Raw genomic sequence first — 222,500 nt, forward strand, 5'->3', positions numbered from 1 at the left:
GTGATTGTGGGCTCCCAGAACATGCTGGGCCTTCACTCACCCCCTTCCCCAATCCAAAGGTATCTGCCTGCATTATGGGGCTGCAAGTAATGCCATAAAAAGAAAATTCCAGTTTCATTTGACTCCTGTTGCTCTGTTCGCCAGGGCTGCCTGCTTTACAAGTCTACCAGAGCGAAATAAAAAGTAAGACTTCCTGCATGTCTGCTCCACTTCTCAGGTTATGAGGCAGAGAAAAAAAAAATCATCAGTAATTGCTTCACATATAAATGTGAAAACAATTTTAGAACTCCCTGGCCCTGCATCAACATTCATGTGCCTTTCACCAGCTCTGAACTGGGTATTATCCTAACTTTAGAGCAATGATAAAGGAAATGGTTCTGCTCCACAGCTCTAGGTTAACCTGTTAACATCCAAGTATTTGCAGCATTACTCCTTTTCCCCTCGAGGTGCTGCTGGGGCTGCTGAGGGCTCTGCAGTTTGCTTCATTTGGTGAGGGGTAACAACATAAAAACCTGGGACCATCTCCCTCGGCTGTGATCCACCCCAGAGCTGTGGAGAGGAGCAGGAGGAGGAAATTCCTACACGTGGCTGACAGCAGCCACAAGTGTGGCACAGCGTGTGGGGCTGCTGGGGTTTATATTAGTGCAGAAAGTGCAGAAAGAGGGAAATGCTCACCTGTGTGTATTTCCCTGAATCCATCATGGAAAGCCAAATTCTGTGTGGCTCAAATGCAGGGAAACTTGCCCCAAAATAACTGGATGGGTTTAAACCCCAACAGAATTTTATTTCAGAGCTGATCCACCCACACAGACCAGCCCCACGTTCTGCTGCATCCATCAGCAACAGAGCACACGCTCCACCAAGGAACAGAGAAAATCAATACTATGCAATTAAAAATATTTCTTCTAAGTAGCAGCAACCTGTCTTTTCCTTTGGCAAAGACAGCCAAAAGCTTGTACAGTACAAACACAACAGAAGTAAAGCGAGTGGACATTCTCCTTCAGCGTTCATAAGGAAACCCCAGGGAGCTGAGTGCCACTTGAGGGAGAACAAAGCACTTACCTCAGTGTAATGCAGTGCCAGAAACCATTAAAAATAAAAACCCAGCAGCATCCACAGCCCAGACTCTGCAGCTCCCTGCCCTGCCTGCTGGGGATGGCCTTGCACCCCAGTTCCTGCTCTGGGAACTCCAGTTAAAGCACTCCAGTTCAGTTCAAGCTCCAGGAAAGAGGATGGAAATTCAGGAGTTGTATTAATCAATGCATTGGCCAGTGTAGGGCCAAAGGCAGGGTTGGATTCTGGCTGTGTGGGAAGTCCTGGTAGCCAGACCTGGTGTTTTGTGGCCAGGCCTTGTGCAAACCCACTGCTGTTATTTGGGATCTGCAAGATTCCTCTCGTGGGCCCAGGAGCCTGTGGAATGATGTGCTGGATTTTAAGGCCAGCAGTGCCATCATTTAACTCCCTCTCCTGTGCAGCACAGGCTGGAGAATTCCACCAGCACCCTGAGCTCACCAGCTCCTGCTGCTTTCCAAAAAGTCACTCAGTCAAACAGTGGAGAAGAGGAAAGGCTGAGATTCCATCACAGTCTTTGTCCCGGGGGGCAAAGTTTAAATATGAGACAAATTAAACTTCAGCCAAAATAATTCCGTTTAAGAAAAGGAATTTTTTGTACTCTGCTCTCTATGCCCCGACAACATTCCCCAAAAAATCCCCCTGAGCCAACTATACTTTTTGAGGTTAAAAGAAGTGAGGAATTAGAAAGCAGAACATGGAAGATTACAACAACAATGCACGAGATATTTGTAATAAGCTGCAGTCTGATGTTCTCCCGTCCTTTTACGCTGGGCTTTCATTTCTAAAGGGAACAAATCCCAGATCCTGCTCCCTGAGCACAGCAGGGTCCTCCTGTCTCTGGATGTGGCTGGTTACAGGTGCTGAGAGGGACTTTTCAGTGCCGTCAGTGATATTTGCACACATTCAAGTGATTTTCTTCCCCTTCCTCACCCCCTCATTCTTTAACACTTCTACTCATCATGCCATATCTAAAATTTAAAAAAATGGACAGTGACAAATTTAAGTGTCTCATCCAAAGGCAAGGAAAGGCTTCCCTGACCGTGTCTTTAATCCTCTGCCAGCACAGGATTTAACAGTTTTTGTGTAAAGCTCTGGAGGGGCAGATATTAAACCCCCTGTCTCGAGGAGACCAGAAGCCATGGGAAATGGGGAGTGTTTCATTCCTAAGGAGAGCAGGAGATCAACAGGAAAGCCAAGCTGGACTTGGACCTGAGCCATGGGGAGCCAAAGGACCCAGCCTGAACCCTGCCCAGGATGTTTCAGGCTCTGATTTAGTGCCCAATGAAATCAATTATTGATTTCCACAGGAACTGGAAGACGTCTTCTGTGAGTTGCCCAAAGGGACACAGGAAGTTTATGGCAGAGCTGAGATCAGCGCAGCTCCCCAGACCTCCCGTGTAACCATATGTCCATGTGTCCTCTCAGATTTCCCTGTCTCGTTTTTAGAAGCCATTTCCCCCCAGCTCTGCCCCCCTGCTCTGCTGGGAGGGAGGAGATGGCACTTTCCCTCTCCCAGCCGCGCTCTGTCAGCTCCCTCTGCCACTTGGGATGTGCTGTCGCTTCCATGGAAACAGAATCATGAATCTTTTTCCCAGGAAATGCCTCCAAACTGCCTTCATTTTGTTTTGTTGTTCCTTCTAGACAGCTCTGCTGCCTGTGCACGCTGAGGCTGTAGGACTTTGCTGTTATTTAATGTAGAAATGTCCTTTTGGGGAACCAAATTGGGTGCAACATTAATTTAAGTGGAAAATATCCTCTTTTGTCCAAGGACTTCCGCTCTTCTGCCTGGGGCTCCTTTGCCAACATTGGCCTTGCAGTTTGGATGGCATGTGGGCATTAAAATATTCACTGATTTCCCTGCATCTGTCATGGTCAGGGGAAAAGACAATCACAGAATCATGGAATGTCCTGAGCTGGAAGGGACCCACAGGGATCCTCAATCCAGCTCCTGGCCCTGCACAGACACCCCAAAATCCCACCCTGGGCATCCCTGGCAGCGCTGTCCAAACACTCCTGGAGCTCTGGCAGCCTCAGGGCCGTGCCCATTCCCTGGGGAGCCTGGGCAGTGCCCAGCACCCTCGGGGGGAATTCCAGGGATCTCCCCCACAGCAGGTCCAGGCACACCCATGCAGTTCACCCTCGGATGTCCCATCAACAAGGGGATGATTTTCCTTGGCTGTGTTAAATGCTGGGGGTTGGACTGGAGCTGCTGGAGAGAGTCCAGAGGGGGAACCAGGGACAGGCAGCACCTGAATGTAAGAAGTGCTCCTATTTTGGGAAGCATCCAGAAGTTCCAAGTTAATCCTAGAAAGAGGAACGTGGATTTAGAGGAGTTTCAGAACTCAGCGTGATACAAGTGCTCAGGAGAGCAGACTCCTGATCTGAAACCATTACGCAGAATTTTCATGGAATCCTGGAATCCTGGGATGGTTTGGGTTGGGAAGGGACCTTAAAGCTCATCTTGTTCCACCCCCGGGGACACCTTCCACTATCCCAGGTTGCTCCAAACCCTGTCCAGCCTGGCCTTGGGCACTTCCAGGGATCCAGGGGCAGCCCCAGCTCCTCTGGGAATTCCATCCCAGCCCCTCCCCACTCTCACAGGGAAGAATATCCCATCTAACCCTCTGGCAGTTTGAAGCCATTCCCCCTTGTCCTGGTACTCCAGGCCCTTGTATAAACTCTCTCTCCATCTTTCCTGTTGGCTCTTTCGGGTCCTGGAAGGCCACAGTTAGGCCACCCCAAAGCTTCTCTTCTCCAGGCTGAACAATCCCAATTCCCTGAGCGTTTGCTCCCTGCAGAGCTGCTGCATCCCTCTGATCATCCTCCACTCCTCGAGAGAAGAGAATCCAGGAGAAGGACAGGAGGGACCAAGGTGACAGAAAGCCCTGTGGGAGCAGTTTGTGGAGCCAACTCAGCCCTGAGAAGGGTTGAACTATTGGAATCATGGAATTATTAGGGTTGGAAAAGACCTCTAAGACCATCAAATCCAACTTTCAACCCAACACCACCACATTCACCACTAAACCACATCCTCCAGTGCCACATCCCCACAATTTTTGAACCCTTCCAGGGAGAGTGAAGCTGTAGGAAGAGAGGAAACTTTTCTCTGTCATGTCCTTGGACCAACTTGCCACGTACAACAAATGATTTGGCTGCCAAGGAGAATCTCCCACTGCTCCATCTGCAATGCCGAGCGATCCACAGAAACCACAGCGTTGGTTTCATGTCTCACAACAGCCTGGGGGAAACTCTACTCCTTTTTTTTTTTAAATTCCATTCCCATCTCTTCCTATTTCCCTCCATCTCACAAACAATTAATTAGAGCGCTACACCTAAATTATAAATTACCAACTTTCGGGGGGCACAAAAAGAAAAAAATAAAATTGACTTAAAAAATTCTGCAAGGCTGAGATGTCAAGATTGGGGAGAAGCAGCTGTTTTGGAAATGTTGCCTTTTTCTTTGTTCCGAATGCTATTTAAACATTGGCAGGGGGCCTCATTAAAGATGAATCGATGAATTAGTAAGTAGTGTTGTAGCCAGAAGAGACAGCATGTGCTCCTGTGGTGAAAACAGATTTACACAAAAGAAAGGAAGGGGGGGAGAAACCCCCCCCCCTCAACGTGCAACAAAGTCGGTGTTTTACAATATTCTATCAGGGCTGCGCCAATCCCGGGCAGGATCCGTCAGAATTTCCAATCTAAATTCATATTTGGGGGGTTAGAAGTTGGAACTGGCTGCGAAGTTTCCTCTGGGCTAAAATGGAATAGATAAGTTTGGAGCCCCAGAGCATTTTGTTTACCAAAATGTTATGAAGTGTGAAATAATAATAATTAGGGGTATGGCATGGGAATCACAAACCAGATATGATCCAGCTGCAAACGCAAAGAGAGATATCAGCTCAGCCACCACCACTGGTGTCTGCAGGCATTAATATGGAAATGGCCCCTCACTCTTGGCACCAGACTTCAGGGGAAGCCCTGGAAAAAGGGATCAGCTTCAGCCATGGAGCTGCAGGGGGGATCCACAGGGTCCAGGATGACGAGGGGAGAATTACCAAGGGACAGACCCTGAGTGGAGCTGCTTGTCCGACTCTGAAATACGAAGAAGCCCAGGACAAAAGGCCTGTCCCAGCTCCTGCCCTCAGCACGGGACTTGTTCTGGCCCTTCCCTCCTGCTCCAGCTCCAGGAGATGTAAACCAGGAGCAAGGTGGAAGTTCCACACCAGAGCACGGGGAATGGAGCTCCCAACGCGCCCGTGACGTCCCCTGCGTGTCCCCACCTGGTCCTGGGGGTGGCATCTGACACCTGGGCACCAAGGTCCCCATCCACGTGCACCAGACACCTTCTTGTGTGCCACCAGGTACCCTCCCATGTCCCACCTTCCCACACAACCTCCCCAAGTGCCCCAGACACCTCGTTATCAGCTCAACACCAAGCTGAGAGCAGCCAGAACCTCAGCTCTAATCTTGGTAGCACAAACCAGCTCCAAGCACCACCTGAATATTTTTTCAAAAGCCCCAGGATGTTCCTGAGGACCATTCCAAAGAAAAACACGAGGTTCTCCAGAATTTTGTCATTCAAAACCAAACCACGACAATTCCAAAGTCACCAGAAGTTGCACCTGTGCTTTAAGCCAATGGAAAAGAAGGAGCTTGCACAGAACCCCACAATCCCAATCCCACATCGCTCCTTGACACTTCATTTCTCCAATAATAATTTGGCCTCTGCCAATTAGGAGAGACCTGAAATTCTGGTTTTTTTGGGTTTTTTTTAAATTATAGAAGAAACCATAGGAGAAAGAATCCGTTATTAATAAGTAATTAATTATTGGTAATCCACTATTATCACCTGTGTGCTGCTCATTCCTCTCCCTCTGTGCTGGGCCCTGCACAGGCAGAGGGTAAATGACACGTTTACACAGCCCAGAGAATATTTTAGATAACTTAGTGCTTATTTTTGCTCTGATTTTTTTAATCTGAGTTCTGAAAGGGGAGAATTGAGGCCCAAAGAGGTTTTGTGATTCACTCAAGGTCACCCTGGGAGTCTCCAGCAGAGCCACCAGCTGAATCCAGAGCTCCCGTGTTCAATATCCTGCATCTCCAACCTGTCCTGCAAACCACACAATGAAGGAACACCAGAACTGCCCCCTCAACACGAGGTTTCTGAGGGACTCCAGTGTGCTTGAGCTCACATATAAAATGTATATATAAAATATATTGCTCCAGCTTCCAGGACCCCGATTCATTTCGGATCTATCACTATTAATAAACCTCAAGAAAAGTCCTAAATTCTTGCAAGAAATTAGTTGGGTTTTTTACCAGAGGTCCATTTATCCTACTTTATTAAGTGTGAAGAGTCAAAATGTTCAGCTGCTTTAAGTTTTTATCCACACCAAGGATTTGGAGCAAATAAAAATTAGTGTCATTTGAGTCGATTCCTACAAGGCTGGGCCTCCTCTGGTGTTTTGCTATTTTAAATCATTTACAGTTGTGAGGCTGGTGCAAGACACTTTGAATTTGATAGATTTGGGGGTTTTTAAAGAAAAAAGAAACACTTTGTGCTGAACATCACCCGAATTACTGACCCTGAGGCAGGCTGCAGGTGGGTGACTGGCACTGGCACAGGAGCATCCTGAGCTGGCACCAGGACTGGAAGGGAGAATTCCTGCATTCCAGCACTTGAGACCTTCCCACCTCCTCCCGCTGCTCCCTCAGGACCCCAAAGCAGAGGAACACACAGGGTTTTTCACCACTGCTCTCTCTCCCTCCCATGGAATCACAGGATCATTAACGATGGAGAAGACCCTTAAGTTCATCGAGCCCAAACATCAACCCAGCACCGCCACCGTGCTCCCCGCGAAACCACATCCTGCAGAGCCACAGCCACACGTTTAGGGATGCCCAGGGCATTGGGCAGCCCCTCACAGAGGCTGTTGGAAAGTCCCTGGCAGAGGGAAAGCCCTGAGCTCACCCTCAGGTGCCCCGAGCTGTCGCCCCGTGGGGAGGTGGAGCGCGGATGGTTCCATTTCCCCTTTAAACCCACTGCTGAGACCTGGATGCCATTTTACATTTGTTATCAGGGATAGGAAGAGCAGATACTTTTTTTAATTAACTTTCTGTCCCCTGACTCCTCCCCAGGTGCTCTGTGCACATCATTATTCCCGTTGCCTCCCGGTGACCGTGACCCAGATTGGAGCTGGGAGCATCCAGGAGGAGCGGGATCAGCTCACCTTGGGCAGCCACACCAGACCTGACTTGATGGCTTAAGTTAGAGCAGCCCAGAGGGCCCTCTAAGAGACCTTCAGCCTGACTGGGCCCCACAGCACAGGAAAATCAGGTGCCACCAGGTTTTTTGTCTGTTTTATAACCCTCATCTCTACAGGAACACATTGATTTAGAGCCTCCCTCCATTAATATTCACCACTGACAGGTAAATTCCCATCACTTTGCACCAGCTGGGGAAAAGCAAATTGGTAAAACATGGGACAGTTTGGGGAGTAAATGGAATTTCACTCCTTAAAAATCAAATGAATTGCTTACAAAATAAAACAGCACTCAGCAGAAATAAAGGGGAGGGTATTTAGCCCATAAGCCACACTCTGATCTCAATGAGTTACTAAAAAAAAATATTAGGGATGGGGAAAATTCTCCAGGTGGTTTTCTAGCTCAGATTGGGAAGCACCAAAAGTAAGGTGAAATCTGAATTATTTCAATCAAAGGGACAAAAATGGTAAAAAAAAGGCTGAGAGAGAACAGCGAGAGAGAGGAATATAAAATAATACTTTAAAAAAATGGTTGAGATATAATTGGGGTTTTGATGCCTGAGAAATATTAAGGTTACAGCCCCGAAATGGTTAAAAATTCCTGCAGCAGAACATGCCTTAAAAATAAATAAATAAATGGATGAATAAATCTCAGCTCACTCTTCTCCTAAACCACCATGGCTCCCACTCAAACCATTTCATCCCAGGGCTGCTCCTCTTCCTTCGTTGCACTTTCCCGAGGTTGGGTCATAAAAAAAATTATTGTACCTTAAAAAAAAAGAAAAAAAAAAAAAGAAGAAAAAAAAGAAAAGTACTTGGATCTATTGATTTGTGCTGTAGCAAAGCCCCTGACATTCCAGCACGATGAAGATATTGCTCTGGACCCTGTGTGCCTCCTCATACTTCTTCTCTGCTTATGAGGGTCTCCAAGGATGGTATTAAAGATATTGTAGTTCCCACTTTCCGACTCTGGGATATCAGCGAGATTCTCCTGTGTAAAGAATAATTATCAGCACTGCTGTTACCTCTAGTAAGTGTGTAATTACATGCTCTGTTTTGTGGGCTGTAGGCTGTGCAATTTTAAATTATACAGTAATGACAAATTCTCCCTTTTTCACCACCTTCTACCAAATAATAATAATAATAATAATAATAAAAATAATCATCATCACGGTCATTATCAACGTCATAATGAAAGAAAGAAAACCTTCTTCTGTGTTCTCATTAGCAGTTTGTGTTTGCTTGTGGAATTATTTTAAGGCTGAAGGAAGCCTTGAAATCTCAAAATTTTTTGCTGAAAAATAGAAGCAGGTTCATGTGGGGAGAAGGGAGTGAATAAAAGCACAGAAAAGCCTTAACAGGTGTGGAATTCCATCCGATCCCGCTCATCCCACGGAACCTGCCCTGCTTTTACTGGGAAGGCCGGTCAATACCAGGAGCTGGAACGGTGTCCCCAGAATGGAAAACCTCCCTTCCCCAGGCCTAAAGGGAGATTTCTGCCAAGGGGAGCAGCCCGGGCTGAGGGGAGTGAGCCCTGCAGAGCAGGGTGCCTGTCACCGGCTCAGGGGTGCGATGTCACCGTGCCCCCGTCCTGGCCCCGACCATCGCCCCAGTTAGGGCTCCCAGTCATCCCAGTTAGGGCTTCCCAGTCACCCCAGTTAGGGCTTCCCAGTCACCTCAGTTAGGGCTTCCCAGTCACCCCAGTTAGGGTTTCCCAGTCACCTCAGTTAGGGCTTCCCCGTCACCCCAGTTAGGGTTTCCCAGTCACCTCAGTTAGGGCTTCCCAGTCATCCCAGTTAGGGTTTCCCAGTCATCCCAGTTAGGGCTTCCCAGTCACCCCAGTTAGGGCTTCCCCGTCATCCCAGTTCGGGCTTCCCAGTCACCCCAGTTAGGGTTTCCCAGTCATCCCAGTTAGGGCTTCCCAGTCATCCCAGTTAGGGCTTCCCAGCCATCCCAGTTAGGGGCTCCATTTTAAAACAAGGCACAATCAATGTTCAGGTATCACTGGAAGCCACCACAACCCTGCTCTGTGCCCACACAAAGAAAAGAGTTGAATTTATTAGGACTACTCAGAAAACGAGGGATAAGCCCCAAATTCATTTGCAGCTCTGCAAAAGCAGCTTAGAAAAGGAGAGAAGCCTTTTTTTCCTGAGCTGAGAAGCTCCTCAGCTGCTTTATTCATCTCGAAGAGAGTTAAAAGAGTTGATATTTGCTGCAAATCTGCTTCATGGCTCTATTTTTATTTTCCTGCTCCCACCAAGGTTTACATATATTCATGTTCCCTTCAGGGAAAGTTTTATAGTGATTACTGGGGAGAAAGCCAAAAGGGACCTCTATAAATACACCTCGAAACACTCCAGGATTTAAATCAGATCATTTCTGTGGGTTATTTCAAGGATGGGGTTTGCAGGGTGTCCTGGGGAATGCAATGGTTTGGGTCCAATCCTCAATGAAATTCTGTAGGAATGTCATGAAATGGAAAATTTGTTATGGCATTATTTACTATTTGGGCTTTTTTTTTTTTTTTCTGTTGATTTCCAGCAGCTTTCATTCCCAATATGAGAAGCTGTAATTGCAGCACCATTTCCAAGTAAATATTCACAGGAGAAAACCAGGTAGGGTCAGGTCCTGAGGGCACGCAGGGGCTCGGGGAGCATTCTATCAAGTTAATCTTGCCCACAATGGGGACAAACAGATTAATAATCCGGGATTTTGGCTTGCAAGCTGCTCTTTGGAAAGGAAAAGCAGTAGTTTTATTTGCAGAGCAATTACACGAGATTATCTGGAAGCCCAGGACTGTGTTTTACGACTCAGGCAGTAAATAACTCTAAAGGGATGGAAACTACTCAGGCTTTACTCCTACTCCATTCCTAATATCCTGCTAGGAATCAGTTCTCCCACTGCAGCTGAATTCTGAGGCTCTGATCAGGCAACATCCCAGGGCTTGGAATGAGCTGGACTTTGAGGTCCCTTCCCAAATCATTCTGGGATTCTGGGAACAAACAAAGAGCAAGAGAGGGGAATGAAATACAGAGAGGGGAAAGCAGCTTCCCAGAGTCACGAGGGAATTGGGTGTGGAACCAGGCCTGGAGTTCGAGATTCCCAGCTCCCAGCCAGGAGTCCATGGCCTGGGTGGATTGAGCTGTCTCAGCTTTTCCAGCCACCAATGGAAGGACAAACCTGCCTGGACACTGGTACAACCACAGGCACTTGGGGGTTAGAAAATATTTATAATTTTATACTGTTTCAGGTCACCTCTGAGGCAGAAAGAGTTTAACAGATGAGGCCAATTCATTGAATTTTGGACCAATTTGTGACTAGATCCTGCCTGTATGTAGATCTCCACAGCCTGTATGAATCCTGTTGTTGATACACAACTCCCCAGCCACACTGCAGGGGAGGAGCTGACTCCCAGGGCCAAAAGGCAGCGATGGGATGTGTTTAACTGGTATGGAAGTGCTTATCTGGGCTCACATTTCTACTGGTTGGTATGTGGGAAGACCAGTTGTGGCTTAAGAACCTTCGTTCTCTCCTCATTCTCCCCTGTTTACAGTGAGCAGGAGAAAAAACACCATCATTGTTTCATTGCATTCTTCTTTGTACAGAAGGTAATGGGAAATCGCCTCCTTTTCCACTGTTTCAGCGTGTGGGATTTAATGCAAGATCCAAAAGGTGTCAAGCAGTGCTAAGAGATGTCTTCTCGTCCTGTTTTGCAGCTCTTTCAGTCCCTGTGTCATCGTTCTGGTGTGGAAGGCAAGGAGGGCAGCTGAGATTCGGCTCCCTCTGGAATCCAGAGAGATTCGGGGACCAACTCACCTTGGAAAAATCCTCTCTGATAAATTTGAGGGAGAAGATGCTTAAGTGTGTTCTTGGCTCAGCCTCAAAAGACAAAAATGAAGCCCTAAAGGAACAAGGTGAGGGAGAGGCACAACTGGGACACAAAAAATAGGAATTAAGTCAAGCATGCAAAATTGTCATTAAAATTTACCAGACCAGGGACTAAATATCTGTGTCTCCCTTACAAAGCCTGATGGAGAGAGTCTTATAAAAATTAATAGGCACTGAGTCAACAGCAGGGTATAGGAATAGAACAGGATGCCATGGAAATTACTCCACAATCTAAAAGGACAGGTGAAGGTTTAATATGTTTTCTTTTCTTATATGCTCGCATTTTAAATCCTGCAACAGCAGTAAAAGCTTAAGAGAAGTCTAGAAGAGGAAATAATTCACCATTAAATGCCATGGAGATGCAGGTGGAATCACACTATTGTATCTTGAAATATAAAATTACTTGTCCAGAGCTGAGAGGATTTTACTCTTGTGTTACATCTCAGATGAATCTGAATTGGTTTTACTGTACTTGAGAAATCTTTGAGGAAGTTCACATGAAAGGCATCTTTAATCTGTGTTTTTAGTGATATTGGGTTTATTTTGTTCTGGGACACAGGAGAGGCTCTGCCCATACTGTACAGGCACCTTGCAACAAGAAAAAGCAAATGCTTCATAAATCAAGGGCTGAGACCGTGAGGCAAAGGGTTGAGAAGCTGATTGAGGTAATAAGGAGATAAAAATAAAAATTTGGGCTACAAAATAAACCCCAACAAAACCAACAAACAAACCCCCCCAAAAAAAACAAACAAAAAAAACCCAAACAAAAAAACCCACCAACAAAAAAACCAACCCTACAACTGCAAAAAAGCTCCAAAACAAATCAACGCTCCCAAAAAACCCAAAAAAAACCCCAAACACTTTGCCTGGTGCCTGAGTTCCTCTCTTCTCCAAACCTACCCCTGTATATCCCAGTCTGACCACTCCAAGGAGGACCCGCAGTGATTTGTTTCCCCAACTCCACCATCAAAAGCTTCAGTTCAGCATCCTCTGGTGAAAGAGGCCTCATAACTGCTCAGATTCATTAATAAACACCTTCTCTCCACACGTGAGAGCTTTTTAGCCCTTCAAAAATAGCAGGAGCTGTTCTCCTGTGACTTCCACCACAAATCCATATAAATGTTAAGTGCAGGGCTTTTTCCCTGGCAGCTCTTCCAAATTTGTTAGGACAGATTTGGTTCCTCTGTTTCAGCTCAGTGGGGAAAAATGCTGTAAAATTTCAGCTATGGATGAATTTTTCTCTCTGAGATAGAGAGAACCCAATCTAATTTCTTTGTTACTTACAAAGACAGTTTTGAAAAGCATCCTCAGGCTCCCCATCCCTTTTCTCGAGGCTCACATTTCAGATTTTGAAAGGATTTCTTTTCCTGGCCTCTAATTGACAGTGAAAAGCTGATTTCTGGAGCCAAGGTAAGGTACTGAAGGTAAGTGATCAAAACACTGCCCCTGTAATAAATCACCGGAGCCCAGGTCAGGGGCTGGAGTGTGAATGCAGCGTTCAATAAAGAAACACTCTGCACCTCTCAGCTCCAAACTGACCCAGCTAATTGACCTCGTTGTGCTCCCCCCATTAATCATCCTGGCACGGGGGGCAAGAGGCAGCTCTGCTGCACAGGGGTGGGGGTGGAAATATAAGGTGAGATGAAATCATAGACAATTCTTCCTTAATTAACTCGTTGGAGCGCCTGCGCTGGGAGGTGTCACTGGTTTTCCGATGGAATATCAGGAATAGGATGCTGGGCTTGCCCAGTTGGTGGTCATTTGGCCCATGGGTGCCCAACACAGCAAATTAAAGGAAATGTGAACAATCACCTGGATGCAAAATCACAGAATCTGCTCAGCTGGGAGGGGCCCACCAGAATCACCAAACCCAAATATTTGGGTTTCCAGTGCGAATCAAACCCTCCCTCCATAAAAACTTCACATATTCACATAAATCCCGTGCACACAAAATCCCTGAGCCACTTACACAACACCAGGATGAAATGAAATTACTGACACACCTGCCCAGCATTTCCTGCACGCATTTTGCCATGAGAAAATTGTGCAAGAACATGTTGGAAAGCCATAAAGCCAGTCCTGCATCCCTTCACCCCTTAGCACTCTTCATTCAAGATCTGAAACCACTCTTTGGCACCTAAAACTCCTCAGCTCCGAGTTTACCCATTTATCTGCTAATTTAGAACCATCATCCAGAGATTGTGGCCATGCTCATGTGAGGAATTTCAACAATTTAATTGAAGGAAATCACCTCATTAATGTGGAGTTAAAGTCTGTGTAGACTGAGAGCCTGTGTTCCATTTTCCAAGGAAAATGAATTTTTGGGTTCCAAAATGGTCAAGTTAACAGTGTCCTTGAAAAACTGGGGCAAAAAAAACCCCAAACAGTGAGAGACAATGGAATTGAATCTCGAAAATCGCTGTTGAAAAAGGAACACATAAGCACTTTCAAATTTCCACCCATTTGAGGTTTGTGCCTGCTTTATTTTCCTTCGGTCTAAATCTGTTTATTGGCTGTGAACAACATGATCCAACTCAAAAGCAGCCCAGCCTGGAGTGGGGATTGGAGCAACGACCTCCACACATCCTTTCCACCCAAATTGTCCTACAACTCCATTAGAAAAGGCTATGGATGGACTGAAATCAGCCTTTAAAATGCTGAAACTGCAGTGATCTTAACAGGAACAACTAACTATTTGTTAAACCACCAGGAATTTCTGGGGAAAAAACTATCACAAAGCTGAGATTTTCAAATCCTAAAGGATTTACTGGAAACCAAGGATTTAAAGTGAATGAGGAGCTCAAAACTCATGTCTGCATTTACAAATATTTCCCATATTCACAAGTCACTGGAAATTTGGGAAGAAGATAAAATATTTAGTCCTGCCTTCCTACAATATCACACTGAACCTGCTCATCTAAACAAGGAATTTCACAGCAGAGTGTCCCACCAATGCACAGATGCTCCAGCCCAAGGGATTGCTCGTGGTGTCAGGAAATCACAGGATTTACAGATAGTCCTTGATTTATAAAGACCCTGAGCATTTAAACCAAGTTCCTGGAAACCAGAGCATCCCTATTTCTGCAAAGTCTCACATTTCTGAAGCCACACTTCAACCTTCCCTGAAACCCTCTCCTCTCCTTCCCCATTTTTCTCCATTTACGGGCACTGAACGCTTGAATGCTTCCCCGCCAGCAATTCCAACGCAAGGACAATCCCCTTGGAGCACGAGACACAGAACCTATTAATAAGCAAATGGAAAGAGCTGGCATATATTTCTCATTGTTTAATTCAGCAGCCACCAGAGCCTGAGCGCTCCTCTCAGGGGCTCGGCCAGGCATGGGCAGTGTGGGAGATGGCTCAAGGCTCAGTGTGGAGCAAACCACCCCAGACTCATGCCACATGCCACATGCCACATGCCACATGCCACATGCCACATGCCACATGCCACATGCCACATGCCATGGGTGGAGGTGTTCCTTTAGACAGCCAGGTCTGGATTTCTGGGGGGAAGGAGCTTTGAATCCCCCCCATGCTGCCCACGCTGTGCACAGTTCAGTTCTGGGGGTGGGAAGGATGTGGAGCTTCGGGGAATGAAACGCTCTGCAGAGCTGAGGAGCTGTGGGAAAGGGGCTGGGGAGGGAGCAAGTCCTTATTCCCAACTGGAAAACCATCCTTCAGCTTGTGCTTCTGGGGCTGCCTTAACCCTCTCCTCTCCCAAATCCCAGCCTCCCCTCCTGTGATCCTGAGGAGCCTGAAGAGAATTCAAATAACCCTGTCTGAGAGAGAGCTTCCCGCCTGCCTTCCTTTGCTTTGGAGATAACACTTCTGTATCACATCAGGATTTGCTGAATTATTTCCATTATGAAGAAAAATGAGATATTTTTTCAGTTATGGTGATTTTTTTCCCCTCATGCACCACAGATTTTGCACAACCACTCCAAGGATCAGCACAAACAGTCCCTGGGAAAGGACTGCTGGGCTCTAAGTCAGGCTCAAGGGGAAGGAGGCAATGTAGATTGTCCTCAAAAAGTTCTGCACTTCTCCATCCTAAAAGCATCTTCACCCCTGCTGCTCTGTATGAAAGGATATTGTTCTGCCAAGCAACAGGGACCGACACAACAAAATACAGGAATCCACTTTTTTCCCCTTTGAACTGAGCACATACAATTTCTGGGCCCAACAAGACATTGTATTTTCTGCCCCAGGCTCATCTTCTGCTCCCCAGGCTGAATTCTTCAGCTTCAGTTCCTCAAAGTGTCTCCAAGTCTGTTGCATTCCTGCACACAACACACCCAATTTCCTCACGGACACGCCAGAAACATCCTGTGAGAAGAAGAAAGCAAAAACCCTCAACACCCTCTGCCCCAAAACACCCGAACCCAACAAGGTCTGGATGAGCACCCTGGTAAAACACCTCTCCCACCTCCCCAAAACGCCGATCCCGGCCCTTCCCAGCCTGTGAACTGCTGTGTGTTTAAATTCCAGCCCGTGGCCAACACTACTGGGTATTTCCTGTACTTAAATCATTGACTTGTCTTTCATATTGACACTTCCTCCAGTGCAGCCCATCACAGCAGTGCTGCCGTGACATGTGGAATACAGAGCAGCTCCCGGCGCTCAGCGGGCATTTGAATGTTGTGAGCAGCCCGTCACACCTTTCATCCTCCTTCCACCTTGCTGCCTCTGCTCTTCCTGCTGGATAAATTGGGGTGACCAGAGAATGACAACAATCTCACGCTGATGCACCACCTTCCATCCCCCTGGATTCTGGGTGATTTACACATTTCACCTGGGAGTCGCTGCCTCACTGCTGCCCCAGAACCTGGGCTGGTGGAGCTTTAGCACCATGGGAAACTGCAGGGGGGGGGGTTCAGAAGGAAAAAATGGGAATGACCCCATTAGAAAAATATGTCCAAATGGCCCTGAAGAAAAGGTGTTGATTTTTTCAAATGCCAGTTGCTGAGGACTGTTTATGATTTAGTATTTTGTGTGTGTCTGTTTTGCCTGTTTGCTCTGTCCACATACACAGGCACTCAAACTTAATCATTTAATCCAAACTCTTACAATTTATCAAAACTCTATCATTGCAAGGTCAAGCCTTTACAGCAGACCCTGAAAAATAAAGCTGCCTGTTTCACTACTGCCCTGATTTATTAGAATATAAAAAAATAAACTCTTCCTTATGAAATCAGCTTCACAATTGCCTCTGCTTGGATGCACTGAAAGTCTTACGCTGTGAAGGGTGGAATAAGGACAATTCCCAGCCTCAGAGATGACCATTTTACTGGACATCCCAGCTCTCACCTGGGGAAAGGGCAGGGAACCAGAGCTTTGTAAACGCTCTGTAAAATCCAGCTTCACGGAGCACTTTGGCTCCAGAGCTTCTGAGCAACAGCAGATCAGAACCAGCCTCTGCTGGTGGGTGGTTACAGCTGTGATTCACCCAAAAAGTGACTTCTATTAATGAATAAAAGATGTGGTTTGCTATAGAACCACGCTCTGCACACACACAGATGCAGTCCCTTGCCCGAACAGTAAGAAATTCCAATTTGAACACATTCTTTTTCTGAAGTTCCATGAAGAACCACCTGGAACCCAGTGCAGAGCTGAGCCCAAATCCCATTCCCTTGGAGCAGGAGGGCTTTGCCCTGCCTGGGGGAGGCCAGCGTGGGCATGACATGAGTGTCACCAGCACAGCAACAGAGGAGCTTTTAATGCCCTTCAGGTTTCCTGGGTGATCTCCCCGTGCTGGCTCCAGAAACGCTGGAACATGGAATATTTTCCAAGTCATTTCCACATCCCTGGTCAGCCAAAAACCAGAAGAGTAATGAATGGCAGCGCTGCCCTTTGGAGGACCAAAGTTATTATCCTAATGCACGGGGAGGAATGATGCATTAAGGCATTAAAGAATCAAAACAATCACATTAATGCCTGACAGCATAAGCAGGAAACAAAAGATGAGAGCTGTAATCCAAACCATATGGCTTAATAACTAATCCCTCGTTTAAGCATCGTTATTAAAACACCTCCTGAATGCTTGGGCCTTACCACGACATCTCAGCGTTGTTATTTTACATATTCAGTCTTTTTTTCTCTCCTCCCCTGTTCCTCTCCCCACTCTTTCCCTCTCTAAAAGTGTTTTGTTGTGGGTTTTTTGGGGAGGGAGAAAACATTTTCAAACTGTTTCTCCTTTCATAAAGTCCAAATCCTACGTCAACCCAATTAAGCCTCCACAGTCATAACAAATGAGGGTTGTCAGTTAGGCTCACTTGAGACACAAACTGCAGCTAATATTACTCAATATGCAGATGTTTTCTGTCTCTTTCCGTTGGAAAAAAAAATAAAGTATTATTCAAATGGATTAATGATGAATTGCTGCTAATCTGAAGAGGATATGCTGCAGAATGACACAAGGTTGCAGAAATGTCCAGTGCAGGAGATGTGTGTGAACAATGAAGTCCTCTCCATGTGCTGGTGGGTTTTGGTAATTCCTGCATCGTTGTGGTGCTGGACCACGCCAGCTCTCCCTTAACGAAACACCCCCAAAATGGGTTGCATTAAAATGTTTGGCTCTCAAACGATGCTCAAACAGATCCAGCTGGGGATCTGTCACAGAGAGAATTCCCAGTAAAACCACTGGGCTCATTTTCAACTCCTACAGAAGTTTCTGGGAGTCAGGAGTCCTTTAAGTGCCCCAAAATCAGATTGCACCTGACTCTGCAGAGCCAGCTTACTCCCAGTCTACACCCAGTGGCTGCAGCCCCAATGACTTCAGTGCAGTCACCCCATAAACTGATTAAAAAGTCTCTCCAATGTGCTTTAAAAGAATAATTCCCAATAATTACAATACCAATTTGAAACGGAATCAAAAGTTATTTAAATGTCTCAAAAAAAAAAAAAAAAAAAAAATCAGCATCTGTTTTACTCAGCCCCTGCAACTCTTTCTGTGAATTTGTTTGAAAGAGGGGAAATTGTGGTCAGATAGATGGAAAAAATTCCTCCGTGTGAGGGTGGGGAGGGGCTGGGATGGAATTCCCAGAGGAGCTGGGGCTGCCCCTGGACGTGTCCAAGGCCAGGCTGGAGCAGCCTGGGAAGGTCTTGGGGTTGGAACTGGATGATTTTAAGGTCCCTTCCAACCCAAACCATTCCATATTCCCTGGTTCTTTTATTTTCCTGCCACTCTTTCTACAGCTTTCAATGTTTTTATGTATTTATTTCACAGATTGACGCCAATGGCAGAAAAAAATTGTAGCTGAATTTGAAGCATTTCAAAGCTTGGGAGAGCTTCAAATCCCGAGCCAAGGACTTATCCTTGAAATAATGTTTGAACAACAGGTGCAGAAAGGAACTACCCAAGTGTAGGTGTGGGAAAAGCCTTCAAAAATCTCCTAATGCAGCATCTTGAATTTATTTTTGATAGAAGAAAAGGCTTTTTGGACAAACTGGAAGGAGGTAGGGAGGAGAAATAAAATCTATTTTGTATTGCACCAGAATGCAGGGTTAGGGCTTAATGCAAATAATTTACAGCCCTGCGAGTTTTCCAGAAAAAAGAGAATAAAAAAGTACATGGAGAGTTTTTCCTCCTCGAGCACCAGCAGCTGCACTTTGTGCTTCAACAGACACGAATTCCTCCTGAGCTGCTAAATAAATGCTAATGATCAGGATCATTCTTTTCTTTGGGGTTTTTCCCTCGCCTGTAAAGATTTCTGTGGAGTAACTGAATGCTCTGATTTATCTCCATTAGAGCCAGCGTTGCACTGCAGACTGAACACTGTTTTCATTCAGGAATAGTTTACTGGAAAACATCCAGAGTTGGAAATTTTGATGATGGGTGGGTTTTTTTCTCTTTCTTCTTTTCTTTTTTTTTCCCTTCCCTGTTTTATTCTGCTTTGTTTTCAAAGCAGTTTAACAGAGGGTGAAATGCTATAGGAAAATCAAAGTTGCAATAAAAATGAGCATGAAAAGAATTTCTAGATTTAACCAGCTTTAGCATGAAAGCAGGTATGTCAAATGTGGAAATTCCAGTTACACCTGCATTACACGAAACAATAATTTATTTTTAAAAAACCTTTATTTCTACCAGTCAAATTGTTTTAAATGAGATTACAGGACCTACCTTGGGCTGATACTCCTACGGCTGAACTGGGATTCATGAGAAGGAAATCAGGAATTACCAGAGCTGCTGCAGATTCTGTGATCTCTGAATTAGATGTCAGCAGACACAAGAAAAAATCAGCAAATTTTTATTTTTTTTTTTTTTTTTACTTTCCTCCTGCTCTTGAGTGTATTTACAACCCACACATTTGTTGCTACAAATAATTATTTTTAATTATAATTATAATTATAATTATAATCATAATTATATAATAATTATTATTATTTGTTGCTACAAATAATAAATAATCTGGCCTTTGATATCTTAGACTTTGTCTGTGGATTTGAATGCAGACATTGGCTAAATAGGAACAGAAAATGTTATTTGATGCTCTAAAATGAGATACTGTAAATCTGATTGTGATCGTAAGTTACAATGGAGTTACAACGATGTCAATTATCAGTTTCAGAAGTGTAAATTAATTTACTTCAGGCACAGGGATAAAGGGGGATCAAGTCCTGTAGTAAAAGAATCTGAAGGTTATCCACTGGCTCGTGGACTTTTCCACCCCTGAGCATCACCCGTGCTCATCAGCCCAACAAAACCAACTCCCCCACTGCTTTCTGCATTCATTGTGCACAAAAGGAGGCAAGAAAAAAGCAAAGCACAGAGGAATTACAGTCCCAGGCTGTGGGAGAGAACGCAGAGAAGTTTGGGGTATTTTATTTAATTTTTTATTCCCTCATTTTGCATCCTCTGCTTGGAAGGAGTTGGCAAAGTGTGTCAGCTTCCTGCCTTAATTGGAGTCTCTGTCTACTGAGATCTACAGTAAGTAATAAATAGATTCTCACCTCCCTACTTTCCAAAGCTATTCAAAGCCCACCTGGGCTACTGATGTTCCTGCTTACAATGGAGAATAGAGCAGGAGCTGAAGGATTTGACACTGCCTGAAACAGACACTTAATAAATAGTGTTCTCTTGGAATGATTAAAACCAGCTGGCCACGGAGAAGCAGTGTAGAATTTAACTCGGGAGAATGAAATAAAGATAAAGTCAGAATAAATTCATCTTCTGCTTCCCAGCCTCGCTTTCCTCAGCTCCTCTCCCTTCCCCCCCGGGCAGCAAACCTGGTTTTCATAACTGCAAAGAGAAAAAGGGGGGGGGGGGGGGGGGGAGGAATCCAAGAATTCCTACTAAAAGAGATCAGCCAAATGTAAACTGTTCCAAAAAACATGAAAACCATTTGAAAATCTTCCGTGTCTCTGAGAGACCAGTAATTCCCAACGTTTGGCTGCTCAGCTTCAGAAATTGAGAGGAAGGGGAGAAAAAAAAAAGAAGAAGAGGGGGAAAGGAAAATTTAAAACACAGGAACAAGATTTCCAGTCATGAGTAATGATTTTCAGGGACCCGGAGTGAAATCCAGTGAAAAACACCTGCCTTGCTGATAAGTGATTCCTTTTCAGATAAGTCAGACTGGACAGCCCTGGAACAGATTCACCTACAGTCAGATTTTTCACTTTGGAAATAAAACTTAGCTCCCAGATTTTCCATTAATATAACATCAATCTTGGTTTTTCATCCCTAATGGAGTCACGAAGTGCTTCAGAGGGAACCTCAGCGCTCGGCTGAAGTTCAGCCCTGGGGTTGAAGCCACAGCAAAACTGCACAAACATGGAGCAGGTCGGAGCATTCCAGCCAAGGGGAAGGGCAGGGAAAATCCCAAATCCTTTCACCAGCAGGACAGGTCCAGTGTCCACACCCCGGAAAAGTTCAGAAGTTCTCCAATGCCCACGTGGTTCGAGCCTTCCTGAATTCCATTGAGGCACTGCTGGACTTACAGGGAGAAATTCCTCTCTGTGAGGGTGGGGAGGGGCTGGGATGGAATTCCCAGAGAAGCTGTGGCTGCCCCTGGATCTCTGGAAGTGCCCAAGGCCAGGCTGGATGGGGTTTGGAGCAACCTGGGATAGTGGGAGGTGCTGGGGTTGGAAATGATTTTTTTTTTTTAAGGTCCCTTCCAATCCAAACCATCCCACGATTCCACGAATTCTTCTAGAGCTGGAGGGACACATTGCACGAAGCAAATGCCACTGGGACAGCCCATTCCACACAGACACCAAGACAAACATCAAGCACTCCAACTGCTCCTTGCCTGACACCTCTGATGCCTCTGCTGAGCATCCCATGGGATGTGCCACTGCCACCAGCTGCCCTGCCCACGGAGGGCTGCATCCCAGGAGAGCAGTGCTGGCAGTGCAAGAAGCGTTTTCTTTTTCCATTCACAGCCAACTAATGATAACACAAGGAGAAATAACCTCAAATTGAGCCAGGGGAGGTTCAGGTTGGACATCAGGAGGAATTTCTTCATGAAAAAAAACATTGTGAGGGGATGCCCATGGAGGTCTGGAGTCCCCATCCCTGGAGGAGTCCAAGGAATGCCTGGATGTGGCACTTCCCAAAGTGATTTACTGGGCATGGAGGGATTTGGTCAGGGACTGATTGGATGAAGTTGAAGGTCTTTTCCAACCTTAATTAATCAATAAAATATTCACCTTTAGAATCAGCAGCTAAAAAGGTGTAGCAGAGGTGAAATGACACCTAAAAGCCAGTGCACAGTTAAGGCATTCACTGCAGCCTGAAGGATTTTCTCACCTCAGCTTTCTGTCCAGGACTAAGAGGCACTGAGTTGTTTTTCAGACAGAGCAGAGTAAAAAAGAAGAAAAATAATATTCTTAGAAGTTTCAGTGCTCCAGAAGCTCATTTGTCATGTGACACATGATAAGTGACTTGAAGAAACGCAGGCACTGGGTTGAAAAAAGAGGAGAAAATCATTAATTTTTGAGTTTGTGTTCAGAGGTCACAAGCCCGAGGTTGAAAGTTACTGGAAGAACGTTAACACACAAACAGGGAGGGGAAGAGCCTGATCTCTCTTACAGGGACAACTCCAGGAGGATTCCTATGATAATTTACAGACATATTATGTAATAGATTTGACATGGATCTCTTCAGGAAAGTCATTTCAAAACATTCAGAAGTTGCAGCCACCCCTTAAAACGTCTCATTCACAGACAGGAATTTTTGGGGGTTTTGGAGTTTTTTTCCAAGACACCAGAGACAATTATGTACCAAATTCTACAGCTGAAAGAAGCAGACCTGGGATGGACATTCCCACTGGTCTGAGGGGGGAAAATTATAATTTTCACCATTTTTAAACATGTTTCATTTGTTTCCTAATCAGTCTGACTCACTAAGGCTGAAAGACATTAGTAGGCTTATCCCAAATACAGGAATGTAACTTCCAGCGGGTCCTCCCATCCTCACTCTTCCACTCACAAAATTCAATGCAATTTTTGCAACAGCAAGAAAAATCTTTTTTCCAAGTGTCCAAGGCCAGGTTGGACAGGGCTTGGAGCACCCTGGGACAGTGGGAGGTGTCCCTGCCCATGGCAGGGGTGGCACTGGATGGGTTTTAAGGTCCCTTCCCACCCAAACCCCTCCAGGATTCTACAATGAGTATCATCCTACTTAGCTAATACAAAGTACACGAATTTTCCCGATTTTTTTCTAGAAACACAGGTGGACTCTCTGCTAAGATGCTGTGCTTTAGAAAGCCTAATCAAAAAGTTCGGTTTCTTTTATTTTTTTTAATACAAAAGCTCTTTTAAGATACTTTTGTGAAGAGAACACTTCCACTCCCCAGCCTGCTGTTGTCAGGGAAGGTCTGGGTGTTTTTCAGTATTGCAATGCTTAGTTTGATTTAAACCCCAAAAACGTCTCAGGCACCAGGGAGTTTCTCTGAACAAAGGGCCCTGCTCCCCTCCTTTACCCCATCTCCAAGCAGTGTTGTTATCTAACAAGACCAAGCCCCCAACACTAATTTTTACTGCAGCCACCAGGGTTTAGATTCCAGTTGCCTCCATTTTATGGGCAACTGGCTGATCAAATTCCTTGGGCCACGCGGGGACGTCCTGAAAGCAGCGTTTTTTCACTGAATTAAAACCAGAATAAAAATCCCAGTTGGTGCAAGTAAAATCCTTGTAAAGGCCGTGTCACCTCCTCAGCTGCTGCAGGGCTTGGCTGGGGGGGTCTTTGGGAGGGGAAACGACACCTCCAGCATGGGCTCACCCAGGGCCCTGCTGCTGCTCCAGTCCCCAGTTCTGCCGACCACCTGCTCCAGGGGTTGCTTTTCACAAGAAACTCTCAGGTTTGGTACTTTAGGGGTGAATTTATGACCTATTCTGCACCGTTTTGTCAGCTTAAAGCCAACAGGCACAGAATTAAGTCACAAGACAGACCAAAATCAGGTCTTGAACATCTGTGTTCTCATTTAATTGGAATAAAACGATGCTCGGCTCTGGCACTGATCTCTTTGTTCTGGACATTGTGAAGCAGTGTTTGGGACAGAGGTCCTGTCTCTGTGTCAGAGATAGAGGAAATGGACACAAGTTGGGCCAGGGAAGGTTTAGATTTGCCTCCTCAGAGGCCACTCCAAGATTTTTTTTTGTCATGAAAATTGTTCTAAAACATTGGAATGGGCTGCTCTGGGCAGTGGTGGAGTCACCAACCCTGGAAGTGGCACTTGAGGATGTGTTTTAATGGTGACCTCGGTGGTGCTGGGCTCACAGCTGGACTTGATGATCTTAAAGGTCTTTTCCAACCTTAACAATTCCATGATTCCATGAAATGGAGGCACAGGGCTGTCCAAAGTAATGTATGAAGCTTGTAAAAGAAGCAGGAGCAGATGCTGAGAGATCCCCGTTCCAGCTCTCTGCACCCGCTCAGGCAGAACCCAACAGTGTTTAAAGTATTTGGGAAACCATAAATACACAGAGGAACTGGGGCCATTCAGAACTGGACAAGCACTGGGAGGGAGTGTCCTTGTCCTGGGAAACAGGGGCTCCACGGAAACAGGGAGGAAAGGGGGAGGGAGAATCCATCAGCAGGAGATTTGGAACAGAAATCACAGAATCAAGAGATGGTTTGGGTTGGAAGCGACCTTAAATCCCACTCAGTGATCTTTAGGGTCCCTTCCAACTGAAACCATCCCATGATTACATAATAATTAGCACCAAGGTTCTAATTGCCTTGAGCAGGCTTTGAATCGGGCTGAGTGGGTTGAGAGCCAGCAGCTCCCCAGAGCCAAAACCCTGGAACAGGCCCTGAAAGGTGAAGTCACATCATGGACAGCAAATCCTGCCTGTGGGAGAAGCACTTCCAACCCTCCTGCACTCTGCACGTGTTCTCCCTCTTCACCCAGCAGCCTGAGGACCACGACCAGCCTTTCCATCTTCAGAGAACCCCTCAGAGCTGCCCATCTCTGCTCCAGAAGGATAAATCCTGCCAGGCAGACAGCACAGATTTGTTGAAGTGAGAGAAGATTCTCAGTCTAATTTTAGGGATCTGAACAGGAGGCGACACTCCAGCTGGGAGAAGATTTCCACCGAAAACAGTTTTTGATGCAAACCAGAGGGTGAGGGGAGGGGGGAATTTCACAACATTATTTCCCTGCTTTTCCTAAACCCGCTCGGTGGAATCCACATGGGACATTCCTTGGTAACAGCCATTATCACTGAGGGAGCTGTGATGGTCCCTGCAAAGGCTGCCAGCACAGCCAGGGACCTTCTGGGAGGAACAGAGATCTCTCCCAAGGAATTTCACAGTGGGATGGATGGTAGGGTGAGGCAGGGGATGCTGTGTGAGCTGTTTACGTGAGTGGTCTCAAAGAAAGGAACTCTTTGGGATACTGGACACAATTCCTCAACAATTCCTTTTGTACCTGGTCACTGGGAGTTGCAAAGAGGCAAAAAGAAAAGGTCCTCAACCCGCAGAAATGGTTATCCTTCCCTTCCTCCAAAGGAACCAGACTCAGAGGATTTACCTGAGAGTTCTGGCTGGGGTTTTTTGGGGGAGTTTTGGTTTTTGTAAGGGCAAGCAGAGATTTTAACTCAGTCAAACCAGAAATTTTCTGAGAAAGAGTTAAAAAGCAGGGTGGTTTTAATCAACCTCAGTTCCAATTCACCTGTCCCACAAGTAAAGCAAAATTTCCTCCCTTTAAGGACAACAAAAAGGTAGGAAATTTTCTAGCCAAGGCAGGACATTTAAAATCACACAAGTCAGATCTTGCCAAAATGCACATTTAAACTATATATAAAAAATTCAGAACTAAGGGTCACCCTTCAAATTGATTTTGTAGGAATAACTGAACTAGCAGGGAATGCTCAGAGGAGAGGCTGGACAGACTCTCCCCTCCCTGTCAGACACTGCTCCAACACCCCGTGTCCTGCTCTCCCTCTCCTTGGGATGCTCCGGGAAGGAACGAGACCACGGGCCCGGGGCTGATGTCCCCTGGTGCCCATCCAGCTCTGCTCCAGCTCAAAAAAAACCCCCTCAAGTTGTTCAAGAAACCCAAACGAGTATTTATAACTTCCTGACAGCCTGGATTGCACAGAGCCTTAAGATCCCTGTAAAGTCTGTCTTCCCTCCTTTCTCTCCCGCCAATAAAACTTGTGGCTCTTCGGGGTGAGCCATTTCTCCCCCAGTTCCAGAGCCAATCCTGGAGACACCCTCGCTTTTAACACCACCTTTCCAGCATCCCCAGCTGCCAAATCTCCCTCCCCATCCCACGACCAGCCCAAGGCTCAGATCCATCCACGGGTGCTCCTTGACCAGCCTGATTTAGAAGATAATGGAAGGCACCAGAGGACAATCCTCCAAGTGGCAGGCTTAGGTGGTAGAACAAGCAGGAATCCTGGCAAAACCCACAGTGGGACTGCCAAGAAATTCTATATGATGCAGGTGCAAAGAGGGTTTTTTTGGTTTTGTTTTTGTTTTTCTTTAATTCAGACTCATTAAAATATGTATTTTGCAAAACTAATTAAATTAAAACATCTGGGAGTGAGGAGGAAAGGCAGGGGCTGGAGAGCAGGACAGGGTTGGTCTACACACACACACAATTACTTTGTTTCCAGTGAAAAAAGTGGATTTGAAGGCCCAGGACTTCATCAGGACCCATAATTGTGGGAAAGTAACCTGAAGATGCCAAACAACAGGAAATTACCAGAAGAATCTGTCAGCACAATCAGCTGCTATTTTCATTGTTCTTTGGAAAATTTATACACAGTCGGGAACACCTGGGCTGGCACCCGGCCCGGCCCTGACTAATTGCCAGGGGAGAGGAGCAGTCATTTGTCTTCAGTGGGGTTTCCTACGCTCGCTCCTCCAAACATGTGGTTTCACTTTTCCCCTCTCTCTGCAGGAAATGGCAGGACAGTGAAACGCAGAATAAATGAGCTCGATTCCAAGAGGTTGCCTCCTCAGAGGCCACTCCAAAAATAACTGTCTTGTGAGAGGCTGTTAATAACCGAGATTCTCTGCACTGTCTGCAGCAAGCAGCATTTCAAAGGCACGGGGCTCCTTTGCTCCCCCAGCCCCTGCACGCTCTAAAAACATTGTGGGGGCAAGAAAAGGAAGGGAGGGAGAGGAGGAAGAGTTGTGAAGCCGGTGTGTTTTTGTGGGGAATTCACACTCTCTCCAAACCGCACCTCAAAGAAGTTGCTCGGGTTTTCCTTCAGCAGGACGCTGCTGTTTTCCCAGCTTTATTCCAGGACTGAACAAGGCTTTGCTGAGCAGCTCTGTGGTGGCTCCTCGAGGACGTTGCTCTCTCTCCATCTCACACCTCCATCCCCGTGGAATACCTGATCTCAGTGGGATCACGGCCATTTACAACAGACAATGGCCCCTTCCCAAGAAATCCAGGCACAGTCCCCCCACCCGTTGTTCCTTTGATCCCCTCACACACAGGGATAGCCCAAGGTGTGTAAAAGCAAGGCCGTGGTTTCTGTGCTTCACATTTCCAGGGTTCATTTCTATTTGAAGCAGGTATTTGCTGCATGTGTCTTGTATTAAAAAAAAAAGCAAGGCCCTTTCCAAATGCAAGTTCTGAATGGGATTTTAAAGCCCTGTGACAGACACCAGAGGAGTCCCAGCACTCACCTGTGTTATAGCTTTATCTCTGCCCAGACTCTGACATGCTAAGAGTGCACTTTAAAAGATCACCTCTTTACAAGAACCACCTGTCTAAAGCGACAGCTTTTTCCTTTAACCTCACAACAGATTTTTAAGGTTAGCACACCACTTAAAAAAAATAAAATGCCCCCTCCTCCCATTACCACCAAATCTCAGCAAATCCAGGCTGTGATGTCCCTCTGTGCAGCAAAAATATGTTTTGTGTATTTTGTCTATTTTTCTTTTAAACCTGGGGTGCTTTTAATTTAAATTGCACTGTATTTACCCTTTGGGATGGTCCCAGCAGCAGCATGTTTTATATTGATGTGCATAGCCACATTTGGGATATTTTCACCTGCATCTTGTCCAGCCCCTACAATGATTTAGCATCTTGGCATTCTGACAGCAAAGAATCACTCAAACAAAAAAAAAAAAAAAACAAACCCAAACACTAAAAACCATTTAAAACATACAGCAGATGATCATTAGGGTGGGTGAAGGAGCTGAAGGAACATTTGGGTTTCATTTGGCTTCAGTTGCAGCCTCCTGAGCAGGGCAGAACTCGGCCGTAATTCTAAACTGACCCAACTTTACTTCCCTTTGCCCCAAAAAAGGTGGAAAACCTGATGGAACATTTCACAACACGCAGCACATCGGTTACGCTGCAGCGCCGAGAGGGCTCAGACTTGGCTTATTTTCTCTAGGACTGAGATGTTTTGACATGTTTATTTGTTTAATTTGTTTATTTTGACTAGCTCTGATTATAATTGGCAGCAATGAGCAGCATTAACATTAGGCAGTGTCTTAGACTTGTCGGTTACAATAATGCAAGAGGCATTTGAAGCCAAATTCTCCAAAGGACTGACAAGAGCTGGAGTTTGGTTCAGCAGAAAGCAGGGAGAACAGATAGGGCTGGAATTGCATCTTCCCACTGATGGCAACAACGTAGAACCAGCCCCTTAAACAAAATTAAAAATTACATTATGTTTAAAATCATAAAATCTCTAGCCTCTAAATCACTGGATTTTGGATCAGATAGACCATCGATATTATAGATATTATAGATATTATAGATATTATAGATAGTACAGTATTTTCAAAGTGCTTTTGCCCTCAGATGCACTCCTTTGGTGCCATGGACAGTGCAGAAAGGGCTCATGATCCTTCACAACCAGACCTTTCATTTATTCCTTGCAATTTATTCAGGCAATGAAGACTCTCATTGACTTGCCTCCCCCCAAAACCTTCATTTACTTTCTTGCACTGGAGCTGTTCTTTAGACCAACAAACTTTGCTGTTTTTTTCTTGGTCTTTTTTTTGTTCCTAATTGCAGCCACAGAAACACAACACGAGTTGGGAAGGGGGGAGGAATCTTTTCAAGACGCACTGCAGAGCATTTTTATTTTTTTTTTTTTTTTCCCAATCCAAATGTTTTGCCTCCAACAGCATGTATTTAAACTGACAAAAACAGGGATATTTTCTGAGCTGCTGCCTCCCTCACACAGGCTACCGTGCTGTGATATTGCAGCCCATATGTTCCACGATCTCACACTTCCTGGCGCTACCTGGGCGACGCCAACAAACCCCCGTCTGTGCCTGGAGACCGAGCAGAGGGTGGGGGATAAATCTGCACCCAACTGCCAGAGATTCCTTTCCATAGCTGAGGGTGCTCTCGACACTTTTTCCCTGTTTTTCCCCCTGCTCCCCACCCCAAAACACCATCCCAGGCCTCAAATCATGACCAGGTTTTAGCACCCCCAGGTTCTCAAATGAAAACTCTGCCAGAACATTGCTCTGCTCCGTTACTGAGCAAATAAAACACCCCCTGAACTGCTGAACCTTAAAACACCACCCTCAACCTCTACCAGTTAAAGACCAAGACCAAATATTCAATCCAGACCTTTCCCAGAATTCCAAAAAATCCCCTCACCGAGTCCAGCTGCGAAGTGCAGATTCTACTGCACAATTCCAAGGGCCTGACAGCTTTAATTCAGGATCCAAACATCTTTACAGAGCAATGGAGATTCGGGCCAGATGTCAATGGCTTCCTCCTTCCCAAAAGGAACATTCAGATCATCAGAGATAAACTTTGGACTCTTCACCTGCAAATCCCAGAGAATTTTGAAGGGAAGGGAAAATAAAACCACAGCAGGTTTTCAAGACGAGACTCTGAGGCACAAAGGAAAAAAAAAAAGTGATGCCAAACATAAGAAAGAAGCATAGGATTTAACTGTTTCTTAGGTTTTGCTATTATTTTTCTTTTCCTAGTGATAATTTACAAGGGATGGAGTGACAGGACAAGGGGGGATGGATTCAAACTGAAAGAGAGTAGGTTTAGGTGGGATATTGGGAAGGAATTGTTGGCTGTGAGGGTGGAGAGGGGCTGGGATGGAATTCTCAGAGCAGCTGTGGCTGCCCTTGGATCCCTGGCAGTGTCCAAGGCCAGGTTGGATGGGGTTTGGAGCAGCCTGGGACAGTGGGAGGTGTCCCTGCCCATGGTGTTCACACCAAACACTGCAAAGTTCACCACACTGAAGGGGGTTGGTTTGATACCTTTGCTCACTTGTTTTACACTTTTAAATTATTTAAAGTGGTTTGAACACACGTTCCCTCCACCAGGCCCCATGTTCGGTTTTGAGGAGTCTCCAAAATTGGTTAAAATACCAACAACACCTGGAACTGCCCAGGACTCCCCTGCACAAGGTGAGCAGCTTTGAGCCCCGTGGTGGGGAACAAGCTCACCAGCTGTGTGCATTCAGTTTAAATATTCAGCCCATCTTTCAGTGAAGATTCATTTGTGGTGTCCCTGGGCACTCTCCTGTCTAATTATTGAAGGCTCCACACCTCCCTCCCCACCCCAGAGCCTGTTGGTTTTAAAGTGATAACACACAGCTCAATCCACACAGGGGAAAGGCACAAGGTTCCCTCAGCTGCAAAAGAGTTGTGGAAATGGGCAGAATTTCCCATTTCTAGCCTGGCCTTGCGTAGATCAAGGGATGAGAGATGATGGTCCCAGGTCTACACGGAAAATGCTCAAGTCCAGCTGAAGAAAACACTGAAAATACCCCCTTGGCTCTTGTGGCAGAACATGCTGGAAGGTGTTTATGCCTCAATAGAGAAATTCCTTCCAGGGCAGTTGCAGGGAAGGTGCTCCTCACACTGCTTTGGATTCTCAGGGATATACAAGTATTGAGTATTTTGCCATTCCACAGCATCTTTCAGCCAGTCAGGCCTTTAAATTCCCTTCACACGACTTTCCAAAACACAAAGCAAACAAAAGCACGTGCTCAGTCATCTTCCTCATACAGCAACATTATGGAATCACAGAATCACAAGGAATCACGAGGAAAAGCCCTCAAAAACCATCGAGTCCAACCCTGTGCCTGATCCCCACCTTGTCACCCGCCCAGGCCTTCCTTGGACACCTCCAGGGATGGGCACTCCAAACCTCCCTGGGCAATTCCAAGGCCTGGCCACCCTTTCCATGAGGAAATTCCTGCTGCTGTCCACCCTGAGCCTCCCCTGGCCCAGCCTGAGGCCGTTCCCTCTCCTCCTGTCCCTGTTCCTGGGAGCAGAGCCCGACCCCCCCGGCTGCCCCCTCCTGTCAGGGACTTGTGCAGAGCCACAAGGTCCCCCCTGATCCCCCTTTGCTCCAGGCTGAGCCCCTTTCCCAGCTCCCTCAGGACTTCTCCAGCCTTTCCCCAGCTCCGTTCCCTTCCCTGGACATTCAAGCTTTCCTCGCTATTTCACAAAACCGGATTTTGAGCACCCCGGGTTCACAGGTGGGAAATGGAGGCTGGGCCAAGAGCCGCCCCAGGCCCATCCTCAGCGCAGCCTTTCCCTCAGCAGGCGGAACAACAAACAGCCCTTCCCCGGCCACCCCACATGTGCAGGGGGGAGGAAATGGCTTTCAGAGGGTCTGTTCTGCTGGCCACCTCCCCCAGGGCTGGCAGAGACAGAGCACAACGCCCTGGCAGCGCCTCTGCAAACAAAGGCAGCGCCTCGGACACGGCTCAGACATTTCTCCGCAGAGCCCAAGGCAGCAAAGGTCACTCTGTGCTGAAGCTTCCCAGAAAAGTGCCCGAGATAAAAGGGGGAAGCCCAAATTCATGCTCCGAGGGCTCTGTCGGTGGCTGGTTGTTGCCATCTCGTGGATGAAAAATGTACACCGAAATGCCAGCTCCGAGGAAAGGCCCAAAATCCCCTTCTCGACAAAACTCAGTATCTTTCCCTTTGGATTATCCCTGAACTCCTATTCCACTGTGTTATCAGCTGCTTGTTGTTTGCTTTTCAGATAAAGGGATTTTTTTTTTTTTTCCTGTTGACTGAAAAATCCATTGAAAGGACAGCCTGGGTCAAGTCTAAGTTCCTTTAATTAGTTTGAAGAACTGGCTGGGAGATGAAAGAGAAGGGGAAAGCAGATGAAACTTTTGCCAAATGGCAAACAAAGGGTTTACTCTGCAATTTCGTGGTCAAGGGGTGAAAACCCCAACTGAGACATTTTAAAGGGCGCTAAATTAACGTTCATTGGGAAAGATGAAAGTTTTCTTTTGTCATTAACAGTGTGATCCAAGTTCCCTCCTGGCCCTTCCTCTCCCAGGTTACCCAGGGATGAAAAGGTTTTAATGTAATTTTTTCAATGCCAGGCCACGGGCTGTGGTAATTCTGTAAAATAGGAAGTTTTTTGCCCCTTTTTGAGTCCCCAGTTCACAACAGCGAGAGAGGGAAGCAGGAGCTGGGCCTGGAGGAGTTGTTATTCCCAATCCTACCCCTGGAGATTTATGGATGTTGGGTTAAATCACAGATTGGCTCTGTGTCTGCCAATAAAAACAGCTCAGACATTTACATCACCTGCCAGATGACCCCAAAAAGTCTCCCTGCCTCAGTTTCCCCACAGAAAAAATTGCAACTCATCCTTGGTTTATTTATTAACTTCATTTATTAAAACCCTTGAACTTCCCAAGTGGAGACTCCTGCTAGAAGTTAACTATTATTAACATGCTATTTTTAAAAGAATCGTCTGAATTTTGGTGCCAGCACAAGGACAAAAAGATCACAAAATCAATGACAGCACATTAGAAAAATGAGGACTGAGGAAGATGTAAGGACGATGCCATGAGTCAGGCACTGATATAAATTCCAACAGAGATTCATTCATATTTAGTCAATCAAAGAAGGAAGCCCCAAAGCCATAGAAAAATCTACATGTAAAGTAAAATCACTAAAATAAAAATCCATGGAAAATAATTTAAAGAAAAAAAGTTCAAGGAAAAAACAGTTGAAGAAAAAATCATTCAAAGAAAAAATTGGTTCTGATAAGCAGTGGGACAGGCTCAGAGAGCAGTGGTCACTCTCTGATGGGTGCTGGACCAGGATCAAAGTGTCTCTTGCAGGACATCCCTGCTCTCCTGAGTTCCTTACTCTGCAAAAATCCCCCAGGTTCCCAGGGAGGGCTCACCAAGGAACATTTTGTTCAGCAGAGTCTGGGCTTTGGTCACCTTCCTTTGCCACCAGGCTGGAAACACCTGAAAAAGCCTGGTCTGACACATAAAGCACTGGAGCAAAATCCTTGGATCTGTGTTTTTTCCTGGCTTTGCTCTATGATCTTGGGATTAAAAAGGAATTCAACATTCTTTGTGCGTCCTCCACAACATTTTTTGAGGTGCTGTTTGGGGAAGAAAAGCTTCTTGGTCAATGTACAAATCAACTTTTCTTCTCCAAACACAGACCCTACAAGCAGGGATCCACCCCAAGAGTGGGGCTGGAAGTGGAAAATGGCCTTGCAGCGCTACAGCTGAACGTGTTCCTTGGAGAAATGTGGGGAAACAGCCGTGGCAACCTGGAGAAGTCACCAAAAATCTTCATTTATAGCCATTTCTCTCCCAGCTGCCACTACCTGCGGGCTCTAGCCTGGGAAAAGGGCTCCTGAGCTCAGCTCTAGCTCTTGGTCTTGGAGATCTCCAAATATCCAGAGAAGCTGTTGAACCAACAGAGTTTCCAGCTCAGCATATGAAGATAAACCAGCCCAGGTTTTGGATTACCCTCATACCTAAATTAGGCAGTTTGAAAAGGGAATTATCACAGCTATTTCAGCTTAAATTTATCACACTGAACCCTCACTCTGCCAGAGGGAACTGGAGGATTCTTGGCACGCTGAGTTCCACGTGCTTGAAGTGTCCAGGAACATTTTCAGCTGGGAAATCAGCAAAGTTTTCCCAATCTCCCCGAGCTCAGGGAGTTCTGTGAGCCTCAGCCCCAGCTGACACAGGAGCAGGAGCCCACCTGCACAGAGCCCCAGGGGAACGGAGCAGGGAAGCTGAAAATCCCCAGGGAAATGGGTTTTGGTGACCCCAGCGAGTTCCTGGGTGATGATGCATCAGTATCTGGGCATCCAGGGTCAAACGCACCACTGGAGCCACCAGCACGAAGTTAAATCGCCCTCCCTGAGCAGAGATGAGGCGCTGGAAATCCATCCACACCACCTCCAACCTTTCAGCCAGGACAGCACACCCCAAACAGCACTTCAGGGCTGGATGGTGGCACTGAACCCCACCAGTTGGCTTCCCATGTGCCGGAAATGCAAGGAATCCAATAAATAAATAACCATGGCAAGATCCCCCACTCAGCTCCTGCAGATGTCCTGATAAATATCCAAACACTCAGGCAATTCTCCAAACTTGTGCTGAATTACAAACCTTCTCCATTTTATTCTTCAAAATTCCATCCAGTTGGGATCATGAGGGACTTGAGAATGTTTTTAAAAGTGCAAAGTGAGTGAACAGAAGGGAGAACAAAAAGTCACCAACCCACCCTGCCCCGTTTATTCTGCTTTGTGTCACTTAAAAAATGAGCACTAAAGGCTGAGCCGGGGCTCCCTTTTTTGATGTACTGTAATTTCTCAGGAAAACTCTTTGTGAAAAGTGAGCAATATATCCTCGTGGATAAGCCTGGAACCACAGTTTCCCCCACCATGCAAAACATCTGTGCCCTTGCCCAGAGGTCATCGCTGCAGTGGTGTTTCTCTTTACTTTTAAAGAAATGTCAGGCCATTTTTTATCCCAGACTTATGACAGGGTGCTGTTTATTGTATCACAAAGCCACTATAACTCCAGCACAAGGAAACTGCCATTATTTGGGGAGTATATATCTTCCTGACTAGCAGTAAAGATGAAAATAGGAGAGGTCCTTTTCTGGAGAGTGAAAGTCAGAGCCTCCCTTACTGACACCAGCATCTTCTGAAAATTCAGATTTCTGAGCTGCTCAGCCAGATCAAGGCTCAGATTTTAGGCTGGGGGTTTCTATCAAGTCATGCAGCTCATCTTCCACTGAAACTGGTGCCAAAGTCACAATTTTTGAGGTCCCTCACGTAACCATCAGATCATTTTAGCCACCAGACTTCAAATTTCAGCTCCCACACCATCAAATCTTTTTTGTTTCATGGGGAAAGCGTGGCAGAAAATGTCAAGGACGATTTGGGGCAGAATAAAAACCATTCCCAGTTCCCCTCTATTTCCTTTTCACTTCTATCATGGAAAATTGCTTGTGGTTTTTCTGGTGGCTCTGCTCAGTGCTGGTCGGGTGCTCTGGGCGAGCACCAGGCTGTGAGAGCTGCATCTCCTAAATCAGGATTTGACTGAGATCCCGACTCCTTGTGCTCATTGGAGCTCCCCCGGTGCTCTTCGCAAGAGTAACCCCCATGTCCTGGCCAAATTCCAGCTCAAGTAATTACAATCCACTTTCCCAAACACCTCTCCTCTCTTCCCCCTGCAGCACTTCCAATTGCATATGAAATTATTCTATTATCTAATTAGAATGGTGCCCACAGCCTCCTGCCAAGCCTGGGGATCTCAGGGGCTGTGGATGCACCCAGAGCCCTCCCCTTCCCCAGCAGCCCAGAACCAGTGCTGGGACTGGGACTGACTGGCCAAACTGCAGGACAGGGGCCAGTTTGAAAGGCAATAAATTGTACAGGAAAGAGAACTGAAAGGAAGTTGAAGGAAGGGAAGGAAAAGGTTGGCTCGTGCTGGTGCTTTGGTTCCTTGGGTTTTGGCTGCTGGTGCTGTTTGATCAGCAAAACAAAAACCAAAACTGCCCAGGGAACAAAGCAGGGGCTGAAAAAAGAAGGGAGAGGGACTTTGGATAGGGACACAGAGTGACAGGACAAGGGGCAATGGTTTTAAACTGCCAGAGGGCAGCGTTGGACGGGATAGTGGGGAGAAATTCCTCCCTGTGAGGGTGGCAAGGGGCTCCATGGAATTCCCAGAGAAGCTGGGAAGTGCCCAAGGACAGGGCTTGGAGCAGCCTGGGACAGTGGGAGGTGTCCCTGCCCGTGTCAGAAGTGAAACTGGATGAGTTTTAATGTCCCTCCAAGTGGAACCATTCCACGGCACCACGAGCTGCACTCTTTACCCAGCCCAGGTCTGGCCCTCCCGAGGTTCCTCGTGTCCCAGCTCTGTCCTGCTGGTGCAGTGCCCACTCTGGCTATAAATCACTGATATTTGCCTTCTGATCCAGGTGAATTCCATGGGGTTTCCTGTACCTCCCAATACCCCCCACACCTCCCCCAGCTCAGGTGAGGCCTCTCCCAGGCAGGTAAGAGCCTGTTTTGCCTGTGCCCCAAACAACCCAAGCACTGCCAGTGCAGCTCCAAGTTGGAGTTTAAAAATGCTGCCAAAAGGCAAAATAAATCAGGCTGTTCTCAACACCTCGGGAGTGCAGCCACCAGCCCAGGTGCTTCACTGAACTGGGAGCCTGTGATTCCCTGAGGTGGATTGGAAGGAATCACCTCCCTCATTTCATATTTGCATGAGCAAACAGCAGTGAAGCCATTAAATGGGAAAGATCAGACTTTCTAGGAACTCCACTCCTAGCTAAGCAGCCAAGCAAAGACAAATGGAAAAATTCATTAAAAATTTGAAATATTTTTTCCAGCACATTCAGTGAAATCAACTGCTCACAAACATTACCCAGCTTAAACTCAGAATATTACACAGCTTGAACCCAGAGAGATGAAATTTAGGAGTATTAAATCCAATCAAATTAGACATCAAGAATTTTCCCTGACCATTTTGGGAAATGATCTTTGAGATGTTTAATACAAAATTGACCACAGAACATTCATTCCCCACAAATTGCATCCCAGCACCCCGCAGCAAGAACACCAGAGCAAAATAAAGGGATAAAGAAAAATGTCATTGCCTCTTTTGAAACATTTGTTTGTGGTTCATTGTCTTTAATTGGGAAAAAAAGATTTGTGGTTCTCTGCAGAGAAGAATTTTTTGCTCACTTTTTTCTGCCGTCCACCAGAAGTCTGTATTTAGGTAACAGCTACAAAGACATTTCAGTTTAGGTTGTTTTGTACCTTTAAGCCCAATTTTTGATGCTTTTCCTTATAGTGCTGGAATTTAAGTCACCGTTTTGAAATGGCAGTGGCAGCAGGACACACCAGCAGATGCTGTGCAGTCCACAGAGGGCAATTTTTCATTTCCCAGGGAACACCTTTTCTTATGGTGACTGGTAGAGGGGGGGTTGTTTGCTGATTATTATTATTACTATTACTATTACTATTACTATTACTATTACTATTACTATTACTATTATTACTCCTAGCTTTTATTTAAAGCCTTCTCCATGCCTGCATCCTAACACTCCTGCTGGGCCAGGGATTCCTGGGTTTACTAGGGTTTCCAAAATACACCTTGATCTTCCCTAAAACCCCAAACCATGAGTCCAGGCCAAAGCCAAGGGACAAATTCCACGCCTGGTCCAGGCTGACAAACCTTGGGCTGGGAAAAGACAAAGGAAAAGCAAATTCACAACTCACTGAAGGAGCTCCCTGTGCCTTAGTCCAGCTTGACATTTGGAATTCATCCCTCACCTCCAAAATGCCAGGAGTGAAGATGGATTTTTGCTTGTTCCAAACATAAATTCTTGAATTCTTTCAGTGAAATACTCAGCAGGGAAAGATACCACCCCAATAATACCAAGAGCCAGCCTTAAAACAGAAGGAAACCCAACCAAGCTTGTTTGGAATGATGTGTGAGCAGGTCAGTGACTCCTCAGGATCAAACCACTGTTCCCCAAAGTGCCACCCCCCTCCTAAAGGCTTCCTATCCACAGGCAACAGGAGAATGCCAGGGAAGGTGAGCTCTTTGCTAGGATGAAGCCTCAATTCTGCAGCCAGAGCCATGTGGGTGCATCTTTACATCTACTTAAAGCCCCAGTAATTTTAACAAACAACAAGTGAGACAAAAGAAACCGTTCCTGCAGATTCACACAGTTTGTTTTTTTTTTATAAAGCTGCTCTTGAAAGAGAAACTCCAAAAGGAGATCCAAGCTCAAACACACATTGCCAATCTAGGGATAAATAAAAAAAAACCAGGGAGGTTTCACCGATTCCTGAAGATGTAACTTCTCTCCCACTCTGATGCTACAGCCAAATATTTGGTGGGAATAAAGATTTCCTTCTCCTAATACTTGGACAACTCTTTGTTGCTTAAAACCCCCCAATATTCATCAACTGAGTCATTTCTAAGCAGCCTTGTCATACTCGAGGCTGAAGTAGTTACTGAAGAAAGATCAAGGGTTAAGCTGCAAGACTTTAAAAGAAATAATAATAATAATAATAAAAAAAAGCTTCATCCAATTTTTTTCCCAAATTAAATCAAGAACATTCCTAATTAGTTTTTCCACCAGAGACATCTAGTGGGAAATGAAAGAACTGAAAGAGCCATAAGCTGCCTTCGCCCTTTCATTAATATTTGCTCCCAAATGCAGGTCAAATAAATCTAACTCACAGTTTGAGATGAGCAGCTTTAAAACTGATGTATTACATTCTGCTCGGGTTTATGCCACCCATTTTGGATAATTATTCCCAGTGCTTTTTCCCTGTTGGATTCAGAGCTTCTTCATAAGAATGAAAGGAAAAGTTGGGGTCCTTGAGAGCTCTCCTGCTTTTAATAACTTTTCATTTCCCCTCCACCCCCAAAGATCACTTCCAGCTTGGCAGTGTGAGGAGCTGGATGGTGCTGGCTCATTTGGGTGGGTTTGGCTCCATCCAGGCACACAGCAAAAGCAAAACCGTGTCCTCCAAAGCTCAGATTCCCATTTTAAATCCATTCCAACCTGAAATCACGTGTGGTTCATATCCTGGATGACCAAACACCCCAATCCCCCCTGTCCTAATTGCAGAAGGCTGAAAGGAGAGCTCACATTGGAATTTGGGGGGATCTGAACGTGGGCTTGGAGGCTTGCTGCAGATGGAGACTGCTCTGGAGAGCCTGGGAACCCAGGGGGTAAAGTGGGACTGCAGCTGGGCAAAATCTTGGGAGTCAAGGCTTTGGGAGAGAATCCAAGATCCTCCATAATGTCCAAGAAGGAAATCAGCCTAAATGGACCCCAAAGCTGGATCAGGGTAACACTGGTACCAGAGCTGGATCCTTCCTTATTTCAGGCTTTATTCAGCCAGGGAATCACTCCAAGGAACAGGTTTCATGGCCAGCCAAAACCCATCAGACAGCTCTGGGCACCCCCTGAGCAGAACCACTGCAGGGCAGGAGACAAACCCCCTCACCAACACCTAAAATTCTGGTTTTATTTATGCACAAAGCCACTCCATGGCCCCTCCATCATTTTCCTTCCTGAATTTTAGTGTATCTGGGATTGTAGCCACATCTGCAGTGAAAGGGGGGGTTAAAAACGTGAACTTCTGAATCTGTTTTGGGTTCATCAGAGTAATTTAATCACTGCTATTGATTTCTCTGCTTGTGTATAACATTTCTAAATATTCCTTGCTCCCTGACTGGTAAATCCACCCAAAAAGGACAGGCCAGCATGTCCCAATGTCCTTTTTCACAATATTTAACCTTTCAGAAGGTGCTGTCTGCAGAGATTTGCCAGCTGAGGGGCGGTTTCGGGCTGCACATCCCTGAGGGAGGGCAGGCCCTGGGCACTCCTGGAAGTTTAAATTTTATCCTTGTTTATTCCTCCACTTCCCTCCAGCACATTCAGTAATTGTGAAGGGAAAACCTGTCCTCTCCCAGAATGAGGAGCTCCAGGATATCTGAAACACTTACAAAGACAAAATAAAAAAGTGCATTTGCTTACTTCTCTGAAGGGATGAACTGAAGTCTTGCCAGATAAAGGGAAAACCTAAAGAGGAAGAAGAGGCTCCACGGAGGGGAGCACTGGAACGTGTGTTTTAGGCAGGCAGGCACACTTGTTCCACCTGCTGAAGAGAGGAAATTAAATTAAATCCTCTTTGCTTGGTTTCATTCCCCACTCAGAGCAGAGCTCAGGTCTTGGATTCCCTGTCCTCACCTGCTCAGAGCAAAACTTGCCCATTTTCTAGGCTGGATGTGGAGAAAAGGTTTAAAATGAAACCCCAAGTTGGGTGGTGATGGAAGACGGGGGAAATTTGAGAAAGGCAGAGCTATTTAGGCCCAGCTGAAGCAGAGCTTGGGCTGGGGCAGGTGAGGATGATGTGGCACCGGGGCTTAGTCCCGAGTCCAGCTTGGCCCTTTGCCACTGGCCACTGTGACAGCTGCCCTGGGGGACAGCAGGAAATTGCAATTTTGCTATTTATAAACTGTGAGAGGGAAAGAACATGAAAACTCTGGGTTTGCCTCTGCCCAGCCCCATCTGGGGAGGAAGGAAGTACATTATAACCCCAGTAATTGGTGTTCCTCACCCCTCACAAGGGCACTTCCCTCCTCCCAGCCCAGAGCACATCTCAGTGTCACTGCTCTGCCACACCAAGTTGGATAAAGGCCATTTTGGGGCACAGCTCCTGTGCAGCCCAGAAGTGCCTCTCTTTAATTCAAGTTCTTTGGAAGAAGGCAGTTTATCTGCAGTGACTTTGTCACAGAGCTCTGACAGGGCTACACATCCTCTACAGGTGTATTTTGTGAAATGATTCACACTTTGGACCTCCCTGTGTATATTATTTATAATATAATGTGTATATTATAATTAACAGATGAGAACAAAGCAAACGGCCTCCGGTGAAGTCAGCCTAACACAGCAAGGATTGATCCCAAATTAATCCAATTTATACAGAGCCTAATGCAAAAACGTCTCAGGAAAAAAAAATCTACTTGATGTGGAAATAAAAAGGAAAAAAGGGGCTGCTTCCACTGTTACTGTGGGGTTCCTCCTCCAGCTAAAGACTGATAACAAAAATCCCTTCATGCCACAAACAAACATTAAACTTAGGCCGGTTTTATAGCAAAGTGTATAAAAAGAGATTTTCTGCCTTGTAAAGCACAAGTTCAAGTTGCAAGCAAGACCCTTTTATCAATATTTATTCCTTTATTTCTGTTCATTGCCGTGTCCCAGCTGGGGCACCTGTGAGAGTTTCCAGGGAAGCACAAACTCACCCCAGTGGGTTGTTCCAGAAGATTATAGTTTGTAATATTTCCCCCAGCAGAGCTCTGTTAAGGGGAGATGCTGGTGCTGCACTCACCAGCTGGGAAAAAATTCAGTTTCTACCAGATAGTGTGAGGTTCAGCTTTTCAGGGCAGGGAAATTCCCACTGGGATGGGAAAAGCTACAGCTGATGAGCACATCCATAAAAATAATAAAAGAGGCGCTCATGATTGTACCAAGATAATGACAGGAAATAAAAAGATTTCGTGACTGAACACTCCGGAATATTTAATAAAAATGCTGCTCCAAAGGGGCCTCCAGAGTGAGAAATAACTGTGGCACTTTGGAGCTGCAGGGATGGGATCCCTGTTATGGGATCGTGGAATGTCCTGAGCTGGAAGGGACCCACAAGGATCACCCAGCCCAACCCCTGGCCCTGCACAGACACCCCAAAATCCCACCCTGGGCATCCCTGGCAGCGCTGTCCAAACGCTCCTGGAGCTCTGGCAGCCTCGGGGCCGTGCCCATTCCCTGGGGAGCCTGGGCAGTGCCCAGCACCCTCTGGGGGAAGAGCCTTTCCCAAAATCCAGCCAGACCCTCCCTGACCCAGCTCCAGCCCTTCCCTGGGTCCTGTCATGCCTGGAATCAGCTCCATAACCTCTGTAAGGCTCAAATCCTGCTAAGCAGGGACTTGTTCCTTGTCTAAGGTGACTCATTAAGGCTCAGCCCCACAGAGCAGCTGGAAAAGGGACACTGCAGGTTCAGGGGGATGCTGACCAGCACTTCTGTTCCCAGCACCTGATCACTGCATCTCACCAAACGTGCAAATGGGGGTTGCAAAACGAGTGCAGAGATGCTGGTGCTTAAAGAATTTGTGAACTGAACTCAGTGCTCGTTAAGTGGAGCAAGATGGGAGAAAGGGCTGAGGGAAAGGAGGTACAAAAAGGTATCTCATGGCACACAAAGGCCAAGGAAAACTCCTTGTCAGCTGTAGGGCTGAAAATCCAGCCCTGAGAGAGACCTGAAAGTGCCCAGAAACGCCCCAGCAGCTGAGCCCCTCACCTGCCCTCTTGTCATTTCCACTCTGAATAAATTCCCCTAAGAGAAGTCCACAGGTACCTACAGCCTCTCCCTGTCAGAAAGGTGCAAATTCCTCTAGATTGGATATTGCGGAGAAATTCCCCCCTGTGAGGGTGGGGAGGGGCTGGGAGGGAATTCCCAGAGCAGCTGGGGCTGCCCCTGGATCCCTGGAAGTGCCCAAGGCCGGGTTGGACAGGGCTTGGAGCACCCTGGGATAGTGGAAGGTGTCCCTGGGGGTGGGACTGGATGAGCTCTAAGATTCCTTCCAACCAACCCATTCCAAACTGGCAGCACCCAGTTCCAAATTTCACAGCCATTTAGCAGAAAAAAATCCCCCTCCAAAATCTTCCATGCCAGGACTCCAACCCTGCCCAGCAGAACGTGCTGGGGCTGAGCCTGCTGGACGCTCCTTCAGAGGGCTTAGATCAGAGTCCAGCAAGGAACGATCCCCTCCCTTCCCTAAAACATCAATTCTGTGCTAATAAAGTATCCCAGGCATTGGGTTTCAGGCCCGTGTTTGCAGGGATACACGGGTTATTTCCAAGCCCAGCTATTACCAGTGCACGCGGTGACATTAATATGAGTAAATGCAGGAAAAAGGATGAAATAAAACATATCCTATTGAAGGAAATGAGAGCTCCTTAAGAAAGAAAAACACACATAGGAAAGACGTGGGCATATCAGGATACAAATGGGACACTGGGGAGCTCCAGATTCCACAGGCATGATGTTATTGGAGTGTTTGATACTGGAGTAAGCACCTGCAGATATGAATTACATCCTTGTTCAGACCACGAACATCGCAGCCCTGACATCTCAGGAAGTGCTTATGTTATATTTCAAATCCCCCTGCCAACTGCATAAATATCAAATAAATCAATCACGGGTCTAAAGGACATTATCTTAAGGACTTGCAAAAGCTGAACAAGCCACCTCTCTTCTAAAAGTAGCCCCAGCCTTTAAATTGGTGGGGTTTTTTTCTGTTGTTGCATCTGAAGAGCAGGGACGGGAGTGCTGTGACTTCACCTCTGCCCCCAGAGACAGAAACAGCACAGAAATAGTTCAAATGTGAGAATAAAAGAAGTTTTGCACAAGTTAATTTCTACTGCCTTCAAGAGGGGACACCTCATTTTACACAGGTAGAAGGTGAGGCACTGAAATACAAAAGGGTTGTGCAAAGTCAAGAGGGCTCTGGAATGGTGTGAGAAGAAAAGGGGAGGACCAGGAGCCCTTGTGATGCCCATCAGACCATGCAGACTTTAATTTCAGTGTATTTTGAGAGAGAAAATTTAAATTTTGTATTTATTTCAGTGTATTCCTGACCAAGACAGACAATGCAATCCAGGAATCAAAGTTTTTGTGATAGAAAGACATTTTCTTCCATGGATCAGGTAAAAAACGTATTAAAACCAGACCACAAGCATAGTTCATCTCAAAGAAATTTAACTGAAAATGTCTATTCTGTGTTGAAAAACTCAGATTTTCATGCTATGTATTTTTTTAAGTTTTTCAAGAGACAAATATTGAAATACAAACTCCAAGTTTGAGCTTTTAATAATTCTGAAAGCCTTAATAAACTAAAAGTGTTATAGGGTTACAGAATTTGAGATTTTCGGAACCCTTTTCAATTTAAGAGTTCCCCCATAAGCTCTTACTAGATTCATTTGTTATTTTTCCTTGCTTGCCACGGGAGTCTTAATTACAATTGCTCCAAATACAGCTCCCATCCATCTTAATCAACAGGGACTATTTGGCCGTGCTGTTAAATCATCTGGTGTAATCACTTTGAAAAAGTTTGTTCTGCACTGAAAAAATGGCTGAGAAAGGAAGCCAAAGGAAATCTATGTTTGCACATTCATCTTTCCCCATTCAGATCCCAGCAGCAGGAAGGTGGAGTGGCCCTTTGGCTTCACATCCACAGAGCTCAGAGTTTTACAAAGTGGGTTTTGAGCCACAGATTCTGGGAAATGTTCAAACAAAGGCTTTGCTGCAATCAGAATGAGTTTGTGAATTAAAATCAAAGTGGCAGGAGAATCCAAACTTCAGGGAGTCATGGAATGGTTTGGGTGGGAAGGGGCATTAAAGCCCATCCAGTGCCACCCCTGCCATGGGCAGGGACACCTCCCACTGCTCCAGGCTGCTCCAAGCCCAGAACACTTCCATTAAATTAAATTATCTGCTCCCCACTTTGTGATGGAATGACCTCATAACCTGGATCCTGCAGTAACGAGCACAGGGTAATTACTGTGAGTTTAACATCATCACAGAGCTGAAACGTGGTTTGGCCAAAGTCTTCCCCAGCCCTGTGCCAATTCTCAGGCACCAATTCCAGTGCCAGGCCCTCAGCAGCTGCCCCAGCTTCATGGGCCCTCTTGTCAGGAACAGTTAAAAATTTGTCTGTGACTTTTTCCTTAAAAAACCAGCAAAACTCCACTTTTAAGAAATATCAGATATCAAATAAAAATGGAGGAAGCATCTGCAGGGCTTGACCTTCTCTTCAACCTCTTATGAACTTCAAGTATCAGAACCTTTGAGTGAGAAAACCAAATTTAATTAAGTTTTTCCTGGTTTTGTTTTTCCTTAGTTGTGATTGAAGGTGCCAAACAAAAGGTTTGGTTTGATGGGCACAGAGAGAATTTTCGTATCCAATCTGGGTCACACAACTCAGGTTCCTCCAATTCATCCCCACAGCCCAACTGAAGCCACTCCTGGACCACTCGCTGCCCTGCTCTGGGGTATTTTTGCCCAGGGAGTTTTTCTTCCAAGTTGTATTCCTCTGGTTTATATTTTCATCAGATGTCCTCTAAGGAAGTGGTGTGAGCTGAAGATGAACAATTCCAAACTTTCCAAGCCCAGCTTGCTCTCAGGTCCTTGACTACCTTCAAACCAAAGTGTGAATTGCAGCTTATCAGCTCTCAGAATAACTTTGCAGAGCAGAGCTACCATATGAGAAAAAAGTCATAATAATAAAAAACCTGTTGATGTGAGCTACTCCATTTAAGGAGTATATTTTTCCTCATTCTGAGAGTTTCATTTGATACAGGAAACCTTATCAGGAGCCTCCAGAGTTGGTGGGGAAATGTTCCCCACGCAGGAGGAAACAATCCTGCTCCAGCTCAACATGGTTCACATTGTCCCATTAATCCACCCAAATCCCTCCATCCTCTGCTCTTCTCAGAGGTTCCTCTCCTTTTAATCCTCAAAAAGCCTCCTAAATCCAGAGTTTCCAAGGAAGTTTCCCTAATTAAGATTTCATTAGCAGCTTGCACACAGACCCAGAGCACCTTCAGCAGCGTCACTGTCAGAGGAATGAGAGAAGCCATCACCCCAGCTCGGATCACAGGGTACGAGGAGAGAGGGGGAAATGTAATGACAAAAACAAAGAAGGTTCAAATTTCCTCAAAAAGAGTCCAGCCCCCCTTTCCCTGTGCTCAGCTGCAGCAAGGTGAAAGGCTAACTGTGGACAGAATGGGAATATGTGAGTGGTTTCTAAGCTTCCTGGGGGGAATACTTAACAGCAGAAATATGTTTCCCCTGGAGACCTTCCCCACCATTTGGTCCAATTTCTTACTCCAAGAACTGAACCAGCTCATGATGTAATGCTCCAGGGAAAACATTCCTCTCAAAAAAGAGTATCTTCCTAGGGAGAAGTTTGAAGAAAACATCTTAATATTGTTTAAACAGCTTTTGGCACAGGCACACCAGTTGTGCTGCACTCAGGGCTGAAAGCAAGGCTGGATAAAAAGATGGAAATGGAAAGTTTTAGGATTTAGTTTAAGGCTTCTCCTTAAGAAGACCAGCCCAAGTCCCCAGTCCTTCACGGACTGAGGGGGAAAAAAAGACATTTTCAGAAGGAGAGATTTGTTTTGCTAATAAAAGAGGAACAATTTAAGGCTGGGGCTATTCTGTGTGTCAGGAGGAAAGCACGGTTTAATTCTGCCTAAAGCCTGATCATTTCCTTAACTCCTGAGCAAAGGTGCAGTTCCAAGGCACTGAACACTACGGCTCTGGCTGGGACTGAGGCGTTCTGTGGTCTAGGAGGGGGCACCGTGCCAAGGAGCAGGGAAAGTTCCTGCCAGCCAAGCTTTCATTGCTCAGCTCGTGTGTACACATCTTCCCTGTGCTCCCAACTGCCTGGTTCCCGTTCTGGACCATCTCTCTGAACAAATGTGTCACTTTAGTGACTGGAAGAGCTGGACATTGGTGTTAAAGCAGAGGAAGAAGCACTGGGGACAAAGAGATTCAAGAGAGGCAGAGCAGGAGGCAGCAGACTCCAAACCCGAGGCAAGGGATGCAGGAAAACCCAGGACAACAGGAGCTCTGTGAGGAGCAAGCAGGGGGAGAGCTGGGAAAAAGAAATGTAAAATGAACATTTAGGGATTATATTCCATGGCTGGGATTATGTCATGCTTAGCACTGATATCAGCTCCATGTACACATTACCTACTCCTTACATAAACCTTACAGAGCTCTCCTTGCAAAACACACCCTGGGCACTTTAGGGGTTTTTTTCTTGAGGAAAGAGTAAAATGAGCTTTTTATTCCTCATTAATATTTGTACCCACACAATTACTTTTTCCTCAATGGCACACCCGAGGCCACTCAACAGCTCCAAATCCCAGTTCAAATGTGAATTCCCTTAGAACCTTAATAGATTTGCATTAGTGAATATTATTTACTGCCAGAACCCAGCGTTTCTGACCTGCTGAACGTGGGACTGGAGGCGCTTGTTTGTCCAAACATTTGGGTGCCATGGGCAGGTTATTTATGGCAGGGTGAGGTTTCTATCTCCAGTGTAACCCAAGTGATTTAAGGGATGGAGATACCAGATCCCTGTTTTCCACCCTGATGTTCCAAGTGCTGGCAAGACAAGGAGCAAGGAAATGGAGCAACAGCTCAGTTCCAGAACAGCACGAGCCCAAACCCAGAGCACAGAGGGGATAAAATCCCAATGTTCCAATTCCTACCTTGTTTAGCTGAGTGCATCATCAGGGCTTTTGAGGAACAGGCACCATTTGTGCTGCAGCTTCTCCTCAGACTTTGAGGCACTTGGTAACCTTTAGCGACTTCATCACCAGGATTTCACAAAGAAGGCTCATTTATCTAGTTTAAAACATTAAACTTTGCATTTTATCTGTTCAAAGGGGGTTTTGCTTGTAGAGAGGGATTGTGAGGAATAAAAGCTCTGTGTTGCAGGGTGGGGGGTGGCTGGTTTGATAATTCCATTTTAGTCCTTCCGTGTTTGAATCCTCAGAGACCTCTGGGCACAGTGACTGAATTAAAAGGTGTTATTGTTATTATTATTAATAAATAGGATTGTGCAGACCATAAAACACGCTGCACAACATGGAATATCTCAGCTGCAGAGTGCCAGGGCTTCCCTGCACTGCTTGGCAATGCTGAAACCCAGCAGTAAAAGCTCCATAAAGAATTTAAACCCAACTCAGTGGAGTTGGAGGCCAGTCCTTTGCAGGCTTCTGTCAAGAGCTTTTACTGCTCCTTTGCTGGGGCTTGTGGCTGCAGCTTTTTCAGGTTCTTGGTAGACCCTAAACTCTTAAAGCCTTGAATCACAACTATTTATCACCCATCAGGGAGCTACATAAAATGTATTTTCCTTCAGAGTGACTATTCTCATAAAAAAACTAATTTAAAAAGAAAGAAGACAATTAAGAGTGTTTTTTAAAAACCTACACTACAGCCCAACTTAACAGGGATCCTTAAACCTGAAAAGTCTGACCCCCAAAAAATTAATGCCACCTGCAAGCTGTAAATATATGTATTATTTAATTTTTTTTTTCCTCAAGTATTTTCTTTGGCTGTTACATGCAGCTGAACAAGGCCTAAAAATTGTCAAACTAAATTCTTGTTTAAGAGTGGAGCTCTAACTACTGCCAGTTTGAGTGAAACACACAGCCAGGTTTGGGGAATACGTTTTATTTATCTTGGCTGCGGCGTGGGGTGGAACATTTTCCATCCCATCCGAAGGCAGTCAAAAAGGGGTTGAAATATTGCACAATAAAAGCCATTCATTATATCTGTCTCCTCTGCCTTCCAAAAACAGAGCTGCCTGACCAGCCCCAAAGCCGGGCAGGGGGCAGGAAGATGGGAGTCAAGGGGTCACTGGAAATAACCCAAGACTAACACCAGGTTTTTCAGGTCTGGCTTAGGGAATCTGTTCCATGCCCTCACTCCCAGAGCACACAGGTTTTCCTGCTCCCCCCTCCCAAGCCTGGCTAAAGTAGTTAATTGCTCTGTTATGCACAATTTACAGGAGTTAATTACAAAACTAATACATTAGGCTGCTTGTCTCCCAGTCACAGGCCCAGCTCCAGCTCCTCCGCTGGGACTCGGGGAAATTGGACCTTGTTTCAACTTAAAATATTTTGATTTTACTTCCTCATTTTAAAACCGTGTTGAAGGAATACCCCACTATTTTATATTTATTTCCAGTGCTCACCTACCTGTTGGCAGCTTGAAAATGCAATTTCTTTCCCTGCCCACTCCTGTTCCTGTGTGTTGAAGCCATCCTTGCCTTCTTCAGGGGAATTTCCCCCCTTTCTCCACCTCTTTGTCCACAGCTCTAAAAATCTGTTGCTGTTTGCTTCCCTGTTCATCACTAAAGTCTTTCCAGGTCTAAGAGAGTGAGGATTCACAGTGAGGAGGAGGAAGAATCAAGCACAAACTTTTAAACATTTCTAAACAACATCTGGCCCAGATGAACCCACGACAGTGACATTTATAGGCAGCACTCGGGTGTTTCAGCATCTTCTATTGCTCATTAGTCAGGAGAAAGTAGAGAAAAAGAAGCTGAAAACCAGATTTATTTAAAATTGGTTATTTTAAAGTGAAATAAATAAGGCAATACAGTTCTTGTTACTTTTGTCCCCCTGCTTACCATGTCAAGATGAGAACACTTTTACTTCCCTTAACTCATATGGGAGAAGTTTGGCCATCTCATCCCCATTTTTATAACTTATGTGCACCTTAATTAAGGCAAAATATTGGCATAAAATAATTCCTGGGAAACATTAACACTTTCCCTTGAAAACCTACCAGAGAACTTGGGGTAAGTGCTGTTCTTTGTACCTTGAGCAAAGTGAAGCAGAGACTTTTCCAACTCTGAAATAGCTGCCAGATACCCAGCTCTGAAAAATCTATCACCACTGCATTTCACAAAAGTGATGTGTAATTACTCTCACTTATTAACAACATCATAATTACAGAGCAGCAAACAATCAGCCTTTCCAGGCCCAGCACTTGTCCTCCCTGCCAGTCAGAGCAGTAATTATGTGGCGAGCTGCTAAATGCAATTATTCACCAGTGCACACCCAGGGCTGGCTGGTACCTGCTGAAGTCATTTAAAGTCCACACAAATTAGAGAAGTACTTTTAAACACAAATTCATCTTTATAAAAGCCCTCTGAAGGGAGAAGAGCCTCCCTTTGAAGAGTAAGGAAAGAGAAGTGGCAATGCCATGGATTCATTTAGATGCCACTACAAAACACAGGCTGAGCTGGAGCTCAGCACACAAAAACGGGATAAAACCACTGGAATCTCCTTCAGGCAGAGCTGGAAACCAGAACCTGATAAAGTCCTGACACCTCTCTGCTCTCACAACCCTTGACTTTATTTCCTACACCCACCACTAAGACAAGACAAGCTCCAGAAAAGCTGCTGGTCATTCTGAGGGAAATGTTGATTTTGGAAAAGCAGATGTGAACATGGCCCAGCACTGCTGGTCCCACTCCCTGTGGGACCCACAGGCACCAGGTGTAGGTTCCACAATTTCAGGAGTTCACTGAGGTCCTGCTCTGAGGCAGAGCAGGGGCTCAGGTGAGATCAGGGTGTTTAAAGCCCCAAGACGCTGCACAGGCCTTGCATGAGGAGCTCTCCCCAATTCCCAGTTCCCCCAGCTGAGCCATTCCCCTGCTCCACCAGGGATTCCATCCCAGGGCTGGACTGTTCAGCAAGCCCCACATCAGCTCCTGCAACCTCCACAATCAGAAAACACAGCCAGAGCTCTCCAGAGGCCACCCCGGCCTATCCCTACCCCAGGAAGGATCATCTGTCATTCCTGACAGGTATTTGTTTAATCTGCTCCTAAAGGCCTGCAGTGATGGAGATTCCACACCTCCCCAGGCACTGTATTCCCCTGCTCAGCCACCACTGCTGCGAGAACTTTTCCTTAATGTTTAACAGAGACACTTTCCTCTGATTGAAACACGTTTCTTGTCCTCAGTGCAGATATGGAGAACAGATTATTGCCCCCACCTCTGCACCTTCTGCACAGCTGAAGCCTTGCTCAAGTCCTCTCCAGATAGAGACAAATTATTTTGACAAATTCTATCCAGAGAAGGACCAAAGGAACTAAAAAGCACCATAAAGAAGTAGAAATAGCTCTTGGAAAGAACTGCAACCTCTTCATTTCTTGTAGGTTCCCTTACTCTACAACTGCCATCAAGCCTCCACAAATAAGCCCTAACAACCCTTTTCCACCCAGCTGTGCCAGGGGGAAAATCCAAGCTTGGTTTTCCTCTCCTTACCTTCGTTCTTCTCTCTTCCTGCCTTCACTGCCACCTTGAGCTGAAGTGCACCTGGGGAACCCCGAGGGGAGCTCCCTGTGCTGCTGTGGCTGAATGCAGGACAGCAGCCCACAGAACGAGCTCTGGGCAGCAGCTGGGATTAACCCCTCCTGTATCAAACACAGGAATTTATTGCCTCTTCCTCCAGGACAACTCTTTGATCTCACTATTCCAGTCTGACATTCGGGATGTGACAGCCCCAGAGTCACCCAGTGCTGGATTTGGTACCTAAAAGCTGCACAGAGACACCCAGACAGCTCAAGTACAACTTGACTCTGTTAAAGCACACAAAGTGATTGCCACCTAAAACTCACACCTGGTTCCAGCCCATCACCATATCACTTTTCCAGTTTAATTCCAGTGCATGGTTCAGTTGCTGCTTTGCTTTGAACAGTAAAAGTAGCAGCTATGACTAATTTACTTACTCATTTTTAAGCTTTAAATTTTAGCCTTACTGAATTGATAAGCCTCTCAGAGATTTTGTCCATATTATTTTCCAGTTCCCTTCCAAGCAGAAAGCTCAGCCCAGCCTGCCCTCTCCTGGCAGCCAAGCACAGCATCCAACCCAAGAACTCTCCCCAGTCTGCTTCCAAACCTAACCCCAAAAGCAAATCCCCAGATCAAACATTAAGGCAACTGTTTTTGGAGGGATTTAAGACACGTAGATGTGGCACTTGGGGACATGGTTTATGGGCCACAGGGCAGTGCTGGACTCTGATCTTAAAGCTCTTTTCCAACCTCAATGATTCTGTAACTCAAACAGCACTTAAGTAGTGGAGTTTCTTTCAAGCTGCTTTAGGAATTCTTGTCTTGGGAGAAAGAGGCATAAAAATCCAACTGCTCTGATTGCTTTCAGGCTCTATAAAAGCAGCCAAGTACATCAAGGATTTTATCCCACATCACTCATGGTAAAACCCAGGTCACAGAAGGGACTGTGCTGGACACAAAGCCATTTCCTGCACGCTGGCACTGGGATCACTCTGGGCTGGAACACCTCAGGATAACAAATGAAAGCAGCAGCAAACCTTGGAGCAGACCACCTCCAGTGCTCGCTCTTTATTCCATTGTTCCAAGCAGAAAATGCAGACAGGAAGATGACAGGGTAAGGCCTGGCCAACAGCAGCTGGAGTCAGGACACACACACAGGGCTGGGAATGAAGCACAGCTTTCCTGGTGAGGAATGGTTCTCTCCCCTCAGCCAATTTCATTTTCCAGGTGAATTTTATACATAATAAAGATGTTAAAGCGTTTTTTTTTTGTTTGTTTAATGGCCACCCTTTACATCAGAAAACTCACGAATTCTAACACAAAGTCCTACTTGAAGGAACTCCACCTCTGCTCATGCCCAAAGTTTTTCCAGAAGATGGAAGCAAGTTCCCCACTTCCTCCTCTTCCCTTTCAAGAAGTGATTCCTTTATTATTTGCAGACAATCTCTTTCTGGTGTATTTTTGCAATCTAGAAGAAAATATAGTCAGATTTCAAGAGCAGTTTATAGGGAATGGTCAAGCAGATGGGAAATAAACCCTTTGAGCAACTGTAGCTGGAAGGACACATCTTACACCATGGTTTAACTGCTAAAGACAAACCCACATTTATCTGGGAGAATTTTTTATTCTCTTCATTACCTGCCATAACTGTACCCGACCAGTGCTCTGAGCCAGTCTGCCACAGGTCAGATCTTCCAGCATTTCAGGCACCAAGACAAGGAAAATGAGTTCTAAGTTATCCAGAAAATGAGTAAGAAAATAAGTGAGGAATATAAGCAGGAAAGAGAAGAAAACTGCACTTGAGAACACACACAAGGCTCCAAGAGCCACCTTCACTTCAGAAAATCAGAGCTGCCTGAGACCTCTTTCAATTGTAGCTCAAGAGTTTCTGCTTCTTCTGAGTGTTTTTGGTTACTCCTGTCCCTCCCACACCCAGAATTTGTGTTTCTACTTTGCTGGGTGGGAGCCCAGGGTGTTTTTCGAGCTGAGGCTTCAACAGAGGCTTCTCCTCCTGCCCCTCCTGCCAGGACCAGCAGCAGGAGCAGCAGAGCCCTCATTCTCCTTCCCTGGGGCAGGGAAGCGGAGGAGGTTTTGTTCCCTGTGGTGAATATTCTCGGATCCTGCCAGGATGGATGTGCTGATGCTTCTCCTGGCTTTGGGAGCAGCAGCTGGGAGGGGAGGCTGCTTGGGAATCTCACTGAGAAGCTGAACCCATGCAAGTCCTTCACTTGCTGCATCCTTGCTCAGCCTCATGCTGCGCCTCACCCTGACCTCAGCAGCGGCACTGCCCTTCCTCCTGCAGGGCTGGGGGGATCCCTCCCTCGCCCGGGGAGCTGACAGAACTTCTTCCACGCTGTAAGAGGAAACTGCAACATCAGTCCCAGGTACTTCCAAGTTTCCAGCTGGAGGGAAGTAGAAGGCACTGCCACTTCTTCTCCTTGCTGGATCACCTCTGACAGAATCCTTTTGAGGACACTCGGTTCTCTGGGCACCCTCCTGTACATCCTGTTGTTCCAGAATTTCCAGCCCACGTAGGAGATTTCCTTGTAATGCCTCCTTTTCTATCAAGGAACTGCTTTCTTTTGCTTCTTTTTCACGTGGAGTCTCTTCACCTGGCTGGAAATACTCAGAGGTATCCAAATCACCTTCTGCATCTGGCACAGTCTTTGAAAACTGGGGGGATAAAAAAATAATTCTTAATTTTTTTTAAATATAGGCAAAAGATAATCCATGAGAAGCCGGTTTCAAACAGCTGAACTGGTTACTGCTCTCCTCACCAAGTCAGTTTCCCAAATCCCAACAAGTGACAGGGAATCCTGCAGGCTGGAATCCATTTCAGTGTGAGGCCAAACTGAGGTTGCTTGGGAAGCAGAGAATCCTGGAATGGCCAGGCTTGGAAGGGACCTTAAAGGTGATCCCATTCGAGCCCCTGCTGTGGGCTGGGACACCTTCCACAGGCCCAGGGTGCTCAGAGGCTCAGCTGAGTTCTGAATGCTCGACACCTCCTTCCAAGGATGGAGGTTCCAGGGCCTCCAGGCTGCCTGTTCCACAGTTCATTCACTCTCTGGTTTTTCCCCCCCAAACATCACTTCTGTGATCCCTAAGCCCATCAGTTACCTCAGCAGCAGTGCCAGGAGCACGCTCCAGGCTCCCTGGCACCTCAGAGTCTCCAGTCCCAGAGCTGGTGGCTGCTGCCTCCTCCAGGAGCCCAGGGCCTGGGCACCCAGCAGCTGCACAGAGCTCCTTCCCTCGCACCCTTCCAGCCACTGGCTCCTGGGGAGTGTCCTTGCAGGCATTCCTGGATTTGGGATCACCCAAACCTGCACCCTCTGAGTGACAGCAAACACGTGGTTACTTAAATGAATATACAAATTCTTTTACGTATTACAAGAAAAGCTTCATAGTATTTTACTTATTTTATATATTATATATATTATTTTACTTATTTACTTATATAAAAATAACCTTCCAAACAACCACCCCAGATAAACAGGGGGAAAAAAACCCAGCAGAAAGCTCTGCACATCCCTGAACTCCTCATGCCCAACTCACCAGCTTTAAAGGCGATGAAAATATCAGTACGTGAAGTAAAGTAGGGGATTTTTTAATCAGATTTACACTGGAGTCCAACAAGAATTGAATTGATCAGTTGGACATTAATAATCTATCAGATCCTCCAGCCTCTGCTATTACAGAAGCAATTAAAGGCAGAAGAGATTTCATGGGCTCATTACCAACGCACTCAAGGTAACCACAAACAGGTTTTTTATGTAACTGTTGAAATAAAACAGCAGAAGAAACAGAGAGAGAAAAGCAAAATAAAACTAAAATCCAAATTACCTGTAAAAAGTGCATCTGCCTTTGGTGAGTTTGGAGACGAGAGAGAAGAGAAAACCTCTGGAATTTCAGGGATAGGACTGAGAAGGGGTTTCTTGGAAGCCATTTCTCTTTCCCCATATAAAGATTTCTTGACTTTTTTCTTTCTTCTTCTCCCATAGCTCGGGTATTTTGTTTTCTGAAAAGATTTGAGAAGGAGAATAAAGCACAGTGAAATTTTAATCATCCATTACAGTATTTTTCAACCAGTGACCCCATTACTGGATTTTGATGGATGACAACTGCTCCCCCTAAAAGGAAAGTTCCACTTCTTCTGCCATCTACAGAATAATCTAAAAACTCAAAGCAAGGAAGAATGACTTTCCTAACATGGTTCTGCAAGAACTTGGTAAGAGAAGAATCACAAACTCATTTCTTGGCCCTCAAGTCTGAAAAGGGACCCACAGACACCTCTCTCCAAAAAGATCCTTTTTGCCCTATAAAAATTCAAGCCCTCAGGTCAGTAAGGAAGAGGGGTGGGGCAGGAAATGCAGGGAAACAAGATGGGGATGAAGAAGAAAAGTATTGGCAGCAACAGGAAGATCAAAATAATCCTGTAAAACACAAGGAGAGAGAAATAATAAAAATAAAAATAAAAATAAAAATAAAAATAAAAAAATTTAAAAAAATAAAAAATAAAAAAATAAAAATAAAAAATAAATAAAAATAGAAAATAAAAATAGAAAATAAAAATAAAAAATAAAAATAAAAAATAAAAATAAAAAATAAAAATAAAAAATAAAAATAAAAAATAAAAATAGAAAATAAAAATAGAAAATAAAAATAAAAAATAAAAATAGAAAATAAAAATAAAAAATAAAAATAAAAAATAAAAATAAAAAATAAAAATAAAAAATAAAAATAAAAATAAAAATAAAAGCAGAATTCAGCAAGTGCAGTGGTTGGCACTCACCTGGGTCTTTTTGGGAGCAGCTGTGGTTGGATTCTTCTGTCTCTGAATCTTGTTCCTTCTTGGATTTTTAGTGTCTTTGTCACTCTCAGTGTTTGTGGCTCCCGAGCTGCCACAATCAGAGTCTTCTGCCACTGCTCTGCCCTGCTGAGGAACAGGATTTGGGGTGGTTGGGTGGCACCTGCTGCTCATAAAAACCCACCAGAGTCCAACAGGCACAAGAATCAAACTGGAATTAATTATCTCTATCACCTCGTTAGGGGCTGACAGAACTGGAAATCAAACATTACAGACTCATTTCACAGAGTACAGTCCAGTCCTATTTGTGTAATAATGAAAACACTGTAAATTTTCATTGTCAGTTATTTCTTTTAAGAAATACTTTTTTTATATTCCTCTATTTTTTGCCTTCCCCTCCCACCAGAGTTGTCCAACACTGAAACCTGAAAGCATTTCTTGTTGTACAATCAATTCTGTGCCTTAAAATTCCAGCAACCAAAACATTTTGTCAGACTGTTTGGAAAAGCTCCTGGAAAATCATTTCCACTGAAAAATCTCATTTCCTGAAGGCACTAACAGGAGGTATTTCCATATCCTGCATATAGATAATCCTCATACCTGAGGCTGCAAAAACACTTAAGCATCAAGAGGGATAAAAGAGAACAATTCCACCTGAAGAAGTTCAAAAAAACCAAATAAATGTTATCACTAAAGAAACTCACCCTCCTTTTAGTAGAAGAAAGAGTTGTTATCATGTCAGGTTTGTCAGTCTCTGCTGCTATAAATGAAAATAAAAAAGGATTTTTAATCATTTCCAATGCAAGTTAATCCCATTTTGAGGAAATTATCTATATCATTCCTGGTATTATGCACTTCAGCCACCTTAGTCTCGAGTAGAAACTTAATCCTGAGGACCATCAAGCATGGCAAGATAAAAAAATTATACCTTGCTCTACAAAACACAGGAAAACTCAGCTTGTGAGGATTTGGTAACAATAATCAGCACAGTCACAGCTTTCATAGATAATTATGCACTTTCAACTCTTTTGTTGTTGGCTTGCTGTTTAAAAATCATAAAAATTACAGTATCAGAATCAAGATTCTAAAAAAGCCTACTTTAAGCAGTAAAATATTCATAGAAAAATACCACAAGTGTAAATAAGATCCAATTAACCTAAAGTCAGGTAAACACTGCAAAGATCTTCAGAAGAAAGCATTTAAATTTAAATGCTGCCATTCAAATTTTAGCATAATTGAAATTTATCTTCTGGATTTAAAAAAACCAAAACAAACAGACAAAAAAAATAAACCAAACCCCTCAACTCTCAATTTTCAGGTACACAAAGATTCAGATAAAAACACAAGTTGGGGTTACCTTCTGCATTTTCAACAGGTGAAGGGGTTTCTACAGCAACAGATCCTTCCAGGAATTCTTGGAGAGGCTCAACACCTTCCTTCAAACAAAAAATGACATTTTTTAGCAATAAACTCTACCAGATATATCCTAAAAAACATCTTTTCCACCAGTGTTTGGAGCAGACAAAGTGGTTTTATTTTGTTTCCTTAAAGAAAACACCTTTGCTCTGTGTGGCAAAAAGAAACAAGAGCATCAAAATATAAGAAAAAGTGAAGGGAAAACCACTTCAAGGTTCAGACACCTTCTAGAACACCTCCAGGCCAAAGAGCTGCTCAGAATTCCTAAAAACTCAACTTCTCAGTGTGACTCTAGAACTCCAAGCAGACTCTACTTTAATATTTCAGCAATTTCTTTGCAAAACCAAGCAGGCTGGGGGGGGGGGGAATTACACAAGAATTGACCATTCACAGGGAGTAGAGGGGGTTTTGCCACTTCCAACAACAAACTCACATCATCCCAGCCAAAATCCAGGTGGGGCAAAGGCTCTTCAGAGAGGCCTGGCCTTGCACAGGGGCTCTGCCCCTGAGGACACCCTGGGGAGGCTCCTCTGCGTAAGGGGGTGTTGGCAGGCAGGGTCTGATCAAAGATTTCAGGGCTCAGAACTTCCCCAAAAGTCACTTTTTTCTTCTTTGGTGTTTTGGAGCTCTGACTCTCAGTTCTCTCTGTTGGAATAAAATGAAATAAACAGCTGAGTGAAGGGGAAGCTGGCACAGAGCAGAGGCTTTGCAAGGGATTTTAATATTCCCCTAAAAATCCCCACCCAACAAACAGCAAAACACAAGCTTTACAGGGCCTGTGAGGCCAGCCAGGATTTTCAGTCTCCATTTATTACACTATAAAAAAATTAAGGAAGAAACAGACTAGAAGTGACCACCTGTTCCCCACGTTTCAGTTCAAAAGTGTAAAATTCCTTAAAAAATCAGGGATTCTATTCTGGTGTGCGAGGCTTTCTGAAGTTTTGGGGTGGCATTAGTTTTTTTTAATAGATATTCCTTTCCTTGGCAATCTTGTTTTCCATGTCATCAGCAGGATATGCATTCAGTGGTGATTAATGCATTCCAATAACCACATTTAGCAAAGAGACAAAACCTTATGATCCCACATAATACTTCACCTATTAAAAAAGAAGAAATAGAGAAAACCAAGGGGTTTTTCTTAGAAAGGGGAATCTGACCTGCTTGCAATGTTTCAAAGGCTTTTACACAATCAGAGCCTGCAGCAGATCCACCTCCTCCTCTCTCAATGGCACTGTTGGAGTATTCCTGCCAAATTTAAATGATACAGTTCAATACAATTTAATTAAAATATTGCCCTCTAAGCAGCATTTAATAATCAATTGTTTTGTTTAAACATATCTAATTGTTTGCTGCATGAATAAAACTCAAAAACATTCATTTCATGGAATAAACTGGGTGGGAAGGGACCTTAAAGCCCACCCAGTGCCACCCCTGCCATGGGCAGGGACACCTCCCACTGCCCCAGGCTGCTCCAGCCTGGCCTTGGGCACTTCCAGGGATCCAGGGGCAGCCACAGCTGCTCTGGGAATTCCATCCCAGCCCCTCCCTGCCCTGACAGGGAGGAATTCCTTTCCAATATCCCATCCATCCCTGCCCTGTGGGAAGCCATTCCCTGTGTCCTGGCACTCCAGACCTCTGTAAAGTCTCTCTCCATCTTTCCTGTCACCCCTTCAGGTCCTGGAAGGTACAATCAGGTCACCACAGATCCTCTCCCACCATGAAAGCTCCAAGCAAAGCTTCCAAGAAGACCAAGCAGCCTTAAATCATTTCCAAATCACTCCCAATCCCCCATCAATCAGTCACCAAAGCATCTTTAAGCTCAAGCACTGAGCCAACCTCGGAGCTGTCCACGAGCTCCCTGCCGGGGGTTTTCTTCAGGATGGATCTCAGCAGGGAGCCGCTCTGGGAGAGGTCAGGGCTGGGAACGTTCCCTGCTCGGGGCGGTGTCACGGGGGCGTGGCTTCCATCCAGCATTCCCAGGCTCACACCTTCCACAAACCCAACCTTCCTTGTGCTGAGATCTGCCAGAGCATCACTGCCCGTGCCAGCAGCGCTGTGCCCACACCTGTGGCCTTTAGAGCAAGGAGAGAGCAGTGACACTGAAAGGCTGAAGGAAAATCGAGAGAACTTGAGTACTAAAAGCATGAGCTGTACAAGTGCACACATCTCCACAGAACCTGTGCAGGAACACCCCCCAAAAATCCATCAGTCTGTAAATTCTGGCTTTTTGTACCACGTGCACATTTGCTATTTTCAGACATTTATAAAACGTACAAAAAAAAAAAAAAAAAGGAGCGCTGCATGAAGGAAAAGTTACATCAGGTTTCTACTGCATCCGAAATTGTACACAAGATGACAAATATCAGCTGAAACACTTCCTGACAAATATTCCAGTATTTTTATTTCCTAATGAGAGTTTAACAAAGGTTATAACAGTGCTGAATCCTCTTACCATGGCCTGTTTCCAGGATATCTCCAGTTACAGCAGTCTCCAAGGATTTAATAGGATTTTGCTGCTCATAAACCCATTCCTAAAGAAAAAAGTTACAGGATTTTTACAACAGCACAAACTGTGGAAGGTTTTAATCCCACAAAGATTCAGAGTTTTCTCAATCATGCACTACTTCAGTTGAATTTATTTTCCCAAAGCACCCAGGCTAAATGCTTAGAAGGATTAGACATGGCAAATGAAAAAATTGCCTATTTTAATGTCTAATTGAGAAGTTTCTCCCCAGCTCAAAGCACCTTTGCAGCAGCAGGGCCAGTGACAGTCACAGCTCGGTGTGGGGACAAGATGCTGCAGATCCTGGGGCCACTCCTGCTGCTCTTGGTCCCATTCTCACTTAGATTTTCTTTCAAAGCAGCTCCTCTGTTGCCCAACATGAACTGTTCACTCCACTGCTCCAGGTTTGGCTCTTTTTTAAAAGGTGCTTTGTTCTGAGCTGCATCAATTAAAAATAAACAGAACCCAAACAAATCACAAAGACAAACTTCAGGTTTTTCAATGAATTCACTTTTTGTGTTTCTTCATCAAGAGGTGCAAAAAGTCAGGTAATGTTCTAGGCAGGGAGAAGAACACATTTTTTAGATCTACTTTGGAAATAACATTACCAAACCTTCAAAACAAGGTAAGTGATTCTTTTCATATAAATGTTATTAAGACCAGCAACAGCAGAGAAGTAAAATAAAAACCATTCTCAGTTTCATGGAAAGAAATGTGAAAAACATTAATGCTTAGTGAGAAATACATCAAAGAGTACAAATCCAGGAACTAAAACTAAAGAAAGAGTCCCAAAAACACAAGTTTTCTGAGAAACCACTATTCAGGATGCATTAAGACAGTTTAAACAAACAAAACAAACCCCAAGCCAAGCACAAACACCTGTGCCAAGCCTCGTAAAGGAAGAATATTTTGTTCTATAAGAAGTGGTTTTAGTTTCATACCTTTTAGCCTAAAGGAAGAGCTGATATTTAAGATCAATCACTGACCAGAATATTTAATCAACTTACAGGAACCTCCTTCCTGGGAAGCCTCCCCCTCAGCTTCCTGGAGGGATCCAAAGGAGGTCTGAAAAGCATCGATCTTGTCCTTCAGGGACCTCACATTTGCATGTTTAAAGGGACTGATCTGCCAAAACAAAATTAACCCCATCAGGCACTTCTTCCCTCACCCTTTGAGCTTTAATGTTTTGTATTGGTACTTTGACATAAAATACAAAGAATGTTGTATTTAATCTGGCTGCAATTGTAGCTGTATGGTAAAATAAGGAAAAAAGGAACTTCACCCAGAAATCTGTTACATTTTATTGCATTCAATCTGTTCCTCTAGTGCAGAATTTGCTTTCTGACAGCCCAGGATAGTTCAAGCTATGAACAAATCTGATTATAACCAAGTCACTTGTGCTAAGATTGACTTCACTTGGGACCAGCAACACTTTCATTACCCAAAAAATGAAGCGCAGCAAACACAGGAAAGTAACAAAAGTTAAAATTAGCAGCAAGCTCAACACGGAGAAGAAATCCCAGCCTAACCCAGAGTAAGCAGAACCTGGAACAGCCCCTTATCCTGAAGGCAGGTGACCAAGGGACACCAGCAAATTAGTGCCGTGGTTATCCCTTCTGCTGGATTCTTCCCAAGACTTGCCTCCCCTTCTCCCAGCACAAGTTGGTTCCTGGAGGGAATTAAAGTCCCACCTCAGGTATTTGGGAAGGACTCTCACCTGTGTGAAAGCTTCTTTCTGCCTGCTGCTCCTGTGCTGGGCCAGGTACCGGATCAGGGTGTTGTTTTCTGGTGATCCCCTCAATCCAATGGTTGATCTTCTCCTAAATTTTAGTGAAGCTGGGGAAGTCCCTGAAAAGGAGACAAGAGAGGTTAAAAAGAAAAAGCACATCACCAGAAAAATATCTTGTAATACCTAAAGCTTTAATGGTAATTTTTTATCATTTTTAAGGGTGATTAACACTACTTATTCTAAGATACAAAGTTACCTTCTCAGCCCAAGAAACCTCCCTGAACAATGAAATTAAGTGCCTAAAACCAGGTTAATCTTTAACTAATCACAAACCAAGTCTGTCTTTTAGTTTTTCAACTGCTTGTTAAGGAAGTGTCTACCAATACTGGCAGAATTTGTCTTGCAATTCCCTTGTGAAACTCAGACACATCCTCCAGTGAAGAGAGGTAAACAGGGAGCATTCAACTATGTAGGATATAACCCATACAGTCAAATGGTATAATGATCCTATATATGGGATATCCTATAAAGATGTTGCAGCAACAGCCTCTCAGGGTGTGCTCCTGGGCATATTCATACTCTGGTCGCCTGAACCTGCCCTAAATTGGAGCTTTTTGGCTCTAAACAACCTGGAGAAGCCCCTCTGAGAAGGACAAAAGTCATTTGTCACCCCAACCTCACCCGTGGGTCGTTTGGTAAAACTTTCCTGAGCAATCCCAAACTCAGCAGTTGTCACAGCAGCAGAATCAACAGGTCTTTTCCTCTGTTCACATAGTCCAAAATCAGGTTCCACTTTGTCCCTCTCAGGGGTGGAGTAGAAGTAATTTCCCAAGGGAACAGCTTGGCCACAGGAAAAATCCTGCTTCGTGTCCAAAGGCAAGGGGGGTTCACTGAGCACCTCCCCTCCCTGTGCCCCAAAACAGCTCCCAGGGGGCTGCCAGCTCACACCAACCCCCCGGGGGTGACACGAATCCTCCTCGAGGCCTTTGGGGCATTTCAGGGCACGTTTTTGTGGCCGTGTCTGGCTCCCATCAGTGAAATTCTCCTTCTTGGATGGTGTGATGACTTTGGATTTGGTCACTTTGCAGCTCTTCTGGTCTTTTGACAGAGGCAAAGAGGCCTTTTTCTTCTCTTCAGGACAACCACTCTCATTTTCTTTAACTTTCAGGGGAGTTTTAGATCCTCTGAGCATTGTTTGTGACTTCTTTTAAGGAACATTCACTCAGCCTTTGCTCCTGTAATTACAGATTCCTATTAAAAAGAAAAATAATTAGTATTTGCTAAGAGCAGAGCTCACCAGCATACTCGAGCTTCTCCCAAACCCACATTTTTCCTGGACAAGGTGTTTAACAGAGGGGTGGGAAGGGAAATTTATCCCCTAAAAGCTGCAGGGAAAGGACACAAGGGGCTGGGACCAGAAAGAAAAACACAGAACAATAAAAACCCACATTACAGACAGGATAAAGAGACACAAGGCTGTGATTTCCCTCTGTCAAACTTCACATTAGTATAAAATACATGTAGGAAATAATTAATCACAGTCACAGAGTGACTGTTTTGCTCTAAGTGTTACAACAAATATTAGCAGTTTAATACTATTTTTAATAACACTAATTAGCATCAGCAGAAAGAGAAGGCAAGTCTTGGAAAGAGACCAGCAGAAGAAACAACATTAGTAATACATTTTTTTTACACCGCTGACTTTTAACTAGGAACCTTAAAAGGCTAATACTTTTTTGCAGTTAGTTTCTTGAATTTGAAGCGAATTACGTACAACTCAACAACGTGACTCTGAAACTTCGCTTCTACAAATACGTGCACTTTTAGAAAAAAAAAAAATCACCACAATTACGCTGCCTAACAACGCGTGAGCAACCTTTTCCTTTCTTTTTTTTGCGCTTTCAGGCCTCAGCGGAGGAGGCCGATGCTCACAATTACAGCCACCAGACCAAGGAAAAACACCCAACCCGGGGCTCCCTTGGCCTGTAGCACCCCCTGGGCGCTCGCACCCCGCGTACCCCGCGTACCCCCCGCACCCTCCCGGACACCCCGAGGGTTCCCCGCCCAGGGCTCCCCCGCCGCGCCTCCCTCACCTCGGCCCCTCACCCGCCGCGCCCGGCCCGCCTCACGCTTTCAAACCGCGCCACGCCCCCGCGGATCCCTCCGCGCCCCCGCCCCTTCGCCCACCCCCCGCGCCCACCGCAGCCACCCCGGCTCCAGCAGTGCCGCAGCAAGGGCGGATCATGGAGGGGGGGGCGACCCCGCCCCGCTGCTCTGCCCGGGGGTCCGCGGGGCTTGGCGGGGACGGGGGGCGGACTCTTTGAGCCGGCGGAGGGATCGCGGGCCGTTAGGCCACAGCACCGCTCTGGTAGGGGGGGAGGAAAAAAAAAAAAAAATAAAATGATTAAATAAACTCATTCAACGGCCCGCGCGCACGTGACGGGCGGCAGCCAATCACAGAGGGGTTATGCAAATATAGAGGCTCATTCCAGCCGCGATTGGCTGCCGCCCCGGCTTTTCCCCGCCTCCTCGCTGCCCATTGGGCGGGCGAGGGGCGCCGCGCGGCGCTGATTGGCCGCGGGGCCTGCCCGTCAGCGCCCGCCCCTTCCGGGTGGCGGCGCGGCGGCGGGCGCAGCATGAGGCGGGTGACGCTGTTCGTCAACGGCAGCGCCCGCAACGGGAAGGTGAGGCCGGGCTGGGGGCGGCCCGCGGCCGGTCCCGCTCCTCACGGGCCCCCTGCCCGGCCCTGCCCTCTCCGCAGCCTCCCGGGGCAGCCGGGCCTGCGGTGCCGGAGGGGAGCGGGGCGCGGGGTTTCCCCCCCCCCTCACTGCCTGTGGAGGGAATCGCGAGGGAATCGCGACAGGCGGGGATTTGTCGCGGCTGGAGGCGCTTCGTGGCTTTAGGGAGTCACGCCCGGCTGCTCGTGTCAGGCACAGCCTGTGGGATGAGGGCTCTGGAGGAAGACTGACCCTGCGTGGGGGTATCCTGGGAATAATCGCAATTAATTGTTTAAAACCTCGCTAAAATCGTCTCAAGACTGAAAATAGGGATTTTTAGGCCCAACCGGTGCTTGTCCAGCAGAGGAAAAGGCCCTGGGATGCAGTTCCACACAGAGCCCGTGATCTTGTTGTTTCCATCCACATTCCGAGTGCAGAAGTTGATGTGACTGTGCTTTAATGTGTATTTCTGTTACTTCTGCCCATGATCCCGCTATTTCCACCGCGATCTCGAGGGCAGGAGTTCGTGTGACCGCATTCCAACCTTGCAGTTCTGCCAAATCGTGTCCGTGATCCTGATTTTCCCATCCTCATCCTGAGCGCAGACAGTTCGTGTGCCTGCCCTTTAATCCTTGTTTTTAGGGAGGGAAGCAGATTTGGGAGAGCCCTGGAACAGAACGAGTGACACTATTTCTTCAGAGAAATAAATAACGGAATTATATTCTTACAGCACCAGCATTTATTCTCTCACTGCTGTTGCAATGACTTTTGTTGGGAGCTGTGCAAGTCACCCGATTTTTCTGTTCCAACACCAAAGTTGGTGTTTTCCCTTGTTTTTTTGGTCAAGATCCGAATGGGTTTTGCTCCCCCTAATAGCCCTGGTAAGTCTGAAGAGGCAGAGCTTTTGGAGCACGGTTTCATGGGTTTGTTTTTATTCACAGCGTCCTCTCTCCTCTCTCTCCCAGGTCGTGGCTGTGTATGGGACTCTCTCAGATTTGCTCTCTGTGGCCAGCAACAAGCTTGGGATAAAAGCCACCAGTGTTTACAATGGGAAAGGGGGGCTCATTGATGATATTGCTTTGATTAGGTAAGGATCTGCCAGGAAAAGGCAAATCAGGGATGTGGATTGAGACTAACCTGTTAATCCTCCTTCATCAATAACCAGTGCTTTCCCTAAAAACAGATATGATCATTCCCAGCCAGGGTGCCCAAAGGTCCTTTCATGTCTTTTGAGCTTCAAACCATTTATTGGTTCAGAATTTGATACAAGCTGTGTTTGAGGCCTTTTCACGTCCTCCCGTGTTGATTTCAGGGCAATGTTTGGGCCATGAAATCCCCACTATTCCAGTCAGCCCTGGAATGGGGGGGTTTCTATAAAGGAGACAAATTCTCCCATTGCTTTGGCCTCACAGAATGGTCCCAGACTGGGGAGGAAAGCAACTCTTTTGTAAGAATTGATTGAGTACACAAGTGGTCCCTACCTGGCTGCTACAGATAAAATCTCTGGTGAAGTCAGTCCATTCCAAAGCATAAGAACCTGTAAAATACAGATAAAAACCAGATATAGAAGTTCCAGCTAATGGCTACTGGTCGTAATTTACCTGAAAGTAATCAGGAGAGGTTCCACTGTCAATTAGATGAACAACAAATTATTATTAACTTTCTTTTTCTCTTCCCTCTGCCCCCTCCTCTCTCAGGGATGATGATGTTTTGTTTGTCTGTGAAGGGGAGCCCTTCATTGGTGAGCCTATATTTCTTATCTTTAACCTTTTATTTAATCGAGTTTATTTTGCTTTCATATAAAGCAAAGACTTTATTTTGTGGTGTTTTCAGAAGATGCCTATTTCCATAGGGAATTCATTAAGGAATAGTCACAATTTCTCCAATCATTTCTTTGTTTCTTCTCTGCAGATCCTCAGAGTGATGGGAGAGCTCAGGAGGAGCTGACAGGGTCCCACACAGACTGGCTGACTCTCAATGTGGGAGGCAGATACTTCACCACCACCCGGTAAAAATGCTCTTCAAAAACTTCATTTCAATAAAGCAAAAGACCTTAAAAAATAACTCACTGTGAAGGAGGAGGTCTCTGACTCCTGCAGCTTTCTCTGTATTTTCCACCACAGTTTTGCAAGAAATTAATTCTTAAACATTTACAGATGAAGGGAAAATAAAATTTGGCTGCTTTTGTTTTCTAGGAGCACTTTGGTTAACAAAGAACCTGACAGTATGTTGGCACACATGTTTAAAGACAAAGGTGAGTATATTGAGATAAACTTGATTATTTTTAAGTAATTAATTAGCAAAGTGGGCAAAAGGCACTGTCAAGCTGAGACTCCTGTCCATAAACTAAAATATCCAAAGTATGTTAAAGTACCAAATCAGGACAGGGAATTATTTTTTAATAACTTTATTTCTCTGTGTTTATCATTTCACCACCTCATGTTGATCATCTCACAAACTGCAAATACACCTCCCATGCACTGTTAGTAGTTTGGGTCCTTTTTTTGTTTGTTTATTTGATTGAGGTTTTCATCTTGTTGCATCTTCCTCAGTTTTGGCAGCAGAGCCAATGAGCAAACTCTGCACGAGGCAGCCTTGGGGAGACAATCAGGCTAAAATCTTAGTGCTGCTTTATCTAGCCATGATTGTTTTGTATGTGATAATAAATTGAGTTATTCAGAGCAGGAACAAGTTCGTTTTAAGCTGATTTTTTCCCCCCCCTGCTTCTCTTTTCCTTCCTTCTCTCTCCGAACCACCCTTCCAAGTGGAATGTTTGCTATTCCAGTCCCCTTCAGTAATTAAAAACTCTGAAAACTGAAGCAAATGCTCTTCTATGACTACAGCAAAAGTAATTTTATATATATATATGTTGTGGAAACAGATGCTTGGGGGAATAAGCAAGATCCTAGAGGAGCTTTCCTCATTGACCGCAGTCCCGAGTATTTTGAGCCCATTTTGAACTATTTGCGTCACGGACAGCTCATTGTAAATGATGGCATTAATTTGCTAGGTAGGTATTACCTGTCTGACATCTCCTAAATTATTCCTCCTTGGAATTAAAGCTTTGCCTTCAGGTGCCCGTGGTGAAGCCAGAGGGAGCTTTGTGTGCTCCTCCCCGTGGTTGGGAGTTTTCCTTTGGTGGATTTACTCTCGGCAGTGCAGCTCCATGTTCTTGCTTTAATGAGGACAGGCTGCTATTTCTCTTTGGAGCATTAAAAATCCATACTGGATTAATAGCTGGAATTCTGGAGTTGATCTCTTTAACCTAATGCTGGCGTTGGAAATGTTGTGTCTGAGTTATGTTTTTCCTTTTAGCTGCAAGCAAACCTTTCCTCTCTCCCCAGTTACATCCAGTGTAATGTGTGTGGTTGTTCTCCAGTAAGGGGAGAGAAGGGTGCTGCTCTCTGGATCAGCAATTCCCTGGAATAACCAGCACTGCTTTGTTTGTAGGGGTTTTGGAAGAAGCCAGGTTTTTTGGGATTGACTCGCTCATCGAACACCTGGAAGTTGCTATTAAGGTAGCTTGCTCTCTGTAACACTGGGATGCAGGTCCTGCTCTCCCCAGAACGTGTAACTGAGTGCTGTCCCTGTGAAACACCTCTCCCCAGAACTCCCAGCCAGCTGAGGATCACTCTCCCATCTCCCGCAAGGAGTTTGTCCGATTCCTGCTGGCAACGCCCACCAAGTCCGAGCTGCGCTGTCAGGTGAGGGAACTCAGGCTTTGTCTTTCCAACAGAACTCCAGGAATTGCTTCCTGTCACCTAATCCAACCCTGCCCTCTGACAGTCTAAAACCACAGCCTGTTTTAAGGACAAATCCAGATCTTGAGAGCTTTGCACTTATATTTCCCTGATGTTATGTAATAGAATAAATGATCCTGTGAGTGAATGTTTGTATGGAACCATGGAATGGTTGGGGTTGGAAGGGACCTTCAGGATAATCTTGTTCTACTCTGCCTTGGGCAGGGACACCTCCCACTGTCCCAGCTTGCTCCAGCCTGGCCTTGGACACTTCAGGGATCCAGGGGCAGCCACAGCTGCTCTGGGAATTCTATCCCAGCCCCTTCCACCCTCACAGGAAGGAAATCCTTCCCAATATCCCATCTAAACCTGATCTCTAAATCCATTGCCCCTTGTCCTGGCACTCTCTGTCCATATAAAAAATCTCTCCCATCTTTTTATCAGCCCCTTTCAGGTACTGGAAGTGTTCCAGTACATCTCTTTATCTGTACAGATTCATATACACAACTACCCAGACATGTTTCTTTTAACTCCTTTGTGTCCAGACCTCCCCTTTCCCTTCTGTGACCATTTTGGGGTGTTTCACTGGCTTTTCCAGGGTCTGAATTTCAGTGGAGCCGACCTTTCCCGCCTGGATCTTCGCTACATCAACTTCAAGATGGCCAATCTGAGCCGCTGCAACCTGTCCCACGCCAACCTGTGCTGTGCCAACCTGGAGAGAGCTGACCTCTCAGGATCCGTGCTGGATGTAAGGATGCTGCGCCCTGGGGAGCCTGGCCTGCCCTGGAGTTGTCCCAAAAAACAGGGATTGGAACAAAAGAATCCGTTTCCTGTGGTTGTTCCACTCCCAATGCTTCCCCACTTCCTCACAGTAACAGCACAACTCACAGGTTGTGCTTTGGGGGGGTTCAGCTGCAATGCAGAACTCAAATCTGTGCTCTGCTGACCTTTGGTATTTCTCTTCACACCCTCGTGACTCCCATCCTGTCTCTGCCAGTGTGCAAACCTGCAGGGGGTGAAGATGCTGTGTTCCAACGCAGAGGGAGCATCCCTGAAAGGCTGCAACTTTGAAGATCCATCAGGCCTTAAAGCTAATTTGGAAGGTGAGACTTTTTTTTGCCTGTTAGTTATCCCATGGGAACAGCCCTGTGCCTGTACATTTGTGTGGCCAAAGTTCAGCTGTGTTTGTACAATCCACGGGAAAAGCCCACAGCTCTGGGCTGGTTCTGCCCAAATAATCATTCAATTCCCAGTTCTGCCCAAATAATCATTCAGTTCCCAGTTCTGCCTTGACCTCTCCCAGTTTACCCAGCTCTGAGGAAGCATCACGTGGAGCTGCTGCCTTTCTGGCTGCTTTTCCTCCAAACCTCCTGTGTGGGTGTGTTGCAGGTGCCAACCTGAAGGGGGTGGACATGGAGGGCAGTCAGATGACGGGGATCAACCTGCGGGTGGCCACGCTGAAAAACGCCAAACTAAAGAACTGCAACCTCAGAGGAGCCACGCTGGCAGGGACTGACTTGGAAGTGAGTTAGGATTCATTTCCTGTACATATAAATTTATATATGTATACAAAAAGCTGGTGATTTGGGGGATTGCTGGCTTTTCTCCAGCTGCAAAGTTGAGTGGAGTTAAGGTAAATGGAGTTAAACTTCTGAACAGAGTTCTGGGTCTATTTAATTAACATTAATTTTCCTTTCCCCCTTCAGAATTGTGATCTATCAGGTTGTGACCTACAAGAAGCAAATTTGAGGGGCTCTAACGTGAAAGGAGCCATCTTTGAGGAGATGCTGACACCCCTGCACATGTCCCAGAGTGTCAGATAGGGGCCAGGACCCGCTGGAGAGGAAGGAATCCAAACATTCATCGTGACTTTCTTCACCTCCTCCCCTTCCTGAGTTCAAGTCATGGTTGTTAGCCACCTTACATTTGCAGTAGTGCCTAGGTAAACTCTTTTTGATCACTTTTGGGGTGGGACTTCTTGTTTCCAGAGGTACCAACAGGGAGTTTGCACCTCTGTGAGCAGTGAAGAAGTGGGCTGGTGCTGAAACCAGAGTGTGGCTGCTTTGGCGGGGGGGGAAGGTTCAATGGTTTCATTGTTTAGCATTGCCTCACTTTGGAATGCATTTTAATTTATAAAGCACAATATATGCAATTCTATTTATTGAATCTGTAGCTGCAATATGGATAGAAAATGTTACTCCTGTACAGTAGCAACCAAGTTCAGGTTTACAGGTGTAGTTGCAGTCTTGTGTCCGTGCCAGGGGTAGCTCAGTGTCCCCAGGGGGTGCTCAGGGCTCTGCTGGGGTGGCAGCTGGTGGGAACATCCCTGCTCAGAAATTGGATGTCTTTAATTAATCCTCTCCAAACGAGTGTGGAGGTGCACTGTCCGTCACAGCTGGTGAGAAAAATCCTCCTTTCACATGTCCTGACCACTCCTGGCTGGGGTTCCTGCAGAGTTTTCACCCTTTGTGGTGTAGAGAGGAAAGGGCAGAGCTGTCACCAAAGCAGAGAGAGGCAGAGGGGCCCCAGCTCCTGCTCCACCCTCCCCTCATGAGCTCAGCAGGTGAATCTCCCCCTCTTTCCCCTCCATGTACTATGCAAAGACCCCCTGAAAGCTTGGGCATCGTCCATCTCCCAGCTGGATCTCCCTGTTCATTTGGGCTGCCTCAGGGGGCTGTAGGAGCATCCTGCCTGGGGCCAGGTGCCCCCTGTGCCCTCCCACACCTGCTGTGCCCGGGCAGAAAGCAGGTGGAGCTGCTTGTGTGGGTGAGCTGTGCAGGGCAGAGGCCTCAGCACCCCCAGACGTGGATAAGGAGCTGCTTCCCCGTAGGATCCATGGAGTTCTCGGCTCACACCACCTTTATTTTACACACAATCAAAAAGCACATGAAGAAACTATACCAAAAAAAAAAGAAGGTGCATCAAGAACTTACCTCAGATGCTTAAACCACCCCAAAGTTAAAACTAACCTTGAATCTAAGGAAATCAAGCTGTTACTGTAGAAATACACAGGAGGAGTAAGAAGCAGTGGATCCCAGCTGGAGTCCCACAGGAGCTGGAGTTCCACAGTTCTTCGGGGGTTGTCTCTCCCTTGCAGTGCAATTTTCTGTCCTCAAGTCTCGTTGTCTCAGTTGTTACAGAAGTGCTGCTTTGGCACCAGTCTGGGAGGATCAGTGATGATGTGGGGTCAGCAGATGATGTGTTTGGGGGGAATTGCAGCATTCTCCCTCCTTTTCAAGTTGGTTTGACTCAGACGTGTGACATGACCTTGCAGGGCTCAAAATCCCAGAGCTACGAGGTTCAGAACTGGGATTATTTCCTGCAGATCCCTCTGGATCAGGCTCTAGGACAACACTAGATCCTTGGAGAAATGACCTGTAGATTCCAGGGAAATGTTCCAGTGTGACTTCAGAGTCCTTTCTCCCACCTCATGGCTTTCAGTGGGAATGTTGTGTCTGTTGCAGTAGAAGATTCCTAGGGCTAGAGAAACAAATGAATTATTTTTCTTTATCATATTTTGTAGCTGGCAGAAGTAAAACTATTGTATGGAAAATATATATATATATATATATCTCTATTTTCATAATCACTGTGTATAAAACCTCTTTGAACTTTCACTGGAGCACTATGGAGCAATCACAGCATGTGGCACCATCACTCACAGCTGGATTTGAGGTACCTCTTTTGCCAGGACAGAGCTGTGTGGAGAGCCCTGTGCAGAATTTGCAGGTTCCAGCCTAATTTAAGTTGCATTAATAAAAAGTGTGAAAGAGAAAAGTGGCTCAGTTGTCTTCATTTGAATAAAAACCCCAAATTTTACCTGGCTTGTGCGAGAAGAACAAGAATTTTTTTTGGTTTTAAGCATAAAATAGCGGCTGGAAAAACAAATGTGCTGTGGGGGTTCCTGCAGTGTTCTGAGCCATTAATTGGGAGAATTTGCATGGAATTTTTTTTGGTTTGTCATTCCTCTCCAAGACTTCTCAGCTTTTTTGTCTCTACCCTTCATATTAATAAAATAGCTGGAGGCAGAATAACCAGAGAATCGTGGAATATCCTGAGCTGGAAGGGACCCAAAGATCAGAAAAGTCCACTTCCTGTGGCTGTGCCAGAAACCTGTGGAGAAAAAGTTCAGAGCTGTTCAGGGCAGATCATTAGACCCGGGTTAAGTGGTGGTTAAGGAGGTGCAATTATTGGGCAAAGCTCTTTAAAAAACGTCCAAATCTTTCACCTTTGAATACTGCTCATCTTTGCAAGGCTCAGCAGGGAAGGAAGGAGCCCCAAACACAGGGATGCCCGTGGGAATCCTGGTGCCCACCCCAGAGGAACAGGAACACTGCTGCCCTGAACCCAGCTGTTTTCACAGCTTGATCAGAGCTCCGTGCTGGCCGCCCTCGCCGCGAGTGGGAGGAGCATTGGGGCAGGAGGAATGACTCTGCTAAGAGTCACCAAATCCTCCCGGAATTACTGACTGACTGAATTACTTTAATCTGTTAAAGCTCCAAGAGGTCGGGGGTGCTGGAGCAGAGGATGTTTGGAGAACAGGGAACACGGCAGAGAAGGCAGAGGAGCTGCCAGGTTGGTAAAAAAACCCCAAACCACCATTTCTGCAGTCAAAACTACTGAATTGAATTACTGAAAAGAATTACTGACCTGCTGCATGCAAATAAATCGTTATAAATCTGCAGTGCACACACTCTCAAGATTTAAAAACGGAATCATGGAACGGTTTGGGTTAGAAGAGGCCTTAAGGATCATTTCCATCAATTCCATCCCCAGCACCTTCCACTGTCCCAGGGTGCTCCAAGCCCCAATGTCCAGCCTGGCCTTGGGCACCTCCAGGGATCCAGGGGCAGCCACAGCTTCTCTGGGAATTTCATCCCAGCCCCTCCCACCCTCACAGGGGAGGAATTATTCCTGATATAAACCCAATATTACATATTCCTTCCCAACCTAACCCTCCTCTCTGTCAGTTCAACCCCATTCCCCCTTGTCCTGTCACTCCAGGCCCTTCTAAAAAGGATTTGGGAATCCTATTCACCCCAGAGACTCCATCGTGCCAGCAAAGTACAGTCACAATCACAGACTTGTCCAGTTTGATCCCACCTGGCATTTTACAGAGCAAAGAACACCAAAGCACCTTGATTTAAGTGAGGAGGAGGAGGGTTTCAAACTGCTCTGGGCACTTGTGCAACCACAGGCTCCTGTTGGAGCACCAAAGGGTTTTTTCCTTCAGGCCTGATAGAAATAAAGATGTTGCTTGGATCGTGGATTCTCCATCCCTGGAAGTGTCCAAGGCCAGGTTGGAGCAGCCTGGGATAGGGGAAGGTGTCCCTGCCCCTGGCAGGGGTGGGAATAGATGAATTTGAGGTCCTTTCCCACCCAAACCATTCCAGGATTCTTAAAAACTGAGCTCAATTCCTCACCCATTTCACACCCTCAACAAATTCAAACACCCAAGAACTTTTTCTGAAGGAACCAGAAGTCACTGACAGAAAAGCTCCTGCATTTCCCAGCAGGATCAGCTGGATCCCAGTGTGGGATTTACAACCTCTTAAAAGCAAGGCTGTTACTTTTATGGCTCTTAGAGAAAACAGCTGAATTTAATTGCTGCACCGGGGTGTTCCAATTATGGGCTTTACTGGTGCTGCGTGACAGTCTCTGTAACAGAGAAAGTGCAGCCCGGGAGAGGGAACTGGATGGAATCTCCTGCTGGGAAAGGGGAGGCACTGGGGCTCTTGGTTATAAAAAGTGAGGTGAGAGCACATTTACAGGACATTTTCCAGAGGAGCAGAGCTGGAGTTACTGCACAACCTCTCTGAGGCAGCAGGTAACGTGCTGGAACAACATCCCACACTGCCTTTTTACTTAGCCAGGGCTTGCAGATGCTCCTATTAAAAAACCCCTTGGATTAGAAGAGGCTGCAAAGGGCAGATTTTAAGGAGTAGGGACATCAGAGCAGAAACCAGCTGAACACATCTGCCAAACACCACCAGGGAATGCAACCTTTGAGGTCCACACATGCCTGGAACTCAAAAATCCTAATTCAGAGCTTCATCCAGATTTCTCAGATGTCCAACCTCCTTCTAGTGAGCTAATCCACACTTTGACAGGCTGCAAACCCAGCTGGGGCTCCCACCCAGGAGGTGCAGATCAGAACTGGAGCAGGCTCAGGGTGGGATTTTTGGGGTGTCTGTGCAGGGCCAGGAGCTGGAATTCCACCATCCTTGTGGGCCCCTTCCAGCTCAGCACATTCCACGATTCTGGGATCCGAAAATGCCGCGTTTCCTTCCCTCTCCACGGTACCAATGGAGCTGTGATGCCTTTATGACCAGCAAGGGGCTCTTTTCTCTCTCCAGGATGGAGAAGTCCAGGAGGATCGTGGCCAGTGCCCTGCTGGCTGTGCTGTGTGTGGGGCTGTGCCTGGCTCAGCACTGGTCCTACGGCCTCCAGCCAGGGGGGAAGAGGAGCACTGGGGACCTGCTGGGACCATTCCAAGAGGTGGGTGCTGGGCTGGGAGACAACCCTGGCCCGGAAAAGATGCAGCCAAAAAGTGACAGAGGCTTCCCTCTACACCTGTCTGTGTGTCTGTCCACCAGACACCCCCAGATCTGGGGATAAACAATTGTTTTAAGTAGGATTTGGAAAATAAGGGGCGAGGTGCCATTTGTCAGCCTGGCACAAAGAGCAGCAGCCAGAGGGTTTGGGCAGTCAGCTCCAAGGGAGAGATGCAGCTCTGAGGTCCAGGTTAAGCCTGATTCCATCCTCTCCCTAAATTCCAGTATTCTGATGGGTTATTTTATGACAATTCCTCCACCTCCCTTAAAATTTTGGCAATTCGCACGTGGTGGATGCTCAACAATTAAATGACAAAGCACATGTGGAAGGTTCTGTCCACCAGTGGTTTTCCCCTCTTTCCCAATCAGTACTCCATGTCTAGTTCCTCCTCATTCCAGCATCCCGGGGTTTGTGAGAAAAAGGTGAATCTCAGTTGTGTAGGGGAAAGTTTCACCTCCCTCTGTAAGTGGGGTAGAGTCGCTTTTGGCAGACAAATCTCCTTTCCTGATGGTTGTATCAGTTCCTTGTGTCACTTTTCCAACACAGATTGCAAATGAGATGGCAGAATTAGGGGAGGTGCAGCAGAGGGAGTGCCCAGGCTCGTACCAGAACTCCAGGATCAGGGACCTGAAGGAAGCCATGGTGAGTAGTGTGGTTTTTCTGTCATCACTATTGGAAAATTTAAAGAAAATACATGGGGGGAGGGGGGGAACAGTGGTGGAGGAGGAGGAGGAGGAAAAGGGATTGAAGCTCAGTTCACGTGAGGAAATACTGGCTCTGCCCTTATCATGGAATCCCAGGATGGTTTGGGTTGGAAGGGACCTAAAATCCACCTCATCCCATGGACAGGGACACTCCCACTGGACAAAATTACCTGCACTGGTCCCTTCCTGTCACCTGCACCATTCCCAATCCCTCCCTGGGACACTGCCAGGACAGGGATCCATCATTCCAAAGCTCCTGGTGTAGCCCTGGTGTTTCCTCTCTGAATTAACCCAAACCAAGCCCTGAGCACGGGCAGCTGCTGAGCTGGGGCTGTCCCTGCCTGCTGCAGGACAGGGCCAGATGGAAGCTGCTGCTCCCAGGGCCCCCAAGCTGGGAAATGCATTTCCACGAGCTGCTGCAGCACAGTGACAGCAGAGACCTCACAGCTGAGTGAATTGACACAGAATGAGCCTGCTCAGGCTAAAATGGGCTTTTTCATTAACCCAGCAGCACCTTGAGGGGCCAGATGGCCCCACTTTCCTGGGAAGTGTCCCTGTGCCATCCCAAAAGCTCAATCTCGACTTCAAGTTGAAGCCAAACCCCAAAGCTCTGAGTGCCTGAAAGCCTCTCCAGCCTCTCATTGAGGAGCCAGGCCTGGAAAAGGCTCATGAACTCAGCACCAGTAAGGCAGAGCCTGAATTCCACTGGATTTTCATGCAGAAACTACCTAAATAAATAGGATTTTAGCTCATCTTTCATCCTGCTTGTACTGAACGTGTATTGGAGTTGTGGGCCACGACTTGCAGCAGCACTGCCTGCACAGTGAAAGGCAGCAGCAGTAATTTACTGTATTTAAGTATTTTTTGTACTGCAAGAGATGATGTTAGGCAGCAAAACACACCAGAGTAATTACCAGGATATTTGAAATGAGTTCCTTCTGGCTCACGGAGGGAAACTTGGCCTGACTTTGCAGAGCTGAAAGGACCAAACCCCACCAGATCCTGAGGTTTGCCCAGAAATTTCTGATTTCTTGCTGCTTAATGACACTAAAACCAACATTTTCCACACCCAGCTTTTCCCACCTAGCACATTCCTGGAGTTGCTACAGGAATATTAAGCAGGGAAGAAAGGGGAGTGGCTGGAAATGTTCCATCCCATGGAAAAACTCCAATTATCATCATTTCCTGGGGAAGGTGGGAGGGAGCACCAAAATCCCCCTCACTGAGGCACTTCAGGGAATAAAACCCAGATATTCACCCAGATACTCACCCAGTTCATCTCCATCCAGAACACCCCAGGGCTTCAGCTCTGTGGTGTTTTAGCACCTGAAAATTCCATCCTCAAAGCCATTTCTGCTCTTTGAAACCAGAATTTGGTGTGTGGTTACAGGAGAGGCTGGTGGAGGCAGAAGGCAGAAGAAAGAAGGTTTAACCCCAAAGAAGGTTTAACCCCAAAGAAGGTTTAACCCCAAAGAAGGTTTAACCCCAGAGCCAAATGGAGCAACAGACCCAGAGTGAGGTTTCAAAACTGTGTAAAATCAATTCCTCCTCAAATGGCCTTTGCTTGGATCAATGTGTGAATAAATACCCTGAAACTGCATTAAAATAGTGGAAAATGGTTGTGTAGATGATGGGATTTCTGTAAAAGCAGCCACATCCCAAGCTGGGGTGGGGGCAGCAGAGCAGGGCCTGCTTTGGGAACTGCAGGGACAATCTGGATGCAACAACTTTTGTTCCACATGAACAGACAAAGCCAGGGCCTCACCCCACTCCTCTCTGGGTACAACAGCAAGCAAACTTTGATAAAAGGTAAGAATAAACTTACTTTTGGGATTAACTTCCCCCGTCCATCAGTGGGCCATGGAAGAAAGACTTTTACTGCTCTTTTTTCTGGTTCGGTCATAAAAACTACATTTATTTTAAAAATGTATTTACAAACTTTACAACGGTCAATACAGTTTAAAAACCCACGAAAATGTGTACACCTTGCTTTACAGACTTAGTGATGCACGTGGCATCTGCCCAGAGAGCTGCAGGGCCCTTCCCAAAGCTCCTGCTCCCTCCAGAGCCACTTCAAAGTTGTATTTTTTACTGATTCGGTTGCAGAGGAGTAAAACAAAGAGGGGGAAAATAAAATAAAAAATGTATTTGCAGTCTGCAGAAGTGGGTTTGCAATGAAACCACCAAGCCACGATCCCAGAACACACAGAAAGCCCTTCCACAACACCCAACTCCTCCTGAATTCACAAGGAACAGGTCCCAGGGCTTATGGTGATTAAACCTGTGGGGTACCACAGGGAGGAGCAATGAATGAAACATCCATTGGGGTGGACTCTGGAGCTGCTGAGGCACTTCCACCCCTGCCTGAACACCCCAAGCAGCAGCACAGGGACCTGAAAAACAGGTTAAGGTGTGAACCTCCTTTGAGTACCCCCTTTAGTGCCCACACTGCCCTAAAGGTGCTTTAATTAATGTTCAGAGAGCAGAATCAGGTGAACCCCGTGCTTTTGAACAGCCATAAAATCACATTATTTGTTCATTTTTCCTCCCTGCTGTAGTCCTTGGGAAAGCTCACCCTGGTCCACCAGAGAATTTGGTCTGCAACAGTAAAAAACAGGATAAAGTTTTTAATTAAAAATAAAAATAATCAAAAGAAGGTAGCAGAGATGAGTCAGGAATGCTTTCACTATATAAAAATTAGTTAAATTACAGATTTAAACTTATTATTTCCATTTACAATGATAAAAATAAATAAGGAGAGGAAAATCTGAGGTGTTGTCACTGCAGGTCCAACTGAGTGTGACTCTGGAGCAAACACTGGGCTGGCAGGGGGAGTTTCTGGGATGCAGGTTCCCAAAAACCCTCTGCACATCCATCCTGGAGCTCTCTGCAGATCACAGAGCTGCTCTCCCTGGAATCTGTGTCCTTTCCTAATCCAATAATCCACTGAAAGGCAAAGCTGCCTGCTCCCCTCTGCCCCTGATGTGGATTAGAGCCTGTCGCAGTTTTAAAGGAATTTATCACAGCATGACAAATTTTAATTAAAAGCTCCAGAAAACAAGTGTTGAGCACATTTCTCCAAAGGAGAAAAAATGAAATCCTCAAAGACTCGAAATTTCACAGCAGCTTTGAACAGCCTGGCTCTGAAATGGGATTAGGTTTTGTCTCCTCTGCAGAGTGGATGTTTTAACTCTGAGATTTTAATCAAAACCATGAATTGGGTAGAAATTGCTGCAATTTGTGGTGTGCAGAGATCATCATTACAGACTGTCCCATTCCCATTTTTAACCCTCCAGTCTGAAACAATTAGAGACATTTCCAAAAGCACCTAATTAACCTGAAGAGATGATTCTCGTTTGAAAAACAAAACAGAGACACTTAAAATTGTCTCTGAAAATTAAATCTCCCAACTTAAGTCAGGCAGGTACCCGAGCAAAGAGCAAACACTGAAAAAATCAGGGGTCTGGTGGGATTTGTCTGATGAGTGGGCACTTAATTCCACTGATTTAGCATCACTCAAACGCCCTGTTCTTACTCCCACACTCAAATGTGTCAAATCTGACACTTGGACGATTTTTTTTCCCCTAAAACTGGCCCAAAACCCTGAGTCCTCTGGGCACAGAACAGAAATTCCATCTTGCACCTCTGAGCCAGCGATGCCAACTTTGGTCAGCCAGGAACAGAACCCTGCCCAGGCTCAGGTGGGAGTGCTGGACACCAGTCTGGGGACCTGGCCACAGGAAGGGGTGGGACAGGTTTGCAAACTTTAGGACATAAATAATGCTGAGAAGGGGGAAAAAAAATGAACCAAATTTAGATTCCTTTTGGGCAAAGTGAAAATGCCTAAAATATCTTGGGAAGGAAACCTTGTTCTGAACTCCTCTGTGTCAGCTGTTCCCCAGCTCCCAGTTCAGAGGGTGCCCATCCCAGTGCCCAACTGGGCAGCACAGGGAGGGAGAGGCCAAGCCTGAGCTGGTGAGCAGCACACGCAGGTGAGGTTTAAGGGTGACAGGAGCAGTTTCCAGGCAGAGCAGAGCTGCAGCTGCTCTCACCCCTGGCACTGGCACCGTCCAAGGAAGGGAAGGAAGCGAGGGATAATTAACCCCTGACATGCCAAGGATTCTGCTCAAAATCCTGGTCTGGAACTGCAAAAAATGCAGCCAGAGCCAAATCTCCCCGAGTGAAAGAGCAAAAAGGTGGATGAAGCTCAGCTGAAAAATTCTTCCCAAGGCCAGGCCTCCTCCTGTGAGGGCTTTTTGCATGGAGCGGTTCCCTTCTCCAGGAAAAAACCTGGATGCACAAGGTCCCTCCACGTGCTAAGGTTGTTAAAGCAGAACAAAAAGGCTGGAAAAGAGAACTCCAAAGTCACTTGGAACCAGAACACCCGAACCTGGCAGCTCAGTCCGTTTGCCCTCACCAGGGAAACCATTCCTGGGATCCCTCCTCTGCTCCTGCTGATTTACCCAGGGAATTAAACCCAACCCGCTCTGAAAAGCACCCAGCACTGGGGCAAGAGGCGGATGAAAGGCACTGAATCAGCAATTAGGTGCTGCTAAAACGCACTTCAGACAGCTCAGACCACATCCTGCTGCTCTGCCCGAAGCGGAATTCTCACCCAGACAAAAGCTGCTGTTCACGGGCAGCTCCGGGGATCCGGGCTGGGCTGGGCTGAGCCGGAGGGCAGCGGGGACGTGGCCAGGAAATGCAAAGACAAGAAAACCCAGCGGTTTTCAAATCAAGCGGTGTTTGCGCCCAGGAACACAACGAGGAGCTGACACATCCTACAACGCCCCAGAGAGGGGGAAGCCTGGCCAGGGTGTCCAGGAAGATTCCCAAGATTTCCCCTGAGAAGCACCAGCCCGGAGACAGCTGGAAGTGTGTGCGGGCACCGGGCTGGGGATGGATGGGATGTGACTGCAGTGCCACCTCCAGAGCGGCTCCAACCTGGAGGTGATGGGAATCTGGGATGACTCTGGGATGAGGGCAATCTGTCTCCAGAGCTGGGCAGGAAGCACAGCAGCTCCTGGAGTCACACTGGTGTCAAAAGAATAGGGAAGGACAAAAGAAAATGACAGCTTCAGTCTGAACAAAACCCTCCTTGGGGGTGCTTTTTGTTGGGCTGGGTTTGGCTTTCCCTGAAAAAGCTTTTGCTGAGGAAACTTCTCATTAGATTTAACAAACTTCGGGTTTTCAGTAAGGTCAGAGACCCATTTCAGTCGGGGGAGCACAATAAAGGCCTGCAACCCCCCAGCCCAACAATAACTGTATTTCCTGCTGTGAGCAACACCCTCTGCAGGGTTTTAGTGGCTCTTCCCAACTTCTACAAGATAATCAGAAGCAAAATGACAGAATTAACAAACAAAATTATTTCCTGGAAGAGAAAGCAAAATCTTCATCAATATTGATGATAAATAAACAGGCCACAGGCTGTTTATGGAACTGGTACCAGTAAAGCCCTGGTACCAGTGCAGGTGGTACCAGTAAAGCCCTGGTTTCAGTGCAGGCAGTACCAGTCCAGCCCTGGTACCAGTGCAGGCAGTACCAGTGCAGGCAGTACCAGTCCAGCCTGGTACCAGTGCAGGCAGTACCAGTCCAGCCCAGGCAGTACCAGTCCAGCCCTGGTACCAGTGCAGGTGGTACCAGTCCAGCCCAGGCAGTACCAGTCCAGCCCTGGTACCAGTGCAGGCAGTACCAGTCCAGCCCAGGCAGTACCAGTCCAGCCCTGGTTTCAATGCAGGTGGTACCAGTCCAGCCCAGGCAGTACCAGTCCAGCCCTGGTACCAGTGCAGGTGGTACCAGTCCAGCCCAGGCAGTACCAGTCCAGCCCTGGTTTCAGGGCAGGTGGTACCAGTCCAGCCCAGGCAGTACCAGTCCAGCCCTGGTACCAGTGCAGGTGGTACCAGTCCAGCCCAGGCAGTACCAGTCCAGCCCTGGTTTCAATGCAGGTGGTACCAGTCCAGCCCAGGCAGTACCAGTCCAGCCCTGGTACCAGTGCAGGCAGTACCAGTCCAGCCCAGGCAGTACCAGTCCAGCCCTGGTACCAGTGCAGGTGGTACCAGTCCAGCCCAGGCAGTACCAGTCCAGCCCTGGTTTCAGGGCAGGTGGTACCAGTCCAGCCCTGGCCGAAGTGCAGCCTCTGTCATCTCCAACATTCACAGCAGAGATTTTTTCCACCCCACTAAAAAGCACAAAAGGAGATCTTGCACCAAACCAGGCACGAGCTGAGCAGAGACCCTGACCCAGGCAGGAAACCCCAGCTCCCTGTGGGGGTACCACCAGTGAGAGCACCCCGGGAATTCCCAGTTACACTGGGAAGGAGCTGCTGGGATTGCAGCAGGGAAGCGACTCGGGACAGACAAGAGCAGGACAGAGAAGAATTCCAGCAGGGAGACGTCTGGATTAGTGTGTCAGCACTGCACAGGCAGAGGGGAGGGAATCCAGCCCCGGCAAAGCTCCTTTGTGGCATTTCCCAGGACAGCTCCAGGGGAAGTGCTGCAATGGCAGGGGAGACCACCAGGCTGCAGGGTCCGTGGAAATAAAGCAGCCACTGCACGCTGGGCGTTGCTGGGACCCCAAATCCTCACTGCAGCCCCTGCTCCGAGGACACCACGCTGGATTTCCTGGTTTTTGGGGGTGGAGGGGGAGGTTTGGCCTCACGTCTGCTGGGCAGCGGCGGAGCAACCTGAGGAGATGGAAACACACAGAAAAATAAACCACTGCTGGCAAGCAGAAGGCGTTCTGCTTCACCAAATGAGAAATCCAAAAGGTCCTGATGGTTCTTTGAGGAGCAAATCTTCAAATCCAGCCTCAGTTCCATGTGATGGGGCAAACAAGGACAGATCCCCAGGAGATAACAGAAGGTGAAATGTTTTAGTTGCTAAAATATGCTTAGGATAGACTTTAATTGCTTCTGCCTGCAGCCCAACTTTAGCATTTATTCCTCTTTCTGGTGATCAGTAAAATGGCAACAAACTCATTTCCTCCCAGGTTTCAAAATCCAGGTTTTTTTCTCTTGCTGGCTGGATGATGCACAAAGAGGCTGTAAAATGCTTCAGAATCAGACTGGTAAAACTCAACACCCTACGATGGGAGCAAGGGCAGTTCCAGTTCAACCAGGCACGTCCTGCCTGCCTGCAGAGGGGCTTGGAGGGTGCTTCTTGCAGAAAACTGCACTAATGGGGTTTTTCAAGTTGTCTCTGCCTATTTTAAGGGATATCCTGCAAATAAATGAGATGGGAAAGGCCAGGAGAGCCAGGAGCTTGTGTGGTTCACCACTCTCCCAGCCAAAACTCAACATTTCAGGACCCCCTTCTCAGCCAAAACTCAACATTTCAGGACCCCCTTCTCAGCCAAAACTCAACATTTCAGGACCCCCCCTTCTCAGCCAAAACTCAACATTTCAGGACCCCCTTCTCAGCCAAAACTCAACATTTCAGGACCCCCCCTTCTCAGCCAAAACTCAACATTTCAGGACCCCCCCTTCTCAGCCAAAACGCAACATTTCAGGACCCCCCCTTCTCAGCCAAAACTCAACATTTCAGGACTGTTTTAACCAAAGGAAGACAAACCCAACTTCACAAGAGCAAAGTAACAAAACCCTTCAGAAAATCCTTCCCAATCTCCCTTCACAGCCCTGTGAACCCTTTCCCTCTGGCTGCCAGCCAAGGGGATGCTGCAGGCCAGGACATGGCAGTAATTAGTTTCCTTACAAGACTCTGGGGAAGGAGGTTCTTTCATTAATCCTCTTGATCCAGTGACTCCCACAGCACTCCTGGAGCTGGGATCTCTCTGCTGGGCACAGCACCACAGCAGCCACACCATCAACCCCAGCCAAATGAAGGGCAGAGAAGAAAAACTTCCTCCTTATCCCATAATTCAAGGCTTTACTCCAGCATCACATCACAGAATTAAGGGATGAGCTGCTTCCTCGTCTCTCTGTGCTGCTAACGTGGTTAAGTGTGATCACTCTTCAAATTCTTTTTGGACAAATCCCAGTTTATCTCACTCAGGTACTCCCCAAATCCTCTCTGGAGGTTGGGCTGGGGACCCTTTCAGTTGCAGAAGGGGATTCCTAACAGGTTTTGGGGAGGCACCATCCCTCCCAGTCACAGAAGGATCCTTTCTTTGCTTCCCACTGCTAAGGAATTAGTCTGGCATCACCAACACCTTCATGTCAGGGGCAGGTGAAACGATTCTGGCACAATATTTGCGTGTCAGGGATTCCAGACAGCCTGGAGACACCAAAGTGTACGAGAAACATCAGTGATGCAGCACTGAAAAAGGGAAAACTCGATACTCCTACAAGGAAATCACTTCATGGAATTGAGACAAAGGCCAGGATTTAAATACAGCCTTTTCTAAGTCACCAATGGCTGAAAAATCAGATTCTTCTGAGCTGGGGCTTAGAAGGAGACATTGATCACCTCTGAAAATGGTGAATTTCACCCCCCCCCCCCCCCTTCTTGTTCAGCCCAAATTATTGCTCTACTTTAGGCTGATCATGTTTTTGAAACTTTTGCTGCTGGTTTATTTTCCACCTCTCTTCCCACCCCACACAGTTTTCCCGACCAAGGACAACACAACTCCCATTTGGGAAAAACAATAATCCAGGCACTGCACTCCACTGCCTTCTCCTGAAGCAAAAAAAAAAAAACCCAACCCTTTTTTCCTTCTTTTGTGGTTTCAGGGAGTGAAGCAGCGAAAGGATGAGAAAAGTTTCAAGCAGCAGCACCCCAAGAGCAGCTTGGCAAACTCCAGTGGTGCCTCAGAAGCTGCTGTCCAACAACCCATCAGCTCCCAGCTCCTCACCTCTGCTGAGCTCCTGGGGGTGCTGCTCTCGTAGGGTTTGCTTTTGGGTGGAGGGGGGGGTGGCGTGGCCAGTCCGTCAGCCTGCAAGGAGGGGAAGCCTGCAAGCAACAACAACAACGAGGGAATAAGGAAAAGTGAGGAAAAAAGAAGAAAAAAATAGGATGAAATGGGAAAAAGGGGGAAAAAGGGGGAAAAAGGGTGGGGGGAAAAAAGGGGGACGAAAAAAGGGGGACGAAAAAAGGGGGAGGGTAAAAAAGGGGGGGAGAAAAAGGGGGGGAGAAAAAGGGGGGGAGAAAAAGGGGGGGAGAAAAAGGGGGGGAAAAAAGGGGGGGAAAAAAGGGGGGGGAAAAAAGGGGGGGAAAAAAAGGGGGGGAAAAAAGGGGGGGAAAAAAGGGGGGGAAAAAAGGGGGGGAAAAAAGGGGGGAAAAAAGGGGGGGAAAAAAGGGGGGGAAAAAAGGGGGGGAAAAAAGGGGGGCAAAAAGGGGGGGCAAAAAGGGGGGGCAAAAAGGGGGGGCAAAAAGGGGGGGCAAAAAGGGGGGGCAAAAAGGGGGGGCAAAAAGGGGGGGCAAAAAGGGGGGGCAAAAAGGGGGGGCAAAAAGGGGGGAAAGGGGGGGAAAAGGGGGGGGAAAAGGGGGGGGAAAAGGGGGGGGGAAAAGGGGGGGGGAAAAGGGGGGGGAAAAGGGGGGGGAAAAGGGGGGGGGGGAAAGGGAAGGGGGGAAAGGGAGGGGGAAAAAGGGAGGGGGAAAAGGGGGGGGGAAAAAGGGAGGGGGAAAAAGGGAGGGGGAAAAAGGGAGGGGGAAAAAGGGAGGGGGAAAAAGGGAGGGGGGAAAAAGGGAGGGGGGAAAAAAGAGTTTTGTTATGTGACAAAAAATGTCTGCAGACACCAGCAGCCCCGGGTCACTCTGGGATCTAACTCAGAGCAGCTCCTCCGTCCCTCCCCAGCGTGGGTCCCTCAGCAGAGTCATTCCCACCCTGTTCCCTGTTCCAGCAGCAGGACTTACTCTGGGTCCGGGGGGTTTTGGGGGTGATGGGCGGAGGGCTGCGGGCGCATTGCTGCAGCGAGGAGCCCTGCAGCAAGGTCAGCCTGTTGTCTCCCAGCTGCAGACTCTTGGGCCTCTGTGCCTTCCCTGCCGGGCCCTGGAGGGAGCAGAGAAGGACAAACCCCTCAGTGGTCACACACGGCGAACCCGAGCCGGCACAGCACCGCAGGAACCAGGCACGAGGAAGGGGAACAGGAGCCAAAGCCCTGCCCTGGCTCGGCCGTGTCCAAAGGCACCCCCGGGCTCCCAGGACACAGCCCAGCTTCCCCTGGCACTGCCTGGGCACCACTGAACTGCTTTTAATGGCCTCAGGGTGTTAATTAGGAAGGGAAGGCGTCAGGCTGAAAAACTGCTGCAGTTCTGTGAGTAAATTCTGGAGGGGAGTGAGGGTGAAGTCTTTCTGAGAACTGAAAAAAAAATGAAATCCTGGGTGCAGGTCAGGGCTGCTGGTATCCTCCAGCTCCCGAGGGCTGTGAAATGGGTCTGGTTGAGGCTTTACACAGCAAATCCTTTGCACGTGGGAATCTGTATCCAGTTCCTTCCAGTGTCACATGCCCTGTGCTCTTCGCTCAAAACACGAGGCCATCTCAGGGTGGCCCCAAAAATCCAGTGCAGGAATATTGGGGTCCTTTTCAATATTAGTTTATTGCTTTCCAGAGCAGGCTGTCACTTAAACACACAAACTCTTTTTTTCAGAGGTCAATTCTCCATCCCTGAGCAGCTCAGGATTTCTCCCTGCACAGACAGGACCACACACTGGTGGATAATAAAACACAAAAAGCCCAGACAGAAAGTCTTTGCTTCCCTCTGGCTTTCCAGCTCCCACACAGCTCAGTCCAGAGCTCCAGAAAATTCCTCTGTCCAGCTCCTGTGCTCACTGTGGAGCCATGGAGGAGAGCAGCTTTTCCTGGGCTTTGCAGTGTCCTGGAGCAGGACTGGAACCCTGGACTGCTCCTTCCCTTCACAGACACTGGGGATTTCATCCAACAGCGATTCCAGAGGCAGAGGGCCAGGCCTCCTGCAGCACCAGCATCCACAGCCCCAGGTTTCCTGGGCTGGAAATCCTGTCAGGACCAATGACAGCACCCTGGAGCCACAGATCCCCTTCTTAGAAATGCCCTGCAGCCTCCAAGAGCTGGCAGCATCCCTCAGACCTGATGAGAATTCCTGAAAACGGATCAGCATAACCCATCCCTGCCACATCCAGCTGAGAACTTGGGAGAGGAAAGGGAAATACAGGAATTCATGTTTTCTCATGTTATTGAGAAAAATGAGCCTGTGTTAAATCAGATTAGCAGCCAAGATAAGTGAGATTAGGGGCACTGAAATACCTAGGTGCCCAATTCTCTCAGCCTGAGGGTGTAACAGAACTTTACACCCATCAGGACAGTATCCCAGGGTGTGACACAGTTCTGACACCCATCAGGACAGTATCCCTGGGTGTGACACAGTTTTACACCCATCAGGACAGTATCCCAAGGTGTGACACAGTTTTACACCCATCAGGACAGTATCCCAGGGTGTCACACAGTTTTACACCCATCAGGACAGTATCCCAAGGTGTGTGACACAGTTTTACACCCATCAGGACAGTATCCCAGGGTGTGACACAGTTTTACACCCATCAGGACAGTATCCCAGGGTGTGACACAGTTTTACACCCATCAGGACAGTATCCCAGGGTGTCACACAGTCCTGACACCCATCAGGACAGTATCCCAAGGTGTGAGACACAGTTTTACACCCATCAGGACAGTATCCCAGGGTGTCACACAGTTCTGACACCCATCAGGACAGTATCCCAGGGTGTGAGACACAGTTTTACACCCATCAGGACAGTATCCCAAGGTGTGTGACACAGTTTTACACCCATCAGGACAGTATCCCAGGGTGTCACACAGTTTTACACCCACCAGGACAGTATCCCAAGGTGTGTGACACAGTTTTACACCCATCAGGACAGTATCCCTGGGTGTCACACAGTTTTACACCCATCAGGACAGTATCCCTGGGTGTCACACAGTTTTACACCCATCAGGACAGTATCCTGGGGTGTGACACAGTTTTACACCCATCAGGACAGTATCCCAAGGTGTGACACAGTTTTACACCCATCAGGACAGTATCCCAGGGTGTGAGACACAGTTTTACACCCATCAGGACAGTATCCCAAGGTGTGTGACACAGTTTTACACCCATCAGGACAGTATCCCAGGGTGTCACACAGTTTTACACCCACCAGGACAGTATCCCAAGGTGTGAGACACAGTTTTACACCCATCAGGACAGTATCCCTGGGTGTCACACAGTTTTACACCCATCAGGACAGTATCCCTGGGTGTCACACAGTTTTACACCCATCAGGACAGTATCCTGGGGTGTGACACAGTTTTACACCCATCAGGACAGTATCCCAAGGTGTGAGACACAGTTTTACACCCACCAGGACAGTATCCCAGGGTGTGACACAGTTTTACACCCATCAGGACAGTATCCCAGGGTGTCACACAGTCCTGACACCCATCAGGACAGTATCCCAAGGTGTGACACAGTTTTACACCCATCAGGACAGTATCCCAGGGTGTGACACAGTTTTACACCCATCAGGACAGTATCCTGGGGTGTGACACAGTTTTACACCCATCAGGACAGTATCCCAAGGTGTGAGACAGTTTTACACCCATCAGGACAGTATCCCAAGGTGTGAGACAGTTTTACACCCATCAGGACAGTATCTCTGGGTGTCACACAGTTCTGACACCCATCAGGACAGTATCTCTGGGTGTCACACAGTTCTGACACCCATCAGGACAGTATCCCAAGGTCGTGCAGCTCTGCCTGTGGGCTGAAACTCATCCCTGTGCTTTGGGTGACCACTCTGAACCCCACTGTGAGCCTTAGAGCCCAACAGCCTCCAGCCTATTCCTCGTCCCAGCCTCCTCTGGGGGTGCAGATTCTGATTTATTCCTCAAGGAATGGCCACCCTGCCCTCACAGGGCTCTGGAGCACAGCACAGCCTGGCAGATCCAGGTTCCCAGAGCTGGTGACTGAACCACCAGAGCATCTTTACCCAACTCCCTGATCCACCCAAGTGCTCTGCACCTCACAGGACACTTCATTTGTGCTGCCTGACAGCAGCTGCTCATCTGGCTGGGCAGCTGGATCCCTGCCTGGCTGAGCAGGGCTCCTGGCTCCAACAAAAACCAGGCTTTGCCATGGTGCTGAGAGCACCACAGGGCTCTGCTCCCTTCAGCACCTCCTGCTCCCAGCCTGGACCTCCAGCCAAGCTGCACTTGGGCCTGTGACACGGATTTTCCAAATTAAACAAAGAATTACTCAGATGACTGAGGCTTCTTGGTATTCGAACCCCTCCCGCAGTTTAATGAAGCTCCCCTGACCAGCATGGCTGAGAGCAGTGGAAACACTCCCCGCTCCTGCTGAGGGTTTTATTATTGCTGTCATTGTTATGGTGACTTTTTTACCATTTTGGACGTCAGTTCTGTCTCTGGCTCCTTCTCCACAATAACCTGAGACTTGCTAATGCTCCACTCCTTCCTCTTGAGTTTGCTAATCCTGTTGTCACCCTCGTCTTTCACGGGCAGCTCCTCAGCTCTGGAAGATGTGGATATTCTCCTCTCCAAGAGAGGCTCCAGGGTGGATCTGTGGCCCGAAAGAGTGAGAAAAACATGAAACACGAGTCCATCAGACCTGGAAAGGGCTGTTTGTTAAAAAGCTGTGATCTCTCAGTTTGTGTAAGGGATTATTGTGAAAAAAGTGAGGTAGGACCATGAATTTTCCAGTGGGATTTGTGCTGTTACCTCTGGAATTCCAAGTATTGCATGTTTTTTGTCCAAGGTAAAGTGTGATCTGCTTGCAGAGGGAGCCAGAGCTGCAATTCATGCTCAGCCACAATTCTCACTGACCTTGAACAAATCACCCAAACTCTGGTTATCCCAGCTGTAAATTCAGTGTACAGACAAGTGACAGCAGGGAATGTCCCCAGGCATGGCAGCTCCTTCCCATGCCGTGGGTGCAGCTGCAGACAGGGTGCAGCAAGTGCTGTGTGCCTTATTCACCTCTTAGCTGACCCAAATGAACCTTGTGGTGCCTCACAGCCCCGTTTTCCTGGGAAACTGAGGCAGTAGGCACCTGGGATGCACTGGGGATTACTGGGGCAACCACGGGGGGGGTTCAGTTCCCACTGTTTGTGCTCCAAAGTCCCGTCTGTAAAACGGACTAACAACACCCACCTCCATTAACATTTTTAACAGTATTTCCATGGAATCAATGTTGATTTTCAGAGTAACTGATGCTAAGGCACATCCCCCCCGCTGTCAATCACTGTCAATCACTGTCAATCACTGACCCATCCGAGCCTGGCCTGGAGGAAGCGCTGTCGGACGAGGTGGATGAGGTGGAGGCCACGGACGAGGCCACGGAGGTGACCGAGAGCCTCCTGAGGGTGGAGGACATGATGTAGGGCAGCACCACCGAGCCCGACCTGCTCGGCTTCCTCTCGGTCAGCGCCGGGGGCTGCAGGAAAACACCGTGAGAAACCTCCACCATCAGCAGATCCACAGCTGACAGCGAGGCTGGGGCAAGGGAAGCTCTGCAGGGGGACCTGGGCAGGCTGGATCCAGGGGCTGGATCCAGGGATAGCAGGTTTAACAGGAGCCAGGGTCCTGCACTTTGGTCACAACCCCCAGGCTGGGGACAGAGGGGCTGGACACAAAGGGACCTGGAGGGACTGACGGACAGCAGCTGGACATGAGCCCAGGTGTGCCCACGTGGCCAAAAAGGCCAGTGGCACCTGGGCTGGATCAGGAATGGAGTGGCCAGCAGGACCAGGGCAGGGATTGTCCCCTGTACTGGGCACCGGGGAGGTCACATGTCGAGTGCTGTGTCCAGTTCTGGGCCCCTTTAGGAGGGACATGGAGGGGCTGAGGTGAGTCCAGGGAAGGGAACAGAGCTGGGGAGGGTCTGGAGAACTCCTGAGGGAGCTGGGAAAGGGGCTCAGGCTGGAGCAAAGGGGGATCAGGGGGGACCTTGTGGCTCTGCACAAGTCCCTGACAGGAGGGGGCAGCCGGGGGGGTCGGGCTCTGCTGGCAGGGAACAGGGACAGGAGGAGAGGGAACGGCCTCAGGCTGGGCCAGGGGAGGCTCAGGGTGGACAGCAGCAGGAATTTCCTCATGGAAAGGGAGCTCAGGCCTTGGCAGGGGCTGCCCAGGGAGGTTTGGAGTGCCCATCCCTGGGGGTGACCAAGCAAGGGCTGGACACGGCACTCAGAGCTCTGGGCTGGGGACAAGGTGGTTTTAGGTCACAGCTTGGACTCAGTGGTCTCAAAGCTCTTTCCCAACCTTGTTGATTCTGGGATTCTGTGAAACCACCTCACACCCACCCAAGGGTGGAAAAGGGGGAGTTGGGTTCCTTTGGGGCAAAACATGGAAAAACCAGGTTCCCTCACCAGAGTTATGACCCCGTACTGCTTCTCCACCTTCCTCCTGAGCTCCCTGAAGCAGGCTGTGAGCCTCTCGTGCAGGGGCTTCAGCTGCTCCGTCAGCTTCTCGCCGTGGATCCGGATCCCCTCTGCCAGGAGAGGCATCTGAGGGAGGGAGGGAGGAGCAGAATGAGCTGCAGGAGCACAGACCAGCCCTCCTGCTCCCCAGAGTGCGAGTTAAACAGCTCAGATAGGACGGAAGGATTTAAATCAATGTGTTTTGGGTTTGCAGAGAGGAAAACAAACAGTGACACAGGAAGGGAGCTCAGCTGCTGACTCGGAGCTGGGGACAATGAGGGAACTCCAGTGCTGGAGCTCCAGGTCTGGAAGAAACATCAACATCTTCCCCATTTACAGCACAGTTCCAGGGCCAGGCTGGATGGGGCTTGGAGCACCCTGGGATGGGGAAGGTGTCCCTGCCCACGGCGGGGGTGGCACTGGACAGGCTGTAAGGCCTCTTCCCACCCAAACCATTCCACAACTCCGTGATTCCGTCTCCTCCACTGCTTTGGAAAATGCATGTTAAATCCTGGAATAGATCCCTTCTCAGCCCCCAGAGCTGTGTGCCTGTGAGGAGGCTTTAACCAGGCTCTGCTGGCTGTGGGAACGAGCACAAACTGCTCTGCAGGGATGGAATTTGCATCCCAAGAAAACAGTGCAATTTTTCAGTGCCATTTGGGTCCAAACAGACCAATCCTAATGGTCAGGCTGACAAACCAGTAGCTCTGATGGTTTCAAGAAGAGGTAACAGATATTTTAATATTCATGAGGGAAAAGCCATCCCGTGTTGGCAAATATTTCAGAGCACATGGAGTGTCTTAGGCCACAATTTTAGCACACAGAAGTTTTCTTAAAATAAAAACGAACTGTCCATAAATCCAGATTGTTCTTGTAACACTGATCTGTGTTAACACCCCAGCAATGCTGAGGAAACATCTGCCCTCCCCAGTGCTTCCAGCTTTCCCCCAGTTCCATACCTGAATAGCGATTTGTTGCTTGAGCAGCTCGATTTTGTCTTGATCTTCAGGATGTTCTTGGAGATATTTCTCTGTGAAGAAGGCCTGGAAGCAAAGAGAGGAGGTGACACAGGTGACACAGACACTGCTCCCTCAGGCAGCTCTGAGGGGGAGATCCTTCAAAAGCAATTTGCTGCCATTATTCCTCGTATTAAAGCCGAATTTTGCTGGCACCAAGCTGAGGAACAAAGAACCAGAGTTATTTGTTGGGAAAAGGGAACAAACCCCACTTTTTTATGTTAAAAAAATAACAATTTTTTCCAGTGAGCCACATGGAGAAACAGTTACTGCATCAGAAAGGTTTTGCTCAGTCCCGATCCCCTTCTCACAAACCAGTACTGACTCAGGAACTGAGGTTCCATCACTTCTACTTCTCACTTAAACGTGAGTGGCAGACCCAAAACCTCAAGTTCTGACTTCAAAAAGCCCCTTTGTCTTGCAGCAGTCACTGCCCCACCACCCACGAGCACACCCAAACCACCCCAGCTGCCCCAGGGAGAGCAGGGCAGCTCCTGCTGCAATTCCCTTCATTTCAGCCCTTAAATCCCCCATTTCCACCTGGGGCTGGTTACAAAGGTTCAGCAGAAATAGAGACCACGCTGGGATTTGGGCTCCCAGCTTCCTCCAACAAATCACCTTCAGTCTCCACTTCTCCTGGGTTTACCTCAAATCAGCAGGATCTGGTCTTGGTTTGAAGTTGAATGAACACAAATCCACTTTTCTGGACTGAAAACTGTGCCAATTCCCATGATGTATCCCATTGAAATGGATCCCAATTCCTGGTCAGAATAATTGAACTTTTCTTTTTTTTTCCTAGATAAACCCCCTAATAAGTTTTTCATTGCGTCTCTGAACTATTTCAGCCTCTGAATTTATTTTTTTTTACTTCTGTAAAACTGGAGTAAAAGTTTATAGGGCTGGGGGTTTGATCCTGAAGGGATAGAGGTGAGCCTGGGAAAGGGCTGCTGGGTTGTTCCCAGAGGATTTTCCTTGAAAGTGCTTAATTATTGCAAGAGGAAAGATGTTAAAAACCCCAACTTCGGCTTTTGGCTACGATGAAACAATTAAAACTCAGATTTTAGCTGCCCACAAAAGCCAAATGTTCTGCTCTGATCTGCAGCTGAAATAGGAAAATATGAACTAGCAATGAGTATTTCCAGATGTGGCTGCAGAGACTCTGTGTTTTCTAGTTTTAACTGCTTTCCCACTTTCGTAATTCTAAACTTGATGTCATCCTTAATTCATAAAATGGGAGGATTCAGGGCCAAATTCAGCCCTGGCAAAGCTTCCAAGCTCCTCTGGAATCAGCAGAGTTAGAGCCCAGATCAATCAGCCCCTCTCCCAATTAACTTGTGCACCTCATTCCATGGATGGGGACAGAGCTGAGGAGAATTAAATGTGTTTTACCACATCCCACCCCGTCTGGGGAAACCAGCAGTGCCTTTTGTGCTGGGAACCTCATCATGAGGTGGAGGGAATCAACAGCTTCAGTCAAACAGCACAGAAAAGAACAACCCACACTGCTCAAGTGAAGTCAGCTGAGTAAACCTGCACAGGAAATGCTGCTTTCTCCCTGAATTCTCTGCTCTGCCCAAGATTCCAAAGACAGATGTTGCTGTTTTTGCCTTATCATTCCCTATCAATACGTGGGAGAAATGTCAGGTTTTGGCTTTTCTTTGTTCCCTGGGCTGCCCAAGCACCTCTGTGCCCCACAAGGCAGGAGCAGGTTCTTATCCCACTGGAAAGGGGCCCAGAAGAGCTGGGTCCTTCCTCCCCCCGGCCCTGCAGAGCACAGAACCTGAGCACTTCCACCTTGCAGCCAGGGCAAATCCCTGTTCTCTGCTCTTTTCTCCTCCTCTCTGAGCCCTGCACACACAGACCCCGAAAGTGCCGTGTCTGGAACCTCCCAGGGCCCAGCCTGGGCCTTCCACACTGCAGAGCTCAGGAAACCGAGCTCCAGATCAGAGTCCTGGAATGCTTTGGGCTGGAAGGGACTTTAAGGACCAGGCTGCTCCAAGATCTCTCCAGCCTGGCCTTGGGCACTTCCAGGGATCCAGGGGCAGCTACAGCTGCTCTGGGAATTCCAGCCCAGCCCCTCCCAGCCAGGAATTCCATCCCAATATCCCATCCAGCCCTGCCCTGTGGCACTGGGAAGCCATTCCCTGTGTCCTGCCCCTCCAGCCCTTGTCCCCAGTCCCTCTGCAGCTCTCCTGGAGCCCCTTTAGGCCCTGCCAGGGGCTCTGAGCTCTCCCTGGAATCTCCCTTCTCCAGGTGAGCCCCCCCAGCTCTCCCAGCCCTGCAGAGGGGCTCCCTGGAGGTGACAGACACCTTCTCATAGTTGGTGTAGCCCCCCATGACCGCGGGGTCCACGATGCCGTTGAGCAGCATGGACAGGGGGTGCACGGGCAGGCTCCGGTCCCAGATGTGCTGCTGGACAATGTTGGTGATCTTCTCGTTGGTGAGCTCCATGGTCTCTATGGCATTCTCCAGGGGGCTGATCTCCTCCTGAGGGAGAGAAGAAACAGAATGAACCTTCATTAGTCACAGAAGAAACCTTTCAAACCTTCGTTCAATTTTTAGGGAGAAATGCTCCCCTGGGAGGGTGGGGAGGGGCTGGGATGGAATTCCCAGAGCAGCTGGGGCTGCCCCTGGATCCCTGGAAGTGCCCAAGGCCAGGTTGGAGCAGCCTGGGACAATGGGAGGTGTCCCTGCTATGGCAGGGGTGGCACTGGATGATTTTAAGGTCCCTCCCAACCCAAACCATCCCGGGATTCCATGGTTCTGTGATTTATTCCTCTCCACTGAGTAAGAAATGAAATAATTTGCTTTTATCTGTGCTACATCCAACAGCAGAAGGATTAACACTCCCAAGTGTTCCAAGGCTCTATTCCATGAGGGATTGGAGATCCAGCCCCCGTGGAGAACTCACCGTTGTGACCTGTTTGACCTCGAACCACTTGAGGATGCCTGGAAATGAATAAGCTGTCGTGTAGGTTGTCCTTTCTATCCACATGTTCTGCTCAGAGAAGGAAAAAAAAGACACCTGAGATACAAGGAAAATATTGGTCTTGGAGTTTAATGCTCTCCTGTGTGGGATGAGGCTTCCAGAACAAGCTGGCAGGAATTCCACAGCCATTTCCACCTTCCCTGACTGGGATGGAGCCCCTTGCTGGGCTCTGGAGGAAGCTGGGCTCACACAGCACCACAATTATGGATTCTGATGGATTTAAATGTTAGAACTCCAGCTATGGAGCCCCTTGACATCATCGCCAGCTTCACATGGAGACTGCAATGCCTTTTGTGCCTCCTACATTTTAATTCCCAACCTCCATGGCCACAGTGAGAGGGAAAAGGTGACAGTTTGGTCAAAATGCCACCACCAAAATAAACAAAAGGCAAAGGACTCACAGCAAACTCGTTGTCTGGATCTTTCTCTCCTTTCCTGACAGGCCTGGAGTGGGTGAATTGCTGCACCTCGTTGGCTCTGTAGTAGCTGGGGAGAAGCAGAGTAAAAGGTGATTTTCCTCAGCTCCCACCCTCACTCAAATGTTCAACAGTTTCCTCACAGGCTGTGGGGAGGACTTTACACAATTTACACAGGACACAAAGGCCCAAGTTAGTGGGGAAAACACAAAGAAAATGTTGAGGGAAAAGGAAAATAAATTACTTTAAGATCTGTTCAGGAACAGGTTTATCTTTGTAATTCAGTGGCAGGTTCATCACAGGCTTCACAATGAAGCACTGCACATCTGAGCAGCTCTGGTTAAGGATGAAAAACCAGGAACCCTTCTGGGAAAACAGGAGAGGGAGAGAAAAACCCTTCCTGTCAGACTTTTCCACAATTCCCTGTGCCCTCGTTAAGTATTTTTCTTCAAACCTGACTAATTCATCACCAATCACAGGCATTATGTTGCATCTTGCAGTTTGTAGGCTCCTTGTGAATTAAAAACCCAAAAAGAAAAGGACTTTATAAATAATCATCACAGAATCCCTGAATGTTTTGGGTTGGAAAGGACCTCAAAATTCATGCAGTTCCACTGTCCACCGTGGACAGGGACACTTCCACTATCCCAGGCTGGCCTTGGACACTCCCAAGTGCTGAAATTCCCTGGTGAAAATGCTTGGGAATCCTGGGCACCACTGATTTCTACTTTGGGAGACAGGAAAAAGGGAAACAAGGTTCTGCAGGAGGTTCTGTGGATGCATCTGGCTCTTCTCTCTCGCCCCACAGTTATTTACCAGAGGCTGCCCCTCCTTCTCTCCCACTTTTTAGATTGATGAAGCCAACTGAATAAAGGAATTGCTTTAATCCAGGAATAGCTGCTTCAGCCTCAGCTTTTGCACCTGTGAATAATGACAGACATTACAAAATCCTGGTACTTTTATCCCCAAGCACCAGAGCTGATCATGTTCCTCCCAAGTTCTGCTTTAAGGACTGTGTGAGGCTTTACAGAAGCAAATCCTGGCTGGCAAAGCAAAGCTTAACCAACCTGACCCCCGTGAGTGGATGATTTCTGCGAATCCCCTGCCCTCTGAAGTGGCAATGTTTTAGTGGGGGGTGAAGGCAGCCCCCATACATCCCTGAACTCGCTGAGGGCAGCTCTGAAGAGCGTTTTGAGAGCCAGAGTCCCCCTGCCTGCAGTGAGGAGCCAGGTGGCCACCAGCCAGGCTGAGCCCAAAACCCACAGAGCCACGTTAGCTCAGGCTCTGAGCCCCAGCTGATGAATTCTTTGTCTCAGGAGAGCTCGTTAGCTTGGGCTGGGTGCCCTGCTGGGCCCCTGCACAGCTCCCAGTGCTCAGCTGCTGGGGACTGGGCTGCTTTGGGGTGCAGGGAACCCCTGAGGCTCAGCACAGCTCACCTGGTACCCCCAGCACATTACTACCGAAAGAACAACGAGGTATTTTGTCATAAAAGAGCAAAAAACCCCAACTGAAGTAATAAAAAAGAGCATGAGACAAAGGAGGTTAAAAAGAGCCTGAAAGTAAAACCAATCCCAGAAGCAGCAAGGCCTGCCTAACACAACAGGGATCTGGGCACTCCTCATCTCCTCAGGAGGTGTTTGTGGGAGTCCAGGCAGAACCTGTCCCACATCCAAGCCCTGCAGCTGCTCCCCCTCATCCCGGGGCTGTGCCAGAGACCCGGAACCCAACACCCCCAAACCTTCGGGACGGTTCAGATCTGCATCCAAATTCTGCAGCTCGGGTTCATCCCGAGCCAGAAACATCAGAACAAACACAAACAGATGCAAAGGAAGCAGCTGAAACAAAGCAGCAACAGAAGAGGCGTTTTTGATACCAAGTTTGGTCTTGAATGGATTTTAATTTCCTATGTGGGTTCAGTGCTTGGCAGGAGAACTGCAAGGGAAGCATCTGCTATCACTGCTAGAGCTGGGCCTTTGTGCACAGGGGCTGAGGGGCCAAATGGACCTTCAGCTTCTCCAGCCTGGCCTGCTGGACACAGGCTGGGAGCCCAGGAACTTGGTTTGCCCAGGAGTCACGGACTGAAGTCACTGGCAGGAATCTGGAGCACCTCCACTGGGTCACACACTCACAGTTAAGAGGATCGCAAGCCTGGTGGGGAGCTTGGGACACAGCTTGCAGTCCCAGCAGCAAGGGGAAAAATAAGAATTAAAAAATAGTAAGGGCTGTGCACCCAACGACTTTCAGGGAAATAATGACTTTGCACTTTTTACCACTGGACTTTTAGGGGAAGAAGCACACAAACCCCAGCACCTCATAAATTCTTGGAAGAAAGGAGTGTCCTTCACTTTTTATCCCACTTTCACAGCCTGTATTCCACATCTTTCACCCAGAAACACCCAACTGGGTCCCACCATGGCCAGAGCAGTTGGCATCACCTGAGTGAGAACTCAGGAAATCCTCCCTGAAGTCTGTTCCTCACCCTGACAGCAACTTGTTTAACTCTGACAGCCTCAAACTGCCTTTAAATCCACCCTTGCAACTCTGGACAGCCCCATTTCCATGCCCAGTGCCTGTCTCCAAACCCCCCTGGAGCAATAATCCCCTCACTTATCATTACTGCTGTTCACCAACTGTGTTACTGTGGGGAAGAGGCAGCTCTGGGATGTGCCAAAAGGCCCTAAACCCAAAAGATACACTGTTTGGGGGAAGCCTTGATCTCCTCTGCTGGAGGAGCAGTGCTGGTCATCTTCTCAGCACTGGGGAACTGGGTCAGCAGCTTCAGGTTAAAATCCTCCCTCCGCTCGTACTCCTTGCCACGGTAGATGAAAATCTTATTCTGTGGGCAGGAGAAGAAAAAGGGAATTAAAACTCAACAAAGCAGTGGGACAGAGCTTTCCAGACACCCTCAGAGCTGGTTAATGGGAAGGGTTGATCCCAGCTGGACAGACAGAAGGGGTGAGGGAAGGAATGCGGGCTGCAATGAGGGCGCAGCAACTCCCGGGAGCCAGGTCTGGCAAGGGAAACCTCAGATTTGTCTAAAAAATGCATTTCTCCACAGAGAGTCATCAAAGAGAGTTGGAAAGGAGCTTTTAAAGGCCACCTGCAATGAGCAGGGACGTGATGTCCCCACAAACACATGCCAGTGTCACCGAGCTGCTCACGCCTCCTGGCACTGCACAAACTCACGGGTTCAGCACGGGGACTCTCAGCCAGGGGTGGATTTTTGGTAAGAGAATAAATGTGCCAAGAAATTCTTAAATACAGGGACCTGCCTGCTCCCTGCCAGCCCCTGGTGTGAGTTCCCTGAGGGATCTCCCTGGGCACAGATGGGAATTTCACCTCAGTCCCGTTCCTGACCATCAGTGTCCAGCCCTGACAGTTTTGCTCCACGCACCCAACACCAGACCATGGCCAATTATTTCTCCACCTGGCAGTGGTTTCTGGAAGGGATGGATTCCAAAACATGACCTGCAGTTGAAAGCCTTCCATGCCATCCCCTCACACAGTTCTAACTTAACATTCCTCTCTTTTATTAAGCTTGGCTTCCCCTGAAGGCCAGAACTTCAAACAGCTCCAGTCTGAGAACATAAAATGGCCCTGAATTTTAAATAACAGGAATATTTTCAGCCTTGCTGACCCTGGAGCTGAGTCATTGCTGTCCTCCACACGGGTCCAGCAGTGCTCAGCAGCTGGCTCACAGAAGAAGCACCTTTGCACTTTAATTCTTCTGCTTGGGACAAACTCTCCCTGATCACTGAAATGATCCCTGGCCTGAAAATTTGGTTGATTGAGGCTGGAAAGCAATGGGATAAATTCTTCAGAGGCTGAACATTTCCTAACAGCAACAGTCACATTTCAGAGGGAGCACAAATACAAAAGGTAAATTCTGTTTAAGTCCATAGAAGAACTCATCAGTCATCCAAAAACCCTTTTGTAACACCCTGACTCCAACTCAAGCTGGTAACACACAGAATTTCATCTCTGACTTGTCTCTTTGGAGACACTGAAATGCTCCAAAACACTCCTGGGATTTGGATCTGTCAGTGCCACTGAAAGGAGAAGGAGTTTGGCACCGAATTTTCTTGGAAGCTCTGCAAAAGTTGTGATTTTTAGGGTCTCCAGCACTCCAGAAATTGGGTGTGGAAGGATCCTTACCCGCAGGAAAGAGGGAAAACCCTGTCCATAGTATCCAACAGCAAAGTACTCGGGCTGAGGTCTCATGGCCTTCATGATATTCTCATAAAAAGTAGCTCTTTTTTTCTGGAAAAGAAAAACACACCAGACTTTCACTGTGGAATACTCCAGGACACTGCCAGCTCACACTCCCAGGGACAATCCCTGATCTCTGAGCTCTGCCCTCAGAACACATTCCACAATTGCTGTTTTGATGAAGTCTCTCATCCATTTACTTGATTAAATATTTGCTTTGTCTGGGCCAGAACCAACTTCATTTCCTGGTCTGCAGACATGAGAACAATGCCACGGCTTTTAGGATTCCAGAAGGATACTTGAAATCCTTCACGGTGGGAAAACAAATGAAATATAAATATATTCTGAAAGTGAGCAGACACAAATGGTGACAAATGTCAGAGAACTGGCAGAAATAAAACTGGGCAGATGATTCTGCTGTGAGAGAACATAAAGACCATCTGGTTCCATCCTTAACCACTAAAAAACAGAATTCAGAGCCAAGAGGATTCTATAGCCCTGTGTTCATGCCCAGCAGTTTTACCACAGAAATAACAAGGTGATGAGATTCATGGAGCCTGAAAATGCACCTTGGTTGTTACTTCATTTGGTTAAAATCAAGAATTCTAAACATCTGCACGTGGTTTTGTCATGCTAATCAGAAGGTCAAAAGAAACAATGAAAATATTTATTCTACTACTAAGCTTACAAAGCCATGGGGTTAAGTTGGTTTGTTTGTCTTTAACATACATTTATTTTAGGCTTATCCTGCTGAACAATATTAATTTAAGCAGTCAGCAGCCTGCTGGAAATGGAGAAAAAAAGCCTTACCAGGAGATTCCCAAGTCCCTCGTAGTCAAAGATCTTGTTTTCATACATGTCAGCCAGCTCCTTGCTCAGCTGAATGGCTTTTTCCCACATCTCCATGGAGGGTGAGGAGAGGCAGGAGGGGAAGAAGAGCACAAGCAACATAAAAGACTCTGTTAAAAGCCTTCATTAGCACAGCTAGGTAAACAAAAATGCAGCTGATTTTAATTCAGGCACTACTTTCATGCTCTGCCAGGTTTCCCTCAGACTCTGTGCTGTGCATTTTTTTTTGCTGGGATTATTGGAGTCACACAGATCTTGTGATCTGGAGATCTGAAAGTGATTTACAAAGCCAGGTCTCCCTTATGATCCTGCCAGGGCACTGTGAGGAGGAAGGACAGGTCTGAACAGCAGAGAGAGAAGCCCAGGTGGTCTCCTCCTACAGCAGCACTTGGACAGGGGTTCCTTGGGTTTGTCTCATCATGGAATCATGGAATTCGGGTGGGAAGGCACCTTAAAGCCCAGTGCCAGCCCTGCCATGGGCAGGGACACCTCCCACCATCCCAGGGTGCTCCAGCCTGGCCCTGGACACTTCCAGGGATCCAGAGGCAGCCCCAGCTGCTCTGGGAATTCCATCCCAGCCCCTCACAGGGAACAATCCCTTCCCAGTATCCCATCTGAATTTCCCTTGTTCCAGCTTAAAGCCATTTCTCCCTGGCAGAACCCTCTCTCCAAGGTGCAGCTCCCAGGGTCAGCATCAGCCAGGGGAGCCACTCTCCCTGCAATCCCCAAAACCTGACACTCCCAGGGGAAGGAAGGAAAACACCTGCAGATTCCCCACCTTCCCAGAACCTTGAACAGGTTCATCTTCCAGACAGCCTTTGGCCAACACAGAATTAGGAATCAAATCTCCCCAGACTAACAGAGGCCCTGCTCAGGCCAGCACTGGGATCCCTGCCAAAAAGCCAGGCCTGGTGTGGAACCACATCTGCTTTTACCCTTTTAACCAACCTCAGCCAGCCACAACCACTGAGCCAGGAGCTCACCAGTTAGGAAATACTAAACACAAACCAAAGGGAGCTTCCCAAGGCAGGTCTGCTGTAGGAGCAGGGTGAGACACTCACTTTGCCCCTGTCAAAGAAGGAGATGATCTCCTGGTAGAGCTTCTCCTTGAGCTCCTGCTGGGAGTACACGTAGTAGGTGTCCCTCTGCAGCAGGTGAGGGACACAGGGCTCCTCTGACCACTGGGACAGGGAAAAAAGGCAAAGGTGAAACAACTGGAATGTTTCCAGATAAATCCTTACAGTGGGTGATTCAAAACAAATCCCTCATCACTGCAAAGGAAGTTTTGCAGGGATATAAACCTGAGACATTTCCTCTCAGCTCACTGCAGCACCAGGAGGATGTAACAGATTGATGCTAATAATTATTTTTTAATAATTATTATCATTATTATTTAATTATATCACCTATTTTATATATTTTATAATATACCATTATTATATATTGTATGTACATCGTTATTTATATACCATAATATCATTATATATAATTATATCATTTCATATATACCATTACATTATTATATATATCTCATAGTTATAATTATTTTGCTGTGGAAACTGCAACGTTGTGAAGCCCCTTAATGACCACTGGTACCTACATGATTCAAAGTCACATTAAAAATAGAAAAATAAGTGATTTGGTTATTCTGAGCTGTTTGTGGTTCATTTAAATCCCAAACCCTGGCCCACCTGGAGCAGCTCTGCGTGCAGGAGCAGGGTGTAGGCGGCCTCTGTGAAGTTCTCACAGTCTGTGTGCAGGTCCCTGAGTTTGTACAGGTACCTGAGCAAAGGAAAAGCAATTCCTTGATGTGAAGGGCTCCTGTATCCCAGGGAACACCCAGGGATAAAGGCTTTTGCCAGGCTCATGGAGGGACACAGCCTACCTGATGTAAATGTCCTCTCGCTTCTTCTCCTTGTAAAAATTCTGCCAACAACAGAAGAAGTCAAGCACTGGCAGTGTAAAGCACCACAGATTTGCAGAATCTTCTCCACACAATTACCCTGAGCAGCAGTTTTAGGCATTTCAGGGATATTTACTGTCATTTTGGCTGCTCAGGTGGATCCACCCCTGAGACCATCCCTTAATACCAGGGGGACACCAGCACCTCCAAAAAAGGGCCAAATCAGGGAAATGGCTTGTCTGAAGTCATACAAGCTCTTTACAGGGGAACAGAGATCCCAACCACCAGCCAGGCATCTTTCCTGCCTGTGTTCCAGGGTTCCAGATTAGCAGGATCAGCCAACGACTTGATTTTGGACTGCCCATCGTTCTGTGTTTACAGTTCCAGAGCCTGATTTGGGCACATCACTAACCAAAAACGGCATGAGGAACTGATTAAAATCCTCCCCCAGATGAAAAATAATTCCAAGGGGGCCTAGAGAAGCCCAGGAGAGGTGTCCCAAGGCCCTACCAGCACGTTGACAGTGCAGCTCATGCGGTTCTCCTTGCTCTCGTCGTGCATGATGGTCCTGTAGTCCAGCAGGTTCTCCAGGAGGCTGCTGACCAGCAGGGCAAACACCTCTCCCGAGGCTGCCAGGTACTTGTGCTTCCTGCAGTGCTCCAGGAGCCTGCAGGGACACCCAAGGGACAGAGGGGAAGGCTCAGCTGTGGCTCTGGGTGGTGGTAAATGGGATTTCGGGGTGAATTACCCCAAATCTCCAGTGCTTCCCTGGATGGACACTCAGTGCTGGACACACACACACCTGAGACACCCAACTCAGGCAGGGCAGGACTGCACTTGTTGATCTAAAAATGATGTTTTGGTGCTAAAATGCTCTGATTTTGCTTTAACTTTGAGCCTGCTCTTCCACCTGCAGCCCCCTCCCCAGTTTGGCAGCTGACTCTGAATTCCATCTCCAGTTTAGGGCAGTTAAAAGTGCAGAATAAACCCCTCACTTCTGGGCAATCAGCCCCAGAACACCTGCACAGCACTGAGATCACTGCAGCTGCACCAGCTCCCTGCTCGCTGGAGTAATTAATGAATTGGGGCCTCTTTGCATTAAAAAAGCAGCCCAATTAAGTGTAAAAAAAAAAAAAGATAAAAAGAGCCTCCAGGTGCTTTATGAAACTCACAGTTTCTCCAGCAGGATCTTGTACTGCTCATCCCCTCGGCCCCCCTCCACCTCCTGGTCCAGCTTGGTGATCAGCTCGTTTTCAAACTGGAAAGGCAAAAACCCCCAATCAAACAGAGAAGAGCCCTCAGGAGCAGGGGCTGGCACCAGAACCCCCTGGGGGTGTTCCTGACCCTCCCCACCAGCACACCCTGGGTTCACAGGCTGAGGTCAGGGTGTTCTCAGTGCTGGGGTGGAATAAAAAGGGTAAAAATCCAAAATGAGAAGATTGGAGCAAGGAAATGCAAGTCCTCCCTCTCCCACCCCACAGGGTCACGCTCTGGTGTGATGCCTTAGGTTTGAACTTTTATATTTTCAAGCCCTGCACTGCCTGCTGTGTAACTCTGGAGTTCCCTGGAGCCTGTTCACTTCTGCTCTCTGTGCCGGGCAGACATAACAAAGCCTCTCCGGGCCTGCTCTCCAAGGACACCCAGACCATCCTAGGCCCAAAATGTGTAAACCAAAAGCCTTTGAGAGGGGGCTGAGCTTGGGGAAACTCCATCATTAACTGAAGCTTTAATTGGGGAATTAACCCTGCTATGCAAATGAACCAAACCTATAAAAGTGTGAAGAACTCGTGACCTGGGGTCCACCTTGGGGCCCATCTGGGCAGTGGCCCCTGGCCCCCAGGGGTACCTTTGAAGGCCTTTCACATAAATACCTCCCTTTATTCCCTTATTCCTGTCCAGGCTCTGTTTTAGGTGGCCTCTCAAGGCATCAGGTGTAATTAAGCAACCACATAATCCTAATATTTCACTGCCCCGCAGTTTTCTGTGGGGTAACTGACAGCCAAAAGTCTGTCCTGGGGGGAGTTATGTTGTTATTATAAAGGTAAATAAATAGCTAAAATTACTTTTTAGACCCTCTGAGGGTCTTCAAATTGTTTCCCAGTTTAGAGGTGGGCACTGACACCTCTGCAAATGCAGGGAAGGGTGAAAAAAAGGGAATTCAGGGATTATCAAAGTCATGGAAAGGCCCAGTCAGGGACAGAACTGCGAAGTCCTGACCCCTACAAACCACTTGGTGACTTCCCAAGGGGCTTGGCACAATTTTGGGTGGTTTTTTTGTTTTGTTTTGTTTAAATATTCTCTTCTTTTGTCCAGTGGACAATGTGGGACATTTGTAGTGAAGTACCACTATTGTGTATCTATTGTAAATACACATAGCATATATTCGTATCTATGTATTTATATAATTTTTATATGCATATAGAATGTAAGATTACATATAATACAGATCATATTCTATCTAAAATACTGTATCTTTTTATATATTGTATATATATATTTCACATTATATTGCATTTAATATCTATATATTAAATATCTATATATTATAATAAATATATTGGTTATAGAAGGCATTCCCTTACCTTGTGGAAGTTCCTGTTGCCACTGAAGTTGAACTCACACTGCATCATGTCAAAAAAGATGGGAATTGTTGCTTTCCTCAGCTCAGGCTCTGGGACCAGGGTCACCTCCAGGATTGGCCCCACCATGGCTGGGATGAATTTTATTTTGTGGGGACCTGCAAGAAATTTAAAGTCAAATACATCCAGTGGCAGCATTTGGGTTTCCAGTGTTTAAGCACAACAGTCACAGAACAAACTGCTCAGAATGTGGATTTTATGTGGTTACTGCTTAAGGCAGAATTAACAGGTTAAAGCTCCAAAATTCAGGAAGAGTACAAGGAAATAATTGAGCTGAATTGTGAATCCCAGAAAAGGCTCTCTGAAAAATCCCCCTCATCCTTTACATGGCACAACATCCTTTAGAGGGAATCTAAGAAATTATCTCAGCAGCTGATGTGAGGAAAAAATCAGCTTTTCCAAGTTATTCACAGAAAAAAGAGGATTTGTGTGCTGAAAGAGCTGAACTTCAGGTGCATTTCCCCACATTAAACACGTGCAGCTTTTGTAAAGAAATAAAGGATTTGAAAGCCAGCTTGAGAGCTGGAATAAAGGTAATTCCTTAGCTGGAACTCACCCAGGTTATACCACATATCCCTGATTTTGAAGCCAATTTCCTTCCTCATGTCCCCATACCTAGAAAAAGCAGTAAAAGGAAGAGATGACAAAGGCCAAGCATTGAAATGATCCTGGGAATGTTGTTGGAGAAGTGAATGGCAAAGCCACAAGTGGCTCACTCTGAGGGGACTGCAGAGTCCTGAGAGCAGAACTTCCTGAGAGCTGCAGCCCTGCTGCTTCCTGCAATTCCACCCCAGTCTGGTTGGATTTGGGGGTTTTCCCCTAAAGCTTTGACTGCTGACATCAAGGCAATGCAGGAAGATTTCACTGTCTGGCTTCTTCAAGCCACTTCTGCAGAAAAGAAGGGATAAACCCGAACAAAAGTCTGTGTCCAGATGCTCAGAGACATCCAGGCACTGGATTCCAAGGAAAAGAAGAGGTAAAAGCTGCTCAGTGACTAAGAACTGCTGGTTTGGGGCTGTCAATGCCTCTGAGGTGCTCTTGCTTTTAGGAAAATACAAGGTGGGGGACTAAAAAGTTGGAGGCTTTTAGGATTCCTCTTACCTGCCTTCCATAGAGGCTGAGGAATTGCATTGGGGAATTCTGGGCATCACGACAACCTTTCCATTACAGACCTTCCAGTGGACAGAATCCTGGCAAGGAGCTAAACCAGTTCAAGATCTGCCTGACCAGACTTAAAACAGCCACAAAACAGCCAAAACCAGCCAAAACCACAACAACCCTGACATCTTGTCCTGGTCACCCCCTTATCACCCTGCCTTAATCAGCATTTCCATGGCACCTCCTCCCATCCTGGGGCTGCATGGGGGTGTCTGGAACAGCCCAAAGAGAGCTTCCTGACAGCAGAAAGGGCCTGGCAGGTCTGAAATGTGAACTCACTTCTTGATGATTTTGTTGCGTTTGGCCTGGGAGAAGGTCTCCAGCTGGAGGGACTCGTGAGTGAGGAAGGCCACTGCCAAGTGGAAGTAGTTATTCCAGAGCTGGGGAAGAAAAAGGGGATTAAAATGGGAGGAGAAAAAGGAAAAGCAAGAACAGGCACAAAAGAAGCTGCCCAGCCCCAAATGCACAGCTCCCTCCAGGGGAGGGGAACTACAGTGAGCTGCAGTCTGCTAACAGGGGGGGTTTAGTTTTTCTCCCTGCATTTCAGGTCTGGGATCCCTGGATCCAGGGAAAATCCAGAAAAGAAAATCCAGAAGAAACAGGACAATCACCTGGAGTTCAAAATTTGCTTGATCCAGGAAGAAGCGGTTGAGGACGGAGGTGAATTGGTTCACTGCCCGGAGGAAAACCCTGAAGAGACAAAAACATCAAATAAAGGTGATTCCTGAAACAAAATAAACCACACCACAGCTCTTGGTTTATGGCTCCTACGTGCAAAGTCAGGAGACAGCAAGAGATGATCCCAGAAAAGGCAGGAATTCCTCTAAATCGGGGAACATTCCAAGTTATTCCTTGGTTTAACGGCCTCTATTTGCATCGGGGAGGCTCAGGTTGGATTTCAGGGAGAACTTCCTCTCTGGAGGAGAGGTTAAGCGTTGCCCAGTTCTAGCTTTAGGTTTTCCATGTGATTCCCCCAGAACTGAGACCAAAAAGGCTTTCTCTGGTTTAAGTTGTCCAAAAGACCCCACGGGTGGATTACGTTCCTCTGGGCAGGAGAAAGGCTCCCAGTTCCACCAGTGGAAACGCACAGGAACTAAAACTGGCTGAAATCTGATTTAAATCAGCCTGAAGTGGCTGAAGAAAATAAACCTCCTTGTGTGAGCCAACCTCCTTTCAGGCCCAGGGAGGCTCCAAAGCCAGGCTTTACCCAGGCTTAACCCTGTACCTGCTCTGCATCATGTTCATGACCATCCAGTCAGCCGCATACACGTTCTTCCCAATCAGATCCTTGAACATAATGAACGTTTCCATCAGGAAGTCCTGTTGGAAGAACAAAACCCATCAGGTTGCACGTGGTGGTTTTTTGTCCATGGAATTACGGGGAGATGATGCTGTGACCTCACGAAATGCAAATGTTTGCAATTGCATTGATTAACGACCACGCTGATTGGCAATCAATGCCCTGCCCCTCCTCACAGGGGTCTCTCATTGTGTGAGCATGGCCCAATAATGAAATTATTCCTGACATCTCATCCATCCAGCTGCACAAGGAGAAATAATTGCACAGAATGTTGATCTGTTTAATTAAATCTGTCTTTGCTGTTTCGCATTAAGCTGTGCTGGAGGGAGTCCTGGATTAGAGAGCAAAACCAGTATTGCAGGGTTTGTTCCCAAATCTCTGCGTGGTGACAGTGCAACAGAGTGATCTAGACAGCCTGAAACTGTAATTTATTTTCACTCACTAATTACTTAAACCTTTCCTGGTCCAGTTTAAGGACAGTTTAGGAGAGGCAGTGATGTGATTTAGAATTACTCTACATTAGTGTAGAAAAGACACTTTTTCCACAAACCCCCTCCAGACAAGACTTCAACCTTGGAAAAAGCAAGGCTGAATTGCAGACTGAGGGGAAAAAAAAAAAAGGAAAAAGAACAGAGATAAGCAAAAGAAGGGAGTATCAGGAATACTGATCTCCTCCTCGTCGTCTCTGCAGACACAAAAGCCACCTCTGAGCTCTTAAATCAATTCTATTCTCTGCAGCAGCACATTAAGATTCAAAAACCAGAGGGACACAAAGAAGGTCACAGGAGGAACCATCCCCTTGAAATGATCACCAGCAAAAAAATCTGTTGAGCTGAACAGATTGGGCTGAAGAATTGGCAAGATATCGATGGAGAAATGGAGCACTTGGTGCTGCCTCAGTAAAAACCCTTTTGGCATTATTAAATCAGAGCCTGATGGAGAGGGTTGGACTTGACATGGGCACCTTGAGGATACAAATGAACTCCCAGAAGTGCAAAACCAACTGGGGAATGACGGCAAGCCAGGGTTGAAAATAGCAGCACAAACAAACCAAATAATGAACAACAAAAATAAGAGCAGTTCTTGCAGTAAAACAGAATTTTCTGTTGGCATTAACAACTACCAGACCACTACAAAGAGGGGCTTGCTCCTGTAGATTGAAGTGTGAATAAAAACTAGATTAGAAATTGTTATTTTCCATAACCCTCCTGAAAATCTTCTCACTGGATGAACACTTCCAGAATTCCTGAATCTCCCTGATTTGGGTTTTTTTTTTCCTTCTTTCCTTCCTTCACAACAAATCATTCGAGTGAGAGAAAGCCAGCTCTGAACCCACACGGAGTGTGACCTGTAGATGGCTGTGTTGCTCCACGCTGGAGTGACAGCTGATTTTGCAAGGGATTTCTGTGAAATTCTCTAATTCCAACTGCACAGGGAGAAAAGAGATCACCTTGGCTCCCCAAACGGGATCCCAAACCCATTTGGGATTGGGTACAGGAAGAACACAACTCCAGGTCCTTCCCAGCTGGTATTTCAATAAACAGCCACTTCCCAACTGCAGAACAAGGAATAAAGGGACAAAAAGCTCCAAAGGTTCTTGTGCTGTGCACTGGGAACCTGCTAAAATACTGGTTTGGGCCATTTTGGGGAGTTTGGGGGGAAATCTGCTGATTTTAAGCAGAAAAAACCCTCAGAAATGTAATGTTTCACCTGGTTTCATAGCCAAAGTCTTTGGGGATGTGAATTTCTAACATTTTGGGAACTTTCTGCACTGCTGCCACTAAAGCAAGATTTAAACATTTAATCAAACTCCAGAGGAGGGGAGAGACTTAGATAAAGAGAACAGGGGCACAAAGTGAGAGCCAGAGAGGGGGAAATGCTTCTCCTTCCCATCTTCATTCCCTCTTCTGGTTCCTGACTCAAATCAAACATTTTTTTAACTCATTAAAAACGTTTTTCCTCAATGCCACAAATGCTGTTCTTGGGCTCTGCTGAGCCAGCAACCCCCCCAGATGCCCAGCAAGGGGGACACAAATAAATTCCCAGAAACTGTGCCACAGGAGCCACTGCTGATGGTTTGATCACCCCACCCTCAGCACGGAAATGACCCTGCAGAGCAGAGTGTGGTGATGCTGGGTGGGCTGAGGTAATTCCCCAGCCAGGCTGACTTACAATGATGTCCTGCCTGGTTTTGAAAGTGTTGATGTAATGGCTGTAATGGAAATCCTCCATCTGCCTCAGGATGGCCGTCATGCAGGCCACGAAAATACCCTGGGATGGGAAAAACACAAAATATTGGGTTATTTTCCTGGGTTAAGCACTGTAAGTTCCAAGTGTGGCACGTCAGTGTGACCTAATCAAGTATCACCGATCACAATCCTGTTTATCTATGTCCTGACATCAACCTGAGACTGTTTGGTCCTCTCAACCAGGTAAGAATTCCTAAAATTCAAGCATGAAATCTGGGTGGTGCTTTCTTTCTCCCCAGGGATCACAAGAGAAACACATCCTTCAAACAGGGAATTTTATTTTATAAATATTGATCCACTTCATCAGATCTTAAAGGTCTTTTCCAAGCTGACTCTGATTTTCAGATTTAACATGGGAGCTGCAATTCTCATGGATGGCACACTGAAGTGACCCCAGAGTTAGCAAAAATCAGGTAAATCCCCAGCTCCTGGCTTTCCCATCCTTCTGTACAGGAAATACAGGGCAAATTAGAACACCCAGCTGCTTACACCCCTCAACTGCCACACAGGAGGCAGAAATGCCCCCTCGGGGTGCCCCATCTGTCAGCATTTCATCCTGTTGAGCCCAGGTGACAAAATGCAGCAAAAATCCTGTTAGGGACTGCAGTGGCACCAAATTCTGTGCACAGGGGCCCAAAGGGACGTGAAATCACCCCCAGTGACCCAGCTCTAACTGGAGTAGGGTAAACCTGAATCCCAATCCTCAGAGAAACACGAGGAGCCATGGCTGGGGGCACAGCAGCTCTGCAGGGGAGGGAGAGACGAGTTCATCACCCACTGCTGCCCACTGAGAGCTCCCAGGAGAAGGAATCCCACTGTAAAAGGTGCTGGAGGAGCAGGGCAGGCAGGGCAGGCTCCAGGGGAAGGAATCCCAGTGTAAAAGATGCTGGGGGAGCAGGGCAGGCAGGGGAGGCTCCCAGGAGAAGGAATCCCAGTGTTAGAGGGTGCTGGGGGAGCAGGGCAGGCAGGGGAGGCTCCAGGGGAAGGAATCCCAGTGTCAGAGGGTGCTGGAGGAGTGGGGCAGGCAGGGAAGGCTCCCAGGAGAAGGAATCCCAGTGGCAGAGGGTGCTGGAGGAGCAGGGCAGGCAGGGGAGGCTCCCAGGAGAAGGAATCCCAGTGTCAGAGGGTGCTGGAGGAGCAGGGCAGGCAGGGGAGGCTCCCAGGGGAAGGAATCCCAGTGTCAGAGGGTGCTGGAGGAGTGGGGCAGGCAGGGAAGGCTCCCAGGAGAAGGAATCCCAGTGTCAGAGGGTGCTGGAGGAGCAGGGCAGGCAGGGGAGGCTCCAGGGGAAGGAATCCCAGTGTCAGAGGGTGCTGGGGGAGCAGGGCAGGCAGGGAAGGCTCCCAGGGGAAGGAATCCCACTGTAAAAGGTGCTGAAGGAGCAGGGCAGGCAGGGGAGGCTCCAGGGGAAGGAATCCCAGTGGCAGAGGGTGCTGGAGGAGCAGGGCAGGCAGGGAAGGCTCCCAGGAGAAGGAATCCCAGTGTCAGAGGGTGCTGGAGGAGCAGGGCAGGCAGGGAAGGCTCCAGGGGAAGGAGTCCCACTGTAAAAGGTGCTGGGGGAGCAGGGCAGGCAGGGGAGGCTCCAGGGGAAGGAATCCCAGTGTCAGAGGGTGCTGGGGGAGCAGGACAGGCAGGGGAGGCTCCAGGGGAAGGAATCCCACTGTAAAAGGTGCTGGGGGAGCAGGGCAGGCTCCAGGGGAAGGAATCCCAGTGTAAAAGGTGCTGGGGGAGCAGGGCAGGCAGGGGAGGCTCCCAGGGGAAGGAATCCCAGTGTCAGAGGGTGCTGGGGGAGCAGGGCAGGCAGGGGAGGCTCCCAGGGGAAGGAATCCCAGTGTCAGAGGGTGCTGGGGGAGCAGGGCAGGCAGGGGAGGCTCCCAGGGGAAGGAATCCCAGTGGCAGAGGGTGCTGGAGGAGCAGGGCAGGCAGGGGAGGCTCTCACGATGTGCGGGGACTGGCGGCTCATCCCGATCACCGTGCGGTTGATCCGGCGCAGCAGCCGCTCCATCATCAGCTGGATGTGCTGAGCAGTGGCACCCTGGGGACAGCCAGCAAGGGACTTTGGAGACCATTCCTCGTGCACAGCCTTCAGGGAGAGCTCCCTGTGTGGGAGGACTGCCCTGGCAGCACTTAATTGTCATTAGGGGAAGCAGAAAAAGGAGATTTAAACACACGAGAGATCAACTCAAACACTCAGGGATTCACTTGGGGGAGAATTCCCTTAATGCATCTGTCCCAGCTTCATCAGCTTGTTCTGGGGCTTTGATTTGTTTTCTCTGCACAGTTCAAACCCCTCTGCTCACAGCCACTCAGAACAGTTCCCATGGCCAGAGGGGAAGTGTGTTTTGGTGGCTGAACAGTGATCATCGTCCCTGTTTCATGAAGGGGGAACGAGAAACCTCCTCCTTTTTATATCATAAAATACTTTCCTAATACTTCTGTAATACTTCTTTGACTTGCTCCAAATTACTGAACAAGCCACCACAGCAGCTGGGATGACATTTTGGCCCCTAGAAAGGGAAGTGAATGCTTCTAGTAGTGACAACAACAAATTCAACCCTTCCTGGTTCCATTTCAGACAGAGCCACTACAAAGAACTGCACAGCAATGCACCACAATTGCTGTAAATATCACAATTCTGACTCATTAAAGCGTAAGTTGAGGATGTTTCTTTACTGTAACTTCTCAAAAGAAGAAACAAGCTGAACTGGCACCCCTGAGAGCTCGTGCTCACCACATCTTTGCGGTCCAGGACTTCCAGGACACTGCTCAGGAGCTGGGAGCTGGCCTCGTGGTCGGGCTTGCTGGAGTTGTCATCCAGCTGCCCACTCAGCTGATCGATGAGCAGGGGCAGGAGGGCATCTCTGCACTCTGCAAAGTGACACGGGGACAGAGCAGAGCCTCAGCACGCCCTGGGCATGGGCACCACACAGGAATTTCATCTGGGACACCAGAACTTGCCTAAAGCCACTGGAGTTACAACAAACGGACTGGAGAGAGTCATAAATAATCTGTACTTTGAATCCTGGAATCCCAGAATGGGTTGGGTTGGGTAGGAAGGGACCATAAAGATCACCTCATCCCACCCCTGCCAGGGCAGGGATGCCTTCCGCTGTCCCAGGGCACTTCCAGGGATCCAGGGGCAGCCACAGCTCCTCTGGGAATTCCATCCCAGCCCCTCCCCACCTTCCCAGGGAGGAATTCCATCCCAATATCCCATCCATCCCTGCCCCTTCATTTATAAATTCTGTGTATTCCACCAAACAGCACACTCAGCTTCTCCCTCTTTCTAAATCACCACCCTGGATCAGGATCCCACATATTGGGCATTGCATACATCCTGAACAGCAAAAACCCTTCCAAGGCAAGGAATGTTTCTAGGGATGGGTTTAATGGTGGATGACTGCCAGGGGAACTCGTTTTTAAGGGTGTGTGGCCCCTGGCAGAACTCAGAGCCTTCCAAGTGCCACTCACCAGCCTGCTTGAACAGGTCACTCTCCACGATCTTGGTCAGGCAGTTCAGCTTCTGCCGGACCAGCTGGTTGTCAGGAATGCTCTGGATGAACTTGCTGAAGAGGACACTGGGGTACAGAGCAGAGGGAGCAGAGGGTCAGCATTCCCACCCAGCATCACCCCATCCCTCCCACACCAACACTGCCCTGCCCTGGGTCAGCCATGGAATCACAGAATCCCGGAATGGGTTGGGTTGGAAGGGACTTAAATCCCATCCAGTGCCACCCCTGCCAGGGGCAGGGACACCTCCCACTATCCCAGGGTGCTCCAACCTGGCCTTGGGCACTTCCAGGGACGGGACAGCCACAGCTGCTCTGGGAATTCCATCCAACAGGCAAATTACTACAGAGCCCTGACTTATTTTCAAGAAGCTTAGCACAGGACTTGAAGTAAAACTGAGCAGTGTTCAGGAGCTGCAGGCTTAAACCTCTTGGAATGAAGCTTTTATCCCAGGACACACCAGGTCCATCACAAACCCCAAAACCAGGCAGTGCTCTGTGGCCTGCAGTGCCAGCACGGGGTAGTCACAGCAGCTGTCACACACAGAGAACACAGGAGGCTGAACAGATCATTTGGAACAGACTCAGGAGCCCACTGGTGAAACCTGGAACAGCCACAGCAGTGAAAGCACATCCTCCTTCCAGACACCCCTTTCATCAGGAGAGATGACTCACTCCAACCCGAGATTCCCTTAAATTAAATTCCATGGACATTTGTTGCCTGTCTGCTGCTTCCCAGCAAATCATTTGTGTCAGGACAAGGAGACAGGGCTGGGCAGCTCTGGGCAAAGCTCTGAGCACCAAAACCAGGAATCCACAGGGCTGAGAATTTCCTGGATAAACACAACTTCTGTTTTCCCAGCCAAGGCTCTGCCTTTGCCACACTTTACAGGAGCATTCACCAAGAACTGGTGGAAACTTGCACAAGATTTCAACTTCACTGCCCTCAGATTCTGGTTTTCAGTAAAATCTCAAGGTGCTTGTAAGGATCACAGAATCCTGGAATAATTTGGGTGGGAAGGGACCCTAAAATCATCCAGTGCCACCCCCTGCCATGGGCAGGGACATCTCCCACTATCCCAGGTTGCTCCAAGCCCTGTCCAACCTGGCCTGGGACACTTCCAGAATGGTAAATTGGGATGCACAGAATCCTCTGAACTCCACTGACTTCCTTTAAAGCCCTGCAAGCCTTGAGGATGTTTCTCATGAGTCCATGCACAAGATCTGCACCATCAGATCATAACCAGAGTGGCTGCTTTTAGCCAAGTTTCCAAAAATCTTCCCACCAGATGAGCTGAGTTTAGAGGACCAACAAACTTAATATAGTTACCTGAGCTCAACAGGGTCAAATACCAGTTTGACATCATTTATGATGCTTGGCAAATACTTTAAAGCTGCCCCCTGAAAGAAGAAAAAAAACCAAGGACATGAAACATACGTGGGAAATCCAGTTTTTGTCAAGAGCAAATATGGGAACAACTGTAGAGAACTGGTTTAAAATCAAATTTATGCATCCACAGAGCATTTATGCATCCAGCCATTCCAGAGCTGCACTGCAGAGTGGGAAAGGTGGAGGAGAAGGGATTCATGGACAATTCTCTCGTTCCTTTTTCTGGCCCAGCCCCTTCCCAACTGCACCAGTTGATCTAATTGAAGATTTTTACTTTTCCCTGGAAATTCTGCTCACCTTGATCTTGACAGCCTCCTCCAGGGGCCGGTCCATGAGGACGTTGAAGGAGAGGAAGAGCTGGCGAATTGCATCATTGAATTCATTCCCATCCTCGCTTTTCCCATAAACACTGCAAAGAACAGGGTCAGTTACACACAGAAATCCAGCAGCTGGAACAGGATTTCATCCTGTGGAACAACGTCTTAATGCCACCTCCTTCCTCAAAGACATGGGAGTAGAAATGGAATTGGGGATTTTGCAGTCATTTCCTGCTGGAATCTGTCATAGGGGAAAAACTGCACTTTTTAAGCTGCCACTGCAGCAAATCCTGCTTGGGTTCCAAGTATTAAACAGGAAAAAAATCCAGAAGGGACATGAATAAAGGGTTTCAAACCCTCACTGTGAATCTCTGAAAAGATGATGTGAAGCTGCAATGAAACCACTGTCATTGATTTTACCCCAGCTGGAGAATGGATCATCCCCACCTCACCTAACAATTTGTGTATTTGTTTCTTAAAGTTTCTGAAAATGAGGAGGAAATTCCACCTTTTACTTTATAAAAATAAAAATTGGGTTCCTTTTCAGCTCTACCACGTGCTGCTCATTGCATGCTAAGGGGGACTGAAAGGTTTTTCTCCTTCCAATCTGATGTTTTAATTTTTGCTCAATGTATTTGCTCCAGCTGCAGACAAAGGGCAGAAAGATCCTCTTAATAAGTCAGCCATAAAGGATTTGATGAAGAGTATCCCCTTTAGTGGTGTTTACTGGAAGAAACTCCAGTGGGTTTCCCAGAGGAGGCACAGGGATGAAGGGCTGGACCCACCTCAGGTACAGCACCCGTGACTGCACGATGAACCTGAACAGGTATTTCAGGGCTTTCAGGGCTGCAAAGAGCAGCTCTGTCTTGCTGGAGTCCTCAGCATTCCCCACGTAGCAGTTCAGGACTTTGGTGAGTTTCCTTTGGAAATAAAACAAAAAATGGGAACCAATCCAGGCAGGGCTCAGTTCCTGTGCAAGCCCAGCTTCCTTATCCCAGAGAGGAACTGCAGCCCCATGAACACCACAGGGGCTCCTCCTCACAGCCCATTTCCTCCTGAAATCTTGGGCTGAAGTCTACAAATTCCACCCTCTTGATCTGCTTTTCTTTTTCCCTAAAAGGAGCTCTCCAGGAAGCTGGAAAACCCATCCCCAGGGGGAGGGCCTGACGCCCTCTCCCCGTGTGAGCATTCCCACGTGTGGGGCAGAGGGAGGAAAGGAAATCCATGGAAGCAGAGATGGTGTGGCAGAGCAGGGAAGAAACATTCCAGGAGATGGGGACTTCAAATTGTGTTTCCTTCAGGGTGACACCCAGGAATTCATGTGGATCAGTAAAAATTAAGAGGAGATTTTCAGAGAGGAAAAGCAGTTTGGTTTCTGGCTTTGCCATCCCTCTTGGCCTCAGTTTTAACTTTTCACTTCTGTTACCACAAGGGTGATGACCTTTGGCTGAGGGGTGCTTGATCAAGGGGCTGGAAAGCCAAGATCCATGACAGAAGTCTCTTTTCTGTCTGTTTTGACAGGAAAAATTCTCAGAACAGAACTTTTTACAGGGCAAAAAGAGCAACAAGAAGGACTTTTTCTCTCCTGAAAGCAGAGAAGGGATGGAAGTCTGCTCTCTGCTGCCTTGATCACATTAACATCATCAAAAATTACCTAATCAAGTACATCACCAAGAGCTGATGTCATCCCCAAAGCCCTCAGTGACACTGCTGGGAGACCCCGAGGTCTGGGACCAATACTCACACATAGGCCAGGGTTGCACTGAAGTGTTTGTAGATGTAAGTCTCAAGCACAGCGTTGAAATGCTGGAACTTGATGTCTCCAATCAAAGAAATAATAAATACCTGCCAAAAGTCCAGAAGGAAACAGATGCACAGAGCTGCACAGTCTAACTCAAACAGAACAACCTCTAATTCCATTTGTTTTGCTGGGTTATAGTTTTTCTTTGTTTTACCAGCTGCATTAATGCTACAGGGTGCTATTCATGTTCTAACAGTCACTAAATACTCTGTGTGTGCAATTTATTGCTGTTTTCACTGTGGTTACTAAAAAACCTGAGTGCATTTCAGTCCTGAAAAAGCCTTAAGAAGTGTTTAAATATAACTTCTTTCTAGAGCAAAATACCAATGGCTCATCTAAAGGAATCACCAGGAACAGATTGGAAATGTGGCTGAAAACAAATTCTGAACCCACAGAAGATTCACTCACCAGGGCATCAAACACCAGGAAATCATAGGTTTCATTTTCTGACATTTCCATCATGATGTTGAAAAGTGCATCGAGGGTGTCTGGCAAAAACTAGAGGGGAAAAGGAGCAGTAAAAGGGTGGGGAAAGGCAGCTGCTTCTGGCATCCTGCACAAGAGCAGGAGTTGGATCATTTCTCCCCTTCCAGCCCGGCTGGACTGTAAAACCTGTCCATGAGAAAACATCTACAAAGGGATCTGAGCCCTGTGCTAATGCCATGATTGCCAGGATCACCTCTATAGCAAGGCAGATCTTTTCTGATCAGCCCTGAATGGCCCCACTTTGCTGCTCTATCGCCTTTCCATCCCCCAGGATTAAAATCCTGAACTCTCCCAGCCAGCCCCAACCCTGTCCCGAGGCAGGACCCTGCACACAGCCTGTCTGCAGGGACACTGCATTAACTGCAGTGGTTCAGCTGCTCCATAAAACCAGGACCTTGCATAATCCCAGCACATTCACTCTTGGAACCCCTCTCTGCAGGTAAGACCTCCTCCTGAATCCTCCACCAGACCATTTTCTGTGGGAATTCCCCCCATTTCAGGTCCATTCCCCACAGTGTTCTATGAGATCTTTGGGCTGTCTCTGCTCCCAGATTCACAGCAAGTCCCTCCTCAATCACAAAGGAGTTGAAAATTAAGTTAGGCTTTGGATGTATCTGTCATTCCATAAGGATAACGGGGAAAATAAAGTCACCACCCTCTCCCTGATCCCCGGAATATCTAACTTCTGTAATTCTGGTGAATTCCACTAACGAGAGGTGGAGCACAGGTTCCCAGAGGAGCTGTGGCTGCCCCATCCCTGGAAGTGTCCAAGGCCAGATTGGAGCACCCTGGGATAGTGGAAGGTGTCCCTGCCCACGGCAGGGGGTGGAAAAAGCTGATTTTAAGGTCCCTTCCAAGCCAAACCATTCCATGCTTTGATGATTCTCCCATTGCAGCACCCAGAACTGCCCTCCCAGCCTACCCAGACACCTTTCAGGTCCAACAAAGGCTGACACACGAGAGTCTGTGCACCAAGGAGGCTCAAATCCCTGTGAATACCTTCACAATTTCTCCTCCTTCCACCTCCATGAGCTTCCTGAGGTTGTGGGCGATGTTGTGGGAGTTGGAGCGCCAGTTCAGCAATCCCAGCAGGTCAACTGGCAAGGACACAAAGCAGCAGTCAGCAATCCCAGCTGCCAGCTGACTGAACGGCTGCACAGCAGCCCAGAGCAAGGCTGGGGGTTATTTTTAGTCAGTGCACAAGGAAAAGTCACCCTGAGGTACAGAATGTTACCTTGAGGTGCTTCTTTTGTCTTGGCAAGAGAGGGAAGCTCTGCTATAAATGGAAACCTGGCTGCCATCTGATAACACATTTGGAGACTGTTCTGCAGGATTTTTTATGGACTCAAGAGCAGGTATCTCCAGCCAGGAATTTTATTAGAGTGTATGGCTTATCCCAAGAGCCTTCCAGAGCTACTGGAAATCTCCCATCATTTACCAGCCCATGCTGGGCTCATTCACAGATCACTCTTTATTTTGATCCCTTTGGCAGCAAGGCAGAGTTAATTCACATCATCACCTGGGGAGCTCAGTCCCAGCTGCTGCTCTCTGAACAGGCAGAGGAAAGAAGGGAATTAACCTTCAATACTTAAAATTCTGACAAAACACTATCACTGACAGGCGACATTTCCACACGTGCCAGCAAACTTGTTGGGTTTAACAGTGGCAGTCTGGAACCAATAATTGTGTGAAATGGTTTCCAGAGGCTGCACAAACATCCTGGGAGCTTGTTCTGGCAGCCTGATGGGACAGGGCTGCCACTGACAAATGAGCAGCAAAATTAAAGCTGAAGCTCTCTGCCCACACACAAAAACCTGCCTGAAGAAAATGCCCTGTGCATTTCAACTCCCAGCACAAGGCCTACCGTTCTGGGTGAGTTTGGTGGAGCAGATGACCGTGGCAATCTGGAAGCTGTCCTTTGTGCTGTCCTTGGTGGGGGTGAAGTTGGCCAGAGGGTGCAGGTTTTTCCCTGAAGGAGCCTCCTTCTCCTCCATCTCCGTTTTGGTGCAAGGAAGGGTCAAATAACTCTTGGCATCTTCCATTTTCTTGTTGTCACCCTGTTGGTTGGACAGAGCAGAGAGAAGGGTCACGTGCCAGTGAAAAGCAGAACGGGGTTTAAGCACTTTTTAATCTCTATCAGTGTTTGGATTTCTGATATCGGGGAATAAAGTGCCCATACCGCAGATGAACTGAGCTCTTTCCAAAGCTGCAGAGTTTAGGAGGATTTCCCACCCCAAACACACCTTTTGTAGCTTTCTACTGCTTGGAAAATCAGCCAGGAGAGAGTTGTGATGAGTTAAACACGAGACAAGGCTGGAAATGCCCAGGTTACCTTGTAAACAATCAAATTGTGTTTGCCATCCTGCAGTGTCGTTCCATCTGCGTTCATCAGCTTCACAAAGCCCACGCCAAAAGCTCTCTCAGACCTGTCCCTGGCTGCAAACAGGAGAAATCTTCATTAGGAATTGTCTTATTCACGTCCTACAATCCAAAATGCAGCCCTCCAACCACATCAGCAGCTTTATTTAACAGCTAACTGCAGCTACACAAACACATCCTCTCTGGAGCATCTCACACACAATTTCAGAGGTTTTTGTGCTGATAGATGAACAGATTAATGGTTGGACTCCTTCATCTTCCAGGTCTTTTCTAACCTTAACAATTCAATGATGCTCTGATATAGAATTCCATGGATATTTTGGTTGGGATTTGGGTTTGTGAGCTGTGGATGTGGAAGGATGTCACTGCCTCCATAACCAGGTGCCTTTGAGAGCCTTTCAATGGCTGAGTCTCACATTATTGATCCAGTTTCAGGGCTCTGAAGCGATCTGATGGAACTTCTGGGTCTAACTCTCTCATTAGCCTTTCATTAACCTAATTACAAATCCTCCTCTAGGAAGATCATTAGGAGCCCACCAGGCCTTGCAGTGAATTTTGTGAAATAAATTGAAAGCAACACCCTACACTGAGAAGCCAAAGCAGTAACAAACATTGATAACTGTCTTTTGGGGGGGCTAAAATGTTGCTCCTTATCAAATTTCAGTTTCAGAAGAAAACCAGCACCAAACTTCAGCTACAAACAATTTGAATGCCTTTTTTTTTTTTACTTCCCACAAAACCAGGAATAAGTAAACTCAGCAAAAAAAAAAAAAAAAAATCCACAACACTGGGAACAGCAATGCAAGTTCTACACTCAGTGGGAGTGGGAAGAGCACAGCCCATCCTGCAGGTGTCCCTCCCTGGTACTCACACTCCTGGGACGAGCGGTGACGGAACGTGAACCTCAGGTGGCAGCGACTGACTTCCTCTATGGCAATGGCCACCTGCAGGGGAGAGCACGATGAAAACACAGCATTTTCCCTGTCCCCAGCCCCTCCCCAGCACGTTCTGGTGCTGGTTCTAAAGGAGTCCTGGTTTCTACACGAAGGCAGGAGCACAGTAAATGACAGAGCCGTACCTTGACGGTCTCGTACCAGCAGGGCTGCTTGACTTGGTAATACACCACAGACTTGTACTCAGAGACTCCCTCGTAGCCAGCACCAGGGTGGATGGCTTTCTTTGGGCAAAACCACAAAGGGATGGGGGGAAAAAGGTAAATATGGAGCATTTTGATGGTAAATCTTCAGAGGGTGTCAGAGGTCGTCCTACCTCCTGCAGGTTGCCGTCCTCGTCGTGCACGGACATGGTGACCTCGACGTTCTTGGGGGTTTTCTTCTTGCCTTTGTCAAACTCCCCCTGGATCAGGGTGACGTAGATGTCATTCCGAACATCACCTGCAATTCCCAGTGTTCAGCGAGCTGGTTGCTCATTCCCAGTTCAACAGGTTAACATTAACATCCTTGGCTGCCACGTTATCCTCATTTTCTTCTTAACTTTTTGCTAATTAACGACACCCGACATAAAATTATTTCATCCCCATCTGAAATTACACAAAATCTTTTAAAAAGAACCATTTTCCTTTTTATAAACCTCTGTCCTTATGTATTTTTTTAACTTAATGAGCCCTGTAGGGTTAAATCCACTCTGAACGGGTGGGTCAAAGCCGTATGCAACAAAAATCCCTTTGACTAAAGAGAATTTTCTCCCAAAAACTCCATAAACCATCACTTTACCATAAGAAAGGAAACTCATGTTTTTCACTTCTTGTTACAAAAAAATAAAAAAAATCTGGAAATTTGAAGAAAAATAAGAAGTTTTCAGATAAAAATTAATCTTCTTTTTTTAATAAATCTTTTAGTGACAGAAATTCTAGAATTTCAGGTGGCTCTTTCACTCCCTGGAATGCAGAGGCACATGGGACCTACCAGGAAGGATGATCTCAGGGAACCCCATTTTTCGAGCCACTGCAGTGGATCTGTCTACGAGGTGGGAAAAATCCTTCTGAACCTGAGCCAGATCCCCAGGGAGCAGCTTCAGGGAGACCCAGAGACCTAAGAAAAGGGAGATAACACTTGTTTACTGCAAAAAATGTTACAAGCCCATGAAATTTAAGCCTGTGCTTCCAGAAAACTGTGTTTTCATGAGAACTCCATGTCCCCAGCTGGTACTCTCTTGCCCAGTTCTCCACCTCCCTAATGCTGAGCAAGACTTTACTGGGCAAGAAGATTCTCTGAAGTAAACCCTAAACTTTCAGAGATTAATATCGTGTGTCCTTGACCCAAGGAAGACCAGAAAAATCTGGAATAACGTGATTTAATCCCAAAGCCATTTGGGATACACAAATATCCAATTTTACCAATATTTCAAGCCCATAAAACGGTTTTATTTCAAAGGTGTTAAAATATATTGACCTTACACATATTACTAGCAAGCAAGAGAGGAGCTGGAGGAGCTGTTCCCATGCAAGTTTTATCTGGTTTTATCCGGATTTGAGCTCCATGTGGTGGGGTGACAACGGGACAGGGATGGCACAGAGCACACACTGGGCTCGGGGAAGGGACTGAACTCCACTAAACCTTGATCCCTGGACTTTCGCCACACATTTATTCCCCTGGAGAGCAGGGAACCCTCCCCAGCCCAGGTCACACCTTGGCCTTTGTGGTTGACCTCCTTGGCAGCGATGACTTTGTTGAAGACAGAGGTGAGGGGCTCGTTCTCGCCGATGACGTGGGAGGTGATCAGGGGGGACATGATGAGCTGGCGCTGCCTGATGTAGGTCTCCATGGCAATCCTGGGCAGGAGGGCCACAAAAACAGGATCAGGAAGCAGGACAGACTGACACCAAGCACACACAAGGAGAGGGCTGGCCAACAGCCGGCTGTTTTCCAAACAAATGCGAGGGTTTTTAAAGGATTCCATGGGGATTTTCATTCCTTCACCTGCACAAAATCCACTTAACCTTCAAACTAGGAAATGCATCACAGTTTATCCCTCAAGCCTAAGGTCAGTAACGCTGACCTGAGGATTTAAGCCCTGACTTCAGGTTTGCCTCAGAGCTGTCCCTATGCAGATTAACCATTGGTAAATTAATATAAATTAATATAAATTAATGCCTGCTGTGACATCACCTACGTGATGAACCCATCACAAACAAGACTACTGAGGTTTGGATCTTGACCCTGACTGTACCCACAGCATCAATAATGGGGGACAAACGAGGTCTCCACAGGCTGCCCATCCTGGTGTCCAGCTGGGGGTCTGACCTCAGCCTCATTAGAGCAGAAGAAAAATGGGGAAAAAACCCCAAACCAACAAAACAAAAACCGAATCCAACGAACAAGCAAAAAAAAAAAAAAAAAAACCACAAAAAACCCAAACCAAAACAATTAAAAACAAACAAACCAAAAAAACTCTAAACAAATAAAAAATAACCAAACAAACCCACAGAAAAAAAGTAGCAGACTAACATCATTCTTCAAGGGAAAAGCCATCCTTCCAGGCCCTGAAAGGGCAGGGGAAGAACCCCAAATCTCCCCTGAAAATACCTTGTAATAACAAATGGCTGCAGCCAATGCTTTGCTATATTTAGGGCTGTAACAACAAGGCCGAGTCTACCCAAACAAGCTCCATTTTCATTACTCCAACGTGTCGAAGAACGTGAGCAGTCAGAGCAGGCAGAACAAACACAGGGGTCTAACTCTCAGTGCAGAAATGCAGAACTCATTGGGGCTGGAATTTCTTCCCCAAGAAGAGGGAGAAATCCTTTCCCTACTGACTGACCCTGACATGGAACTGTGGGAAGGGGAGGGGCGGCGCAGGGGTCCCACACAGCAGTGACAAAGGGCTGGGTCCCTCTCAGTCTCTCTGAAAATCCTGCCTTTCAACACCCCAGTAATTTTGAAAGTCTCATCCCCCAGTCCCCACAGCATTATTTTGCTCTGTGCTCCTCTTCCTCACCCCACAGGTACCCAGAGATTCCAGCTGCCCTGCCGAAGTCCCCAAGCAATTGAGTCTGTCACAGAGACCGAGGGGAACAAAAGCTCCTGAGGGGTGCCAGAAACCTCCCCCTGCAAAGGGCTGACTCCTGCTATCAGCTGATCTGTTTGTAGAGCCCCTGGGGCTCTGCCAGGCTCCCACACAAATCTGCCCTTCCCCAAAGGACAACTGCTTTAGCCAGAGGTGGGGAGAGCTCTGGAGCCCAGTACTCACTGCTGGAAGGGGATAAAATGCTGCTTTTCCTCGTCGTCCACCTTGCCATGGATGATGTCAGTGATGTCCATCACTGCAACGACACCAGAGCATCACTCAGAGCTGCCAGGAACCCACAGAAAGCTTTCCCCTCTCAGAATGGAAACAACAAGGGTTTATCTTGGGCCAGTGTCACTCAAAACAAGGGCTCTGAGCGACCTGGGATAGTGGAAGGAGTTCCTGCCGTGGCAGGGGTGGAACGGGATGGGATTTAAGGTTCTTTCCCACCCCCAAAAAAATCTGGGATTCTGTGACAGCAATAGAGGGCATCACTCTCATTTTAACTTTTTTAAAAGCACCTTTTTGTTGATGTGCAGGTCAGCCCTCAGCAGTGAGTGTGAATAACCTGAATACACTCTGGTAAAACACACCCTTTGAGAAAAACCAGGTGGGACTGGGGCATTTCAAGGCAAAGAAATTCCACTTATATTCAAATGCTGCTTCTTTGCAAATTGATTTCCACCCTCGATTTCGAGCAAGTCCCTTCCCAAGAAATCCCAGGAATAAAATAAGAATTGGGAGTCTGGCTCCTTTAGAACCTAAAGCTTTATCCCATGAGGAGCAAATCCCTCTCTGACAAGGCCCTGATAAGTCTGCTGCAGCCGTGGCAGCCTGTTATCTCTGTAGGAGGTGACAAAAGTGAGCAGTGACAGTGTTTGATCTCCAACTACAACCTTCATTAAAGGTCCTGCAGGGGACAATTTCTCCGCTCTGGAGCAGAGATGCTGCCCCTGGCAGCTCCCAGCTGTGCTGGCATTTACAGCACACAGTTCCCAGCTCCCAGCCCACTGTCCCAGTCCCTCCCTGGGTTTACTGGGCCGTGCTGGTGTCCCCCAGGCCCGAGGCCCCACCTGCCACGCCGAAGGGCCTGCGGAGCCCGCAGGTGTGCTTCTTGCCGTCCTTCAGCTCCATGTGCCCCACCCGCACGATCTGGCACACCAGGCTGATCCTGGGCCTGATCAGGTCAGAACTGCTCAAGTCCTAAAAAAGATTTCAAAGCAGGTTCCATCACAATGTTCTTTCTGAGTGGAAAGGAAGACACAGGGAGAGAGAGGTTTTGTTGGGTTATACACAGGTAAAAATTGTGGCCTTCTGGATCTGGAGGGAGACTGTGAGGGGGATGGAGAGACATTCATAGCGCCAGGACACAGGGAATGGTTTCCCACTGCCACAGGGCAGGGATACACGGGATATTGGGAAGGAATCCTACTCTGTGAGGGTGGGGAGGGCTGGGATGGAATTCCCAGAGGAGCTGGGGCTGCCCCTGGATCCCTGGCAGTGCCCAAGGCCAGGCTGGAGCACCCTGGGACAGTGGGAGGTGTCCCTGCCCAGGGGAGGGGTGGCACTGGGTGGGATTTCAGTCCCTCCCAATCCAACCCATCCTGGCATTCTCTGGACTTACAGTAAACACTGCTTGGAGGTTATTCAGTTTCTCAATTTCTTTAGGCATCCCATTGCTGCCCCAACGAACCAGGTAATTTTCACTGCAAAGAAAGGGAGAAAAAAGAAATTTAAATTGATCAACACCTGACACTCCCCATTTCCTGGCAAAAGCCCCAAAGCATTTTGATCTTTTAGGAATATTTGACAAATCCTTTATCCCAAAATGCCTTGGAAGTGACTCATTTACTGGAGGCAGGATGGGGTGAGCCCTGGCAGCTGCTTGCCTGGACAATTCCAACTCCTGATAACTGCAGAGACGGACACACAGTGTTCCTGACACGGAACTGCCTCCCTGATAAAGCTCCTCATATCTTCCCCAACTCTTTAGATGTGAACTGGCACTGACTGGACAGCACACACCATGTAAATCCATGGTTTATTGGGAAACAATTAATCAGATGCTTCACCAAGGCTTGTGACCACAGCAGGGAAAATTAAGAATATAAAGACAATCTGGGATTTTGGCTGGTGTATCACAGAAATGCTCAGCTTTAAGAAGTAGGGCCTGGACTTCCTATCTCTCTGAAACTAATTCCAGAGTAATTGGAACTAATTTTCCCCCAACTGAGGCAGCAACTAACAGAACTCGGAAACATCTGCTGGATCTCCCTTTCTAACCCCTGTTGACTTCTTCAGAATGATCACCTTGACTAAATTCCTTAAGAATCTACAAAATAAAGCCCCTACCTGATGAATTTGGAGAGATCAGGGTCGTAGAGGCTCATCAGCAGCTCTGCATCTTCCCCAATGTTGCAGACAAAGTTCTTGAAGTTCACGTAGAGGCTGTACGTGTGTGTGGAGTTGAATACTGGCTGCCCCCGGAGGTCCAAACTCTGCTGCAGGGACTGCAAAGATTTTCATATTTCCATTAAATTTTGTATTTCCACGATGAACAAACACAGGAGAATTTGGTTCTGCTGCCAAAGGAGCACAACATCAAGAGGAATATAAAATACAGTGGGCACAGTGACTGAAGAGGGCAAATCAGGGACACCAGAGGTACCTTCTCCTCCTGGATCCTCTCATCAATCCTCTTGGATGCAGTTTCGTGGGCCTTGAAGAGGGAGATGGTGCTGGTTTCATCTGGGTCCAGGATGTTCCCGTTGTCATCTCGGACAACCAGGTCCAGGCCCAGGATCCTGGACAGCCCCAGGAGACAAAAAAAAAGCCAGAATGTGTAAGAAGCAAAGATCAAATCACTGCTCAGGGCTGCCAGTGCTCAGCAACCCCACTCCTTGTAATAACCTCACTCACTGCTGGTTTTCCTGGCTCAAAATACATCTCTCCCCCATTTTCCCAATAAAGGGAGAAGGAATTAGTCAGGTAACTCCATCCTAAAGTGACATCTCCCTTATTCCTGCTTAAATGGCTTTGTTTCAAAGGTGAATGAGTATTTACCAAGCTCATGGCCTGCATCTGATTGTTATTCTTGGACCTGCACCAAGGCTGACAGCAGATAAATGAGTCCTGGAGACTGCAAACCACCGAGGATTCCTATGGAATCCTGCCCCTCAGCTGCTGATAAAGCAGAGTATTTCCCCACCACCATCCAAATCCAGGCACAAACTGGGCTCCAAGGAAAAGGCCACCATGTGCCAGGATTTGTGCAGAATTAAGAGAGGAGAATTCCTGCCAAGGCACAGAGATCCATGGCATATCAAGAACCAACTGCCAGGTGGCCACGTTGTCATGGGGACTCACAGCTGCCATTTCACCCTTTCCAAGGAAAAATTTAAGCCTAATTCAGTGCCTAGTTTTGCATTAAGAGCCTCTCGTGGGGTTTGGGACTCTCCCCTGCCTTCCAGGCACAGTTTGGAGCTCACCTGTTGCCATAGTCAATCTTGGCAGTGACTTTCTTCTTGAGCTCAGCCAGTTCATCCTTGGGCAGGGTCCCGGAGAGGATTTGGGATCTCCACTCTATCAGGCTGTAGGTGAGCTGCTGCACGTGCCTGAACTGAGTGGTCTTGTTGTTCTGCAGGCAAAAAAGAGGCAATTTTAAGCAAGGCAAACCTGGAAACTTCAGCTCAGCAACCCTTCTGAAATGTGTGCAGCTCCAGAACCACATGAGTTTTATTTAACTAAAAATACCTGGCCCTTTATGACACCACAAGATCAGGCCCATGCAGTAAATTCTGCAGCACTTGGCACTGCCAAGGTTTAAGTGCCTTTAAGATCTTTAAGTGTCTTCAAGGGCTTCACCTTTCCCTGGGACATTATTTCAGAAAAACCTCACCCACTAAAAATAGGCCTCTGGTGCTTTCCAGCACTTCCAGACTGCTCCGATGGAGGTTATTTTATAACAGGGACAGAGAAATGATGTTAAATGATCACAGGATCATTTCTAGGACTTTGTGTTCTAGGACTTTGAACAGGACATCAAAACCTGCTTGGTGAAGAGTTCCCTCCTGCCATCCCTTCTGTGACCATCTCTAATCAATGAAAATACTTCCCAGGCCCTTTCCTGGTTGCACCCTCATGAAATCAGTCCCATCCACACACCTTGTTCCTGCACCTCCAAGCTCCAGGGATGTAATCAAACGTGGATGTGAGGTAACCCACCCTGCTTGTGGCAATATGTGCTCAGGGAAGTCAATAAGCTTTTAGATGTGTCAGGTAAGTAATTTAAACCATTAAAAGGGAGCCCAGGCCTCACCCCCTCTGTGCCACCACAGTGAGGCAGTTCCTGGGAGGATTCTGACTCTTTTCACAGGGAAGTGCCACAAATTTGGAATTACTGGGACAGGATGAGGTTGTTCAGCTCTAAAATGCCGTGGGGAGGGTTTGGGGCCCATCTCCCCCCAGCCAGTGGCCCTTTTGCTGGTGCTCACTGGGCTCTGGAGCTGTTAATGGTGAACTGCAAACCCCCCCTGCTCCCCCACAGCACAAAGAGAAGCCAGCTTCAGTTATTTCCCCATTCTCATCCCAACATGAATTATAGAAATCACTCCTATTTCCCCCACACTTAAAGGGATAAACAACAATCTTCCCTTTGATCTGGGTGAACACCAAGGTGCTGACAGGGGCTACTTGAGTTTTTAGCTGCATAGAAAGGATATCAGAGATATATTTAATAAACAAAGAAAAAACACGTTCTTTCATAAAAATACCTACAAGAGAAGGCAATTTGTGTGAATTTTCAGAGCAGACCTCAATTTGACCTGAGTTATCTCCACAGCTAATTCCTATTAAGTAAAGCAATTAAAAACTCTCCCCATTTTTATATTTATTTTGCAGTGGAGATAAAGCCAATGCTGCAATGAAACCCACAGAAATTAAAGAAGTGAAATGAAATGCTGCCAAAATAAAAAATCCCCTCATGTTTCCTTTTTCTCCTCAAATGCCTCCTTCCTCCTTTAGCTTCTTTTAAAGTTCTTTTACTACGTACTGCAGAGAAAATAAAATAAACTCAAATCCATTTTAAACCACAACATTTTCCAAACCTATTTTAAGACTTATATTGGTTAAGCACAGGAACATGAAAGACTTCTGCTCATTAAAAAAACAGATTCTGAGGCTGGGATCTGAAAGTTATTCAGAAATAAAAAATGTCGGGAACAAAACTCTATTTTTACATAGTAATACCATCACGTAGAACTTCTCATTAAATTGAGAGGGTGGAACAAATTCTTGTGGTTTCATGGCACACAAACACAACCTATTTGTGGCCTGGTGAAATTTCCAATAGGAAAATTTGCTCTGGGTGCACTGAGTGATTAGAGCTCATTTAAACTCACTCTTCTTAATTAAAGTATTGGAGCCCATTCTACACAGGCTGAACTCATTACCGCTTGAAGAAAAATCAAGTTTGACTTTTTAATTTACCTTAATCACCTTTAAAATAAGGCAACTCACTGTGGGCTCATTTCTTTGAGCAAGGAGCACCTACTGGAGGAAAATCCCCACATCTCTGCAGGGCCTCGGCTTGTGACACTGCTGAGGTGACTCCTGTGCTCAGGGATTTAGGACACGAGAGCTCCTTTAGGACACTGAGAGCTCCACACATGGGAGGCCTTGGAGCAGCCAAGAAATTCCTTCTGCGAGGCAGCTCCTGCTCTGGGACAGGGACAGGACCTAGGGGAGGGCTGGAGCTGGGCCAGGGAGGGTCAGGTTGGATTTTAGGGAAAGGTTCTTCCCCCCTGAGGGTGCTGGGCACTGCCCAGGCTCCCCAGGGAATGGGCACGGCCCCGAGGCTGCCAGAGCTCCAGGAGCGTTGGGACAGCGCTGCCAGGGATGCCCAGGGTGGGATTTTGGGGTGTCTGTGCAGGGCCAGGGATTGGATTGATGATCCTGGTGGGTTCCTTTCCAACACAGGACATTCCATGATGTGGCTTTTGACGAGTTGCATCTCCCCCCACGACACATCCCCGATTCCCTCCCTTTGCCTGCTCCCTGTTTGGGCCCAGGACACTCTGGGTGGGGATCAGCCAGTCCATGACATAGATACCTACAGCATTCCTGGCACAGCAGAGCTCAGCCCTGCCTAAAGCTGGGCCCAAACTCCACAGTTCTGTGCCCACCTGGGTTTTCCTACCCCCACACAGGGCTGACACGGGACAGGCAAAGCCAGAGCCTGGATTTTCCAGGTGAGCTGTGACTCCCACCCAGCCCTGACACGGTGCCAGTGTGACCTGTGCCAGTCCCTGCTGCCCCAAGGCTGTCACCCACAGCTCTCTGAGCCCAGGGAACCCCACCTCAGTCCTGTGATCCCACACCTGCCAGCAGAACACTCTGAGCCCCTCTCAAGCCCCATTTTACCATTTGGTTCTGCACCATCCAGAGGCACAGAGTGCCCTGCACAGAGCCCAGCTCAGCTCAGCTCACCTGGGAAAAACATCAACCCCTGAGAACTCACCACGTACAGCTTGTGCCAGATCACTGCCCACTCCCTCAGCGTGGAGGTGAGCTCCTGGCCAAGGGGCAGCTCACTGGGAATCACTGTTTCGTGTTGCCTGGAGAGAGAAAAAGGAGAAAATCAGAGAAAGGTTTCACACTCAAGAGTTAAAACTTAACAGAAAACACCCTTTTCTTATAAATATATAAATGGAAATACCAGAGGGGCTGATTTTCACACAATTCGCTCACACATGATGTCAAGACCCTTAAGTTGTTCTCAACACACACATCCACATTCATCATTCATTTTTAATGCAAAATGCTTCAAGCTCCTTTCACTCCTGTTATTCCCAGTGGATCCATCCCAAAATCAGGATAAAGAGACAGAAATTAAGTTTGGAAGAATCCCCACTAGCAACAGTAACAGTTACTTGAAAATAGAAGTTAAAAAAAGAAGTGTTTTATAAAGTTCCTTCCTTTGCAGCCGCTGTTTTGCTCTCACTTAAGGAGCACAGACCCAGCTCGAGGAATCCAAGGAGGAGTCATTTCCTCCAGTGTTTTCCAAGACAGGAAGGAATCCACACTCCTGCTGGGCCTTGGCTGTGAGCAGGAGTCTGTTATGACCTGCAGGAGTCCCCAGAGGAGCTGGACTGACCCTCCCCACTACTGACTTGTCCAGCAGAGACATTTCATTCTGCAAATCATCTCCTGCTCCCCTACTCCCAACTGCTCCGGTTTGTCAGTGCTCTGAAAATGAATTTATGCAGCTCTATTCCAGCACAGGAGGTACACCCCATGGTTGTGACAACGACAGCTACTTAAATTGGTTATTTTTGGGTTTAAATGGAATGAAATTCCCTCGGTTTTGCTGCCAAAGAAGTGCCAACCTACCCCCGGTCCTTCACGATGGCCTCTTTTAAATGGATATAAGTTTCTGGGAAAATGCCCTAAAAATAAAGAGAGAAATGAAATAAATCAATCCTGCTGCGGGATAGGATGTAACAAGAATATATTTAATACAAAGCAGGGGAACGGAGGGAGAAATGGCCCAGTATGCCAGGAAAAAAGGATAGGGAGGAGCAGCAGGTTCCAAACTGCCAACTCAGAGAACCTGATTCCTCGTTCTGCTCTAACAACCCTCATCTTCCTGCAGGAAATGCTGAAAATCCCTGAAAATTATCAGTCATTGCCATGGTGTGTTGCTGGAGTCCTCTGTCAGGCTGCCCTGTTCTCCCTAGCAAAGCTCCCACCACTGGCATCTGCAGAAATGCTCAAATTTCTGTTGTTACAGAGAAACCTTCCAGGAACGCTGGAATCCTTTTCTGTTCGCTTTTCACTCCTCTCTACCCCTGAAAACAGAGGCTGTGGGGATGCTACCACAGGAGAGGTGCCAGCATTCCTAGGGAAACCTGGATTTCCAGGCAGCTTCCAGCCCAAGCAGCTTTTCGAGCAGCTTGGCTCAGACCCAGGGATGTGTAATTCTGGAATACTTTCCAGTCAAAACTCTGATATTCCCATTAAATATAACTAATGCTGCATGTGCACAGGTCCAAGAGCATCATAATAAAGCAATAAACTCATGTATGGAAATGGGAGCAGTTAATTTTGTAAGTTCCAACTGCATTCCTTGTGCTTCCAGTGGAGGAATACCCAACTCATGGCTCTGAACCTTCAGCTCAAGGCCATTTATTTCTGTCACTGAGGAAAGAACACAGTGCCCAGGAGTCCTGTGTGATGTCAAGACAAGAAATACAGCAGTTGTCAGCACCAGATGGGGTCTGGAAAGGCGTGAGATTAAAATTTAGAGCCACCCAAAAGTGAGGTCGTACCTTCTTGGATTTATTTCGCAGTGTGTATCCTCGGTACCAGCCTGGCAAAGCAAACACAGATATTTTATTTAATTATTCCCTGCTGACAGCAATTAAATACAAATTTTAATTCTCACCACCTTTCTACAGCATCAATTCATTGATCTTCTCATTTGGGACCCACTCCTGTGAAGACACCTCAGTTTGCAGGAGCTGAGCTCCCTGCCCTGGCACAAATCCTGTTTATCAATATTACCTTGGCAAGAGCTGAAAACTGTAAGATAAAAGTAATAATTGTGATGCCCAGGCCTCAGGGGCAAATGTCACTGAGAGAACATTTCTCCTCTCTTTGGCACCTGGGGTTTAACGAGGATTTCCATGGAATGGGTTGGGTTGGGAGGGACATTAAAGCCCCTCCAAGGAGATTACATCCAGCTGAGTGGCAGCATCAAGAAGGCAAAGGGCTTTAAGGGAATAATCAGGCACAGAAGAGGGGAGGGGAGGCTGGTTTCTTTGGGTTTGTTTTCAATTTTTTTTGTGGTTTTGTGGTCATTCCCCCCATATTGCTGTATTTATCAAAGAAGTTTCCATAAGGAACCATGGTCTGACACTCCTGGACCATAAATCAGAGCTTAGAATGGTTTAATTTGTATTTTATTGAGGATTCTTACATGCATGGGGTTGTGTTTTGCCATTTATTTATTTTCTGGAGTGCAGTTCTGTCCCTCTTTCTCTAGAGGAACCTCAGCCACACAACCTCCAATAATCCAGTAATAAGTTCGGAGGAAAGAAGAAATTTCATTTCTTTCCACAGGAGGAAAACAAGATTACCCATTGCTCATGGAGCAATGGATGAGGTCCTGGATTAGGGATGAGCAGATTTAGGTTCTATTTTTATCCAAGTTGTCATTAATTGAACGGGAAAGCACAAATTACTCAGGGTGGGATACAGAGCTCATGGAATTTATCAGGAGTGATTCCAATCCCATTTGACACATTCAGCCCTTCGACAGCACAACTTCCTCCTGTTTCAGAGGGCCCCTTGGCATTGCCCCCATTCCTGTAAAATATTTTGCAATCATTGCATAAAAGCACATTGGGCCTGATTATGCAAAGCTGTTCCTGCAAGCACCTCGTGCGACTTTTATCAGAATTCTGTTCCCATTTTCAATAACTTGATCCATCACTTTAACAGGAACATCAATCTTTGGGCAGTGGTCGATTAATTACATGATTTCTTCTTAAAAAAACCCCAAGTCTGCTTAAATTTTCAGAGGAACAAGAGAATGTTTAAGTGTTTCAGTGCTTTCCCCAAGCAGAGATGGGCTAAAAATGGAGAAAGGTTGTCCAGTTAATGATGACAGGGAAAATTTCAGCTGCTACAACATTCAGACTGAAATCTGAGTGAAAACACACAAAAAAGCAGACTTGCAAGGCGGTATCAAAAAATCTGGGGTTGTTGTTTTGTTGGGTTTTTTTTAACAGACCAGGTCCTCAATTTTACCTTTCATTACATGGATTTTATGCAGTATGGAAAAGGAAAATCTAAGGAAAATCCTCAAATGATGACAAGTTCTCCCCAGTGATGCAAGCCCAAGTCACGTGCTGGACCACAGGGTCCTTGTTCCTCCTCCTCCTCCTCCTCCTCGGGGCCCTGTCCTGTCCCACAGCACACTCAGGGCATTGCTTCACCCTGCACAGCGATGGCTGAAAGCAGGAACCAGTTCAAGGTAAACTCCTTTCCAGCAGAAGCAGACACTGCCAGGGGTCAGTGAGCACACATTCCTTCCACCCACAGCACGGCTTTTCCCACAGCTCCCCTGAAATACCACAGTTCACGATAATAATGATAAATCCTGCGGATTAGGAGAGATTCCCCTCAACAGCCAAGTGTCCTCCCAGCTCCCTGCTCAAGGACAGACTCCCTGCGCTGGAGCAGCCTCCAAAATCCTGGAGACAACAAGTTTCCCTTCTTTTCTTGGATTCTGCAGCACGTGCAGAGCGCTGAATCCTTGGCAGGCAGAGGAGCAGGCACTGCCTGTCTTGTTATCAGGGGAAGGAGAAATTTTGTACAAACACCTCGTGCCCTTCTGCGGACACAGAGAGTAAAATGTGCTCTGCAGTGTGAGACCTCAACAAACAGCCCAGGGCTCTGCAGAGGGTTTGGCTGTATTTGCTTTAAAGGGAAAGGGATCCAAAAAAAGATCTGAGAGCTCTCAGGTGTCCCTACACAGATTGTGTCTGGCACAGAGAAGCATCCCTGAAAGGTTTTCCATCCCTGGACGTGTCCAAGGCCACACTGGAGCAACCTGGGATAGGGGAAGCTGTCCCTGCCCATGGGAGGGGGTGGCACTGGATGATTTTAAAGTCCCTTCCAACCCAAACCATTCCACGATTCCATGGACATCAGCTTGTGCTGGGAATATTTGGAACCTTCAGTTCAAACTCCTCAGCCTGTGGTTTCCCTCTGTCCTTCCCTATGTCCTTTGTCCAAGCTGGAGCTGCATCTCCAAGGATGTCACCCCCTGATGGATCCCTGGCACAAGGGAGCTGCAGGGAAGAAAAATTCATCACCCTCTGTGTTATCACCCCCTGTGTTATCACCCCCTTATCTCCTCTGGTGCACTCAGCATCCACCCCAACTGCATCAGCCCAGCTGGGGCTTGGAAAACATGAGGCAAAGTATGCTCAGAACAGGGGAAAACAGCTTTACTAACAGAAGGGCAGTGCCAGAGCCTCACCCAAATCTGGGTGGGATTTTGGGGTGTGTGTGCAGGGCCAGGACTTGGCCTGGAGGATCCCTGGGGGTCCCTTCCCCTCAGGATATTTTGTGATCCCAGCCTTTGCAAGAGGCCCCCCCTGTGCACAGCAGTGGCAGCACATCCGAGCGGGGATTGTGCAACTCAGAGGGGTTTCCTGGCACTGAGAGGCAGCCCAGGAGCAGCTCCCGACTGCAGGGACTGCCCTGAGGGTTTGGGAGCCACCTCAGGAGAGGTTTGTGCAGCCCACAGCTGCCCCAAAGCTCACCCAAAATTCCCTTTATTGCCTCTGCCTCTCACCCAGCTCCCTGCAGCAGCTCGGCTCTATCAGTGCCGTGTCTCCCAGCCCCGGGAGCCCGGTAACATTTACTGCTAACCCCAAATCCCAGCAGAGCCCCGGGATTGCCACCTCCCCACAGGGAACTGTGCACTTGGATCCCTGCAGAGCCGGCAGAGCCAAATCCCCGAGCACCAAGAGCTCCACGTGTGACACCTGGCTGAGAAACCCACTGCTGCTGCCAACGGGGAAAGGCAGGAATGCTCTGGAGGGCCGGGAAGGAACAGCCCTGGGGACGCTGTGGGGATTCATGGGAGATGCTCCTGAGCACCCCGAGCTGGGGAATGACACCAAGGTGCTCCCAGGGGCTGCTACCTCTACATGAGAGCCCCTGGGCAATCCTAGAACTCCCCTGAATTCCCTAAGGAATGTCACCGACAGCCTACGGAATGCCCTCAGCCAGGGATAACTGACAGTGACCCAAAAAATGGCTCCACAGGGCATCTCCCAGCCCCCCAAAAATGACTCCACAGGGCACCTCCCAAACCCAAAAAATTATTTCACAGGGCATCTTCCAGCCCCGAAAAAATGACTCCACAGGGCATCTCCCAGCCCCCCAAAAAAATCACTTTATAGGACATTTCCCAGCCTCCAAAATGACTTCATGAGGCTTCTCCCAGCCCCAGAAAATGACTCCACAGGGCATCTCCAGCCATTCCTCCCACAGAGCCACCGCCCTGGTGACATGGAAACTCTTCCTAAGTCGAGGTTTGTGTATCCAGATAAGAGCAGTGATTACAGAACAAAACCCGTTTTTATCAGCTCTATTGGTGAGCAGGCAGCATTAGCATGAAAAGGAGCAGAAAAAGCTTCCTGTGAGAACATTTATCCTCAAAACCAGACCCACAGAGAGCTGGGAACATAGCCGAGAGCCGATCTCCGAAAAAAAGACACTGGGGAAGACACGAGAAGTTCCTCGCAGGCACACAGAATATCAGAGTTGGGAGGGTTTGAGGTGAGTTTATGGGGAATTAGAGCAGACCCACAGCAGAGTCACCATCTGTGCATCTTCTCCTGTACACTCACAACTGTCTGGCCCGGATTTCTGGCTGCTCTTTCTGGGAAAAGAGATTTTTGGTGCCCTGCAGCAATTCCGAGGTGCCTCGGTCACAGATTTCTGTTCCCCACTGATGGCTCAGCACATGAGAATAACCACTTTCCCCCTCACGTATGAAAACATTCACGTCTTTCCCAAACTGTTCACAGGCAATTTTCTCCTGACAAAGCTCCAAACTGGCATATTTGAGGCCAAAAAAAAAAAAAACCCTAAGGAATGCCATTTATGTACTCATTCCCTATTCCCGTCTCTGCAGAGCTGATTACAAGAAATAGGGTTAAACAGTGATAAAAAAACAAAATACAGCGACAAAGAAGCAAATCCCCCCAAAATTTGGGAAGTACAATGTGCCTCCTCTTCCCAAGGGAGTTTTCTATCCTCTCCCCTGGGTCTTTTTGCAGAACCAGGTCATAAATCAGCACTTTCCACAGCGATATTTCCCTTTTCCCCCTCTCCCCCCACCACAGGGTAAAGCCACGACAGAATCTCCCTGGACTGGGAGCTGCTGCCAGGTCCAGAGGATGGAAAGGGAACAACTGGCCAAGAACAAATTGCTGAAGCAGCAGCTCCCTGCTCCCAGCGCTGATCCTGGGCACGGAATCTTCCTTCAAATCGATGCTGCTTGTGAAAATAATTGGATTTCTACTTTAAGTTTTGGAGAAGGAAGCAGTGACCAGAACATTCCTTAAAGTGATTAAATGGCTCTGTTCCAGCCCTAAGATTGAAATCTTTGTCGAAGAGTCAAATTTGATACGGAGATTTGAAACACTCAAGTGCCATTTTAATCTTTAAAATAAGAATTCTGTTTTCTTTGTGGTTTACATTAAGGTACTATGAAAAATGTCCTAGTAAAGGATTGGGAAAAAAGTCTAAAAAGGGCATGGAAGCCCCATAACTGGAGCATTTTAAGAACATTTAATGCCAGTTTGTGATATTACAGCTCAAAACAACACAACTTTTGAAACAATCAGCCCTTCCCTCTCCTTTTTTCTGTCACTCACTCAGATCAAAAACTAACTCAGGTTAAAAGAATTTTTTTTTTAATTATTATTCTTATTTTCCAGTGGGATCAGTTCACCCCATGAGAACAAGTGCCTGGCGTGGCCCAAAGAGGAGCCAAAGCAAAGAGGTGTGGGCTGAAAATAGCAGTTAACAGCCAGAATCAAATGTTTCTTTCTCTTTTAGTGCTGCCTTGAGATATTGGTGAAACCTCACCTCGATAAACCCTGCCTGGAACAGCAGAGAGATGAGAAATCCTCTGCATTTCTGCATTTTTAACACTATTTTAAAAATTAAGGGGCTGCAGCAACCACTACACACCAAATTTGTGCTTTGGGGCGTATCAGAAGTTGAAAATACAGATCTAAAATGTGAAAAAAAAGCTTGATTTGTTCCTATTTTCCTCTCAAACCCCCCTGAGAGCTGCACCTACCTTCATACATCTCCAGGATGTGAACGGTGTCCCCCACCTGCAGGGACAGCTCCACGTCCTGCGCGGCCTCGTAGTTGTAGATGGCTGAAAAATGGGGAGAAAAAGGGGAAAAACAGAGCCATGAGGGAATCAGGTTTGGGAATGGGCTCTCCAGAGGCAGGGCAGGGTTTGGGAAAAGGAATAAAGTGATTAAGTCGCCCTGGGTTTGGAATACACTGGAAAAGGACATCATTTACATCTATTATTATTCCCTATTTCCAGATTTTATCATGAAGAAATATTACTAACAGACAACAAAGGTGGGTTTTTACCTTCCAGACAGGCCTGTGACACCTCCTGGAGCAGCTCCACATTCCCACTTTGCCAAAAACCTGCCCACAGAGGTCACCCCCACCTCAGGCAGATCAGTTCCACAATCACCATTTTTTGTGTTTCACAGGAGTAACTCCAGCATCAGAAACCATCAGAAATGGGGCGTCAAAACCCACCCAATTCCAGACTAAAACACGCTCATTTCAACCCCAAATCACACTTGTTGCTGCTAAAGGCTCTGCCCAGCCAAGAACCAATTTTAACACCAAAACCTGGGATTCTCAGCAAATTTAATCCCTCCCAAAGACAAAGTTAAGCTGGATGCTTATGGGATTTCCAGGGGGAATAGGATTAAGTGCAGGAGCTCACACTCCTGAAGTGCCTTTTCCCTGGGACTTGCTGGAGTTTCTCTGGGCAGAGCAGAGCCCTCCCCAGGGACCAGAGGAGAAAGCTGAAATTGAATTTGCTTTCAAACTGAGTAAAAAGACGTAAAATCAGTGAAATGCTTGGCTGTGATTCCAGGAATTGATCAGCAAAGCCAGAAGAGATCAAACCCAGACCAGCTGATTTATTTAAAACACTGATTTAAGAACAGATCGCATCCTAAATGCAGCAGTGAAATCTCACACACAAAACCCCCATATTTACGTATCCAAAGCTGTTGCCTGAGCAAATTTATCGGTGAATAAGCACCACGTTTGGTTTTAAGAAAGCAAAAAAATCACCCAAACATTTTCAGAGGGGAATTCTTCAGACTTCCCAAGGTTTGTGTTTGAGGAGCTCTGGACTGGAAATCAAATCAATAAATAAATAAATAAATAAAACCCAGAGCTCTTCTGCCAGGAAATTCCCATGAAATGCCTCCCATTTCCGTGGGGATGAGGTGCTTTGCTCCTGGCCAGGCTCCAGCACAGCCTGGGGGTTGTACCACGCCGGAAATTCTCTCCCAGATCTGAGCTTTCTTCAAAACATTGTGGCTAAAAATATCCCAACAAGCAGGCCAGGGATGTGAATCCCTGCAGGATCCCTGATCCCAGGCAGAGACATCTTCCTGTGCTGCAGGGCAGGGTTCACTCCCAGTGGCCCCAGTTTATGCCACAGACACATGGACAGTGCATTGAATCCATGATTTCCAGAGCATTACAAGAATTTTACTGCATTTCTACTCCTAAGAGCTGCTTCCACACCCGCTTTCCTCTCCCTCCCCACAAAGGGGCTGTAAATCAGGATTTTAAAGGCTGATTGCTGAGCTGGGTGTGCAGCTCAGACACCTTAAAGACCCCAGAACTGGCGCAGAAGTAAAAATTCCATTCCCATTCCAACAGAAATATCTGGATAATGTTCCTGGCCAAAGCTGAATGTGAATGTGAAGCCTGGAATGGTCTGGGCCCATCCAGGGCCACTCCTGCCATAGCAGGGACACCTCCCACTGTCCCAGGGGGCTCCAGCCTGGCCTTGGGCACTGCCAGGGATCCAGGGGCAGCCACAGCTGCTCTGGGAATTCCATCCCATCCCCTCACCACCCTCCCAGGGAAGAATTCCATCCCAGTATCCCATCCATCCCTGCCCTCTGGCACTGGGAAGCCATTCCCTGGGTCCTGTCCCCCCATCCCCTGTCCCCAGTCCCTCTGCAGCTCTCCTGGAGCCCCTTTAGGCCCTGCCAGGGGCTCTGAGCTCTCCCTGGAATTTCCCTTCTCCAGGTGAGCATTCCCAGCTCTCCCAGCCCGGCTCCAGAGGGGCTCCAGCCCTGGAGCATCCCCGAGCTCCCCTCTGGGCTGGTGCCCTGGGTCCGTGTGGTGCTGCAGGGCTGGCACACCGCAGGGATTCCCACACGCGATTCCTGCATGCCCCGGCTTTTTCTGGGACAATCACTCATTATACAAACACCAGGCTGCATTTTTCCCATAAATTGCTGCCCAGGGAAAGGTGGGTGGACACAGGCCCGGCCTTTCTGCTGGAACACAGAGTGAATTCAGCCCAAAGAGCACCAGGGAGGACCCAGCAGTTCCCTTCCCCTTCCTACAGATCACAGCAGCCGCAAGACAGAACAAAACCCTGCACTCCCCTTCCCTTCCCCGCTCCACCAGGCAGGTTTCACATCCCAACCTGCAGCATGTGCAGCCTGGAGGAACTCCCACATCAAAAAAACCAAAACCAAACAAAAAAAAAAAAAAAAAAACCAAAAACAAAAAACCAACCAACCAAACAAAAAAAAAAGGTCAATTTTGTCGTTCCTTGCCTTGCCAGACTGAACTAAGCCAGAGCAGAGGGTCACTGTCTGTGGAACCTCCTCCCTGATGGTTCTGTACAAGATTAGGAAAGACAAATTGCTGGCATATTTTCCCTGACTGCAAGTGATGCTTCCTGCTGCTGGAAGTCAGCGCTGTCCCAAACCCATCCCATCTGCAGGGATTTGTGCTGCTGAGCCCCCTCCGTGACCTCTCTCCGACTTGAAAGGAAAAGGAAGCTTCACATCACAAACATGGGCATGGAAAAATAGAACCCCTTTGCTTAAATCCTGACAGAGCAGCGAGAGAGGAAGAGGGAAAAATAATACAGAGACTTTTGTACTCAAATTTGCAGCAATATCTGAAGTTAAGTCTTTTTGCTTCGAGCTAAACTTCAGCTGTGATTTTGTCCTTTGAAATTCACTTCAGAGTGTTGATCCTGCTCCTTTTATCATCCTGGATGAAAAGCAGCGCTAAAATTGAGGAAATTTAATCCAAATAAAGAGGTAGAGGTGGAAAACACGAGCCTTGGTTTGTTAAATGATCACTTCTTCGAACACAACTGGAGGCAATTCGTCGTTGTGTTTGGTTTAATGCTCCAGTTTGGTTCAAAGGGTGAGGAAATGTGTTTTCCACGTGCACCCAGCCTATGGAATCCATCAGGATCGGAAAGGGCAGCAGCTAATCCCATGAGCACGTGTGGTTTTATGGCACAGCTAGAGCCAGAAGGTGAAGATAAGCAGCAAGCAGTTCTCCTGCTCCAGGGCAGAGCGTGATTCCTCGGAAGGGAAGGAGGAGGAACTGTGAGGGCATTGCACAACCATGGGGGATGCTCTGCTCCAGAGTCACCCAACAAACAGGGACTGCACGGGTGGAAAGGAACCCTGGCAGAGCCTGGGCTCCCCAGGGCTTGGAATGGTGACCTATGGAGCAGGTTCAGTTCTGTCACTGCCCCCAGGACACCAGGCCAGTCCCGCACACATTCCAGAGCCATGGAACACCTCACAGCCCACAGGACACCAGGCCAGTCCCGCACATATTCCAGGGCCATGGAACACTGACAGCCCCCAGGACACCAGGCCAGTCCCGCACATATTCCAGGGCCACGGAACACTGACAGCCCCCAGGACACCAGGCCAGTCCCAGCACACATTCCTGAGCCATGGAACACTGACAGCCCCCAGGACATCAGGCCAGTCCCAGCACACATTCCTGAGCCATGGAACACCTCACAGCCCCCAGAACACCAGGCCAGTCCCAGCACATATTCCAGGGCCATGGAACACCTCACAGCCCCCAGGACATCAGGCCAGTCCTGCACATATTCCAGAGCCATGGAACACCTCACAGCCCCCAGGACACCAGGCCAGTCCCAGCACACATTCCTGAGCCATGGAACACTGACAGCCCCCAGGACACCAGGCCAGTCCTGCACACATTCCTGAGCCATGGAACACTGACAGCCCCCAGAACACCAGGCCAGTCCCAGCACACATTCCCGAGCCATGGAACACCTCACAGCCCCCAGGACACCAGGCCAGTCCCAGCACACATTCCCGAGCCATGGAACACCTCACAGCCCCCAGGACATCAGGCCAGTCCTGCACATATTCCAGAGCCACGGAACACTGACAGCCCCCAGGACACCAGGCCAGTCCTGCACACATTCCTGAGCCATGGAACACCTCACAGCCCCCAGGACACCAGGCCAGTCCCAGCACACATTCCTGAGCCATGGAACACCTCACAGCCCCCAGGACACCAGGCCAGTCCTGCACACATTCCTGAGCCACGGAACACTGACAGCCCCCAGGACACCAGGCCAGTCCCAGCACACATTCCCAAGTCACGGAACACTGACAGCAGCACTTACACACAACAGAGCCTCGATGTCATGCACGGGACCCAAAACAAGAAGTACAAAAAGTGCAAATAAAAAACCCCAAACACACTTTAAAAACCCACAAAGCTTTACTTTGTGCAAGAGCCCGGGGAGAAGCATCCATCTAAAAGAGGTTTGTGAGCAGCTCATGGAGCCTGAGCTGGGGTTCAGTGGAACCAGGGGCAGGTGTGGCATTTTCAGGGTGAATGGCCTCAAACTGCCACAGGGCAGGGTGAGATTGGGATATTGGGAAGGAATTCCTCCCTTTGAAGGTGGTCAGGCATGGAATTCCCAGAGGAGCTGCGGCTGCCCCATCCCTGGAAGTGTCCAAGGCCAGGTGGGAGCAGCCTGGCATAGGGGAAGTGTCCCTGCCCATGGCAGGGGTGGGATGGGATGAGCTGTAAAGTCTCTTCCAACGCAACCATTCCATGATTCCATGTTTCTGTTAACTCCAAGACCCATTTTTCCCACAGATTAACTCATTTTCAAGACTGCCCTAAAAGCCAAGCTGAGCTAAAATGCCCCAAAATGAAAAGACAACAAAGCAGGAACTGTCACTCACAACCTCTGTGCAACTCAAATCAGAAGGAAATGGAATCTTTCCCTCAATGAGTGCACTTGAAATGTGGATTATTTGCCCGGAAAACAGAGTCCCTGCAAGATCTATTATCTCTGACTTGGCTCAGAACCCCCCTGCCCCACCCACCACAAAGACACAACCCCGTCCAAATGCCACGTCCTGCTCCCCCTGCCACCCTCTGGGAGCAGAGGGCCGGGGCTGCTCTGGGAACAAAGGATCCCATTCAGGGCTGCTGCAGGAACCAGGCTGCAGCTCATCCCACCCCTCAGCCCCACACCAAACCCCACTGCACAGAACCAGAGGGATTTGATTGCTGCTGCAGCACCCAGGAATGGCCTTTCTGCAGGACAGCCCTGCTTGGAGGAGCCTGGGATGGTCCCCGGTGCCAAGATCCAGCCAAAAAAACAGAGGCTTTATTGAAAAAACAAGGAACTGCCCAAGGAATTAATTCTTCAGAGGAACAAAGCCTTTTTGATGTTTGGAGCAAAAACATTCTGGTAACTTCCCAGGAATTTGTGTCTGACAAACTGAAGCAGCATAATTAAGATTTAGATGGCAGACTACTTCTTCTGCTTCATAAAAAAAAAAGTAATTCATGGTTCAGCACTGGGAAATATGGACACTGAGTCACTGGTATGAAAAAGTTCCCCCTCCTGGATGGTGGACGCTGCCATTCAGATCAACTCCAGAAGTTCCAAGAGAGTGCTGAGCATTTGGGATGTCAGTAATCCAGAATTAACAGGATTATGCAGCTGGAAACACTTCAATTAACAGCCATCATTAGGCAGCAGAGTCTGAGCCTGCAGGTGGACTGTCCCTGCCCGTGGAATGAGAGGATCTTTAAGGTTCTTTCCAACCCTAAACTCCCTGGAATTCTGTGGTTTTATGCCTTCTAACACCTTGTGCACTCGTTGGTCCAGGCTGACCCCACACAAGGAATACACTCAACGATTTTAAACTGGGTTATCTCAAAAATGAGCATTAAATCAGCTCAGAAATGGCATCACCTGCCTCGGCAGGAGGGTGTGACATGAATTTGCTAATCTGGATGCTGTAACTTGGGTTTTCTATTCATTCCTTTTTCTGGAGAACCAGGAGAAAAGCCGGAAGAGCCTCTGCCCTCCAGAGGCTTCCAACCCTTCCAACCTCAGACCATTCCAGGAACCAAACCCTAATGAGGGTGTCCTCTGCTCACGAAGGAATTGATGCACACTTGATCAAAGTCTGAAAGTTTTCCCTGATTTCCTCTGAAAATGGATGACCTTGGAGTGGGACAGGCAAATAATTGAAGGTTTTGCAGACTCTGTCCTGCCCAAACCAAACTGATTCCCAAACTGGGAGCAGGGAAGGATTTCGGCCATGCCCTCATCATCTTTGGGCTAATCCTGTCTCTGTCCCCATCAGAGGCTGGATCAGATCCTGGGCTCCATGGTTTAATCTCCTAAAGCCAGGATTGCTTTAGGAAAAACAACTTCCCAAGCCCAGCCCATGGGAATGGGGAGGCTTTCCCAAGGTTACATAAGGGCTCCCATGGGATGATCCCATGGTCTCTTACAGCTTTAAACTCCCCCAAACCCACAGGCAGCCCCACAACAGCGCTCTGGACAAACGAGTCCCTGGATTTTAATTAGAGCTTCTCAGTTCCAAATCAGGCAAACTGAGATGACTCAGAACCACTGAAGCACGAGACATCCTGATTATAAGGGAAAAAAGCTCATATTCGTGTTTTCATGTCTGCAGAATTCCCATCAGTCACCTTCCCCTCAAATATTTGTTGCAAAGGGTTCATACCCCGGTATCTGTGTAAAAATAAAGACTATTCAGTCTCAGAGTGCACCTAAACTGCACCCAGGACACAGACACACCCTAAACACCCAGATTTGGGGACCAGCACGAATTTCAGCCCAGCACAAACTGTTTTATCTCTCTGAGTGTGCTTGGGGTGTAAGGAGCCAAACTTCAGCTGCTCCTGGGCTCTGACCCTCCCAGACACTCAAGTTTTATTTTACACCCAAGGAACACGCACACAAACCTTCTGCTGTGTCATTTTCTCCACTGGGCTCTCCATTTCCTTTATTATTTTCACTCCAAAGGGCCCCTGGGGGTTTTAAGCTCAGATAAGGAATTAATCTACATGAGCTGTCTCAGCTTCTGTCTGGAGTAAGAGGGAGTGCTGTGAGCCAGAGGAGAAATAAATCAGTACTGCCAGTGGAGGAGGCAACCTGCTCCTGAATTTACAGCACCCAACCGGATCTAGGGCTTGATTTCAGAAAAAAAAACCCAACCAAAAACCCAGACCTGCAATTCCAGTCCCCTTGGAACACCAGGAAATGCTCCCCTTTGCAGAGACACAGCTGGAAAAACAGCCTGGCCTCCCTTCACACTTCTGTACATTTATCAGGTTTGATGGATCTGTTTAAGGTGCTCTTCGAGGTTTGGCCAGGAAAGGCTGGGCCAGATCATCCTGGAGGTCTCCTCCAACCTGATGTTCCCTGATCCTGCAATTCCCCAGGCTGTGGTTTGGGAGAATGCCCCAGCTTTTGTTCCCAGTGAGAGCAGAAACGCCCTAACGGTGTCCAAACATGAAAAGGAAATGTCATTATTCATAAATAATGAAGTTTAGCCTAAGCATTAACAGTTTTTACGGCTGCAGAGTCTGGTGAACTCTGTCTGCAGAGGTCCAGGTCTGGTGATCCCTGCCAGGGATCCTGTCAGGGTTAAAGGTGCTGATGTTATTGCTCCTCCAAGCCCTGCAGCTTTGTTCTGCCTCTGAGATCCCAGCACCAACACCCAGCCTGAAGGATCAGTATTCTCCCAAAAACACATTAAAACATTGTCCTGTTCTGTAAAGTAATCACCCCGACCCCATGAAATTGTCCCAACGTGACCACAGAATAAACCAGGGGGCAAAACCTGGTTTGTGTTCAGCCCAGCCCGCTGGCATCACTGCAGCTCAGCACACTTCAAATATTACAGCTTTCCTTTGTTCCTTTGGAGAAAGAGGCTTGGGGGAACACAAAGCCGTTCTTGGGGCTGTCCCCTCCACAAGAAGGGCTTTATACCCCACAGGACTGTGGCACTAACTCTGATTTAATAACTGCACACTCCTAGCAGGGCTCTGAAATCCAGCTGCACAAAAGCAACCTCTGATTTCATCTCCATTTTCATGGCCGGTGAAGATGCAGATGTTTGTTTACACCACCCACACAACTGCAACTGGATTTCACCAAGTCTCTCTGTAATTACCTTTTTTCCTCCGAGCCAAACCTTCAATTTGTGCTCGGATACTTTAAGTACAAAAATAACTGTTTCAATGAAATTTTCAGGCAAATTCATAAAAGCAAGACCCCACCACTCCATAAATTGGAGACTCAGCTCGTTTCCAACTTGAAAGCGTGTGGCACTTTCAAAAGAATTAATTGAATTGCCACTGGCTTGAAATTACTGTCCCAGTTCTCACTGGGCAGAACATCAAAGAAGGAGGAGGAACACTTGGAGGTGCCACTGCACAGAGCTGGGAGCGCTCCCATCCCGAGCTCTGCGGTTCACATCATTCCAGGGCCAGGAAGGGGCAGAGCTGGGGGGCGTTTAAGGAGTGAAACATTTGGGCACAGGGTCCAGCTGTGCCTCTGGGCTACACTTCCCCAGAAGGGTCCCCGAGTTAAAATCCCAGCGCTGTCCCTTGCTGGCATCACAACCATCAACCAACCAACAGCAAACCCAGGCAGAAGCTGAGGGACCCCCTCTGCCAGCTGCCAGCAAAGCCCCCCTGAATCACAGCTGGCAGTTTGTACCACGGGCTCCAACACCTTCCCCTTCCCAGCCAGGGGCTCGGGAGGCGACCCAGCAGCTCCAGTTTGAGGGAAGAATTCATAGCATGGCTCAGCCCAAACTGCAAATTCCTGAAAACTTTGATTGAAAATCTGTATTTTTTGCTCTTCAACTTGCACTTTACTTGACTGAGGACATTTCTCTCAACCCGTGCTTTTAGGGAAAAAAAGTCCAATTTCTGCCATTCCAGACATAACCATGGCCAAGCTTAAAACCACCTCAGCCCAAAGCCATGAACACATTTCCACCCCTGCTGCCAGAGCTGAGGTGAAAGGGCAAAGTCTGCAGTTTGGAGAAATTTGGGGTTCAGCGCCAAGGAAGTTTTTAGTTCCACTGGGAAACGCCTTTATGGAAGAAACCCTGGAGCTCCCTGGAGCTGGCAGGGGTCACACAAAGAGAATTTCTAACATGCAGAGCATTGGGATGTAAATTCTGCACCTCCCGTCCTGCTCACTCAGGGTGGGCTTTGGGTCAGATTCACCCTCCCTGAATGGCCTGTGGGTCACTGATCCCTGTCTGCAGAACAGCCCCATCACTGAACTGGCACGGCACAAACTGGTTCACAGCTTCTCATTCCCAGAGAAATGAGAATTCCAAGGCATTTTTTCCCTTGCCATCTATCCCAGGTAACAAGAAATGGAATACTATTAAAATGAGGAGCAGAAATCTTGGCTGGCCATGGGGGGGGGGCCTTACACTGGAAGGAAAAAGCCAAACAAGAATATTGATCCCTTCGTTGTCATGAAGAATGAAGAACAAACTCCTCCTAAACTTGCAATAAGCTTTAATTAAACTGCTTGAGATGCCAGGAGATGAAGAAATTAATCACTGAAGCCTTCCCGACTTTATCCCTTCACACCAAGCTCCATCTCTCTGCAGCTTGAAGTCCCCATGGCATTGTCAGAGGAGGAGAATGGAAATGCTGCAAGAATCAGGTCTGGAATAAGCTAAAAAAGCAGGAAAAAAAAGCACTTTTAATAAAAAAACCTGGCCACAACTTGCCTGTGGCATTCTGAGCCACTCAGAACTTTGGAGCTGAAGCCACAGATGGTTTTATTGCCATGGAGGATCAAAGTTCCAAACTTCCCAAGAGCAGGAATCGTTATCTCCACTGCACCCTAATGAACTTCTGGCTCAGGTTCAGCACTTCCCAGGACGAGGGGCACTTGGATTGCACTGACACCTCCCAAAATTCGGTGTCAGCGAGCAAAGGATCCTCCCCACAGCACAACCACTGCTGGGTTTAGCTACCCTCGGTGATGATGTGCCAGACATCATCTGCCAGAGGAATGAATCCTTCACATGGTGCTTCCCCCTCAGTCCCAGGGAGATGTCCCTGGGAAGAACAGCCTGTACTGCACCAAAAAGACATTTTTTATCATTTTAGCAACTGCTCCAACTAAAACTCTGCAGCGTCATCACTTTATGAAGGACAACCATGGACTGCCAGCCCAGAAACTGTTCAGTAACTCGTATTTATGGGCTGGTTTTATTAGCACAGGTTTGCTGGCAAATGCACCCAAATTCACTGCAGGATTTCAGGCATTCCATCAGCAGTTAAATGCACTGGACCTGAAACATCCCCTCAGCTCTGGCAGCAAGGGGGTAAATGGCTTTTTAAATGGTGTTTATGGCTTTGGCCTGAGGTGGTTTTAAGCTTGGCCGTGGTTGTGTCTTTAATGGCAGAAATCGGGCTTTTTTTCCCTAAAAGCCGTAGTGGAGAGAGATGTCCTACCAGTCAAGTAAAGTGCAAGCTGAAAAGTAAAAAAAAAGTAGATTTTCAACCAGTTTGCAAGTAGGAGGGGTGTGCATTTTTCAACATCTGAATGACAAAGACTATTACACATTATGATAAAGAATGTTACACATTATTACACAGTCACTGTTTCTTGACCAATATATTTAAGTTTTTCTCCGTTCCTCAGTGTTTATTTTGCTTTTCCTCTCCATAACTCCCATTTTCAGTTGTGTTGGCAAATACAACCACCATGCCAGAGGAAGAACCATCAGAATAATCAAGAATTGGTGTGAAATTCAGCCCTGGTCCCACACCCAGCTCTGGGGGAAGTTGGTTCTTACGATCTCCTGACACCTCAGAACAATTAAACCACATTTAATCAGCAGCAGAGAGCTCAGCCCAAGCTCCAGAAGCACCCAGCAGTTCTGGATGCCCCTTCAGAGCCCCATGGAGGGATTTAATTGTTAAAAAGATGAACTGTGGGACAGCTCCTGAACACCAGGGGCATGCTGGTCACGAACTGAAGCACCCACAAGTCACAAACACTTGGGGAAATATTTCTTTTCAAAGTAAGAGCAAGATATGGAACATTTACGAGTCTTGTTCATGGCAGTGATGCCTTTGAAGTCCACAGGACTAATTTCACACAGAATGACTTAAAGAACAGAGTAGAAATCTCCAAAAATAAGAGAAGATAGGCCCTGGCTAATATGGATTAAAAAGAAAATAGAAAGGACTGTGGAAGCAAGAAGCAGCAAGCCAAATTTCACATCAAATCAACTGCAGACAGCAGAGAAAACTGGGAAGCGAGATCAGAAATGAAGCATCATCTGCTGTGAAGATTCCCTTTTTTGCTGTTAACAATGCCAAGGTTTTGCTTTTCCCTGTTGGGAATTTTGTTGGCATCTCCATCAGACAATTTTTAGCCCTAAATCATTATAAAGCAAAAGGCAGGGGAAATGAGCAGTGTTTGCATCGATAGGAAGGGAGGTGGCCAGTTCTGCAGCAGGAATGGGGGGAAGGGGCTTTTCCATCCTTCTGGAGCCCCTGCCAGGAGCCAGAGGCACAACAGTGGACATGATTCCAGCTCAGAACAGGAACAGCAGGGAAAAAGCAAGGAGCAAGTTGAGACAAATACAAATTTTGCCCTAATTTGACACGATTTGACTCCAGGTACTGTGGGAGTGCTTTGATCCCAGACTGGGCAGAGAGCTCTGCAGGTGCCTGGAAGGGGGACAGGGAGCCAGGGCTGCTGGCCCAGCGCCCCGGGAGTCACCACAAACTAAACCATCCGTGAGAAAACCTGGTCCTGCCACACCTCCCTCCCTCCTGACCCCCTGCATCCCTGCTCCCATCCATCACCCAGGGGCTGGCAGGCCCCGGCTCATGTCTGAGGAATTGCTGCCATTCCTGAGCCATGAGGGAGCCGACTGGAACCCAAACACCTCGTGGGATCTGACAAAGGAAAGACTTAAACGGTTATTCCCAAAAAAGCAGCCCAGAGCTCTGCTCCTGCCAGCCAGCACGAGTGTCATGGGTGTGAGAGGCCACCAAAACCTGGCACAGGGAATTCCTGGTAATTGCAGGATATCTGCTGGGTCCCTCCCCAGTCCCATCACAACAACTCTGTGGAACAGCCCCACTGCCCCAAAAATGAGGGTCATGGAAATCATGGAATGTCCTGGGCTGGAAGGGACCCACAGGGATCAGAGCCCCCTCTTGTCCCTGCCCAGACACCCCAAAATCCCACCCTGTGCATCCCTGGCAGCGCTGTCCAATCGCTCCTGGAGCTCTGGCAGCCTCGGGCCGTGCCCATTTCCTGGGGGAAGAGCCTTTTCCTACAATCCAACCGAAACTCCCCTGGCACAGAGCTCTGGCCCTTCCCTCAGGGCAATGGAATCCCCCCTAGCCCTGCCAGTGCATCCAGGTGCCAGCCACCACCTTCACCAACATTCAAACTATTCTGGTTTTCACATCTCAGAGCTCTTCCAACCAAACCTGAGTTAGTAATTCCTGAGCCTGGAAGTTCGGATTTGTGTATTCACCGAACAATTGGTGCATTTTCCCTTCAGGCTGCACAAGGATGAAGAAACACTTCACATCGTGTTGGTTCATAGTCAGAGGTTCCACAAGAACCTCGTGTGCCTGACCCATCATCACTGCAGGCACCTGGAAACCCCCTGGACACAAACCCAGCTCTGCCACGCCTGAACTGCTCTAGAGCTGGGTCAGCTCCCTGCCCTGGCCCAGCACTCGGCCACTCCAGCAGGAAGGAGTCAGGAAAAGGGATCCGGTTGCTTGTTTAGAATGGATTTATTACAGACTAATTTAGGATTCCACAGACTCCAGGTTCTCTCATTCCATTAACAGGCTTCAGTCCGCAGAGTGAGGAACAGCTGAGTAATGACAGAAGTGCTTTTACAACCCAGGTGTAGCTCTGGAGCTAAAGTCAGTGCAAATCCACGTTACTGCCAGCAGAAAAAGAAAGTGATCATATCATTGGTTCCTCATGCTCGAAGTTAATTTTAAAACAAATAGATAATAAAAGTTAAAAATCTTGTGAAGTCATTCAGGTGTTCTGTCCCTCAGAGCACAGGTTTTTTTGACTGAAAAGAGTCTCTGTGAAAGGATTTCTGCAAATGACAACTCCTTTTTGAGAGAAGCACATGAGCAGAATAGGTTCTTTTGTTCAGTCTGGCCCAAAAACTGATCAGCTTCCCAAGAAGATGCTCCTTCAGTCCTAAATCCGAGGTGAAGCCTGTGGCAAGGGGGCTCTGTAAGACCCAGAAGCTCCTGTTGCTCAGGGAGGAGATGCTGCCCAGGAGCTGATCCACAGCATTTCTGTCCCTTCCCAAATCCCATCTGGCGCTTGGTTGAGAATTCACTGCGAGTGAGAAGCTGCAAGAGCTGCAAGCTGCCTGTCTCTCACGTTTGCTTCCCTAAAAACAGTGCAGTTCCCAGTTTTGCAGTCCCTGCTGCCATTCCAAACTCAGCCCTTTGCCATCTGTGGGAAGGGAGCCCTCCCCAGCTTTAACCAGTTCAGGACAGAACTGAAACCCAGCAAACCCATTTGAACTCACAATCCATGGATCTGTCAAATACAACCCAGGGCAGAAACCCTCCTGAAGGGCAGAAATCAGACAAGTGACACTGAATCACACTGCTGACTTCCTGGAATTTCCCACTCCATTGCCGTGGCATCCAGGGTCGTGTTTAAAATAAATCCAAGAAGTTCTACAGCAGTTTCCAAAGCAGAGATCACCAAAGCCACGATTTGGGCGTCCTTTCATAGAACCCCAAAATATTTAGGGGTGGAAGGGACCTCTGGAGTTCATCCAGTCCAAGCCCCTGCCCAGGCAGGGTCACCTGGAGCAGGTGACACAGGAATCATCCAGGTGGGTTTGGGATGTCACCAGAGAGGGAGACTCCAGGCCCTCCCTGGAGCTGTTCCAGGGCTCTGCCACCTCCATGGAAAAAGTTCTTCCTCGTGGTGAGGTGGAACTTGTTGTGTTTTGTTTTATGGCCATCACTGGGAAGGGTCTGGCACCATCCTGACACCCTCTGGAGAGGTTTATATGGATTGAGGAGATCTCCTCTCAGTCTTTTCTCGCTGAACAGAAGTTGTGACTTTACACATCCCACCTGACACCACCATGCACAGACCGGGGCATTCCCCTCCTTGCAGCCACTTCAGCACTGGCACAGTCCCAGCCCAAGCAGCTCAAGCCCCCCTCTCAATCCTCACCAGCCCCTCCAAACCAGCGAGAACGGGGCCCTCAAGCACTCATCAAATCTGCAAACACCAAATTGACAAAATTACCATTGCAAGTGTGTCAAACAAAGCCTGAATAATTCTGTCACAGCCTGTGGATCAACCTTATCAGCCCTGGCTGCAAATGAAACCCCAGAGCTGCAGCACAACAGCTCCTGTGTCACTTGGGTGTCTGTGTGCACCCAAAAAAGCACCTTTTTCACCCAGCTGATCACCCGGGAGTCACAGGGCACGTCCCACCACACACTTTTTGAGTGGAAACACGCAGGAAGAGGCATTTTTTTCCCCTCCACCCCGCTTGCACACAAGCCAGTGCCCTTCCTGGGAGAGGAGCTGTCACAGGGAGCAGCTGGCTGAGGCCAGCAGGGAAACTCACCCCGGAAGGTAATAAATAAAAGGAAGCCAGAGGAGTGCCTCTGATTCATCTGCTGCCCAAGGCCATTCTGGGCTGTGGAACAGCCTCGCTCCAAGGTGTGCTCAGAAAACACCCAGCACAGCCAATGGCCCCGGCAGGATATGGGTTATCTGATTATCCACCGAAGTTTGGGAATTACGGCTGCCCGGAGCGCTCTCAGCGGGCCCAGCCCGCACTTCCACGGATAAACAGTGCGGGCTGCTCCCCACGAGCCAAGAAACAAAGTTCAGGGTGCTCAGCACTCCACACCCTGCCAGTTACCTGGAGAAACCAGATAAGGCTGTGCTGAGGGAAATGTCTCTGCAGCTCCAGCCGCAGTCCTGCGAGCAGCTGAGCTGCTTCCCTGCAAGGCCTCCCTGGGGTGGAGGGGTCACCCAGCGCAAATCCGCTGTGAAAATCGAGCACGGTGAGGTTTTTTCACCTTCAGACTCGCAGGCTGAACACCCCCATGGGAGCTGGGGCGATGAACACTTTGCAAGCATGAAATCAGTAATCTTTTCTCACGTTGAGAAGTCCACTGCTGAGCACCAGCGGCACAGAAGATCACTGTTCGGTAAAATAAATTATCATGAGCTCCGTGTGTCATTAGTGGCTTCCTGACAATTGTTCCCTGCCCGATTCTCACAAGCAACCTCAAAACTGTGGGTTTTACACTCTCAAGCAAAGCAGAATTTTATCAGCAACACCACTGTTCTGTTCCTGTTAGAGACAAGTGAGCCAGGCTCAGCAAAACCCTTTCAATCAGAGGGCAGGGCAGGGGGTACGAGGTGTCAGTCAAAGAAATCATGGAATGGTTTGGGCTGGAAGGACCTTACAGCTGATCCAGTTTCACTTCTGACACGGGCAGGGACACCTTCCACTATCCCAGGCTGCTCCAAGCCCCGTCCAGCCTGGCCTGGGCCACGTCCAGTCAAGCTTTCCCCATCCCTCACCCTAAATCACGATTTCCAGCCCCTGACAAAGACGTCACCCAGAGCCCTCAGTTTGCTCATGACACCCTCCTTATCCTTTCCCAACCATATCTCCTTCCATCCACAGCAGCAGACAAACCTTTTCTGCTGTGTTAGAGCTTTTTTTTCAGCGTAAAACACGCTGGAGAGGCAAAATTATAAAAGTCAGCCCTGAACTTTGAGGGATTCCTGGAAGCCAGAGCTGGACACACACCACCGCCTCCATCCACCCCGAGGGGTGCAGGGAGCGGACACTGCCGGACCTGCGAGCGGCACAGCGCGAACTGGGAATGGGAAAGAAGCCGAAAAGCGATGCCCAGACCGGGAACGAAACCGCCCGAGCGGTGCGGGGAGAGCGGGGAAGGCTCCGGGAAGGGATGGAACTGGAGGGAAAGGAAAGGAGGGGATGGGATGGGGTGGGAAGGCAAGGAAAGGGAAGGGAAAGGGCGCACGGGTCCGGGGCATCCCGGCTGGCACTCACTCACCGACCCCGTACTTCTCGCGCTTGGTGGGGATCCAGCGGGCCATGCCGGCGGGTTCGGGGCTCCCGGGGGTCTCAGGGGGCTCGGGGGGTTCGCTCAGCGCGGCCCCTCGCCCGCCGCAGCCCCGCGCTGGAGCCGCGGGCCGGGCGCCCCGGGCCGCTCAGCCATGCTCCGGTCCTGGCTCCCAGACGCGATCCCAAACTTGCCCCAAAACTCGCTCCAAAAACTCCCCAGCACACGCCCAACTTTGCAGCCGCCCCCGGCGCGCCGAGCGCAGGAGCGGGAGGAGGAGGAGGAGGAGGAGGAGAAAGAGAAGGAAGAAGAGGAGGAGGAGGAGAAAGAGAAAGAAGAAGAGGAGGAGGAGGAGGTTGCGGCTCTCCCCGCCCCGCCGGCACCACCTGCCCCGCACGGCCCCGCCCCGGGCGCGGACACGGCCGGAGCCGCGGGCCAGGCGCGCAGGGCAGACGCGGTTCGTGGTTTCGATGTTGCTGCTTAAAAGGTTTGGGGGGGTGAGCGTGCGGAAATGGCCCCGCTGTCACTGTGAGTGCAGGGTTTCACTGAGTCAGTCACAGCGTGGAGACCAGGGAAAGGCTGGAGAGCAGGGAAAGGCTCTTCCCCCCAAGGGTGCTGGGCACTGCCCAGGCTCCCCAGGGAATGGGCACGGCCCTGAGGCTGCCAGAGCTCCAGGAGCGTTTGGACAGCGCTGCCAGGGATGCCCAGGGTGGGATTGTTGGGGGGTCTGTGCAGGGCCAGGAGCTGGATCGAGGATCCCTGTGGGTCCCTTCCCACTCAGGACATTGTGTGATTCTGCAGAATCACGGGATGGTTTGGGTTGGAAGGGACCTTGGTGCCCATCTCATCCCAACCCCTTCCACCAGCCCAGGCTGCTCCAAGGCTGCTGCGCTGTTAAAAGTAACTCATTAATAGGTAAGAAAACAAAGAGATTACACTGAAGCACTCCGGGCATCTGGGAAATGGTCACAGGGCTGCACTTCACGGGAGACGCGATGTTCTAGAGATTGGCTCGGCACTCGGTGACCTAAAGCTCCACTCCAGGGCTGGGAGCTGCCACTCCAGAGAGGGTTTGAGTTAAAGGACCTCGAGCTGGGGACACGGGGACCAGCTGAGCACGAACTGGGTCCTGCGGGGCCAGAACCGGGCTAGCTGGATCCTGCAGGTGTGTGGGCTGTGCTGGCAAAGTGCCCGGGACGGGGGTGCTCGGTAACACCTGAAGAGGTGTTAAATCACACTGTTCCCTCAGCTTTAGGGCCAAACAGAGCAGATCCAGGTTCTCCCCATCTCTCCAGGGCTGTAGCAGCTGGATCTGGTCTGTATTAGTGCCTGTGGAGCCCATGGAATCAGGGAATAGTGGGGCTGAAAGGGACTTTAAATCCTTCCAACCCCCTGCCATGGACAGGACACCTCTGTCTCTCATCAAAGAGAGCAGTGATAATTCAGAATGTTTTAACACCTGACCACTTTTTAAATTGCACTGAAGTGTGAAGAGCTGGAGATATCATCACATTTTTGATCATTTTTCACTGCAAGTGAGAGGCCCCGGGGCAGAGTAATTGCCCAGCTCTCGGGGTGCCCTGGGCAGATCACTCTGGGTCTCTCTGATTCCAGCCTGGCGTGTTCAGGAGGAGTTTTCCATACTCCCTCCTCTCCCACCTGTGTTTCCAGTAAGTTCAGTTTTCCTTCCTCTTCACTGGCGCCTGTAAGGGGCAGAGCAGCATAAAAAAGAATTAATTATGAGCAATTTGCTCTAACAAATAAAGCTGTCCTTTGGCAGCAGAAAGCTGCACACAGGACACTCGATGTCCCTCTTAGCCACAGTCTCACTGCACCACGCACTGGTTTTTGTACCGATGGAGCTGATCTGTCACCTCCCGAGAATGGAGCTGGGTTTGTCACACACGCACGCAGAGCGTTACTCACCCGCCACGTGCAGTCGTGTCACACCCAGGCAGCAGCAGGCAGCCAAACCCTTCCCTGAAATGATGTTTGGATCTGGTCCCGAGGGCTGCTCGTGGGAGATGCTCCTGGATCTGCTCCCTGGGTGCCCCTGGACATGGCAGCCCAGGGGCTCAGGGTGCTCCTGCGGAACTCCAGCAGCACCTGCGGCCTCAGCACAGAGCGTGGCAGGGAGGGACAGCAGGAAAAGGAGACAAGATTGGCAAGCTGGAGCTGCTTAACTGATTTGTTATTTATAAAACACGAACTCAGCACAGCCAGCCACGCTCAGATGTTGTTCTGGCACATAAAATCATTGTTCTCATGCAGAGAAAGCTCCAGTTCCACTGGTTAAGGATTGAGGGGTGCCACTAAACACAATCCTTGTGTTTCCCTGGAGCTGGGGGCTCACAGAGAGCTCAGGCCCTGCCAGGTCCCCTCCTGGTGGGATGGGGCATCCCAGCTGTGTGAAGAGAAAATATTGCCGTGTTTTGCAAATCCTGTTGCTCTGAAAGATTCACCCAAGATTTATAAGTGGAAACTTAATATTGCAAAGGGCTTTGAGGCCTTCGCATGAAGAGCAATGTCACTGGGATATCAAAACAATTCAATCGGATATTCTAGGTCTGATCTTGGGCCACCTGCATTCCAAAATACTCCCTGCTGCGATTGGGATGTGGCTTTTCTGTGGCCTTTTTGCAGTGTGTGGCAACAAGAGATGCAGAGGAGAATGGGTTTTTGGATCACTCTGCATCTCCTTCCATCCTGGGAACGCTCCATCCAACACCCACCCACCCCTCCAGGGCTGCTGGAGCAGCACACGAAGGGTTAAATCATGTAAAAGTTTCAGTGCTTTCAATTAAATATTCCTTGCTGGAATTCAAGGTGCCCTGTGTGTGCTAACACCTAAACCCAGTTAAAACGCTTTTCCTCAGCAGGGCAAAACCGGCTGTTTCTTTCCTGGGAAAGGCAGCTTTCTGTCTTTTCTGTCTTTCTGTCTTTCTGTCTTTTCTGTCTTTCTGTCTTTCTGTCTTTTCTGTCTTTCTGTCTTTTCTTTCTGTCTTTCTTTCTGTCTTTTCTGTCTTTTCTGTCTTTCTGTCTTTCTGTCTTTCTTTCATTTTGCTTGGCCTGGGCGTGGATTTCTGCAGCAGCACCCCAAAAAAGAGGAGAAGCAGCTCCATGAGGTGTCCTGGAGGGGACAGGAGGGGACTGGGGAATGTGCTGAGTTCTGGGGCCAGGTCATTAAAGAAGAAAAGTTTTCATGGAGACATTGAGTCTTTTCCGGGCCCTCCTGAATTCTGGCTGCCAATTCTCTGCTCAGGAGCGGAGCTGACAGCCCAGACCCTGATTTTATTGTAAGATCTCTGATTTTTAGATAAGCTGCCTGAGCTGTGCCAGTGTTTTTCCAGCCCAGGTGAAACAAATTCTTGGCAGCAAATGAAAACCAGAGCAAAGCATGAAAGGCAGGCAAGTAGCAACTGGAGTGGCTGGTTTTACCCCAGTGGGGGAAGCTGGGGAATGTTCCATTAAATTTGAGGATTTGCAAATGTCAGGAAGCGAGCTCAGCCCTCACTGAAAGGAGGGGTTCTTTCAGAAAGCCTTTTATTTCATTTTTTATCACCAAATCCATGTTTTCCTTCTCTATTTCTCTGTTCTTTCACAGGGCCGTTGATGGGGAGCCTGTTCTGCTCTGCCCCGAGCAGGAGCAGGATAAATAATTAAATCCTAATTGAGGCTACAGCAGAAATTAACTCCCAACCACATCAAAGCCCCGATTCTGAGGTCACGGGACAGATCAGAGCAGGGGAGAATTTGGGTGACTGAGGTTCATCCTCATTTTTAGTGTTCTGAAAAAGTCATTTTTACTCCTGGGTCCTTTACAGCTGAAAGAGCAGTACATCTGCAAACGATCAGGCTGCAAAATAAAAACATTTCTCTAAATTTCTAAATGTGTCTAAGTTTCTAAATGTGAAGTTAAAGTCATTACAAAGAAGCTCCGTTCCTACTGACTTCGCTGAAATGCTCCCTCCTTTTTTGTGGCGCAGCTGAAGTTTAAGGAATGGAATTCTGGTGCCCTCCTGTGTCCAGATCAAAACTACAGTGGGTAAAGTGTCACTAAAACGATGGGGAAAGAAAGGGGAAAAAAGGTTTTTTGCTGGGATAACGTTTGAGAACTCTCCTGGATCAACCTGGATCCTCTCGGGCCAGGTTCTGTGCATGTGCAAACAGCAAAGAGGGCCCTCAGATAAACCAGTTTGTATTAGAGCCAGAGAAAGGACGTGGAAACTGGAGAAAAAATAAAATAAAGCCAATGAAAAAATTCAACAAAAGCCATCTGTTCATTAATTTAATAAGTCAGCCCCTCTCGAAGATGGATGATCAGGTCTGATAAGAACCGAACTGTTAATTTTCAATCCCCAGCAGAAACCATCCAGAGAAAGCAGCAGAGTAGGGCAGATAAGCAATTAAATATGCAAATACCCCACAAATAGGAGAGAGCAGAGCGTTCATCCATCTGCCTGGACATGTTTTTATCATGGAACGATGTTTAAGATATTATCGGACAATCTCATTGCCCAGATTCGTTCTGTCTGAATATTCCACTGCACATTTTGTTACCCCGAGTGTCTGATAGTGTTCGTTCTGTCCCTTGGTTTGCAGTGCCCTCCCGGCAGTTCCTTTGGTGTTCTGTTGAGGTGACAGGGATATTTCAAAACGTTTTTTCAGCAAAGCCACTCTTTACCTGCCACCAGCTCCCCTGGGGCCAGCGGAGCTGTGAGACAGGGCAGAGATTCATTAATTAAACTGAATTTACAGGCACCACAACCCAGCTCTGATGGAGCCACGGTGTGACAAACTTGTTCCCATCTGCAGCTGGACAGGGGAGAGAAAAATGGTTGTTTCTTCCAGTGAAGAAATGATTTCTTCCCATCCCTGCAGGAAGGTGGAACACACTGACATGGATTTGCAGGAGACAGAAATCTTGCAGCAAAGCATGAGCTGCTGTGGGTTACACTGTCCTCTGCCTGTTCCTCGGCTGGAAATGGCATTTGTGCTTCTGAAAAAGTTGTTGCCTTGGTGTGAAACTACCAAAAATTGCAGGATGTGGACAGGAGATTTCCTGGGGACAGAGCTGTAAAGGTGCTTAGGTGCTTAATGATGCTGAAAGGTGCCGTGTAGGAATTCAAAAGTACCTCAGATTCCTGCTGAAATGAATCCGGGAACAGTAAATTTCGGGTTTGGGTTTGTTAGTGCCTGTCTGAGTTAAGGATGACCTGGCTTTGCACGTCCCCAGCACTCACAGCTCCAACCTGGGAGCTGCAGAGACACTGGCACGGAATCACTGAGGCTGGGAAAGACCTCTGAGGTTGGGAGAGACCTCCAGGATCATCCAGCCCAACCTTCAGCCCGTCCCAGCGTGCCCAGCACATCCCCAAATCCCACCCCTCCTTTGGGCACTTCGGGGCCGGAGCCTCCACCAGCGGCTCCTCAGGGCTCAGCTGGGCTCGGCACAGTCCGACCCCTGCCAGTTTTGGTGACTTCAGGATCTGCATTCCAACAATAGGCACAGACTTTTTGGAGAGGTCCAGAGGGTTTTAGTTCCCTTTATCAGCAGGACCTGGCCTGGAATTCTGCCCCAGTGCCACGGAGTTCCCTGGGTTCGCAGCCAGCCCTGCATTCCCTCAGCCCCAGTGGGGCAGAGCTGTTGATTCCAGACATTTTTGCCCCTGTTAAATTGGGGGTGCAGGGCAATGAATTGTCAGGCAGGTTCATGGCTTTTTCTCCAGAGGAATATTCCCTGAAATGTCATCTTTGCCGGTCCGTGATTCCCTGCGAACATTTTCAAAGCCACCTGGCTCCTGGAACCCGACTCCCGCTCGCTTTCACGGGACTGGGGGCTGAGCAAGCCTCGGGCAGCTGGGGAAGGCTCTGCCTCGATGTATCCGGCAGCCAGAGCAGCAGCTCCTGAGAAACCTTCACTCGGCCTTTCCATTTTAATCGCTTTGTATTTTTATGGCTGAGTTTATTAAAATTTCAAAGCGTGGCTTCCCTGCCCCTCCTCCCTTCCCTTCTTTCTAAGGAAAGGCAGAAGAATCTTCCCAGCCAGTCAGCACTTTCTCCAGATGGTGATTTCCCTTTGTCCATGCAAATCAAAGCCTCAATCACACAAATCAGCCTTTGCTTTAGGAGCAAAGCTCAGGGCAATGTTTGCAGGGTGCCCCGGCACACGTGCAGCACTTCAGAGCCCGTGCTGCCAATGCCAGCCAGATAAACGCCGGAATTCCCTTATCTGCACCAGCTCCGGGAGAAAAGGCCACCAGCAGCTACAGGAGGAAGGTGTGAAGTCCCAAATCCGATATTCCTGAAGGGAAACATGATGGGAAACGATACCCCAGGTGGTGGTGCATGCAGAGATCTCACCTGGGAATTTTCTCCGTTTATTTCTGCCCCCTGCACTGGGGAAGAGCCTCCTGGGCAGCAGCAAAGGGCTCCTGCTGGAAGCCAGACTCAGATCAGTGGCTCACTCGGGGTGGAATCGGCACAGCTCCACTGACAGGAGTTATTTTGCCTTCTCTTCACACTGCACACACCAAACCTTGGTCTCAGCAGTGCCAGGGACATGAATTCCGCCTGGCTGGTGCATTTGAAGTTGTGATGCCAGGATCGTTCCCTGCAGCAGCACTGTTTCATCTTGCTCGTGAGCAGCCCACAGCCAGGCTGGCAGAAGGTTGTGCTGCAGTTCCCTCTGTCTGGAAAGCTGCTGAGAGTGTGAGGAAAGGTTTTGCAAGTCAGTGGCCTTGGGTAAAATCTCATCATCAAAACTCTTGGGCTGGAAGTTGTGACTATTTCTAGGAAATAAAAGAGTGAACAAGCCTGGCAGAAATGGACTTTTATTACTCCCAGCTTTTATTACAAAATGTTTGGAGATAAAGATCCTTTTCCTTTTCCTTTTCCTTTTCCTTTTCCTTTTCCTTTTCCTTTTCCTTTTCCTTTTCCTTTTCCTTTTCCTTTTCCTTTTCCTTTTCCTTTTCCTTTTCCTTTTCCTTTTCCTTTTCCTTTCCCTTTCCCTTTCCCTTTCCCTTTCCCTTTCCCTTTCCCTTTCCCTTTTCCCTTTCCCTTTTCTTCTCCAGCTCTTGATTTCTACACAACTAAAAAGTCACAGGGTTGGGTTTGGCCCCTTGTTTCCAACCATATAAAAAAACCCCACATTCATGTGTTATCTAATATTGTTTTCTGTGCAGGGAATCCCACAGAGCAGCTCCATGGGTGGTTTGGAACTGTGCAAAGGAAGCAGGGAATTCTGCTGGATTTGGAACAGCAGAAGTGTCCCCAGGGCAAGATGAGGTTTATGACACTGAGAATGTGCCTGGGCCCCCCCGTGCCCTCTGCCTCAGTAATTACTGGGGACAGAAATGTTCTGTGGGAATGTATTCCTGATAAAATCCTGAATTTCTGTGCTGAGGTTCTCTGGGGCTTCTTCTGGTCTATTGTTCCCATCTACCTTGGAACCTAAACTGGGTTTGTAATGAGAGCCCCAGGACAGAGCTCAGTTCACTGCCTGATGGAAGAATAAACTCTGCTCTCGTGGTGTTTCTCACCGACCTGGGGGAGGAGGTTCCCTGAAAAAAAAGGCTGAAGGATGGAGGAAAAGATGAGGGAATTCCTAATTCCTGCACAGCAAGGAGAGCTGGGGTGGGTTTGGGTTTAGCACTGAGAACAAGAAGGTGTTTGGCCAACACTTGAGGAGCTGAGATGGTCCTTGGGAGTGATGGTTGGGCCAATAAGATGAAATTTCAGTGAAGTTTTTGGCATCTTAGGCAGAAACTCTGCTTTTTACACCAGTGTGAATCCAGGTGGAGTTTTTCCAGTCCTCTCCTTATTCCTGCACCTCTGTACCCTCAACCAGAGCCACGGGGGCACAACTGCCCCAAACCCAGGGGTGCCACGAGAATTCCAAACTCTCAATTCACGTTTTACCTCCTGTGCCAGTAATTCTGCTCCTCCCTCCCTCCTTTTCCCGGACCATGGGGAAGATTAAAAGGAGGAAGTGCTGGCAGGATTTCATTAAGAAGCCCTGGCTAATTCCGAAGTGCCTGGGAGGAGGAGCCTCCTGCAGTGCCCGTGGTGTCCATCCATCACAGCTGGGACCTGGGTATCGATTATTTTATATTTAATGCAGCTCTTACATCTTTAATGCCTTGTTCCCGAAAGTGTCCTCAGCAGGGGGGTGGTGTGGTCAGATTTAATCAACATTTCCCAGGCTGGAAATGAGCTCCCAATAATTCTTGGGACTTGTCTTCAGCAGATGGCAATCAATAATTCTATTTTCTAAAAGCAGCAATCTTTTATTTTATTTTTTTTCCCCCGTGATCCTGGGAGGTTTGTGTGAAAAGTGTTGCCATTTAAAATGAAGCCTCTGATTTTGGTAGTCAGGAGGGCAGAGAGCCAAAATCACATATTTATATCGGAATTGTGCTTGGGATCATGGAATGATCTGAAGGGACCTCAAAGACCATCCAGTGCCACCCTTGCCATGCACCCCAAAGTCCCTTTCCAGCCCCTTGTGGGAGTAAAGTGTTTTTCTTAAGGAATTCCGATGCATTTTATACCAAAAAATGATTGTTCAGCCTTGGTTTAGGGGTTGTTTCTTAAAAGAAAGTCACAGGTTTTGGTTTGGGATGGGAATTGTGGATTGTGATGGACAGAGCGCGGCAGCAGGGAAGGACCTGAGCGTTCTCCCAGGATTTGCTGCTTCCTGATCTCTGCTGTCACATTTAATTATTGCTTCAGTAACAAATCAATGCCGCTAAAAAGAAAAATAAAATCCACATCTTAGAGCTGATGAACTCAGGTGGTTTTTAAACCTAATCACAGACAATAAAGGACCCAAAAAACCACACAAAACCCAGATTTTGTGGCTCAGACTGATCTCCACTTAGGATGGAGCTATGGAGCTCAGGTGGGCCTGATTTTGCTGCAGATAATGAGTGGTTCTGTGCAATTCTTCAGAAGTAATAATTTACAGCTCAAGGGCAGCATCTTCTTTGCATCCTCTGTAAACACAAATTGTCTGTGTTTGCTTGCAGGGTTTGGTTTATTTGCATAAGCAGCTTAGAGATCTTTGTAAGAAATGCTCTGAAAAAGCAGAAGCACATTTTAGAATTTAAAAAATTCAAGTCTGTCTGCGTTTTATGACTCAGCTGCATTTGCGTAGGAATGAATGAGCACACCAATGATACATTCAGAGCCCCAAGAATTTCTCCATTCATCCCATGCTGGCTCCTTTTATGAGTTTCATCTTTCTATTTTTTTTTTTTAATTTAACTTTATTTCCCTTTTGTCCCATTGAGGAAGAGGAAAGAGACACATTCCCAATGCAGAGAACCAAAACTGAGAAACAAAAGCAGCACAATAATCTCTTTTCCAGGATACTGCTGCTTGCAGTGCTGCTGATAAGAGACTTGAGAGCTTTCAGTGTCCTCTATGAATCAGTTCCCTCTGGCTTGGAAAAGGCTTTAATTTTGAAAGGAAATTGATTGTAAAGGCACAGTGAGGTTTGTTTCTCCAGAGGCTGGATTCTCCTGGGAACTCCTCCATTCCCGAAATCCAGGTTTGGGTGATACTGGGTGATACTGGGTGATGTTGATGCTCCCTGCTTGCAAAATTTTACAGCTGCACCAGGCAGGAAAAATCTCTGCTTTGGGGCCACGGAGAGCAGAGCTGAGGGCAGTGGAGATCCCAAAGCCCCAAGGGTGAGAATCAGTGATCAAAATTTCAGAAAGGACTCACTAAATACCAAAATCAAAGGATGTAGGGAGGAGCAGAGAATTGGAAATCACAGAACCAGGGAATGATTTGGGTTGGGAGGGACCTTAAATCCCCTCCAGTGCCACCCCTGCCATGGGCAGGGACACCTCCCACTGTCCCAGGCTGCTCCAAGCCCCGTCCAGCCCGGCCTTGGACACTTCCAGGGATCCAGGGGCAGCCACAGCTTCTCTGGGAATTCCATCCCAGCCCCTCCTCACCCTCACAGGGAAGAATTTCTCCGTTATATCCCATCTAGTCCTCCCCTCCTTCAGCTTTGGGCCATTCCCCCTTATCCTACAGCTGCTTTTAAGAGGTCTGAGCCTCCAGCCCGCGGCTGGGGCTGGATATTCTCCACACCAAGAGACCGAAAGCGCTTTATTTTAGGAATTCCTGCTGCCCCAGGGCCGGAAGGAGCCGCTATTGCCGGTGTCGAACGCCAGATGCCACCAGGAGATCGGCGTGGGCAGGAGCAGCCCGGAGCCGGCGGGGCGGAGCCCAGCCTGGGGCAGAGGATGCTCCGCACAGCGGGAGCAGCCCCGAGCGGCGCTGGCACAGCCCCAGCCCGGTCTGGGATGCTGGGGAGCCATGGGCCGGTTCCCTGCCGGCAGCACCGCGAGAGGGACGGGAACAGCTCCATAAATCCCTGGAAAATGAGCGGTTTGCGGGCAGCGAGCGGTGCTTCGGTGCCTGCAGGGATTTCTGAAGGCTCTGCTCGCCTCAGAGGTTTCTGCGGCAAACAGCAAGAGCGAGCAGAGGTTTAATGTTCTCCTGCATGAAAATCCAGCTCTTGCAGCACTGGGACACGAGGTGGGATGGAAAATGATCCCGTCCTCCCGTGCAGGGACAGAAGTGCATCTGGAGAGTCACGATCCCTTAGCGCTGAGGACATCGAGTACAACCCCCACAGCCTCACTTTTCCAAGCCTTTAGCTGCTGTCTGAGGCTTTAGCAGTGACAAAGCACTGGGGTTTTAACCCCCAAACTTCCCAGCCCTGTGACAAATCCCCCCGGCGGGCTCCCCTCCGGACCCAGCCCGCCTCGGTTCGAGGATGTCAGACACGAATATTAATTGGTTTTTTTAGTAAAATCGCCCATTCTGAGTCACTGTGGGAGCCCAGCAGGGCAGGAGGCACTGGGAGGGGGCACTGCCAGCTGGGCGAGGCGTCGCTCACTCCACAGGTCCTACAGAACTGGGAGCGACTGGGAAGCACTGCCTGGCACTGGCTAGTGAGAGCAGCGGCTCTGCCACACACAGGAGGTGTCACTGTGTGACCAGAAGGGACTTTCTCCTGCAGGGAAGCAGCTCTTGCTGTTCCCAGCCCAGCACCAGCACCAATTAATCACCCCCATCCAGCCAGACCCAGCAGCTATTCCCACCCCTCTGCTCCCAGGGAATGAGACCCGCGCAGTCCCTGCGGGAGCTGGATGTGGCTCTCTCCAAGGAGAATTCCTAACAAAGCTTCTGAGGCTCAGGAGTGCTGGGCTGACGTCAGCTCGCTGTTGCCAGGCGTTCAGAGCTGTTCCCACTGCCTGGAACAAGGAAAAGAAAATAGAATTTCTTGCTGGTAACTTGGAACTCGCTGTAGTGGGTGAAGAAAAGCTTCTCCGTGTCTTCCTGTTTGTTGGGATTTTAATTATTGAGTTTAGTGGAGATATGGAAGATGAACAGCTTGTCAATAGCCTGCCCCAGTAACTCAGCCAAAATAAGAGTTATCTCTGACACAGCAGCCTAATTTCACCAACGCTGCAGAGAAAGGCAGGAAGGCTTGATTATATCATTGCTTTATTAATCAAGGTCTCTGGTCAGTGTCAGGCAAAGTGCCCGACCCAGCAGCAGCTTTCAGAGAATCTCTGTGAGATTCCAGAGCCAGGCACCTTCTTCAATAAGCCTGTGTGGTGAGAGAAGCAGAGACATGAGAGCCTCCAGCCCGGGGTATTAACTCAGGCTTCAGACATGAATTAGAGACACACTGCTTAAGAAATGGGGGAAAACCCCCAAAACTGCACCAAAAGGATGGAGCCTTTTGTGCTAAGAGAAAATAAGCAGATTTCTTCCATTAAATATGCACATTTCTTCCATCAGCCCCTAATTACTGGTCCAAAGTGTGCACTGGAAAGCGAAGGAGAGTGGAGGAGCTGAGCTGCTGTAAATCAGCCCCACCCTCCGCCTGCACTGACACCTCTCCCACCTCTGAATGTTCCTCACAAGACACAAATCCATCCCTTGCAGCCCCGCTCTGACTCAGTTCGGGGCCGTGATTCAGCTCCCAGCGAGCCCCAGCTGGGGGGATGGCTCAGGCACAACAATGGATGGGTTCAGGGCAGGGAAGGCAGAGGCAGAGCAGAGCGGAGCTGTCACTTTATGATCCCCAGCCCTGTGAACATGCAAAGGTTTTGTTCAGCACTGCAGGAGCAGGCTGAGCTCCTGGGGAGGTTCGTGATCCACTCTGCCAAGTCTGAGGGACTCTGTCCTTTCTTCTACAGCAGAAAAGGAAAATTCAGAGAGCCTTATCTGTCCTGTGGCTGCTTCCAGTCTTCACTGACGTGGGAGCTGCCAGTGAAAATAGTGATTAGAAAATCCACTGTGGGGAAAAATTCTCCACTGAAGTGCCCATTCCAGCAGGGATGTGCTGCAAACACTCAGAGCTGTCTGCTAACACTGGTTTAATTTCATACAAAAGCAATCCAGGCTTATTAGCAGCACTGCTGTAGTAATTACCACACCACCATGAGCCGGTATAAAGTATTCCACATTTTGTTCAAAAGGAATCAAGGGCTAAAGAAAGACCCAACTGCTGGAGATGGTGCAATCCAGCAAAGCTCTGCTGACGGGAAGGGAGCAGCAGGAGTTCATATTTATGTATTACCTGAGCTCTGAACCGCAGGCATTGTTCCCTTCCCAGAGCACAGCAGAAGGAATGCAGGACAAGCCTGGATCACCTTGAGGGGTGGAGAAACAAAGCCAAGCAGCACAGAGAGTGCTGGCAGAGCCAGTCCACTTGAGACTCAGGAGTGAACACCTAAAAATGTCCCAGCTCCCTGTTGACGTCAGTCCTGGCACTCTTGCATCTGACATTACATAAGATCAGTGCATCCCCGGGATGTGGCATTGTCTCCCCCACCGGTGCTTCAAAGCTGCCACCATCTAAGGCTGTACCTTCCCTCCTTTTCTGTTTCGATTTGGATTTCGGGGGCCGAGAGAATGATCCTTTCCAGCTCTTTGCCTGGATGCAAACCCCAGCCCAGCACCCCCCCGTTGGCTCTCAGGCCACCCCTGAACATTTCTGCTGAGTAACCTGCCCAGGCTCTGGCCGGGAGGAGAAGGACACGGGCAGCAATGAAGCATTTGGCACTTTTTTGGGTCTAAACTGTGCTGCGGGATCTGCTGTGTCAACTCCTGAGTTGTTGTTTCTGCCATTTCAGTCACATTTAAGCTCAGAACGTGTCTAAATCTTAATAAACGTTAATAAAAACTTATTAACAGCTGATTTGCAATCAGGTTTAAGGCTCTGGAAGAATCCATGGTGCAAATCCCCACTTCAAGCCTTCCTAGTGCTGTTTCAGGGTTATTTTAGCTCCGATCCCACACAGACCGCTGCATTCCCCGGGCAGGATCAGCTGGGAGCGTGTGCCAGGCAGGCAGGGCTGGTTCCTGGCTGGGGAACTGGCACTTGGTGGCACCAGAGCTCGTCCGAGGGAAGGGAAGGCACGGATGAATCAGCAGCATTTATTTCACTGTGGCGCTCGCTGGGGTCCGGAACGGTTCGCTCTGTTCCACCCCGCCCCGAGCTGCCAATCCCGTCTCTGCGATCCCTTTGGAAATGTCAGCGCTGTCTAATGCTGAGTGAAACGTCTCTGCTTCCTGCAGCCCCCTCTGAAGTCTCCACGGGGCTTCAGAATTGTGAATTTTCACAGCATCAGAGGGAGCGGAACAACTTCTCCCATTCCCAGTGCCAAAAGCACAGCGAGCACCTCACAGGCGGCAGGGATGGTGTCTGCCCTGCCCTAATTGCAGGGATTGATGCTGCAGTCAGCCCTTCCCGGGAGCAGGGGGGGTTTGTCTGGATCCCACACATCCTGCAGGAGCTCATGCATACCCATGAGCCCCAGGCGTGAGTGTGTGAGAACGTGCAGGCTGCTATTAAAGCAGCAACTAAATTATAGTTTTATTGTGGTTAAGTATCACTTTTGGATTTAGGTTAAAAAAAAAAACCATCTCCAGCTTCTCAGAGGGAAGATCAAGTCTCAGATGCATATTGTGATCAAAACCTCAATTAAAAAAGGATGAGATTTGGAGCAGCGAGTGCAGCTGCTGACATTGGGATTGTTCTGAGAGCAGCACTAGTGTCTGAGCAGCAAGGAATTACCAGGTGTGCTGAGGAGATGTCTAAAAATACCTGCAAACGCTGTCTCCCGGGTTTAGAATAAACAAATTCCCCGGGATTTTAATATGATATTTCTGTCACAGATGGCTGTTTTTATAGAAAGAGAACAAGCCCTCACGAGACTGGAGAAAGCTTTGGGTCACCAAACCACCCCATGGAAAGCTTTGGGTCACCAAACCACCCCATGGAAAGTTTTGGGTCACCAAACCACCCCTTGGAAACCTTTGGGTCACCAAACCACCCCATGGAAAGCTTTGGGTCACCAAACCATCCCATGGAAAGTTTTGGGTCACCAAACCACCCCATGGAAAGTTTTGGGTCACCAAACCACCCCATGGAAAGCTTTGGATCACCAAAACACCCCATGGAAAGCTTTGGGTCACCAAACCACCCCATGGAAACCTTTGGATCACCAACCCTCACAGCACCAGTGGCTGCCCAGCCCAGCCCAGCCCAGCCCAGCCCAGCCCAGCAGCCACTGCAGTTGTGAAGGCATAACACAGGATTTCAAAATAATTTCTCTCTTAATCCTCTAAAAGCTGCTTCTCAGGACTTTTAGGAGCAGCACCTTTCATGTCCACACATCAGATGAGTTCAAGGGAGTGTTAAAAACCCGAAGGAAACTCAGCAGCCCAGTAATCTCCTTGGAAGTGCCAAATCCAGCAGACTCCGCAGAAAATGTTTGATGACCGTGTGAAGTTCTAGCAGGGCGAGATGCTGCGGGTGCTGAAATCTCTGCCTGGCTCCTTTTTGTGCCCAGCAGCGCCTTTTAACTCCCTAAAGCACAGGATCAGGGACAGTTTCCCTGGGCTGGGTGTTGGCAGAGCTGGGGGATGTGCTGGGGGATGTGCTGGGGGAGGTTTCCCACCCTTCACGGGCTAATTGTTGTTTCTCATCAACCTCCAGACAGATTCTCTGTCTGAGTGTGACACCAGCTGCAATTCTCATTAACCGAAGAGGGTTAACGAGGCAGCAGAGCCCTCACTGCAGCAGAGACTGCAGCAAGTGGCTGGGCACACCCAGTTAAAGATGCAGCACATCCATCCCTGCTGCCCTTCAGCTTTGCTCATCCCCTTGCTGCAATGCTGGCATCAAACCCAGAGCTTAACCCTTTTCAGGGCAAATTGCCTCAAAAAAAAAAAAAAAAAAAAAAAAAAAAAAAAAAGCAGAAAAGCTGCAGGGTTTGAGGCAGAAACTCCAGATAGCAGTGGCCTGTGTTCTCTGTAACTGCCCCTCTCCTCCAAACAAAGTTTCCATAGATATTTTTGTGCATGTGGGCATGGAAAGGATATTTTTGTTTGTTGTTTTTGCCTCCTTGCTGCAGGCTTTGAAACGCCTGCCTGGGAAGCCGAGTTCCTGCATCCTCACTGCGAAGCTCCACGGCAAGGCAGGAATGACTCCGCAGTTTTCCCAAGCCCAGCTGCTTTACCTGGTAAACCGAGGCACAGGCTCCACACCAACTCTCTCACAGGCCTTGCTTTTGGTGAAAATCAGCTATTTGTAAATTCAGTTCTGCTTCAGAAGATACTTTTCACCACAAGGATGAGGGAAAAGTGGAACTTTGCTGAAGTTAGTCAGAGAAACATCTCCTAAAGGAATGTCTTTGACTTCTAATTTCACAACTGACCTGAATTTCTTTCAGGATAAGAATCTGTGTCAGATCACCAAATAAATCCATTTATTCCACACTGGATTGCTGCTTTTCCTTGGATAAAGCCCAGTGCAAGGATCTGAGGAAACCTGGACAGGAGATTCTGCAGCTCCCTACTCCTGCTCTGTCACTGATGTGCAAGAGCTGCCACAGGCAATAAATTAGAGCAGCCCCCGAGGTCAGAACCGATTTGGATCTGGGAAGAGCCCAAGCAGCATTATCCTCACTCCCCTGTGAAGGGCAGCCCACTGAGGGAGCTCTGGGCTTGTGAACGCCTCTGCAGCAGGGACAGGAGGAGGATGCACTGCAGAGTCAGCCCCAGAGCCCTGCCAGCCCTGCTGCTCACAGCCTGGGGCTGCGGGAGGGGAAAACCAGGGGAAAATGCAGAGCAGGGTGAGGGGAGAGGTGAAACATCCCCGGCTGGAGAGGGAAGGGGCGAAGCAAATGCCCTGGGAAGAGGCAGGAGCGGCACTGAGCCCTCCAGCACACGGCAGGCTCAGGAGCCTGGTGCAGGAAACCGGGCTCTGTTGTGTTCACAGCAACTCCTGGAGCTCCAGCAGCACAAATAAAAACCTGTCAGGGGGTTTTGGTGGGGTTTTTGGCTCCACGGGTGAGCCTGGCTGTCCCTGCTGAGTCAGGCTGGAGGGACGGTGGAGCTCAGGGCGTGGTGGGACTGGGGCTCCTGCAGGAGTGTCCCAGTCAGGGCAGAGCAATCACAGAAATATTCCCCAAATTCTGCCCCTCAGGTGAGGCCCCACCTGCAGAGCTGCCCCAGCCCTGAGCCCAGCACAGGGAGGACCTGGAGCTGCTGCAGAGAGCCCAGAGGAGGCTCCAGGATGAACAGAGGGATGGAGCAGCTCTGCTGGGAGGAAAGGCTGGGATTGTCCAGCCTGGAGAGGAGAAGCTTTGGGGTGACCTCACTGGGGCCTTGCGGTGCCCGAAGGAGCAAACAAGAAAAAATTGCCGGAGAAATTTCATGGCATGATGTAATTTAATTTAAAGTGGGGGCTGGATGAGGTCAGGATCCAGAGGTGGCTGGAACAGGGAGTGTGGGGCACACCGGACAAGGACGGAACAGAGTGGGGTAGGGAAAGAGTGAATTTGCACTGCACAGAATAAACCATCTTTGCTGGGAGTCTTTCAGAGAGGAATAAAGGATTTAAAGAATAGTGGGGGGGGGGGGGGGGGGGGGGAAGCAGGGAGAGGAGGAAAATCAGGGAAAGAAAGCAGCTGTTTCCAGCAGAACAGAGTGGTTTGGTGCAGTGGCACACGGGATACACGAGGTCAGTTTGTTTGCTGTTATCTGTGTCACGTTCTGCTGTCACTGGCGATCTCCAGGCAGCTCAGGCGCTGTCACCGTGCAGCTGTGCCAGCCAGCCTGGGCAAAAATGGTCTTGGGAAGGATAAAAGGCAAAATCCATCCTGAATGTCTCCTCACACAACCACCCTTTTGGCAAAAATAGAAGCAAAATAAGCAGGATTTGGCACCTGGTAACACAAATTTAAATCGTACGAGGGTTCTTATATTAGAAGAAATTCTTCCCTGTGAGGGTGGGGAGGGGCTGGGATGGAATTCCCAGAGAAGCTGGGGCTGCCCCTGGATCCCTGGCAGTGCCCAAGGCCAGGCTGGAGCAGCCTGGGACAGCGGGAGGTGTCCCTGCCCATGGCAGGGGTGGCACTGGGTGGGCTTTAAGCTCCCTTCCCACCCCAACCATTCCAGGATTCCATAATCCTTGATTTTTCCTGTAACATTTTATAGCTTTACTCACAGTGTTCCTGTGGTCCTGGGTCTGCTATTCCCTTCCTTTAATCCCAGGATCTATAAAAATCAGGCTGGAATTCAATGGACACTGGAGTGGGAGGGCTCCAGGCAGTTATGGATGAGAACAGGAATTATCAGCAGCCTGGTAAGGAAGAGCCAACCTCTTCCTCCTTTTCCCTTCATGTTTGTGAAGCCCCCATTATGAAAATAAAGGTTCCTCACAGCAGCAGACTCAGGATTCTCCCCCCACCACAGTTCCTGCCACTGTTCTGCATTTCGAAAGAACAAATTTGTTATAAATGGGAAAGAGGGATCTGGAGGGAGCATCAGCTGTGGAACAGGGTAAGGCACTGGGGTTTGGAGGGAAAAGGATCCCTGAGCTGAAACATGGTGTGAAACAAACAGATTTTTAGGGTATTTTAATGTCTGTGGGGCTCAGTCATGGCTGTTACTGAATTAAAAGCACTTGGCATAAAACCCCAAAAGTTTCTCTTCATTTCTGCCCCTCCCAGAGGAGATGGGGGTGCACAGGGCTGTCCCTATTCCACAGAAAACTCCTGCTGGCTTGAGAAATCAGGAGCAGAAATATTCTCCTGGACTGGGTGGAATTGTAAGAGACTCAGGCAGGTTTGTGGCCCTAATTAAAGGCAGGCCCCTAATTAAAAGTCCAGAGAATTCAGGAGTCCCAATTTCTTCAAGTGCTTTAGGATGTAGGGATTTACTGGGGCACGCTGTGGGTAAAGAGGGAGGGAAGCACTCGATGGGTGAGATCACAGCTGGAGTTGTTCTCCTGTATGGAATTACGTGGAATTTCCTCTGTTTTTACGTGGGATTTCAGGAGGGACAGTGATTAGTGGATAACTGGGAATAACATCCACGTTCCTATTGCTCTTCCTCACTGCTTTGTGTCAGTTTGGGCAAATCTTCCATTGTTTACTTGCCTTATAAATTCCCAATATCTCAGGGGGAATCTCTCCTTGTAGAGTTCTCCTCCAAAACTCCCACAAACGTGGATATTTCATTCTCAGCTTTTTAATATCATCTTCCCACTGGGATGAGCCTCCAGAAGATGATTAATATGTCAAAATGTCACGTATGAGAATGTGCAAAAGTGACAAAAGAGCGGCTGACTGACAAAAATAAAATGCACATTTTTGCACATCCAATGGAAGGAAATAAATCCTGGTGATGGCTGGTAAGAGATCCCCTGAACTGCTCAGCTCCATCGCAGCTGCACTTCCTCAGCACTGCTTGGTGCCTCCAGGGCGGGATTCAGGGAAAATAATGGGAGTTAATTGCTTTCCCAGTGGATGTTTAGTCACTGTGTGTGTGATATTGATCAGCAAAGGCAGGGCTGGGGCAGCTTCTCCGATGGGAAACTCCTTTTGCTTTGTGCAAAGAGCAGAACAGAAGGAAAAAAAAAACCCAAACAAATTTCAGGTTGTGCCAGAAAGGCACAAAAAGGGGTTTGAACAGACCCCTGCCAGCGAAGTCAGCAGGGTGGGGTGCAGGAGAGCCTGGCTCATCTTTAATCCCATTTCCAGCCTGCCAAATCCCAGCCTGCAGCCACATCTGCTGAGCCCACAGGAGCAGGTGCCCTTGTAACATGATCTGCAGGCTTTTAAATGCAGCCATTGATCAGCTGCAGGGCCTGATCCGATTGACTGATTGGTTGATTGATTGATTGATTGATTGATTGATTGATTGGGGCCTGCAGCTGCACACCGATCAATGGACCAAAAGGTGGACAGGGGAGCAGCAGCAATGACCTGATCCCAAAGAGCTCCTTGCACGAGCACTGCTGGTGGGATTGGCCTTCAGGAGTGAAATGTGACCTGAAATGGGACTCCAAATTACTGGACCGCAGGCAATTATCTTCTAGACAGCTTCCTGCTTGCTTCCATACATTATTTATCCTCTGGAGGCACGCTGGGGTTTAGCCCTAAACCAGGAAAACATAATGGGAGCAACAGAACAGCTCTGAAAAGCAAAGCAAGGTCAGGGCTCGGAACAGGCCTGAAACACTCCAATCAAAAGCATTTGGAGGAAAATGTCTCATCAAATAGCTGGAAAGTGGGTGTGCTGGTAAAAAAGCCTGAATTATCTAAAAAATCTCAATAAATCTGGATTTTACTCCCAGTTTTGGGGAGGTAAGGATTAATTAGAGGAGCCCCAGAACAGTTTATGTTTTGCTCTCTGGGCTGGAATGTGGATCTGCTGGTAAAAAAAAAATCTGAATTATCTAAAAATTCTGAATAAAATCTGATTTCATTCCCATCTTTTGGGAGGTGAGGATTAATTAGAGCAGCTTCAGAACAGTTTATGTTTTGCTCTCTGGGCGGGAAGGGCCTGTGTGGGGGAAGAGAGCTGGAAGCCAAGGACACCTGATGGGTTTTTTCCAGGTGTGGAGCTGTCACTGCAGAGCACCAGAGGTGCCTCCATCCCTGGGGCAGTGGCAGGAGCCCGGGCAGGGCTCTGCCCCTCTCAGGGACAGCACAACTGTGCCCTGACAGCACCCCAGTATCCAACACCGGGCCTTATCCTGCTCCTTCCAATCCCTGCCAGGGTGCAGAGGTGGCAGATCAGCCTCATTAAATTCAGGGTGAGCCCAAGCCCAGCAGGATCCCCCTGCTCAGCCATTGTTGGGGCTGTAATCAGGAATATCCATCACATCTCACATCTGTCCCTTGCCCAGGCCCCATCCCCTGGTCCCCAGGAATAATGGATGTGCTGGCCCTTTCAGCCTCTTCCTTCTGGGATAACCACAACGGGGGGATGTGTCTTTGTTCATAATTCATCTCCCCCCGTGGCCAAGGCTGAGGTCAGCAAATGGCATTTGCTAATGGTCCCTCCATCCCCCCTTCCTCATGGGCAGGTAATTTAATAGAGCTGATGTCTATATCCTTTAATAAATTGAATTAAAAACGTTGCAGCAGCTGCACGTGGAATAGACTCTCCAGGCTCCTCAGCAGCCTAATTTATGCCTTTATTCCTGGCTGTTCTAGGCAGGTGCCTCACAAAGGGCTGCACGTTTGGGGCAGAGGATGAGACAAGCCCTGCTGTGCACCACAGCCAGGTATAAACCCAGAGGAATCCCAAACCTGGGCTCTCTGGGGCTGCAGCTGGGCAGCTTTTGGCCTCTCTCATTTTTTACTGGAGTCGTCATTTCTGTGCCACGAGAACAGGGTGTTTCTGGGGTGGCAGTGGGGCTGAATTCAGGTCCCTGCCCTGCTCCTGGTGCGCTCAGGAAATCACCTACGGACATCTCTGTGCTGCTCCTAAAACTGCTCATGCCTGGATTTTCTGGAATGGGGGAAGATTTGCTCCTGTGTCAGAGCTGTAACGCTGATCAGGGAGGGCCTGATCCAGAGAAATAAATCCCCAGCGACACCAGCCTTGGGACCACATTCATTCCCTTGCTCTGACACCTTGAAACTGCCAGGGATTTTATTTTAAAATAAAATAGCCCTGAGCAAGGCCCAGGTAATGACAGACAGTGTCATATCCATAATACAGAGGTGCCCTTCAATGTTAATAAATCAATGTTCTTTAACATTCTGATAGCCAGGCCCTAACTCTGTATTTCAGTCCATGCTCCCTCCTTCCCAGTGCAGTAATTAATCAATTATTCCATTAATAATCATTCCACCAATAAACTCACCATTGATAACCTGTACACAAAACACCCTGAGAATATAAAAGAGAACTATAAAGGGAAAAGAGAATATAAAGCTTTTTCTAAATTGGGCTGACAGAGGCTGGAAGAAACAGGGCCTGCTCCACCTCCTGCTCCTCATGAAGGGCACTGGGAATGCTCAGGGCTTTAACTGGGACCCATCTGCAGCTCCCCAGTGCCCACTTTGGTCTGTCCATGGGAGAATTTTCCCCCCAGCCCAGCCCAGGCTCCCAGGGTGTGCAGCAGTGGCTGCAGCAGGGGGGGGTTCAGGTGGCAGATCTGCATCCCAGTGACCCAATCCCAGTGATCCCAGCATGGAAGGCGATTCTGTGCCCTGTTGTGTGAATCACTCCTGTCAGCGGCCGGGGTGGTGTGTCTGCTGCCAGCCAGAGCCGTGTTGTGCAGGGGCCACTGCAGAGGCTGGCACAGGGCAGGACACACGCAGGGGTCACTGCAGAGGCTGGCACAGGGCAGGGCACACACACAGGGGTCACTGCAGAGGCTGGCACAGGGCAGGGCACACACACAGGTCACTGCAGAGGCTGGCACAGGGCAGGACACACACACAGGTCACTGCAGAGGCTGGCACAGGGCACACACACACGGGTCAGTGCAGAGGCTGGCACAGGGCAGGACACACACACACAGGTCACTGCAGAGGTTGGCACAGGGCAGGGCACACACACAGGGGTCACTGCAGAGGTTGGCACAGGGCAGGACACACACAGGTCACTGCAGAGGTTGGCACAGGGCAGGACACACACAGGGGTCACTGCAGAGGTTGGCACAGGGCAGGACACACACACGGGTCACTGCAGAGGCTGGCACAGGGCAGGGCACACACACAGGGGTCACTGCAGAGGTTGGCACAGGGCAGGGCACATGCACAGGTCACTGCAGAGGCTGGCACAGGGCAGGACACACACAGGTCACTGCAGAGGTTGGCACAGGGCAGGGCACACACACAGGGGTCACTGCAGAGGCTGGCACAGGGCAGGACACACACACACACAGGTCACTGCAGAGGCTGGCACAGGGCAGGGCACACACACAGGTCACTGCAGAGGCTGGCACAGGGCAGGACACACACACACGGGTCACTGCAGAGGCTGGCACAGGGCAGGACACATATACAGGTCACTGCAGAAGCTGGCACAGGGCAGGACACACACACAGGTCACTGCAGAGGCTGGCACAGGGCAGGGCACACGCAGGGGTCACTGCAGAGGCTGGCACAGGGCAGGGCACACACACAGGGGTCACTGCAGAGGCTGGCACAGGGCAGGACACACACACGGGTCACTGCAGAGGTTGGCACAGGGCAGGGCACACACACAGGGGTCACTGCAGAGGCTGGCACAGGGCAGGACACACACAGGGGTCACTGCAGAGGCTGGCACAGGGCAGGGCACACACAGGGGTCACTGCAGAGGCTGGCACAGGGCACACACACAGGGGTCACTGCAGAGGCTGGCACAGGGCAGGGCAGACACACACAGGTCACTGCAGAGGTTGGCACAGGGCAGGGCACACACACAGGGGTCACTGCAGAGGCTGGCACAGGGCAGGACACACACATGGGTCACTGCAGAGGCTGGCACAGGGCAGGACACATGTACAGGTCACTGCAGAGGCTGGCACAGGGCAGGACACACACAGGGGTCACTGCAGAGGCTGGCACAGGGCAGGGCACACGCAGGGGTCACTGCAGAGGCTGGCACAGGGCAGGGCACACACACAGGGGTCACTGCAGAGGCTGGCACAGGGCAGGACACACACACAGGTCACTGCAGAGGTTGGCACAGGGCAGGACACACACAGGGGTCACTGCAGAGGCTGGCACAGGGCAGGGCACACACACAGGTCACTGCAGAGGCTGGCACAGGGCAGGACACACACACGGGTCACTGCAGAGGCTGGCACAGGGCAGGACACACACAGGGGTCACTGCAGAGGCTGGCACAGGGCAGGACACACGTACAGGTCACTGCAGAGGCTGGCACAGGGCAGGGCACACACACACGGGTCACTGCAGAGGCTGGCACAGGGCAGGACACATGTACAGGTCACTGCAGAGGCTGGCACAGGGCAGGGCACATGTACAGGTCACTGCAGAGGCTGGCACAGGGCAGGACACACACAGGTCACTGCAGAGGCTGGCACAGGGCAGGGCACACACAGGTCACTGCAGAGGCTGGCACAGGGCAGGGCACACACAGGGGTCACTGCAGAGGCTGGCACAGGGCAGGACACATGTACAGGTCACTGCAGAGGCTGGCACAGGGCAGGACACACACAGGGGTCACTGCAGAGGCTGGCACAGGGCAGGACACACACACAGGGGTCACTGCAGAGGCTGGCACAGGGCAGGGCACACACAGGGGTCACTGCAGAGGCTGGCACAGGGCAGGACACATGTACAGGTCACTGCAGAGGCTGGCACAGGGCAGGACACACACAGGTCACTGCAGAGGCTGGCACAGGGCAGGACACACACAGGGGTCACTGCAGAGGTTGGCACAGGGCAGGACACACACGGGTCAGTGCAGAGGCTGGCACAGGGCAGGACACACACAGGGGTCACTGCAGAGGCTGGCACAGGGCAGGGCACATGTACAGGTCACTGCAGAGGCTGGCACAGGGCAGGACACACACAGGGGTCACTGCAGAGGCTGGCACAGGGCAGGGCACATGTACAGGTCACTGCAGAGGCTGGCACAGGGCAGGACACACACACGGGTCACTGCAGAGGCTGGCACAGGGCAGGGCACACACAGGGGTCACTGCAGAGGCTGGCACAGGGCAGGGCACACACAGGGGTCACTGCAGAGGCTGGCACAGGGCAGGACACACACAGGGGTCACTGCAGAGGCTGGCACAGGGCAGGACACACGCAGGGGTCACTGCAGAAGCTGGCACAGGGCAGGGCACACACAGGGGTCACTGCAGAGGCTGGCACAGGGCAGGACACACGCAGGGGTCACTGCAGAGGCTGGCACAGGGCAGGACACACACAGGGGTCACTGCAGAGGTTGGCACAGGGCAGGACACACGTACAGGTCACTGCAGAGGTTGGCACAGGGCAGGACACACACACATGGGTCACTGCAGAGGTTGGCACAGGGCAGGGCACACACAGGGGTCACTGCAGAGGCTGGCACAGGGCAGGACACACACAGGGGTCACTGCAGAGGCTGGCACAGGGCAGGGCACACACAGGGGTCACTGCAGAGGCTGGCACAGGGCAGGGCACATGCACAGGTCACTGCAGAGGCTGGCACAGGGCAGGGCACACACAGGGGTCACTGCAGAGGCTGGCACAGGGCAGGGCACACACACGGGTCACTGCAGAGGCTGGCACAGGGCAGGACACACACACAGGGGTCACTGCAGAGGCTGGCACAGGGCACACACACAGGGGTCACTGCAGAGGCTGGCACAGGGCAGGGCACATGCACAGGTCACTGCAGAGGCTGGCACAGGGCAGGGCACACACACAGGTCACTGCAGAGGCTGGCACAGGGCAGGACACACACACAGGTCACTGCAGAGGCTGGCACAGGGCAGGACACACACAGGGGTCACTGCAGAGGTTGGCACAGGGCAGGACACACACACAGGGGTCACTGCAGAGGCTGGCACAGGGCAGGACACACACAGGGGTCACTGCAGAGGCTGGCACAGGGCAGGACACACACAGGGGTCACTGCAGAGGCTGGCACAGGGCAGGGCACATACACAGGTCACTGCAGAGGCTGGCACAGGGCAGGGCACACACAGGGGTCACTGCAGAGGCTGGCACAGGGCAGGACACATGTACAGGTCACTGCAGAGGCTGGCACAGGGCAGGACACACACAGGGGTCACTGCAGAGGTTGGCACAGGGCAGGACACACACGGGTCACTGCAGAGGCTGGCACAGGGCAGGGCACACACACACACAGGTCACTGCAGAGGCTGGCACAGGGCAGGGCACACACAGGGGTCACTGCAGAGGCTGGCACAGGGCAGGACACACACAGGGGTCACTGCAGAGGCTGGCACAGGGCAGGACACACACAGGTCACTGCAGAGGCTGGCACAGGGCAGGGCACACACAGGGGTCACTGCAGAGGCTGGCACAGGGCAGGACACATGTACAGGTCACTGCAGAGGCTGGCACAGGGCAGGACACACACAGGGGTCACTGCAGAGGCTGGCACAGGGCAGGGCACACACGGGTCACTGCAGAGGCTGGCACAGGGCAGGACACACACACAGGGGTCACTGCAGAGGCTGGCACAGGGCAGGGCACACGCAGCATTGCCCTTCGGCAGGGCACAGCTCGGATTCTGCAGCGGGATCAATAACCAAATCCATGAACGTAAGGCACTGGGAGAAATGGCCCCATTTGGGGTTCATTTGGCAGGGGGCTAATTTTGGAGCAGCTCATGAGGAGCCACTGGGTGCCTGTGGTGTTTTTAATGAGCAAATGCAACAGGAACATTGCCAGGGCCACTGAAAGGATCTTCTATCATTTAGCCAGGACAATCCAAACCTGCTTTGAAGCTGATTCCTATCTGTGATGCCTCTTGAGATCTGCAGATGAAAAGCTCCAGAACAAGACAAGGTTTCCCTCTGGTACTGTCATACACAGAAACACCCACTGAAGTCCAATCACTGGGAAAACCTTGGGGCTTCCTCTGCTCTTCATTTTCCTCCATCCTTTAATTTGATTTCTTTGATGAACCCTTACATTTCAGGAGCCTGGGCTTTAATGCTCCTTTTGGAGCTGCTCAAAGTGTGGCAGAAACGAGCTGCTCCCAGAGAAGGCTCCGAGGGATCAGTTCCAAATGTTCCCAAGGAGTTTATGAGCCCTGCAGACTTTGCTGAGGAGTGTGGGAGGAAGGCAGAGACACAGAGAGAGGGGAGGACCTGCACCTTCCCACACACACTCCTTGGTGATCTGATCCATCCCCTGCAGGCTGCTCGGATCAAATCCTGCTGTACCTGATGTCACACAGACAATTCTGGCTGGAGAAACAACCAGGTGGAAATTACAGGGCTGGAGAAAAAGGATTTGATGTCACACAGACAATTCTGGCTGGAGAAACAACCAGGTGGAAATTACAGGGCTGGAGAAAAAGGATTTCCTAATTCCAAGCCCCCACTGCAGCTCTGAACTCCAACATTCACCCTCCACCACTGCATTCCCCCCCAGCCGAGCAGCTGAGCCAAAAACGGATTTAAAATTGGGAGCAATAACTTGGTGAGCAAATTCCAAGGAACAGGGAGAAGGTTTTTGCTGCACCTCACGAGCAGCTCGGGAAAAGCCAGAATTTCAGAGCTCAGGAACAAATTTTCAAGTTCTGTCCTTGTAGAAACTTCTGGAAGTCATGTTCCCAAAGGAGTCAGGAGTTGGGCTGGGTGAGATTTAGGGCCAAGGATAACGGGTGACATTTGGATTTGTGGCCTCCAAACTGAAATAAAAGCCAGAGTTATAAATGGCAGAGCAGGGATCAGGGTTTTTCATGTGCAGCCGTGGTGTCCTGCTGCTCCCATGGATATTTTCATTTCTGTTGGGAGATTTCAGGCCAGGAATTGTTAATGAGGCAGATTTATTCTGGGACTACCCACACCTGGTTTTGGCTGGTCCTGAAATGGAGGAGAAACTGGATTTTAATGGTTTCTCAAATAGTAAAATGTTTATTTTTGCATCTCTTTCACCATTTTATGCATTTTACAATTATTTACAGTGTGATCATCATGGAAAAAAACCCTAAAAACAAAAGGTGTTACATGCAGGATTTTCTAAACACTACATGGGGTTAAACACTACAAAAAGAGGATAAAATGTTAATATTTAAACTTCACTGTATAAATCTACAAGTGCTCTGGAAAAAAATTGCACATTATCACTTAATTAAAAAACTTTGTCATAAGGAAACAAGACACAACAGTGCAGTAATGCTCTTCGAATTAAAAATGCACAGTTACTATAAAATTAATATTACTATTAAAATATTTTTATTTATATTAAAATGCACCTCCATTATTGCACTTCGAAATAAAATATGGGAAGGCAAAAGAGATTCTATAGCAAAAGTTGGGCTTGGGTGTTGGTTTTTTTTTTTTTTCTTTTTAAAATTCTGCATAAAAGTTCTGAACAAATGAAAGTAGGATTTTAAAAATAGAGCTGGAGGCAATGAATGATCCACAGAATCCCAGGCTGGCTTGGGTTGGAAGGGACCTTAAATCCCACCTCATTCCAGCCCTGCCATGGGCAGGAACCTTCCCCTGCCCAGGCTGCTCCACCCTGCCTGGCCTCGGTGCATCTTTCCCCTTCCCATTTTCCCCAAAGCTGCACACTGGGCAATTTCTGAGTTTTCCTGAGCTCTTCTGCAGCAATCCCAGAGGAAAAAGAGGTTAAAGGAGTCGCTTGTACAGCAGGCAGTGCAAAGCAGCAGCAGAGAGCTTTTTATTGCTGCCAATTCCTGCAAGAAATGAAAAAAAAAAAAAAAAATCAAGTTTTCCCCAGCCCAGCCCTTCTTCCAAGAAGTGCCAGCGATGGAGAATCGGTGCTGACTCACGGAGTGCCCGGGAGGGCTCCTTTAAAGACGAAAATTGCTGCAGCATTCTCTGTGTGCATCAAAGATTATTGCTGCTCTCCCGAGGAACGGGAAGATCCATTAGCAAAGGAGAAAGGATTCAGCCGCCCCTCATGGCAGCCGCAGCCGTAGATCTTTATTTTAAAGCAATTTAAAGCAATGATTCCTTTTGACTGGGACTTGGGAAGGGGGAAAAAACGAGAGGAAGAGAGGAAAGAGAAACAAAAGTCAGGCTGTGGGAGAAGAATGAGCTGCCTCCATCCTTTTCACTGCGGGAAAGGCTGGGGAGTTTGGGTGGAGGAGCTGCGGGAGTGACTCAGCATCCATCCATCCCTCCATCCATCCCTCCATCCATCCCTCCATCCATCCATCCATCCATCCATCCATCCATCCATCCATCCATCCATCCATCCATCCCTCCATCCATCCCTCCATCCATCCATCCATCCATCCATCCATCCATCCATCCATCCATCCCTCCATCCATCCCTCCATCCATCCATCCATCCATCCATCCATCCATCCATCCATCCATCCATCCATCCATCCCTCCATCCATCCATCCATCCATCCATCCATCCATCCATCCATCCATCCCTCCATCCCTCCATCCATCCATCCATCCATCCATCCATCCATCCATCCATCCATCCATCCCATCCATCCATCCCTCCATCCATCCCTCCATCCATCCATCCATCCATCCATCCATCCATCCATCCATCCATCCATCCATCCATCCATCCCTCCATCCATCCATCCATCCATCCATCCATCCATCCATCCATCCATCCCTCCATCCATCCATCCATCCATCCATCCATCCATCCATCCATCCCTCCATCCATCCCTCCATCCATCCCTCCATCCATCCATCCATCCATCCATCCATCCATCCATCCCTCCATCCATCCGTCCTCCTCCTGAGGCAAAACGGGGCCGTGGCACGGCCCTGCCCGGCTGCCGGCACAGCTCCTGCCCTTCTCCAGCGGCAATCCCTGCGGGAGAGACCCCCGGCCACGCCGGACCCCTGCCCCAAAATCTCCCTGCCAAAACCAGCGCCCGCCAAAGCCACCCCAAAACCACAGAGCCCCTTCCCCGGGGCCTGGCTGCAGGGAGAGCATCGGCAGGGCCGGGGTGTTCCCAGCTCCCTCTGCAATCCAGGGACACCACCGCACTCCCCGGGATCCGCAGGAGCTGCTGCTCGCTCCCACTCGGCCATTTCACCTCCCGCTCCTCAGGAGCAGCTGATCCCTCCTGTCCTGCACCCCTCCAAATTCTGACAGGAGTGTAATTGGTTTAAGAACTGGCATGGGAGCAAAAAAAGGGGGGAAATGGGATGAATTCGCAGCCGCACACGGCTGAGGCTGCTCCCCTGCAGCAGGAACAGGGGAGGTGCACACGGGACAAGCACCTGGGATTGTTTTGTCAGGGGTGTGAGGGCAGGTGGGGAGCTCCATCCCACAGTGGGAAGCTCCATCCCACAGTGGGAAGCTCCATCCTACAGTGGGGAACTCCATCCCACAGTGGGAAGCCGGGCTCTTGCCAATGCCACTGCAGGACTGGGCCCAGTTCCTGCAGCCTGGTCGTGGCGTGGAGCAGCACTTGGTGTCCACAGGCTCTGCCGTGTGTGTCAGTGCTTGGGAAGGGTGTCAGGAACGAGGGAGAACAGCCCCAAGGCTGGTACAAAACCCACTCTTGATTTTCCATCTGTTCCCATCCCACCTCTCTACTCCTCATTTAACACCTTCCTCCTGAGTGTTGTTGATTTGGGCTGTAAATGGACTTTTTTTCTCCCCTCACCCAATTTTACCTGGCCCCTTCTCTCACTAAAAACCGAACCACCTTCCCTGGGACAAAACTGTTCTGCTCCCATGGACATCCCAATCCTCTCGCTGCGGCATTTTTGGTACTCGGGGTGAGTTTTATGTGGTATAAAACACAAACTGCAGCTCTCGGGGCGAGGCCTGGCGGTGCTAAAAGCCTGTTCCCTTCCAGCCTCTGGAAGCTGGAGCACGGCAGGAATTGCTGATGGAAAAGGGAAACGGGCTCTTTGCAGCGCTTCCCCAGCTTGCAGCAGTTCTGCTGCCGGCCAAAGGCGGCCCGGAGCTCCGGAGCTCCTCCTTTCTGCGGGACTCTCCTCCTCTCTCCCTCCCTTCTCCTCTCCCTTTCGGGCTGGTGCAGCGTTGAACTTTTGCCAGAACTGGACCTGCTGCAGCAGCAGCTTTCCAGAGGGAGCAGGGAGCAGGCAGAGGGAGCAAATGCTCTCCCTGGGCTCCTCCTGGCCGCAGGGCTCGGACAACCCCTTCCCCCTCTTCCTCAGGACATCCATAAATCCCTGGGTGCAGCTCAGGTCCCACCACCACGTTTGGACAAAGCAGAGGGCACTGCCAAGGGCTCCGGCAATAGAGTTTCCCCTCCTTTTCCACTGGAAGAAAGCCAAATCCCTCTTTCCCACGTGCCATTCCTCCCTAAGGATGCAGAGACACTCGGCCCCAGGTTTGCCCTGGGGCTGCAGCTGCCTCTGGTGCTCTCCTGACACCCTGGAGCTCCTGCAGGAGGTTTCCCCCCTCAAAAAGTCCAGCGAAAGGAGCTTCTGCTCCCTCTCTGCCCTCCCTTATCCCCCAAACCGCAGCTGCCCGGGGGCGAATTCCCAGAAGGAGGCGCTGGAGGAGCCCCGAATTTTTCCCAGTTTTCCCCCAGGGACCTGCAAATCCAGGATTAACCCTTGCTGCACCCTTTTCCTTCCTCTCCCACAGCATCTCCCAGCTCCGTGCAGGCTGCTCCAGGCGAGACAAGCTCCCGAGGGATGATTTGGCTCAGAAGAGAGGGATGGCAACTCCACATTTGGACGCTCTTGCCCAGCCCAAATGAAATCTGCAGGAAGTTTTTGCTTGGGGTTTTTTTTTCCCCTCCTCTGAGGCTCAGTGGCTGCCTCCTGTTTTATTCACCAGCTGCATTTCTGTCAGGAATAACTCCTCCCTTCCCTTTTGCCCACCCCCAGCTGTTCCACACACACCCCTGGGGGAAACAGCCCCAAAATGCACCTGCACCTGCCTGTGCTGGGCCTTTGCTCCCTCCTGGCTGTGCAGGAGCTGCCAAAACACCTCCCACTCCTGCAGCCAAATCTGCAGAGTCAGAACATCCCCCAGCTTTGTGGTCTTAAAACAAATTACCAAATTAAAGGTGATTTTAGTGACAGGAACAGCCCAGGTTGTGCCACTTGTGTGCTCGGATTAGAGGGAACCAGCACTGCCACACTCCCAAATGAGCAAATCCAGCAGAAGGAGCATCCCAGGCTCACTGAGACATCCCTGGGGAATGAGACAGTTTCCTCTTTGCTCTCTTCATGTGCACACTCAAAAGAAAAAGGGATGTGGAAAACAAGTTGCTTGTAGCCAAACTAAAAAAAAAAAACCAAAACAAAAAAAACACCCCAAAAGTATTCAAGAATCTGCTTTCCAGGATGTGCAACGGGCATAAAAAGCAAAGCATCTTCTCCTGAAATTTACAAATTTGGCTTGAAATCATAAAAAAGCTATCTTGAAATCTTTCCCCCAGTACTTCAAAATTGCAGCTTGTACAAAACCTTCCCTGAAACCTTTTCAAAGCACATCTCCCCTCAGCAGGACGAACCTGTGTCCCAACTGGCCCTGAGGTGCCATTTCCATGGTTTATTGTTATTGCCACACGTTGGAGAGCCACGTCAGTCCTGTGGGTGCTGCGAGGGCGTAAATTCCGAGAGAGCCTGTGGTGGGATTAGGGAAACAAAAGCTGGGAAGGGGAAATGTTCACCAGAAATCTGAGATGCCAAAGCTGCTGCTTTCCAGAGCCACTGTGAAGGCGTGTGAGGAGTGACTGACTCACCCAGATCCTCCAATCTGGTAACAATTTTTGGGGTGTTTGTGGACTTAAATCTGCTTTGCTGGGGATATGAGAGCCTCTGAACAGCCTCTGAACACCAAGGAAACCTTTCCCAAAGCCATGCAGGATTTTCCTCTAGCACAGCGCCAGCTCATGACCCTCCCAGCCCTCTGAGGTGTCACTGGGAGATGCAAACCTCTCCTTCAGGCCACGAAGGAGTAACACAGAGAACTTAAAGTTTGTTTTATCCTCTACAAACTGCAGATTTCCAGGAATTCCAGCCCAAAGCACGGAACTGGGAGAGAGAACCTTGGCTGGATCTATAATGCACATGTAGCAACACAAACCGTGGCACAGAGCACTCCTGGTTGCACGGTTCAGTGAATTCCTCACTTGGAAACCCTTTGCTACCCTCTCTTCTCTCCTGGTTATTTCTTGCTCCCATCATTTTATCTCTTTGGTGCCTGTATCCCACAAAATTCCAGGGCATGGAGCCACACAGTGCTGTGCATCAGGGAGCTCTCCCAGCTTTCCCAAAGCTCATTCCAGCTGCACCAGGCACAAACCAGGGAGAATCCACCCCAAAACCCTCCCCTGCAAACCAACAGCGCTGCCCAGCTGCTTTATCCCGTGTTGAAAGGTGAAACAGGACCTTCCCTGCTTCCTTCAGCCTCTGCAATGTCCTTTCTCAGCTTCACAAACAGCCTCTCATGGAGCCCATGAGGAGAAGCAGGAAAATGGGAAATAAAGGAGAAATCTGCCTCCTCCTTCCCAGTCCCCTGCCTGTTCTCTGCAGCCCCAGCTCAGGTGCCTTGTCCTGCCTCAGGAGAAATGGCCAGGTTGTTCTCCTGGAAAAGCAGAGTTGAATGTTCTTCTCCTGGAAAAGCAGAGTTAAAGCCATTTCCAGGCAGTTCTGAGGGCCCTGTTTGGGAATCAGCAGAGCCTTGAAGATTTATCTCTGATTTTTTTTTTTTTTTTGCTGTGGAGGCCTCAAAACTGCAGCTCTTGCACTGCTGGGGGAATTTCACCCCACTGCAATGGGCCAGCCAGGGAAGTGTCCCACAATTAATGTCCCACCTCCCTGTTGGTTAATTACTGGGGCCAAAGGATGTTGTTATTTCAATAATACATTTCTTTTCTATAAAAGCCAAATTGATGCTGCGAGTTTCCACCAACCTGAGAGCTTTTAAAGGGTCTAAAATAGTCACAGAGCAAGTGCTGGATACTAAAAAATACTGAATATCCTTAAGGTCTTCTCCAGAAAAACAGGCTCTGAACTCCTTTTGGCATCAATTAAGTCTAGAGGAAACACACCCTGGGACTGGGATTGGACTGAGGATAAGATTGTGGGAAGAATGATAAATGTACATTTAACAAACAAGAAAAATATGATTATGATGATCAAGCCAACTGAAAAGAATTAGTAAAGATTTATTCATGTGAACATGATTAAAAGATACAAAAAAAGTCTGAAATTGAAGTTTTAATACTCAAGTTTTTACCATTTAAGGTTTTATCGAGAGTCATAGATAGGGCTAAGAGATGGAGATGTTAAAAAAGGGAAAACACAACTGCAGTTTCATGGCAGTGAAATATTTATCCAAAAAAAATTGCACCAAAAAATATACAAAAATATTTCCCACAAAAAAATTTCAAAAATTAAAACCAGCAACTCCTTATCTTCACTTAGTGCCAATAAACGCCCTGATTCTCCCAGTAACCTCTGCTGTGAGAGCCTCTCATCCACGCCGGGTAATTTATAATTTAATCTCTGCCTCAGAGTGGTGCAAAGCCCTTTTCTCTCCAGGAGGAGAAGTGCCAGGGATGAAAGAGCTGAAATGGAGATGAGTATTTGCAGACCTCTGCAAACCTTTCAATTAAGTGATATTAAAATAAACCCGGAGTGCTGGAGGTGATTCCTATTCCATCCCACAGAAATCCTGGACTCCCATCCCTAAGGACACCACCGGGAATGTGCTGCCTGCAGGGAGCTCTGGCGTGGGAGGAGAGGTGCTCTGGCTGCAGAATTCAGGGATTTTTATTCACAGACTGCAGAGCTGAGCACATTCAGCTGCCTCGAGCTGCCTCACTGCAGCAGAGCTCTCCCAGCTCTGTTGCTCCCTGGATCTGTGTTTTATGGGCAGCAGCTCGAGCCAGACTGGGAAATAAAGGGATTTTTACGTCTTCCCAAGAAATGCTTTGCACTTGTACGTGTGGGGAGATGATTCACTCACTCAAAGGTGGTTTGAGAACGCCCCACGTGGATTTTATTGCTGCCTCTGCAGCACGGGGAAAAAATATCCCGAAGATTGAAATAACTGAATGTTAGGGAAAGCATTGCTCAGCTGTTCATCCCTCTCTGTGACCAAAGGAAGAACATCCTGGAATTCTGTGCTTCAGCTCCCTGCAGATAAAACCACGATGCTAAAATCTCTCTGCTTTTTAATTGCCCGTGCAGCCCACAAATAAATGCTCTTTTGGACCCATGTTTTATCTTTATTTTCCTTCATACTGGAAAATTTGGGCAAGGAAATGGAGTCTCTGGCTGCATTATGAGCCTCCATGTGCTCTCAGCTGTGTTGTAAATGCAGTTTTCTCTCTTTGCCCTGTCACCAACAGGACTTTCTCAAGCTGGCACAGCAAAAAAAAGGGAAAATAGGGAAATATTCCCACTGCTTCCCCCTGGATATTGCTGCTGCTATGAGGATTCAGCTCCCAAAACCTGAGGGATGTTGAATTTGTCCTGCACTGGTTCAAGCACATGGTCCTTCAGCACCCAGCCCTCAACCACCACCACAAAAATGGAATTGTTATTAGAGACCCCTTAAATCTTTGCAGCAGGGATGGAGCTGGTTCCCAGAGCAGCTTTTTTGAGCACAGCAAAGCTCAGCTCAACTCAGATCGTCAGATGGCCTTAAGAGGGGGGACTCCAGTGAAGCCTAAAGCCAGGTCCAGCTTAAACCCAGCTCCTGGTGCGGCCCTGGGGCTGTTGGGTCCAACCCTTGCTCCTCACACTGGAGAAGACCCAATTAAAGCAATGAAACTTTGCAAATTAAAAAGTTGTCTCATTCCAAATAGGCTGGGAGGGTTTTTTCAGGAGTTTTATTTGTCCATCCCTGGAAGTTCCCACAGCCAGGCTGGAGCAGCCTGGTCCAGGGGAAGGTGCCCTGCCCATGGCAGGAGGTGGCAAAAGATGCTTTTTGAGGTCCCTTTCCAGCCAAACCTGGGATTTGGCCCAAAACCCTCTCAGTTGATGTCTAATTGCTGGAACCAAAAACAGAACATCCCTTTAATTGATTCTGGGAGATAAGAACCAACCCTGGGATCTGCCATCGGATGTTGCGGCCTAGTTTGGAGGCCTGATCCAACAAGTAAACAAAGCTAATTAATGAATCTTCTAATTAAGCTCTCCCTGATAGAGCTCAGATGAAAGAATTGGCTGCCTGCTTCCTCCAGCTCCTGTAATCAAGAGACAGAACAAACTCAAAGTGAGCAAATTGCTGTTACTGTGAGCAGAAATTGGTGTAAGTAATAATAAAATCATGAAAGCTGCCCAGGCACTTGCTATGTCTGGCACCAACAAAGCAAACAGTGGTTCAAAGGAAGGAAATTAAACCCTTCTTTGCATTTCTTCTGAGTCTCCCAGAGACTGTAGCTCAGTCCTTGCAGACAAAATTCTGCTTTGCTTTGGAAATTCCTTTGAGTGTTGCCTCGTATTAAAAGGACTGTTTGGAATATAGGAAGAGGAATTCCTAAAATGTGAGGTTTTGCTCCAATTCATCAAAGTAGATCAGAGCATTTTCTTTTGCCTGTTTTAATTCAACCCATTCAGAGACTTTGATATCATTTTAGACAAATCCATAAGACCTGACATCAGAGCTATTGAATGTTTTTAGCCGTGGGAGCGCCTGATTCCCCACTCCCTCAGAGCTGGGCTTTTATGAAGTAAAAATCATTTTTTAAAAAAGGAAAACCAGTGTTTTTGCTTTTTTTCTTTTACTCAGGACTGCTTGATTTCTGTGTAAATCCCAGCTAAGCAGGCACAGCTCCTTCTCTGCTTCTGCAACAAAAGCAGCAGCAGCAGCAGCCACTGCAGGCTCCGCCCGAAATGTCCCCGTTGCAGTTTCTGATGGGGAAATTCTTCACTTAAAAAAGGAAAAAAAGGCAAACCCCACCAGACATCACGGGGTGCATTCAGGTAATTTCTTGGTGCTCAATGAGGCCCCAGCACAGGGCTCAGGGCTGAGCTTTTCCTCCAGGAAATGCCAGTTGCAGGTTGGGATGTGTTAATTCTGGATGCAGCAGAGAAGGAAGGAACGGGAATGTTCTGTCATGGAGTTGTTGCTTTTCCTTGGGCAGCACTGGGATTTGGAATCATGGAACGGTTTGGGTTGGGAGGGACCTTAAAGATTGTCTGGTTCCAACCCCCTGCCATGGGCAGGGACACCTCCCACTATCCCAGGCTGCTCCAACCTGGCCTTGGACTCTTCCAGGGATGAGGCACCGCTGCCTTTTCATTCCTGCAGCATCCCTCAGAATAATTTGCTTTATTTAGAACACCCAGGGGAGGTCCGCAAGGGGTGAACCTGGGCTTGGGATCCTCTGCCTGAAGTGTTGATGGGCTGGGGACACTCACACCCAGTTAAACCAGTAAGGGAGCAGCTTCAGCTCCATCAGGGGGAAGGGGGACAGTGCTGAGCTGCTACAGGTGAGACAAGTGGCCCAGGCCACTCCATCCTGGCCGGAACCAGCCGTGCTTTATCCCCTTGCTCTGCTCACTGTATTGATTTTTCTAACAGTAACACATCCAGGGGCTTGATTATCCTCTGCATTATGTCAGAAAGCAGCAAAAGGGACACAGAGGGAATGGGGGAATCCACCAGCACTCCCCTGTGCCTGGAAATACCAGTTTTGGGAGCAGGATGCCTTCAGGAGTGGCTTTCTTTTCCAAAGCTCCATCCTCACCCCGAGTCCCGTGGAAGTTCCACACTGCAAGGCTGGCTGCAGACGCACTCCCCATCCTCCTGGCACACAGCAAAGGGTTTTCCACTCAAAGAAAAGGTGAGAAGGAATATTAAGAGCCTACAGTTACACAGCTTTATTTGCTGGGATCTGAAGCGCAGTGGTTTTTACAAGCTGAGCTACATTCCTTTATTAATACATGGCATAATAAATGATAGCATTAATAATTAAATCTTGTGCTCGGGTTGCTGTAGGGAAGATTAGCATAAATCCATTGGCATGAAACAAGGTATTTCAGTTTGCAGGAGCTGAATAGCCCAGAATATATCAGCTCACTGAATCCCCGACCAACCTGCTGGGAATCCTCCTCCCTACTCCTCATTTCTTCCCCTTTCAAGCCCAATCCCTGCTAAACCTAAAATGGATTAGCACAGGAAGCCCTACCTGTGCTGCTCTCCTTTGCATATTCTGAATAATGAATGGCTGCTCTGACATGCATGAATGCAGCCACGACTCGAATTTAAACAACAAATTGGGAATAAAAATCAAGGCAGAAGCCGGGCTTGCAGTGCTGGCAAATTGAGAGCAGCTCCACTGATCTCCAGGAGGACTCTGTAGATTTGCAGAATAAAGTCTCCCAGCAGCTCTGCTGGGATATGAGTGACACTTAAGCCTTTATGAGCTCTTGGTGCAGTTCATTCCATCCAGAATAAGCTCAGATGAGCAGGGACTGCAGCTTTGTACCTCTGAGAGGCCGTTGCCCTTCACAGCTCAGTGATCCTCATATTTAAATGCCCTGAAACTTCTGGAAAAGCTGCCACACAACAGGTGATGTTCTGTGTGAGCTCACTGGAAAACAGTAGGAAATGCATTAAATCCACCCTGCTCTGCCCTTCCTAAATGGCTGGTATTAAACAAACACTCACTTGTGCCAGAAATACCCAATTACCACTGCAATTAGTGACAGGCACATTCATTCACATTACTAAGCCCTTCCCCTTTCTTTGGGAAGCATCTCAGCATTTTTGTGGTATCTGTCTAATAAATGTCCCCCAATCTGTACTGACTTTTATTCCTTCCTTGAGAAACCTTTGAAGAGTTTGTTTTGTGTTATATTTGCACTTCTGACTCTGGGAGGTGAATTCTCATTGTCTTTTTGAGCCTCCCATGCAGTTTGTGCCCAATACATCTCTAATGTACCTCTGATAAATCTCTGCTACGTAAATACTGCTCTGTTTTAATCAAGCAGTGCTAATAACCTGGCCCCGAGGTAGCTGCAATGCAGATGTCTAGTTTAATCTCTGAATTAGCCAGATTAGGCAAGGATAAATATCCTGTCCCTGTGATCGGTGTCTCAGACAGACTTTGGCTCCAGGGAGTCTCAAGGAACCAGGTATCAGGGTATTCTGCCAGGACTGAGAACCGCCCTGTGTCTGCTGCTTCTTTCGTGTAATCAAAGGACAAGTAACACTGCCAGGCTTCCCCTGAAGTGTCCAAGGCCAGGTTGGACAGGGCTTGGAGCACCCTGGGACAGTGGGAGGTGTCCCTGCCCATGGCAGGGGTGGCACTGGATGGCTTTAAGGTCCCTCCAACCCAAACCATTCCATGATCCTAAGTTACCTGGTTATTAGGGACCACTTGTAACAAAGGACATGGTGAGGGTGCAAGGGCTCGGAGAGCACTCATGCCTTGTGAAAACTGCAAACTGAAGGGGAAAAAAATCCTATTTACACGTGTCTGGGGGTTCTGAGGTGCAGCCAGGGCTGGGTGTTCCCCAACCTCACCGAGGGGACCTCAGCCACAGCCTGGGGTTTGCATCCCCGAGGCTTCTGCCAGGGCAGCTGTGGGGAAGCAGAGGGAGGTGTTCAACACAGCCTGGGCGGGTTGGGGGCTGCGCATAGACCTGAGGGGAGCTGGATCTGAAAGTGCCAGAGGTGGGCCCGGAGGGACGCCGAGAGATGCCCCAGGTAGGTCCGAGGCTGTGCCCCAGGAGGGCCGAGACAGGGCTGAGACGGTGAAGCGGGGCCGAGCCGGGGCCGTTCCAGAGCGGGCCGGTCACAGCCCCCACTGCACCCCTTCAGTGCTGTGATGCCCGGAGCTGTCCAGGCATCCCTCCACCGCTGTGATGCCCGGAGCTGTCCAGGCATCCCTTCACCGCTGTGATGCCCGGCACCATCGCGGTGATGTCCGGCCCGTGCCGCTCGGGCCATCACAGCAGTGAGGGAATGCCTGGACAGCTCCGGGCGTCACCTCACCGCGGCGATGCCGCCGCGCCCCGCCCCGTCCCCGCCCGGAGGCCGCTCCGCCCGCCCTCCCCGTGCATAAATACCGGGGTGCGGGCGGCGCCCGCCGCAGAGCAGTCGCAGGAGCCTCCGCAGCCATGAGCTCGTACGGCTACGACCCGTTCTTCCCGTCCTACAAGCGGCGCTACGCGGAGAGCCCGCGCATCCATGTGTCGGTGCGCAGCGGCGGCGGCTTCGGCTCGGCGCGCTCCGCGTACTCCAGCCTGTCCGCGCCCGTGTCCTCCGTGTCCGTGCGCCGCAGCTACGCCACCTCCAGCGCCTCGGGCTCGCTGCTGCACTCGGTGGACAGCCTGGACCTGAGCCAGGTGGCCGCCATCAGCAACGACCTCAAGTCCATCCGCAGCCAGGAGCGAGCGCAGCTGCAGGACCTCAACGACCGCTTCGCCTGCTTCATCGAGCGCGTGCACGAGCTGGAGCAGCAGAACAAGGTGCTGGAGGCCGAGCTGCTGGTGCTGCGGCAGAAGCACGCCGAGCCCTCCCGCTTCCGCGCCCTGTACGAGCAGGAGATCCGCGAGCTGCGCTTGGCCGCGGAGGAGGCGACGAGCGAGAAGCAGGCGCTGCAGGGCGAGCGGGAGAGCCTGGAGGAGACGCTGCGCGGGCTCCAGGCGCGCTACGAGGAGGAGGTGCTGAGCCGCGAGGACGCGGAGGCGCGGCTGCTCGAGGTGCGCAAGGGCGCGGACGAGGCGGCGCTGGCGCGGGCGGAGCTGGAGAAGCGCGTGGACAGCCTGCTGGACGAGCTGGCCTTCCTCAAGAAGGTGCACGAGGAGGAGCTGGCCGAGCTGCAGGCGCAGATCCAGTACGCGCACCTGTCCGTGGAGATGGACGTGTCGGCCAAGCCCGACCTGTCGGCCGCGCTGCGCGACATCCGCGCGCAGTACGAGAAGCTGGCGGCGCGCAACATGCAGAACGCCGAGGAGTGGTTCCGCAGCCGCTTCACCGTGCTCAGCGAGAGCGCGGCCAAGAACACGGACGCCGTGCGCGCCGCCAAGGACGAGGTGTCCGAGAGCCGCCGCCTGCTCAAGGCCAAGACGCTGGAGATCGAGGCCACCCGCGGCATGAACGAGGCGCTGGAGAAGCAGCTGCAGGAGCTGGAAGAGAAGCAGAGCGCGGATATCTCCGCGCTGCAGGTGAGGGGGTGGGGGGCTGGAAGGGTCCCTGCAGAGGAGGAGGGTCGGGGTCCCGCAGGTGAAGGGGTGATGGGGTTTGCAGGGCTCTGCAGGGGAGGGGATGATGGGGTTTGAAGGGTCCCGCAGGTGAAGGGATGATGGGGTTTGAAGGGTTCTGCAGGGGAGGGGATGATGGGGTTTGAAGGGTTCTGCAGGGGAGGGGATGATGGGGTTTGAAGGGTTCTGCAGGGGAGGGGATGATGGGGTTTGCAGGGTCCTGCAGGTGAAGGGATGATGGGGTTTGCAGGGCTCTGCAGGTGCCAGGGGTCGGGGTTTCCTGGGCTCTGCAGGTGAAGGGATGTTAGGGTTTGAAGAGTTCTGAAGGTGAGGGGGTTTGGGATTTGTGGGGTCCCTGCCTGTGAGGGGGATAAAGATGTGCAGGTTCCCTGGCAGTGAGGGCGTTCAGGGTTTTCTGGGCTCTGCAGTTGAAGGGATGGATGTTGGGGTTTGAGGGGTTCTGCAGGTGAGGGGAGTTGGGGTCTGCAGAGCTTCACAGATGAGGGGATCAGGATTTGCAGGGAGAGGTTGTTGGCAGCATCACTCCTGGTTTGTGCTGTGCCTGTGTTGCAGGTAAGGCATCCTAAAATGCCAGTGCAGTGCCACGGAGCTGTAAAGCAGGATGTGGTGTGGAAATACAGACCCCAATCAGGATCTGAGTTACCAAAATCATCCCAGAGATGGGGATGCTCTGGTATTGCTTATCTGAAGTGTGAGGTGTTACAAAATCATAACGCAGAACGCCCCTGATAAAGCACAAACTCATGTGTCCACGTACTGATACAGCCTGAACTGTTCTGCACAAAAAAATCATGGAATCACTGAATATCCCGAGCTGGAAGGGACCTGCAAGGATCATCAGTGGATATCCTGAAGCTAAAATTAGAAAAAGCACACAGAGGCCAAATTCAAAATGAAACAACACACAAATTTCGTGGATGCTTTGGCACTTGGGTACCAGAAAATTTGGCTCTGTGTGTCAAATAGGGCTGGAATAATGTGCTGTAGAAAACCTGCCAGGGAAGGTGTTAAATGAGGCTTTTTGGCTGAGGGTGGAGTGGGAGCTGTGCAGTTTCTGTCTGCTAGAGCAAGATTAAGTTAAAAGGATTGGAGAAATTCCTTGTGATTATTGCTAGACTAGGGAGAAATGGGAATTTTATGCTGTCGATATTGTTCCATCCAACAGGATACAATCAACAAATTGGAGAACGAGCTGAGAACCACAAAGAGTGAGATGGCTCGGTACTTGAAGGAATATCAGGACCTGCTCAATGTGAAAATGGCTCTGGACATCGAAATTGCAGCCTATAGGTATGGGGGGGATGTTTTAATGAACTAGAACTCGGAGCAGTTCCCATTCTCTTCAGGAGAATTCAGGTTATTGATCATTCCCCCAACAGAAATCTTCATAGATTTGTGGCAGAGTTTAATCAGCTCCTCTCTGTGTGCACACAGAATTTTTAGCGTGGCAATAAATGATCTCAGTTCTCCATCCTGACAGATAAAAATACCTGTTCTGTACTTGGGGGAGAGATTTTGTATCAGTGGAATTCCTCAATAAAAATGGTTCATTTTCAAAATGGGAAATCCCTCAAATGCCCTCAAGAACGGGGTTTGTTTCTGACTTGCAAATCTACAAATTAAATATTTTCCAGTAGAATTGTTGCTAAATAACTGTGATGTTTTGTCCCAGATACTGAGAGATTCCGATGCTGGAGCAGAATTTCTGTGGAAGCCACAAGGGGGAATACTGAGAGAGCAGCTCCAAACGTTGTCTGACATCTCAGCAGCAAATTGTTACGGCTGTGCCGGTCTGTGCGAGCTGCAGGGTGGCAAAATACACCTCTAGCTTCACCTGCTAGAGGAACCTGGTTCTAGAGGGGTTTTCCTGTTCCTTCCAACAAGGAAAATCATTAATTCACCTGCAATAGACACATCTGAAAGGGATTATTCCAAGAAAATAGTGTAGCACTGGCACACGGTGCAAAACCAGCCCTTAATTAACAACCAAATATCTCCAGGGCTTGTGATGCTGGATCCTGCTGCAGCACAACCAATTCCTTTCTCCTTGCTTTTGTTTTTCCCTGCTAGGAAACTGCTGGAAGGGGAAGAGACCCGGCTCAGCTTCACCAGTGTCGGCAGCATCACCAGTGGCTACAGCCAGAGTGCCCCCACCTTCGGCAGGTCCGCCTACAGCGGCCTCCAGTCCAGCTCCTACCTGATGACCACCCGCTCCTTCCCCACCTACTACTCCAGCCACGTCCAGGAGGAGCAGATTGAAATCGAGGAAACCATCGAGGCTGCCAAAGCAGGAGAAGCCAAGGCAGCTCCTGCAGAAGAGGGTGAGGAGGAAGAGAAAGAGGAAGGCGAGGAAGAAGCGGGAGAAGAGGCCGAAGAAGAGGAGGAAGGTACTTAGAGTTACTTCTAAATCCCTTTTTTTCATGTTTCATCCCTGTTCATATGGGATAAACCCCAGAAATCCCAATGATTAAATCTAATGATTAAAACTCTTTCATTTTCTACTTCCATGAGCCAAAGGATGGTGGGATTAAGCACACGGAATTCAAGCAGGGAAGTCTGAATATTGAGTGGAAGATCAGGTGAAATGTTCAGTCAGGCTGATGATAGGTTTCCAAAACCCTCAATGATAATGTTCAGGTGGCAGCAAGCAGCATTTAGTTATGAGGGATATCCTCAAAAAGAAGGACCAAGGACATCCTGAGCTGGATATGAATTCCCAGAGAGCAGCCCGAGACAATGGGAACATCAGCTGACGTCTGGGGCTGGAATTACTGGGTTCAGTGCACGGCAGTGTCACATCTCTGCAGTGCATTGGTGGCCGTGGAACTGTGAGGGGTTCGTTAGTGTAAAGTTTAATTATAGGGAAGTTACAGCTAAAGAGCCAATCGGAGAGCAGTGACAGATTCTTCAAGTCTTTGCTTTAAGCAGTGAGTCCAGAACTGAGATTTTTCACAGCCATGATTTGTTTTTATCAAGTGTTTCAGTCCCCCTGAAATCCAGGACAAATTGGTTGTGCAGTTTTGCTGTAGCTGGCTGCCAGAATGGGTGGGGTTGAGGGAGGATCCCACTGAATTGGGATCAGGAATTGGACCCGGATGTGAAATACCTTTCTGTCCTTCAAAGGTGCTAAGGAGGAATCAGAAGAAGCCAAAGAGGGTGAGGAAGAGGAAGGAGAAGGAGAAGGGGAAGAAACAGCAGCAGAAGAAGGGGAGGAGTCCCAGGAAGCTGCTGAGGAAGCTGCTGAGGAGGAGAAGGAGGAGAAGGAAGAGAAGGAGGAGAAGGAAGCAGCAGGAAAGGAAGAGAGTGAAGGCAAGAAGAAGGCTTGATCCAAGGGCAGCTTTCCATCAGAACCAACGGCTGACTGAGCTCCAGCTGCAGTCTCACCTATTTAATTCAGTGACCACTGAGGTTCCAAGTTCATGATTATGATGTTTCTCCCTGTGCAGAGTCTGAGTTTGCTTGCAGAGCACCCAAGGCTTGCTCCCCAAGTGCCGCATGGTTCCACGTATGAGTTCAGGGCTTCTGTCTTCCCTGGGTGACCCAGAACCTTAACATTTAAAATGGGGGGAAAATAAGTGGTGGGAATGAAAGGTTACATTTATCTTGCATTTAAAATAATTATGGAAACGGTGGGTGGGGGAAGTGATGGAGGCTTCATTAAGTACGTGCAATAAAGCAGTCAATAAAGTTCAGAAATGCTTACACGGATTCCTCGTGCGTGTCCTGTGTCCCTAAAAGGTTGATAAAGGGGTTTATCACACTCACCCTGTGGATGAGAAGTGAGGAACATCTCTTGGGGGGGTGTAAAATTTCACACATTTGACAAAAACACCCCGGGGTGTGCTGGGGGCAGGCATGGGTCTCAGGGGCTCGGGGGTGCAACAAGCACAAGCTGCCTCCTAAAAAATGGGAATTTGGCCAAACCAATACAGAGGGGAAATGCAAATGTGGCTGTTCAATGGTGGCAGGAAGTTGTTCAGTGTCTGGTGGGTCAGTGATGGAAGAAGCGAGTGAGGGTGTAGGTGAGGCTTGGAGCAAACATCTGCAAAAATGACCTTAAAATCAGAACACGATGAGCAGTTAGAGGGATGGATGGTGTGGGGGAAGGAGCTGCCTCTCTCTCCCAGCTGCAGAACTCAACCCTCTCTGGGCTGCAGAGGCTCATCCTGAGAATTTTTCAGGGATTTTTAAAGTTTTGCCTGAGCTAAAAAAGGCACAGAAATGGAGCATCCAACAGCAGCACGGCCTGGCACTGCCTAAGCACTGTGCTGTGCTCTGAGCCTGTTTAACTTCCACTCCCCTACAGCTGTGACATGAAATTAAACCTTGTAAGGGCAAGCACTGGGCTAATGCTGCAAATTAAACCTGTTTAAATAAACTAAACCCATGGAAATCTGAGTTCAAATAGGCATTAATGGCTGCCTTAAGCTTTACAGACAGATGTGGCTGGATGAATTTTTGCACAGGATTTTGGGGTAGCTTTTTCATTTTTTGCACTGGGGATGTGGTCTCGGTTCTCCTCAAAGGCTTTGTTCAGAGAGAAAGGAAATCTCTTTTTAACACAAATTTTAGGAGTGTTCCAAAAGCATCTCCCTTTTCAGTGTTTAAAGGGTGATAAAAGAGATTGTGCTGGCTGAAGTAAGCACTTAAAATTATTATTTTCTTTCCCACTCCCAAGAAAAGCAGCAGGAGAAAGAAAAGGAAGCTTGGTCAAGCCTTTTGGAAAAGCAGTAATTCCAGTAACTCAGGGAGTTCCAGTATCATTCCCCAATTTTTTTTTTCCCTACTTTCCTGGGAGTTTGATGCTTTTGAGAACCAGAAGGAAAAGAGGTAAAATAATTTTCACTTTCTTCAACAACACCTCTTAAATATTTCTTTTTCCACTTCCCTCCTGCTTTATTTTCCTCCCTGTTTTTATCAGAGCTGTTGTTACAAAGCAGATCTCATTTCCCCTCTCCAGGCCAGTGGTGAGGAGAATTGGGGGAGCTTGCAGTGCTCTTTACTGAGTGTTTTTACAGCTGCTGGGGGGATGGAGGGGAGCTGCTCCCCCTGGGGTGTGATGCCTCCAGCTCCCCCAGCAGACCGTCGGGGCTGCTGCTCGGAGATAAGGAGCAGGAGCTGCTTCTCAGAAACCAGAGCTGGTTCTCAGAAACTCCCCTGAGTCCTGCAGCAGGAAATGATGCCTGCACTCAGCTGGGAGAGAGGGGCTGCCCCTGAGGAGAAAAAAACCTGTTCCAGCCCTGGGCAGAGCCCATCAGGACCATCAAAGCCAGAGCAGAGCTGGGCAGCTCGGCTGGAGAGAGCATTGATGAGGGAAGGAGGGACAGGACAGGGGGGAACGGCTTCAAACTGACAGGGAGGAGGTTTAGATGGGATATTGGGAAGGAATTCTTTATTCAGAGGATCTTGAGGGGCTGGGCTGGAATTCCCAGAGCAGCTGGGGATGCCCCTGGATCCCTGGCAGTGCCCAAGGCCAGGCTGGAGCAGCCTGGGACAGTGGGAGGTGTCCCTGGGCATGGCAGGGGTGGCACTGGATGGGCTTTAAGGTCCTTTCCCACCCAAACCATTCCATGATAAATTAAATCCTGCCTTTCTCCAGCACTCTGAGCTCCTTTTAACTCTTCAAAACCCCATTTTACTTCCTCTTCCAAGTCTTTTTTTGCTGACAAACTCCTCCTTCCCTCAGCCCTTTGCACCCGTCTCTGTTCTGGAAAGCAAAGCTCCCTGTGCAGCCAGGGCTGCTCCAGAGCAGCACATCCAGAGCTCCAGCAGCTCTCCCCTCTCTCCTGCTGCCGTTCCCAGGCTGATCCCTGCTCCCTCTGTTCTTTTTATTGCATTGCAGCTCCGCCGGGCTCTGTGAGTCAGCCCCAGCAGGAGCTGCAGCAGGGCTGACTCTGCAGTGACCGCCCGGGCTGGGCCCCAGTCCTGCCCCGCTGCCCAAACTGGTGGGAGGGAGGCTGGGCTGGATTTGTGTGTTCCCAGCTGCTCCCAGGGCTGTGGGATGGATCCTGCTGCCAGCACTCGCTTTACCTTGGAAAATCCAGGCGCTGGCTTTGACGCAATGCAGTAAGAGCTGGCAGAGGGAGGCTCAGGAGAAACTTTCCCCCGAGTTGCAGCTGCAAGAAAAGCCAGGAGTGTCCTGGGGTTTTTTTTCCTGCTCTTTGGGTCTGGTTCAGGCTGAGGTCTCACCCAGGGAACACCCAGGGAGGTGCTGGATGCTTTCCCTGAGATGCACATACACCCCCTCCCCTCCCCTCAGCATGGGGAGCACCTGTACAGAACATCCCAAGTCCAGAAATTCACCTTCTAGTAACTAAATAATTAACAGCTCATCATTTGCTGCCTTCCCAGATTAGTTAAGGATACTTAAATCCTGAAAAAAAAAGCAGGAATAGAGCCCACATGTGAACAGGGAGCACACAAACCCCGATGACTGGAGAAAATTCTGGTGCCTGACTCAGCTCCCTGGCAAATGCAACCTGTTTGTGTTTTGTAACACTGCCCAGTTTGTTCCCACCTGGAATTTTGTTCTGGGATGCTGAAGAATATCTGTGGCACCTCCACAACCCAGCATAGTAGGAAGATCCTGGTTTAGAGCCCTCCAGCTCCTGAAGCCACGGTGGTCTTGATATCCCACCTTAAAAAAGATGCACAAATCCTCACTGTCAATTCCTTTAATTAGAGTTTTTCCCTTCATGGATATTTTTTTATTGTTTAATGAACTTCTCTGTCTGAAAATAATTATTCCCTTCACTGGTTCTGTGCAGTCTGGAGGAGTAATTGGTGCAGAACAGGCAAATAACATCCTATTTATGCCTCTCTGCCCGGGAATTGTGCTCTCCTTTGAAACTGTTTGATTGCAGATGTCAGTAGACAAAACCCTCTTGGCACCATGAAATATTAATCAGTTCTTACAGTTTTATAAACATTTAGAAATGTGTTAACCACTTGCTTGTTCCTCTTAGGATTTGCTGGGAACATCTGCAGTGGGAAATGGGCTAAATTCACAAATTTGGTGTGTGAGAGAGGGGGGGGATAGAGTTGTGGGTAATAACTAAAAGCTGTGGCACATTTTGGGTGAGAAAAGGAGGAAAATGAGGATGTTGTGGAATGCATTGTGCCAAGGGCTTGTTTGCCTCCCAAAACCATGCAGGGAATGGATGTACCCCAGGCAGAGGGGTTGCTCCAACCCCTCATCTCAGGAACTGCAGTCCTGGATTGCCGGAGTGCAAACCAACACAAATGATGATTTTGGGGTCCCTGGAGCTGTGTCCTACCAGGCCTGAAGAGAAAGCAGCTGGAAAAGAAGCCCAGCATGAGAAATAGCCAGGCTGGGATCCCACCTGCACACGTTAAATGTTCCTGAGTCTCCTGCTGACACCAACATTTAATCCACCGGGCAAGGTGACCCTTCCTCTCCCTGCTGAATATTCCCAACTTTCCACTCTGAGGGGTGGATTTTGCAGTTTGGGACACTTTAGGGACTCCTGGAACTTAACTGAAAGCGTACAAACATAATCTCCTGTTAATATTTGTCTCTGGCTCGGTTTTGGGGTTGAGCCACGGTGTTCTCTTGGAAATTTTGTTTAAATCCAAGGGGAAAACGCCCTCAGTGCTCCCAAACCTTTGGTGCAGACACCAAAAATAGGGGAGTGCTTAACTCCTCATTCCTAAAGGTATTTTTGTGTCACACCCACACGTGACTCCAGAGAAGCTGCCATTTAATTTGCTAGCTCTGCTTTAATTAAACATCACTCAGCAGCCGAGCTGGGAGCCCAGATTCCCACCCAGTGCTTTGCTCCACAAAGGCTCCCAGGTTGGTTTGAAAGCCTTATCTGCTGTGGGCTCCCCACTTCTCCAGTGAGGAACACGCTGGACCCTTCCAATTAAAAACTCCTTGATCTTCAATTACTGATGGGGTGAAGAATCGAAGGCACAAGGAAACCACAGCTTTTGATCAGACCCTGAGTTAGGCCACAGATTTCAGGGCAGTCCACGGCCTAAATCCAGGCTTTAGAATTATTTGCATTGCTTTGTGAGTTATGGGAGGTGGGGCAGCAGCTGCATTCTTCACTTTCCTTTTGAAACGGGGAATAAACACGAAATTAATCTTAAAATTATTTCCCACATTGGAGTTGGGGCCTTTATCTTCTTCCCTTTGCTTCATTCATCTCCATTTATTTTTCCAGGTAGAGGAATTTTTGATTCCTCTGGAAGAGGCCACCACTTCGGAGGTCTTGCCATTGAAGACTTAAAAATGTCAAGTTTATAACCCTTGGCTTTGAGTTTAGAATTTTGTGTTTAGAGGCAGATTGAACCTCTTGATCATTCGAGCCAGAGAATTGATTAGGAGGTTCCCATACAATTAAAGCAAGAGAGGGTAAAATAACCAGAACCAAACCCATTTTTGAGGACCTCGTGGTGGCTTGGTTGAGTCCCCTAAATGGGTTTTTGCTCAATTAAATGACAAACTGAAGGTGCCACACCCAGCTGTGGTTCATGCAGCTTCTCTCCCAGAAAAACCAAGGAATTCTTTGGAAATTGGCTCTCTTTACGTGTGGATGTTGGGGTGTAAGGAGGAAAATGATGCTTACGGAAGGTTTTAACACTTTTTGGCTCAGTGCAAGCAGCATTGAGGGCTCAGAGACCTTCCCCTTCCTATGAAAAGCAACTGCAACCCCTCTAAGCACCCCAAGGCCAGCCAGAAGTGCTCAATGGATTCTTCTTTGCTCTAGAAAATATGGGATGTGGCTCTTACTTTCTTAATCCAGCCTTTGTGCTGGTACAGGAAATTTCTCCATCATAGCCAATTCCCAAACCACAGAACACCCCAGGTTGGACAGGACCCCCAAGGACCACCAAAGTCCAGCTCCTAAACGAGGACACTTAGAAAAAAACACCTGATGCAATTTTCCATCCCCATTCAGGAGAGAGCATCCAGCCTAGGGAAGGGTTTAAATTGGGACAAATCACCAGAACAAGTCATGTTTTCATATTGACCTTTATTGAGCAAGAACTGCTGTGACTGTTTTACATCAAACAACAAAAGGTTGCGTACTGTGCATGTCAACAAGGTTCTCCCAGGAGCAAAAGTCCACCCTAATTGCACCAGTGAGGTAAACATAATTAGTTATAAGTAGCTTTTTTTATTGTTTTTTTTTAAGGCTAGGAGAGTTCTGGTTCTCATGAATACTCTATTACTGTTTTCAGTTTGGTTTTGGCTCAGTTGGTTCTTTGCATAATACATCTGAACTCGTTCCTCAGATACGTCCCTCCAACAGCTCAGGAAATTCAGAAAAGCTTCCTCTGCACATTTCATCTCATGCACTAGTAGTAGTAGTATTTTTTTGTAGATCCCCAAGCTCTGTGGAGGGAGTACATCTTGAGCCTGCATGCATTCCCCCCCCCTTCCCTATATTGCACGAAAAAGTAAAATACTGTGTGTCTGGAGCCTCCGTGAGAGAACCCGATCTGCTTTGAAGCCGTCACCCACATGCATTTTGCAGCTGTCTATGGCTTAACCTTTTGCACCGACCCAAGCTCTTGAATTGGTTTGAATTTTAGCTATGGTTGGTTTTATTCGCTCTCTTTAATCTCCTTTACTACGGCGTGTGAAGTGACTTTCTCCACTTTCTTGGTGGACACCAACTTCTCCTCGAAGCTTTCTTCGTGCTCCTCCACCTTCTGAGTGACGGTCACCGACTTCGTGATAAACGTGGTCCCGCTGTCCCCACCCTCCCCTGTGATTTTCTCTACTTTTTTGGTTACCACGATTTTCTCAGCCTTGTCATCCACGGGGCTCACATCGAGGCCGTTGGTCACCACTCCCTTGTCTTCCTCCTCCTTCTCTTTGGACTCCTCCTTTTTCTCCTCCACCTCCCCGTTGACCGCGATGTCCTCTTTCCTCGACTCCTTCTCGGCCTCGGCGCTCACTTTTGTTACCTTGGTGACGGTGATGGTCTCCTCCACCACAGCCTTGGCATCCTTGACCGGGGAGGGAGGCTTCTCCGGGGACCGGGGCTTCTCAGGAGTCACGGGCTTCTCGGGAGTGCGCGGCTTCTCCGGGCTCGCCGGCTTTTCAGGGGAGCGCGGCTTCTCCGGCGTCGCAGCCTTCTCTGGGGTCGCAGCCTTCTCCGGCGTCGCAGCCTTCTCTGGGGTCGCAGCCTTCTCCGGGGTCGCAGCCTTCTCCGGGGAGGTCACCTTTGGCGTGGCAGGTTTCTCTGGAGACGCTGCTTTCTCCTCCTCCTTGGCCGCCTTCTCTGCTTTCTCCGCCTTCTGTTCTTTCGCTGCTTCCGCGGCTTTTTCTTTGGGGGCGGCCTTGGCCGGTTCTGTTACGGGGGATTTTGGGGGCGATTTCGGGGGGGACTTTGCGGGAGGTGTTTTGACCTTCTCTGCCTTTGCTGGTACCTCTTCAGCTTTGCCCTTGGCCTCAGGTTTTTCCTCCTCTTCCTCAGCTTCCTCCTCTTCTTCCTTTTCCTCAATTTCTTCTTTTTCAGAGCCACCTTCTTCTGCGGCGTCAGATTTTGCAGCTTCTTCCTCCTCTACTTCCTCTTCCTCCTTCTCTTCCTCCTCAGGTGCAGCTTCTTCTGCAGGAGCCTTCTCAGAAACTTCTTCCTCTGCAGCTTCTTCTGCTTTTTCTTCCTCCTGTTCTTCCTGCTGTGCCTTGGCTGCCATTTCTTCTGCAATGGCTGCCAGGGCATCTTCCATCTCAGACTTTTCGTCCTCCACCTTCGTCTCTTCAATGATTTCTTCTACAAACTTGTGCTGGACCTTCAGCTTTGGTGGTTCGATTTTCGTTTTCTGGATTTTGGTGGATGCTATTGTGACAGATGGTTGTCTGTGTGTGAATATGGGACCAGTAATGCTTCCAGAGAAGGCACTGAATCTTGTCTCTTCACCCTCCAGCAGCTTCCTGAGGGAATCAGGAGGAGAGAAAAAAAAAGAAAATGAGCATAAAAAACCAAAATAAGGGACAGTTGTTGGAATAATTGTGGCTGCTCCATCCCTGGAAGTGTCCAAGGCCAGGCTGGACAGGGCGTGGAGCAACCTGGGATAGTGGAAGGTGTCCCTGCTTTGGGATGAGCTTTAAGATCTCTTCCAACCCAAACCATTCCAGGATTCTATCACAGTCCCTGCTGTACTGTTCCCCTGCCAGCAGGACGGAACCAGTTTGCTGTGGAATGTGCTGGAACTGCCCAGTGCCATCCACAGCTCATGGCCCCAGCCCAGCTTTCCTTGAATCCGCTCTTCTGCAAAACTCACATCCAGCAGTTTTCAGCTTGGTTTGCCCGTGGCAGGTGTGACACGTCAGTGATCAGTTAAAATTCATCTTTAATGTCAGAAAGCTCCATTATGGCGTAAATCAGCAGGGATTAGGACAAACTAATTAATTTCATAGGATTCATTACGACCTAGGCAAACAGAATTTGACACAGCCAAGAGACCCAAATCAAATATTGTGTCTGAGGCAGTCACAGCTGATTAGAGCACATGTTCTAATTTGGCAATTTGGGCATCCACCTTTTTTTGTGGGAATATGAGAACTGGAGATTTCAGCTGTCTTTGGCAGCAGCCAGCTACAGCCCCCGGGGTGTCTGTGTGTCTGAACAACCTCAGGAATTTCAACAGATCTGGAGATGGGGGTGGCTTTTTGTTGTTTTTACTTTTCTTTTATTCAAATGTTTTTCATCTGAGCCTGTGACCCAGAAAAATCAGGAGCTCTCCAGTGAGTTCTGAAGTGATACAGAGGAGACTAAAAAAACCTGCCAGGTGATGGCAACAGCAAGCAACGCTCAGCTCCAGATTAGAGCGGGTGCCTCTGAAGGAAAGTTGAGCAAGAAAAGCAAAAGTGTTTGTGACAGGCAGATCAGCACTCGCTGCCTCAAACCGTGATCAAGCAAATTCCCTGTCTCTCCCAGGCGATGAAAGGGAGTTCTGGTGACAAGCCCTGCATGCCTGGCATCTGCAAAGCAGACAGGAATTAAAAATAAACTCGTCTTTCGCTGCATCTCCTGCTCGTGCGGCCAAGGACAGAATGCGGCACGGGAGCCGCCGCACTGAGTCACGCTGTGCTGTGCCCGCGGGGCTTGCTGGCAGCTCTACCACTGATTAGCTGGTCCCTAATGACCTTCTGGGCTCTCACTGGGCTGGCTAATGGTTGCAATGATTTAGCCAGGCTCTAATTTTACCCGTGTTCACTGCATGCAGATATTTCTTAGCTGTGGTAAAGCCTCCCGAGCCAGCAGCATCCGCAGTGCTATTAATATTCCAGACACGTCTGCAGTGATCCCACTGTACCTGTACGCAGCAATTTCGATGTCCAGGGCCATCTTGACATTGAGGAGGTCCTGGTACTCCCTCAAGTGACGAGCCATTTCCCACTTCGTTCCTCTGAGCTCGTTTTCCAGCTGGTGAATCGTGTCCTGCAAGGGAGACGCAGAAAACCCCTGTGACACGGGCAGGCGCTGCACGCGGGGACAGAGCGGGCACAACTTCTCTGAGGGGACTTTTAGAAACTCTTCCCGCCGCTCGGGGAGGCAGGGCCGGCATCAGAGCAGGACCCACCCGCTCCCACCGCCCTCCGCAGCATCCTCTCCCCGCCTTCCGCATCCCTGCATCCCTCGCTGCGCAGCCGGCACCGGGCACCTCCCGCATCCCTCCCGCCGGAGCGGGCACCGGGCACCTCCCGCACCCCTCCATCCCTCGCCGGGGGCTGGCACCGGGCACCTCCCGCATCCCTCCCGCCGGAGCGGGCACCGGGCACCCCCCGCAGCCCTCCATCCCTCGCCGGGGGCTGGCACCGGGCACCCCCCGCATCCCCCTCCCCAGAGCGGGCACCGGGCACCCCCCGCATCCCCCTCCCCAGAGCGGGCACCGGCCACCCCCCCGCCGGGCTCGGGACAGCCCCGCGCCGCCTCCCCGGTACCTGATAGGTGGTGAGGTCGTTATTGTGGCGCTCCTCGATGTCGCTGAGCTGCCTCTCCAGCGACTCCTTGGTGCCGCGCACCGACTCGAGCTCGATGCTCTTGGACTGGAGCTGCCGGCGGTACTCGGCGATCTCCTCCTTGGCGGAGCGGATCGCCTCCTTGTTCTGCTCGGCCGCCTCGGTGAGCTTGGCGTAGCGGCACTTGAACCACTCCTCGGCCTGGTGCATGTTGTGGTCGGACTGGCACTCGAGCTGGGCGCGGATCTCCTTCAGCGCCGTCGTCAGGTCTGTCTTCAGGTAGTCCTTCCTCTCCACCGTGGCGTGGGACGCCTGCAGCTGCGCCAGCAGCTCGGCCACCTCCTCCTCGTGGTTGCCCCTCAGGAAGGCCACCTCGTCCTGCAGCGACTGCACCTTCTTGTCCAGCTCGGCGCGCATCAGCGAGGCCTCCTCCATCTCCTTGCGCAGGGCGCGGATCGTCGCCTCCGTCTCGTCGCGCAGCCGCGCCTCATCCTCGAAGCGCTCCCGCAGGCGCTGGATGTCCTCCTCGATGTGCTCCGAGTCCAGCTGGATCTGCGCCTTCTCGTGGCTCACCTGCTCCAGGGCCCCGCGCAGCTCCCGCAGCTCCTGCTCGTAGGCGTCGCTCAGCTGCGCCCGCCCGGCGTGTTTCTGCCGCAGCGCCGCCAGCTCCGCCTCGATCTCCTTGTTCTGCTGCTCCAGGTAATGCACCTTCTCGATGTAGCCGGCGAAGCGGTCGTTGAGCCCCTGCAGCTGCTCCTTCTCGTTGGAGCGGCTCAGCTTGAGCTCGGCCGCGCCGTTCAGCAGCGAGGACTGGCTCACGTCCAGGCTCTCGGCCGAGCTCAGCACCGTGGAGCCGTAGGCGGCCCGCGGGCCGCCCAGGTTGGGGCGCTTGTAGGACGAGGACACGGTGCTGCCCGAGCCCCGAGACCACGACTGCGAGCGGAAGCCGCTGGACGGGGACGCGCTGGCGCGGCTGTAGGTAGCCCGGGTCTCGGTCACCCGGCGGTACGAGGGGTTGCCCAGGGGCTCCATGGTGTAGCTCATGGTGGGGCGCTGGGGGCGGCGGTGCGGGGCTGCTCCGGCCGCCGCCGCCCCTTTTATAGCCCCGCCGGGCGGCTGCGGGGCGGCTCCGCACACGTGTGCGGGGGGCGGCTCCCCCCGGCCCGGCCCCGGCCCGCCCCGCGCCCCGCCCCGGCTCCCCCTTCCTTCCCTTGCCGTCCCTCGCCTCGTCCCGGCTGCCCCTGCCCGGCCCCTGACGCCTCCCCGGTGCCCCTTCCCCACTCCCCTTCCCGCTGCTGCCCCTGTTCCCTGCCCCCTCCTCTCCCTTCTCCTCCCCATTGCCCACCCACTCGCCCCTTTCTTCTTTCATTGCTGCCCCCACTCCCTCCTTTCTTCCCCCTGCTCCCCTCTTCCCTCTCCCGTGTTCCTTCCCTCTTGCCCTGCTCCCTTCTCCCCCCTTCCCTAGGCCAGCACCCTCCTCCTTTCCCTCCTTCCTTCCTTTCTTTCCTTCCTTCCATTCTTGCTTTCCTTTCTTTTTTCCTCCCTTACTTTCCATTCTTCCCTTTCTTTCTTTCCTTCCCTTTCTTTTGTTTATTTCTTTTTCTGTTCTTCCTTTCCTTCCTTTTCATTTCTTTCCCCTCTTCCTTCCATTTCTTTTCACTCTTTCCCCTCTTTTCCTCCCTTTTCTCTCCCGCAGCCCCTCCTCCCGCAGCGCCCACGGCAGAGCGGAGCGCGGTGCGGGCCCCGGGCCGCTGCCGGGGGCTGCAGAGCCGGGTAGGGCCGGGGCTGGCACCGGGAACAGGGAACCGGGAGCGGCATCCGGGAATTGGGATCAGCGGCTCCATCACCACGGACAGCTCCCGCCGGGCGGGCTGGGGGGGGGTCGGGATCGGCCTTCAGCGGGGGCTCGGGGGGGTTTCAGGGGGCAGAGGGGCCCGCAGATGGCTGGGGAGGGTCCATCCCCGCTGCCCCCCCGTCCCCAGGCGGGGTCTGGCGTGTGAAGGTCGCAGCGGGCGGGGGAGGCGGCGCTCGCCGGGGCTCTGCGGCACCGAGCGCTCCCCGCGCCGGCTCCGGGAGCTCTGCGGGAGGAGCGGGGGGAAGCCCTGGAGCAGCCGGGCTGTCAGCAAGAGTTTGGGAGACCCCCGGCATCTCAAATCCTTGCTCTTGGTGCTCTTCTTCCTCTCTTTCTCCCTTCTTCTCTTCGCCTCTCTTGTCCTCCCACCCGCCCGCTTTGATCTAACGCTTGGTGCATTGCTCACAATGAATAATAAATTGTTTGAAACCTTATTAGAAATTACATTTATGGGGGAAAGTAGACTTTGTATGGGCTGCATGACAGTGCCTGGCTGCCATCCAGACTCTGAGCTCCTCTTGGAGGGATTACAGCTGGAAATGGATTAGTAAACTGCGAAGAGAAAAAAAAAAATAAAACAACAAAAAAAACCCCAAAACCCCAAAACTGCTGGTGCTAGAAAAATCCCTGCCACAGCTCGCATGGAAAAGCAGAGGGCTGCTGAGGGGGGAGGGCTAACTCCTTGCTCAGAAGGTGCTGAGAAGGCTCTGTCTGTGCTCACAGCCTGAATTTTTAAGCAGCTGATCTCGAGAAAGGCAAAACCCTCCTCACAAACTGCCGGGGTGCCTCCAGCCCGGGCCGCCCGGACAGCTCCTGGTGGGGTGTGTGCGGCTGGGGAGAGTTGGGGAAGTCTGAGGGACAGGGTTAAACTTTGCCGAGCACATGGAGCCTCGCACCTCTCTGCTGGCTCATTAATATGATGCTGTCATAGGACTGCAGCACTGCAGTCAGAGCAGAACTCGGATTTAGCCACGGATCTGCCGGGTTGGGCTTCCAAACACGGGCAGCTCCAGCCACCGGTTCACCTCTGGAGCTTCAGATTACCCACACAGGACCAGGATTTTATGCTAATGAAGCAATCACGGATTCTAAACCTGCTTCATTAATTGAACTGAAAGTTTTTGCCACGGGCACAAACCCCTTCGGATTTCATTGGGAGTCAGAATAAAATTCCTGCCTATCGGGGCATTGCATTTTGTTTCTTTTTAGGGAAAAAGATACATTTTAAACTGGCTTATTAATGAGTTTTTTCCCCCTGATAATAAAGACTGTGAGGGGGGAACAGATCGTGGTTTTATCCTTGAGGAAAACTCACTGTATGAGGAACCACACGGTTAACAGAGGTGCTTGGCAGCTTTTATTATCCTTTTAATCTCCTGAAAACAAGGAGTGGCAGATGGAACTTTGTAATAAAGCTCCCTCTCACTGAACACCTCGGTGTTTGAGATCCTTTACCCCCTATGCAAAATAAATTGTTGCTTTATAATCAAGCAGCGCTAGGTTTGATTTATTTCTTTAATAGTGATACCGAGCAATGCAAACTTCCCCATATATATATACATGGATTGCCTTAAAAGTTGGGATATTTAGAGGAGGAGAAGCTGGCATTCACAGAGGTGTTCCGTGCAGAAATTCTGAAATAAAATTCATGGTTTTAATTGAAAACAGAGCCTAGCATGTGAATTCCTGATCTCTGATCAGATGCAGGGGGACAGGGCTCCTGCTACATTATCCTGAAGGTGATTTGAAGGATAAAGTGAGTCAGGGAAATCAGTCTGAGATGTTCCCTCATTTCTGATGAGTAATTAATCCCTCTTCCCTTTCTGTCCATCTCTGCTCTGGAGATTTTGGAATTCAGGCTGATATTTCTGCCTAAGGAGAACTTTTTTCGCCTCAAAGTTGACCAAACAAGAGCTGCTGCCTCGGAGCAAAGCTGATGTCTCAGGATTGAGGCAGGAGGAGGGGAGGAAGGGACACTCCCATGGAAAGGGAGAGCAGCAGCATTGATTTCATCTAATTAGCCACTATTGACAAACCTGCAGGGATGGCAGGGGGAAACTGAGTCCTGCAGCTCCCTTGAAAAATAAGGGAAAAGGAAGGAGAATACAGAAGGTGGAGCAGCACAACAGCCTGGCTGCTCCCGGGGAAAGGAGATCAAAACATAGCCAGTGATAATGAATTAATTTGAATATATTAAAAACAGACTGAATCAGTCGGGAGGAATAAGAGGGGGGGTTGGGCGGGGTTTTTTTACGGTGTTGAGAGGCAGCAGAATGAAGACACAGGGCAGGAAAAGCAACGTGGTTGGAGCTAGTAAAGATTATTTATCAGCTCTAAGGGTGTTTGTCTTGGTCAGTTTTTAACATAAGCCTGGTTTAAGTTTAAGCAATCCAAGCCTAAATAGGTCTTAATGATACCCATGCGAGGAAGGGTGAACAGCGACATCAGACGGAATTTTGTCAGAGAGGAAAAGGAGTCAGGAAATGAGGATTTGGTCCATTTTTGTTGCCCACCACGCAGTGATGTAACCGGGTGTGACTCTCCAAGCCGCTGGGTTTACCCCCGGTTGTGCCCCCGGAGCCCCCGCTGTCCTGTGGGGTCACCCCAAACTCACCAGCAGTAACGTCCCAGGGTATCAGAGGCTGAAACTGGTCTGGTTCCAGCTGAGCCAGGACGGGCATTTCAGCCCAGCTGAGGATGTGTCCTGAGACATTTAAACGGCCACAGCCAGGGAGGAAAAAGGGGATTTATGGACCAAGGGCCTCGTCCTGCACTGTTGGATGCTCCTTGAAAAGGGATTTCATCCCTAAGGAAGCCCAGGAGTGCCCAGCACAGGGCAGGACAGCCCAGGGCCGAGCAGGGCTGGTGTCCTCCTGCTCCCTCCTCCCTGGAATTTTAACAGGATTTGCTTCTTCCTTGTCATTTTTTCAGGATCTTGAGATCTGAAGGATCGGGTTTGGGGTGAGTGGGTTGATAAGGGATTTTCCCGTTCACAAAAGATCTTCAGCATCCTCAGGGAGGTTTGAAGCGAAGAGGGAAGGGGATGGAGGGGAGAGACTGAGCCCTGGGCATTTTGGGGTTGGAATGGGATGCCCTTTAAGGTCCTTTCCAACCCAAACCATTCCAGGATTCCGCTTCCCCTCTGTGCTGCTGGGAGGGCGGGGAGCCTGGGCTGGGGTGGGGATGTCACTTTTTGATCTCACAGCACAAACACAAAGGTCCTGCTGGGCAGCGCCTGTGCTCTGAAAAATTGATGTGTTCCTTTTATTTCTGCTCGAAGCTGGACTCTCCCCGGGCAGAGCTGGAACACAGCAGCGTTTTCCTAACGCAGCCCACTTCTCATCATTCCCTCTGAGCCGGCTGAGGTACTCCAGGACCTTAAATCAAGCACTGCCAGACACCCGGCTTATTTTCTTCATGCAGAAATGCTCTGTGTTGCATTTGAGGGTGAAATATTCCTGAAATCCCAGCCCTGAGGCAGAATTTTCATTCCACTCACCAGTGAAGGAAAATTTCTTGCAAATTCCTACAAATCATCACTGAGCTCGTTGTTGCTTTCACTTTCCTGGATTTATCCGCTGCAAGAGCTGTTCGTGGAATGATGGAATGGTTTGGGTTGGAAAAGACCTTCAATCCCATCCCATCCCATCCCATCCCATCCCATCCCATCCCATCCCATCCCATCCCATCCCATCCCATCCCATCCCATCCCATCCCATCCCATTGGCCCAGGTGGCTCCAAGCCCCATCCAGCCTGGCCTCGTTAAACATTCACCCTGAAATTTCCTGCAGTGTCAGCACCAGGAATAATTTCACAGCTCCAGACACACTTCAGGCATTTACTCACTTCAGAAAACGAAACTTTTACCAGGCCGCCCACATTTTCCTGGGGTGTTTTCCCTGCATTTTTGAAGCCCTGCATTGCACATTGATTTTATAACTCCCGGGATGTTCTCTTTCCTGGCCACCTCCTGCCGTGATTCCAAGGGCCACTTCTTTAATCTGGAGGAATTCACGGAGGATGCTGAATTATTCCATCAAGGGCTTGGAGTCTGGAGCCTGGAGTCTGCTGAATTATAATAGAAATAACCGAAATGTATTCCAGCAGATTCCTGCAGCTTTGTGCACTGTTCTTTGGGATAACAGGGACAGGGTGGCAGGGACAGGGAGATCTTGTGCCTCCAGCTCCCTGATATTCACGGCTTTGATTTTCCACCAATAAATTCCAGCAACTTTTGGAATCCTTGGCCAGCAAAAGCTCTGTCTGTGCTCCTTAACCGGGTGTTGAACTCCTCTCCACTGCTTCTTTTAACTGCCCTTTAACCAATTAATTATAGAACTGGGATGAACTTGTCATGTGAATCATGGAATCACAGAATCCTGGAATCACAGAATCCTGGAATGCTTTGGGTGGGAAGGGACTTTAAAAATCCTCTAATCCCAGCCCTGCCATGGCCAGGGACACCTCCCACCGTCCCAGGGTATCCCACCCTGGCCTTGGGCCCTGCCAAGGATCCAGGGGCAGCCACAGCTCCTGTGGGAATTTCATCCCAGCTGCTCCCCACCTTCACAGAGAGGAATTCTTCCTCAATATCCAATCTAAAATTGCCCTCCTTCATCTTAAAGAGCCAATTCAGCACCCCAATGACCTGTGACCCTTCTCAGCGACGTTTCTGGAGCGATGGCCATATTCCCTGGACAGATGTTGGAAAACTTGGGTCCTACCAGAGAATTCCTTTGTAGATCCCAGTGTCAGAGAAGCTAAAACCCGACAGGGCAGAGATGAGAGTGCCTGGAACAGCCTCTTCCAGGCAGGAAGAGTTTGGAGGTGAGTTTGCAGGGTCAGAACAAGCTCCCATTTATTCAAGGAAAAGAATGAACTCCAAGGAATCCCCTGAGCCTCAGTTTCCTTTCTTCTGCACCATCAGCTGCAGCGTTCAGGCACAAAACCCCTGCCAAGCATCAGCTCTGAGCCACGGAAAGCTCGGATTTAACTGGCCTGGATGAGAAGCAGAGGAAGCAGCGTGGGTTTGTCCCTCGCTGCCCCCGGGCTGTGGCTCTCTGCTCCCTTTCCCACGTGTGCTGTCTGATGTCTCCAGCTGAAAATTGCCTCCCAGAAAATTACAAATCCAGGTCAGGGTAGCGATCTTCTGGCGAGAGAGTGATCAGAAATAGCTCTTCCTATTGCGTTTGCAGAGGGGTTTTTTTGCAGCCTTCCCTTTCTAAAAATATCCCTGTGAGAAGTGGCCGCACTTGTGCCTTTGCTGACCATTTTTCCTGGAGCTCTGCGTCCCCCATGACGGTGCTGCCATGGGGCAAAGCTATTTTTAGGGTGTTGCTTCCCAGGAAAGAAAGGAGATAGATTCTCAGGTTGGAAATTAGAGGGAGTCAGCCACAACAACAGCACCTGTCACGTTTGTCGTCACTCACTTGTGTCACGCCAGCAATAATTGCAGGAATTATTGGGAGAAAAGTCCGATTTTTCAATACATTGGCAGCACCTGGATGGGGAAATCCCACTGCCTGGGCTCGTGTGCAACAGCCCTGAGATCTGGGATCAGTTTGTCCAAATTCTCTCCTCTCCAGACTGGCTTGCTCAGAATATTCGGAATATCCTGGAAACTCTGGGACCGGTGGGTTTTAGCACAGTAAAACTGCTGGTGGGGTAAATGGAGCTCAGAGCTTTGGGTCGTGCCCAGGCTCGGAGGCTGGGGAGCTCTTGGGTAAATTGAAAGTGGATTTAAAATCGAAATTAAAATCGAATTTAAAACCAACATGAAAACCAAATTTAAAACAGAATTTAAAATCTGTGGTGCTCCCCTCATTTCAGGGAGATGCCTACAAACGCTTTATTTGGGAATAGACCCTGAACTGTAGATCCGGATGGGATTTGGGATGAAATCCTTCCCTGTGAGGGGCTGGGATGGAATTCCCAAAGGAGCTGAGGCTGCCCCCAGATCCTTGGAAGTGTCCCAGGCCAGGCTGGAGCACCTGGGACAGGGGGAGGTGTCCCTGCCACGGCAGGGCGGGGATGAAATGCTCTTTAATGTCCCTCCCAACCCAAACATTCCATCATTCCCTATCTCCCAGGACTTCTGGGATGCCCAGCCCGGCTCTGCAGCAGCTCCTGGTGATGGATGAGAGCTCTCCGTGCTTTCTGTGTGGCCTCAGCCCCTCCAGGTGGATCCGCGCTCCGTCCCCCTTCCCCGCCCCTTTGCTGCCCTTCGCTGAGTGGTTTTTATCAGCGGCAGGAGAAACGCGCTCCAGCGTGGGTGACGCTGCTGCCTGCAATGAAGGAAACATCGCCGCCGCCGGTCTCATTTGTGTCTGGGCTAATTACCCTCCCGCTGGAGCTTTAATTGATCTGCGTGGAGGCAGCAAGGCGAGGCTGCAGCTCGGTGACAGCTCCGCGCGGTGCAGGGACTCCTGATTTTTCTTTTTAATTGGTGCAGAAGGAAGAGCCCACCTTGCTGCTGAGCCCTCTGAGGCTCGGTTCTTATGGAGATGCTGCCTATAAATGCGATTTATTTTCCCGATGCAATGCCTTGAGCAGAGCTGGAGAGGTTTTTCCAGGTGAGAAAGTTGCACAGCAAAATTAAGAAAGAAGGGCCTGTCCAAGCAGAAGAACCTGGAGGGTTCACCTCGTGCTTATTGTGGAAAAAAAAAAAGAGAGAGAATTTAATAATATTAATTATCACTTTGGCCCGAGAGCTCAGAGGAGCCTGAGCAAGCTTTGTACAAAAATCTGAGCTGGTTTTGGCTGGAATTTCACTTTAATTTCTCCAGTCTTGTTCTCTTAACATCTAAAGAATATTCTTAGCAGAAGTAACTGTAAGCTGATTAGGAGGGAAGCAATAAATACAAATCAAATCGAATCATGCAGAGACTCCCAGCAAGAAAATCAATAATTTCAGTGATGTATTTTTAAACTCATGTTATTAGGAAAAAACACACACAGCTTCTTCAAGTCTTGATTAAGCCGGAGCTGGGAGTTCCTTTTTTGTCTCAGAGTCCTCAGATGGGGTAAAAACCAGAATTTTAAACACATTTAAAAGAAATTGTGTGAATTTGCACCAAGTCAAAGCTGGAACACGCAGGACATAAACCCAGGACAGCCTGGGAAAGCCACAAATCCTGAGGGAGAGGGATGATCACAGGGAGCTGCCTGTGGCAATCCTGAAATGATTCCATAATCTGATTTAAAAATGGCAAAACCAGAGGTAATTTTTAGTGCTCATTCTTTTGTTTTTTAAATCAGTGCCTGTTCTGGGCAGCTGCACATTGGATTAGCTCAGAGACTCCACGTCTGACCTAAAGCAGGAGCTCGTTTTCCATTTGGGATGGAAGGAAAGGCCATCAAAATGTGCTTTTCTGAATTCGCCAGCATCAAATGCAATTCTACATTCCCTGAAATGATGAAATTCACTGCGGTCCTGGAGCCTCCTCTTGGCTTTGAGTGATGGATCCTCCACCAGCACGTTCACCACAGAATTCCTTAAAATCCCCGTGGAAAAGGAGTGTGGGAAGGACCTCCCAGGGTAGAAAACACCCCAAAGCCCAGAACTCCAGGTATTCAGAATTCCAGGTGGCCCTCAGGGGTGCTGGGCTGAGAGTGATGCCACAAGACCATGGATGAGTTTCCTGCATTCCTTCCTTTTTCATTCCAAGCCTCAGACCGACCTTGGCTCTCGTTAACTGACTCCTTGTCAATTAATTGCATCCGGAAAAGACGTGGAGAAAATAATTTCAAGGTTATCACTGTAAATCTCAAGGTCAGCACACTCTGCACCGTCCCTGGAGCTGCTCCTGGCCTTGGCAGGGCAGGCTGGGGCTGGAATTCTCTCAGGTGAGGGGTTTAGAATCACAAAGTGAAGCAAAACAAAACTGCCCCAACTGATCCCTGATTGTCTCAAATGCCCAATGGAATTTTTGGGTGTTTGTGGAGAACGGGGGAAAGCCTTGGCCAAAAAATCTCATTTCTTCTGAGATCTGCTCCTCACTGCATCCCCTCCTCCCGAGTCTCTGCCTGGCAGGGACCTCTCCATCATCACCAGTGGCCAGGATGGGAACAAAGCCATTCCCGTGGCTCACGCCGCTTTTCCTGCTGATTTTTTCCCTGTTTTGATGTGATCCCAGTGGCAGAAACCACCCCCATCCCCCAGATTCTGCTTTCCCCTCTCAGTCCCCCACAAATGTCACCGTTTCTCCCCGTTTTAGCTGCGTCCCGTGGTTACAATTCCATCAGGGACACAGAGCTCGTGCTGTGGCCCCACTCACAGCTCACCCCTCACCCGGGCTGGCCCTGGTCACATCCCTGCCCTCTCCCTGCATCCCGGTTTTCCCCAGCTCCCCTTGGCAGCTATGGATTACCCAACTCAGCAGAGACCAGGCACAGCCTTATCCAGCTCCTCCTTTGGGTGGAACTCCATGGATGAATCCCCAAATTCAGCCTGGGGCAGCTGCTGGGATTTCCCTGGGATTTTCGTGCTCCTTTCCCACAGAACTCCCCGCTGGTGGCACGGATCTGGCACTCAGTCAGATCTGGCCATGAATGAGGCTCCGTAAATGGCTTTTCCAGATGAAATTCCCTCCCCTGCTCCCTCTGGCAGGTGTGGAATAAACCCCGCACACTCAGCCTGGGGAGTGCAGGAGCAGCAAACCCCGCATAAAATCCCCTTCAGGGGGGAAGTGAGGCGTCATTCCGGGCCAGGAATGGGCCTGGAACTGGGGTTGGGACACTCTCCCTGCTCCTCCCATGGAAAGCAGGAGCAGCTGGATGCTTTTGGCAGGGAAGAGGCTCTGCAGAGCCGCCGTGGAGAGGGAAGGAGGTCCCGGGGGGGCTGCTCCCGGCAGAGGGAAAAGGAGAGCCCTGCACAGGGTGGGGGAGTCGGGAGGGCAGGGAAGGAGCGGCTTCTCGGCCTCCTGAGGACAGGGAAAGGAAGGAATCTGCCTTTCCAAGCCAGGCTGGGATGAGGATCTGGCCAGGACCCACCACACGCTCCCCAGCTTCCTTCCCTCGTTTCACTAATTAAACTAAAAAATTTTTTTTTAAATTCACATTTAAAATTCGTGGTGCTGCACTCATTTCAGGGAGATGCCTACATTTGCTTTATTTGGGGATAGAGCCTGGAGCTGTAGATTTAGATGGGATTTTGGGAAGAAATCCTTCTCTGGGAGGGTGGGGAGGGGCTGGGATGGAATTCCCAGAGCAGCTGGGGCTGCCCCTGGATCCCTGGCAGTGCCCAAGGCCAGGCTGGAGCCCCCTGGGACAGTGGGAGGTGTCCCTGCCCATGGCAGGGGTGGGATGGGGTGGGATGAGATTTTAATCCCTTCCCACCCAAGCCAGTCTGGAATTCTGGGATTCCCTTTTTGATGTGTCCGGTGCAGCACTGTGGGACTTTGGAATTCTTCTCCGAGCAGCTCCTGTCTCAATAACTGCAATCCCTGTTAGGAAAACCTTTAATGCAGCCATGGAGTCCCACAGCTGGAACGTGGCAACATTCCCTGGATCCCCCAGCATTTCCCGTGGAGATAAGGACCCTGCTGGAGTTGGGATGGATTCGAGCTGCTCCCAGATAAGGGAGGGGCTGTTTATCGCTGTTATCACCCCTCAGTGCTGGAAACCACTCGGGTGTGAAATGCTCGGCTCTGGGTGTGCCTTGGTGTCACCTTCATCCCCCACAGCAAAGTCGGGGAATCCTGGAATGGTTTGGGGTGGAAGGGACCTTAAATCCCATCCCATCCCACCCCTGCCCTGAGCAGGGACACCTCCCACTGTTCCAGGGTGCTCCAGCCTGGCCTTGGGCACGTCCAGGGATGGAGCAGCCAATTATTTTTGGATTTATCAGGCAAATCCACAATCCGAGGGATTTTTCTTTGGAAGGAATTCCCCTTCTCTCTCACCCCTCCAGCATCACCCTCTGACCCTGCCGGGTCCCACAGCAGAGGTCGTGGAACCCCCTGAGCACAGCCACAGCTCAGGACAAAAATGATTCCTAAGAGTCCCCTGGCTCCCTAAAATAAATCTGGGTTAAAAAAAAAACCAAAACTCCCTTCTCCTGAATATTTTGGTGACTTTATTACACCACCCCCACTGTTCCCCTCGGAAGCAGGGATGAACGTCTTGGTACTTCCCAGCAGAATATACAGCATGGAAAATTTATACTTAAAATACAAAATTTACACTTCAAGTCCAAGTTCAGGAAACCTTCAAGTGGGTCCCAAGGAATTCCTGCTCCATTTTCCTGCGTTCCCAGGCCAGCAGCTGCCCCTGGGGCTGCTCGGGTGATAATTCCAGTGCTCAGCACCCAACACAATCATTTGTTTGCTGTGTGGTGTCCTCATTAGGTTTTAATGCTCTCCACCTCTCTGCTGCCCTTAATTACAGGAATATTTAAAGAAACTTCTCACCACTGTTGATTTATTGTCTGGAGGAATCCCCATCTTCTTTCCCTGGTGCTTCCCTCAGCCCCAGACCTTTTTCCATTCAGAAAGAGGAGCTGGGTGGGATCGTTTTAAACATTTCCTTTGTCCCTGGTGCCACGGGGATTGTCCCCCCAGGTCACCCCACTGCTGCTTCCAGCCTGGAGTTGTGCTGACACAGCCCAAACTTGCTGACACAGACACCAAGCCCAAGAAAATCCCTTTTAGCGTTAAAATCCGCGTGCCAAGAGCAGCTTTTCTTTCCATTCCCATCTGCAGGAAGGGCTGGAATCCTCTCAGGTCGTTATTTTCCCCCTCACAGGAGCTGAGCTACCTCCTTCAGGCAGGGAAAGGGAACGCTCTGCGTGCCAGATCTGATCTTCCCTCGCAGATTTTAAGACGAAAAATATCTTTTAATTGGGATGAAGAGGCTGGGAGTGGAATGTGGAGGGAATGGAGGCAGGACTGGAGCAGCTCCAGAGAGAACCCCGTGGAGGGGCTGGCACAGGGATATTGGTGGGCACAAATTTCTCTTTCAGAGTAGCAATCACTAGGTCCCAGAGGTCCAGGAGAAAAACAAAAACCCTGCCTGTGCTTTTGAAATGTTTCTGTGCAAATAAATCCTGGGGGGAGCTCTGCAGGGACAGAGAGGGGCTGGGGAGAGCTGAGATCCAGCAGCTTTCCACGGCCAAGCTCTGCTCTCCCGTGGTGCCACAGAGACTTCAGCCCCTCCAGCACGGCCCTGCCGCCGTCCCTGGCCTTGGCAGGGCTGGGAGAGGCTCTCCTTGAGCTCTCCTTCCTTTTCTTTAATGCTGGAAAGCAGCACATTTCTCCCTCTGGAGAGTGTGGATTTTTTTTCTCTGGATTTCAGGGTGTTTTCAGGATATTCCGTATTTTCAGGAAATCGTCACTTTCAGTACATCTGTATTTTCAGGATACCTGTATTTTCAGGATATCTTCATTTTCAGGATATCTTCATTTTCAGGATATCCCTATTTTCAGGATATCTGCATTTTAAGGATACCTATACTTTCAGGATACCTTTATTTTCAGGATACCTATACTTTCAGGATATCCGTATTTTCAGGATACCTGTATTTCCAGGATATCTGCATTTTCAGGATACCTGAACTATTTTCAAGATACCTGTATTTTCAGGATATCTATACTTTCAGGATATCTGTATTTTCAGGATATCTTCATTTTCAGGATATCTTAATTTTCAGGATACCTGTATTTTCAGGATACCTATATTTTCAGGATATCCATATTTTCAGGATACCTGCATTTTCAGGATACCTATACTTTCAGGATACCTGTATTTTCAGTACATCTGTATTTTCAGGATATCTTCATTTTCAGGATATCTGCATTTTCAGGATACCTGTATTTTCAAGATATCTATATTTTCAGGATACCTATATTTTCAGGAAATCGTCACTTTCAGGATATCTGTATTTTCAGGGTATCTGTATTTTCAGGATATCTATATTTTCAGGATATCTGCATTTTCAGGATATCTGTATTTCCAGGATAATCAGGCCCTGTGCTGTCAAAGCCCCCTCCCACCCCAGGGCACTCAGAGATGCATTTCCCAGGTGAAATATCTCCCTTTACACACCCAAAATCTCCTGCTCTCCATGGAAATCTCAGGGGAGGAGTGATTGACCAAAGCTAAGTGTAAAATCCAGGACAGGGATCTTGTTCATCCCTGGGCTTTGTTTGGGGCCCATTTCTATTTCCCACCCCTTTATTAACCCCTCCTGAGAATGTTCCCTTTCCCTTTCCAGAGCAATTTTCCCTCTCAGAGCCCAATCCCCCTTTGCCACAGGTAATTCTGGAGCAGCTCCAGGAGGGTTTCTTGCCTTCGGTTCGGGCTGGGGGATTTTGGAGCAGTTTGGGTATTTAAGGTTGAAAATCAGGATTTTAATGTGCTGGCAAATGAATTGTTCTGCATGAATCCAGGAGTCAGAGAGGTTCATGAAGGAAAAATCTGTCCTGGGAGGGGTTCAGCCCCAAGCCCTGGCCTGAGGCTTTGCCCAGCAGCTTTTCCTGGGATGGGGAATTTTTATTTCCCCACCTGTGAGGCATTAGAGGAGCTTCCTTTCCGTGAGGGCTCGATTTCCCGATTTCCCCACCTCTTTCTATCAGGATATTTTAAAGCACTTTGTGTTTAACATAAAAATAACTTGGTTTTCACTGTAGAGGGGGAGTAGGGGAGGAAAAAAAGGATTTCCCCAGGTTAAGGCGCAGCTTAAACAGCAATAAAATCCCTTGATTCCTTTCTGTGTTACTGGGTGCTGCTGTCTCTGGGGGGGATGGGGGGTCACTCCTTTCTCTCTCATTTTTGGGGTCACTCCTCCTCTTGTTACGGATGGATATGGGATCATCCCTTTCCCTCTCCCTCCGGATGGATAAAAAGATCATTTTCCTCCCTCTCCCTTCAGCCTGTGCCTGAAATGCTCTCGTGAGTCAGCAGCACCGTCTGTGCGAGGCTTCTCCTTCCAAAACCCGCTGCTGAATTAAACATGGCCCAGCCCTGCCTCCCTCCCTCCGAGCTCCCACCGCGCTGCCTTCGAGGCTTTTCTCGTGTTCCACCCTCGGAAATCCAGGCAGAACTCGGGAAATCCTCGGTGGAATTCCAGGGAACGCTGATTTCTGAGGGGAGGCAGAGCCGTGCTGGGGGTGAGGGGGATTTCCTGAAATTCCCGCTGCAGGAGGAGGGGATTTCTGCATTTTATCCTCGGGAAATGTGGAGAACTCCCGGAGTGAGTGAGCGGCTGAGCGGAGCTGCTGCAAGTTCCAGAGGCGTCTGGGAATCGGGGAGAGGTGTGGAGGCTGCTCTGGGTGCTGATGGGTGCCTGGGGGATGACGGGCTGGGATCATAATTAGCGGCAATGGATAATGGATAGCACTTCCATGGAATGCGAAGAACAGTTCTGAGATGCTGATACCAAAATAGATCCTTGTTTTTTTTTCTGAGACATGAAGCTTTAAACTCCAGGGACCAGACACCAGGGTTGCTCTGAAGTTATTTTATCCATTTTAGCTGCAGAAAAACCTGGTTCTTGAGGAGCTTGTGGCGACTGGGAAAAGCGTGGCCTCATTTTTTTCACATCCTGACAAACAAGGGATGCTCCTTCCACGTGGCTGATACGGAGGAAAAGATTGCTTTTTGTTTTGTGTCGAAATGCAGCACCAGAAATGATCTGAGCCAGAACCATGAAACTAAAAATAAAGAGGGAAAAAACCAAGGAGTGGCCACAGTCCCAGACCCTCCTTTCCCCACGACACGAAGATCCAGGTGCCCGGATCCTGAAATAATCCCAGCCCCACTGCACAACCCCCCATTTCCTGCCCTGCTTTGCATTCCTTGGGCATCAATTTATTAATGTAGATCCTTCACCAAAAGTGCCGCTGTGGGGAATGCCCAGGCTGTGCCCTGGAGGGAGGCCTGCTGAGATAAGGAGATGGCACAACTCCCAGCAGAACCCCCCTGACAAGGCAACCACCTCCAGTTACGGCGAGAAGAAGACAGACCGGAATCCTCTGGGAGACCCTCTGCAGATCCTTTGTAGCCCATTGGCCTCTACCCTCTGACACCCACCCCTGTGCCCCTGTAAGATGTAGCCCCCTGCCCCTGTGAGGGCAGAGCGAGCTCGTCCCTGGCCTCCCCTCCGCGGGGTGTGGGCTGATAAAGCTGCCCCGTGCGGAACAGCTACACGAGCCTCTCGTCTCTCTCCTCCTGGTGTGGCCTGGAGATTGCCCTGCAGAGCTGAGCTGGAATCACCAAAGAGCTGTCAATCACCAAAGAGCTGTCAATCACTGAGAGCTGTCAATCACTGAGAGCTGTCAATCACTGAGAGCTGACAGCCCCTGCACGGGCCCTCCTGGCCAGCAGCTGAGGGAACACACCGGCCCCGGGAAGATGATTCCTCACGGGACCATCTCTCCGGACCGGTCACCTCTTCCTGGGTCAGAGCTACAGACCCCACACCAGCTGCATCATCATGCCATGGCCTGCAGCTTGCCAGGAATATTCCCCACCTGGATCCCAGGCTATTTCCCTCCTATGGAAAACATTCCATTACATGGAATTTTGCAGCCCAGTGTGCAGGGCTGGGGATTTTTTCAAAGGGGAAAATGGGTGTAGAGCTTGATGAGGATATGATGAGGAATTGGGGTTTTTTTTTGTTGTGTTGAACCCTTCAGAATTTTAATTTCAGTATTATTTTAGAGAAAAACAAAGCTGCTAAGGATTTGTCCCCCTCTTCAGGGACTGTGTCCTTGAGCAAGAGCTCCCGTTTATTCCTGGAAGGACTTTGGGAATAGGGCTGAAGAGATTTTTGGGGTTTAAATGGAAAGCCAGGTGCTGAGTGCTGGTCCCTCATGGCCACAATGATCCCAAAAGTGCTTTTATTGCTGTGCTGGGCTGTTGCAGGCCACAAAATCCCATTTCTTCCTCATTTTCCCCATCAATCCTAGTGGGGAAAAGACCTTGCAGAGTCCTCCAAACACAGAGGAGGATCCTGCTGGATGGGGGAGCTGCTATTAACCCACAGAG

At 48.9% G+C, this 222,500-nt stretch overlaps 6 protein-coding genes and 1 long non-coding RNA gene across 12 annotated transcripts; 4 read left to right on the forward strand and 3 right to left on the reverse strand.

Moving 5' to 3' along the window:
• Positions 1–51,376: 51,376 nt before the first annotated feature.
• CDCA2 (cell division cycle associated 2) lies at positions 51,377–62,933 on the reverse strand. The gene is given in 16 exon segments (XM_069035503.1): positions 51,377–52,332; positions 52,334–53,011; positions 53,456–53,667; positions 54,179–54,353; positions 55,128–55,271; positions 55,847–55,902; positions 56,500–56,578; positions 56,992–57,203; positions 57,716–57,803; positions 58,395–58,630; positions 59,011–59,089; positions 59,304–59,500; positions 60,069–60,186; positions 60,779–60,909; positions 61,472–62,041; positions 62,884–62,933. Coding segments are annotated over 15 exon segments (3,078 nt in total). The 5' UTR covers positions 61,983–62,041; positions 62,884–62,933; the 3' UTR covers positions 51,377–52,170.
• Positions 62,934–63,373: 440 nt separating this feature from the next.
• On the forward strand, positions 63,374–70,223 carry KCTD9 (potassium channel tetramerization domain containing 9). 3 transcript variants are annotated; one of them, XM_069035511.1, is made up of 12 exons: positions 63,374–63,474; positions 64,473–64,594; positions 65,205–65,248; positions 65,419–65,515; positions 65,703–65,761; positions 66,389–66,517; positions 66,958–67,025; positions 67,116–67,211; positions 67,846–67,995; positions 68,245–68,350; positions 68,637–68,770; positions 68,954–70,223. In XM_069035511.1, exons 1-12 carry the CDS (start codon positions 63,427–63,429, stop codon positions 69,068–69,070), a joined length of 1,170 nt encoding a protein of 389 aa, XP_068891612.1. In that variant the 5' UTR covers positions 63,374–63,426; the 3' UTR covers positions 69,071–70,223. The 3 variants fall into 3 exon arrangements, with proteins under 3 accessions (XP_068891612.1, XP_068891613.1, XP_068891611.1); XM_069035510.1 differs by lacking the exon at positions 63,374–63,474 and adding an exon at positions 63,527–64,388; XM_069035512.1 differs by lacking the exons at positions 63,374–63,474; positions 66,389–66,517 and adding an exon at positions 63,522–64,388.
• Positions 70,224–71,810: 1,587 nt separating this feature from the next.
• Positions 71,811–76,315, forward strand: GNRH1 (gonadotropin releasing hormone 1). Of its 2 annotated transcripts, XM_069035514.1 has the most exons (4): positions 71,811–71,822; positions 73,604–73,745; positions 74,349–74,444; positions 75,897–76,315. In XM_069035514.1, the coding sequence occupies exons 2-4, from the start codon at positions 73,605–73,607 to the stop codon at positions 75,936–75,938; spliced, it is 279 nt and encodes a 92-aa protein (XP_068891615.1). In that variant the 5' UTR covers positions 71,811–71,822; position 73,604; the 3' UTR covers positions 75,939–76,315. The 2 variants fall into 2 exon arrangements, with proteins under 2 accessions (XP_068891615.1, XP_068891614.1); XM_069035513.1 differs by lacking the exon at positions 71,811–71,822 and having other exon boundaries at positions 72,219–73,745.
• Positions 76,316–79,587: 3,272 nt separating this feature from the next.
• On the reverse strand, positions 79,588–152,883 carry DOCK5 (dedicator of cytokinesis 5). Of its 2 annotated transcripts, XM_069035507.1 has the most exons (52): positions 152,588–152,878; positions 136,395–136,478; positions 130,831–130,871; positions 129,893–129,948; positions 129,021–129,117; positions 125,992–126,140; positions 125,172–125,307; positions 124,856–125,013; positions 124,128–124,209; positions 123,577–123,706; positions 122,687–122,759; positions 121,126–121,268; positions 120,403–120,528; positions 119,747–119,871; positions 119,556–119,654; positions 119,349–119,421; positions 118,431–118,534; positions 117,963–118,155; positions 117,098–117,195; positions 116,021–116,110; positions 115,556–115,656; positions 114,597–114,731; positions 113,792–113,903; positions 113,435–113,505; positions 112,067–112,173; positions 111,327–111,463; positions 110,535–110,630; positions 108,521–108,619; positions 106,274–106,368; positions 105,660–105,738; positions 105,328–105,428; positions 104,447–104,505; positions 103,834–103,988; positions 102,424–102,509; positions 101,762–101,918; positions 101,234–101,274; positions 101,040–101,130; positions 100,410–100,529; positions 99,310–99,399; positions 98,446–98,550; positions 96,985–97,126; positions 94,535–94,616; positions 94,276–94,360; positions 93,797–93,883; positions 93,196–93,372; positions 90,829–90,912; positions 89,819–89,956; positions 88,721–88,887; positions 87,837–88,014; positions 84,316–84,451; positions 83,315–83,412; positions 79,588–81,188 (listed from the first exon to the last, which is right to left on the reverse strand). In XM_069035507.1, exons 1-52 carry the CDS (start codon positions 152,628–152,630, stop codon positions 81,087–81,089), a joined length of 5,613 nt encoding a protein of 1,870 aa, XP_068891608.1. In that variant the 5' UTR covers positions 152,631–152,878; the 3' UTR covers positions 79,588–81,086. The 2 variants fall into 2 exon arrangements, with proteins under 2 accessions (XP_068891608.1, XP_068891609.1); XM_069035508.1 differs by lacking the exons at positions 79,588–81,188; positions 83,315–83,412; positions 84,316–84,451; ... (4 more) ...; positions 93,196–93,372; positions 93,797–93,883 and having other exon boundaries at positions 96,987–97,126; positions 152,588–152,883.
• Positions 152,884–152,975: 92 nt separating this feature from the next.
• LOC138121765 (uncharacterized) lies at positions 152,976–156,840 on the forward strand. Of its 2 annotated transcripts, none has more exons than XR_011156248.1 (3): positions 152,976–153,053; positions 153,463–153,511; positions 156,201–156,840. It is a non-coding gene; the product is annotated as an uncharacterized lncRNA (long non-coding RNA). The 2 variants fall into 2 exon arrangements; XR_011156249.1 differs by having other exon boundaries at positions 152,989–153,083.
• Positions 156,841–191,597: 34,757 nt separating this feature from the next.
• On the forward strand, positions 191,598–196,427 carry NEFL (neurofilament light chain). The gene is made up of 4 exons (XM_069035629.1): positions 191,598–192,662; positions 193,885–194,009; positions 194,790–195,106; positions 195,843–196,427. The coding sequence occupies exons 1-4, from the start codon at positions 191,613–191,615 to the stop codon at positions 196,043–196,045; spliced, it is 1,695 nt and encodes a 564-aa protein (XP_068891730.1). The 5' UTR covers positions 191,598–191,612; the 3' UTR covers positions 196,046–196,427.
• Positions 196,428–201,124: 4,697 nt separating this feature from the next.
• Positions 201,125–206,719, reverse strand: NEFM (neurofilament medium chain). Its single transcript, XM_069035635.1, has 3 exons — positions 205,645–206,719; positions 205,017–205,141; positions 201,125–203,631 (listed from the first exon to the last, which is right to left on the reverse strand). Exons 1-3 carry the CDS (start codon positions 206,704–206,706, stop codon positions 202,296–202,298), a joined length of 2,523 nt encoding a protein of 840 aa, XP_068891736.1. The 5' UTR covers positions 206,707–206,719; the 3' UTR covers positions 201,125–202,295.
• Positions 206,720–222,500: the final 15,781 nt, after the last annotated feature.

The sequence above is a fragment of the Aphelocoma coerulescens genome, chromosome 22, assembly GCF_041296385.1.
Source record: "Aphelocoma coerulescens isolate FSJ_1873_10779 chromosome 22, UR_Acoe_1.0, whole genome shotgun sequence".
Taxonomy (NCBI): domain Eukaryota; kingdom Metazoa; phylum Chordata; class Aves; order Passeriformes; family Corvidae; genus Aphelocoma; species Aphelocoma coerulescens.

Excerpts from the sequence above, each read along its gene's own strand:
- DOCK5 (XM_069035507.1), bottom strand. The coding sequence starts at position 152,630 with ATGGCCCGCTGGATCCCCACCAAGCGCGAGAAGTACGGGGTCG. Across the intron at positions 108,620-110,534 it reads GCCGCCAGTCCCCGCACATC|GGTATTTTCGTGGCCTGCAT; the intron begins GTGAGAGCCTCC and ends TTCCCATCCCAG. Across the intron at positions 101,919-102,423 it reads AAGATCCTGCTGGAGAAACT|GCTCCTGGAGCACTGCAGGA; the intron begins GTGAGTTTCATA and ends GTGTCCCTGCAG.
- NEFL (XM_069035629.1), top strand. The coding sequence starts at position 191,613 with ATGAGCTCGTACGGCTACGACCCGTTCTTCCCGTCCTACAAGCGGCGC. Across the intron at positions 192,663-193,884 it reads CGGATATCTCCGCGCTGCAG|GATACAATCAACAAATTGGA; the intron begins GTGAGGGGGTGG and ends TCCATCCAACAG. Across the intron at positions 194,010-194,789 it reads ATCGAAATTGCAGCCTATAG|GAAACTGCTGGAAGGGGAAG; the intron begins GTATGGGGGGGA and ends TTTCCCTGCTAG.
- NEFM (XM_069035635.1), bottom strand. The coding sequence starts at position 206,706 with ATGAGCTACACCATGGAGCCCCTGGGCAACCCCTCGTACCGCCGGGTG. Across the intron at positions 205,142-205,644 it reads ACGACCTCACCACCTATCAG|GACACGATTCACCAGCTGGA; the intron begins GTACCGGGGAGG and ends TCTCCCTTGCAG. Across the intron at positions 203,632-205,016 it reads ATCGAAATTGCTGCGTACAG|GAAGCTGCTGGAGGGTGAAG; the intron begins GTACAGTGGGAT and ends TGATTCCCTCAG.
- KCTD9 (XM_069035510.1), top strand. The coding sequence starts at position 64,269 with ATGACTTTTGTTGGGAGCTGTGCAAGTCACCCGATTTTTCTGTTCCAA. Across the intron at positions 66,518-66,957 it reads TGATGGCATTAATTTGCTAG|GGGTTTTGGAAGAAGCCAGG; the intron begins GTAGGTATTACC and ends CTTTGTTTGTAG. Across the intron at positions 67,212-67,845 it reads AGTCCGAGCTGCGCTGTCAG|GGTCTGAATTTCAGTGGAGC; the intron begins GTGAGGGAACTC and ends TGGCTTTTCCAG.
- GNRH1 (XM_069035513.1), top strand. The coding sequence starts at position 73,521 with ATGCCGCGTTTCCTTCCCTCTCCACGGTACCAATGGAGCTGTGATGCC. Across the intron at positions 73,746-74,348 it reads TGCTGGGACCATTCCAAGAG|ATTGCAAATGAGATGGCAGA; the intron begins GTGGGTGCTGGG and ends TTTCCAACACAG. Across the intron at positions 74,445-75,896 it reads GGGACCTGAAGGAAGCCATG|GAGAGGCTGGTGGAGGCAGA; the intron begins GTGAGTAGTGTG and ends GTGTGGTTACAG.